The sequence below is a fragment of the Triturus cristatus genome, chromosome 8 (assembly GCF_964204655.1).
Source record: "Triturus cristatus chromosome 8, aTriCri1.1, whole genome shotgun sequence".
Taxonomy (NCBI): domain Eukaryota; kingdom Metazoa; phylum Chordata; class Amphibia; order Caudata; family Salamandridae; genus Triturus; species Triturus cristatus.
The window spans coordinates 1,549,188,763-1,549,477,120 of NC_140591.1; the positions used below are offsets into that span (position 1 = coordinate 1,549,188,763).

At 45.4% G+C, this 288,358-nt stretch overlaps 1 protein-coding gene across 1 annotated transcript; it reads right to left on the reverse strand.

Moving 5' to 3' along the window:
• Window positions 1-118,529: 118,529 nt before the first annotated feature.
• On the reverse strand, window positions 118,530-238,288 carry LOC146806111 (extracellular calcium-sensing receptor-like). Its single transcript, XM_085623862.1, has 4 exons — window positions 237,917-238,288; window positions 225,961-226,034; window positions 210,132-210,423; window positions 118,530-119,378 (listed from the first exon to the last, which is right to left on the reverse strand). Exons 1-4 carry the CDS (start codon window positions 238,286-238,288, stop codon window positions 118,530-118,532), a joined length of 1,587 nt encoding a protein of 528 aa, XP_085479988.1.
• Between the last annotated feature and the right edge of the window lie 50,070 nt (window positions 238,289-288,358).

Sequence of the window (288,358 nt, forward strand, 5' to 3'; positions counted from 1 at the left end):
GCCACTGACGACATCAGTGGGATTGTGTTCTACACAGTAGAGCAAGGTGTTGCTATAATCTACAGCAGCAATCAATCCATCTCAGCTTTTGCCATCCCGGATCTTCATGAAGGCTGTGGATGTTGATCACTTGTACCAATGATCTGTCCAGTTATTCCATAAACACACCCGATATCTGGCTAGTTCATTTTCACACCCCAAGAAGACATTTTGGTACCTTGCAAACCCGTCCAGCCCTGATACGCTACTCCTCAGCTGAATATTCTTTCTTAGTCGTGGCAGAAGAGTCAATGAACCCGCTAATACCACAACATACTTTTTACAACACAGTTTGCTCAGTGTTTCAGCCCTCAATAAAGGGCATACAGTTGGATGCTTTTTCATAAGGGATTCCTAACTAACTGCGAGGTGCTGATTTTGATGAGTGTGTTAATTTAAAGAATAATCCATTTTGGATACTGAAATATTTCGTTCACAATCGGTATTTGCATGCTATTTTCTTTCTTTGTGAAAATGTCTTTAATATGTCCAATACTTCACTATCGGAGATAATTGCATCTCCTTACCGACGTTTACCTCCAAAAGTTTGGAGACCCTTGATTGGTTACCACTGTTGTCGGTTTTTACCCCAAAGCTAATTTTGAACCCTGTTAGCTACAGTTTTCTTGTGCTATTTTCGGAGGCATTTTCCTCCAGCGAAAGCCTGGAATTAGCAACTTTATGTTTATGTTTAGCTTAAATGACCTCAATTCTTGTCAATACAAGAATTGCGGTCATTTAAGCTGGGGAAACTAGTTATATCTTTATTACTTGTGGATTTTATCACAGCATACACGTTTATCAGAAGAGCAGCAGATCTGTAGATCTACTTTTACATCTTGAAAAGTTCATCAAGTAATATAATTTGAAGAATTTAAAGGTATTTAGGGTTGTGTGAAATGTGTGTTATGTACAATTTCTGAAAAAGTACATGAAACTGCATATTTACACAAAATGCTAGACTGGCATTTTGCAATATATTTTGGCACAACATGCGTCCTTGTGTCCATTGTAGATAAAATGACACATGTTGTTCTAAAAAGCAGAAGAATTGCTGCTGAATTGCTGCATGAATCTTCACATTGTTCCATGTGCTTGCGCTAAATGTTTGCAGCGAATGGTACCCAATTACTTCACATGGAGTAATTGAGTAGTTTCAGGAATTTTGTTTAGCACAAAATTCGCCCAAACAACATGGGATTACGCCCACGTAGTTAAAATTTCAGATGGGCCTAAAGTTATTTTAACAAATGGAGAAGGGGAAAAATCTTATTTGAGTGTTACTTTCTGTATATTTCAGGGTGGTATCAATTCCATCTAACAAGCAGGGCCCATAGTATCTAACGCATTCAATGCAAACATCAGCTCGAAGGAATACCCCCGACATGCTCCTTTAGCATGCATTCTTTGCCTCCCTATAATCTTGGCACACATTCTTGCACCGGTATTGCCATCTCTTCCTAATATCAGTTATAAGGGGTTTGGTATTGGATTGGGCCTTTATCTTTTGCAGGATTCTCTCCATTATACCGTTTTTAATGTGCAGAGCTGTATGATGGGACTGTGCACTTAATAACACATCACAGTTTGTCAAGACTGAGCCAACAAGCAGCTCCGATCATTGTTCCTAAACTATGGCCTTCATTTTACTGCATACAGTGCACTTCCATGTTTGCTGATGGATTACCTTGTTCACAGATCTGCCAAACTAATCCTCTAAACATGAAACTTCTACTGAGCCGGGCCTTTCTAGCACCATCTCTTATAATGAGTTATTCCCAGCAAAGTTCAAATGCCTGGTTATATGTCACCCTATCAAAATGTACACAGAGCCGGAATCCCCAGCTCCGTCGACCTAGTAGAAGAGGCTTTACCTCTTCCTCCCTTACGAGGCCCCCGCTTGCCCCCAAAATTAATGTATTTTCAACACATCTTCCCTTCTCCCCCTCCCCGATGGGGGCTTGTTTTTCCCCTTATCTATTCAATAAGTGGTGATATACCCCTGTTGCTAGCCGGTCCAGAATATTAGAATGTTCAGAGGAAAGTACATGTGGATAGGATCATATATACATATTGATTGCCATTCAATCTCTTTGAAAATGACAGATCCCCATATAACTCTTGTATTACTGACTATTTCTTAATGAGAGAAGTGTACCAAGATAGCCTTTGAAAGGGTTGTAACATATTGCTTCTCTTCTCATTTCAGTTTTTCTTTCATTTGTAGATTTGGGTTCGTGTTGAAAGGTACTGGCTCTGTCTTACAAGTTTTTACTGAAGTACTTTGCTATCTTAAAGGGATCGTGGTCTTAGCCTCTTGCTTTTTGACAGGGATGTGTATCTTCAACCTGTTTGATTCTCTTTGTCTGTCATATATTCGATAAACAGATTTGAAAAAAAAAATAGAGTTGTAAATATTTGGAGACAGAAATATTATGAAAATAATTGTGATACAAAAATGTCCTGATGCAGAAATATCATTGTCAAGAATTTCGCATTTTCAGTTCAATAATATTGTAGTTAAGAATATAGCTGTTGTTAATATTACTTTCAATGTTATAGTTGCAAAAATATCGTTTTTTTTTTAAATGTTTTAATTTTTTTTGTTCATATAATAATTTTATGTGTTACTATTATTTGTATAATTGTTATTACATTTTTTTAATATAATTTGTTTTCTTTTAATGTACACAGCAGTGAAACTTTTGCTTTTACCTCCACAAATCCCACTCCATAACTCTCTGAACACATTTGCGAATGTTTCTAATGGTTACTAGGCAAGGATTTCTACATGATCCACAGAACAGCAACTCCCTACCAAGGATATATCGGAACCTTTAAAATAGGTTCATTAACACCACTACACTTCAGATGCTAAACTGCTGAATATTGAATTAGGGATATTTAATTTCACTACACATCAGACAAAATTGGTTGAAACGCTATTTAATTGATTTTCTGATTTTATTCTCAGTCCATGGCTGAGCTTTTAAATAAGACCAGCATCCTGGTTGCGAAATGATTGCGAACTCGAATGTCATTAAACCAACAGATTTTCCTTTTGTAAGCCACATTACATATCCAAAGTTGCCCTCAAAAATTATTATTTTATCTCCTCAAAGACACAATGAATAATATTTTGATCAAATCTACCACTGCTGTGAAATCCAGATCTACTGTAAATAAAAAAAGATGGAAAAAATCCAACGAGAAGATTTATTGAAGGCCACAAAAGCATGTACTACTGGCATATAAAGATCTTTAGATGCTAAACAAGTATAGAGATGAAAGTTACTGCAAGGAAAGCTAAGAGATGTTTCTGGGCTGGTTTTGTTAAAAAGCAAAAACAAAAAACACAAAAAGTGTAGGTTTATATTTTCACTTGTAGTGTCTGCTAGATTATCTCGCCCTTTACCTCTCTATGATGGGCTGACTCTCTTTTTATCTGGATAAGTTCAACAAAATAAAAACAATATTCAGAGTCCAATGTATATATCAAGAAAGAACAAACTCAAAACAAAAGCATGCCTGCAGTTATGGAAACAATAGAAAAAAAGAGTCTAACTCTAATCAAAGCAAAGACCAAAATGAGCACCAATTATTTCATCGTTATACTCACACCAAAGGAACAAATAAACAAACAAGATAGACTGCAGAGACATGGACATGAAAAAAATGGCCTTTAGCAAGATATGCTCATGTAAAAATGAACTTTCATTATATATGCTTATTCATGTTGGTTATACAGGGGTGTCCCATTATACCTCCCACAAGCCAAACACAGGGATTCATTATGAATCATCTTCGAACCTTCAAGCTGAGTGAATTTTCTGTTGGTTGGAAAGACATAGAGAGAAGGAGTGAGGAGAGGGCTGCAAAGCTCTATAAACCTAAACACTGTGGAATCCAGTAACTGGAAGAGAAGGAACACCATGAAAGGGAAGGAGAGAGCGTGAAGTAATCAAGACCACTAACAGGATTTGCTTGAAATGGAAAACGAGATAGTACACTCAAGAAGAGCTGCTAATGATTTCTTCAGTAAAATGTGCCTTTTTAGATGTTTTAGTAAAACATTGATAAAGTTGTGTTATCTGGTGTTTCCCTCATCGCCTGGGAATTAGGCCTGGGCTAAAAATCCGTTCCGCTCGCGGAAATTGCGATAATTTGACATTTTTGCGTTCCGCGGAGAGCGCGAAAATGTCAAAATTTCTGCAATCCGCATTTTACCGGAAATTTTTTGCTTGCTCGTGCTGTAAAATAATACATTCTCGCGTGCGCGTGATCGTCTTACCTGAATCCCCGCGTTCGCCGACAAGTTTTCCCGATCCGGTCGCGTTCTCCACGAGATGTTGGATTGTTGGTAGCCATTTGCGCTGTCTCGCGACAGTTCGCGCCCGCAGTAACGTCATTCGTCGCGCGATCACGTCTTTCTTTTCGCGATCATGAACCGCGAGACAAGTGAAAACAAGATGGCCGAGCCCGCGAGCAACTGCATGGGTAAGTTGGCGAGCCGTGAACACGCAGAAAATACTGCGAACGGACGGGAAAAAAACTTCCGCATCTTCGCGATATTTCCGCGTCTTTGCGGAGATTTTTAACATTTTCGCGATAGTTTGCGAAAGTGAATTTCGCAAATTCCGCCCACCCCTACTGGGAATGAGACTGAGGCTTTCCTGAAATGCATGGATTACAAAAATAATGTGCGCATTATAATAAAAGATGAGTGAAAAAGATTAAATGAACATTAGATATTACGATATGAATATTTTACTAGTAATTTGTTTTCCAGAGCTAGTGTCCTATTCAAATGAAACAGGAGTTTTAATTATGTGATTGGTATGAAAAAGGTGCAAGAACAACAGTAAGTTTTTTGGTGAGAAAATAGTGTGCAGCAACAAGCTGAAGGGGGTTTATGTCCATTTCGACCTTTCACAGACAGATTAAAATCATTCTCTCTAGTTTCTAACTGTATGATGTCTTTGTTTCTGGATTTGCAGCTAAGTAAGATTATCGTGTAACACCATGTTCCATTTCTACCTAAGCTTCGACGCCAGGATGCAGAGTTAGGACACTGTGCATGTATCCGTCTCCACTCATTAATAAAAAGTTCTGCAACCAAATTTCAAAGTCTTTTTCTTCTTTTAGCCATCAGTGACGATTTAAAGGAGCATTTTGCTACAATTAGGGGTGAAAGTTGCTACTCCTCAGCAAAGAGAAAATATTAAGAAAGAACAGGCTAGCTTGGAGATACACTTGTAAACAATAAAGAAACTTTTATGAGCAGCCACCAAAAGATTTTAATCTATGTGAGCAGGAAAAATCATGCTTTACATAGAACATCATGATCACTGAATGTGCAGAGCACAGTTTCTTCTTAAACAAGCGTATTGGGAATCTGATGATGTGGTAGACAAGGTGCTGACCAACAGGATTAAAATATTGCGAAAACTACAACTATGGCGTAGTTCTACAAGGTTTATTTTCCCTCCCATGGGTGGCACGGGTGGACTTCGTTCAAGGCACCAACAATGAATTTGAAAAACAGGCCATTGTGGCCCTGCAGAACACTAACCAATCTATTACTGAAATAGAGTTAAAGCTTTTGGGTTACTAACAATCCCCATAAAGGGATCAGGGACACAGTGGTAACAGTAAATAAACCTACTTTGTTGTCCACGATATCACACACACTGCACTAAAAAGAATGAACACTTTTAAGTAAAAGTATTTACTACTACATGAAAAATCTGTTTCTCAGTGTGTCTAAAACAACTACACAGGATATTATGAAAACAGCAAGAAGACACATTATAAATAACGAGAATAAAATGAACATTTGTAACATAGTCAAAATGTCATCTAGAACCTAATACCCTAAAATCTACTTCTATGCGCTACACTAAGAAAGCACGCAAAGCAGAGCAACTTGCAGTCTAGAGTTTCTTAGGGAGACGAGGTACGCTGCATACCTTGTTGATAGCAAAGGTTGTATTTGTCAGCAGATGTGTGAAGACAGTGTTCCCCTCAAAGGACACACACATGATGTGGTAACGGTCTCCCTCCGAGACTTGACATTATCGGCTTGAGGTGAGATGTTGCATATGCGAGGAGCACTGGTAGTAGATGAGACAATCTCTGGCAGAATCTCATGCGATAATGTGTCACGAACCACATTGTTCGTCAGGAGCGGTACTCTCAAGAGGCCTACCTTCTGGCAGCTCCGACTCTGATTATATAAACACAGAGTATCAGAATGGCCAGATGAGGGGAAGGAAATTTAGGGAGGATACTGTGGGGAGGGAGACCTGGAATAGAGAATTCACAATGTTGAGGCTTCTAACACATAGTCAACTTAGAGTAAAATTATATCAACCTTAAGTTTACTGATTTGACCAAAAAATACCTGTAAATAAAAGGAACATGATTCCACAACTATGAACTGTAGATATTCTCATATATATTTTGTCAACCAGGATTTAAGTTTTCTTCTAGTTCCCAAATGTCCGAAAGTTCCACAGGAATTGTTTTAACTCAAACCAGTTTTCAACTGTAACTTCTCTAATCAATAGCAAATGTTCTGATTTGACACCAAGTTATGTATATTTATATTGGAGAAGAAATTAGTCATACGATCTACACCCCAAGTTCAAAATTGGGGCTTCCGCTTTGAAAATGTCAACACAGAATCTACGGATCTTTACTGGATTCTGCTGATCAGGAACTGAAATCTCCTATCTGCTTCGTAGGTATGCGTTGAAATGCTGGTATACCAACTGGAACAAAGAGCTGGAACTCCAGCGAAGGGTCGGGACCTCCAGCCCCTCTGTTACCAGGAATAATTCGCGTTTTATTGGTTTGCACCGGCCAACGTCTTTTGCCGCGTAAAGGGATGAAACTACATAAGGACAGGGTTAGGTACAAAAGCAAGCGCAAATCATGCCTTACAATGCGCTTTAATTCGAGGTTCCTGACAGTTTAAACATACACTGTCATATTGCAATAAACATCCTATTGAGAGCATCAAGATTCCATGCTACATTATGGATGGTTCTTTGGTACAGCGAGTTTGTTGTTATAGGAGCATCATAACAACAAGTATCCTTGCCCTCACTGCAACCTAGTGTGGAGCTTTGCAATGTGCAGAAGGTGCTATAAATATTGTGTAGCAACACGAATGTTTTCACTTTCAGATTTGGGTGTGTCACAGATTGGATATAAATGCCCAATGCTTTGTGTCCCCACCACTTGCTCTAGAATGCTCTTTCTTTGCTCTAGCCTGCTCCCTATAGTTGACATCGAGGATCATAGATCATGACATAATGTGAGCGAAGGACCTCTCCTGACAAGGGGTAGTCCTTCTATATAAATTCTTATCAGAAGTTGGAATTTATGACATAAGTTTAGGAATGTTTAACATAGATTATGTGCATCACGGAGTGTGTCCCAGACGTTTCCTTATGAACATGTAAGGTAAAAGGACATAAATTCAGACTACACGATTTCTGCTATATGTCTGTATTTATTCTTATTTAACCTTGTCAAATGGCAGACATGACTATCATTCTGCATTAATTAGGAAAGATGGCCACTTGTATCGTCTAAGATAAGATTGAGATGATGGCGACCTCCATTATCTGGGATTGAAGTCAGGGCCTACTTCAAAAGAAGTTGGATAATAGGGGCTTTATGCCATCCCCAGCTTGTACGATGAAATGTGATGTCATAGGGGCATATCTAACCAATAGGGATTCAGCTAATGTGTGCGGAAATCTATGCACTCGAGTTACCAAGAGCTAAGATACCTAAAATAAGAAATTTTTATTTATTTATTTATTTATAAGCACAACATTCATCCAGATGGAAATCACGGCACTAGGAGAGCGAAGACCTAAGTGGGAGTGAGGTGATGTAGGAGGTCTCTGTGTCATCAGTCAAACCCTGGGGAACAAATGGGTTTTCAGCTTCTTTCTAAAGGTCAGGTTATCATCGGTAAGCCAAAGTTCTAGTTGTGATGATTTGTTCCAATATGTTACTGCCAGATGGAAGAAAGAGCAACCCCCTGCCCTGGCTTTCTTGATGCATTTGGTTTTTGCCCATGCCTGATTGCACGAACTCAGATTCCACGTGGGAGCATGGAATTCAATTTTTTCTTGTAGAATTCTGGGGCCAAGATGGTGTAGAACTTTATGTGCATGGCCCAGCAGCTTAAACCTTTGGCGCACAGGCAGCCAGTGGAGCTCCCTCATGCATTCTGATGCCGAGCTATACTTACTCTTGTTGCACACTAACTTGGTAGCTGCATTCTGGATTACCTGCAGACAGGAGAAGAGGTAGTCTGTCATGCCCACATAGAGTGCAATCCAATTTACTTAAAAGCAGGGCCTGAATGATGGTTTTCCTGCACTCCTGGGGGGTCCATAGGAAGAGTCTTTTTAGTAGTTTTAATGTCACAAAGCATTTCCCACACAGTGCATGGACATGGTCCTGCAGTTAAACATAATATGTAACATACTGATAGCATAAAACAAAACACTATCAATACATTACAGATGAAAATATATAAATATGGCATGTGCAGAACATAGAGATGAGCATGATTACTTTTAAGTCTTGCATTGTTTCAGATGATGAATAATTATCCAAAGCTATCTGAAGGGTTTTATGCGTGTTGATGATCAAACATAGCAATGATGATATGAAATATACTACATTAAAAATATAAGGTATAAAAAGTGAAAAAATAAATAAAAAATTTGAGTCTATACAAAAAACAATTTTCTTCAATTCATAGCTCATACAGTCTTTTGTGGTATCTGTGGTAAATACCAGTAGCGGCTCGCATAGGGAGTGCTGTGGGTGGTGAAGCGGGGTGGGGGAGGGACAAGGTGGGGGGTTAGCAAACACGGACATGGGACGGAACAGTGGAACATAATAATTCCTTTCCTCTGTTCCGTCCAATGTCCGTGTTTGCTACCCCCCCACCCTGCCCCTCCCCCGCCTCACCGCTCCGCAGCACACCATATGCGAGCCGCTACTGGTAAATCCGGGTCGTTGATCATTGGGTGCACACGTAGCATACATGTGAACTTTACAAAATACGTGTAGAGTAGGTTCATAGTTAACAATCTGTGTATTCGATGGCCCAGCAATTGGCTGTTTGTCGGGGGCACTCAATGGTAATTGCAGCTCCGTTCCAGGGGGCTCGAATTATAACAGTGAGTTGAGCCACTCATCAAGAGCTGCGTCGAAAAGTGCCACTGGTGACATTGCTCTGTTATAGGCAGAATCTTGTAGAAGATACAGCTGAATTGCTTGGCATTGTCTCTAGAGCTCATGTAGAGGTTGAATTACTATTTCCATATTGAGATAAGCACCAGAATCCAGGTTTTACTTATGTAGCATCCATTTTATGAAATGTGAGCATCCAGTGCTAGCTGAGTTCAGATAGCCAAGAATGGCAGTTGTAGCATGCTAGAGTTTCTCTGCAGCTTTGTTCAGCTCGATATGTGTACTTCATTTTGCTGATTTCCTTGTCGGAACAGAAGAAAGATGATGATACCACAGCTGACTAGCAGTATGATGATTGGAAAACCTCCAAAAAGGCTGGAGAACAGAGAATGAACACATTATGAAATCTGTCCAAATACTACTTTAAACCCAGTCACAAGAGGAGATCCAATGTTCTTAAAAAGATGCACAACACCAGTTGTCAAAGAAGAGTTAAATATTGTCTGTATGATATCGGCAGAGTGTGTTGGGTATTGTGTGTAACATCCTCTGAATCTCTGAAGCAGTTCTGTCTGTCTGCAGATTGTAAGTTTCTCCGCTCAACTAGACTTATTTTTGCAATAAAAGGCAATAGTTTGTTTAAATCATCAAAACTCATAGATTTCATGTTTATACTAGGCCAAGCAATGTTCCAAATTATATTTTGAGGTGGTGGGCACAAGGTCCTCCACAACACTGTATTGTTTATGAAACTGTTCTCTGGTATGGCTGGCTGGGTTCTGACCCACAGCAAGTTACATTTGTTAGAATTAAATTAGAACCATTATGCAAGACTTCATGATGTGTCTGAATGTATGCAATAGCGAAAACGTATAAAACACAATTTAGCCCTGGCATCAAAGCGCTACACATTCCATGTAATGAAATTATGTCACACATAAGGGAGTGTCCAAGGGGATTTCTGCAATTTGCTGTACTACTATACACAAAGTAATCTTAATTTTCATTTAAACAGATGTGGGGAAAAAGGAAATTTCCATGAATGGAACAATTGTGAATTTGCATAGACTCATACCAGCTAATGGATTTATATTTTGACAGTCAATAAAATGAAATATTAAAATGGGCAAGGAAATGATACTGTGTATAAACCAGGTAATAGGTGGAGTGTCACTAACCGTAAATGGTGCGTCTTCAACTTGTTCTCTATTTAATTGTGTGTACGTGAATTCCTTCTTGACTATTGCTTTTGAGTGAGTGTCAAATTATATAGATCAAACATGGCTGTTTCATTGAGAAGTTGCCAAGGCACGAAACCTGATCTGAGTGTGTGTAGTGCCCAATTTAATTGTAAAACCGCTCTTAAATGAGCCTGCCTGTGTTGTAATAAATCTAGGTATCCTTTTATGAAGTCTAAGACAGGATACAATCTGATTTAATTAGTACACTCTCTAGGAGAATGTGTGCATTCCATTATTAATAACTTAAAAAACTGTTTGAACATTTTCTTGATCTTCTTTTCAAAGTCTTTCTGCAGCTCCTTTCTCTGCATTTTTGTTTAACTCATTAGGTATGGCGTATATTCCTGTGGCAAAGAATCTTTTATTTTCTTATAGGAAGTAGTCCCAAAATGAAGTCAACAAAATTCATGCTTACATTAATTAAGGAAAAGTGTTCCTTCACTGCTGAAAGACTAGAATGTTCTAGCCATCATTGGCATATCTTACCTGCACTATGTGTGGTAACTCCTACAGGTGTTTGTGTATTATAACGTGGGTTAGGACAATTCATTTTAGGCCCGGGAGGCCAAACCTTCACTTGAGAATTGAGTTGAAAATATAGGTTCCTATTTGTATCATATCATTTATGTCTGATTCAGACATATTAATTTGGAATTGTCAATTATTGAACATGGTTGAATAGTTTTTTGGTATAGAAGGTCTCTTTAAGTCCTCAATTGTTCCAAATCAGAAACAGGTAGTCTATTGGATAGTTTTGTTAAAAGATCATTTCTTTATGTATTAAACAGGCCTGGAATAAGGCTTTTTGCCTTGGATCTGACAAGATTTGGTTCCCCAAAAACTCTTTTCATCAACATTTGCTTTCCAATACTCAAATCCTTCAATAGCCAGGTTTTGACTAACGTCAGTAGAGTAAATTGATTGTTTTTCAGGAGCTTCAGTGGATTCTGTATGAAACAGAAGGCTGAAAAGAATGATATGTCAGCACTCTGAAAGTGAGGGAATTTCTTTAAAAAGTTAGAATGACTATAACTAATTCAATGTATGTAATAATGTGCATAGTGATGATATTAATAAATGTCTTTGGAAATCTTCTGAATTTAAATAAGGATCTTCATTAGTCAAAGTAGCATATGCCTATAAATCAGACATCATTCTTTCAACAGTCTCAATCATCTGAAATAGAACCCGGTATTTAAATTTCATTATTTTAAACTTTTATCACATATGGCAATTTCCATGTCTCAGTGGGTCTTATAATCTGATATAGAACCTTTTCCCATGCTATGCCCTTGGGCATAGGATAAGCTGTAATGCAGTTCACAAACCTTTGTAGGGCGAAATGTCCATTATGTAGCAGTAGAACGTCGAGTATCGTTGACAGCCGCAGGATGAGAAGAAAAGTTCCCAAAGTGGTCCAGGCATAGGACCACAGAAGAATCAAATACTTGTCATGAAACCATTGGCAGGGATGAAGAAGTCTCTGGCGAAGAGTAACTATAGATGGGATTGAAAAATCTCCTGCGAAATATCGAGTGTAATTTTCAATGTTGGTTGGTCTCGAGGCTCTTGAAAGGGCAACAGTTCAAATGATGTAGCGTCAGGTGGAATTTCATAGTAAACCACAGAATTATTTTGAACAGTAGGCACTTTCATTTTGGCAGCATCACCTGTGTTTGTTGAATTCAAGGTTCTGCGTAGAGTGTTCCACTCAAATATCCCCGCATGGGGTTCCACTCAAATATCCCCGCATGGGAACTAAAGCCAGAAATGTAACTGCTCTGTTCAGGAGGTAGGGTATATAGAGGAGAGAGAGGCTAGGAGGCACTGCTCTGAATCCTTATTGGTGTATGCAGTGGTCAGCTGCAGAGAACTGGCCACATTATGCATTTTAGCATGGGTGATAAACACCTGTCTGTTTTTTTTTCTCCAGGAACCGTAAAGGGTGGTCTGTAGGATGGTGCAAAAGCTTGTTTGTCATGGATGTTTACCGAACTAGGTCCCCAACTTTGGAAACCCACCAACCAGCAGCAGTGATAACCTTCTCTTCACAGGTAGCTGAATCAGAGTGGTTCACATTAGACAGCTTGTCTCTGACTTCTTTAATAATCTGCAAAATATTTAAACGTTTCTCCCAGTCAAATGTATCTTCATCCCCCACCTTCCAGAATTATCTAAGTGAGGCACATGAAAAGGAATTCTGCAGAGAACCTTGTATGGAGTGCATCCTCCCAATACTCATCTAGGCAAGTTATTTAATGCCCTCAGAGTTCCGTACAGGTTATGGTACAACTAAGACCTGAACTTAGCACCCTAGCAGTCAAATCTTGTTTAATTATACAATTAGCATGGTCTACAATGCCATTCTGTATAGCCTTGAATCCCTGTAAGCCTTGGAGGTGAACGCAGAACCATTGGCTGAATGAAATGAATGAACTGCTGCTGTATGGATTTTGGGCCTCTGGGCACAGACGCGTCCATTTTGTAAAATGATCTTGTTTAAAGTTGATATATTTTACATGGAGATCTTTTACACAGTAACCTTTCGCACACATTTGCCAGTGCATCACTACATGATTATGTACTGAGAATACATTTGCTTACATTTCCAATTCTTGATATGTACTATCATTGTCTCCTAGAACATTCTGATAAAGGACCCGATACGCTTGGCAAACTATTGTTATTAGCATTTGTTTGCAAGAAGATATCTATATGCAGCTACAATAAACATCCATGCTGATCCAGGTCTCAGGCATTGGAATCAATACAGGCCATTTAATATGTAAACAGGCCAATTCCTGATTATGGCAGAGGGGCACTTTGAGACATATTGTCAACATTGTACGATGCCTGAATTCTAGCCCAGCTGAATTACAGACATATGCAAAGAGAGATGTAGTGCTAAACTGCTTGGACAAACTATCACATGAGCTGTACACTGAGGTAATGGCAGTTAGACTATTCGGGGTATCTTGGCAGATGCACACACCTATATCTAGGTTAGGATAGGATGCTCTAAGTAGTTGTACTTTTATAAGTATGCAAATAAATCAATTCTTATGTACAAAAGTAGAACTGTTTATTCTATTTGCCATTTTAGTAATGCTAGTGACTCTCCTCTGTTTCATTCTAATACTGCTGCTCACATATTTTACACAACTTTACAATTGTCTCAATAAATATATTGACATTTCAAATCGTATATTTTTTGTATATTGCTTTGGGCAATGTCTGAGTTACTAACGAAAGGCTAACATTAGTTTCCACGATTTCCTTGGGGAATTAGGGTTGCAGTGCTCTAAAGGTTGCAGGTGTCATTTGGTGTCCTGATATCCTTGCTGCTCTCCCCCCAGACTATTACATTCTTAACGCTAATCGCCCGTCTAGCCGCCCGGGGGGTGGGGAAGCAGCCATCATAAGGAAGCAATTTAAATTTATTGCCACTGCCTCGTTAGTCTTGCCAGATGTAGACAACTTGGTCATTCATCTTGAAACTGAGACAGGTGCCCTCTCGCTTATACTCATTTATCGTCCCCCTTATCCCATGCCCATGTTCCCTATCTCCTTAAGCGAACAAATGGAAAATTTACTGATGCTCCATACCAGAGTTGCTCTATTTGGGGACTTCAACTATTGGTTCAATGATGTTCGAGCCGGACCACATGCCACAGAATTATTTGAAGCCCTTTCTAGTCTTAATCTGACTCAACATGTCACCGATTCCACTCACTCGAAAGGTCATACCCTCGACCATATCTGGACACATGATGTAGCCCTAACCAACCTAGTCATCTCCCCCTGCATCTGGTCGGACCACCACCTGATCGACATTACCATCATAGTTAAAGGCAGGGTCAAAGCCCCCACTCTGGCAGGTGGGATATCGCGTAAATGGAGCTCCTATGATCGTCAAGGTTTCATGGATTTTCTGACTAGCACCTCTCCTATTCTTTACTCTGACTCTAGCATTGACGTGACGGAGGGCGACATCACCAATTGGCTACAGATAGCCAGTGACCGGTTCGCCCCTCTCACCAAATTTGCTCGCACCAGGCATGGCAACGCGCAAAGATGGTTCTCAAGTGACCTCAAGGTTCAGAAATTGAAGCTCCGCCAGTTAGAACGTAATTGGAGACGTGATTACTTGAACCCTGACAGACTGGTCTATATAGCGGCCCGTGAAGAGTATAAAGGTGCGATATCTAAAGCCAATGCCGCACATGACTCTGACAAGATCCTTTTGGCCCATAATAAACCAAAAGAAATCTTCAAAATAATGAATGACTTCACCTCTGATGATAGAATTCTACCTACTCAGCTTCCTACCCAAGAGACCTGCAATGCATTAAATATCTTTTTCATTGAGAAAATTGTGGACATCAAGAACACCATCCCGCCCCCTATGCCTAGTGGGTTGTTGGACGTCCCCGTCTCTAACCTTTTGTCCCTTACCCATTTTTCAATCCTTACCCTTAGTACCCTATCCGAGCTCTCTACCCGCTTTAAGTCGGGGTCCCCCAACGACTGCTGCCCTCCCTCTGTTTTTAGGGAAATCTGTCTTTCCCTACCAGATAGCATCCTCTCCTTTCTGAACGACTCCCTTAACTCTGGTACGGTCCCCAATGCCTTTAAGGAGGCTATATTGGTCCCCCTCCTAAAAAGAACAGGAGCGGACCCTGCTACCCTCTCTAATTACCGTCCCATCTCCCTCTTGCCATATCTGTCTAAGATCCTCGAGGCCCATGTAACCACCTGTCTCTCAAAAGTTGTTGAGAGCTCCAGCTATTTGGAACTTAACCAAGCTGGTTTAAGGCCGGCTCATTCCACCGAGTCCGTCATTCTGGCGGTGATGGACGTTTTGAGAGGGAATGCAGACAGAGGAATCGCGCAGGCACTCGTGCTCCTGGACTTGTCGGTAGCGTTCGACACGGTGGATCATAACATTCTTCTCCACCGTGTCGAGCAGGCCAGCGTTCATGCCCTCGCCCTTGACTGGGTTAAATCCTTCGCCTGGGCCCTTATACTGCACCCAGGGCACCCAGGGCACCCACAGTTTGCGGGGTCCCACGGGGCTCTTCCCTCTCCCCCTTATTGTTCAACCTATACCTCCGCCCTTTAATTCACTCGCTAAAGAGGTGGAAGATCACCATCTTCAACTACGCGGATGACCTGCAGATAATGTTTCCCTTGGATTCCCCTGACTCCGCTGCTGTACTCCAAGCAGCAATGCTTCACATACAGCTGTGGATGAACCAGAACCAACTAAAGCTCAACCCCGGGAAAACTGAGCTTATTCTGCCGGGAAAGAGCTTAGCACACTGGGGCCCCCAGTTCTGGCCAAGTGAGCTGGGTTCTGCCCCTATGCCTGCTAGCTCGATTAAGAGCCTAGGAGTGCTTATTGACTCCGACCTCTCCCTTAAATCTCAGGTAGGCGCTGTGATCTCTTCCAGCATGTTCCAGTTACGTAAAATCCGCAAAATTTCCCATCTGTTGTCACATGCGGCATTGGTACAAGTTGTGATCTCGCTGGTATTATCCCGCCTCGACTTCTCCAATTCCCTCTACCTCGTCTTACCTACAGTGTTGCTTCGCCACCTCCAAATGGTGCAGAATCAGGCAGCGAGACTTATTTATAAAACCCCGAAGTGGCAATCCGCAAAGCCTCTGCTGCACAAACTGCATTGGCTAGCTATTGCACAGAGGGCAGCCTTCACGGCCGGCTGCCTGACTTTCAAAGCCCTCCATGGCAACAGCCCAGACTTCATTAAAGCTCTTATTACGAAGCACCTTCCGGCTCGCAACCTTCGGTCGGCCCATCCCCATCTGCTGGCCACCCCAACCTTTAAACAAAAAAAACTGGGCGGACGCAGATTTGCCTACCTGGCTCCCAAGCTATGGAATCCCCTTCCACTGTCGATCAAGACCTGCGGCTCCCTACTCAACTTTAGAAAATCCCTAAAAACTCTGCTCTTCACCACCTCTGGTTAGCCTATCTCGCTGCAAACTCTGTACTCTGCTAGCGCCAGGAAACTTATGGTGTCAGTGCGCTTTATAAATGTTGCTTAAGATAAGATAAGATAAGATAGGGTAAGGTCCTGATGGGCCACTGTGAGCTAGCCAGGAAAGACAATATAATCTGATGGTTTGGGAAGACTTAGTCCCCTATAGTTTATGTTTCCCAACAAGCACAGTCTTACTGGAAGGTAGGATCAGCAGAACACTGCCCCAGTCACTACCAGGTCGTGCAAAACTTTGACTTCTGCCGAAGCATTTGCATTTCTCTGTGGCTGAACCGATAGGAATTGAGAACATGAATCCACTGCCATCAATATGTATTTATATCAGCTGGCTGAGTGGAGGGGATGGATGCGATCCAAATAAATCACTTGAAAGGTGATATTTGAAATCATGGGGGTAGTTGACAAGGTTTTTTTTTTTACAGTAGAGGGTTTACTCTGCTGACAAATGTCACACTGCCCAACATAATTCCTAGTTTGTCTATATAAACTAGGCGACCATTAGCATTGCTGTACCTTTCCTACGCCTGCGGTCATTCCTGTGAGAGCAGATGCCAACTTCTCATGGGTGTCTTTGAGTAAATCTAGTCTAGACATACATTAGGTATTATTCTGTCTCCCACTTCAGGAATAGTGACTTCAGGAATGTTATCTGAATTAAGGGTGTAGGAGTATTTGGGAGGATATCCTGCGGGAGGTTTTCCACCTTGTTTGATTGCATTTAATGGCAGTTAAGAGATCTATGTTGATTTCTTTTTAGATCTAGTTAGGACTGCTACTCTAACAGTCCAAATTGCAGCCTTTGCCACTAGGTAGGCTGAACAGTTCCCTTTGATGTGAATTCCAACACACTGTTGCTGTTTATTCTTAATAGGTTTTCTCTTTGAATCCATTCAGCTGCCAATGCTGCGAATCAACATTGTAACCCTGCATGCAAAAAGATGAGTCTGATACAATTAGTGTTGGGAACTGATGAGTCAGTCTTTTGCAATGCAAGCAACAGGGCATGTAATTCTATATGCTCTGCAGCACTATCAACTAAGATTTTTGTGTAGGTGTGCTGTGTGTTGAATTCACCGTCCTTCACTATACCATGTACTGCTGCGCAGGCTGCGGAATATTTGTATTTTGTTTCTTCCACAGGTTGGGTAGAGCCATCCGTATAGCATATGCTCTGGCAAGACTTAATGGGCAAAGTGGTTAGAGGTGTTGTTCATATTGGAGAAAAGTCTGGGTACAAAGAGCAGGATCATACTGAATCTTTGCATTCATTATGTTTAAAGAAGAGGCCCACTGTAACCATCTTGGGTGTAGGGTGCAAGCATTAGGAATGCTTGCCCTGGTGGATGCTTCTAGTGCTGGTACAGGAGAAACAACAATGATCTGTTTTCCCTGCACCAAAGAGTACTCCTTTAAAATAGCAGTTTGCACAGCTGTCATGATCTTTTCAATTGAAGCAAAACATGTTTCACCTAAGGAATACACGTGAGACTTGTAATCAATAGGGATGGTCTGTCCTTCATTGTAGGTAACATAGGTATAACCATAGTGACCAAGTAAGACTCTGATAACTAGGTTGGTTTTATTATACCTAGTTTGTAAATTATTAGTCTCAAGCATGTCTGCTTGTGGAGCATGCAAGATATCATTGTGCATGCTCAGCCATTGTTTAGATGAAAATGTGGGAGAAATCAGGTAATACAAGAGCTTCACTCTGTCAGCGTCATGAGGTAAATAAGCATGTCTGGGGGCGTGGCCAAGTAAGATGGCTGACTGGTAGTGCACCGAGTCAGCTCCGGCCCCACGGACTCCTAAGAGCGGCTGAGCGGGGGCTCCGGACTGGCGCACTACGGGGGAAACACTCACGGGACTCCTGTGGAGGCGGATGGCGAGGCGGTGAGGCTGTGGCGGCAGCTGTGATGCTGGAGAGCGAGCGCTGACCCGGGAGCAGCGAGCGGGCAAAATGGCGGCGGCGGGCCGCGGACGATCGCCGAGCAGTGATCCCCCCGGGCTCGGGGAAGTGTCCAGAGGTTTGTCGATCTGAGCGCACGGCGGGAGTGACCATGACAGCCGAGGTGGTGCTGGCCTGGCCGGCGCTGAGAGGAGGGACAGCGCGCCGAGCAACAGCTTCGTAGGACCCTCACGGGGAGGCGGCGTCTGCGGCCACTACGGTGATCACGAGGAGGGGCGGCTGGCCACCGGGACTCGAGCTGTGCTCCCTGACGGCGGACATTGCAGGCTAGAGGGGACGGAGACACAGGGGGCGATCGCCGCTCGTCCTGGCTCTGGGCGGTGCCTGACTCTACGATGGCGGCCAAGTAAGACTTTTTCTGGACACCGAGCGCTGGCTCCCGGGCACGCTTGGTATGGAGGGCACGTGGAGATAAAGGGGAAGCCGGCGATGGTGAGGACTGAACTACAGCGCAGCCCGTGAGGTCAGCAGAGCGTCTAGTGGTGGGGTCTGCCGGCGGCGACAGGACGCCCCCGATTCTGCTTCCAGGGTCCAGGGGTCGAGTGGTGGAGGATTGTCACTGCGGTGCCACAGGACTGGTGGTGGCGACGTCTTACGGCACAGAGGGGTCGGACTGATGGGGAGGACGTCCCGCGCGCTCCCGACAAAAAAGGCGCCGAAGCCACAGGAAAATCGCGTGGCGAAGTACTTCCAGGCGCTGTCCAGCGCCACTGACGAGGGAGGTCCGGGCGGAGGAGACGGCATGGCCTTGACGAAGGACGACCTGGTGGCCACGCTCCGGGACTTCAAGAAAGATCTCTGTGGAGAGCTCAAACGGGATCTTCACGCCAGCCTGGACCAACTGCGGGGGGACCTAACGGAGAAGCTCGGCGATCTGCGCCGGGATGTGGACGCCGTGGGGTCTCGAGTCTTGGAGGTGGAGGAGAAGGTGCAAGCCTTGGATAGCGCCTCCCTGGCCTCCCGGGCGGAGTGTACAGAGCTTCGCGCTCAGCTTGCGCAGTCCGCCCTGAAGCTGGAAGACTTGGAGAACCGTACCCGGAGGGAGAATATACGGGTGAGAGACTTGGAAGAGGGCGCGGAAGGCCCGGACCTGGAGGCGTTCATTATTGGCCTCTTTGGGGAAGTGGTGAACCGGCCAGATCTGAAAATAAAGCTGGAACGGGTGCACAGGGTCGGACCACCGGTTCATGGAGAACGCAGGAGACCTAGGGACGTCCTGGCGAAGTTGCATGTCTTCCCGGTCAAGGAGGCCATCCTGGAAGCAGCTAGGAAGAAGAAGGAGGTCACGTTCCAGGGCTACAGCTGTTCTTTATATCAGGACTTGTCGCAGGCCACTCTAGTGCGACGGCAGCAGCTCCGCCCGGTGACTGGCAAACTCAGGGAGGGAAATGTGCGCTACAGATGGACCTATCCCTTCGGGCTCAGCTTTGAATGGTAAAATAAAAGACACCACATCACAGAGCTGAAGGAGGGGCTGCGCATCCTGGGCCTCCCCGCGGAATCAGAGGATGGTGGAGGCCCGGAGTCGTCCGGAACCGTGGGAGCCGGAGCACAGAGGGAGCAGTGGCGCAGGGCGCAACGCCAGCGAGGAGGGCCCAACCGTGAGTAGAGGCTGCGTAGATGTGGCGCGGGATTCAACGGGATGAAGGTCGGGCGCGCCCGCGGGCGGTCCCCCAGACAGGAGGGGCTCGTATCCCCTCGTGGCGGTGCCTGGTGGATGGTGACGGGGCTGTGGCGAGTCCAGCGAGAGGAGCGGCTGTCTCCACATGGACACCGAGGCTACATGGACACTGAGGTTTTTGTTTTTCTCTGGAGCCCTCTGTCTAGAACACATGTTGTTGTTGTTCCACCGGTTGCGGAGCAAGTTGGTGGGGTTCGGAGTCCGATGGGGCTGGGTCTTGGTTACCTTCCCTGGAACTACCCAAGGTTTGCGGGGTTCCATGGTCGGGTCTTTTTGGTGGGGGAGGTCGGGTGGGGGGGGGGAGGGGGGGACGGGGCTGGGGCAGGGGGCGAAAGTGGTAGGCTGCAACGACGACACGGAAAGGGACATGGGAGGGGCGGCCAGGCACCGGGGGGGAGGCGGGTTGGGGCTGAAGCAGAGGGGCACTGCGGTCTGGCACAGTTGGATCCCACAACACATGGCGGGGGGGAGGTTTTCACTCCATCTGTGCAGAGCGGGGAGGGGGTTGGCCACTTAAGATGGTGACGTGGGCTACATGTAACGTAAAAGGATTGAATGCACCCCAGAAGAGACAGAAGGTTTTAAAGTACATTATAGATAGGCAGGTTAAGGTAGTCGCCCTGCAGGAAACGCACCTTAAAAAGGAGGATGTGGGTCGGCTCAAGCATAGGGCATACCCACAGATTTCTCACTCAGCGGCCAACACCAAACATAATGGGGTGGCGGTACTGTTCCACAGCTCCACGCCCTTTCAAGTAGTGGACACGCACTAAGGAGGGGAGGTGGCTCATGCTCAAGGGGCGGCTACAGGGCCAACTGTGCACACTTGCGGTCGTATATGCTCCAAACACGGTACAGGCGGTGTTCACAGCGCGCATGTTGGAGTCTCTGGGAGGTTTCGCCGAGGGCCCCATCATCCTGATGGGGGACTTTAACTGCTTGTGGGATGGTCTCCTTGATGGCTCCCACACTGCAGGGGTCAGGACGTCTGTGTTTCCCAAGCGAGTCAAGGAGTGCTTCGACTCCCTTGGTCTGCGAGATGGGTGGCGGGCTTTCCACGGGACGGCAAAGGACTATACTTTCTATTCACATGTTCACCGGACTTACACTCACATAGACTACATTTTTATAAGCCAAGCGTTGGTGGGGAAGGCGACGGGGGCGCAAATTCTCCCCATTTCAGTCTCGGACCATGGGATGGTTCTTTTGGAGCTGCAGTGGGGAGTGCAGGGACAGGGACGTGGCAGATGGTACTTCCCCGGGGCCCTCTTGCGAGACCAGGTACGGAGGGTGGAGCTGACAGAGGCCATAGAGGTGTATTTCCAGGGCAACCCCCCTGAGGACACCTCATATCAGAATACGTGGGACGCGTTTAAGGCGGTGACGAGGGGCAAGTGCATCCAACTGCAGGCGTCGCTGCGGAGACAACAGGCACTGGAGCGGGAGGCGTTGGAGGAAGAACTCCAAGGGTTGGAGAGTAGACACAAAAATAAGCCCACTCGCGACTTACAGTGACATCTTACAGCGGTGAGGGGTAAATTGCGGGCGATTTACAGCGCCAGGGCGGAATATACTTTGCTGAGGCTTCGACGCGCCGGGTATGAACAGGGGGACAAAGTGGGATCGCAGTTGGCACGTAAGCTTAGAGTCCAGCATGCGAAATCTTATGTGGGAGGCATTCGGGTGGGACCGGTCCAGGTCACCCATGAGCAAGCGGCCAAGACCAGAGCCTTTCGGGATTTTTATGGCGCACTGTATAGTGGGGACCCGCTTGCGCGGGACCTCCAAACGGCATATCTAGATGGGGTGGAGTGCCCCCAGCTTTCAGCGCCGGAACCGGAGAGGCTGGAAGAACCCATCTCTGGGGAGGAAGTGCGGAATGCCATAAAGCGTCTCAAGCTCCACAAGGCGCCTGGCCCGGACGGCTTTACCGCACATTTCTATAAGCACTTCGTAGACGAATTGACCCCGCATCTGACAGCTCTGTTTCGGGTGGTGGCGAAAGAAGCCCGAGTTTCCAATTCTATGGCGGAGGCGGTGATTACGGTGCTGCCTAAACCGGGCAAGGACCTGCAGTTGTGCGCGTCCTATCGCCCCATAGCCCTTCTGAACCTGGACGCCAAGCTCTACTCCATGATCCTAGCTAGGCGCCTGGACGACCTGCTACCTCGATTGATCCACCCGGACCAATCTGGCTTCATTAAAGGGCGCCAGACACACGATAATATACGGCGTACAATCCACATTATCGAAAAAACAACTAGATTCCAAATTCCAGCTGTGCTGGTCGGGTTGGACGCCGAAAAAGCGTTTGATCGCGTGAATTGGCCCTTCCTCTTCTTGACCTTACGGAAATTTGGTTTCGGGGACGCCTTCATAGAGATGGTGCGTGCTAATTACTGCCTTCCTTCCGCGAGAGTGGTGGTCAACGGGACACCCTCCGAGCCCTTCCAACTGACTAGAGGTACTAGACAGGGGTGCCCGCTGTCCCCTCTACTCTTCGCCCTGAGCATAGAGCCACTGGCCATTCGGGTGAGAGCGAATGCATCCATTAAAGGGATATGGTTTGGCGGGGAGGACCACAAAATCTCCCTCTTCGCGGATTGAGGTTCTGCTAACCCTGGGGGAGCCTCGCCTCTCTCTCCCCGCGGTGCGGGGGGAATTACAGGACTTCGAGAAAGTGGTGGGCTTTAAGGTCAACATGACCAAGTCCTATATACTCAATCTCACACTCTCAAGAGCGGAGGTGGCTTCGCTGAAATCCCAGACGACGCTCTCATGGGCACAGCACTCGCTATAATATTTAGGGGTGCAGCTTACGCCGACGGTTTCGGGGTTGTATGGGGCCAACTACACCACAGTTTTACCGCACTTGCAACAGGAGTTGAGGCGGTGGAAACCTTTGTATATATCCTGGATGGGGCGAATCAATGCGGTGAAGATGATGGTGCTGCCCCAGGTCCTCTACTTGTTTCAGGCCTTGCCGATCCCGCTGGAGTAAGCGTTTCTTCCGCAGCTGAAGACGATGATCACGAAGTTCGTGTGGCAGGGGGGGAGGGCTCGGCTCCCTTTTACAGTGCTTCGGAAACAGAGGGCGGAGGGAGGGATGGGACTGCCGGACTTTGAGCTTTACTATCAGGCGGCCCAATTGCGGGTCGCGTTAGAATGGACGGCGCGTGAATCGGAGAAGTATTGGCTTCATATGGACCGCGCGATCGCCGGCAGGTCGATCTGGGATCTGCTGTGGAAACCGAGGAGAGACAGACCGCCGAATGCCTATCTTAGCACGCCGACACGCACTACGCTAGAGGTTTGGGATAGGGTCACGCGGAGAGAGGGGTGGACGACATTCCCTTCGCCGTACACCCCGATACACTTTAATCCGGCCTTCCCGCCAGCCAGAGACGAGGGTCCTTTTGATGAGTGGCGTGAAGGGGGATGTCTAAAACTGGCAGACCTATTTGACAAGGGGGTGTTCCGCTCGTTTCAGAACTGTAGGGGTGAGTTTGGGGTTCCCAACAGTGAGCACTTCCACTATCTGCAGCTAAAGCACTGGGCCACGGCGACACCGATGAGGGAGGCGGGATGCCGGAACCTCACTGATATGGAGAAACTGGTTCTGACGCAGGCGGGTTCTATGAAGGGGGCAATCTCGACGCTCTATAGGATGCTGCTGAACACGTTACACACGCCCAGGGCCAGGTATATGGGATTCTGGGAGCACCTCCTGGGGAGAGAGATTGTGGCGTGATATACCCAGACATAACTTGTAGGTGGGCCTGAGGGAGGCACACTACAAAACCATATTTGACTGGTACCTATACCCCACAAAATTGGCTAGGATCTTCCCGGGGACCTCTGCACTCTGCTGGCGGGGATGTGGCCTCCTAGGGGACTTCAAACATATATGGTGGGACTGCCCCAGCATCCGACCTTTTTGGGAAGAAATTCTAGCGCAGATTAAAGAGATCTTGGGCTTTACACCCCCCCGGGGAGATCACGCATATGATACTAGGTCTTCGGGGGGAGGACTGGGAGGGAGTGTCCAGGGGTGACAAGGCTATATGGTGGCTCTGCGTGGGGGCGGCTAAGCTCACAGTGGCGGCAGCGTGGTAGAAACAGGGCGCTCCTGCCCTGTCGCTGTGGCACGCCCGCCTGTGGCGCCTTCTCTCGTTGGAGCGCCTGGCAGTGAGCTTTAGGGATGATCCCTCAGCCTTTGAGGAGTCTTGGGGTGCCCTGCTGGCTTACCTGTCTAGGGGCCTCCCTGCAGCAGTCTATCCGCCCACTTTGAGAGCTTTGCGTCTCTTCCAGACCTGGCAGGGGCCGGGCATGGGGAGAGGCGGGGCTCCGTAGCATCACTGATGGAGATCCGGGGGGGGTCCGGTGCTCCCCAGACTGATATTGACATTTTCGGATGCTTTGCAGCTGCCACGGGGGGGGGGGTGGGAGGGGGTGGCGGGGGGGGGTGGGGGGTGTGGCGGTATACTGGAGGGGTAGGGGTGTGATTCCCATTGGCTGGACATGGAGCATCTGAAACACCTATGGAGCATTATATGGTTACTTATGGCCGGGGACACCCTGCAGTTACTGGTTAATGTATGGTTATAACTGTGCTCTGATAATGTTGCTATGAAAACCAATAAAAATGATTTATATATAAATAAGCATGTCTCAAGATAAGAAATCCAATCAGGGTTTGCAACTTTTTCAGTGTATCTGAAGGCTGCATGGTAGGGTATTTCTGAAGAAAGTCTGGAGCTACGAACCTGCCATCGCTGGATTCCTCCTTGAAAGGTCACCATCAGGTAGGCAATCTTCAACTTTCTCAAATTAATTTTGTAACCATGTGATGTTAATATGGTCACTACTCTGTCAACTCTGGTTAGGTGTAGACTTAAATATGTGCTAAAAATAAGCCGGGACTGTTCTTGAAGCCCATGGACAAGCGTCGGAATTAAAACTGCACCTCGTCATAACTAAAATGAGTTAGGTACTATATTTCAGGTGCTATGTTGTGGGTAAAACACCTATTGGAAATACCGATGGTTGTTTTATAATTTTTTTTCACCAATTGGTCATTAAACCTGTGCAATGTGTGTTTTGTACTGCGTAGGTTTGTCTTTGTGAATTAAAATTCCTATAGTCTAAAACTATTATATAGGTGCCTTCTGGTTTTGAGACGGGAAAAAGGGGTGTGTTCATTGGTGATAATCAAGCCTTTATTATGCCCTTGTACTGCTGCTGATATAAAATTGCTTTTATAACATGTTTGGCTTCTGACTTTAAATGGCATTGTGCTTACGGTTGATATTCCCTGCGTAAGGGAAAGATATGTGGACTACAGTGTTCGTCCCACTTCACTTGATTTCTGTATAAGTGCTGCAGCGACAAATGACGGACCGAATGCTGAATGATTCAAACATTCACCCCCAGTCCAGAGATCTGGGTTAAATCCATTATTATTTTGCTCACTACACCACCCCAGTTTAAATCCAGCCATATGCAAATCAGTCATGACCCTGCACCTCATGGGAACAGTCCAGCCTGAACTGCCAAGCCGGATCCTCCCTGGACAGGATGCAAACATCCTGGGACCGGTTTCTGGTTTTCACCCCTCATCAGCCAGGCTAGCTTAAATCCAGTAGCACCACGAGCAAAGGACCCACACCTGGGCATACCCACCCCACCTAGGGTGAAAAGTGATGCAACAGCAAATTATGGACCGCATGCTGAATGAATCAAACATTCACCACCAGAAAAGAGATCTGGGTTAAATCCATCGTTATTTTGCTCACTCCGCCACCCCAGTTTGGATCCATCCATATTCAAATTAGTCTTGACCCTGCTCCTAATGGGAACAGTCCACCTAAACTGCCAAGCCGGTTTATCCTATATTTGCATATGGCTGGGTCTAAATTATGTAAATTGTTTAATAAATATATTTTTTATGTTATAAGGTGTGTTGTTTTTAACAATTCATTTTCCATTTTTTTAATTTACTTTATTGCTAACTATGTTAATTGTGTTATAATTTTTTGTTTCAATTAGATTTATATGTGGGCTGCTATTTCTGGGAATTGATGTCCTCCATATCCAGGCCTAGAGATATATTGGAACCGTTTGTAACATGGGCCCACTGACGAAGGCGATGAACCGCAGTGATATGGAATGGGTGGCTTGGACGGAGTAGTTATCCATGCACGTGGATACTGGCATGAGGGAGTTGGAGAACGAAGATGTGGCCACTTCCATATATCTAACTTCACGAGATGAGTGCAACACGGTTGGGGTAGATACGGACTCCCATGTCCTGCAATTGTCTGATCTTTGATTACTGGATATGCGCACCTGTACTCTAATCAATCTTACTTTCCTTCCATGTAGATCTGTGACCAGAGCAAGCAAACAGAATATTTGTTATTGTCATGCTACGTGTAATGTGATCACTCAGATAATGAGTATATACTGGCTAGTTTTTTTTTCTTCCTTTTTTGTATTCCTTTTCCCTTGCAATGTATGTTGCATTGTACCGAAGTGCCAATAAAAACAATTACAAAAAAAATAAAAAAATAAATGTGGGCTGCTACGTATGTGGAGTATAGTGGGGGAATTTAATTAGTTAACTAATCAATGAATATTTTTTTTATTTGTTATTAATTATTGAAACTGTTTACTGTGTGTTACAGAGATCCAGAGAACACGGCCCTGTCACTGGAGCTGCTGCGGCTCATTTAATTGTCTCGCCTGCAGCCCGGGAGTGCTGTGCTGGGGAGGAGGACTGCACCTCCCAGCAGCCTCGACCAATAACGCATTTTGCCAGGCACCGGAGTGCATACATTCCTTGGAGGCATCACGCAGCGCGAGATCCTCGTCTCACGCGTTGCCTTGCCTGACTGCTGCCGGGAGTGCTGTGCTGGGGAGGAGGACTTCACTCCCCAGCAACCTTGACCAGTGAGGCTTTTGTCAGGCGGTGGAGTGTAGTAAATTCCTTGGAAGGGAGCACGACTAGTTGCTATGAGTACAGAAAGAAAACAGGGAGACAATAATTTGCAGAGACAAAGAGAAACTTTTGTATGTAATGCCATATATTTAAATTTTGCTGTAAAGGTCGATGGCATTTCGGTTTATGTACAATGTTAGGCAAAAATCAATATATATATAAACTAATGTTAGCAAATGATTTAAAAAAAAATATATATAAGTTAAAATTAATATTTTTAATAGTTTTACATTATATATGTGTATCTAAACATACACACATATATATAAATATTTATGTATATTTTAAATATTATTTAAACATATTTTATTGTATTAATGCTTCATGTTAAAATATTAAGGGCCTCATTTTGATGTTGGATGGAAAGCCTCCGACTGCTGGTCAGAGGCTTTCCGACCGACATGGAAAGTTTACACTCCGACCGCCGAATTACAATGTTGGAGTGTAAACCGGCTGGGGAAAATGACTTCCGACAGGCTTAAGGAGCCCGTCAGCCATGGTGCCCCCCTTAACAGCCCTGAACCGTGAGGTGCCTGGCACACGGTGCAGGGATGTGCAAAACCTTCCATTATACTATGGTAGCTTGTGCCGCTCGGATAACCGCACAAGCTCCCATTCTACAATGGAAGTTTGCAACTGCACCATGTGCGGTTGCACCCTAATTGCACGGCAGCGTGCGCGTACGGTAAGTTTTACCGTACGCGCACGGTGCGCGCTTATAGATATATATATGCTTTTAAATGCTATTTTCTCAGGAAATACTGAACAGATTTACACCAGACCTGCAAAAGGCACATCCCTGACCTGAGGACTACCTCTCTGCCAAATTTCAAGTAATTCTGTTCAGCCGTTCGGGCTGTAGCTTGGACTAAAGGTCCTATGGAAAAATGCAAGGGGAAAACGCATTTTGGGACCCCTCTTTTTCTCAACCCCCACTTGACGAATCCCCCCGAGACTTTCAGAGAAGGAGCGGAGCGGAGCGCCTCACCTATTTTGAAAATTTCGCGAGGATTCGTCAATCGGCGCCAAAGTTATTCCAAATAGAATGTTGCGGATTTCCTATGGAAACACGATCCTAACTATAACTATCTACTGGCGACCGCCAGTAGATAATATATATATATATATATATATATATTCACTGAAAAAACCAAAGGTTTCACACACGTTATAGTTAGGAATTAGCATTTAAAAAACCTTGCAAATTCACTGAAAAAACCATAGGTTTCACACACGTTATAGTTAGCTGGACATTTCTCTCATACAAAACCAATGAAATTCCCCCGTTATAGTTAGTTCAGCTAACTATAACTCGCGCGCCCTAATTTTTGAATTATTAAATTAAATATTTTTTTTTGTATAAAAATAAAATTCCTATCTATTCATTTATATATTATCTGTATCCTTTTATTTGATTTTGCTCTTTTTTTTAACTTTCAATTAGGATAAAGTTGAACAGTTTATTTTATTTTTGCAATTAATTTTTCTCCACTTTTTTTTTTATATAAATTCTTGGGGTGCGCGCGCTGAGCGCTCTCCTAGTACGTTTTCGTAAGTTTTTTATGAATACCGTCGTACGTTATTTACGTACGCATACATACGTTATAGTGCGCGCTGGGAGCGTGCACCCAGTACGTATGCGTATGTACGTACGCATGCGTGCGTGCGTCATAAGCGCTCCACGCGGTTCACTTCCGCATACGCTTAAATTACGCGCATTAACGTTCGCGTATACGCGTGTTCAACGTATGCGCATTACGTACGCGCATATGACGTATGCACATGCGCTCCTACGCGTTCGCGCATGCGTAATCACAAGGTGCGCGCTCGGAGCTTGCGCTGTGCGCGCACCTCGGGTTATATGCTTAATAAAACAACACTTCTAATTGGTTATCATTACTTTCAGTTTCTGATTGTTTCAACACCACACCCAATCCCCTCATGGCAAGTCATGTGATCATGAATCATCACTTTTGATTGGTTTGAAGTACTTTCAGTTCTAGATTCTTCCCAAACCACACCTACTCCCCTCATTATTAGTTCTGATTCCTTTGGAGAAGGAGCTATTCTGTTGTTGAGAGACAATGGCTGAACAGCAACCATCTTTAGACAGTGACCAGGACACTCTTGAGATGCAGAGGAACCGGAAGCAGAAAGACAGCTTTACATGGCAGTTTTTCACTTTTCCAGAGGGACAAAAAAAGGTAAATGCACCTAAAGTTACTTGTGTACTTTGTCAAAAAGTCTTGTCACGTGGGAATCCTAACAAGAAGTATTCTTTTAGCATTCACACTATGTTGAGGCATGTTGACAAAATGCATCCAGTGACTTTTCGTCGAGCTTCTGGAGCAAACCCTCCACCTGCTCAACCGACGACATCTGCAGCAGCTCAGCCGAGCACATCTTCGGCAGCTCTGGCGAGCACTTCTTCTGCAGTGGTGCCTTTGCCTTCTTCCACACCTCTTTTTGGACCACCTTGTTTTGCGAGGTTGTCCACACGCTGCACTGATTGCGGTCGACTTATTTCTGTGGGTGAGACCAGTCTTGATCTCATTCAGAGAAAATTTGATGCGCATGAGTGCAGTAGGCCATAGATGTTTTTTCTTTTTTTTCGTTTTTCTCTTCCTGTTTCCCTCCATTAACTCAAGGGCTCTTTTAAGAGCCACTTAAAAACTAAACCCCCAAAATTTTTTGGGGGATTTTTTTTTTTTGGGGTGCGTGCACCCTGCGCGCACCCAAGGATGTTTTTAAAAAAAAATAAAAAAAAAAAAAAAATGTAATGTACAAAAAGAGGTGAAGAAATGGAAGCATGAAAAGGGAGGATTGAGAAATACAAATATTTTTCACTTCTTTTTTAAAAAAAATAACTTATTTGTAAAAAATAATTTTTTTGTATTTTGCAAGGAAACAGAATTTCTTTTTTTATTTTTTATTTCTAGTTCTGCAAAAAAAGAAAAAAAGTATTAATATTCAATCATACATTACAAAAAGCATTACATGTTTTTACATATTTTACAAAGCAATTTTTTGCCCTTTTTTTGCTGTTTTCAAAAATTTTTAATTTTCACTTAAAATAGTGAAAACAGTTGTATTCATCATTTAACAGCGGGCAAAAAAAAACCAATCTAAAAGATTGTTTAAAAAAAGCCCCAAAACTATCCTCACTAAAATATATCTTGTTAGAAATATTACATATATATTACAAGTACTTTTCTAGATGAATAAAAATTTTCGAGATAGACCTTCTTTAAACCTTGTCGCAAAAGCACACATGCCAAAATAATTTCTGTCAAAGGAGTCCACAATTGTTTTTATTACTTTTCCTTTAGGCCAAATAGTAATTTCAAAATTCTTTTTAAGTGATATCTTCAATTATAATCCTTTAAAATTACAAAAAATGCTTTCTTCAGATGCAGTTTTTATTTTTAAAAATTTAGGTTTCAGAAAAATTAAGTAAGAATTGGGTAAATCATAAGGCAAACGTTGCCTGAAAATCAATTGGGAATCATTACACAGTGTCCAGCCTTTTTCACATTTAAGATAAACTGTGTAATGTCCAGAAGTTACAGTAGGTCCTTCATGAAAAATTATTGCAACTGTAACAAAAGTTTTTCCAGAAATTGATAATTGTTGTCCTGTAAACTTCTTTATTAAAGTATCCAATTTTGAACCATCAGCTCTACAACGTTGCATCATTAAAATTACATACTGACCATATTTCTGTAAAAATAACGTGGAAAACATGTCAGATTTACATTCAGAACATTCCATGTTGTGATTGGCATCTTTAACTAATTTACTAAAAGTCACTGATTTACTTTGTGGTAATGGTAAAAATATGAACCTTTCTGAATCAACATTACTACTACATGTGTTCATACAGTTTTCACAGCAATGTTCCCATTTGTAAGAGACACCAAATAAGTTTTTTACTTCTACTCCTTCATCTTCAAGTACACTCAAAATATATATTAAGAATTCCTGTGCATCTTGCTGGACATTTTCTTTAAACTGTGTAGAACCACAACATACATCTAAAAGATTTCTAACATCAGTAGCACTTTCTATTTCAGTTTTATCAGTACTCAGCTTCTCATAAAGGAGACTCAGCAGAGAACACAATCTTTTTCCATGATTTACTATTATCTGTTCTAGCAACTTTTCAAGATAAAATACAACATTCAGCACTACATTTGCATAGCAGTTGACACCAGAGCTATTTTCAAAATGGCAACCAACAACCTCTTCAACACCGTCCTTTTTCTTTTTCCTTGCTATCACATCACTGTCCTTTTTTTTTTGTTCTGTTCATCCACATTACAGATATTTTCAAATCTCCTTTTCCGAGAAACAACATGTTTTTCAATCACAGGATACTGCCCTAAATGAGGAGCATAGGTTCTTCTTAATCTATTATACTCCTTTACACAGTTTGTATCAGCACTAACTTTTCAGTCATCAAAGTCTATCATAAATAAACCAGATAATGTTTTTACTCGTGACAGAGCAACATATGCCATACCTTCTTTGAACACAGTAGAACCAATGTTTACAAAAGCACTATCTACAGTCAATCCTTGAGACTTGTGAATAGTTACAGCATATGCTAGAGAAAATGGAAACTGCTTTCTACGCACATATACGTCTTTCACAAGCATGAAACGAACTGAACAACGACAAATGTCTTTAACTTCTTCTATCTGATCAAATTTTATTTTTAAACATTCAATTCCTTCTTTTTTCTGATAATTAATAAAACCCACAACTCTTCCCATAGCTCCATTCACTAAATCTTTTTCTACATCCAAATTTCTCCTTAAAATCACTCGACAATTCATGCAAACATATAGATTTTTTTCTAATCCAGCTGTTTTGGAAATGTTCTTCTCTAGTGAATCCAATTTATATTTCAGTTTGTCTGTTAATGTAAAAGTAATTCTTTCATGCTGAATTTTGTCCTCTGCTTCCATTTTCTTAATCTCTTCCTTTTCCAATTTCAAAAGTTCCTCATTGAATATTGAGCACTCACGTAGTGTTGGCATTAAGCAGATTACAGTATTTTTTTCAGCAATGTTCTTGTATATTTTCTCTGCAACTATTTCTTCATTTGGAAATAAATTATGTAGCATCCTACTCTGTAATGCTTTTTTGCCAACTTCTGTGAGTAGTCCAATTCTGATATCTTTCAGAATACTTGCATAATCTTCGTCGTTTGCTTGTCTCATATTGGTAGTGAGTTCTTTGTACTCAAAGAACGACCAAATATTCGCATTACCAATGCTTCCTAATGACTTCTTCGTGTCTTCATGTGTCACAGTATTAAACACTGGTTGTCCTTTAACTGGAGTGAGCTGTAAAAGATCTCTAAAAACTATGACGTGTTTACCTCCAAATAACACGTCATAGTCTCTCTTAAGAATTTGTTGCATTCTTAAATGCAAAAGCAAGCATTAAGTTTGAAACCATGCTCACCTCATCAATAATGAGAACTTGCATCTTCTTCAACACTCTTGAAACTTCGAAGCATGCTTCTCCAGTTAGCTTGTGGTATTCTATTTTGTTCTCATGCTCCACTGGTAACATTAGCAAGCGATGTAAGGTAATTCCTTTTATGTTATAGGCTGCTAACCCAGTTGGAGCAGTTACCACACAAGACAAATTTGAAGCTGTTTTTTGCTGTAGGTAGCTTCTGATGACTTTTATTAAGAAACTTTTACCAGTTCCAGCTTGTCTACTCACATACATCCTGATTGGTTCAAATGATGTGCATGAGCACTGGTTTTTTTCATGTAGTAATCCATGATCAATTTTTTTGGTGACTTCTTCATAAATTTGTTTTTGTTCTTCATTCAGTTGTTGTTCCAGATTTAGTAAGTCGATTGAATCTTCCTGTGCTTGATTCATAGCCGTTTCTACTTCAGTCATGGCTACTGCAGCTTCATTTTCTATGATTGGTTGTCCTAGGGGATCTTGACTAAGTGTTCCTGAACTTTGGCTGTCTTGAGAACTGTCTCTAGCTACTTCAGCTGCAATTTTTGCTTCCTGTTCATTTTCTTCATTTAACATTTGGACATAAGTTGTGAAAGTACTGCATTCTATGCTATCTTTGCTAGCATTAAAAGAATCTTCATAGCTTTGAAATTCTCCCAGTAGTTCGTCCTCTGAACGCCATGGTTTAAACAGCTGTAAAAGAGCCAAGTAGTAAAATTCCTTTTTGTCAGTAGTGTCGCAACTCAGCTTCCTGTGATTTATCAAACTTCCTTTTGTTTGCTTCACCAAACATCCTTCCTCACCAATGACTTTATATTTTCCGTTGTTGATGTCTTCTGTGGCTTTCCGTGAAAAAATGTAGTTCTGCAGCACTTCATAGAGACACATGTTCTCAAGATGATAACTTCTTTTTGGGTAATATGTGTCCAACATGTTTGTTTTCAAAATATCTGTACTTTCTGGGTCATTCTCGGCCAAATATTCAATTTCTCCAACAGATTTCAGTACCCGATTTCTCATTCCTGCAAGGCCTAAGCTTACCCAAATTATTCTTCTGGATTTCGAGTAAAGACTTGCAGATGATAACCTATCTGAGCATTCGTAGGATCCAATTTCTCGATGCGATAACATCTTTAAACTGAAACTGTACAGCTTCTTACTGACAGTCTTCTCGTGAGAAATCTCTTCCCACATTTCCTTCAATTCTGTTTTCTCAGATTTAGTGATGTAAGATGTGACATACCGAGCAACAGCAATAGAATTGTCTGCCACATACTGAATATCCATGTTAGCATTCCACATGGATAAAATGACTGGGTTGAAGTCATTTATAAATTTTGACTCTTCTTTTCTTCTTAGGTTGTATGTATTTTTGGGAGATTTTCTGGTTATAGTATGTCGCACAGCTGACATAAAACTGTTGACTCTTCCTTTTGAAAGAACAGGTCTAGGAAATCCAAATCGACACTTTGTGAAGAATTTATCTTTGGTCTTGTACTTCCGTCGACAGTATTTTCCACACCGATGACTTTGGAAACGTAAAACTTGTTCTTTTAACTTTTTCTCTTCTGTGCTATTAGGTATAGCACATGTTGCATATTCTTCAATGAAAGATAACACTGCTTCATCAGCATCTGTTCCAAATTTTGGGGCATCCTTGATCCACAACAGCATATGAATATGAGGAGCACCTCTTGCCTGGTACTCTTTTCTCCAAAAGAAATCCACTACTTCTCCAAGAGGTGGATTTTTTTTATTGCAGATGAAGGACATCATAGCCTCAAATCTATGATTGAAATATCTGCAAACATTAACCGGATCCAATGAGCACAGTTCTCCTGCTGTCTTGTATTCAATGATTTTAATGTTTGAATTTGCCTCTCGTAGAAAATCCAATAAATCATCCCAAGCATACTCGGCACAGCTTAGGGTTACAAACCATGTAGGAGTTCCTAAATTCCGTAACATGCATTTTAATTCACCATGGCATCGGTACCAATATTCATTTGTCCCACGCTGACAAGCCATCAGATTGATCAGTTGTGTTTCCAAATGATCATCTCGGTGCTGCACTTTCTCCATAAAATCCTTAGCAGACACATTATGTAGATGTACTCCACTTTTTAAAATGTGATTTACTGCATAAGATAATGCAGACAAGTCGCTTTCAAATAAAAGATGAAACAAATAAGGAATACTTTGACGAAATCTTGAATCTTCAGCATATAGTCTTGTAGTCCGATACTCAGAAGCTGGAATCTGTTCTGGGCGTTCATCGTATCGTCCACCTTTTCCTGTAGGAAACAGCTGAGGAAAACATCGAGCTTCCAAGCTCTTCTCCCATAAACTCACGGGAGTTCCTTTTGCTTTCTTCATCTGAAACAGATCAATAGTGTCTCCCATAACTTCTTTTGAATGAAGAGGATGTATGCTAAAATGTTCATAAATTTCTTCTTCCTTTGACTTGTCCACTTTTTCAATTTGTCCAGTTGGTGTTTCTGTGTCTTCTTGTAAATCTTCTTCTTCTTCATCTATATAAATTGATTCATACCATTTATTATTCCTTTTCAAATATAAATTTGCTCTTTGTACTTTCCGTACATCTACCAGCTCCTGCCAAATCTTCTTATTCTTTGTAGGTACACCATTAACCAGAATAACTAATGGTTCAGTTGCCAAAGTATCTGCATCAATAGTTTCCATATTGTTTTCAAATCCAAGGGCAAATACACCACTCTTCCTTTTAAACCTCTCAGTAAATCTGAAGGAGGTAATTTACCAGTTTTGGGCTCCATACGTACTATGGTCTGGAACGGATGAACACATTGAATGAGTATAGACTCATATATATTTAAATCAGAAAGTTCGGCAGGAATAGCATCCAATTCTAAATTATTATGTACAGCTCTGGTCGGCATTCTATTTTCTTCTAACTTGTTATAACAGTATTTACAAATACGCTGATCTTCACCCAATTCAAAACAATTTTCCAGAAATATATATGTTGCAAAATCCTTCCACTTATAATTATCTTCATTTTCACTTTTTTTATACAGATCAACATTCCTTGTTTGAATTTTATAATGGCTTCTACGGCAACAAATACAAGTAATATTTGGTCTTTCATTAGAGATGATAGTAAATTTTGTCATTTCATCCTCAAAATTTTTAGTAATAATGAGTTCTACATTCTGTTCCTCATTTTCCTCATTAACTGTGTCCTTTTCTGCACTTTCTTGTTCTGGACCAAAGTAACAAAACTGAATCTCATCAGTAACCTTCACTACATCTGATACAGATCCACGGAACAGAGCATTATTCAACTCATTCAACTTTACTGATGGACTTTTAGCAAAATACAATGTTCTCACAAACTTTCTCATTTCAGTATGATGAACAGCCAGCATCCTAAAATGATGAAAAACACTTTTACACACTTTTCTAGATAGACAAGCCAGAGAATGTCCTTGCAAACCAGTATTCTCTCTCACTCTGCATGGATCTAGTGTTTGAAGCACCTTCATCTTCTGTTTTACACTCTTTTTACTATATTCTCTTAGAAAGTCACGTAATTTATCAATAGATTCCTGACGCACAGTACAAATACTACTACAGTTCCAAGTGAAGACTGGGGCTTTTGGACGTCTCCCCATAGCCTCAGCAGCCATTACTTCTTCCTCATTTCTTGGGACCATTTTCTCTTTTTCCATCACACAACCATCCTTAACTTCATATGCTCTACCATTGGTGTCAACTGCATGCAACAAACTATTACTTTGAAGATAACTCTCTTCATTAAAAAATGGTTCAGTACTTGAACTGTGTTTCCATTCTCCCAAGAACACTTTACAAAAGTTACTTTTTTTCACTTCTCTTTTCCTTTTGCTTTGTGACTTCATTGCATTGACTAATTTATCTAATCTACACATCCTATTCAAAATTAGAATAAAAAGTTTTCTTTTTATTTCCAAAGCCTTACTTACAATATTTTCTATAAAAAAAAATTCTTAATAAATTGTGATTTTTTTCTTATATTTTTTCACATCCTTTAGCAAATTTAACATCACTCTTCTCTGAAACATTTTTCAACGAATGTTTTTAAAATCTAATTTTCGTGTTAAATCAGTTTTACATACTTCTGATTATACATTAGCTTTTGTTTTTTGCTGTTGACTCTGTTGTTGCTTTGTACATAAAACACTGTTTGTTTTACATTTATTTTTGACATTTTCTTTTTTTTGAAGATATTTTTAAAGAAAACTTTAGTTTTCTTACCAGTAGAGTTTTTCTTTTTTCCATCACATGCTTCTCCTCCTATTTTTTTTCCCAGTTTTGTCCAGATATACTTGTTGTTGCTTTTCTTTCCTCTTTCTTGTCCTTAAAGGCATTTTTTAATTTTTACACTGTTGCTCAGCAATACCTGCAAGAAACTTAAAAAAAATCTTTTTTGTAATTATAATTCATTAAGATATTTTTTAAGCTTTTCATTAATTTCAAATGTTTTACCATTTGCCTCTCATTTGTAATTTACTAATTTGTGCAGAGTGCTAACCACCACAGTTGAAAAAAAACAAGCTGCCCCTTTCCTGCAACTGCAAGTCTTTCAGAACAACTGCAACAGACTTTAAATCTCTGCCCACAATTCCTGTGTGCACACAGCCTCAAGGTGTGATTCTAGGCAGAAAACAATATTTGATTGGCAATTTAAATGCACATTTACTACTGTGGTAGAGCAACAGAAAATTGCTGTTACAGCCTGACACATTTTCCTTATAGTTTACAGAGACAGAAAAGAGCACATTTCCTAACAGCTACTTCATACCATAAGCATCTGCAACCTGGGTGAGGGATTAGAGTAGAGCAAAGAAAATGAGGCCTTGATGATGTTTTTATGTGTTTGCGTTATACACTGCTTTCTGAAACATCACACAGAGCTAAGTACTACGCATGGGAGTGTTAGAGAAGCTGCTGCATGTGTGCCAAGAGTGTGTTTCTGGAGACTATGTATTGTCAGCTGCAAGAGAGATGAGCAAGGAGACTTCCAGAACTGCATGAAGACTGCAGGGATGTATGTAACAGTGCATGTGTGCTAAGGGATAATTTGTGTAAAGACAACAGGCTCCCCTTTCCTGGGACTGCAATTCTTACTGAACAACAACTTCACAAATTTAATCTCTGCCCACAATTCCTGTGCGCACACAGACTCATGCCATCATTTTAGGAACATAACACAGGCTGCCCCTTTCCTGGGACTGCAATTCTTACTGAACAACAACTTCACAAATTAAATCTCTGCCCACAATTCCTGTGCGCACACAGACTCATGCCATCATTTTAGGAACATAACACAGGCTGCCCCTTTCCTGGGACTGCAATTCGTACTGAACAACAACTTCACAAATTAAATCTCTGCCCACAATTCCTGTGCGCACACAGACTCATGCCATCATTTTAGGAACATAACACAGGCTGCCCCTTTCCTGGGACTGCAATTCTTACTGAACAACAACTTCATAAATTAAATCTCTGCCCACAATTCCTGTGTGCACACAGACTCATATCGTCATTTTAGGCACATAACACAGGCTGCCCCTTTCCTGGGACTGCATTTCTTTCAGAACAACAACTTCACAAATTAAATCTCTGCCCACAATTCCTGTATACACACAGACTCATGCTATGTTTTTTGGAACAAAACAGTGTTCCTGAATAGTACCAAATTACTGTTACAGCCTGACACATTTTCCTTATCATTTATAGAGGCAGAAAACAGCACATGTCCTAACAGCTCCTTGAGACCATGACCATGTGTTACAGGGTGAGTGATTAGACTAGATCAATGAAAATGAGGCCTTGGTGACGTTGAATGTGTTTGCATTACACAGTGCTATCTGAAACATCACACAGAGCTGAGTACTACACATGAGAGTGTTGGAGAAGCTGCTGCGTGTGTGCCAAGAGTGTATTTCTGGAGACTGTGTATTGTCTGGTGCAAGACAGATGAGCAAAGAGACTTCAAAACTGCATGAAGACTGCTGGGATGTATGTAACAGTGCATGTGTGCGAAAGGTTAGTTTCAGTTTTGAACATATGGCAACTACCTGTGCCTTTGCTATTTAGAAAGAGAAATCTACCCTTTTGGTTTCAAATGTTTTAGCTTTTGCCTCTCATTTGCGATTAAATGATTTCTGCTGAGTGCTAACCACCACATTTGAAGAAAACAAGCTGTCCCTTTCCTGCAAGTGCATGTTTTACAGAACAACTGCAACACAAATTACATCTCTGGCCACAATTCCTATATGCACACAGCCTCATAGTGTGCTTCTAAGCAGAAAACAGAATTTGATTTGCAATTTCAAAGCACATTTTCTACTATGGTAGAGCAAGTGATAATTAGTGTTACAGCCTGACACATTTTCCTTGTAGATCACAGAGGCAGAAAAGAGCACATGTCCTAACAGCTCCTTGAGACCATGAGCATGTGCATTCTGGGTGAGTGACTACACTAGAGCTAAGGAAATGAGCCTTGTTGACGTTGAATGTGTTTGCGTTACACAGTGCTATCTGAAACACCACACAGACCTGAGTACTACACATGGGAGTGTGGGAGAAGCTGCTGCGTGTGTGCCAAGAGTGTGTTTCTGGAGACTGTGTATTGTCTGGTGCAAGACAGATGAGCAAAGAGACTTCCAAAACTGCATGAAGACTGCTGGGATGTATGTAACAGTGCATGTGTGCTAAGGGTTATTTTCAGTTTTGAACATATGGCAACTACCTGTGCCTTTGCTATTTTGAAAGGGAAATCTACCCTGTTGGTTTCAAATGTTTTAGCTTTTGCCTCTCATTTGCGATTAAGTGATTTCTGCTGAGTGCTAACCACCACATTTGAAGAAAACAAGCTGTCCCTTTCCTGCAAGTGCATGTTTTACAGAACAACTGCAACACAAAATACATCTCTGGCCACAATTCCTGTGCGCACACAGCCTCATAGTGTGCTTCTAAGCAGAAAACAGAATTTGATTTGCAATTTCAAAGCACATTTACTACTGTGGTAGAGCAAGTGATAATTACTGTTACAGCCTGACACATTTTCCTTCTAGATCACAGAGGCAGAAAAGACCACATGTCCTAACAGCTACATCAAACCATGAGCATGTGCAATCTGGGTGAGTGACTACACTAGAGCAAAGGAAATGTGCCTTGATGACGTTGAATGTGTTTGCGTTACACAGTGCTATCTGAAACACCACACAGACCTGAGTACTACACATGGGAGTGTGGGAGAAGCTGCTGCGTGTGTGCCAAGAGTGTGTTTCTGGAGACTGTGTATTGTCTGGTGCAAGACAGATGAGCAAAGAGACTTCCAAAACTGCATGAAGACTGCTGGGATGTATGTAACAGTGCATGTGTGCTAAGGGTTATTTTCAGTTTTAAACATATGGCAACTACCTGTGCCTTTGCTATTTTGAAAGGGAAATCTACCCTGTTGGTTTCAAATGTTTCAGCTTTTGCCTCTCATTTGCAATTAAGTGATTTCTGCTGACTGCTAACCACCACATTTGAAGAAAACAAGCTGTCCCTTTCCTGCAAGTGCATGTTTTACAAAACAACTGCAACACAAAATACATCTCTGGCCACAATTCCTATATTCACACAGACTCATGCTGTGTTGGTAGGCACAAAACACAGGCTGCCCCTTTCCTGGGTCTGCAATCCTTACAGAACAACAACTTCACAAATTCAATCTCAGACAACAATTCCTATATGCACACAGACTCATGCTGTGTTGGTAGGCACAAAACACAGGCTGCCCCTTTCCTGGGGGTCACCAAATCTTACAGAACTAATGCTAATTTCAAATGTGCTGCCATTTTCCTCTCTTTTCTTTCAAAGTGATTTCTGCTAAATCCTAACCATCGCAATTAAAAACAAGCTGTCCTTTCCTTTCAACTGCAAGTCTTACTTTTCAACAGCAACGCAAATTAAATCTCTGTCAACAATTCTTCTCTGCACACAGACTCATGGTTTGATGGTAGGCACAAAACAGTATTCCTCATTCTTACCAGTACACATAAACTTATTGTGAAAACATACTCCATAATATCTTACAAGTTCAAAACAGTTAAATATCTCGCAAACCTCAAAATGTAAAACATAACTTTTGAAGAAGATTCACAATTCTAATATTTATCTAAAAAATAACCACATACATCCCCTCTCAAACTCATAACTCACCTTTTAAAATAGTTAGTTGAGAAAGAAATGTGCCACTCAAACAGCAGACTATCAGAGTCAGAATATCAGAGCTCCACACCTCTCTCCTGTCTCCAGAACCAGTAAATGGCAATGTTTCCCTCTCTTTTTTCACACATATACATGTTAATTTCAAATCTCAGTGCTTCCCACTTTTTTTCAAATGAAATCACACATTTCTATTGGTTGAAAACTTCAACCCCTTTCCAAATGTACCCTTCCCCCAACTTGTCTCCTGCCTGCTACCATAGCAACAGGTCATGGAACACTGCTGTGAGGAGAGAGGTCAGAAGTTCAGCAGACAATGTTTCATATCCAAAGAGCAAGAGTGCTTGACTTTTCAAACCTAACAGCAAATCCATAGTAATGTTCTTTGGTAACACATTTTTCTGAACCAATACAAAACATGCTTTTTAAAATTTAAACATACAGCCTAGTTTTTAGTGTAGAATGGTTTGACACAGCCAATGAGTTCTTTTTATAAAAAAAAACTATGTGTGCCTCCATTTTTCAACTGTCTTTCATTTCATATTGCTTTTCTACTGAAAGACACCTCCTGAGTGCATCCAGATCTCCTTGGAAGATGTTCACAGTGTGGATTGTAGGTCACAGCTATGTCTTCTGGAGTGAAAAATTTGCAGAAAAAAGAGGTATGGTGAGAGACCTTGCTTTGCCAAATGTAGACATTAAATGGATTGGTCAGAGAGGGTTAAAGTGGCACCAATTAATGCCTTCGGTGAAAACCTTTCTACATCTCCCACAGCCTAACCTTATTATTGTGCACTGTGGTGGTAATGACCTAGGCACTTTAACTGGGGTAGGTCTGGAAATGCTTATTAAGGACACCTTTGTGCAATTGATGTCGCTTTTTCCACAAACTGCCTTTGTATATTCTAACATATGCCAAAGGCAAAAGTGGAACTGGTCCAACCAATTTTGTCCGCAGATTGACAAAGCAAGGAAGCACGTCAACAAATCTATTTCTGCTTTCCTCAGAGACTATGGTATGGGTTCTATATACCACAACAACTTGCGTTACAACATGCAAGGCATTTATAGAGGAGATGGTGTACACTTCACTGATGAAGGCAACAGAGTCTTCCTCTTGAACTTTAGACTCTGCATCGGTACTTACTTGTAGGTACCAAAAAACACACAATAAACACAAGGGCTCTTTTTAGAGCCACCTTATATCTTTTCACTTAATTGCGAATTTTTATAATTTTTTTGTTTTTAAAAATTTTGCGGGTGCGCGCTGGGTGCGCGCACTCGGCAATATTTTTTTTCAAAATATAAATCTTTTTTTTTGCCCTACAAGGTCCTACTGTGACCCCCTTACAATGCCTAGTGGGTCAATATCTCCCCACTCTGCCCCCTTTTCACGTTCTCCCCCTTTGTTTATCACCCCCTCTTTATGCGAGAGACAAAATGGCGGCCGCCGCTTCCTGATTTCCACCGATTCGAATGTTTACTGACATCAGATGTGCGCTCGCGCACGGCAGGGTGCGCGCACAGGACGTGCTCAGTGCGCGCACGCTGCGCGCGTACAGATATATATATTGATTTAAATGCTAATTTCTCAGGAAATACTGAACAGATTTACACCAAACCTGCAAAAGGCACTTCATGGACCTTATGGCTACCTCTCTGCCAAATTTCACATAATTCTGTTCAGCCGTTCAGGCTGTAGCTGCGACTAAAGTCCCTATGGAAAAATGCATGGTGAAAATGCGTTTTGGGACCCCCCTTTTTTCTCGGCCCCCGCTTGACGAATCACCCCGAAACTTTCAGGGTAGGAGCTGAGCGGAGCGCCCCATTAGTTTTGAAAATTTCGCGAGGATTCGTCAACGGGCGCCAAAGTTATTCAAAATAGAATTTTGAGATTTCCTATGGAAACACGGTCCTAACTATAACTACCTACTGGCGACCGCCAGTAGGTAATATATATATATATATATATATATATGTCTGTAGGTATGTATACATACACATGTATAAATATATATATTAAAGAACGATCTTTTTGTATATTTTTTTGATATCAGTGTAAAATGATATCTTTTCCCTATATGTTTGTACTAACCTTTATTTGTATAAGAAGACTATTTTTTGTGATAGATGTTTTTGACACGATATTTATGTATCACGATATTTGTGTTTTCGATAACATGTCAGTGAACCCAGCCTGCCATCCTGCTTCAATTTTCCTTCTGTACTCCTCTTTTATTAAGTATTCCTCCTCTCTGTTCTTTTCCCATCAGTGTCCTGAAAAGAACCTAAAGATCGGAAATCAGAATACTGATACTGTTCAGGTTTTCAATCCTCAAGTTATATCCACCCCGCCGGATTTCTGAGAAGCAGGTGAACCATTCTAACTTTCTTCTTTGTCTCTCCCTCACTCTTCTCTTCCATTGTAGATTTCTCTTTAACAAGACTCTCAATTAGGGGTGGGCAGAACACATAGAGCTTCACTCCGCGGTATTCAACGGAGTTACATAAAAACTCAAGAAGGTTCTGTGGAGTTCAGCGAGCAGGCAGAATTCGGCATGCCACGCTGCTTGTGCTGATTTAGCACCAGGAGCTTGTTCTGTGCTGTAAAATCATCCCAATCTGCACCACACGGTGCTGCTTCTGTTTGTCACTCGAGTAGATATTCTACTTGAGCGGCAGCTTTCTCATTACTAACAGTCGCAACCATCTGTGTTGAGAAATCTCGCAGAGAGACATTATAGCACTTGTAAATTATGCTAGGGTACACAAATTCTTGCTCGCCATCTTATCATTGACGAGCCAATGGAGAGGTTGCCAGAGTTTTGCCAGAACTCCACAATCCAAGCAGAACACAAAGTGGGCAAAACTCCGCAAAGTCCGCTGGCAGAGCAGAGTTATTCGCCCACCCCTAATCTCAATGTCATTTTTGGGTTTTAAATCTGGCTTAATAAATATGGCTCTGTAAAGAAGAGGAATCAGGAGCACTAAAGGTTCAGCACACGCCGGGGTAGGTCTCGCAGCGGATGCCACCTCACGTCTTTGACACTAAAAGACGTTCCCTCTGCTTTTCCTTATGGTACTGCCATAGTGAATGGATTCAATTGAATCAAAGAATTTGAAAACCCCCAGAAGGGAAATAAACGTATATGGGTTAAGCTTGACAAAGCTATGGAAACAGGAACTTCCTTATCCCCAGCAGGAAGTAACCATGATCACTACAGGTGTCTCCCTTATGACGGAATAATAGTTCATGTGTGTGGGAATAATAAAAAAAACGACTCCAGGCGTATTCTAAGATAGGAATCCACGTTGGCCACCAACTGTTGTGTAAAGTATGATATTGGTGTAGTTCTACAAGCTTAGCTTCCCCCCCCCCCCCCCAGGTGACCTGGATGAACTTGGTTCAATGCACTGACAATGAATGTAAAAGACAGGTTATTGTAGCTTTGCAGAACACTAATCAATGTGTTATTGGTATGGAGTTAATGCTTTTGGGTCTATAAAGGGATCAGTGGTACCATGGTGTCAAATGTATTTGTTCAGGATATCAGACACACGCTGCACTAAGAGGAATGAACTTTTTTAAGTAAAAATATTTATTTCTCAAAGATTTTCTCAGTACATCTAAAAGAACTATATGGAACATTATAAAAACAGCAAGAAGGCAATTATAAAGAGAATAACATTAACATTTTTAACATGGTTAAAATGTCATCTAGAATCTAAAACTCTAACATCTACTTCTATGTGCTACACTAAGAGACCATGGAAGGTAGACCCACTTGCAGTCAAATGTTTTTTGGGGAGAAGAGGTGCACTGCATATTTTGTTGACAGCAAAGGCTGTCTTTATCAGTGGATGTGTGAAGGCAGTGTTCCCTGCGAAGCGCAAACACATGCGGCGGTAGCGTCTTCCTCAGCTTTATCAGCTTCTGGCAAGATGTAGCATCTCTGGTAGAATCTCGTGTGATAATCTGGGTGAAGGAACTCTCCTGATAAGTGGTGTAGTGGTTGGCCTTATATACTAAATCTTATCAGATGTTGGACTTTCTGACATAAGTTTAGGAATGTCTGACATAGATTATAAGCATAAAGCTGTGTGACCCTGATGTGTCGTTATCAACATATATGGTAAAATGACCTCAATTCAGACTGCACTATTTATTCATATTTAACCAAGGGCACTTCCTCTATTAGGGCACTGGGGCTGTGCCCCTCTGAAATTCCTACACATTTACATCATTTAAATATTTAAATAAATCAATGTATTTAGGTCTGGGCTGGCTGTCTCAGGCTGCCTGCCCTGCCTCGCTCCGAAGCAGGAGACGGAAGCCAGGCAGTAAATCAACTTTCTGCACTGACGCACGACACAGGTCTTACCTTTCTAAAGCTCTTCATTGCCATCATGGTCTGAGCTGGTATCTAGGGTTTAGAGCATCGGAATCTGTATTCCTACGTGATGCTACACGTCCATAATACACAGTCATAGATACTACCCTTTCTCGTTCGTCACGCACAGGAGTGGATGCAAGGATGTGTGATTTAGTGCCTTGTCCTTTTAATGGAAAGTATTATAATGCTAATCTTGTGTTAAGTATATTGCGCTGAGACCCATTGTTAAGTTAACCACCCCAACTGTGACACTCCAGGCCCTGGCTGCAGGTGGCAGGTAGGTAGCCGCCCTAACAGGGAGGGGTGTTTGTGGGTGGGAAGACTTTACCACAACTCCCACCAGACCCCCGTGTCCCACAGCTCAACAGGATGGAGCAATCCCCCACCCAGAAGCATGTGGCAGTAGTCATTCTACTGCTCAAATCAAACTTACAGGTAGGTAGCCATTTTAACAGGGAGGGGTATTTGTGGGTGAGAAGACTGCACTACAACTCCCACCAGGCCCCCTTGTCCCACAGCTCAGCAGGATGTTGCACTCCCCACCCAGAAGCATGTGGCAGCTATTGCATTGCTCTCTTCAAACTAACAGGTAGGTAGCCATCCTAACAGGGAGGGGTGTTTGTGGGTGGGAAGCCAGCACTACATCTCCCACCAGGCCCCCTTGTTTCACAGCTGAGCAAGATGGAGCACTCCCCCCACCCACAACCACGTGGCAGCCATTGCATTGCTCTCTTCAAACTAACAGGTAGGTAGCCATCCTAACAGGGAGCGGAGTTTGTGGCTGGTAAGCCAGCACTACAACTCCCACCGGGCTCCCTTGTCCCACAGTTGAGCAACATGGAGCACTCCCCCCACCCACAACCATGTGGCAGCCATTGCATTGCTCTCTTCAAACTAAAAGGTAGGTAGCCATCCTAACAGGGAGGGGTGTTTGTGAGTGGGAAGACTGCACTAAACTTCCCATCAGCCCCCCTTGTCCCACAGCTCAGCAGGATGGAGCACTCCCCCTACCCAGAAGCATGTGGAAGCCATTGCATTGCACTCATCAAACTAACAGGTACGCAGCCATCTTAACAGGGAGGGGTGTTTGTGGGTGGGAAGACTGCACTACAACTCCCACTAGGCCCCCTCGTCCCACAGCTCAGCAGGATGGAGCACTCCCACCACCCGGAAGCATGTGGCAGCCATTGCATTGCTCACCTTCACCAAAAAGGTTGGTAGGCATCTTATCCTCTCTTGTCCCACCCCTGAGCAGGATGGAACATTCCCCATCCAAGAGCCATTTGAAGCCTTTTCCCTTCCTCTGCTCCACTTCACAGGGAGGCAGCCATCTTCACAGGGAGGGGTATTTGTGGGTGGGAAGCCAGCACTCCAACTCCCACCAGGCCCCCTTGTCCCAAGGCTCAGCAGGATAAAACTCTCCCCACACCCACATCCATGTGACAGCCATTGCATTGCTCTCTTCAAACTTACAGGTAGGTAGCCATCATATGCTCTCTTACCCCACCCCTGAGCAGGATGTAACACTCCCCCATCCAAGAGCAAGGTGCAGCCTATTCCCTTCCTCTGCTCCACTAAAGTAATGTATGTTCCTCCACATCATGTCATGATGCTCAGTACCTTACCTTACAAAGTGATATCAATGTAAATTGTGTGGTGTATCATATGTAACATCCAAACATCTAACACCAAGCTTGTGGGGTGCACTTCAATGACCATTTTACCTCTGTTCAACAGGAGATCAACAATTGACTGCTGCAGATGACAACACCGACCTGCAGAGCCAGTCTCCCCCCCCGGGAACATGGACTCTCGGATGCAGACTCCCTAAGTTTCTCAGATGAGGAGCCAGAACCTGGCCCATCCGGACTGCCAGGGAGCACCACGTCCCAGGCACCCACTGTCCCCACCACCACCACCTTAGCAACCACAACCACGCTTACCCCTGCTGCAAAGACCTGTTTGGCCTCAACCACCACCACCAGTGCGCCTGCAACACTTTACCTGCCTCAGTGGATACCAACACCATCACACAATCAGAGGAGGGCAGGGAGAATCTGCGGGTGTGTCGAGTGGCAACGCCACAGGTCCAGGACAGCAAGGCAGGTGGGAGGGCAACTGGGGGATAAAATCGACAGAACACTGGGACTGAAGCCCTAGCCAACATTGCCAGAGTCCTTGGGGCATAGGAACAAACCCAGGGACACAAGGGCCAGGTTCTGGAAGAAGTGCACGAGTTTCACCTGCTGCTGATATCCATGGACACACGTATGGGCCAAATCGTGGACCTCATGGGCCAGCTTGTGTGTGTTCTGAGGGACAGTCATGCGGCCCAAAGGACAGCTCAACCTCCCTCCAGTGGCCCGCAAGTTGATACTCCCACCACCTCAGCTGCGGCCACAGAGAGGGGTGAGCTGGAACAGGATGATTCCTCAGACACCGCTGAGCCCGCAGCAGTGGCCCCCCTGGAAAATGCAAAAGGGACAGTCCGAGAAACACCACGGGAGGATCACATGGCAAAGCACCAGCCAAACACAAGTCAAAGAGACAGCCATGATGGCACCTCTCTTCACCTTGACATTGACTTTGTTGACTATCCTTACCCACACTGCCATGTTGATGGCAGGTGTCTGTTGGACTGTGTCACCACATCAATGTGGTGACTACTCTATTGTCTCGTTTACCATCATTGACAACTCATTGATTCACTTTGGACCATTCTTTTTAAACATCACTTGTCTGTCACAAACACTCTTTGTAAATAAACACTCTTTACATGCCTATGTTTTTGTGTCAGCTCCATGTTTATCACAGGATGTACAATGTTGACTCTGATTCCAATGAACCAGAATCTCTGATTGTTCCGAGGCATTGAGAGGCTGAAGGGGCCTAGAAAGACACAAGAGAACAACATTTATTTGTCAGGTGATGGCATCACAGCCAGTACACAACACTAGTCATCAAGGTACACAAACCAGCACACATTACAATGAGAAACAATATCAACATAGACATCATGTGGCTGGTAATGACTACACTGTGCCACAAACATCAGCCATCAGCACAGAGCCAACAACAGGCCGCAGTCAAAAAGCTCCTCTAGGTTTTTTCACTACCATCAAAGACAGCAGACAATGGCACTGTTGTACAATGTCATTCACACTTAAGGGAAGTAGCGGTTGATGAGCAGTTGACGCAGGTCGACACCTTCCTCCTCTCCACTATCCTCGTCACTGGACATGTGTGGGTTTGCAGGTGGGGACATCTGCTGCTCATCATCGTCCAGGAGCAGGGGGATCTCTTTGTACAAGGCCAGGTTGTGGAGCATGCAGCATGCAACTATGATCTGACACACCTTTTGCGGAGAATAGAGTAATGCACCTCCGCTCTTGGCCAGACACTGGAATCTAGACTTCAGAAGACCAAAAGTACGCTCCACCACACAACGTGTGCTCCCATGGGCATCATTGTAGCGGACTTCACCCGGGGTCCAGGGATTCCTCAGTGGGCTCAGCAACCAAAGCCGGTTGGGATATGCAGAGTCACCTAGGTGTGAGATACACAGAGCAATTTTGAAATATAAATGTAGCTGAGGACAGCAAGTCACAGATACAGCACACTACTTGACTCTGCGTACTCACCCACAATCCACGCACGCTACGGATACAGATTTGCCATCAGCTGTGGTACGATGCTGTTACAAAGTATGTAGGAGTCATATACTGATCCTAGAAATCTGGCACAGACATGGGAGATTATCATAACCGCTTGGCATACCACTTGCACATTAATGGAATGGAAATGCTTCCTGTTCCTGTATATGTGCTCACGTGCCTGTGGTGGAACCAGACCAACATGTGTGCAGTCAATGGCACCAACAATATTAGGGATGTGGGCATGGTCATAAAAATCACCCTTCACAGCTGCCAATTCATGTCTCGTGGGAAAATGGATTTAGCTGTCCTTGTAGGTCATCATAGCGGACAGGACATCACGTAGCACCATGCTGAAGATTGGTTGAGACATCCCACCTGCGCTGACCACCTTGTACTGGAACGAACCAGTTGCAAAGAAATGCAGGGCCGCCATCACCTTACATGTTGGTGTCAAAGCAGTCAGACAGGTTCTGTGAGGCCTCAGATGGGGCTCCAACTGACCACATAGGTCTTGAAGGGTAGGTCGATCCAAACGGAATTTACGTATGATGTCCTCATCCTCCATGTCCGCAAGCAATGTGAATGGACGATGCACATTTGGTCGCCTCCTACGTAAGATAAAAGGGGACACATGTCAATTCAATTCCCCTATGAGATGTGTCCAACATCTTACGTTTTGATTGACACAGCGCCAAAAATGACTGGCCTGAAACAACAGCTTACAGCACAAATCACATGCGGAGACACCTTGATCTAAAGTAGTTGTACACGTGTTCAGTATGTACATAGTGAGTACGCCCAAAACAGATTCTGACTATGTGAATGCCAAATGGTACATTCCAACATCTTGTGTCACCAGCCCTGAGAGTAGTTGACACAGCACATGTCTGAAACAGCAACACTGCTGGCTTCTGCGTAGCTGCTGTACCTTCCACACCTTCTTGCGTGATTCGGATAGGGCACACATTAACAATACAATGAGCACAGTGTGTGTCTAAAGATAAAGTATCAACATGAGTTCAGCAATCTACACAGTGAAATAGGCACATTATGTGGTCAGTCCATCATTACTGTGGGTTGCTTAGCCATCTCACACATTGACATGTTCACATATTTGAGAGTCCATCACACAACAGATCTGTGTACATGCACAACAACATCATAAGTGACATGTGAGAGAGTACATGCCAATGCATGTAATCCTGTGCACTGACATGGCATGTGTAGTCATCATTTTCAGTTAAAGGTCACACTAGCATTGAATTTAACTATCTGGGGGCATGATTCATAGTAAGTGTCTACTGTTCAATGCTGAGAACTGGCCATTGCCATTGCTACAGCATGATGTGTCCATAGGTGCCGTAAGCGTGCTCCGCCACCGCAATCGCGGTCATTGGCACCAATTTAAAGATGCCAATTCGCGGGGCGTGGTTTGATGCGCAACCAAGATGGACGCGTCTCTCTGAGCTTCGTCTGATCGTGGATTGCGACCACTCATCGAAACATGCTGCGCCGGTGATTTTTTGATCACCACGCAGCGGAATTGAGCGGCAGAACACCTGATACTACCAATCTCTATAGTCTTGGACACATTAGTGGTTTAAGAATTCTACTGCTTTATATTGCTATTTCTAATGCCTCAATTTATTAATTATTACATCATTTATGACTGTTTACCATGCCATAGGCTATTTATAATATCTATTATCATTTATTTTTATGATGCCTTATTTGAATATGACCTTAGGATTTGATTTATAATATCTATTATCGTGATTCATGTATGCCTAATTTGAATATGGCCGTAGGATGTTATTTATAATATCTAATATTCTAATTTATGATGCCTTAATTTAATTTTGCCTTATTCTGGTACTCATAATATCTATTATTAGTAATTATGATACCTTAATTGAATATTGCCTTAGGCTGTTACTTATAATATTTATTATTGTTTTTTATGAGGCCTTAATTGAATATTCATTAGGTTGTTACTTATAATAGCTATTATTTTTATTGATGATGCCTTCATTTACTATGTATATTTTTTGGTGTCTCTCCTTTATTTTTAAGCTATGATAATGGATTGGACATTCTTAGACTAGGTAGTTAAGGGAATGTTTACTCTTGATTCCCATGTATGGGTATTGTTAACATTGTATACATTTGCATTAATGTTCTGTTGATTAATGACATATCTATTTACTTCCAGCGGACTACACTATCTGTGTTGGCCTCTGTGGTTGCATCTCCACGTTTTTTTCTCCCCATGCAATTTGTCTGTTACAGACATCGCCTGGTGGGGTTTTTGTTTTTTTATGCTCCTTTCTTCTTTGGAGCATTTTTTTTCTCTTTTCTTCTTTCTAGCCTCTTTGTTTCCTATTTATATATTTTCTTCCTTGGGGACTCCTGCTTCGTCTCATTTTTTATGGTTTTCTTGTTGTCCATTTATTCATGTGCATGTTGATATGTTGTATAGTCTTCCCTTTCTCTCTTATCAGATGCTCTTATTTGTTTGCTGTCATGTCTACTCATGACTGGTCTAAATGTAATCTCTCTTAATGTTCGTGGTTTGAATCATCATGTTAAGAGGGCCAATATACTAGACTACTGCAAAAGCCTATCTGGTGATGTTGTTCTTCTCCAAGAGACTAAGATAGCCTTGAAGGAAGCTTTGCTTCTACGAAAGCAGTGGGTACTTGATGTTGCTTGCTCTGAAGGCATCGGTAAGAAGAACGGGGTTGTAACCTTGATTTCTAAAAACTCTGGTCTGTCCATTGTCACTGCTGAACATGATATGGATGGCAGATGGTTGCTTTCTCGTTTGTCCAATGGCTCAGACGAGTTATATGTTATGAATATTTATGCTCCCAACATTGATGATCAACTCTTTTGGAGTTCAATAAACAAAAAGCTCTCTGACATCCCTCAAAATGCTGGAATAATTGTTGAAGGAGATTTTTTAATTTGCCTTTAGATCCTATCTTAGATAGACATTCTGCTTTTAAATTTCATCCTGCCAGGTCACAAACAAATGCTAAATATGTGCTCTTCTCATCAGCTTGCTGACGTTTGGAGGTTACATAACCCGACGGGTAGTGATTTCACGTTTTTCTCCTCTCCACATTCTAGTTTCTCACGTATTGACTATCTTCTAGTTGATGCTGTTCATCTAAAACACACTAGTAATGCTATAATTCACTCAATAGTTGTATCTGATCAAGTGTTATAGGATGCATTTAAATGCACTATTGGGGGTCATATTATTAACAAAATGTCAAAAAGGAATAGGGATATCAGAAAATCGCTACAATCTTTAGGGGATGAGATCAAATGTAAAGAGATTTTATATAGAAGGTCTAATGATAAGTCTCTCTTGCAAGACATCAAGAATTTGAAATAATCTTTTAACTCCATTGTTACTAAGAGAGCTTACCTTGGTGTACATGCTCAAAAGTCTAGACGCTTACTGCTACAGAATAGAGCTGGTAAGATGTTAGCTGCTACTCTAAAGTACCAAAATGAGTATGTCAAAACTGCTCAGATTTCCTTTATTAATGACACTAATGGCTCTAGGAAATTCCATACTCAAGAAATCCTACAAGTTTTTCGCGATTTCTTTGAAAAACTTTACACTCCCAAGGATCAATGTGACTTATCTGTATGTCAGCAATTCTTGTCCTCGATTCCTACACATACTATCTCGCAGTCGGAGATGACTGCTCTGCGGCAACTGATTGATTCTGAAGAGATAATTCAAGCCATTAGATCGACTCAGTCGGGGAAGGCTCCAGGCCCTGATAGTTACCCTATTGCTTTCTACAAGACTTTTTCATCCGCAATAATAAAATATTTCAAGACTGTTTTGATAACTTTGTAATGTCTGGTAAGGTCTCTGGATCAGCCGCTGAGGCTACTATTGTTGTGATTCCGTAAGAAGAGAAAAATCATTCTGATCCTAAAAATTTCCATCCAATCTCGCTACTAAATATGGAGGCTAAGATTTTTGCCAAAATTCTGGCTAAGCGGTTAGAGGGCCATATCCCTAGCCGTATCCATGGTTCCAAGACTGGCTTTGTAAAAGGAAGACTTGATAGAGATAATATCCGAACCTTTTGTCACATATTGGAGAAAGCCAAACTTTCTGCCTTGCCATCGGCTGTGATTGCACTTGATGCCGAAAAGGCTTTTGATAGTTTCTTGGCCTTTTTTACAAGCAGTACTCCAATCTCATAACTTAGGGGATTCTTTAATGAACATGGTAATGTCCCTATATTCGCAGCCAAAAGCTAACATCAGAGTTAATGGGGCTACGTCTTCCTTTTTCAATCTATGTCAGGGAACTAGACAAGGGTGCCCGTTATCACCCCTTCTTTTTCTATTGGCCATAGACCCACTCCTTCGACTACTCAATTTAAATGACAATATCAAAGGCTTTCAATTTGGTACACATACAAATAAAATGGCTGCGTATGCAGACGATGTTCTCATTTTCTCTGAAGACATTGCTACTGCCATTCCTGCCATCTCTAATACCATGAAAGAGTTTTCAATCATTTCAGGGTATACTCTGAACAGAGATAAGAGGGAAATGTTCCCTCTTAATGCATTGTGCTTCCCTTCTCATATGGGTGTGGTCGGCTTTAAATGGCAATAGACTCGAATTAAATACTTAGGAATTTGGTTTTGCAATAGCCTTTTAGATACTATTTCTTATAATGAATCTCACATACTAGCTAAGATTAAAGATCTGTTGTCCTCCTGGTTTCCGAAATATATTTCCTGTTGGGGAAGGCTTCAAACTCTTAAGATGATGATAACGCTGATTATTAACTTTTTATCCTCAATGCTGCCTGTGAGGTTGTCCTCATCCTTTTTCCGTGAGATTGATTTACTTACCACAAAGTTTTTATGGAGTGACAAACGTGCTATTTGTATATAAATGTCTTAGGATGCCATCTGTCTTGGATAGATGTAATCTTTCAGATTGGAACTTGTATCAAATTGCTTTGTTATCGTCTCAGGGTGCTCTCTGATTTTTCATCAAAATCACACCATACTCCTCCATTGATTTATATTGAACAAGAGTTGTGTTCTCCTCTTTCTACCCCTTCTTTTCTCACTGCCTCTAAACTTGTGTTACCTCATTCAAGCCGTATTATTTCAGTCACAATGAATGCTCTAAAGCATATCGATAAAAAGGTTTCCAACTCCATTCATAAATCGAGATGGTCCTCATTATGGTATAATCCTAAAATTGTTACTGATATGGATCCTGCTACGATGTCTTCTTGGGCTAACAGAGGTCTTACGTTGGTCAAACATCTCTTGACCAACATAAGACCATTCCCTTTTCTTCTTTGGCCAGTAAATATAATCTTAATAATATGGATTTCTATAATTTTTAAAAATTAAAGGTTTCCCTCTCTAGCGTGACCCTCTGTACAGACTCGGTTACTATTTCCCTTTTGTCGATGTGGTCTCGTTCAGGCCATACCGCCTCGAAATAATATAAATTTTTGTCTGCGCCATCTCCCTCACAGACTACTATTACACAAGATAAATGGTCACATCATTTTGATAGTGATATTTTCAAACATATCTCACAAGAGTCATGGCAGTTAATTGGGAAGGTTTCACTACGGAATAAGATTGCTCCTTCTCTTATGCAATCTAAATTCTTTACTATGAATCTTCTGCATTGGACACCTGTTCGCTTATACAAGCTGAAGCTGAGGGATAATGACCTTTGTTGGAATTGCAATTTGGTCTCAGGCACTCACCAACATATGTTTTTTGAATGCTCGTTACTACAATCCTTTTGGGATTTAGTCCAGAAACATTTATCACTAATCTTCGATATTCAATTAGTTCTCTGGTTACCTATGATCTTATAGGGACCGCGGGCTGCATACACTCCTCTTCCTTTGGATGATGCTGATATGCAGATATTAGATCTCCTTATATCAATTGTCAAAATTATTTTAACTGAGTGCAAATCATTTAATCTCCTGTCTTATCATACTTGGTGGGCTTGGGTATCATTTATTTGTGGGGCACATGCCTCTGTCGAAGAGAAACATTGTACTCTTTCCATTTCCAATACTATTTGGAGCGCCCTGGATAAATATATGAAACTGTCCTCCTCTCAAGGGTTGGTAGCCCAATATCCTTTTGTCTCTACTTCTTAATTTATTTTCTCCACTGTAGCAGGTGTCCCCATCTATCCATCTCTCTATCTTCTTTTCTTTCCTTGTTCCCTCTTCTTCTTTCTTCTCCTTTCTTGTTCTCTTCTTGTTCTTTTCATTCTGTTATTTTTTGGTTTTGGTGCAATACAACTAACTTTTTCTTGCTATCAATCGATTATGCAATATTCCTTGCCTATTATATATTGATTCAGTACTACTTGTGATTTCTTTATTTCTCTGACATGAATTCTTTCATTGTGTCTGTATTCTCTTTAATTTTTTACCTATTTGTTGATCACTTTGCTCTGTTGTATTGCATCTTGTTATATTTATTTGAACTCTTACTTTTCTAAAATAATACAATTTTCACACAAAAAAGCCAATTCGCGGTAGCGACCGCCTGGGCCCCGTGGTGTGACACCACCAATGCCCATGCCCCTTCAGCCAATGTGAACAGCAATCGCGGTAGTGAAATACACTTTTGAAAATTGCGGTAGGCGTGCTCTGCTACCGCAGGGTCGGTCATAGGATACAATTGAAAGATGCACGATTGCGGTGGCGACCGCCTGGGCCCCGCGGTGTCACACCGCCAATGCCCATGCCCTCTCAGCCAATGGGTAGTGAAATACACTTTTGAAAATCTCGGTAGGCGTGCAGCACCACCGCGGGGCTGGTCATTGGTTACATATGAAAAAAGCTGACCTGGAACATCTGAGTACCACTGAAACAACCCCAGGGGGCTACATATGTCTGAGAGAGAGCCACACATTTCCACTGCATCTAGACACTGCTGCCTGACATTCTTCACCACCAACTGCTGCTGTTCCTGTCTCCTGAACCCAGTAATGGCGAGAACTGAGAACAGCAGGGCCCGTCCTTTCACCACAAGGGAGCTGGAGGTCGGGTGGATGAGGTGCTTTCACAGTATGGGAGGCTATATGGTGCTCCTAATGTAATGGTAAGTGTTTCAGAGTGAAAGTTTGAGAGTGCAAAGAGTGCTCACATGAAGTTGTTCTGCTGTAGTATGTGCCTGTGAGTGCAGGTTTGTGTGATACACTGCCTAGCATGCTGACTTCATGTCAATGGGGTGTGTAGCCTTATTTCCACAGATCCATGGCTGCATTTAAGGATGGGAGTGACATGCAGTGTTTTTGCAGTCATACAGTAACACTGATGGTTTGGACAGTGGAAGTCAGAAATAACATTGCCTGTGTTAATGAATGTCAGAGTCCATGAGGTTTTCACATGCTCATTTGTGACATTACAAATGTGTTTCGTCCCGAGGGTACTGAAGGATGTGTTTATGATTTTCATATTGCCACCATGGATGTGTAAGCATTATGCACAAGATTGAAATGCCTGAGCGTGACACTCTTGGTGGTAATTCACCTATGACACATCAGATTAATGTACTTCGGAAACATCCTCCTTCCATTGTTTTCATTATGTGTACTGACTCACATGTATGGGCACTTTTTGCCCTCTCATATTGTACAGGCATGTGAATGTTCTGATGGCCCACGTTTAACCTCAGTGTGAGTCCCCCTGGCCTGCACAGATACTGCCCAATTTGACAAGGACCCATCAGTAAATGGAAAGAGTGAAACATATGTGTTGTCTGCCACCCTATTTCTCAATGAGCTATCTTATGCCTGAGGATTGCACAAGACAGACCTAGTGAGAAGGGTGTGAGAATGTAAGATCATGTTCCTAAATGTGACCTCCATGACACAGTGAGCCATTCACAGGCCAAGGACATTAAGGGGTGTGTAGTGTTGGACACAGTGAGTCTGCCCCGACTCATCATTTCCAATGTAATGTATGTCTTGCTCACTCACATACTACATCACAGATGAGGACCTTCTTCACATTGCTTTCTGTGCTGGCATTCTGCATGTGTATGAGATGGCCATGTACTGTGTCCATCCTCATACCTGCATACATTTCTATGCGATTATCTGATGCAAATGTACTACGTGTTATGCTGTATGGCCTCTGCTCAACATTTCTGTATTGCTGTGCTAAGTTTTTGCATGCTCCTGTACTGAGATACAGTGGTACATAACACAGTGTCAATGAAACTTCCTCTTCTTGTCTCCTATGCCTGCAGCTTAAAGTCCGCCAGCTTAAGGCCTTATGGAGGGTCATTGCACGCAAGGTGCAGACTCTGGGTGTCTCCAACCGATGGCACACACACTGTCACAAGAGGTGGGATGACATCTGCTGGCTGAGCAAAAATGTGGCAGTGATGACGTGGGGGATGCTCCCTCAGACTGGAAGGTTGGCGCGCAGGAAAATGACATCACTAATGGCCCGCATCTTGGCAGTGCAACAACCAGAGCTGGATGGATGTTTGAGGGCCCATCAGCAGCAAGTTGGGGGTGAGTATTCTACGAAGGGTGACTTTGGGTGTGAGTGACTGCATATATCCCAACCCTGAGCCAGTGCGGGGCTCTGTGATGTTTCTAGTGTGATGCAATGGTTTTCTAAGTGGCCTCTGTGTTGAGTGCAGCTGTCATGCATTTTCGCTACATGTACTTTCTCATGTGTTTAATACAATGGACCTTGACTTTGCAAGATGAGATGTGGCCTTATGACATCTGCTGCATTATGGCTGTCATAGACATCACCGGGCAGTGAACAGCAGTGTGCATCATCATAGTGTGCTTTCATCGTTGTGTGCAGTGCCTGACTTGGAAATTGTGAGAACTACACATCTGACACCAATGTGCAACGGTCCTTGTGCTTCAAAGCACAAAATGGTGGACATCAGTAGCTCATGGCCATTGTAAAAGGACATTTTGGAGTCAGTATCTGTATTGTCTCCTTAAAGTGACTCCATATGTGACTGAGACAACATGTTGAGATGTATATCTATCTCACCTACAGGCACGTACATATGCTTATAGAGATCAGTATGTTAGGTTACAAGGAGGCACGGGCCAGCTATTTGGCTGTGTGAACGTCACATGTCAACTATGTATGTTTTCATGCATCTTCTGAGTTTTGCATTAAGGTTGCACATGCAGACTGCACAGGGTGGTGTGTAACATGGGGGTATCATCTCCTAGTTTTGTGCTTTGCTTGCATATGATGTTTGTGAGTATGGCACTATACTGAACCATTTGTAGCATCTAACGAGGGCACGGAAGGAGAGGGATGGTCACCAGTGGTGAATCTTCTGGCACGACTGCTACACATGAGCTCACTGACACTGATGTGACCAGCGCCTCGGATGGGGACAGGAGTGCCCTGGAAGAATCAAGCCCAGAAACACCAACCTCAACATCATCTGACTCCAGCAGTGTCTCCTCGATGTTGGCGGGCAAAGGGAGTGGGAAATCTGCGGCTGCAGCACTAAGAAGGGTAGTGTCCTTCCCCCCAGGCACCGCTTCCCCTGTCTCCCCTGCTGCACTCAGTGTTGAGGCGGTGGATCTTTTGCGCCAGCTGTGTGTGGGTCAGACTACTCTCCTGAAAGCCTTCCAAGATCATGACAAGAAGCTGGCACAGGTAGTTGCCTTCATGGAGGGCATTAATTCTGACGTGGGTGGTCTACACAGAACTGTCCAGTCTTTGTCCTCCACAGTGACGGCAGCCATTCAGCTGTCACAGGCTCAAAGTCAAGCTCCAGTCCCTTCAGCAACCACCCTGCCAGTGGTACCATCGGACAAGAGTGACCACACACAACAGCCCTCAGGCGCCAAGTACTCCACACGCAGCACACAACAGCAGCACTCCAACCACGCCCAGAGCACAGACACCATCCCCAAAACAAAAAACTGGCAAACAGGAGCGCAAAGGCAAAAGCCCTTCACGTGACACTCAGGAGCATCAGGCCAAGAAGCAGGCCTCAAGCTCACATTCATCCAAATCACCCCCATCCAAGGACACTCTCATCCCCACACCTGCTCCCAAAGACAAACAAACAGTTGCCCTGCCTGCTGTGAAGTCGGTGCCTGCAAAGAGTCAGCACAAACATCTCTCTAAGGCAGATTCACCCACAACTTCAACTCCCACCCACACCCCTGTGAAGCAGGGACAAGGGAGCAATGTGAGGGGTTCACCTGGTGAGCAGGGGATGGAGGGGAAAAGACAAGGCCACCACAAGCGTACCACCGGATCCAGCAAATCCCCACAGAGAGAGTCACCTGCATCTGATACAGCTTCGGTGGTAAGTGACGCTGTTGTGCCCGCCCCACTTCCTACTCCTACTAAGACAATTCTTGCCTATCGAATCCCCAAGAAGTGTAGTCTCAGCCCTCCACATTCACCCTCACACACTGTGTCTCATGGCAGCATGTCTCCGCCTCCCCGTGCCAGCATGCCACCCAGTCCAAGCAGCCCTCCGGGTCCCACAGCCATTGATGCAACTACCTTAGCTGGTCCTCTCTTTCCCAGGTCCAGTCCTCCAACTGGCCCCGACAATCAGTCACCTCCCAGTTCAACTGATAGCCAAGTCTGAAGCAAAGTCCCCTTCCCAAACCCATCTCTCCCACAGCGGTGCCTGGACTGCCCATTTGTATCCCCGGAGCTGTGGGGAACCAATGCAGTGTACGGTGTTACCCATTCCCTGTGCAGTTTCTCATGCACACATGTACATACTTTGAACTATGGACTGGCCAATGGCCTTGCTGTGTGTCACTTTGGATGCCCATTCCCTGCATAGTTTCTAATGCACACATGTACATACTTTGAATTTGGACTGGCTAATGGCCTTTGTTATATTTGGTCTCTAGTTGGCAGAGGTAGGTACCTTTGACAAATAGGGACCCTTGTGTCTGGTCAGGGTAAGGGGGTACACTCCTAAATTAACCCCTGCTCACCCCCTTGGTAGCTTGGCATGAGCTGACAGGCTTATCTCAGAGGCAGTGTGTAAAGCATTTGTGACCACATACAGTAATCAAGTGACAACCCTACAGATGGACACCACACAAGTTTTATATAAAAAATAAGTATTTTTTATATCGATTTGACACAAGACCACAAACGACAAAAGTCCACAATACTGTACTTAGAATTATAGAATTAGCTTAGTTCTCTTTAGATGTTAAAATGCGACACTTTGAGTCAATGTACCTTTGGATGCGTAACACTATACAACTAAAGTGTTGCAGGGAAGGTAATGCGTCGGTTCCTGACACCCAGGAAAGGTGATGCGTCGGTTTCTTACTGCGCTTCCTTGGCGATGCGGCCCGCAACGCCGTGATGCGATGAAGATACGGTGCAATGAAACAAAGATGCCGTCTTCTTCTTCTTGCGTTACGATGCGTGCACACCCAACGGCCGTGCGGCGACTCAACGATTCTTCTGAGCCGCAGGCCCTGCGACACGCTTCTCCGATGATGCAAGATGTCTTGACTCGATGCGACAGCTGCAGCGGCGACACCCTTGTTCAGTGATGCGACGACAGCGGCTATGGTGGCGACACTCTTCTTTGATGATGCGAGACACTTCGGCTCGATGCGACAGCTGCAGAGGCAACACCCTTGTTCAGTGATGCGACGACAGCGGCTGCAGCATGCTTCTCCGGTGGTGCGAGGCTCTTCGGCTCGATGCAACAGCTGCAGCAGCGACACCCTTGTTCAGTGATGCGACGACAGCGGCTGCGGCACGCTTCTCTGGTGATGCGAGACACTTCGGCTCGATGCGACAGCTGCAGCGGCGACACCCTTGTTCAGTGATGCAACGAGAACGGCTGCGGCGGCGACACACTTCTTTGGCATTGCGAGACATTTCTTTACGATGCGATGCGACAGCGGCGACACCCATGTTCAGTGAGGCGACGGCAATGGCTGAGGCGGCAACACGCTTCTTCTTTGTGAGTCGTGCTTCCAGCTCCTTGCGACACACAATTCCTCAGAAGGCCTCATTACAGCTGCAGGAACTTCCAGAGAACTCTGGGGAGCTGGTGGTTGAAGTCTGTTGTCCCTTTGACGTCAGCAGGAGGCAAGCTCTTTTCTCAAGTCCTTGGAGATCCTTCACAAGTTGAATAAAGTAAAGACAAAGTTCCTTTCTCCTTTCTTTGGCAGTCAGGTCAACCACTGCAGGCCAATCCCCCAAGCAGCACTTCAGCTTAGGGATAGTCTCTCCTCAGTTTCTTCTGGTTCCTCTCCTCAGCAATGGTTTCTTCTTGTTTCCCAAAGTGATCTAAAGTTCTTGGGTTTGGGTCCCAATATTTATACCCAGTTTCTCTGTGTTCTCTGAAGGCAGAGAGGTATTTGCCTAGTCCAAACCAGTTCTGGTCAGTCCTGGAGCACTTTGTTGACAAGACTCCTTCTTTCCTTTCAGAGTGCAGGGTAGAGACATCAGACGCACCACAGGAGGTGGAGCCAGCATTGTGGAGGGAAGGCACAGCCCTATTCAGGTCCCAGGTACAACTCCTCCCACCCATCTAGATGCAGGTCTCTCTATTCAGCCTTGTACTGACTCAGCCTGTCTCCTTTAATCCCCTAGCCCCAGTCACTCAAACTCCAGACAAGGAATACACAACCTAGCAGAGGCAGGTGTGGATGGTTAGACAAGAAAATACCTACTTTCTAAAAGTGGTATTTTCAAATACAGAATGTTAAAACCAAATTCACTAAAAGATGTATTTTATCATTCTGAATTCAGGCATACTAAACTCGAATTTCTACCATGTTCCCTGAGTCAGTTAGGATTATAAGATGTAATAATCAAACTGCCCATTCTGGCCTATGGGGAACAGATAGCCTTGCAATAGTGAAAAACAAAAATAGCTGTAATTCACTATTAGGACATGACACACACCAGGGCTTGTCCTACCTTATACTTACAATGCAACCTGCCCTTGGGCCTACCATAGGGGTGTCTGATATGATGAAAAGGGAAGGTTTAGGGACTGGCAAGTGGCTGCACTTGCCCAGTCAGCATGGCAATACCAGACTGCATACAGGCTCTGCAATGGCAGGCCTTAGACACACTTTTACAGGCTGCTTCTGTGGGTGGCACAACTAGTGCTGCAAGACCACCAGCAGCATTTGGTTTACAAGACCTGGGCACTCCTGGTGCGCTGTACTAGGGTCTGACAGGTAAACCAAACTAGCCAATCATGGAATCACTAATCCACACATCAATTTACAATAGGGAGCACTTGCACTGTGGCACTGGACAGCAGTGGCACAGTGCCCAAAGCATCTAACACCAGCAAAAACACATGAGGCAACAGCAAAAAATGGAAGGGAGACCCACGCCAAGGTGCCAGGTCTAACAGCCTTGCTGTTTGTCACTTTGGATGCCAATTGCCTGTGCAGTTTCTCATGCACACATGTACATACTTTGAACTATGTACTGGCCAATGGCTTTGCTGTTTGTCACTTTGGATGCCCATTCCCTGTGCAGTTTCCATGCACACATGTACGTACTTTGATTTTGTACTGGATAATGTGATCTTTCTTGATGTGTGAACAGCAGTGTTGTTGTGTGGTCATCTTGGGTAGGCCTATCTTCCTAGTCTCATGGGTACATTTGAATAAGTGAACTTGAGTGGTCATACAACGTGTATTGGCTGCCATTGTCAGTAGTGTTGATGTGTGTGTGCCCCTGCAATGCCAAATGCACACATGTATGATCCAGTTAAGGAGTGCCTGTTTGTTTCAATTGTATGCCATGTGCTTCAGATTTTGGGCACATGTAGGAGTTGTAGGTTGGGCACTGTGCAGTGGGTTGGTGTGTTCCTGCACTCCTGGGGGACACATACGTGTTGTTGCTGCCAGTTGTGAGTATGCAGAGTTTGTGACTGCCAAGTCTGTGCTGTGTTTTGTTGATCAGCCATGTGTCTTGTTACTGTTTGTGCTCACTGTGCAGTCCTGCTCAGCCACACTGACATTATTTGTGAGTTTTCTCATGCATTGCTGTCACTTGACCCATTTTTGTCTCCCGTATGGTATGTGGTATGTGGAGTCATGCCATCCCCTATATGTGCTTCTGATACCTACACATTGTGAGTATCTCCTCTATGTGTTTGTGTGCTGTACACTCCTCACCTGTCCACTACTGAAGTACACACCACTTCAATCTCATGTCTTCCACCCCATGGCTTGCCAGTGTGTGAGCCTCCCCACCACTTCATAGTGTGACACTATGCTGTGTGAGGCTGATCTGTGTACAGGACCAATGTGCCACTCAGGACAGTTTCACAATTAGTTATGCGTTATTTTCTTCTACTATTTTTTAGTCATAGTTGCTTATGTGCAGTGCATATGTTTGAGCAGCATAATCCTCTAGTCATGTTGCTTACATCTGGGTTTCCCTGAGTTGTGCATCTGTGGGTGATGAGTAAGCTGTATGTGTGTTTGCTGAGGTACTGCTACCCTTCCTGAGTATGAGGTTTTCTGTGTGTTTTGATGAGTTGTGTTGTGGGAGTTCATGGTGTGGCACTCAGATGTATGTGCTACTGGTTTGGTTGGTGTGCACACACTGCTTGGTGTGCATGCAGTGCTGTCAGTGTATGTTGCCTTTTACTTGCCTGGTGTGCATCCCCCTGATGTCCAGCTGAGTTTGCAATATGATGGATTGGTATGTGCATCTGTTGTGTTTTTGTTGTGGATGTATGCAGTGTTTGGCCTGTCTTAGCTCTTTCTACTGACAGATGCTATGTGTGTGTGATGTTCTATTTGCATGACATTGTGTGCATTGTGATACATTCAGTTGTGTGTTGCATGAGTAGTGTGCATTACTTGTGTGTCTGTCACATGCAGCAAGGTGGATTATTGTTCATGAGCTTGTTTTGAATGCACAATGGTGGTTTGTCCTCCTATTTTTGACCTGTCACTTGTCAGAATTGTGCATGTGCTTGCTTGTGGTACACTATGACACCATGTTCACTTGATGACTGGTGTGGTGTCTCTGTCGATGTTAGCTGATTTGTCACATTGATCCCAGTTAGTGTTCATGATTGTTTTTTGATGATGCAGTTCTTGTTTGTGTTGGGGTATGGTGTCTGTGCATTGGCCCTGAGTGACAATGTTGTGTACTCCTGTTCTGTCTAGGGTCACATTGCCTTTCCACTGTTTGGCTGCACATGTCTGGGCTTGTTGGACTTCTGTGGATGTTGTTTGTGAGCTTAGTGTTTGGCTATGTTTTTTTGTGTCAGCATTGGTTCAGGCATCCCTGAGTGTGAGTCTGATATTTGTGGATATTTGTGGATGCACACCAGGGAGTGTGATTGGTTGTCATTGAACTCACGGGACATCATTTTGACCATTATGTGTGTTTCTCACAGGTGTTGAGTGTTGCAGGTATTAGGTGGGTAGAGGAGGGGTATGTGTGAAGGTCCTACTTATGTTTGACAGACAGGGAGTGTGACAATGAGCCATGTGTTGTGCTGATGACATGCACATGTCAAGTAAGTTGACGTTGATGTGTGGCTGGTCACTGTATGACTTCTGACACTTCCTATCATTCCTGTCCCTATGCATGGCTTGCCTTGATGTATCCATGATTTGTTGCACAGAGGTCACTTTGGTTTAATTTCACTCACTGAGCCACCCATGTCTGATTTGATGGCCTAAGGGTGGTGTGATATGTTCCTTCTCTTGTATGTGATGTACACATGCTATGTGGCTTGCTCCATGGTTTTCCAGCACTGTCCACTTCACATTTGGCTTTCCCATTTATTGTCCTCCATTGCTGCTGACCTATGGTATGTGTATGTGGCTGGGTGTCAGTGTTGGGTGTTTCTGAGTGACTTTGACAGGCAGTGTGAACTGTTCAGTGGATGTTCATAAGCAGATTGAGGCTTCATTTTGTAATTATACTCAATTCACATGAGTGGAAGGTAGGTGTGAGGAGGAGGGTTGTCCATCCCCTGAGCTTCTGTGCAGTGTGTTCCTCTTCACCCCCACCTTCCCAGTCAATCTACCTTGTCCTTTGATGTGGGAAGTGTGAGGTCTGGCTACACCTTGCAGATTAATTGTGCAGGGGGCATAGGAGGAGCACACAGCATGTGCCCAAATGGGTGTGCGAAGGGTAGTGTGGGAAGGGTGAAGGTGGAGCCCTGTGAATCTGGGCAGACAGCCCATGCCTGGCGCAGGCCCTGCCTACTACATTGTGCGCAGGTTTTTCCTGCGCTTTCACCGCTGCGTTGACGTGACCGGGACATTGCAGTGATTTCGCGTTGATGGGTGACTCGGATGTGGTAGGACATGTGTGGGTACACTGGGGGATATGTTCCTGTCGCCTCCAGAGTGTCTGATGTGGACAGGAACCGTATGTCAGCACAGGAGGTGTGTGTTGTGGTTGTGTGCGGAGTTGTGAATTTGCGTGCCTGCGGTGTTGTCCATGATGGTGTATTATTTGCTGGTAGTGGATGAGGTACAGCAGCGGAAAGGGCTGAAGAGCTGGATCCATTGCGGTAAGGACCGGGTGGAGGGGACCGGGAGTCTGGGTTCACTCTCCGCTGTCTCCGGGTGGGTGGATTCTCTGCTGCGGTGTGATGGGCAGTTTGCATTATTGGGATTTGTACGTCGGATGGGAAGTCATTCCGCACGGCGGCGTGTTTCTATTGGCTCTCTCTGCCGCGGTGGGTGGTGCGAATTTCTGCCGGTTTACGTAACTCCGCGGCAGACGGAAAATGGCTATGTTTGTCCATCGTAATATGGCAGGCGCGTGGACCACCGCTGGAGTGCGGAAAAGGACATTTTCCGCCAGCGCTGTGGATGTGCCTCCACCCGCCATCCTAATGAGCCCCCTATTTATTTCATCATGTTGTGTTTCTGTGTTTATTTTGTGCATCTTGTTACTCTTGCATAGTGCATTCTTTGAGTTGTGCCAAGTGATGAGGAGAAGCTTTCATTGAGAGCACTTGTTCTGAGGCTGAAGGTAAAGCAAAGTGCCTGTCCGTGGGTTGGCATCCCTGCAGGTCACGCAGAACAATGGGCATGCATTCCAATTGCCATAGAAATTCAGTGTAAATGAATGTGAAGGGGGTACAGAGATGTCAAAATATTTACAAGGCAAAAACAAATGGAAATAAAGCGGTTAAATGTGAGTGAGTGCAGTGTATTTTTGGGGGTGGTGAAATGAGGTAGATATGAAGAAGTGCCTTTGGGGGAGAGTGAAAAGAGGGTGCCTAAGAGGAAAGTGAGGAGGTTGAAAATGAGCAGATGAATGAGAAGTGCAGAGAAAAAGGGCATACATTTCTAACATAAAGCACACATAACTGAAGGCCAGTTCTCCTTCCGAGGCTTTAATAATATTTAATTCACAGTATCACAGTTTCAGAATTGAAACATTTCCAATGTTAATTATTTATAACACATCATTATTGTTACTCATGTATTTTAAACAGCTAATAACCATAGACAAAGCTAATCGTGGTGTATGTCAGTTGCAGTGTTATGCATCTGGATGCAATAACATCTCAGAGCGAAAATAAAATACTGGTCAGGTGGCACACTATGGGAATCATTGAAATTTATGTTACATGTTCCTTTTTAGAGAACCCCCACTTTTTTCATCCTGTCTGCACATATTTCTACATGACTGGTTGCAGCTAGCAGCTGTGGGTGCTCCCCGAAGCCTAGTTAGAGCATTTTCCAAAGTTGATGCCACATGCAGCGCAAGACACTGGGCAAACACACACTTTAAAGGGCCAGAAGTTGTTGTGCTGTACAATCTCCACATTAAAGTATCTATTGTACATAATAACGCAGAAAGATATGGTGAAGTTTGTAATGTATTTAATATATCAAGACTATACGTTCCCACTGCTTTATAAACCTTTCTTTCTCACCAAATTCATTATCTTTCAAATGCAGCATTTCGCTTGTTACATAAAAGTCATTCCCAACTTTCACGCCTCACCGCTTTCAAATGTCACCAGCTGCCACTGTATTTAACCTTGACATGGTGAAAAGTAGACACTTGTCCCAGACTAATGTTGCATCAAGTGTTATATTTATGCCTATAGTTGAATGACTGGATACTTTCACAGTTCTTAGAAAGATAAGGTCAGACGAAATCTGCGTCAAATAGCAGACTTGACAATGATTCTGCAGAAATCAGAAAAGATGGCGACTTCCAATGTCTAAGATTGAGAAGATGGCAGCCTCCATTATCTTAGATGAAGTCAGGACCTACATAAAATGCTGTCGGACCCCAGGGGCTTTTCGTCATACAGAGAAGAAAGATAACGAGCTATCATATCTGTAAAAGATGCTAAAGGGTCTGTGGATTACAAGAATATAAATGAAATATTTGCTCAATTTTATAAGCTACTTAATTTTGTGATTGTCTTTCTCTGAAAAATTGACTCGAAACAGTGCTCAGAAGATATTGAGCTGAAAATATTATGAGGACTCATATTGTAAGTGACCTGCGGCCATATATACGAAATTGATTTAGCATTTCTTAGAGGACCGAATCGCAATTTTGGTCCATTAAAAAATCCTAAATAGCCTTTCACTATGTACAAAGGTCAAAACACGGTTGCAAAATGCGATTTATATACAGTGGAAATTGCATTTTGTTATACCCTAAAAAGGAAATCTCAAATAGGGATTTCCTATTTGGAATTTCCTAACCTCATATAGATAACATTTCCTAAATGGGAGTTTAGGAAATGCTATTGCCACTGGATTTAATCCGATGATAAGCAGCTGCAAAATATCAAAATGCATCCAAACTGCACATATGCAGAATGATAGAGCATGCAATAGCCCCAAGGGCTTTGGGGTGCTCTACATTTATTTCATGTTAAAAAAAAAAATTTAAGGGGGGCCTTCCTAGAAGAATATCGCAATTTTGAAAATGCAAAACCTTTCAAATATACCATGCGAACCATTAGTTTTGGATTTTTAAATGTGCGATTTTCTATTAGGAAATTGCACATTTGAGAATTCCTAATGGTGTTAGGAATCAATATTAGGAATTGCTAATTTTTTACATTCCCAAATTGCATTTCCTAAATAGCGATTTCCTAAGAATCACTATTTAGGAAATGCAAAAAGGAAACTTCATACATATGGCCTCTGATTACCAAAGCAGTAGTGACCAAGGGCCAGATGTACGACCCATCAATTTGCGACTCGCAAATTGCCTTGCACTTGCGGCTTGCAATTTGCAAATTGCAAATTGGAACGCACAACAGTGTGTCAGACACAATTCGCGATTCCTAATGTGGTCGCAAATTGCATGCCTCAATAATATTAATGAGGCAGGCAAATTTGCGACCCCATTAGGGATGGCTAGCACTCACAGGGATGATGGCCTGCTGGGGTCAGCAGACCACCATGTCTGTGACTGCTTTTTTAATAAAGTATTTTTTTCTTTTTAATGCAGCCCGTTTTCCTTAAAGGAAAACATTATGCATTTAAAAAACAAAAGTGAAACTTTTCAGTTTAATTTTTTTAATCGCAGGCAGTGGTCCCTGGGACCACTGCCTGCTCTTAAAAAATATTTTCTCACATACTCTCAAAAGAGGAAGGGATCCCCTGGGGACTACTTCCCGTTTGCGAGTGGTTTACCACCTACTTAAAGTAGGTGGTAAACTGCGAACGCCCTTCCTAATAGCGAGAGTCGCAAATGCTATTTTGTGAATCAGTGACTCGCAAAATAGCATTTGTACATGCCATTACCCTTTTTTGCAGTCACAAACTGTAGGATTTCCTGTTTGCAGCCGCAAAAAAGGGTTGTACATCTGACCCCAAGTCATCAATGAAGAGAATCCAGGTAAAAGTAATGATCTTGATGGAGTTCCATCAGAGTTCCACTATATCTTCTCTAACATTCCTACCAAGTGCTAGTCAGGGTATACAAAGGAATGCATCAGTATGGTTGCAAGCCCAATTCCACTGATATGGCTCAAATGACACTGTCCCTGAAACTTGGTGAGAGCCTAGATGATCTTCCAAATTTAAGGCTAATTACTCAACTAGCTTGTGATCTAAAAGTCCTTGGTCATTTGTTGATTTTATATCTTGAAATGATTGGTCCATAATCCATTCGTCACACTCTGGTTCATTAAAGTTGTACAAACTCCAGACAGTGGACATGAGAATGCATTGACCCACTCAACTGGTCATATCTACCGAGGGTTCTGGATGGATCATTTTGTGTTCCTATCTATCTGCATTATTCTTGAGTTCATGATTAATAACAACACTAAGACACAATTCTTAACAAAAAGCTTACTTTCAAAAGAAGGTACTTGATAGGTTACCTTTGATTTTACTTCTGTTCACTCTTGCCTTGGAGATACTTTTGACATTGATCTGTACAATTCCTTTTGATAAAGATAATCACTCAGTTCGGGATGGAACACAAATGTCTGAAATACACAGATTACATTCTTCTTCTGCTCACTCACCGTAAATCACTAATTGGTGTGGTGTTATAGCTCATTAACTAACATAATAAAGTTTAGGTTTTAAAACTTAATGTTTAAATGATTGAACTGTTTACCAATCCTGTTTTGAGGAATGGAATCAGAACTAGTCAATTAGTTAGATTAAACACTTGGGCGTCAAGAGGAAGAAGAGACAAGCACATCTTGAATTGTTGAAATTCAAAGAACATCTAGCCCTAATCAGATTGGACAGTGTAAAATGGATGTCAGCAGCCTGAGATTTTGGGCAAATATCAATTTACCGACCAGACATGTGCTACTTACAGTTTTCTATGTTTTCATAAATTTGCCATAAGACCTTGCAGAGAAGGAGCAGATGGAAGTGCACAGTTACCCGAGTGTAGGGGAACTGGGATTGATGAGAAAGACAATTCAAAAAGGTGGTTTTAGGGTTCCTATCTACAAGAACTTTGTCTCCTTTACTTGACAAGCTGGCGTTCTTCTACATAAATATTGGAGATATTATGGATGAATTTGGAGTGAGCAGAGATTGAGCCGTATATATTGTTGAAGCAAAGTTAACAAGGCAACCCAATAAATGCCTCAAACTAGATTATGGGTAAACTGATCTCATGACCCATGCTTCTTCATTGTTGGACCCTGCCCTACCACCGTAGCTCAACTGGATGTACAGTGTTTATTATAGTAATACTATTTCTGGCAAACTAGCCATTACATTCATTAACGCTTTTTAAATCATTACACAGTTTTCCAAAAAGTCATTATTTCTCCTGGGATCCTATGTGTTACTGGTTTCAATGTGTCATATGGAAAAGGTTTTGGCTGTCAGAAGAAAATATTTGTGGGTGTTTTGATGATTCCAACAGTAAATCAAATGTTTCCAGTAAGAATATGAAAACTTTGCAAATTCATTTAGCAGTCATGAATTCGGATATTAAAATAGTTCATCAGATCTGGCTTTTAAATATACCATACTAAATTACGATATAATTAAATCCCAGCAGGTCTTCTAGTGAGACAGGGTCAGCTGTCCAGTAATGGTTTGTGGTTCTTTATTACCAGCCCGAACATATTTGCTCATCGCAGAATACAATACAATACGCTATTACACCACCTAATAGCTAATTCTAATCAACTATTTTAGTTTACTGTATGTACTATATTGTAAACTTCATCATGCATTATTGGACACAATGTTTGCAGAAAACAATTTTAGAAACAACAATTGAAATGTGGTTACTCATTTGCTATGGTTGCTTATTTAATAGCACATGGCTTTCTTAAAACCTGTATGTTTTAATTATCTAACACCACTTACCTGTACCTTACTCTGAAAAATGGATCCAACACATCCACTTAGTCACCATCATTGAAATAAAACCAGACACTCAACTTTGAAACTCATTGGCAAGGTCTGGAGCATAACATCAACTTGCTAGCACAGAGAAAGATGCACTCTTCATACCTCTGAATCATTGGAGTTCCAAAGGATGGCCTCAGTGTTGATTGTAAATGCATGTCCCTGTGGTGCTCGATTATCAACTGTGCCCACTTTCACATATTTGTAGGACCCATTGGAAAACATTTGCCAATTCAGAATTTCAAAGACAGCAGGAGGATCCCCATTTTCATCAAAGAAAATCTCATCTCCAAAAGTAGTAGCAAAATGAACATTTCTTAAATGCTGAAGGACCTAAGGATTAATGATAAATTGATGTTTTTTAAAGAACAGGTTACAGAAGACAAAGAGATCATGAGATACAAAAAATCATGCACTGGAGTCTCTGGGGCAAAAGGAAATGCGCCCACAGGGATATTAAGAAACTTCAATGGCAAACCAAGGACTTCATGGTCAAAGCACTGTGCAGTTAATTTGCAGTATAATGCATACCTCACTAACAGATATCATTTCGGTCCCTACCATTCTGCTATTGTAGTTTGAGATGGAATGTGCAATGTAACCATGATGTAGGTAACTCATGAGTTCGGTGTTGATGAACATCACAAAAACAAATTGCCGCCCTACCAAAATATAACTAAGGAATTCATACATATAAAAATGTTCTTCTTAATAGCTTCCTCAGAGTTAACAATGTAACTGTGATGACTTTCGAGTGCATCAAATTACATTTATTTGCTTCCTTCAGTGGTCTGAGGGGCGATCCCCTAGGCCTCCATCGCTCTCTCTTGCATCACCTTTCTCGTTCCATCTCTCTTGAATGTCTTTACTTTTTCCTCCCTCTGCTTCCCATCTTTCTCAATATTTAGCAGGAAGCACACAGACCTCCACACGGTTTCTCCACCCGCCTTCAATTCTGCTATATTTTTTGTTGTTGCTCCTTTGTTTTATATGCCCTTGTTAATCCCCATTTCCCATTGCTTCACGCAGTGCCACTGACCTAGTCATTCCTCCTTTATGTTTTGTTCTCCCGTCTCTTCTTACTTTATCCCTGTCCTACGTAACTTCTTCCATCTAGGGAAGCACTAGAAAAAGGAAACAGATGTTCTTTCTTTCTTTGCTCCTTTTTTGCAGACTTCCATTTCTTCATTTGTACTGATTATAACACGTCTTTAAATCTTTTCTGCGGGGTACCAATTTGGTATAGTGTTTACTAATGACGATGAAGCAAACATGCCTAATATTAATAGATGGCTCCAGATGCTGTATTTGAAGTGCTTTCTCTTTTTCTTGTAGCACATTTCTTTTTAAACTTAACATCAGGAGCTTCTCCTTTTGAAAACCTTCTCAAGTTGCTTATAGGGACCATGCAGAAATGTCTTGCATTCAGAACAGGAACTCGACCCGATACTCCCTGACTTGCTTGTTAATACCCTTCTTAAAGTGTCCCGTGGAAAATTGTTCACCCTTAAGGTTAGGGCCAACTAAACCCCTTCGAATAGCCGAGTAATTTGAAAAACCATTGGGTGTGTTTTTCCCAAGAATTCATATACAATGATGAAATACAATTTTGATTCAATTTTGTGTAGTTGCACAATATAACACTTGTTGCAAAAACTTTCAGCGTAACAAATTTAAACATTTTCATAAAAGTTCATCATACATTATTTTTCAAGGTCCCCAGCCCCAAATTACTGCCTGCGGCCCCCGTCAGGCGACCACTGGCTCAAATAAAGTACTGCCATAGCATAGTTGGCTAATATTTCCTTGTCTACTGTAGTTTTTTTTTTAGATTAGCAGTAATTGAGGCATGTCGCCAGCAAAAAGGCATGGTGGCCATGGCCAGAAATGGGTTGCATAGCTAAGTTATGGGGCTAGCAATAAAGTCAGAAATTGAGGTGGTGACATAAGGTGGATAATGGTCAAAGGAGAACTGGATATGGCCAATGTAGGAAGGCTTTTCATCTCATTAGTGGATCTGTGATTAAATTCTGATTGTCTTGTCTTCAAAGAATCAAATCCTATACGTGATTTGTAGAGTTGAATGTAGCAAAATTTGCCTAAATTTTACAATCTTTATTATTGAGGATAGGGTTCTATTTTGTCCCAAAGATCTTAGATGGGGTATATATTAATGTCACTGGGGCAAATTTTGCTACATTCAACTCTACAAATCACGTATAGGATTTGATGTCACTGGGGTGCTGTCTTGTGACTTTGGTGCTTGCCTGGAACAGAGTGGACTACACCTTCCAGGCTCTATTTGGTGGAAGAGGAAGGAGGAAGAGGTGGAGTCAACCCTCAGCACAATCTACCATGTTCTGTATCCCACTGTGAGGGCTGACTGGTCACTTTGCTGCTTGCCTGGGTGGGAAAGGACTACACAACCTATGTTACATTTGGTGCAAGAGGGATGAGGAGCCAACCCTCAGCGCCCGATACTGCGTTCTCTGCTATTGCTGTGCAGGGATGGCTATTGTGAATACCTATATTGATAAATTCAGCCAATATAACCCTGGCATTATTCATTAATTGGCTATTATGTTAGTTGCATTTAGGAATTCTGTTAATTTATATTTTTCCACTATACTTATGGTGGATTTAAATTTGCATTTATGTTTGTTTGATTGACGGTTTTATGACAATTTATCAGGACCTATTATTACTTCTTGGCTACACTTTATTCTTAAATCCAGAAGGGGAAGCAATGAAAGAGCTCCTTCATAAGGCAAACATAATATACAGCTTAGATTTTTGTGATCCCTTTAACATTAATTGCCTAACATCTGTCAGAGAGTCCTCAACAGTATCATTAATTATGTTTATCCCTGTTCAGCCTCATAATGTTCTGGCTAATTAAAAATTAACATAAGGAACTTAGGGCAGATATACGACCTTTCAAAATTGTGAGTCGCGAACTGCGCCGTTTTGCAACTCTCAAATAGCTACTTTCAAAATTAAGCCTATGTACCAAACAGGTACCAGGATTGAGAGTCGCTAATGACTCGCATCGCAATTTAGCGAAGCGGCTATTTGCGAGTCAGTAAACGCTCGCAATAGCGTCTGAGGGTGAAAAAGACCTTTAGTGGGCGCAAATAGCAAAATCATCAGAAAACCCATTTAACGCACGCAAATTGTGACCGCGATGAAAAATAAGGTAGAAACGCATCCTGGAAGAGCAGAAGGACCACAAAACAGGAAGTGCTGTAGACTCCTGATCCAAATTGCAAGCACATGGTTAGGTGTAGCAGCATAGGTCAACACTTCAGGCAGGCTCTCTGGGAAAAAAAACATGAGCAGCAAGGCCAGTGACAAGGCAGGAAACAAGCGTCTGCGAAAGCTGAAATTTTCTGAAAAGGAAATTTATATCTTTATTAAGGAATGCTGCAATACCCACAAGCAGCTGTTTGGAAGGGCATCACACACACAGTCCCGGAAGCAGACAAACGCAAGATATGGCTAGAGATGCAGCAGCGCATCAATGCCCTTAGTGTGGCCCACAGGTCCCTGGACGACATTAAAAAAAAGTGGTACAACCTGCGCTCCAGGGCCAAGGAGAGGATGGCAGCACGTCTGCAAGAAGCCCAAGAGACAGGAGGAGGGCCATCCAATTGGTACCATCTGCAGCAGAGGCCATGGTGGAGAGTAACCTGGAGAGGGAGGCAGTGGTTGGATTTTGGACAGTTGATACATCACCGCCTACAACAAACTCTTGTAAGTGTGAAATGTGTAAGATATTTACATTTTACCCCAAAGCCTGCTCTCCTTATTCATGCAACATATCCACACCCAAATAGTCCATCTACACAAAACAAAGTTGTGCATTATGGGAAATGTAGTTAGTGACTTGAACAGTGTAGTTACTGCCTGACAAGAGCTGAAAAACATTGCAACACAACCGAGATAGTGACTCACATATTTTATTTTCTCTTCACATTTTTGACTACACCTTTGGGTGGAGAGTAACGTGCTGATGACACTGAGGAAATCCTGGATTGGGTCCAGATGGAGGAAGGGCAGGAAGGGGGACCATCAAGTGGGCCTAGTTGTCCTGAAGTCCCACCTACTGCTGTATCTACCTCAACCCAGGCTCATGCTACTGCAACAACAGCATCAAAGCAGCCAGCACCATCATGACACACTCCTGTCACCAGGGTCTGGTTGGTGCGTCCAACCCAGCAGTCAGGAAGGCGGATACAAGTAAGTATGCACCCCCCCCGCTGGAGCAGCCAATCTGGTGGTGTTTGGTGGACTGGAACAGGCGATAATCAGGATTCAGCGCCTGCAACAGAAACAAGTCAGGCTGATGAACCTCATGCTGAGCCAGGGATTCCTGAACATTACCCAACAGAGGGTTGAGAACCAGGGCCGTATAGAGCATAAATGTGATGCCCTTACAGGGGCTATTGGAAAGCAGTACAAGGAACTGACTGGGGAGAGAGGGGGCAGCAAGGACATTTGAAGCGCAGCAGGGGACACAGGATGGACGCTCTGACCATGGCGATTGGTAGTCTAGCACAGGCAACCACCCAACACACTAAACGTACCCTGGGTCTTCAGGTGGAGATGGGCCACTACAGTGGTGATGTGGCATGAGGGATGCAACAAATCACAGCAGCAGTGGAGACGATGCAAACTAACATGTTTTCTAGTGGGGAAGCAACAGAGAGCGCAGATAGTGAGGTTTCCAGCTACAGCAGTATGTCCGCTGCGGACACACCAATGCTGTGGAGAAGCAGCAGCCGCCGGGCTGGAATTCCGACTGACAGCTCCACCAATGCTGGACGTAGAGGCAGGAAGTGACTTGTGTCCACTAACATGACAGTCTGTGGCCCAACTTATTTGCTAATTTGGTAGTGCTGTAACCACATGAAATTTATGCTTTAGTTCTGTTGTGCGTTTTGAAATAGACAGGTTGTCCAGATTTTGTTTGTGCAATCTTGCACAATAAAGCTAAAGATTCATAGTTATGGCAGCATATTATGAAGGTCCTGGGCGTCTCGACTCTCTACTCCTCGGCTCTACCCCTGACGTACCACCCAAAACGTTTGTTGTTGCAAGAAGAGGGTTTTAGGAAATTATGCGCTCGAGTGTGCAGACAAACCTGGGGCGCTTTGTTTTGTAACGGGACTTTTTGTACGCCAGCTCAATTCTTTGGCGATATACAACCTACCCCCTTAGAAATATTTCTATACGTGTGCCTGCGGCAGGGAGTGCGAGCCATTTTCCCGAGCTTTCCGCGGGAGCCTGCGGCCCTCAAGCCGCTGCACCAGATGCTGCAGAGCGTGAGCCCCGGGCACCTGGTGTCCAACATGTATCGAACGATTAGAGCAGAGTATGAGAACCCCCCACAGTGCTGCACGGACACACTGGATGACTGACCTGGGCAGGGACATTACAAATGAACAATGGCAATATTGCTGTTTACAAACTGCGGAGATCTCGGCTAGTGCCAGGTTACGCATAATTCATTACAAATATTTGCAACGCGTGTATTGTACCCCGGGTGGGCTGTGCCGATTTGGGCTATGGGACACAGATCGATGCGATCGATGCGGTGGATCGGGGGCTGGGTTCCTGCATTTGGCCTGAGAGTGCCCGACAGTGAAGGAATACTGGGGACAGGTTTTTGAAGCGCTCTCTGAGATGACGGACCTACCGATGGAGTGTGACCCTTTAGTTGCGCTTCTAAGCTACACTAAGCAAATCACCAAAGCGCGCCGTAGATACGTCACACTTTCATTATTATTAGCGAAGTGCAGAGTAGCATGCAGATGGGGTAGAGGGCGGGCCCCTAAATTCAAGGAATGGCTGAAAGACATGGTGTACTGTCAAGACCAACTTGCAATATATGCGGAGACGCTGCCCTGCACCTCGAGACCAAAAGATATATGGGGCCCTCTTACCCATTACCTGCTGGCCCACACTGTGGACTCTCCTCCGGGCAGTCCTGCAGCAGCAGGGAGCGATGATAGACCCCCCCATACACTGTAACCCCGGGAATTAGAGGAGGGATAGTGACTTATTATCTCGCTGTAATGAGGGGGAGGTAACTGTGGCAGTGGGCCGATCTAAACAATATGAACTGCAATGTGCATCTCCAGATAACACACTCGCGCATCTGAGACCTCTACATGGCCGTGGACTTCATACTGACCTATGTTGTACTTGATATGAATCTAGATAGGATGGATACTGTGACCCCCCCAGGACGTGCCTATGAATACCATTGAACACTTGGGGAAAGAGACCCGAAACCACAGGCATGATTTGCTGTATATTTGTCCATATGATCTCTGTGCATGCTGATCTGTCTGCTCATTGACTGAGATGTTTTCAATTGAAAATTATAAATAAAGGTTTAAAAAAAAAAAAAAAAAGATTCATAGTTGAAAGCATATTTGTATTGTATTTTGTAGAGGGTAGTTTGTCATTGCTTTTGACGTACCTTGCAAAATAATTGTTGGCTATCTAATCCCTGTGCCTTCTGCCCTTTGCTGCAGAGCTTTCCTCCCTTTGCTGTTAGGCAGGTGGTCCTGGGTCATCATCCTCAGATTCTGATTCATACACATCCATGGGCAAGCCACCTCTGCAGGCAATGTTGTGGAGCATGGCACATGTTGCCAGTATTTTACAGGCAGTCTTAAGGGCATACGGCAAGGCTCTGCCACTCTTGTGAAGGCACCAAAAGCGCAATTTTAGAATGCCTAATGTGCGCTCAATCACAGACCTGGTGTGCCTATGTGCTATGTTGTACCGTCTCTCCTTTGGGTGTTGGGAGACAGGTACGGTGTGAGTATCCATAGCCGTAGGGCATATGCACTGTCACCTGGTAAGGTAAAACTGATGAGTCAACATGCAGACAGACATGAAAGTGCCAATACATTTCACTGTGGACCTGAAATATGAGTGCCTAGTAGGTATCCTTCATCAAAGTCACCTCTTTCTAATTTATGGCATATGCCGTGTCTGAAGATGTATGAGTCATGGGTGCTTCCAGGATATTTGGCTACAATGTCTGTGATGATGTTGTTTGCATCACAGACAACTTGGATTGTGAGGGAGTGTGTGCTTTTTCTATTACAGAATATGTATTCTATGTGAGATAGTGGACATATGGGCACATGGGTACCATCTATGCACCCAATGACCTGTGGAAACCTTGCTATTTGGTAGAATTTCAGTTTGGTATTGTTAGACCTGGCACCATTGGCGTGGGTCACCCTTCCATTTTTGTCTGTGCCTCAATGTGTTTTTGTGTTGGTGTTAGCTGCTCAGGGCACTGTGCCACTGCCATCCAGTGCCACAGTGCAAGTGCTCCCTATGGTAAAATGTATTATGTGAATTGACTTCCACGTTTGGCATATTTGGTTTACTGTCAGTCCCTTGTAGAGTGCACCAGGGGTGCCAAGGGCTTGTATATCCAAATGCTGCTAGTGGGCTTGCAGCACTGATTGTGCCACCCACCGAAGCAGCGGGGTAAAATGTGTCTAGGATTTGCCACTGCAGAACCTGCGCGCGGTCTGGTACCGTCGCGCTGACTGAGCAAGTGTCCCCACTTGCCAGTCCCTAAACCTTCCCTTAACTACATGTTAGTCACTCCTCTGGTAGGCCCAAGCGCAGGGTGCATTGCAGGCATAAGGTAGGACATGCCCTGATGTGTGTGGCATGTCTTAATAGTGAATTACAGCCATTTTCGTTTTTCACTATTGAAGGCTACCTGCTCTCCGTAGGCCAGAATGGGCTGCTGGGATCGCTACACGCTGAGACCCCAGTGGACTCAGAGAGCATGGTAGAAAGTCATGTTTAGTATGCCTGAACTCGGGATAATAAAATACATCTTTTAGTAAAGGTTATTTTAATATCCTGGGTTTGCAAATGCTACTTTTAGAAAGTTAGCCTTTGCGTGCCTGACCATCTCAGTCCGCCTCTGCTGTGGGTGTGGGTTCTGCCTAGCAACAGTACAGGAGCAGGGCTGGGGGATTCCAGGAGACAGGTTGACTGCCAGGTGGTGGGTAGAGAGATCGCACCAGGATGGGTGGGAGGAGTACACCTTGACTCTTGAATAGACCTGTGCTCTGCCACCACAAAGCCGGCTCCGCCCCCTGTGGAGCGGCTGATGTCTCTGCCCTGCTGCTGAAAGGAAAGAGCAGGGTCACCAAAACAAAGTACTCCAGAACTGGACTGAGCCAGGCCCAGCCCCCCTGGCGCTAAAGAACAAAAGAATCACTGTATAAAAGTAGGAGCCTGGCACCTAAGAAATCAGATCCAGATTGAACCACGAAGGAACTCTGCCCGACTAGAAGGAACTGGAAGAAGCTGAAGGAGGAGTAACTTTCCCTGACCTGGGGGATTGGCCTGCAGTAGGTGCCTTGCTGAGGAAGGAGAGGAAAGAGACTGAAAGAGACTTTTGCACTTTGTTCTTCAACTGTCTCCAAGGGCTTGGAAGAAGAGCTTGCCCCCTGAACTGAACCCCTGGACCAGTGGGTTCACCGTGTCTCCGCTCGTCTGAGAACTCGAGCCGTGTGCTTTCTCCCGCCGGAGTGCTCTGCGCACCTTGCCACCCCTCCTAGGGCCGTGACACCCAGAAGCCTCGCCGCTTCCCCTCGCCGAGAGCCCCGCTCTGCCTGAGTCGCTCTGGACCCATCTAGGCTGGCCGCCCCGCTTCCCTGTCACCTGCCTGCCACTAGAGCGTGCCTGGTGCCCTCTCGCCCTCCCGCCGGATTTCTAATTGGGAAGTGAAATCAAGCCTCGGACGGCCGCCCGTACGTCGTAACGTATACGGCCGCCCCGCTTCACCTCCCAGCCTGAGTCTGACCGTGCCGCCCTCCGCAGTGACCTCCCGCACAGTCCGTGTCGGAGGCCCTGGGCCGCACCTGTCTACCGAGAGCCGCCCGCTGAATTCTTGATCCGGAGACCCGCGAGGTGCAGAACCTGCATCTCCCCCGAAGACTCGTCCAAGCACATCGCACGTTCCCAGGTACAGTGAACTCTCTATCGGACTCGGGGTCCGCAACGTTCTGATTTCCCCGTATCACTGTACCCCGGGTGCGCTGCGCATCATCGTGACTGGACCGACTCAACCGAGCCCTGTGAAGCGCTCGTGATCGAATAAGTTACCAAAGAAAAGAACAGTGCCTAATTATCATCTTGTGGCTTCCATTTCGCAACCGTTATTGATGGTCTTGTACATGCCTGCGTAACAAAGAACCTTTTATATAAAGCATCCGTATTTTTGATACAACTTACGCCTGGTGTCCGTTTGTGGGGGATCGTTGTGATTTACTGTGTGTTATTATAAATGCTTAACCGACAGCGCCCTGAAGTTTAGCCCTGACTGCTCGCGCCACACTACCTATAGGGTGAGCAGGGGTTGTTCTGAAGGGGTAATTCCCTCACCCTGAATAGAAGAAGGGACCGCTGTTTGTCACAAGTACCTACCTGTGCCAACCAGAGGTTGCCCATTCTAACATTGGTGGCAGCGGTGGGATTTCGAATTTGCATTTATGATCTACATACAGTGAATTATTGATCACCACGTAGAGCAGACCTATAACGCAGCCACAGATTGATTAACAGTTGTTGCTAAAGAAGAATCTCCACCTTAAGAAACCATGCCTAGCACAGTCAGTGGAGGCGGAGCGTCCTCTGTATTATCTGGAGTGGATGACATCGATTGGGAGCCAGAGGCACTGAGAAAGTGCACCAATGATGTCCTGAAAGGATATCTCTCCAAGTACAGAATTAAGCAGAGTGGACTTGGCACCAGTACGTGAAAGCGCTGAGAGCCTGGCACGAATCAAAGTTCCCGGAGAATGCACGGGAGGTGATACCCCCCGAAGGTGTTTTTGAGCCTAGCAGAGGCCTGTCGCCAGAGGAGATGGCTGACAGGAGTGCTGCACGAGCACATGAGGTGGAGATGGCAAAACTGCAAATGGAGATGGAAAGGCAAAAACTGGCCATGGAGCATGAGGTAAAAATGAGGGAGTTGGATCTCAAGGCCAGGAGTTTAGACAACTCACCCTCTGGTGGCAGCAATTCAACAGAGTCAAGGGTGCACATTCCTAAAGATGTAGTCAAAGAATATTATAAGCAGGATGATATTGGGCAGTGGTTCAGGGCCTATGAAGTAGCCATGTCCTCCCACCGGGTCCCTGAGAAAGATTGGGGAGCGGGGTTGTGGGGAAGGTTCCTGAGTGAAGGGCGGGACACACTGCTGGATCTCCCCTCAGAGGTCAAGACATCCTATCCACACATGAAGGAGGCTCTTATGACGAGGTATGGGTTAACTCCTGAATTGTACAGACAGAGATTTAGGGATTGCACCAAGAAACCTGGTACTACTTATGTAGAATATATGACCTTTTTTTGCAGAGCGCTGGATGGTTGGGTGAAGGGTAGCAAAGTGAATGATTACCAAGGGCTGTTTGATTTAATTGCATGGGAGCACTTGTCGGATAATTGTTTTCCTGAGCTAGGCCAGCACCTGATCGATAGCAAGCTGACTAACCCTAGGAAGCTTGCTGAGGAGGCGGACCGCTGGATCAGCACCAGGGTCCACAAGGGTCCCATGGGAGGCCCCGCCAAGGCTGTTCAGGGTCCCCAGCAGAAGAGTGGGGGGGGACAAGGGTAAACAGAGGGAGTTCTACAGAGGGCCCCAAAGTAATTCCCCAGGGAACCAAGGGAAAGGTTCTCAGCCACCCCCACCCCCGAAGCAGACCGGGGCCCCGACAGGTAGCCCTGTTCAAAGAGGGCCCCTCAGATGTTACAAGTGTAACAACCTGGGGCACATTTCCGTGGATCCCAAGTGCCCCCTGTATGGTAAACCAGCACCCTCTGGTGCTCCACCCCCCAAGCAGGTGAATAGTGTAGCCTTTGGGAGGGAGATAGATGTCCAAGGGGCGGGGGATCCCGTACAGATGACCCTAGTCTCATTAGGAGACAGTGAGATGGTCGCTGAGGCCCAACTGCCCCCCAATACTCAAAAGTATGGGCAGTGGGTGACCATAAATGGCAAGAGGGTGGGGGCTCTTAGAGACACAGGAGCCAGTGTGACTGCTGTCAAGCAACACCTGGTGTCTCAAGAGCAGGTTTTTCCACACGCATTCTGCCGTGTTGTCAACGCTGACAACACAGAGAGTCAGTGTCCAATGGCTCAGGTTCCCTTTGAGTGGGGGGGGTCTCTGGTACTCTGCAAGTGGCTGTGAGAGAGGCCATGCCTGTTGATTGTCTCCTAGGTAACGATTTGGAGAGCTCCCCTTGGGAAAAGGTGGAGAAGACAACTCACCTGCGGATGGTGGGCTTACCTGATTGGGCGTGCGTGACCACCCGGTCAATGGCAGCCAGTAGGGGTGTTGAAGGAACCCTGGAGCCTGAGGGAGAGGCCCAGGAACCGGCCTTAGGGAGAGGGCACAGGAGGCACGGGAATCCGGCTCCTGAAGTTCCCACGGCCCAGGAGGAAGCAGACCTTGAGGGGGATGCCCTGGAGCCTACCGGGGAACAGATAGCCGAACTGGGGGACCTGCCTGAGCTGACCCATTGGCAGCAAGAAGGAGGCCCCACCAGGGAGGAATTCTGCAGGGAGCAGAAAGAGTGCCCCTCTCTAGAGGGTATGCGGCAGCAGGCTGCAGCCCAGGCCAATGGTGATCAGTCCGGAACTCACTTGATCTACTGGGAGAACGACCTCCTATACTCAGAGCCTAAGGTTGCTGAACCTGGGTCAGCCCGTGCGCTGGTGGTACCCCAGAAGTTCAGAGCCTTCCTACTGGGGCTGGCTCACGACGTACCATTAGCAGGACATTTGGGGCAGGACAAGACCTTCGAAAGGCTTGTCACCCACTTTTATTGGCCCCAAATACGCAGGAGTTCTGACACTCACTGCAGGACATGCCAGACTTGCCAGGCAAGTGGCAAGAGTAGAAGGAAGCTGAGAGCTCCACTCCAACCTTTCCCTGTGGTCAGTACCCCATTCCAACGGGTGGGGATTGACATTGTGGGGCCACTGGACCCCAAGACAGCCATGGGCAACAGGTTTATCCTGGTCTTGGTGGACCATGCCACCCGGTACCCTGAAGCCATCCCTCTGAGGACAGTGACGGCCCCCGTGGTGGGACGGGCACTGGCGGGAATTTTCTCACGAGTAGGATTCCCTCTAGAGGTGGTGTCTGACAGGGGGACCAACTTCATATCGAAATATATGAAGTCCCTTTGGCAAGAGTGTGGTGTGACCTACAAGTTCACCACCCCTTACCATCCCCAAGGCAACGGGTTGGTTGAGCGCTTCAACCGAACCCTGAAGGGCATGATTATGGGTCTCGAGGAACCCATGAGGCGTAAGTGGGACGTCCTCTTACCATGCCTTCTCTTTGCGTACCGCGAGGTGCCACAAAAGTCTCTAGGGTTCAGTACCTTTGAGCTTTTGTACGGCCACCCAGTACGAGGACCTCTTAGTCTGGTCAAGGAAGGCTGGGAGCAATCTCCCAGGAAACCTCCCCAGAATGTATACAGTTACATGCTGGCTTTCCGGAACCAGACTAGGAGTTTCAGGCAACTTGCTGAGGCAAACCTGGAAGCCAGCCAGGAGGAAATGAAGCGGTGGTACGACCAGAATGCCACTCTGGTTGAGCTTCAACCTGGTCAAAAAGTGTGGGTCCTGGCCCCTGTGGAGCCTTGTGCACTCCAGGACAAGTGGACAGGACCTTTTGAGATTGTGGAGCGCAAGAGTTCTGTCACCTACTTGGTGAACTTGCGGTCTCCTAGGAACCCCATAAGGGTCCTACATGTCAATCGACTGAAGCCCCACTTGGAGAGGTCCGAAGTGGGCATGCTCTTGGCCACCGATGATGGGACGGAAGAGGAGTCCGAGCCTCTTCCTGACCTCTTGGTAGCCTCAGAGCGAGACGGGTCAGTGGATGGAGTTAACCTCTCACCCACCCTGACCCCTGAGCAACAGGGTGACTGCCGCCAGCTGCTGGGGCAGTTTCCTGACCTGTTCTCCCTGGTTCCTGGTATCACAAATTGGTGCGTCCATGATGTGGATACGGGAGACAGCTTACCTGTGAAGCACAAAGCCTACTGGGTAACTGACAGGGTCAGAGCCTGCATCAAAGAGGAGGTCTCAAAGATGCTTGCTCTAGGGGTGGTTGAGTCCTCCAGCAGTCCTTGGGCCAGCCCAGTGGTCTTGGTCCCAAAGGCTGCAGCGCCGGGTGCCACGCCCGAACTCCGGTTCTGTGTGGACTACCGAGGACTCAACTCAGTCACGAAGACTGACGCGCACCCCATCCCCAGAGCTGATGAGCTCATCGATCGGTTAGGGGCTGCACGGTACCTCAGCACGTTTGATTTAACGTCTGGGTACTGGCAGATCGCCTTAACTGATGGGGCCAAAGAGAGGGCCGCATTCTCTACACCAGATGGGCATTACCAGTTCCTGGTGATGCCCTTTGGGATGAAGAATGCCCCTGCCACCTTCCAGAGGTTGGTCAACCAGGTGTTGGCTGGGCTGACCGAGTTCAGCGCCGCCTACCTGGATGACATCGCAGTGTTCAGCGGCACATGGAAAGAACACCTGCAACATCTCTGGGAAGTGTTGATGGCGCTGCGCAAGGCAGGCCTCATGATCAAGGCAAGCAAGTGTCAGATCGGGCAGGGTTCAGTGGTGTACTTGGGACACCAAGTTGGGAGCGGCCAGGTGGCGCCCCTCCAACCCAAAGTTGAAACCATCCTGGCTTGGGAGCCCCCAAAGACCCAGACGGAGGTGAGGGCCTTTTTAGGACTCACCGGGTACTACAGGAGGTTTGTCAAGGGGTATGGCAGCATCGTTGCCCCCTTGACAGAGCTGACTTCGAAGAAGCAGCCCAGAAAAGTGATATGGACTGACACCTGTCAGAAAGCCTTCGACACCCTGAAAACTGCCATGTGCACGGCGCCCGTGCTCTTGGCTCCTGACTTCTCCAAAGAGTTCCTGGTGCAGACGGATGCATCAGAGCATGGTGTAGGGGCTGTTCTCTCACAGATCACTGAGGAGGGCTTTGACCAACCAGTAGCCTTTATTAGCAGGAGGCTACTTCCCCGGGAACAAAGGTGGAGTGCGATAGAACGAGAAGCATTTGCTGTGGTCTGGGCGCTGAAGAAGCTAAGACCCTACTTGTTTGGGTCTCACTTCCGGGTTCAGACCGACCACAGGCCCCTCAGATGGTTGATGCAAATGAGGGGTGAGAACCCAAAACTGTTGAGGTGGTCCATCTCCCTACAGGGTATGGACTTTACGGTGGAGCATCGCCCTGGCACAGATCACGCCAATGCTGATGGTCTGTCCAGGTTTTTCTGCCTTAGTGATGAAGAACTCCCTGGGGTAGGGTAGTTCTCCCCACTTTTCAGCTGGAGGGGACACGTGTTAGACCTGGCACCATTGGCGTGGGTCACCCTTCCATTTTTGTCTGTGCCTCAATGTGTTTTTGTGTTGGTGTTAGCTACTCAGGGCACTGTGCCACTGCCATCCAGTGCCACAGTGCAAGTGCTCCCTATGGTAAAATGTATTATGTGAATTGACTTCCACGTTTGGCATATTTGGTTTACTGTCAGTCCCTTGTAGAGTGCACCGGGGGTGCCAAGGGCTTGTATATCCAAATGCTGCTAGTGGGCTTGCAGCACTGATTGTGCCACCCACCGAAGCAGCGGGGTAAAATGTGTCTAGGATCTGCCACTGCAGAACCTGCGCGCGGTCTGGTACCGTCGCACTGACTGAGCAAGTGTCCCCACTTGCCAGTCCCTAAACCTTCCCTTAACTACATGTTAGTCACCCCTCTGGTAGGCCCAAGCACAGGGTGCATTGTAGGCATAAGGTAGGACATGCCCTGATGTGTGTGGCATGTCTTAATAGTGAATTACAGCCATTTTCGTTTTTCACTATTGAAGGCTACCTGCTCTCCGTAGGCCAGAATGGGCTGCTGGGATCGCTACACGCTGTGACCCCAGTGGACTCAGAGAGCATGGTAGAAAGTCATGTTTCGTATGCCTGAACTCGGGATAATAAAATACATCTTTTAGTAAAGGTTATTTTAATATCCTGGGTTTGCAAATGCTACTTTTAGAAAGTTAGCCTTTGCGTGCCTGACCATCTCAGGGCTGGGGGATTCCAGGAGACAGGTTGACTGCCAGGTGGTGGGTAGAGAGATCGCACCAGGATGGGTGGGAGGAGTACACCTTGACTCTTGAATAGACCTGTGCTCTGCCACCACAAAGCCGGCTCCGCCCCCTGTGGAGCGGCTGATGTCTCTGCCCTGCTGCTGAAAGGAAAGAGCAGGGTCACCAAAACAAAGTACTCCAGAACTGGACTGAGCCAGGCCCAGCCCCCCTGGCGCTAAAGAACAAAAGAATCACTGTATAAAAGTAGGAGCCTGGCTCCTAAGAAATCAGATCCAGATTGAACCACGAAGGAACTCTGCCCGACTAGAAGGACCTGGAAGAAGCTGAAGGAGGAGTAACTTTCCCTGACCTGGGGGATTGGCCTGCAGTAGGTGCCTTGCTGAGGAAGGAGAGGAAAGAGACTGAAAGAGACTTTTGCACTTTGTTCTTCAACTATCTCCAAGGGCTTGGAAGAAGAGCTTGCCCCCTGAACTGAACCCCAGGACCAGTGGGTTCACCGTGTCTCCGCTCGTCTGAGAACTCGAGCCGTGTGCTTTCTCCCGCCGGAGTGCTCTGCGCACCTTGCCACCCCTCCTAGGGCCGTGACACCCAGAAGCCTGGCCGCTTCCCCTCGCCAAGAGCCCTGCTCTGCCTGAGTCGCTCTGGACCCATCGAGGCTGGCCGCCCTGCTTCCCTGTCACCTGCCTGCCACTGGAGCGTGCCTGGTGCCCTCTCGCCCTCCCGCCGGATTTCTAATTGGGAAGTGAAATCAAGCCTCGGACGGCTGCCCGTACGTCGTAACGTATCCGGCCGCCCCGCTTCACCTCACAGCCTGAGTCTGACCGTGCCGCCCTCCGCAGTGACCTCCCGCACAGTCCGTGTCGGAGGCCCTGGGCCGCACCTGTCTACCGAGAGCCGCCCGCTGAATTCTTGATCCGGAGACCCGCGAGGTGCAGAACCTGCATCTCCCCCGAAGACTCGTCCAAGCACATCGCACGTTCCCAGGTACAGTGAACTCTCTATCGGACTCGGGGTCCGCAACGTTCTAATTTCCCCGTATCACTGTACCCCGGGTGCGCTGCGCATCATCGTGACTGGACCGACTCAACCGAGCCCTGTGAAGCGCTCGTGATCGAATAAGTTACCAAAGAAAAGAACAGTGCCTAATTATCATCTTGTGGCTTCCATTTCGCAACCGTTATTGATGGTCTTGTACATGCCTGCGTAACAAAGAACCTTTTATATAAAGCATCCGTATTTTTGATACAACTTACGCCTGGTGTCCGTTTGTGGGGGATCGTTGTGATTTACTGTGTGTTATTATAAATGCTTAACCGACAGCGCCCTGAAGTTTAGCCCTGACTGCTCGCGCCACACTACCTATAGGGTGAGCAGGGGTTGTTCTGAAGGGGTAATTCCCTCGCCCTGAATAGAAGAAGGGACCGCTGTTTGTCACAAGTACCTACCTGTGCCAACCAGAGGTTCCCCATTCTAACAGGTATTTTCTAGTTCCACATCACACCTGGGAGCAATTAAATGTCCAGATTGTATGACTCAATAAAATCATACATTTTTGGTGAAATTTTGATAAAGAGTGGGCATTTATCAGAAAACCATGCAGAACCTTAAGACAGAGGTGAAGAGTAAATCCTGTAGGTATTTGCAGGTTTGACTAGACATTGAGGCAACCATGGGCTGAGAAGGGGTAAAAAGATGAAAACAATGATCACATGAAGCATTAAAATTGAGTTCCTATCCAAAGTAGCAGTAGGTAGGTTGGGGAGTGGTATGACCAAGGATTCTGCTTCTGAACACTGTTTAGGTGCAAACAGGTTTGCCTTTGGTGTGCCTTCAGCATGCTGGTGGTGCGCCCACTGTGCAGACACACAAGTGCCTTTCAGATATAATTTGCCATATGAATGGCACAGAACAGGGCAATCATCCTGCAATGCTAGAGTGCTCAGCTCAAATGTTCAAAACATATAATAGGGGCAAAAAAAGAAACAATCTGGAGCCCAGGTGCTCCTGGCATCTGATAGCAAGCTCCCTTGACTGGGTGCCTACTGGAAAACCAAGTTTAGTTCAAACAACAGTGTGAAACTAAAAAGGTAAATAAACAAAAATGTTGCCGGTGTGCTCAAGTAATCCAGGAGCAGAGGCAGAGCTTTGGGGATAAATAGTTTGGTACAGGTGCTTTCAGTTGGGTATTGTGAGATGTAGTCAGATTTCAACAGGGATGCACACACACAATACCGCACACACACTCTCTGTCTTGAAATTCCTCAAAATATTGGTTAATTTACAAAATATTGTATTTACTCTCTTAGTACTCCTACCAATCTGCATTCCTCTCTCTTTTCCTTGCCCCGTAGGCCTCCCTCATGCACCCTGCTTGACCTATAATGTATTGAAACATTATATGCCAGAGTGATTGTCAGAAAATCTGAAGGTCACCCCCCATGTTACTGAGCAAGTTACACCTCTGTCCAGGAGTGGAGAACACACCTGTTAAGTACGGGATCCAAGCATCTCCCCACATACAAGAAAATGAATAAAGCAGTTCTATTTGGTATGCAGTAAAACATTAAAATCCATGCAGATGAGAAGGAGCGAGGTGCAAACAATCTGGAGCATAGCTGCTACTGACATCCTAGGGCAAGCATTTTGTCTCGGTGTATGCAGAGAAATTAAGTTTAGATTAAAAAAGAGTGTGACATTAAAACATAAAATTAGCATAAATGCTGCCTGAGCGATCAAGTAATTAATACAGGAGTGGAGAGAGCAGCTGAAGACCTTGCAATACCTGTCTCTTTCTTGTTATAGACTGCAGTGTCATTATCCTTACGCATTTAGGGCCTGAATACGAGTTTGGCAGTCTTACTACCGTACCACCGCTTTGGCAGTCCCAAGAAGACTGCTGAGCCAACAGTCTTCCAGCTGCTGTATTAGAATGCATGCAGTCTGAACCGCCGACCGCTGTCTTCAAAGTGGTTACTGCCTGGGCCGCAGAGGACTGCAATGTTGGCAATGTGTACTCTGATACCATCAGGGCTGCGGTTTCCCGCCGAGCATGAAAACACAGTTGTGCCGGTGGTCCCCTAGCTGTAGTTTCCCGATGGCAGTAGGCGACCACAGTATGCTCTCTGCATAGCATCAGAATAGTGCCCATTGGATAGATACAAAAACAACTCAGCTGTTGGCCAAGTGGACAAACCGGCAAATCATGCTATAAAACAAACCCCATCCCAGACCAATATCTTTTGCCTCTCCACTGCAGCACAGCAAGACAAACACCACCATTTTTGGTTCAGATAAGGCATTCCATTTTACACTCTCTACACACTGTTTTGCATTTTTTACTAATATCCCTCAGTGTTTTTTTGTTAGTCATTGTCACCCACTTGAATTTTCACTTATGGTACGTTAAAAAAAAAAATATTCAGTCTGAGTTGTCCCTCTCATGGTGGATGAAATCATAAATTTAGAGCCACAGTTATTTGACACCCAAGTCCAAAATACTCTTCTCAGTAGGAAAATGGAAATGTGGTCCAGGATAGTCGACAAAGTTTATGCTGTAGGTACCACCCTGCACACAAAGAATGAAATTGTGATAAGGATGAGGTGGCACGACCTGAGGCCGAAGCTGTGTTCCCTTATCTCGAAGTAACACCTAGAGGCCCAGAAGACTGGCAGTGCTCCTTCCTGTGCCCCATTACAACTCTTTCCCTGGGAGGAGAAGGTCTTTGCCATCCTGCATTCTGAGTCTGATAAGTTACAACTCACTAACTGTCACTACACTAAAATGTCCTGTTTGCTCTCATCTCAGCTTTAGCTCGTGTTTTACCTATCTACTTTCCTAACATGTAGTACTCAAAGTATCAGAGATGTTTGATTGGCAGTTTTAATGTGTATTATTGCATATAAGATCACATTTATCAATCTCCATTATGTGCCATATGTTGGAATGCTGTCTGTAATTGTATTACTATGAAATTATCATCCCAGGACCCATTATATGTTTCAATATGTAAATGTGTGTTCCAGCCCAATTGCATTTTGGCAACAGGTATGTCAAGTGTTGGCAAGTAGAGACAAGATGAAAAAGAGAGTGTTGCCCAGTTTTCACTTGTCTCACATATTACAGCTGCTGTTCATTCCTCATTGACATAACCATTTGTCAAGTGTTGGCAAGTAGAGATTGAAATGACTACAACTACCATGAGGCCCTGTTTCTCTAACTCTAAACAAGGTGAAATTGTGAGTTTTCCATTTTCAATCAATCAATCAATCAATCAATCAGTCATTTGTAAAGCGCACTACATACCCGGGAGGGTCTCAAGGCGCTGGGGGGGCACTTCTGATCGAACAGCCAGGTCTTAAGCATCCTCCTGAAGGTCAGCAGGTCTTGGGTCTGTCGTAGGCTCAGTGGGAGGGTGTTCCATGTCTTGGCGGCGAGGTGGGAGAAGGATCTCCCACCGGTGGTTGTTCTTCAGATGCGCTGGACTGTGGCTAGTGAGAGGTCAGCGGAGCGTAGCTGGCGGTTGGGGATGTAGAAGGAGAGCCGTCTGTTGAGGTAGGCTGGGCCGCTCTTGTGGAGTGCCTTGTGTGTGTGGATGAGGAGCTTGAAGGATATCCTCTTGCTGATGGGGAGCCTGTGCAGGTCCCTCAGGAGGGGGGTGATGTGGCCGTGGCGTGGTACGTCAAGGATCAGTCGTGCCAAGGTGTTTTAGATGCGTTGTAGTCGTTTGATGAGCTTGGTTGGGGCTCCCGCGTAGCGAGTGTTTTCGTAGTCGAGTCTGCTGCTGACGAGGGCCTGTGTGACTCTCTTTCTTGTGTCTGTTGGGATCCATCTGTAGATCCTGACGAGCATGCGGAGGGTGTTGAAGCAGGAGGAGGAGACGGCGTTGACCTGCTTGGTCATTGAAAGCGTTGAGTCGAGGATGATTCCCAGGTTGCGTGCGGGGTTGGTGGGTGTCGGGTCTGCTCCCAGTGCCGTTGGCCACCAGGAGTCGTCCCAGGCTGAAGGGTTGGTGCCGAGGATGAGGACCTCCGTCTTGTCCGAGTTCAGCTTCAGACGGCTGGTCTTCATCCAGTCAGCGATGGCCTTCATTTCTTCGTGGAGGTTGGCTTTGGTGGTGATGGGGTCCTTGGTGAGGGAGAGGATCAGTTGAGTGTCATCGGCGTAGGAGATTATGTTGAAGTCGTGCTGTCAGGTGACGTGTGCGTGCGGGGCCATGTAAATGTTGAACAGTGTCGGGCTGAGGGAGGATCCTTGGGGTACGCCACAGGTGATCTCGGAGGCTTTGGACCGGAATGGGGGGAGGCGGACGCTCTGTGTTCTGCCGGAGAGGAAGGAGGTGGTCCATTCCAGAGCCATGTCTCCAATTCCTGTGGCGTGGAGGCGTGCGCGTAGTGTGTGGTGGCAGACAGTGTCGAAGGCGGCGGAGAGGTCTAGGAGGATGAGTGCTGCGGTCTCGCCATTGTCAAGCAGGGTCCTGATATCGTCGGTGGCAGCGATTAGAGCAGTTTCGGTGCTGTGGATTCTGCGGAACCCTGACTGGGAAGGGTCCAGGATTCTGTTTTCTTCGAGGTATCGGGTTAGCTGTCTGTTGACGATTTTCTCGATGATCTTGGCCGGGAAGGGGAGCAGAGAGATGGGCCGGAAGTTCTTGAGGTCTCTTGGGTCTGCCTTGGGTTTTTTCAGTAGGGTGTTGATCTTGGCATGTTTCCAGCTCTCTGGGAAGGTCGCAGTCTCGAGGGCGAGATTGATGACATTGCGCAGGTGGGGTGCGATGAAGCTGCTTGCTTTGTTGAAGACGTGGTGCGGGAAGGAATCTGACGGGGAGCCGGAGTGGATTGTGCTCATGGTCTTGATGGTGTCATCAATGCTCACGCTGGCCCAGGCTAGCAGGGGGTCGTGGTCGATGGTGTGCGAAGGGTCTGTTGTGTTGCTGTCTGTTGGGGCTGGGGTTGGAGAGTTCCTTCACGATGTTGAAGAGCTCCTTGCTATTGTGTGCTTTGTTGTCAAGGCGGTCTTTGAACGAGGTTCTCTTGGCAGCCCTGATGTGGTGGTGGTGGTTGCGGATGGCGTCCTTGTGTGCTGCGCGGTTGTCCAGAGTTTGTTCGCTGTGCCATTTCTTCTCTAGTTTCCGGCAGGCTTGCTTGGAGGCTAAGAGTTCTGGGATGAACCAGCTGGCCCTCTGGCTGGTGTCTCTGTGGGGGGGTTTCTTCAGCGGGGCGAGGGTGTTGGCACAGTCCACGATCCAGCGTTTGAGGTTGTGGGCAGCGTCGTTGGTGTTGGAGGGTTCGGTGGATGGGCTGAGAGCGAGGTTTGCATGTAGTTGGTCTTCGGTGATTTTGCTCCAGCAGCGGCGGGGGATATATTGGGTGCAGTGGTGTGTGGTCGGTTTCTGGAAGGTGAAATGGATGCAGCGGTGGTCGGTCCAGAGGAGTTCGGTGGTGTGGCTGACGGAGACATGCGGGCTTGAGGAGAAGACGGGGTCGAGTGTGTGGCCGGCGGAGTGGGTGGGCATTGTTACGAGTTGCTTCAGTCCGAGGTTGGCAAAGTTATCGATTAGGGTTGTGGAGTTGTTGTCGTTGTTGTTCTCAAGGTGGAAGTTCCGGTCTCCGAGGAGGATGTAGGCGGTGGAGGTCAGGGCGTGCATGCTGATGAAGTCGGCGATGGAGTCGCTGAACTGGGTGCGTGGTCCGGGGGGTCGGTAGACGAGGGTGCCTCTGAGGGTGGAGTTGGGGTCTGTGTGGATCTGGAAGTGCATGTGTTCGGCGGTGCTGAGTGCGTTGTCGGTGCTAGTCGCGACCATGATGCTGTTCTTGTGGACGATGGCGATTCCTCCTCCGACTCCGTTGGTTCGGTCTCTGCGGGTGATCTTGTAGCCCTTTGTGATGGCTATGGCGATGTCGGGCGCGGAGGAGTCGTTCAACCAGGTCTCTGTCAGGAAGGCGACGTCCGGGGATGTTGTGTCGAGCCAGTTCCAGAGCTCGACGGCGTGTTTGCGCGAGGAGCGGGTGTTCAGTAGTATGCATCGCAGGTGGGTGCGGTCTTTCTTGGCGGGTGCTTCGTCGGCTCTGAGGCTGGTGTAGCTGCAGTTCCGACAGGTGAAGGGACCGTGTGTGCTGGCATCGTAGCGGCGGCGGTCGTCGTGGCGGGAGCGGGGGCCAGGGGTTCTGGCACTGGGCGCGTTCCAGGCGCAGACGGGTGCAGACGGGCTTGCCTTAGGCGCACCTTCGGCGCACCAGCGGCGCCCCCGCTGCGCGCGTCTACTGCGCGACAGCGCAGCGGTTGCCATATATGGGGAGGTGGGAGGGAGGAGTAGCTGGGAGGTGGGGGCAGCGAATGAGCAGTCAGGGAGGCGGGGCCACAGGGGACACATCGGCGGGGGAGGAGAGGGATGACGAAGGGAACAGAGGGAAGGGCACAAGATCGAGTGGAAAAAAGGCAAAGGGCACAGGAAACAGGGGGGAAATGAGTGGCACAGAAGGCAAAAGGGCTCAAAAAACGGGTGTTACAGAAGGCAAAGGGCTCAGGAAACAAGGGGAAAGTGAGTGGCACAGAAGGCAAAAGGGCTCAAAAAACGAGAGGAAACATGGGTGTTACAGAAGGCAAAGGGCACAGGAAACAAGGGGGAAGTGAGTGGCACAGAAGGCAAAAGGGCTTAAAAAACGGGTGTTACAGAAGGCAAAAGGGCACAGAAATACAGGGGGAACGAGAGGTACAGAAGGCAAAAGGGCTCAAAAAACGAGGGGGACACGAGTGGAACAGAAGGCAAGAGGGCACAGAAATACAGGGGCAGCTAGGAGACAGAAGGCAAAAACGGGCAGAGAGGCACAGGGCAGCGAGGGGAACAGCAGGAAAAGAAAACGGGCAGAGAGACACGGGGTCAGCGAGGGGAACAGAGAAAAAAACGGCACAGGTCAAGTACAGGCAGCGGGGAAAGACGGAGAACAGCAGTCATAGGCAACAGCAATACAGGAAATACAGTGAAAACAATAAAAACAATACACTACAATATAATTACTAGCGGAAAAAGCGGAGATGAACAAACCTACGGCCTACCACTGGCCACCAGGGATGAGGCGCAGGTGGTAGCCTGTGGGTGGAGGAGGGCCTCAAACTTCCTCAGCAGCAGCAGCTGGGGCAGGGACACACAGGCAGTGCTGTGCGGAGGGGTAGTGACCTACCTGGTAGGGTCAAGGGTCGCTCTTGTCTCACGTTACAACTGCTGTTCTTTTCTCAAGGGCTTAACCATGTGTCAAGTGTTGGCAAGTAGAGACTGAAATGCCTACGACTACTGTGAATTTAGTAAGGTGGGGTTGCCAACAAGGGATTTTGTTTGTGGTCACTTAGTTGAATTCCTTTCTGACTAGATTTAGGGATGTACTTAAGGTCAATTGTACCCGTAACATAAATGTTGTCAACAACTTAATTGCAAATATGAAACAGAACTATGAAAGGTACACACACGGGATTTGTTTTCGTGAATAAATCACAAATTCTTTTATATAAATCAGAATCAAACAAAAAGGGGGAAAGAGAAATACATGGAATACAATAAATTTCGGCAATAAAGCATGAAGGATGGGATGACTTAAAACCACATTTCATCGGATAACATCAATTCCCAGATGATTTTAACAGAGACTAATTTCATACAAGAAATGAAATCAACTGTGGTTGTCTGATACTGGGGAATTAGATGGTGGTGTCGACGTTTCGGTCTTTGAGGCAAAAGTCCGTTAGACCATCTTCAGGACGGTAAATAATTGCACAAAACACCCCTATAGAAACATGATACAAACAATTGCATTAATTTAACACATAATGTTTAAAAATTAATTAATTTTAGACTACCCGTGTGTGGAGAGTGGTCTCTTCATGATAATTAATCAACATAACTGAATTGATACTGCATATCAGGGAGGTCATAATAAATATGTTCTTTTACAAATTTAAGAAAATGATGACTCATGTATTAATCAAAAACTTAGGGTTTTTTCTTAAACACCGTGATAATCAAATTTATAGATCTTAAGACAGATCATTATCGCTTGATTTATTGTGATTTAAAAGTTGATCTAATCAAAAATGATAGAAAAGACATTTGCTTACTTTAAGGGTTCAAGGAAACACACGTAGTTACTTATTCGCGTTCGTATGCTTTTGTCAAGGCGTGTTGGTTGAATATATCACCTAAATTTAAGGTATATTGTGTTAAATCCAAATCCTACACAGTTAATGGGAATCAAACAATAAAAGGAATGGCTCCTACCTATTCGCTGACAAACTTTCTCCTACAGGGGGATTCACTCAGTTGAAACCCTCGTTATTTCGAATTTCGCACTGTGAATAAGAAGCCACTCAATTAGTGTATTGTTTATGATGACTAAGTTGAATACAACAGATTGTTTCAAAAACATTTATGGTCGTCAAGGTGGAATGTACAGCGTACAGAAATAACGATATCTGTACCAATATTTGTTTAGGAACAGAAGTAAATGTATTCTCTAAGGCGTCTGCGATACAGATATATCTAATTCTCATTGAGACCCAAAAGCTACACAATTATGCTCGAGAAGCTATCATGTGTGGGAAGGTCTTTGTTTTGCAATATATTTCATTAAAGGTGATGTAAACTTGCGTAAGTCAGTTAAGTTTCTTAAGGGACAATCGCTCTTTATTGAGCATTGTTAATCCATCTATCATGATCTGATTGAAATATGTCTGAGCCATTGCAAACGGCTGCTAACTTTGAGAAACTCCTTACAATCGATAAAGTGCTGGGGAACTTCACATAATTAAGCGTGGCTGCGACTAAAGTCGTACGATCTTTTACAGACATCGTCATTATGATCTAATTAAAATATGTATGGACCCTTGCAAACGGCTGCTTACTTTGAAAAACTCATTGCAACAAAGTAGTGTTAGGTAGCTTCGCGTAATTAACTACTGAAGTCGAACGGTCCTTTACAGACATCATCATAAGCCTATCTAATGGGTCTAAAACAGCGCGACGGACGCTAGTTTGAGATCTGGCAATATGTTATAAGCATTTCTAAGGAGTTCAATTTAGAAAGACGTCTACGCTGTGCTACTTACATTTTGGTTCGTGTATTCAGGCTCGAAAAAATCCGTCTGAGTCAGAAGCGCCTAATCCAAAAGGGCATAGTTTGCTCATTTTAAAGCTGGCTAATTAAGGGGCGTCTCTCCTAATTAGCGGTAAGGTGATAAGGTTTACTTGTACAATGTGGCGGCCATCTTGAAGATGAACGAAGCTCTATAGGATCGTATTAACTGTGTTTCTTATTTTACCTAAAGATTCATCAGGGCTAACATGTTTTCGTGTATAACGACCATATGTTGCTATATTGTTATAGATGGCCCTGGACTATTTAGTTTGGTCTTGATGCTGTTGTATTTAGGTAATCAGGAACACATTTTCTCTTCGCAGCCCTGAGAACAGCGGACATCTTTAACTATCTACCTATCCTGGGTCAACATAGATTTACGATGTATTTTAGTCTCTATGGGCACTCTTAAATAACTATTAGATTGCGATAACATATTAGTGCATCTGTGTAGACAGGATCTTACCGCGTACTTTAAAGAAATCTACGAGTCGCTAAATTAAACAAACATTGGTGACGTGAAAATCATAATGTAACGATGGTGGAAACCTTTAGCGTGCACAACAATGAATAAATCCATTTGTCACTTTCATGAATAATCAGCATGAATCTGTCAGAAGACATCGCCTTAAAGCCGTTAGACACATTTCAACATTTTCTTATTCAACATTGCTCAAAATAGTTTTTAAGAAAATCTGTAACTTGTATTACAAAAGATATACTTATCATATCGATGAATTGGAAATGATCAGTTGTGTTGGTAAATAAATCAACGTCATGTACACTGTAATTGAACAACAACATTTTAAATAGACATATTTTGACCTGGAAAAAATAATTGCCGAACATTAGCGATGACCTAATGAATCATAAATAAAGAGATGGCTATGCCAGAGAGAAGATCAAGTTAATTCTGACATCAAGATGATTAAAGATTAACATAGTTTGTGATTATTGTGATTTATACATGATGATATGAAAGACGTATTTAAACCATCATTTTTGAGTGCAGAGATTTGGAGGTACATTTTAAAGAAACAAATACATGATTATAGATTACAGTCAGTCATGTGGCTGTCTTGGTGACTATGCCTGAAAGAAGATCGAGTTGATTCTGACATCGAGATGATCAAAGATAAACATAGTTTGTGATTATTGTAATTTATATATGATGATATGGAAGACGTATTTACACCATCATTTTGAGTGCAGAGACTTGGAGGTACATTTTAAAGAAACACGTACATGATTGTAGATTACAGTTAATCATGTGGCTGCCTTAGAGAGAGTGATGTATCTGTATTATACCAGACATGATAGAGTATGCCACTCAGTGGCAGAATTTAGACCTTGTTTAATGTTGTCTGTACGACAGATCCAACGATTCTCTCTCATTGTAAGGGTGTGGTCCACATTTGCTTGTCTTATTGTGGGTTTTACTACTTCAATAACCCACCAAAGCATTTCTTTTTCTGTGTGTTTCATTCTTGTATAATGGTCTACTAAGGGTGCATTCTCAACCTTGCATCTTATTCTCGATTGATGTTGCAATATTCGTTTTTTGACCATTTGTGTTGTTTTGCCTATGTATTTCAGGCCGCACGGGCATTGGATACAATAGACTACATTGCTCGTATTGCAGTTCGAAAAACATTTCACTTTGAAATTACTGCCATTCAGTTCAAAGGATTTGAGATTGATTGTACTTGCACAGGCTGCACAGTTGTTGCATTTAAAGTGACCAATAATCGGTACTAGCTGTCGCATGTTGTCCACTATATTTTGATCCTGGGTCTTATAGGCGTGGACTAGTCGGTCTTTGAGGTTGGAACCTCTTTTGAAGGAAAATAAAGGTTCTTTAGATAGTTCAGGAAGTGCAGCTAGGAGTGTCCAATGTTTCTTTACAATTTTTTTGATCTTGTTGGTGGCTGTGCCGAACGTGGTTACACAAACCAACTGAGGTTGATCACTTTTCTCTTTTACTTCCAATAAGGCATTACGGTCATTGTACCATGCTCTTTTGAGGGACTTTTTGAGTAGCTTATTCGGATAGCCACGAGAATGTAGTTTATCTTTCAGTTTTTTTGCTTCCAGAAAGTAGTCAGCTCTTTTGGTGCAGTTCCTCCGAAGGCGGAGAAACTGCCCAAAGGGGAGTCCATCTTTCAAAGACTGGGGATGATGACTTGCATACTTCAAAAGAGTATTCCGCGCAGTCGGTTTGGTGAAGAGAGTTGTGTACAATTTGTTCTCCGTATCTGCTCTGATGGAAATGTCTAGGAAATTCATATATTGGTTGTTGCATTCCAATGTGAACCTCAAATTAGGGTTCCTTGAATTTAGCCAGTCATGGAATTCAGTCAGTAGTTCTTTTGATCCTTTCCAAATCAGAAAGACATCGTCAATGTATCTAAGCCAACATGATATGTTGACCATGAAGGGATTAGATACATTGTGGATGTGGTGCATTTCAAAGTCAGACACATAGATGTTCGCTATGTCTGGGGCATAAACTGCCCCCATCTTGGTCTACTATTTAGAAGACCAATAAATCAAGCGATAATGATCTGTCTTAAGATCTATAAATTTGATTATCACGGTGTTTAAGAAAAAACCCTAAGTTTTTGATTAATACATGAGTCATCATTTTCTTAAATTTGTAAAAGAACATATTTATTATGACCTCCCTGATATGCAGTATCAATTCAGTTATGTTGATTAATTATCATGAAGAGACCACTCTCCACACACGGGTAGTCTAAAATTAATTAATTTTTAAACATTATGTGTTAAATTAATGCAATTGTTTGTATCATGTTTCTATAGGGGTGTTTTGTGCAATTATTTACCGTCCTGAAGATGGTCTAACGGACTTTTGCCTCAAAGACCGAAACGTCGACACCACCATCTAATTCCCCAGTATCAGACAACCACAGTCGATTTCATTTCTTGTATGAAATTAGTCTCTGTTAAAATCATCTGGGAATTGATGTTATCCGATGAAATGTGGTTTTAAGTCATCCCATCCTTCATGCTTTATTGCCGAAATTTATTGTATTCCATGTATTTCTCTTTCCCCCTTTTTGTTTGATTCTGATTTATATAAAAGAATTTGTGATTTATTCACGAAAACAAATCCCGTGTGTGTACCTTTCATAGTTCTGTTTCATATTTGCAATTAAGTTGTTGACAACATTTATGTTACGGGTACAATTGACCTTAAGTACATCCCTAAATCTAGTCAGAAAGGAATTCAACTAAGTGACCACAAACAAAATCCCTTGTTGGCAACCCCACCTTACTAAATTTATCTGCCTAAGCCCTCAAGGGTGTATTGGGCCTACCCTTTACGTATTTCTGTTCATGTGCAGATAGATATCTGCTCAGGGTCACTTTTACAAGTGGTTTTCTCTTGTTCCAACAGAATCTATTTATTCATCTACATATATTCTGTTCAATATCTCAAATCGAGTTTGTTCATGTCTGAGACAGAGACTTTATCCTACACAGACGATTATGTCTCTAAGATAGCTTCAGGTCCCTCATTGCTTGGCACAAAAGGGCCGATAATACATCTACCATATGAGTCGGAACTCAATCAGCTAGAAAGATTGAAAAAGAAACTGGTGAGAACAGAACTTCATGCCAAATTTCTAACCGACTGTTTAAATGCTAATATCATACCCACAGGACTGCAAGTAAGAAACATACCCATCATTTTTGTTGATGACGAAGACTTTAAAACAGGATTTAGCTTTGCATCGAACAAGTGCTCCCGCACTTGGATGGTGCTAAGCATAGAAACAGCAATAAAACACATCAAATTGCTGTCTAAGGAAATCGAGAACCTTGAAAACAAGATTAACGCAGATTCCAGCATTACGAATGCGAAAGCATTACTAGAAAAAATTGCATTAACTATAAAAGAATTTGAGGAGTTCAACTCCCATAAAAAAACAGATAAATTACATAAAGACATAAAGAAATACAGTAAAGAAAAGACCTATCCCTACTTACGGAAAGATTTTTACCAACCACAAGGACCGACACAGGGTCCAAGACAAGAGCAGCGCAAAAAAGTCACTTTTTCAGACACTACCTCCGATACTGATAGTGATCGGGCATCAGAAAATAGCTATCGACAGGCATACGATCAGCCTTCGACGTCTAGGCAGTCTTTTTTAGGGCAGGACCGGAGAGGTGCGGGTCAACCGCGACGACAACGAGCACCCAGGAGGGGCTGGTCTCGGAATCAATACACCCCGGGCTTCCGACAAACCAGGAATCAATATTACGAATGGTAAATACAACTGAAACCATTCCTATTTTTAATTTATCAAAACACCAACTCTCACCATCAGAAATATCGGTTCTTTCAGCTGGTTTGTCATTTGTTCCTACTAATAGGAATGATCATTTTCAAACAAAACTTGAACTATACAAATTTTTTCGAACAGTAAGACTCAAAAACTATTTTGCCAACAGGACTTCATCTCATGAAATCGACATCACAGGCTTACATCAACGGTCTACCTTCTTTCCAACTAATGCAATGGTAGCAAAAGAGGTCATCACCTTTGAAAATGCCATTCTTACAGAGGTGGATAATTTCTTCACGACCTCGAGCCGTGTCAGATATAACCTAACCCATAATGAACATCAAGCTCTTAAAAATCTCCAATCCTTACCGGATGTAATGATAAAGCCAGCAGATAAAGGCGGAGGGATTGTTCTGTGGGACCTAGAGGCATATAACACTGAAATGATAAAACAGTTATCTGTAACAACACACTATAAGAAATTATCCAGTAATCCAACCCCACGGTTGGAAAAATTGATCGGTGAACTCAGCAAAAAGGGTCATGATGGCGGTTGGCTCAGTGACAAAGAAGCAGCATTTTTGGTCAATAAAGCTCCAACAGTGCCGGTAATATATATCCTACCGAAGGTGCATAAAGATGCCCTTACACCTCCCGGTAGACCAATCGTGTCCGGTTGCAATTCAATCCTTAAACCTTTAGCGCAATATGCTGACTTCTTTATCCGGCCCTATGCCACAGAAACTCCCACCTACATAAGAGACACTACAGCAGTCATCAACATCGTAGAAAACCATCCCTTTGATCCATTGTGCGAATTACTAGTTTCAATGGACATCGAAAGTCTGTACACGAACATCCCACAGACTGATGTTCTGGTGATCATAGAGAATCTTCTAAATAGTAGACCAAGACCCCATGCAGTACCAACAGAGTTTATTTTGGAATGTATCAGAATTTCTCTCTGTGAAAATTTTTTTCTTTTCGAAAAAACATTTTACCAACAACTCAAGGGTGTTGCGATGGGGGCAGTTTATGCCCCAGACATAGCGAACATCTATGTGTCTGACTTTGAAATGCACCACATCCACAATGTATCTAATCCCTTCATGGTCAACATATCATGTTGGCTTAGATACATTGACGATGTCTTTCTGATTTGGAAAGGATCAAAAGAACTACTGACTGAATTCCATGACTGGCTAAATTCAAGGAACCCTAATTTGAGGTTCACATTGGAATGCAACAACCAATATATGAATTTCCTAGACATTTCCATCAGAGCAGATACGGAGAACAAATTGTACACAACTCTCTTCACCAAACCGACTGCGCGGAATACTCTTTTGAAGTATGCAAGTCATCATCCCCAGTCTTTGAAAGATGGACTCCCCTTTGGGCAGTTTCTCCGCCTTCGGAGGAACTGCACCAAAAGAGCTGACTACTTTCTGGAAGCAAAAAAACTGAAAGATAAACTACATTCTCGTGGCTATCCGAATAAGCTACTCAAAAAGTCCCTCAAAAGAGCATGGTACAATGACCGTAATGCCTTATTGGAAGTAAAAGAGAAAAGTGATCAACCTCAGTTGGTTTGTGTAACCACGTTCGGCACAGCCACCAACAAGATCAAAAAAATTGTAAAGAAACATTGGACACTCCTAGCTGCACTTCCTGAACTATCTAAAGAACCTTTATTTTCCTTCAAAAGAGGTTCCAACCTCAAAGACCGACTAGTCCACGCCTATAAGACCCAGGATCAAAATATAGTGGACAACATGCGACAGCTAGTACCGATTATTGGTCACTTTAAATGCAACAACTGTGCAGCCTGTGCAAGTACAATCAATCTCAAATCCTTTGAACTGAATGGCAGTAATTTCAAAGTGAAATGTTTTTCGAACTGCAATACGAGCAATGTAGTCTATTGTATCCAATGCCCGTGCGGCCTGAAATACATAGGCAAAACAACACAAATGGTCAAAAAACGAATATTGCAACATCAATCGAGAATAAGATGCAAGGTTGAGAATGCACCCTTAGTAGACCATTATACAAGAATGAAACACACAGAAAAAGAAATGCTTTGGTGGGTTATTGAAGTAGTAAAACCCACAATAAGACAAGCAAATGTGGACCACACCCTTACAATGAGAGAGAATCGTTGGATCTGTCGTACAGACAACATTAAACAAGGTCTAAATTCTGCCACTGAGTGGCATACTCTATCATGTCTGGTATAATACAGATACATCACTCTCTCTAAGGCAGCCACATGATTAACTGTAATCTACAATCATGTACGTGTTTCTTTAAAATGTACCTCCAAGTCTCTGCACTCAAAATGATGGTGTAAATACGTCTTCCATATCATCATATATAAATTACAATAATCACAAACTATGTTTATCTTTGATCATCTCGATGTCAGAATCAACTCGATCTTCTTTCAGGCATAGTCACCAAGACAGCCACATGACTGACTGTAATCTATAATCATGTATTTGTTTCTTTAAAATGTACCTCCAAATCTCTGCACTCAAAAATGATGGTTTAAATACGTCTTTCATATCATCATGTATAAATCACAATAATCACAAACTATGTTAATCTTTAATCATCTTGATGTCAGAATTAACTTGATCTTCTCTCTGGCATAGCCATCTCTTTATTTATGATTCATTAGGTCATCGCTAATGTTCGGCAATTATTTTTTCCAGGTCAAAATATGTCTATTTAAAATGTTGTTGTTCAATTACAGTGTACATGACGTTGATTTATTTACCAACACAACTGATCATTTCCAATTCATCGATATGATAAGTATATCTTTTGTAATACAAGTTACAGATTTTCTTAAAAACTATTTTGAGCAATGTTGAATAAGAAAATGTTGAAATGTGTCTAACGGCTTTAAGGCGATGTCTTCTGACAGATTCATGCTGATTATTCATGAAAGTGACAAATGGATTTATTCATTGTTGTGCACGCTAAAGGTTTCCACCATCGTTACATTATGATTTTCACGTCACCAATGTTTGTTTAATTTAGCGACTCGTAGATTTCTTTAAAGTACGCGGTAAGATCCTGTCTACACAGATGCACTAATATGTTATCGCAATCTAATAGTTATTTAAGAGTGCCCATAGAGACTAAAATACATCGTAAATCTATGTTGACCCAGGATAGGTAGATAGTTAAAGATGTCCGCTGTTCTCAGGGCTGCGAAGAGAAAATGTGTTCCTGATTACCTAAATACAACAGCATCAAGACCAAACTAAATAGTCCAGGGCCATCTATAACAATATAGCAACATATGGTCGTTATACACGAAAACATGTTAGCCCTGATGAATCTTTAGGTAAAATAAGAAACACAGTTAATACGATCCTATAGAGCTTCGTTCATCTTCAAGATGGCCGCCACATTGTACAAGTAAACCTTATCACCTTACCGCTAATTAGGAGAGACGCCCCTTAATTAGCCAGCTTTAAAATGAGCAAACTATGCCCTTTTGGATTAGGCGCTTCTGACTCAGACGGATTTTTTCGAGCCTGAATACACGAACCAAAATGTAAGTAGCACAGCGTAGACGTCTTTCTAAATTGAACTCCTTAGAAATGCTTATAACATATTGCCAGATCTCAAACTAGCGTCCGTCGCGCTGTTTTAGACCCATTAGATAGGCTTATGATGATGTCTGTAAAGGACCGTTCGACTTCAGTAGTTAATTACGCGAAGCTACCTAACACTACTTTGTTGCAATGAGTTTTTCAAAGTAAGCAGCCGTTTGCAAGGGTCCATACATATTTTAATTAGATCATAATGACGATGTCTGTAAAAGATCGTACGACTTTAGTCGCAGCCACGCTTAATTATGTGAAGTTCCCCAGCACTTTATCGATTGTAAGGAGTTTCTCAAAGTTAGCAGCCGTTTGCAATGGCTCAGACATATTTCAATCAGATCATGATAGATGGATTAACAATGCTCAATAAAGAGCGATTGTCCCTTAAGAAACTTAACTGACTTACGCAAGTTTACATCACCTTTAATGAAATATATTGCAAAACAAAGACCTTCCCACACATGATAGCTTCTCGAGCATAATTGTGTAGCTTTTGGGTCTCAATGAGAATTAGATATATCTGTATCGCAGACGCCTTAGAGAATACATTTACTTCTGTTCCTAAACAAATATTGGTACAGATATCGTTATTTCTGTACGCTGTACATTCCACCTTGACGACCATAAATGTTTTTGAAACAATCTGTTGTATTCAACTTAGTCATCATAAACAATACACTAATTGAGTGGCTTCTTATTCACAGTGCGAAATTCGAAATAACGAGGGTTTCAACTGAGTGAATCCCCCTGTAGGAGAAAGTTTGTCAGCGAATAGGTAGGAGCCATTCCTTTTATTGTTTGATTCCCATTAACTGTGTAGGATTTGGATTTAACACAATATACCTTAAATTTAGGTGATATATTCAACCAACACGCCTTGACAAAAGCATACGAACGCGAATAAGTAACTACGTGTGTTTCCTTGAACCCTTAAAGTAAGCAAATGTCTTTTCTATCATTTTTGATTAGATCAACTTTTAAATCACAATAAATCAAGCGATAATGATCTGTCTTAAGATCTATAAATTTGATTATCACGGTGTTTAAGAAAAAACCCTAAGTTTTTGATTAATACATGAGTCATCATTTTCTTAAATTTGTAAAAGAACATATTTATTATGACCTCCCTGATATGCAGTATCAATTCAGTTATGTTGATTAATTATCATGAAGAGACCACTCTCCACACACGGGTAGTCTAAAATTAATTAATTTTTAAACATTATGTGTTAAATTAATGCAATTGTTTGTATCATGTTTCTATAGGGGTGTTTTGTGCAATTATTTACCGTCCTGAAGATGGTCTAACGGACTTTTGCCTCAAAGACCGAAACGTCGACACCACCATCTAATTCCCCAGTATCAGACAACCACAGTTGATTTCATTTCTTGTATGAAATTAGTCTCTGTTAAAATCATCTGGGAATTGATGTTATCCGATGAAATGTGGTTTTAAGTCATCCCATCCTTCATGCTTTATTGCCGAAATTTATTGTATTCCATGTATTTCTCTTTCCCCCTTTTTGTTTGATTCTGATTTATATAAAAGAATTTGTGATTTATTCACGAAAACAAATCCCGTGTGTGTACCTTTCATAGTTCTGTTTCATATTTGCAATTAAGTTGTTGACAACATTTATGTTACGGGTACAATTGACCTTAAGTACATCCCTAAATCTAGTCAGAAAGGAATTCAACTAAGTGACCACAAACAAAATCCCTTGTTGGCAACCCCACCTTACTAAATTTATCTGCCTAAGCCCTCAAGGGTGTATTGGGCCTACCCTTTACGTATTTCTCTACGACTACTGTGAGGCACTGTTTATCGAACTCTAAACAGGATGAAATTGTGAGTTTTCCCAGTTTTCACTTGTCTCACATGTTACAACTGGTGTTTATTTCTCATGGGCTAAACCATTTGTGAAGTGTTGGCAAGTATAGATTCAAATGACTACCATAAGACCCTGTTTCTCTGAATTTAAACAAGATGAAATAGTGATTTAGTCCGGTTTTCACTTTTCTTACGTTACAACTGCTGTTCATTTCTCATGGATTTGTCAAGTGTTGGCTAGTAGAGATTGAAATGACTACAACTAACATAAGGCCCTTTTTTCTCCAACTCCAAACAAGATCAAATAGTGATTTTGCCCGCTTTTCACTTGTCTCACATGCAGTGGCGGCTGCCACTGAGTAGTACGGGTGAGCCGGGGGGATGGAAAAATACATTTAAAAGTTACTTACATTCGTGACGGCCCCTGCCTCGCCTCCGCCATCTTCTGTTCCTGCTTGTATCAGGAAGCACACACAGGCTCCCCTAAGCCAATCATGACGCTGCTGTCACCATGACAACATCCTGGTGATTAGTCAGAGCGCAGTGATTTGGCGCTGAGGCGGGGACTATGATCCTGTGCATGTTCCGCACTAGGATGTGCATTACAGCCTGGTGGGGAACATGCAAAGTGCGCATGACTGTTTGACTGGCCCAAGACGGCCGGACAATCTGTCATGTGCACTTAGGTGCCCCAACTACTCCTTCCCTGCTGCCTGTGATGACAGCCAAGCTCGCCCCGCCATGTAAACCTGCCTGATGACGGAAAAATAAAATTATAATAACACTGTTATTATCCTTTTATTTTTCCTTTTTCTAGTGCTTGAAGAGCAGTGTGGCGGCACTCCTCCGCCTTAGTGTAACTCAGCTGATTACAAGTGGCAGGTGACCCATTAACTCTGCACTGCTCACAAGTTGTGGGAAGGCCTATATTGTACACAACTAGGCCTTGGAATGGTCAAATAGACATGTTACTTCTCCACTGTGTTGCCTTCACTGTTTGAGAGATGTCATGTTCATTCCTTAATTCAAAATGCAACACGCCAGCACATCTAATGAATTGCTCAATTCTAATACTCCAAATGTCTTCTTAACAAGTTCAATACCAAATAAATATATCACAATAATAATCTATACCTATTATGTTTTTTTCCTAGGTCTCTACTTACTGTGACAGAAAACATGTGAATGTAGATACCATGCTTCCACCAATAACAATGTTCTCTATTTCTCAACAGGTCGATCTGGCAAAGCACCTGCCCAGAGATTGGCCACTGAACAGACTCCCACTCCACCCCTCGATGAAGCCCTCAGTGATGATAACACTCCTGGAGATGTGGACATGGGTGACATCTGGTCAGCCTGGACAGAAGGCAACAGTGAGTCTCACTGTGCTCACAACAATGCCTCCCACCCCAGCTTCAACAGCTGCAACCGCTCAGCCGACCTCAGTCCCCCCAACAAGTGTACTTAGCACAGTCACTAACATCTTGTGCCACTAGTCCTGGATCTTGAAATGACAATCCCCAACCATGTTACTGAGGAATCAGGAACCAGTGGGAGGGTGAACCCTGGGCCAAGGGCACAGGCTCCTGGGGTTTGAGTGTGTAGGAGGGGAACTGTGGGCCAGCTGAGTGAGGCCACTGGGGCCACTCACACCCAGGCCACCATCGAACAAGTCTTGGGAGCCATCAGGAGTCCCAGGCATGATGGGCCAGGTACTAATGGGAATCTGTGAGATGAAGCAGTTGCAGAGGGACATACACCAGAGCTGGTCACCCCCAACACCAACATTGGCCAGCTCATTGGGGTGCTGCAGGATATCCATACGGCCCTCTGTAGGGCTCGTAAACCACCATCTACCTCTTCCTGTGGTCCAACTACATCTGGCCCATCTACATCTGTGGCAGCCACAGAAGAAGCTATGTCTGCAGACAACCTGGTACCAGCAGCAGTGGATCCCTCTCCCACTTACATGCGGGGACGTCCACGCAAAAATCCAAGAGGTGAGAATGGCAAGACATTCACTACCACCACTAAGAAACCTTGACCATAATTTCCTCCAGTGTATGCAACACATTCACTTTGTGGACTATTTCTGGGCACTTTTCCCTTTCTGATGGGAGTAGTATTTTGGACATTGGACTTCAAACAATTTGGCATCTACAACTATGGTTTAATTCACCATGAATTACTTCTTCACTTTTGGTTTTCCCTGTTTGGTTTTGCACAATGTTTATTTTCTCCTTGTGTACTGCAATACATACACTAATCACACACTCATTGCCTGCTGTAGTATAGCTCACATCTAGCAATGTATATATGTACTCCCATGTGAACTTAACAATGACAACACAAGTTGCTTCTGTAGGCATGGATATGTTGCATGTGCACATTTTTTAACTCAGGTTCACAGCCATGTCACACCAACACATACATACGAGTATCTTGTCTTATAACATATTTCTTCCATTGCTCCAATCATAGCCTGCCATGATGTCAGAAACATAACAAATCATACATGACTCAAAACTTTTGGTGTCAGTGATCACATTTTCAGGTGCATCAGACAATATCCTATTGAATAGGCAAAGTAACATTGGTCTATGTCATCAGCTGGTGCCATATATTCTACCTCACAAAAGGAATCCCACATCTTTAAAAACAAAAACAGACGCATGGCAGTACAACAGTTTCTGATCACAGGCTCATTCCAATCCAGTATTGCACCATCTAGTGGAATGTTACAAAAAAATGTCAGTGATGTGCCACAAGCACTTTGGCCGTCAATGAGAAGACACATCAACCGTTACATACAGTTTATACACAAAGAGAATTTAACCAATGTGAAGGGAGTCTAGCATTATTTGGACCCACAACAACATTTTTAGGACACGACACGATAAGGAACTAGTCCAATGGATTCCTCTTAACTTCTATCCTACTGCTGTACAAGCTATCTTGGTACAGGATTTGTACACCCAAAGTCTGTGACAGTCATTCCCAGGAACAATCCATGTCCACTTCGTAATCCAAACAGCATCATATACCTGCTAATGTCACAACTCTGTAGTCCAAATGAAGATGCAATGGTAAAGGTACCTGAAACAGACCAAAACAAAGACATTAGCTATCAAACCATACATATCACACAATTCACATAGTCCACTTCTGGAGAACACAGTCCATGACAAAAATCAAAGCTAAACAAAGCAACACCAACAAAGTGAGCATGAGTCAGAGCCTTCCTTCACAAACACCTTTCACCAGATTTTGCTAGGAGCCTTAGCTTTCTTATATTTTCCCTAAACATGCTCCTCACATCATCACAACAAGAGTTGCTCTAATACTCAAAGTCATGACATCTCGCAACATACACTCAAGAGAAGTTTTCGATGAGATCTTGAGGCAAGTCAGCTCGTTCCTCTTTACCACTATCATCATCATTTGACATTTCAGGTTCCTCACCCGGTGGCACTTCATGGTCTCCATCCTCTGCAATATAAGAGGTGTTCCATCGCATGGTGATGTTGTGGAGCATGAAGCAGGGCACAGTAATTTAACATACATTCCCGGGTGAGTAGAAGGGGGCTGCCCCAGTTTTGTCCAGACATCTGAATCGAGCCTTCAGGAGCCCAAAATCCTACTTCATGGGCCTCAATGAAGCAGACTCCCTTGAGGTATTTGGATTCCTCAGCGGTACCAGCAATCATGGACGGTTTTCATATGCTGAGTCTCCTAGATTGAAGACAGACATAGGTGCAACTATAAGTTTCACACTTTGTGATTATACAACCTTACATCACTCACACAAAGTTAGGACAGATCATACTTACCAACAAGCCAGGAACTCTCCTGTAGCAGTTGTGACACCAGCTGGGGTATGGCGCTGTTCCCCAGTATGAAGCAATCATGGGCTGATCCTGGGAACCAGACATAGACATTCGAGCTGTACAGATCCAGTAGGCAGATAACTTACACGTTACTATAATGGAAGTGCTTCCTGTTCTGGTAAACTTGTTTCCTGGCTGGGGGTTGTACTAAGGCAATATGGGAGCCATCAATGGCTTCAACTGCATGTGGGATGCAAACAAATACATAGAAATCCCCCTTCGCATTGGCTAAATCTTCGCGTCTAGGGAACTGGATGTAACTGTCAGTGTGTTTCATCATTCCTGAAAGCACGTCTTGTAGTACATCACTGAACATTGGTTGTGACATACCACCAGATATAGCCACAGTGTACTGGAATGAACCTGTGGCCTGATAATGTAATACTGCCATAAATCTCACAATAGGTGGGATACATGTGGGATTAGTGTTTTAAGGAAAGAGATCAGGCTCCAACTGATGACATTAATTCTGTATTGTTTGCCTATTTAAATGACAATTCTTGATGACATGCCATCCTTCCATGGTCTGAAGGTCTGGAAATAAGTGGTACACAGGAGGCTGTCGTCTCCTCCCTCTCACAGGGTACTTATGTGTGGAGTGGAAACAATTTTAAACACTGGTCACAGTGTCCAGTGTAACCGATATGTAGAGTAAGTCAAAAGTCATGGGAGCAAACATAACTGCTTCAGAAAGAATTACACATAATTCACATAATAATGGTCTGCTGTCCAACATCCACCTACAACAGAAATGTGCACATTTAACTGCCAAAAATGTATCATGAACACCCTAATATTGTAAAGTTTGAATTGTACTCCTTAAATACTGTCAGCGTCGGTGTACAGTGCACCGCGGTAATATAGAGTTTATGCACAAGAATGCTGTACACTGATGTTTGTGTTAAGGAAATTACAGAGCAATGGAGTAAAACATCATGTAAACATGTTAAAACACTTTTGTAGTGGTGCGACGCAATTAACAGTCACCACAATGTAATTTCAACTGCTGAAATGACAGATGCCTGATCTCGCATAGAGGACATTCTGAACCTGGCACCACTAGTGGAAGTCAACCACACAGTTAGCGGTTTTATCCACGGCGGACACAGCCATAGGCTAACATTGGTGATTGAGATGGTCGCGGGCCATGGCTGGGTCCGTCTACGCTGATGACCGTGTACCTGGAGTACATGTATGCCGCGTTTTGAAAAATAGTTCACTTGCCTCCTGACACTGCTGCTATCAACACAACCTCCATTTTAGCTGCTGTTTGCCACCTTTGGGACCAATCATGCCACGCCAACCAGGTGTGAAGGAACCTGCCTTCTATCCAGAGGAGCTGGATAAACTTATTGAAGAGGTCTTTCCCTTGTATGGCTAGCTCTATGGATCACCAGAGGAGCAGATAAATATCTCACATAGATGTTTTACTCTGTTTAACTCCATACTTTCCATTCCCAAAGGCTACAATGTATCTCTGAGTCTCAGAGTGAATAGAGATTACAGTTGTAACATTTTGTGGTCCCTACATAGGACACTTACGTAATGGATTGTGTATCTAGTGTACTTACCATCACCATTGTGATGTGTGTTGTGTGATAAGCCCTAAATCCTACTTGTGTTTCATGCACGTGTCTATGTATGTGTACTTTTCATGGTACCTATGATATATTTGCTAATCAGAACATGGTAAATGTGCAAAAAAGTGTATAGGCTTTACAGCATGTGCTGTGTATGTATACTGTAAGAAGCAGTTGAGGACGATGTTAGTTATGTGTACAGTCCCACATATCACTCAGCCCAGATCAGGACTCACCAAAATGTTGTATGGGAGCTAGCTATACCTCACATACCCTTTCAGAGTACCACATGGCCACAAGATGTTCATGTGAGATACGTATGCTCAGCCTGCAGAGAGCAAGGTCTAACAGTGAGTTGTGCCCAGTCTGGGCTGTTGTCCAAGCTGGAGCAAAGTGACTGTGGCAATGCAACTGATGCACAGAGTAATCTTCCTGTAGATCTGCAGATTGTTGGATGTTCCCAAAATTAGTTTTCTGAACCAATATTAGCCCTGGTTGCTTTTACATGGTCTACATTTGGAATGGTGACTGAGGTAACTCCCGACCTGATACTTCTTTCCTTTGACCCAGATTGTCAATGTGTGACATTTACTAATGACAGGCCCCTTACTCCCACAGGTCTGTTATCACTTTTCCATAACTCATGCTTGCATTGTACAGGCCTATTGCACATGTGACACACTAACAGGGCAGATAGTTGGTTACTTCAGAAGAGATTTTGATATGTGAATCACCAGCATTGTTACAATCAATCAAACACAACATACAATGTTGTGTTGAATGTTATCCCTGTAACAGTGCCACATATGGCAAAAGGTGTATCCTGTGATGGCAGAAAATCCCACACAAACTCATTCAGATGTAGTATGATATACCACTAAGTAGTCCAAATGTCCACACATCCCCAGAGAGGACGATCTCAGTGACACACATGCCTTTCATTGTGACTTAAGTCTTAGGAGGTAGTCAATACTATGGTACCAGCCTGAAAGGACCGCATGCATCAGGTCAGTGGGCCTAGCTGTAAAGGTGTCTGTACAGTCATGCACAAGTACTTTACCCTTCAGAAGGTCAAATGATGTATTGTATTTCATAGTGCATCACAGTACACATAGGATGGCTCTGGGCTACATGATGTTAGTGGCCTGGCTTAGTCAGTGTAGGTCATGACCAGGGTTGAGGATAGTCAGCAGAGGACTACAAAGGTATGTATTCATCTCTTTGTAGTGCTTAGCATGTGAGAATGACATATGTAGTGTGTTACCCATTGATTAATGTTTGTGCTAGGGGTATACAATTTGCATATCAACCAAACAGATATCCTGAAACCTGCAGTTATAATCTGTTCCTTCATCTCTTGTATCCGTACAGCTCAAGGTCCATCAGAAGCAATCAATTTGAAAAGCCATCGCTCGGAAGGTGCAGACCCTGGGGATCTATCGCCATTGCCGTAAGATGTGGGAGGACATGAGGCGCTGGACCCGAAGATCACGGAAGTACAGCTGGGGCTGTTCTCCCAATGTAGACGGGGCATGTGCCGGATCCTGACCCTCGTAATGGCCTGCATACTGGCGGTGGCCTACCCGAAGCTTGATGGGCAGTTGAGGGCCCAACAGCAGCGACAACGGGGTGAGTCCTGGCTAGAGTCATACAAGTTACTTTACAGACTTTGCGTGTTACACACAGGCATTTTCCATTTATTGTTGGGGTTGGCCCATGTGCGATGCGCAAGAAGAGTTATTGTTTGTGTAGGTCTGGCAGTAGGTGCATACGATGTGCTGTGCCAATTGTCTTTATGACTAGGAACACAGCAGAGTCAAGTCCACTATCAATTTACTGTTGAGCAGACACATGGCTGAGTAAAGCAAATGATCATCTCATGTTAGTTGATGATGTGGGTGACAATTGTACCAAACAGGCCACTTGTCTTCAGCGTGTCAGTAGTGACGCTCCCTCACTACTGTGTCTCATATGATGGCGGCCCTCTTTCATGTAACATAGCATACAGTCTACTTTGGATGCAGTGACTGAGCAATACTTCCCCTTGGTAAGTGGGAAGTGTACAGTAACATGAGATAGCAGACATCACTAGTGTCATCAGTATTAGTGCCTACATGTTGGCAAGTGTTTATGTTTAGGGGATTTATGAAGCGCGTGGCTGCCCAGGGGCTTCCCAGCGCTGGCGGACAAATCCGATGCTGAAGATAAGGGATTAATGGTATTGAGTGAAGAGCCAGGTCTTAACCTTTTTTCTGAACATTTATTCTGCTTCCATGAATCTGCACTCTTGCGGCAGAGAGTTCCATAGCTTGAGTGCCAAATGTGTAAAAGATCTGACGCCCCATCTGGCTCTTTTGATTCTGGTTATTTTTACTAACCGTTCAGTGCCAAGGCGAAGGCTTCTGTTCGGGACATATAGGCTTACTGGATCTCTGATTTTGCTGGGTCCTTGCGCCATATGGCCTTGTGTGTTAGGTAGTGTATCTTGAAATTGACTTTTGCCTCAATAGGCAGTCAGCGTAGTGATTTTAAGTGCTTTCTCACGGCTTCCTGTGTGGGGGCTTTATGCAGCAGTCTAACTGTGGCATTCTTCACAACCTGAAGTTTTTTAATAACATATTTTGGTGCTCCCAAATAGAGGGAATTTCTCAGTCCAGGCGTGATGTAACCAACGCATGAATTACTGTCTTTCTGAGCTGCGGGGTAATGCACTCCAGAATTTTACAGGGCATTCTAAGCATCCCAAAACAGGTTCCTGCAAGCTTTTTTGATTGGGTTTCCATAGATAGTTCCCTGTCGAGCCAGAAGCCGAGATATTTGATAGGCGTATTGGGAATTGGTGGGCTACCTGGAAAAATAGGCCAGCTGATCAGAGGCCTGGGGACTGCCTTATTTCCAAGCACCATAAGCTCAGTTTTATCCCCGTTCAGCTTCAGGCAGCTGCTTTTCATCCATTCCACCACCCCTTCCAGGCATGGCGCTAAACAGTCTGCTTCGCCCTTGGTATTGGGGTCGAGAGAGACCACCAATTGTGTGTCATGTGCATACATTATCATAAAGATACCGAACACCTGGACAATCCATGTCAGCGGCCCCAAGTAGACATTAAACAATGTGGGGCTAAGCGAGGAGCCCTGTGGTACCCCGCAATTAAGTTGCACAGGGTTAAAGAGAATATTAGCTTCCGTGACTTGAAAGGTTCTACCCTCCAACAAGGAGGACAGCCACTCCAGACTTTTGTATTGGATGCCACTTTCCCACAGCCTCTTTCCTAGGATCGAGTGGTCCACGGTGTCAAATGCCACATTGAGATCGAGGAGGAAAAAGGCGGGGGAGTTCCCTTGGTCCAGGGTCATTTTGAATTCTTCTGCGGCAACCAGCAATGCTGATTTCGTGCTGTGCTGTGCACAAAAGCCCATCTGAGTGGAGTGGAGTGGAAGCAATGATTAGTTTCCAGGAACTCTGTTAATGCTCCGTTAACATGTTTCTCTGTCAATTTGCCCATTAATGGTAGAAGTGATATAGGCCGGTAGTTACCTGGCTAAGTTGGGTTAAGATTGTCTTTTTTTAAATTGGGGTCTGATAGGGGTCTGATTATCACTTGTTTCCAGGCTTTAGGAACTTTGCTTGCCTCTAAAGAGAGATTAATGATTTTGACCAATGCTGGGAGCAAGGCCTCCATAACCTTCACAAGCACGTGTGGTGGGGCTGGGTCTAATGGTGAGCCTGATTTGATCTTCTTCATCAGAGATCTCACACCATTTACGTTGGAAGATGGGAAGCAGGTGAGGGCCGGCAGGGTGGAGCTCCACCCCTGAGCCCTTTCCCAGAGAGTGGTAGTTCTATTCTCATCCTGGCATGCGGTAGTTCCATTCCCATTCTGAAAGGAACTGTATATATCTATAACTTTTAGGAAAACAAGGAGGCTAATTTGTTACATTTCTTTTCCGAGGCCTGAGGGGAATGGTTGTTGTGTGTTATGGAGGTTGGAGATTTAACTACCTTAAAGAGTTCCTTAGATGAGTTATGTGCTTGGTTAATCTTTAGCTCAAAAAAATCGCCTGGTCATCTGTAATATTATTGTGGTAAAGCCTAATGGCTGTCTTATAGGAAGCTTTGAGTCTGGCGTTGTGGTTCTTCCTCCATTCCCTTCCCATTTTTTTTACAGTTTTTCTTTAGTAATACCAGATGGGCGTTAAACCATGGTGCCTTTTTGGCTAAGGTTTTTGGTTTGGGAGTTGTTTTTGAGGCCATCTTATCCAATGAGCAAGTAACCTAGCTTTCCTAGCAGGAGTATGCTTCTTCGACCTTTCCCTGTATCCTGGGAACAGAGGAGATTAAGCATTCTTCCCATGTCTATGGGCTAAGCTCCGACCAATTCCTCATCTGGGTAGTCACTGAGGGTTGAGGATTGTTTTTCCCAACTCCCCCCATGCTAAGTGCTAAAGGAATGAAGAAGTGATCTGACCACGGCATAGGTACTGGGGAGGATGCTGCAATTTTGGGGTAGTTTGAAATTAATGTATCAAGTGTATAATGTGTACCTTTCCCTGTTGTAATATCATCAGCACTACTGTTTCATACCTGATCTGTGTGTCTTCATGGGTTGATGTCTGATTCCATCACAAATGTGGGTGTGGGCCACTTTGATTTTGACAATAGTTATTTGCGATGGGTATACAGTTCATGTGCTACCACAGACAGGAGTGTGTAGATGTTAGTGGGTGGGTCACACATACCTTAATCCATTACTCATTGTCATTAGTCAGGTCCAAAAGATGAAACAATGAAGGACATGACAGCTAGACTTTTAGTGATTTCTCACAATATGAATTTCCATGCCATAGATGTGGAGTATTCAGTTATGTTAATTGCACATGCTTATTTTGGCAAGGTTTATTCACTGATACAGCATTAAGGAGTGACATGCAAAAAGTAGGGATAATATGTGAGTATCTACACTCAGTAATACAATGGAATTTGTGTCGGAGGGGGGCTGATTGTCCCAGCAAAATGCAGAGTGGAGATGCAGGGGCGCTAAGAAGGGGTGAAAACACAACAAAGCCTCGTTAGGAAGTAAATGGTCCGTAAAGACCTGTGAAGTACTCCGGTGCGGCTGTGTGTGTGCCCGGGAAGCTGTATCAAGCCCGGGCTGACACACATGAGGGGGGGGTGAAGCCCTTTGAGCCGAATGGGCGGTGCGCGCCTTGGTGGACTACTACATTGGTGGTAAAGGGCATCTGGAGGCACCATGTATTTACAAGTGCAGGTGCGATCATGCACAGTACGGAAACGGGAACTTAAGAGCGCAACAAAGTCCATGCACAACCACAATTCTGTACCATATCAAAGGATCCAAGAGCAAACATGCTTTTCTTCGTGAACGCCAACAAAGGCCCGAAGCAGCTATACACCAACGCGCTGCATTCTCACTCGGAGGGGCTTGTGAGCTACTGGACTCCTTGCCCAGCCCTAGAGGCCTACAACTACAACAGCAAGCACGCGGTGAGCGTAATTAAATGCACTAAGTGAAAGGATAGCGGACCATATTTAATGAAAAAAGTTGGGGCACCCTGTGCCCTGCAGATCCGCCCACTTCAGCACTGTCTCCATCCCTACGGCTCTTCATAAGCACGGGTAATGCTGCCCGGGGAGCTTCTGGATCAGCAAGTTAGATAGCGCGCCGTACCTGTACCAGCCTCGCGCCCTGTGGCTGGGCTTCTCAAAAGTTTAGGTAAAGTCCGAGCTATATAAAACTCCATTAAATAAATAAATAAACCCGGGGGCGCTCCTCACCTGTGGGCTGTCTTCCAGCGTTTCTTCAATGGGCAGCTTATCTAATCGGGCATGGTTGCGCTTTTTAAAATACAGCCTCGAGAACGTAAACCTCAGTCTCACACTATACACTCAACCCAGATTCAGCCTCAACACCCAGCCTTGGAATTCTCGGCCCCAGAAGTCCCGCCCCTTTCAGTTTTCGTTGGCTAGTCAGAAGTGCAGAGCCCTTCCTTTGGCTGAATAACCTGCCTGTCTGTGCATGTATACACATAACTTCTGTGACCCTGTTACTGTAAGAAGGAGGCCCTATCCTAAGCGATGGTCAGGCACAAACGTCTCTGCTGTTACTGTCTCTGCTTCTTTGCAACACTGACATTGCAGGGAAGGCTGGCCTGATCCAAACATGGCTGACATGGAGGACAAGGCCCGCCTAAGACCTGCTGGCATGCGCAGTATAGTGTCTACAACGTTCGTGTCAGCTTAGTTGAAAAGGGTGAGAGAATAAGGGGACTTGTCCTCGAGTTGCTTTATTAACGTATTGAAGGAAAGAAAAATACAAGTGTTGAAAAAAAAACAGCGTTTCTTATGTGCTGGTAGGACGAGCTTCTATTCCTGAAGGCTTTTCCGCCCAGTTTCTTCAGAGCCGAAAAAAGGCACGGAAGCATACATGCCAACATTCCCGATTTTAAACCAGGAAGACAGCATGTCATCGCGTGCGGGCCGTTGCAGTTCCTGCGGGTGCTAGTGATTGCGGATCACGTGATGCTGCCTTCCGTAAAGCCGGCCAGGAAGAGATCACGTCATCGCATGCCTGTGGTTGTGATTAGGCCCTGCGCCAGAAGAAAGTGCGTGAGTAAAGGGGCCAGTAGCCTTGGAAGGATACAAATGACGACATAATTGTCATGAGGAGGGACTAACAAGTCTTAAACCAATTGGAAGGCAGCATTTACTGACCTAAGCCAATGAAAAACATGGGCAGAGAGTGGGCGGAGCTTCCACTAAACTTCCACACTAAAGTGTATACTGCATGTCTCGTAGAGACAGCGCTTGCGCTGTCTAGGCGAGACCTAAAAATGAGCGGAGCCAGAAACCACACTCCAAAAACAAAATATTTTTCCGATGCATGAGAACAGAGAGATGGTGATTAAAATTGGTAGACGCGGATAAAATTAGGAAAAAAAGCACATATGGAAGCAGAGATAGAGTTCAGAAAATAGAGAGAGAAAGTAGAGTGGAAGTGGAAATAGACTTCTTCATACATTATCAAAAGCTCTAATGTCCAAGTGTTATACACTTCTTGAAGGTCAGCACTGAAATATTAAATGTTCAATAACTTTACCGACATATAGTTAAAGAGAACAAACTGCTCAGCTGCATACCTGATGTGGCTGAATATCTTTGACACGTCGGTAATGATCCCCATCAGGAATTGTCTTGCTCCAGTAGTTAAGCAAATCATGCAAGGCATGTGCAAATGCATAGACAGCCAGGTATACATTATAAGTATACCTAAGATTATGCAGATCAAACAGGATTGGGTCCAGATCAGCCACCTGTTCTTTTCCTGTGCAGACTTTCACATCATCATATTTTACAATCCCTTGAGCCAAGGTGGTGGTGTTGTTTTGCCACAGACAGCCAAACACCTTCTGCCAGAATGTTTTAATGAAGATGTCACTTTGAAACCTGTCTGGGTGTATATTGTACACAAAGTCGTTGAATTTAGGCATGTCAACAACATAAAAGGCAGAAGCTATGGTGCCATTCAGCCAAAGCCAGGTGTCCACAGTGAAAAGATTTGGTGTGATAAAGAAGCCAGGCAACCCCAACCACACTTTTCCTTGAATTTTCCTTTTCGCAAGTGTCTCTAGTAAACGTACCATTGCACTTACATGGCTGTAGATTACAACAACTTTGGCCTTTGATTTTCCTATTAAATCTGCAAGGTTCTCAATCCTTTCTTTAGACTGCTGGCCAGACACTTTTTCAAAGAAGTCAATGCATCCACCAGTCTTCTGTATCTCTTTTTTCAAAATCACGCTGCCTTGGGAAAAAGCATCATTATCCATTGCTAAAACACCAACCCAAGTCCATTTAAAGAAATGTAGAAGTCTAGTCACAGAATAAATTCCCATTAGATTACTTGGTACCATTTGGAACAAAGACGAAATTAGATGACTTTTGCTCTCAGAAGGATATAATGCCCCATAACTGATCTGTAAAGAATGAAATAACTTTAAAATAATTTGTGATATTTAGGTTGGATCTTTTGTTGCTACATTTGTCTGCCAATGCACACAAACCTAGATCGCCAATGCAAAAGCTTACTGTATGGTATAAAATATACATTTATCCCTTAGGCTGTACATATTTACAATATGTGACATTACCTTGTCTTTGCTACTCAGTCTCTTAGTGCCTCCTTCCAAGTGCCCAGTAATGTCATTGTGGGCAGTAACCGGAGTTACCAGCCCCATCGGAAATATGAGCTCTGTGGGAACGCCAGAGATCGGTTGGATTTCACTTGGACACTTCGGTGCCGATTACGATCCTGTAAAAACCGGGTACGAACCGTCGGACAGAGCATATTCTACGTCCGACGCGTACCCGGTCGCAACAATATACAAACATGGAAGTACGATTCACACGGAAATACTATTTCCGTACGAATCGTACAAAACCCCGACCGACGAAAATAAACATACAAATGTGATCCGGGAAAGCGCCGACGTGACGTCGGGACGCACGCAGCCTGCCATTCACGAACCAGGAAGTACGATTCGCACCGACGTCATCCCGCACGGAGAACATTTTCGGGCAGCCAAAAACTGCCGGGAAATCAGGACGACGCGAACAAGGAGTACCTGCACGCGACGGACAGACATGGACCCGAACCTACGTGTCATCCCGGCCCTCATAGCAGTCGACCCCCTCTTCAGGTTACGACGCAGACGCCGCAGAAGGTCAGAACAACAAAGAGAGGGGGGAAAGGGGAAGGGGGGGGGGGGCAGGAGCAGGGGCATGCCACAAAACCCCCACCCAAGTCACACAGCCCACATGCCCTGGACATACCTGACCTCCAGGCCCTGGTCACTACGAGGGGGTGGGGGAGTGTCCAGCAAAGCCAGCGTCCGCCACAACGGAAGTGGTTGACGACGCAAACCGGCAACACAACAATACAGGTACGTCCCGTACCCACGCCTTAAGAGCGTGGGTACGAGTCGTACCACGCCCACACCTACGTCACTCCAACAATGGTGGGACGGCTGTACCCACGTGGCAAAGGCCTGGGTACGGCCCGCACAAGCATTCCACAGCGTGGGTACGGATATGTACGGGCCGTACCCCCACCCCGTATGTATGGAGCGTACCCCCACCCCAACCGTGCATGTACAACCCGTACCCTCACCCGCGTATGTATGAAGCGTACCCCCATGACAACAGTGTACGTACGGACCGTACCCCCACCCCGTATGCATAGAGCATACCCCCCACCCCAACAGTGTAAGTACGACCCGTACCCTCACCCGTGTATGTATGGAGCGTACCCCCACCCCAACCGTGTGTGTACGACCCGTACCCTCACCCGCGTACGTATGGAGCGCACCCCCCATGCCAACAGTGTACGTACGGACCGTACCCCCACCCCGTATGCATGGAGCGTACCCCCCACCCCAACAGTGTAAGTACGACCCGTACCCTCACCCGCATATGTATGGAGCGTACCCCCACCCCAACCGTGTATGTACGACCCGTACCCTCACCCGCGTACGTATGGAGCGTACCCCCATGCCAATAGTGTACGTACGGACCGTACCCCCACCCCGTATGCATGGAGCGTACCCCCCACCCCAACAGTGTAAGTACGACCCGTACCCTCACCCGCGTATGTATGGAGCGTACCCCCACCCCAACCGTGTATGTACGAACTGTACCCTCACCCGCGTACGTATGGAGTGTACCCCCATGCCAACAGTGTACATACGGACCGTACCCCCACCCCGTATGCATGGAGCGTACCCCCCACCCCAACAGTGTAAGTACGACCCGTACCCTCACCCGCGTATGTATGGAGCGTACCCCCACCCCAACCGTGTATGTACGACCCGTACCCTCACCCGCGTACGTATGGAGCGTACCCCCCATGACAACAGTGTACATACGGACCATACCCCCACCCCATATGCATGGAGCGTACCCCCCACCCCAACAGTGTAAGTACGACCCGTACCCTCACCAGTGTATGTATGGAGTGTACCCCCACCCCAACCGTGTATGTACGACCCGTACCCTCACCCGCGTACGTATGGAGCGTACCCCCCATGACAACAGTGTACGTACGGACCGTACCCCCACCCCGTATGCATGGAGCGTGCCCCCCACCCCAACAGTGTAAGTACGACCCGTACCCTCACCCACGTATTTATGGAGCGTACCCCCACCCCAACCGTGTATGTACGACCCGTACCCTCACCCGCGTATGCATGGAGCGAACCCACACCCGTGTATGTCCTAAGCGTACATATCCTGAAATAGGAGGGTTGGGTGCAGAGTCCTCCCAGCAGTGCCCAGACACAGGAGGGGTGTGTGCAGAGTCCTCCCAGCAGTGCCCAGACACAGGAGGGGTGGGTGCAGAGTCCTCCCAGCAGTGCCCAGACACAGGAGGGGTGTGTGCAGAGTCCTCCCAGCAGTGCCCAGACACAGGAGGGGTGTGTGCAGAGTCCTCCCAGCAGTGCCCAGACACAGGAGGGGTGTGTGCAGAGTCCTCGCAGCAGTGCCCTGAGACAGGAGGGGTGGGGGCCTATCACTCCCAGCAGTGCCCTGAGACAGGAGGGGTGGGGGCCTATCACTCCCAGCAGTGCCCAGACACAGGAGGGGTGTGTGCAGAGTCCTCCCAGCAGTGCCCAGACACAGGAGGGGTGGGTGCAGAGTCCTCCCAGCAGTGCCCAGACACAGGAGGGGTGGGTGCCTAACACTCCCAGCAGTGCCCAGACACAGGAGAGGTGGGTGCAGAGTCCTCCCAGCAGTGCCCAGACACAGGAGGGGTGGGTGCCTATCACTTCCAGCAGTGCCCAGACACAGGAGGGGTGTGTGCAGAGTTCTCCCAGCAGTGCCCAGACACAGGAGGGGTGTGTGCAGAGTCCTCCCAGCAGTGCCCAGACACAGGAGGGGTGGGTACAGAGTCCTCCCAGCAGTGCCCAGACACAGGAGGGGTGTGTGCAGAGTCCTCCCAGCAGTGCCCAGACACAGGAGGGGTGTGTGCAGAGTCCTCCCAGCAGTGGCCAGACACAGGAGGGGTGGGTGCAGAGTCCTCCCAGCAGTGCCCAGACACAGGAGGGGTGGGTGCCTAACATTCCCAGCAGTGCCCAGACACAGGAGGGGTGGGTGCCTAACACTCCTAGCAGTGCCCAGACACAGGAGGGGTGTGTGCAGAGTCCTCCCAGCAGTGCCCAGACACAGGAGGGGTGGGTGCAGAGTCCTCCCAGCAGTGCCCAGACATAGGAGGGGTGGGTGCCTAACACTCACAGCAGTGCCCCTGCAAAGAAAAGGGTGGAGTACCCACAGATCCAATGCCCACAAATGTCAGTCAGGTGCACAAAGATCCTGCAGTACATGTACCACATGTGTGCGAGGCTGGGAGTATACACATGCATAGCGCCGAAAAGAAAACATGTCCACATGAAGTCATGACAACAGTCTACATACACAAGTACCGTGACCACCAAGGACGCCACGAATGATGCAGGTGGAGACATCGCTCAGCATGCATGGCCCAAGTCTAACGAGTCCGTCACACACCCAGCCAATGTAGACACAGCTCAGCACCACATATTGGAAAGACCCTGCAGGGAAGATGTCAGGTTACACAGAGGAAGGAACACACCTTGGGACGATGTCACCATGCAGTAACTGCTTACATGAACAAAGTTATATAGCCAACAGCTTGTGATGGCACACAGATACCAGGATCCACCCTATGACCAGCACAAGACTACAATTCCCACACACCCAACACATTATCACCACCCAAAATAATGGAGCAGGTCCACCAACAGCAATACCAGACAGACAGTAGTGTACTAAGGAAAAAGAAATAGCTTTATTCAGCATCCAAAACTCTGTTTGTCCCTTGAAAGTAAAAAATGTACAATGGCCATAGGGCAATCCAAAGTTCAAATCCAGGTGGGGGACAAAGTGGGACGCGTGTCCCCTAGCTTGCCTGCACAGTCAGACTCCGTCGTCTTCCAGAGGAGGGAGGGCATCATGTGGGGGGGAAGGACCAGGCACCGCAGGGACATGAGGGCGAAGGGTAGGCGTCGTGGGTGCAGGGATGGAGGACTCCACCACAGGGGGTGGGGCAGGGTCAAAGGCGGAGGCCAGGATGGCGCTGCACACATTAGCAAGGTCCTCCAGCGACTCCCCTGCACCCGAAGGAACCACAGGCCCCAAGGAGGGGGGGGGGTCAGAGGGATGGGTCGCAGCGCCACTGGGGGAGGGTGTGGACAGGGGGGGGACTCAACCACCCTGACCGGGGACTCCCTTGACCGTTTGCGGGGTGGTGTCACTGTGGGGCTCAGGGACAGAGCGGCCCTGAAGGAGTCTTTGCCAGATATGTGGCCAGGAGAGCTGAGGGGAGGGGATTTGGAGGGAGTGGATTTGGTGGAATGCGGACTCCCACTCTGACTGCGTGGCTTACGTTAGCCCCCCGACCCAGTGGGTGTGCCTACTTCACCCTGTGTGTGCGTGCCAGGAGGTGTGTGTTTGACCTTCCCTGCTGGTGTGGTGCCTGTGTCTGTTGTGGTGGGTGCATGCTGACGTCTGGGTGTACGTGGGACAGGCATGGGAGTGGGAAGTGTGGATGGGTCAGGGGTAGGGGGTTGGACGAAGCGCTGCAGGAGACCCACTGCTGCAGTCAGTGTCGAGTCAATGGACCTCAGCAAGTTGCGTTGGTCAGCCTGCGATGAGAAAATGCCCTCCAAGTATGCCTCCATGTTGTTCAGCACTTGGCTGTGGCCATGGAGGACATTAAGCATCGCAGCCTGACCAACCTGCAACTGTCGCTGGATGTCCACAGACTCGGCGTAGAGTGCCCGTACTACTCTACGCTGATGACGCGGTCCTGCTCTCCAGAACACCATTGGGACTGCAAAAATTAATCGACGGGTTTGTCAATTTTATGGAGAAACTGGACCTGGCCACAAATCTGGAAAAGTCCTACATTATGTCATCGGGGAAATCCATAAAAGGAACATTTACCTACAACATTGGGTCACACAAAATAGATCAGGTCAAGTCTTTTACATACTTGGGGGTGCTATTTGATTACGCCTTATCGTTCAAACCCCTGATTGAGAAGCACTCTTCCAAACTGGCAAGTGCAGTTGGGGCAATCATGGGGTATGGGCAAAGATTAGGTAAATGGTCCCCCGAACAAATTATGACCTTATACAGATCCATCTGTTGTGCGAAAGTAAGCTACGGGGCAGAAGTGTGGGGCTTTCTGGGCAAAAAAGTACAGCCGCTCCAGACTGAAGAAAATAAATTCTTACGAAGAATATTAAAAGTCCCACAGAGCGTTTCGGCCCACATCATACATGAAGAGGTAGGAGAACCATTTTTAGAGGACAAAATTAAATCCAAACCCCTCCTGGCATGGGTGAAAGCATGGACCAACCCTGAGGCGGCCCTTACGAGACAGATTATCGAGGACTGCCTCAAAAGAGATAAAGGACACGAAATCCCTTGGCTGAAATTTGTTAAGAAGTCGTTAACAGAGATTGGCTGCCCACAATACTTTTCAGCCCCACACTCTCTGTCCCGGGAGAGTAAGACCCTGGTGAAAAAACTTTTTCTTACACATCTGAAAACGTCAAGGGCTGAAAAGGAGAAGCACAAAGCCACTAATCACTTGTACAACGACCTCACTGCGAAGCAAGGGATGGAACCCTATCTGAGGGTCATGTACAACGCGCAGGATCGCTACCTCATGACCCGCTTCAGATTTAACATGTTACACCATATCCTTGCAGTGCCATCTGGGTTCACTCATACAATAGAGGAGAAGGGTACCTGCGGCTGCGATCTTAGATCTCCGCAGGATACCCTTCATTTTGTTTTACTGTGTCCTTTTTATACAATGCCAAGACGCAAGTTCCTGGTGGGAACCCTGAAAGAGCTAAAATTCAAACACGCAAAATTGGCTCTGAGATTCTTACAGGAAGCGGAGGACGCTTACACCCTGTTTTGCACGATAAACTTTATTCGAATTGCAACCAGATTGAGGAATACCAGAGACATTGGTCCCCAAACGTGATCTGAACATTCAAAATTTTATAAATCCCCTGGCCCTCTACTTGAGTACAGAAATTTTAAATATTTATATTTTTGTTTTTTTTTTAACTTGATTATCATTTGCTGTGTTTTTTAACTTGCGTATATTTTGTATTTGTGCTTTTATGGTGTCTTTTTAAGAACCGAATAAAGATTATAAATTGAAATTGAAATTGACTCGGCATTGGCAGCAGCAGTGGAGACAGGGGCAGGGGCTGCGGTGCCTGGCAGGAAGGGTGACATGCGGTGACTGGGCACGCTGGGAAGGGACACGAGCAAGTGGGAGGCGGCTGATGGCAATGGAGGGGGCGGGGAGAGATGTTGTGCCGCTGTCAACTGCTGGTGCAGCCTCCGCCCACTCGGAGAGATCATCCTCGGACCCGTCAGCTTCATATTCTGTGGTGGCAGTGGACAGGTCCTCGGCCTCACTCTCCTCTGCCTCAGTTCCACTCGATGTGCCAGGCACGATGTCACCGCTGGCACTGGTGCTCGGTCCATCCACTCCGTCTGTGCTGATGTCTCCCTCCGTGTCCCCCGACGATGCTGTGGGCAAGATGAAGAGACAGCAATTAATCATACACCTGTATACATATGTCACATGAGTCCAATCTACATAGGTTACAGTGCATAGCCTGAAAAGAAAGATGAGTAACATCTACAAAACAAGGTACATATGTAGGGCATGCAACACACAGTTGGTTGACCCACCATGCCACTGAAAAACTGTGGAGAGCATGACACAATAGCAAATGACATGAAATGGATTTTGACAGAGGAGCCAGGCCCTGGGGACAATCCAGCACTGCATCTGCACCACACAGCGTCACCGAAAATAGGGATGAGCAGGGACCATATCCATGAACTTGAGGCACATGCTGCATAGGTAATACTGAAAACATGCCCACCATGACTGGCTCACTGCACCTTGAGTGTATGTCCAGACAAACAGCACACACTGGCCAGACTGAGCAAGGAGATTTCAGGTTTTGACATGTAGGCTTTGCCCGCACCAACCACCCCCTACATGAGACAATTAGTTGAGACACAGGAAGCACTTACATTTCTTAGTCTGGGTGAAATACACATGGGCTGCATAAATGCAAGATTGGACACCAAATACCCAAGGTGCGCCTGTCCAAATAATCATGTACAAATGGTCATCATCAGATGATTGTAACAAGACACACAGGCACTGGCCACCGTGAGTATGAACAAGGAAAATCAGGTCAGGCTGTACAGTGGACACTTGTACTACATTTTACGTCAATATACATGGTGCCAGGGGACAATGGCACAGAGCACAACCTATGCTGTGGACACTGAGAGTGTCCACATTTTGTGATGACACACATGACACCTAGGAAAATATGCCCCAGGGGACAGTAGTGGCCACACAACTCCATGGTCCTGAATGGGAATGACTGCAACACACGCCACCATCCCTGCACCATGCGTATTGCACACTCATGCACATCATGTCACAGGCCACAACATAGGACATGCGTGCTGTGAGGCATGACACTTGAGAGACTAACTCCCATGTCTGGACTCTGCATCAGTGCCAACTGACATGGAACCCACAAGTACTGAACTGGACAGGGCACAGGCAAGGTCCCAAAACCTGTTACACACCACCCCCACACATGATGCTACAGGCATTGTTCACGTGGATAAAGTGCCAGCCTAGATAACCTTGTGAAGGAGTGACTACACACAGACCAGGGAACACATTGCAAGGAGGGGAAGGGAGGCAGGAGAGCACCGCTATACTGTGGGTAACAGGATCTGCACAGCACCTTTAAACCCTGGCATTGTATCCATGCAACTGTGCACTTACAAATGCTGGTGACACACAACAAACACACATGTACCTACCCCCTTCCTGCTGCTGCTTCTCCTGTAAGCGCCTGTCCAAGTCTGGAAAGACCACCGCCAGCACACGCTTGTGGATGTGGGTCAGACGGCGGCGCCCGCGGTTCTTATGGGTCTCAGGTGAGTCCCCCAGCAGGACCCGTGCGATCCTCCACGTCCAGCACCGGTTATCCTGCCAGCGTTTTCTCACCTGGGCCAGGCGCCGCTTGCGACCCTCTGTCCTCCTCACGGCACTGACGGCGTTCATCCAGATCTGCTTCTTGGCAGAGGCGCCTACCTGTGAGGATGAACAAGTGACACTACATCAATACACCTGGCACATGTCACAGAGACACATATTAGAACAAATTTGCTGTTTACAACAAGGCATAGTATGCATCCAACGCATTGCACCTTTGTCATAGGGACATGATCCTCTGGGGAAAGGCAAAACCAGTACGTGCCATTGAAAGTACACAGGTGGAATGAGGGCAACGACACAATCAATGATCCAGGCGCACACTGTGCATCAGAAGGTACACCAGGATTATGTGCAGCACCTCTAAGCAGTCACATGCCACAGGCCACTGACGCTACCTCAGCAGAGTACACAGACACACACAGGCACAGGACATTCACCTGCCATTGCCAAATGCAGCGACAGACCTCACTCTGCACATGTGCCACTAGACGGGGGGGGCTCACAGGTGTGGGGCTGGCTCTGCACATCAGACACACAGCACTGCTCCCTGCTCACATCAGATGGGCAGGGTATATCCATCCCTCATGCAGCCCGGGTGCTACACTCCACATTTGCACCCACCCACATGACAGGGGACTTACACACACACCGATGTCCAGGGTACGAACACATCATGTGGACACTCTCAGCACAGGTACACAGAACTAACACACATCTGTGGGTACAGTCACCTGTCACACTGGGCTGACCACATAATCAAATGAGGACTGTAGAGGCTACATTCCCAGGAGGACAAGACAGGCAGAATGTGGCATGCACCATGCAGTGATTGTCACAGTAAACACAATGCAAGTGAGGACGGCAGACATGCACCACAGCATGCTCTGGCTGGGAGACATCAGGCATTCCCCCCCCCTGGGACTCCCCCTACAGTACATAGCATGTGTGTCACACCTGGACACAATGCCAGAAGTCACAGTCACAAAAAAGGGACACAGTCTGTGCTATTAGACTCTGCACTCACCTGATACCCTGGTCGCCCATACAGCAGGGGGTACTGTGGGAGGATCACATCCAGCAATGCCAGGTTCTCCTCCAGGGTGAAAGGCTGTGCCCTCTCCACAGACCTTGACATGGTTCCAGGGAATCAGGAGCAGCAGCTGGGTCGTAGAATCCAAAGATGTGCAGGCAAGTGCTCCCTCATGGGTCCTGGCTGCCTTATATCTGCCTTGCTGGCCTGTTTCATGCACAGGAGTACAGAGTGATTGGTCACTCACATTTGCATCCTATGTTTCCTCCAATCCCTTCAAACCTAGCACAGTCAGTGGGTTTTAATTGTTTTTTTTCTTGAGCATGATGTCAACTCCAGAACCACATTGCAACAAAGTAGATTCATTCAAACTGACTTCTGCTGTGCACCTTCCGGAAAAAATTCAAACTTTAAACTTGGTCTCCATGACAACCAGCATGCATGTAGGCCTTTATACTTGTCCCTCATGTGTCCCCTATGTAATTTGGAGTTTCACACACAGGTACGGTGCGTACCGGGGCCCTAGGGCACCCCAAATGCATAGCAACGCCCCGCACAGGCGTGTGTACGGTCCGTATCACTATGGGTATGCATACGCGAGAAAACCCATAGTGCTAGTGAGCGTACGCACGCGTGTACGGTCCGTATCACTATGGGTACGCATACGCGAGAACACCCATAGTGATAGTGAGCGTACGCACACGTGTACGGTCCGTATCACTATGGGTGTGCTCACGTATGCGTACCCATAGTGATACGGACCGTACACACGCCTGTACGCTCACTATCACTATGGGTGTTCTCGCGTATGCGTACCCATAGTGATACGGACCGTACACCCGCCTGTACGCTCACTATCACTATGGGTGTTCTCGCGTATGCGTACCCATAGTGATACGGACCGTACACACGCCTGTACGCTCACTATCACTATGGGTACGCATACGGCAGCCCTCCCATAGTGATAGGGAACGTACACAGGCCCTCTGAGCGAATGTACGGTGCCTTTCACACATCACAGTGGTGACAGGCAGCACACAGGAAGGAATAGAGCTGACATACTTGTCCATGGATGGACATCAAGGCATTGTCTGGGCAGTACTACATGTGTGGGGCACAGGTGTGAAAGGCTGTGATGTGGCACATTACTCCTGAGTCGAGAAGGCAACAGATGTATGATGAGATGTGTACAGATGTTATGTGTGACGGTGCAATATGTGCCAGGCATGCCCTTAACTCCTTTGACATGTGTGCATGTCGTACTGCACACTTGGGATGAGCGTCACTGGCATGGCACAGTCAACAACACACGCAAGTGTCCCCTGATGCCTGCTACAGGGGTTACCACACCAGACATGTGACTACCCACGGTGCACGATGTGTCTATGTCATGTATGTGTGGTGTGTTCCCATTAGCTTGATGTTGGTGCTCCCTCAAAAGCATCAGCTGTTGCAGCAACCAACATGTGTCTGTGTGTAGATGGACATGGCACACTGTTACGCACACCAGGCCACATGTGGTATCGGACGTAAGGTGCGTATGTATGCATGGGACACGGAGTAGCGTAACAAGGACCTGTCTGCATCCTCTCAATGAATGTGTGGTGAGTCATTACATGTACACCTTATTGGCAAGGTGTGTGGGCTGTCCTAGTGTAATGTCATGTGACCTGTGGCTCTAGTGTTCTGCTACCTGTCTCTGAAATCGACATCCTACTTCTGCTGATGTGTTGATGTATGTCACTCCTGTGTTGCGTCTGGCTGTTCACTTACACTGGGACACAGCTAATCCCATGCCATGGCATGTGGAGGTTCACAATCTCCGTGTGTAGCTGGGTCTTGGTAGGAGTGTCACCTGGCAGCCATACGTGTCCAGGGCATGTGGCACATACCTGACTCCGTATGTAGCATATGTGTATTGACAGATTAACATGTGCTCAGTACAAATAAATTGTTGTTGTAGTGCACTCACTCTTCCTTGTCACTTCCAAATTACTGCAGAGCGCCGCCTCTTCCCCGACCAATTCCGGACTTGGCTGACATGCGGGAGAATGACTGTATACGGTGCTACCGCTTCCCCCAACCGTTGATTAAGGAGTTGACGGCAAGGCTGGCACCACACCTGCAACCGCTGCACAGGTATCCTACGGCACTGACACCCAAGCTGAAGGTAATGGCAGCCCTACATTTTCTTGCCACGGGTACCTTTCAATATACCATAGCTCATGTTGGTGGCATGTCCCAGGGCATGTTCAGCCGTGTGCTGCATGATTTCTTAGAGGCCATGTTGCTTCACCTGGATAAGTTCATCCATTTCCCAACTCCTGAACTGTTGACTGGGGTCAAGCGTGGATTCTATGCCCTGGGAGGGTTGCCCCATGTCATTGGGTCCATAGATGGGACACATGTGGCTTTGGTACCACCACAGGCACAGGAGGTAGCGTACAGGAATCGCAAGCACTACCACTCCATCAATGCCCTTGTGGTGTGTCTATCCAACATGGTGATTTCACATGTCTGTGCTCGTTTTCCAGGATCAGCACACGATGCCTACATCATGAGGCGTAGCAGGGTGCCTGAAATGATGACGCAGCTGCGCAACGAACGAGCATGTGTTGTTGGTGGGTACACTCTGTCTGTCCTGTATTTTGCGTAGACTTTCAGCACGACCGCTTCTCCTGACCTACTTATGTCCATGTGGTTTCCATGTAGGGGACGCTGGCTATCCCAACATGCCATGGCTGATCACACCTCTCCGCAACCCCAGCACGCCGGCCCAGCTCCGCTACAACACCGCCCATGGCCGGACAAGGCGAGTGATAGAGAGGACATTTGGCCTCCTGAAGAGCCGATTCAGATGCCTCCACAAGACCGGCGGCGCCCTCCCATATGCCCCGGCGAAGGTCTGCAAAATCTTCATGGTCTGCTGAATGCTGCACAACATGGCAGTTGAGAAAGCTGTGCCACTCATCCTGGATCAAGATGATCAGGACCATCCACCCGTGGAGGACGAAGGGCTTGGCAATGGGGCTAGTGTTGTGGAGGATGTGGTTCCGCAAGAGGACATCCGGAGTCGGCTCATACGTGACTTCTTTGCTTAGTGGTGAGTACCAGTGTCTGTGTGTGCACGCATTGGTCCCCGTGTGGCATGTGTAGCGATGTGTGTGTCCATCTGCATGTATGCCACGTGAGTCAGAGGTGTGTGTGGATGTGTCACTGGAGTGATGGTGTCAGTGATGAGTGTATTTCCCCAGTCATAATTGTGACCTAGCATGTTGTCATCCTTACATGTGTCGTGTACATGCACAAGCAAGTGGCTGTGCTTTTTGTGGCTGACTTCTTGTGTGTCTCTCATCCCCAGGTACTTGCGCATGCCGTCTGCTGGTTGCATTGTTGTGGCACTGCTATTCCTCATGGACACGTCATCGTGTGCTGACTCAGCGTTACACGCACGGACAAGTTTGGAAGTCTCCTTAGGGTAAGGGATGCATCAGGGGTGTATTGGGTGTGGCAGTTGTTTACGATGTGTGCACACTGCCCCTGTCGATGTTTGGTTCCTCTGCAGACATGTCGCATCACCATGGGACACATGACATGTAGCTGGGTACACCTGAATAGATGGTCAGACTTGTTGACAGTCATCTGTGATGGGATAGTGGATTGTGATGATGGCATCAATGTGTGTAACACTGCCCTCGGACACATACGGTTTGCATTGGCTTGACATGGTGTGGGACTTCCACATCAGAGGATCAATGGTGTATGGCAGCCTCTCCGTGAGCAGCAGGGGGTGTTTAGCTGTTATCCGACACTTGTGTGCCTGTTCCATGGCTATCACGCATTTGTGCTGCAGAAGGGGGGTTCCAGTGTTGGACCCACATGTTACTCCACATGACCTGTTTATGTGTACTCCGAGTTGCCTCTGCATTCAGGAATACATGAATAATAAAGGTGTCCCTATGCCTCCAAGGTGCCTATTCTCAGTCAATGCTGGTGTGTTGCCACGGTGCATACGGCATGTCTGGCATGGTTTTCCCTGATAGTGGCTATGTGTCTATGTGTCGAGTAGCAAGATGCAAGCTGTTTGTGTGGGATTAGACTGTGTATTGTGCATGATGTCCATGACTGTGTGGGTATTGTGACATGTGCCATCCCCATGCATTCAACGTGGGCCAGGCCACCATTCTCTGCATCCACCTGACTCAAGCTTGCAGGACATGGTTCTGCCACCTGTCCACACATACCTGGGTGCCCCCCAGGACACTCCACATGATCCTTGACCTCTGCGCATGGCTGTCGCTGTACTCAATATGTCTGTCGGCACGGTTGTGCGGCCACCCCCTCAGCTGGTTGGGCCCATCACGGGTGTGTATGGTGCTCCATGTCTATCTTGCCTAATACATTGTGACCCATGTGTGTCCTGTGCCAGACTCAGGCCCCAGGGTGTGGATGGTTGAAGTCAAATGAGAACTCAGGCATGGTTAGACTTTACAAGACACATGTAAGGTAATAATGAAAAATGTAGGCATCATCTCTTTATCGTGTAACTTTTTATTTTTGTTGGGGTACGTGGGGGGGGTATGACATGAGGGGCTTTCCGGGTGTGTGGAATCCAAAGTTCACTAGGGGAGTTGGTGTCCTTGCCATTGGAAATCCTCAGAGTCCATGCCACAGTCTTTGTCAACATTGGTCAGACAGTGACCAGCAAGTCCATGTGGCAGAGAATGTCTTTTGCTGCTGTGCTGCTGTTGGTCCAGTGGGCCAGGTGCCAGGCCAGGTGTCCTGGGAGATGGTGCTGTTGCGCTGACCCTCACGGTCTTTTCCGTGGACGACCCGCCCTCCTGCGGGGACCCTCAGAAGCAGGTCGTGACGATGTTTGGGATGCTCCGTCGGATGTCTCCTCCTCCTCCTGATCCCTCCCTGTGGGTGGTGATGTTCTACGCCTGGTGGCACAGGGAGGGTTGCCCATGTTGTCGGCTATCCGACGGAGTGAACGGTGAATTCCCGTGAGCACCGTCACAAGCTCAGCCTGTCTGTCGTCCATCCGCCCTTGGTGTCGCAGTAGACAGGCATGTTGCTCCGCATGTTGCTGGGCCTGCTGGGTCTTGATCTCCTCGAGGATGGACACAACCTGGGCCATGCCCGTGGTGTCCTGCCGGTATGTCTCCAGGATGTTTCTGACATGGGAATATACCGGTTCCGCAGCCAACTGGTCAGGCTCGCGCCTCCGCCGTCCTCCACTCCCACCACCCCTGCCCACCTGCACCTGGCCTGCCCTTGTGAGCACATCGGGTCTCCTGGACCCCTGAGGGGTGGCATTGGCGTTGTCGCCTGCCTCCTCCTGGGTGCCCGGTACACCCTGTCCCTCCTGGCCAGCCTGGCTGCATTGTGGTGGTGGGGCAGGGATCCTGGGTGTCTCCTGGGATGTGGCAGGAGTGGGGGTGGTGGTTGGCCCAGTTGTACCTGACGCAGGTGCTGCAGGTGGTTGGACACCAGAGGGGCCAGGTTGGTCGGGGTCGAGTTCGTCCACAGAGTGGTGAGAGTCGTCGCTGCCGGTGGGTCCGTCATCCCGCCGAGCCGGGTCCTGTGAGTCTTCCCCCCCAGTGTTGGGGGGTGATCCACGCCGTTGACCTGTGTGTGAGAGAGACAATGTTAATTTTGTTCCATGCAACATCCATGTTTCATTTGTTTCTAAGTTGGCAAATTTCCTCTGGGAATTTGGATATGTCTTGCATTCCACTCACAGTGCACTTGTGCATGGGTATGTCCCTTGGCCACAGCTTTTGCGACTTTACCTATATGTGGCACAGTCTTACTTGCTGCGTCAATTGTGACTGCAGTCAGCAGTGGAGTGAGCAGGTGTGGCGAGCCATGCATTGGCGCCTTCCGTGTTGCACTGTACGTGGGCACATGGAGTTGTTCCACACACTTATGTAATGCAGGTAGCTGGCGTTGTACTCGTGCACAGGTTGAGACATGGCCCAGTGTTTTGCCATGGAGAAGAGAGGGGAATTCAGGCACTGGCCACCCTTGTCTACATGCACGCAGTCCACCTGCTGACGAGCAGACATTCCCACACCCCCCAAGGCTGAATTGGTCTCCCTGTGTGTCCCTTTCTCACTCCCTCTCTGTCCCCCTCTCCCTCCCTCTGTGTGTCACCCTCTGTCACCTCAGCCCAGCTTCCTAGACACACACCTTTTCCAGTCCTTTGAATGGCCCTTGGCTTGTTGATGTGAGTTTGTTTCTGATCTCCAGGCACTCATTGGGTGTAGTGTCTGTGTCTGCGCTGCTGCTGTGGTGGTGTGTGCTGCCACTCTTTCACAGTGTTGGCTGTTCATTAGCTGCTGTCATGTGAAAAAACGTGCCGTCACCCCCATGTCTTAATGCAAGGCGTACGCCATTTGCTGGCAAGTCTTTCCTGTGTGGGGACACACTGTTTGTCTGGCTGTCACCTAGGCCATATGGGCAGAGGGCATTGTTGTCTGCTTCTGAGTTGCACTATGTGATTTTTCGGGCCCACACTCCCGCCATCCGGCTTACCGTGTCTTGTGTTGGTGGTTTCTGTGGCCTGTGACTTGGGATTGTCCAGCTGGGTGCATGGGGCATGGTGGCGCCAGTGGCATGTGCGTGTTCATGGAGTGTGGTTGAGTCATGCGATAGCTTGGGGTGGTTGCGTGCCTGATTGTGAGTTTGGTTGTGGATGACGTTCCCCCCATGTGAGGTGAGTTGTTTGTGTACTCACCCAGGTCTCGGAGTCCTTCTAATCCATCCACTGACACCACCGGCAGTATGGCCATCACCCTCTCCTCCCAGGGATGGTAGTGTACGGGTCTGCGGGGCGGCCCTCCTCCAGTGACGTTGGCCTGGTTGTGGTCGTCGGTCATTTTGGCTCGGACCCTCCTCCGCAGATCGTACCACCTGGCTTGGCATTCATGCCTGGTCCTTCTGGTGGCCGCAACAGCATTCACAGCATCGACAATCCTCTGCCACATGGCTGTTTTTTCGGACATGCAGGTCTGTCTGACCAATGTTCCAAAGAGGTGTGGCTCGACTCTGAGGATTTCGTCGACAAGGACCTCCAACTCTCGGCTAGTGAACTTTGGATTCTTGTTAGTGGGCATGGTGTGGGGTGTGGGTGTGGATGGTTGTGGGGGGTGTGGGTGTGGATGGTTGTGGGTGTGTGGGTGTGGTTGTGCAGGTGTGTGTGTGAATGTGATGAGGGGGTGTTTGTGAAGGTGTGTGTGTAAAGGTGTGCAAGTGTAAGGTGTAGTAAAGGTTCAAGTATGGTGCTGTAGGTTGTCTGTGGGGTCTGGCAGCAGTGAGTCTGTTGCAAAGGCTCATGGTTTGTGTCTGTGGGCCCTTTTTATTGGTCCATTGGTGGGTGTGGCTGTGTTTGAACTTTGGGTGGATGTGTTATAAGGAGTGGTTGTGTTTTGGGCCTCTATTTGGGATTTTGGCAGTTGCAGGTCAGTGAATGTGTTGTTTTTGTGCTTGTTGGACATGTTTTGTGGCTTTGTGCCATTCGAATGGTGTATTCTTGTGTTGTTTTGCTTTGTCCTGGTTGTGTACGTGCGTTTTTAGTGTGTGTACGGTGTGTACTTCGGGAATTTTGTTGTAAAGTGCTGTCCTTGTGTCTGGCTTGGTACGACTCGTACATGCGCGATGTTGGGTGAAGGTGCTGGTGTTGGGGCCTGGGGTGCGCTCCGTACTTAGAATGTTGGGGTGGGGGTACGCTCCATACATACGCGGGTGAGGGTACGGTCCGTACATACACGGTTGGGGTGGGGGTATGCTCCATACGTACGCGGGTGAGGGTACGGGTCGTACATACACTGTTGGGGTGGGGGTACGCTCCATACATACGCGGGTGAGGGTACGGGTCGTACATACAGGGTTGGGGTGGGGGTACGGGTCGTACATACACGGTTGGGGTGGGGGTACGCTCCATACGTACGCGGGTGAGGGTACGGGTCGTACATACATGGTTGGGGTGGGGGTTCGGTCCGTACATACACGGTTGGGGTGGGGGTACGCTCCATGCATACGCGGGTGAGGGTACGTGTCGTACATACATGGTTGGGGTGGGGGTACTGTCCGTACATACACTGTTGGGGTGGGGGTACGCGCCATACGTACGCGGGTGAGGGTACGGTCCGTACATACACGGTTGGGGTGGGGGGTACGCTCCATACGTACGCGGGTGAGGGTACGGGTCGTACATACACTGTTGGGGTGGGGGTACGCTCCATACATACGCGGGTGAAGGTACGGGTCGTACATACAGGGTTGGGGTGGGGGTACGGGTCGTACATACATGGTTGGGGTGGGGGTACGCTCCATACGTACGCGGGTGAGGGTACGGGTCGTACATACACGGTTGGGGTGGGGGTACGGTCCGTACATACACGGTTGGGGTGGGGGTACGCTCCATGCATACGCGGGTGAGGGTACGTGTCGTACATACATGGTTGGGGTGGGGGTGTGGTCCGTACATACACTGTTGGGGTGGGGGTACGCTCCATACATACGCGGGTGAGAGTACGGTCCGTACATACACGGTTGGGGTGGGGGTACGCTCCATACATTCACGGGTGGGGGTACGTCTCGTACATACGCGGGTGTACATACACGGGTGGGGATTCGACTCGTACATAGGAGGGCTGGGGGGAGTGTTGGGCGCATATGCGGGCACATGGCTCCATGGTTGCTATGGGAGTTCGGTGCGGACGTTTTTTTTTCCATACGGTTGTAACATCGGACGCACGGGATGGATCGTACTTGCGCGGTCGGACTTCACTTTTCACATTTGTACGGTAAATCGTCCGGGGACGTGTCGGACACATTTTCCGACCCGAGGACGTGTGGGGAATTATTCCCAATGCGATTCGTATGGACTTTTTCCCATGCGAATCGTAGTTGGCAGTTTGTACGGCACTTGTACGATTCGTACGGTAAAAAGACCGGATACGAGTCGTACGGGGAAATTTTTTACAGGATCGTAATCGGCACCGATCTGCTGAAACCATATGAGACGTCAGGGTAAACCTTCAGGGGAAAATAGGGAATTACTCCAGCCATTACTGATTCCTCCAGTAATTCCCCATTCCCCAGGGTATCCTCAGGGGTCAACTAGTAATGCTGTTTTTCCTCCAACCCAGGAATTACTGAGGGCCACAAAGGATCAGTGGGGCAGAGAATCCCAAACCAATTCACATTCATCTTTTAATAAGCCCCCTTTGTAGGAAGTGTTCGAAGACAGATACAGACACTGCTTCAAAACACAAAATATAACCCTCAAACTAATTGATAATCATATTTTATACAATATATGAACACCCATGGAAGACAGAAAAGTGTAATCAAATACAACTATCCCTTTACTATATTATTTTGAGGAATATAAAATGTTAGTCCATACACTCATAATCCTATCCTCAAAGAAAATGCAAAATTCACCTCTGACAAAAAACATGTAATCTGTCTGGTACTAAAGACACTCGCACAGTTTTCACACCATCCAGGTGTATTGAGTATTTATGCCTTTTAGATCCACTCCCCATTTCCAAATAAGGAACTAAGATAAATGAAGATTAAGGGACTCATAGGTTGTGGCCAAGCTGCCAACTGCGATGCCCACTTAGCACTGAAGCTCCACCAGCATCCCCACAATCCTGGACATATACTGACCTCTGATCCGCCATCCTTGCTAGATAGCCACCTGACCTAGCTGCTGCCACACTGTGGACCGCCTAGCGGTCGGGGACAGCGACATAGACAGCAATGAAATCATCCGGACATACCACCGCGTCATTGGACCCGACCGTGGCCTAGCCTGACCCCTCTGCGGCCGAACAGGAGTGTTTTGGAGGTACGACTGCTCCTGAAGTGTAGAGAAATTGCTGTCCCTTGCTTCCTGCAGCGATTGCCTGCCTGCATCCATTGGAACTCCTGCAGACCTATTGACTCCGTGACGTGGGAACCAGAGGGAGGCAGGGCAAACAGCAGGCCTCCTGGTCCTGACTCCTGTATTGTCGGGCACCTTCCCGCAACACAGCCATTGAACCCCGTTGGTACAGTTGCACTGAGACTAACGGTGTGCCCTAACTTTAATTAAGCCCCCTCCTGTTAGATTATACCCCACATGGACAACTACGCCACCTGTACCCTACAGAGGAGAGGACCCCTGCCCTGCCAAGCTGCTGAGGACTTAATCTAGCTGAGCTGCAAACCATTAACACCGCTGAGGTTGCGTCCACATCCCGCTCAGCAGCCTGGAACTGCATACACTCTCTGAGAGGATGAGCGGGTGGCTTCCCTGACTTCTCCAGCAGTGACATCATTGTTGTAAACCCACCTCCACCTTGGTTTGTAGCGCTGGTTGCAGCAGTGTAACTGGCCTGGACCCGATTTTCATCGAACTTTACACTCTACGGAATTCTATCTTCGGCGATCTAATGAATCTTTTTTATCCCCTACTCCATCACCCGCCTTCACATCCACATGGGGTCCGCACTGTTTTTTCTCCAGCTATAGTACGTATGCAAGAGGAGTCTCCATACTGATACATAAGCTAGTGCCGTTTCAATTATCAGTTGTTCTCGCATATATGGTGAGACGGTATCTTTTAGTGGCGGGCCAGACGTTAGGATACAACATCCTGTTAGTAAACATTTATGCGGCAAACACCGACAGCCCAGAATTTTATCAACAACTGCATTCACGGATTGACCTAGTAGATGCAGAGCATATTTGTCTGGGGGGGCCAGGAGATGAAATAACAAAAGCACATGTCCTACCTTTTAAATACACTGCACCATGCACTTTGGGCTGCATAGGGCCTACCTTAGGGGTGACTTATATGTAATGAAAGGGAAGGTTTGGGCCTGGCAAGTGGAGGCAATTGCCAGGTCAAAATGGTAGTTTAAACTGCACACACAGGCTCTGCAGTGGCAGACCTGAGGCATGTTTGCAGAGATACTCATGTGGCTGGTACAATCAGTGCTGCAGGCCCACTAATAGCATTTGACTTACAGGCCCTAGGCACCCTTAGTGCACTGTACTAGGGAATTACTAGTAAATCAAAAATGCCTATCATGGAGAAGTAAAATGCCATTACATTTTAGGGAGAGTGCATATGCACTTTAGCACTGGTTAGGAGTGGTAAAGTGCCCAAAGTCCTAAAGCCAAAAAAACAGAAGGTCAAAAAATAGGCAGAGGAAGGCAAAAGGTTTGGGGATAACCCTGCAAAAGAGCCAGGCCCAACAGCCAGTCAATGGTATTGTGTGCGGTGGCATGTCAAATATTCCAGTAAAGGCCTTCTGGTAAGCCCTGAATGCATTGAATGCCAATCAATGCCTCTATATGTCTAGATGGGATCCAGATATCATCAATTTCCCAGGTGTGCATCTCTCATTACACTTCTCAATCATACTGTTTCTGCACATACACACAAACAGGCTACAGTCATAATACACACTCCTGCAGGCAGGTATCACTGACTTGCTCATCAACGTGCATTTCTTTCTGGACCCACCTTTCCAAGCCTGTCTGGAAATCCAAAGTAGTCCTGGACAAAATAATGTTCTAAGCCCTACGTTGTAAGCCCCAATGGCAAGTGAACCCAACTCTCTCTAGTAGGAAGAGAGGGGCGTTCCACTAAGCTATCATAGAAATATTGCATCAAGTGGTGCATTTTAATGCACATTTTCATTTATATTGGCTGAAAAGCCATGGTAGGCCCCAGAGGAGTTCTTGCTAGCCGCCGGGTATTATTACTGATTTGTTTCATTTCTCCCAAATTGACTGCATATTGCTCTGGTATATGTGTGATGTTGTTGTCTTGTGTGTTGGCCAGAATTGTTATTCAAATATTTTAACCAATTTTTGCCTAGTATGCACGGAGCCAGGATGCATTAGGGGAAAGCCAGAGTTGGTTTACCAGTTTTCCTGTTGCGCTTTGAGCACAGTGGGGGCCTATTGACCCTGACTGCCATAGGTATAATTACTTAGATTCCAATAATATGCTTATGCATATCCCCCAGTTAGGAAAATCTGCTTTTTTGCCATAAATGGCATCAGCTAAATCTGGTTATGATGAAGAGTCAATTGTGACTTTTTAGATTTCTTCTATATGATGGTTTAAATCTAATATATGAAATATAATTGGAATCTAAGTATGGTAAGGTTTATCAGGAGGTGCCCTGTTACTTTACCCGGGATGCCACAAACGTTTGCACTTTAGTTGCCTTATTTAGTTTTGTCAGCTTTTTGGATTTTAGCGCTGACTGATACAAAAAGTACTGGTCCTCTGCATCATAGTCTTCGGCGTATCCAGGCCAGTGATGAGAAAATCATTAAATGTAGCTTATCTATTACTAATTACAAACGCCAGAGGTCAGTAGCGTTCCCCTCCTTTATGTAATTAATAATCACTAGCAGGAGTATCCATCCGCCAAAGTATAAATCGGGGCCTAAGTCAGAAGGTAAATCTTTTGACCGGGACAAAACAGATCGACATACCGCTTCCACCGACTATCCTTGGCTCTTCGTGCCTTTTGCTGCTTGTTTTACTTAAATATCTAAAAATTCAAATGTTGGATTTTTGTCATTTTATTGTTATTTTGTTTATTAACATTTACTCTTTTTTCTTATCTGGTTTGTGATTTTTATTATTTGGTGTTTTGACTTTGGTACTGCATTTATACTTCACACATTTCTGTCTGTTCGGCTTGTCTGCTCTGTGCTATAGCTACCATGAGCTCAGGTTAATTTAGTAACTGTAGGGTTCACCTTGACAAGTTTGTGTTGTTACTTTTTGAGGTGGGTGAACGTCCACCAAAATAAAATTATAATAATCCACTTTCTCATGCTTTGCCTGCAGCTATTTTTGAAAAGCGCTCAAAGCCCCTGAGCTCCAGTTGTATTTCCTGGGATCAGAGGGGCTGTTTCCAGATTCAATGGGTGACTTCCAGAACAACTACACTGATCATCTAGCGGTTAAATACCCAAAGACAGATAATCCTTCCTATTGGAGAGCAGTGTACGTGTCTCACCCTCACCATTCTTTGCCCCTTGGGGGCTCACAGTGAATAGTAGCTAATTATTGCTTGTAGCCCAATGGTGGAAATTTGAGAATTCACAGCTGAACAGTTCTGGCCTGGCTATAGTAGTTCTGACAGGGAGGTACAATGGCAGATAGTTGAGCACTTTCCTCCTCACAAATGGGCAAAGAACAAGGTTGAGGAAGAGTTAAATCATATTCTCCCTTTAATGGCATCAAATCTGAGGTGACTGGTGTGACCCAACACTTAGTAGAAAATCTGCAGCTTCCGGTGAAAGCGGAGTAATTCTGAGTCAGTGGTAGGATGGTCAAGCAGACTATCAGTGATTCAAGGAAAGAAGGTAATTCTATTATAGAAAAGGATGGCTGAAGACAGAGCATCATTGCTTATATCCCAGTATAGGTAATGCATGCTCGATAAAGAGAAGCTGGGTCTTCACTAATTCTTGGTTGATTTTAGATCCTCTGCATGTCAGCTCAGCAGGATTGTCGTCTTTAATTACAGAAGAACTGTAAAGATGGAAGTTGGAGTTGGAGACTCTTCTGCAAAAAAGATATGTGCAGGTTAAGAAAATCTACCAACCTGTAATAATATGTAGGTGATATACTTCCAAATTTTTATCAATGATTTTGGTATCCATGTTACATCCAGAGAATACAGACTGAACTGTCGACTGGGCCGGAGGTGCAAGATAAATAGCTTTTTTATGCTACTTGTGATATTCCCAAGGCCTCAGATTTGCTAGTGTTGCCAATGTGGCTGACATATAGAAGAATGGATTACTGAAGGTGCATTTCAGGGACATTAACCTTTTAGAGTTCATTCTGAAGCGTTTATGACACAAAACATGCCCGAGTGCTGAAAGAGAAAGAAAGCAAAGCCAATGTATACATTCATAATGTCATCTCACAAACACTCCACCTCCTTTAAGTACAATTTGATCATATTCTGCCCATTAATGATCTAAAGGAGGAACTCACTCTTCAGCTTCATTTACAAACTCTAAGCAGCCACCATTACTAATTTCACCCTCTTCCTTTGGAACTAAGAAGTAAGAGCTTCAATATCAGAACCCTGGACACTTGAAAACACCCGGGAAGGGCACATCAAAGACAACAGATAATTTGCTTCACAGTCAGGTGTGGTTGCCAGAATCATAAAAACAATTTCCATAGCAACGTTTGAACTTTATGCAGAGAAATGCAGGAAATGCAGTTGTTTCCTTACACAAACGTCTGTTACAGAAATCCTCTGGAGACTACTGAATGACTATCAGTTAAGATTATCTCAGTCAAAATATGAATACAATTCATTAGAAGATGGAGACTCTCAAAAGGATCATTGCATTGATATTGCCAGGGGATCTTTGCCCTCCATTGACTTACAGCATGATTACCTCCACGTTCCTGTTTATCCTTGGAAACACTAGCTCACCTTGAGCTACGTTGTTCAGATAGGTAAAAATGTAATTTACCTCTAGGCTAACCCCACTCATGATGATGATGTTTATATACTTTCTTTAACATAAATGTAATCTTATGTTAAATATAGTTGTCTACTAACATATAATTATTTTCAATTAAAATAATAAAGGAATGTTAATCTTAAAATTAAGTATATTAAATTAAAACAAAATGAATTAAATAAGTAACCCTAACCCTTGCAGTTTATCAATTTCATTTAAAATACATTTCTTAACTTAATCATACCCCAAAAACAACCCTAACTCTAATTACATTAATTTAGATTAAACTAAATAATGAATTACTAACCCCAGCTCTTTTACTATATTATTTTTATTAGATTAAATTAAATCAATTAAAAAGCAGTCCTGATCTACTGAGAAGATCAACCCTAACTTACCCTGAGCCATAATTAATGTGAATAAGATTGAAATAAATTAATAAGTAAATATACAACTCCAATGCCAGCACTAATCAATTACATTTTGTGAGGAAAGTGGTTTATTAGATGGTGTGGTTGTGTGACCTCACCATGTAATAACATCACAATTCTGTATCTGGTCCTGTAAGGATTGTTTGTAAAACCTTAGCTCAGTTCTCGGTAGATGTGGCTCAGATCAATCAGGCTTTATCAAAGGAACAAGTGTGGAGCATTTAGAAGTACCAAAACAGCTGATTAAGAAGAAAACGCAGCACAATACAACTCTAACACCAATTTATATAAATAGTTTGTATATTTATCTTAAAATAGACACCTCAACAACGAAAATCAACTGGAGGGTTCTGGGGATATTAATTTTTAAAGAAACAATAAATCACAGCTTTTCACTTAATGCAATAAATCACTTAAACTATTGTGGCTTGCGGTTTAGGGTTAGTTACAAGAAGTAACTCAAAAATGGCTTTATAAGCAATCGTGTGGGGTCCATCTCCGATAGGCAGTCAGTCACAGGGTACAGTCAGGACCAGTTGAACACCTACCTTTAGGTTTAAGCAGTCTCCAGTCCAGTTCCACGTTCTATGGGCGAACTGCCATAGAGGTCAATGGAGTGGTCCTGAAGCAGGGATGCAGCATGCTGAAGATGCTCATGTATGCTCTGGATGCTAAGCGGAAGTCAGTGCTTTTCTTGTGGCCACCCCTTGGTTTACAAACCTGGAGGGCTGACTTTGGCCTTAACGGTCGATGCCCCACAGACCTCGAGTGAAGTCAAGCACAAAACCAACTGTTTGTGGTCTACTTGCCTCTGGTTGCAGCAAAACCAGTAGCTCCCTTTAAGTAGCAGTAACGTCTGTTCAGGGCAACTAGACTGCAGTCTGGTGACTCTCCTGGGTTCAGATGACTCAGGTACAACTTTTGAGAATCGGGACTCAGTCTACCAGCTTCACCTCAGCATCCAGCTGCGGTCAGACTACTCAGGTCTTGACTCTCAGAGGAGCAGGCTTCTCAGCTTTTATGGCCCTGTGACTGTACCAGGAAGTCAACAAACTGACTCTTGGAGTTACCTTCTCTGTCATGGTCTTGGGGATGACTTGAACTCGTGCTGGACACCACCTGCACAGTCCTTTCTTTGCTAGCCCAAGATGCAGCAGGTGTAGTCCAGCCTTTGGTGCAGCCTCTCGTTGGGCCCAGGGAACAGCAGGGCAGTCTTTCTTCAGTCCTTAATCTAGTAAAGGTGTGATCTGAGGTCTGGGTACCAGGGGTGCCGCTTTTATGCCCACTACAAACTTAGGGGGATGTTGCGCCTAACTAGTCAATGGGCCCTTCCTTCCTAATCATGACTTCCTGCAAACTGTGGCATCTAGCTAGCCTAGAATGTACTATTCGGCTCATTACCAACACAGCAGAACCCTTCTCTTGGTGTTTGGAGCTCCCCAGACCAACCCAGAGATGCGGCTACCTGGGCCTACACGGCTACTGGAAACGTTGAGCAGCAAAGTGGCAGCTATCTAACTTTGTTATTTGTGCTAAAGTTACATTGGGTTTAATGCGATAATCCGTTTGATACCTTGAAGTACCATATTCAGTAGGTCGATTTAAAAGTTAGCACTGCTGAGTTGTCAGTGTGTAACTCCATACTCACCAATGCGGCTACCAACCTTTCCACAGTAAAAACAACAATGTGGGGTTTTTAGAATGTGTAAAGTTAATGAAACACATATTCATTTTTTTTATTTCATTCAACCTGCCTTTAGGACTCAGTAGCCTGCCATAGGGGTGGCTTATAAATATTAAAAAGGAAAGTTTCAGCTTTGCCATTGCTTTTAATACCAAAGTCATGTTAGCAGTTAAAAACTGCACTGCCAGCCTGCTGTGGCGCACTGGGAGTAATGTTTTGTTGTGTCACACTCATGGTGGCACAATAAGTGCTGCAGTCCATTAGGGACACAACTCACAGGTCCTAGGTACCCCTGGAACCATACACTAGGGGTTTACATGTAAATTAATGAATGCCAAATGTGGGTTACCCAATTAGACATACAAGTTTCTAGGGTGCCGGAAAGCCATCATTGATGTAAAAGCACAAAGAGACTTAGAGATTTGAAGTGAAATGGTGGATCTTCTGCATACAAGTAGCGAAGAGGTAGGTGGTAGTTCCAGCCCGGGCTCTATGCTGGCTGTGACCGAGACAGGTCCCCTGATGATGGGGAATTAGGTCCCTCCTGCTGACTCTGAAGGGTCTCTTCACCCTCCCCTGGCTGCCGACTGATTTTATTGCCTGGAGTGGTGAAAGGTTCAGACAATGGCAAATACATGATGGGGCTTAGGGTGATTGATACTGATTGACTGCGAACCCTCAGGAGTACTTTGGGAGCCTCCTGCGCCCACCCGAGCACTGAACCCCCTTTCACTCAGGCAGATGGTCTATCACTACTGTATGAGAGCCCACACATGTGCAGTTGTACGTTGGCTCTGTCTTTCCTAGTTGTCCCCCCGCCTCCTCCCTCTGCCCCACCCCCATGGGATGAACCCCCTCTTCCCTTCCCCCGTCTCATGTTTCAGCAGGAGAATGATACACACATTGGACTATATTCCCCTTGACAAGGACGAGACATTACCACGCTGCAATTTATTTGTATTATTCTTTGTTGTTAGATGTAAGGCTGTTTCCGTGACAGTTCTCTTTTGTACACCACTATATGTGTCCCACTATTTGGAAAAATGTGAATAGAATTTTTTTTTTTTTTTTTTAAAGCGTTTTCAGGGTCAGAGCACTGGGACTAAGCTCTCTTTGGCAGGACTCATTGCACCTTCAGAGTAGAATAACCAAAAACATCAGTCCAAAAACTTGCATGTGATCATGCAGTAATAGGTATTTCTATAAATATTTATTTAAATTAGATCAAATCAAATTGAATTAATGAGTATAACTTAACCACAACTTAACACAAATTCCTAACTTAACCATTTTATTTAGTTATTTTATGTAAATTAAATTAAATAAATAAACTATAACAAAAATTAGGTTTAGCCTCATGCCAACTCTAAAACGTCAGTCATAAACTCTAACCTTGTTGAAGTAATTAAAGTAAATGGAATTTAATTGCATTAACTAAATAATTCCTGTCCTTAATTTAAATGACCTTTAGTTTGTGTATCCCTAAATCTTACTTACATTAAATTAACTTGAAATTAAAATAAATCCTATTGAAGTTACTTTGTTCAATGTAGTCACTTTGTCAGTATTGGTGATTCTGATATAGAGCATTTGATGTTGGGGATTTGAAAACATGGAATGGCCCCTATTCATGGGCTGTATGCTGGAAAATCACTGGCAGTTCTAAATACAGACATCTGGATTCATCATCCAGGTATAACTTGGCACAGTGAGCAAGGGACCTCTAATAAGGGTGAAACCAGTCTTAAGTTGCTTGTGCTCTGGTTCAGGGAGGAACTGGCCTGGCAGTTTGGGCTCGACTGTTCCTACAGGGAAAGGGTCAAGACTGATTTGCATATGGCTGGATCCAAACTGATGTGGGATGGGGTGGAAAATGCAGAGTGACTGAGGAACCCAAGTAATTTCCGTAGCTGAGATGAATTCAAGCATTCCATCCATCACTTTTTAGTGTACATCAGAGCGTCAGTTTTTAAGTCCCAATCCTGAAAATGCTACTTTTAGAAAGTTTAAATTTTCTTGTCCTAACCATTTGGTGCCAGCAGCCTGTCCAGGGACACATGACTTAGCCTAGTTTGCAGTTGGCCTTTATGTACTATTTCGTGTCAGCTACTTGATGGGGGACTGGGTGTGGGCATAATGGGGGGCAGAGCTGTGTGAAGCTCACTTGTTCTTGAAAGCAGCTGCCTCAGCTTGCACAAAAAGAATTTCATACTAGTGTTTTGAGGGCCCACAAATCTTGGAATCAGGGCAGGGTAGCAGGAAGTCCCAGACACTTCTGTGGGGGAGGGCAACTCCAAACATTTCTTCCACTTCAAAGTTGGCACCAGGAATAAAATTAGAATCTTCAGTTCACTTCTGGATCTGCAAAAGACTATCAAAGGGCTGCCCTCCTGTCTGCGGCCAACTGTGTGCCCTCAGAGGACCACATTTCTGCTTGAGACCTGCTTTGCTGTTTGAACCCTGGACTTCCACAGTGACTCCAAGGGCTAGATGTCTGGACTCCTGAAAAGGCTCCAGCCATCCTGAAACCACACCTGGACTCAGTCTGAGTGAGTGCTGTCCCTCCAAGTTGTGCACCACCAGACCTGGACCCTTGGAAGTGATGTTAAAGGTGTCCAGGTAGCTCAAATCCAAAATGTGGGATTTAGAAAATTTTCAACCAGAAAGTGCACTGAGAACTGATAGGAGACAGGTACCTACATGCTCACAGACCCACCCGAGGTGCATCGCCTGTTGGCCTGACTCTGCGCTAGCTCCCACTATGTTTTTCACTGCAGCAACACATTCTGAGCAGCAGCTCCTCGCAGAAGGGGTATCCAGCCTCGTGGAGCCACTGTCAGGTATAGACTGCACCTTCGTCTCACTGGTGATTTTCTACTTAAACTAAAGAGACTAGTCAGAACGTAGAAATCTTCACTGCGACTTCATCCAGCAGCTCCCCAACAACGACGCCTCCTCCTCGGACACCGCCAGCTGCCCTGCCCCACTGAACTTTACCATCTAAGATATTTTTCTCAAAAATTCTTCTAAGTCTGTATGTATCTGGAAATCGGGCCAGATCCACTTTGTGTATTCAACATGCACTCCATCGTGTTTATCCATAACCTTTGACTTCAACATAACTCTTGTTTTACTAATATTTGTCATTTTGGTGTCAAATAATTTACTGAATTGTACTCTATTTTATATAAAATTATGTGGGATTTTCTTAGCTTGTGTTTTCACTTTATTACTGTTTAAGTGCTGCAGAAATACTTTAGACATTGCCTCTAAGTTAAGCCTGACAGTTAAGTAAAGGGTAACTTTGAGAATGTTGTGGTTCACCTGACTAGGTATGGGGCTGGTGCTTGAGAAGGGCTCACATCACCTCAGCAAAAAAAACAATTTCTAAAATTATGTTATTGTAAAATTGTTCACTTAAGAGACTCCTAACTTCAGCAATGTCAGTTATTGTAATGTTCCTCAGGATTAAGGTCAAATAACATCACTTCCTGAGAGTATTTAGTGCCAGAAATCATGTGATATACTCCCTATGACGTCATTAGGTCAGAGGGTGGTTATGTGAGTCACTTCTGCTACCCCTAGCATTTTCATAAATGTCCACTCTGTCCATTACAAATGAACCATTATGTACCCCTTTTACCAGGCGTGGATCAGCCATATACCATTTAGAGGGGCACCGCCTCGTTAAGCGATGACCATCTTGAAATTGGCTGAAACATATCTTATAATTTAATCTTATCAAACATGTATGAATCATACCATCACACCCTAAATGGTGTGGGAGGTATTATTCCAAGCACTGGAAGGGACCTCTGTTAGGCTCTCAGTACTTCCGGTACCAGCATAACATGGCTGCTGCCGACCAGAGACATGATTCTGCCCTCCTGCTGCTGAACCAAGCTCGAGCCGGGGAAGGCAGAACAATATATATCTTGTCACAGGGAGGTATGACCATGTCCCAGACAGGATTTAGTGTATTGGGGCCATGAGGGTGCGCTTGCCAGCGCCAGCCTGCGTGAGGGGCACATTTGGTGCCCTCCGTGCATACAACAATGTGGATGGTAACAGTTCCCGAGGAGGGGGGGAGGAGTATCAACAGCCAGCTAGGCTCTAAGAAAGTGTAAGGTGTCTCCAAATAAGTTAGAGTATGCCAAGAAAGAGTAGAGGTACTCCTGTGTGGGTCTAGAAGTGCCCTCACACACCCTTGCGGGTCTTTAGCATCATCATCGGGCAGGTGCTCCTCGTGGGGGTGGCGCTGCAGTTCCTCACGGGCCCGTTTTACGGCGCTCTCTGATGGAGATCTTTTAGGAGTTTGCCGCACTTGTGCATCTTCCACCAAGATCTTCGGTCTCCAAGCAGCCCCAACCTCAAGCATCTCCAATGACGAAAATCTTAGTCCCCTTGCATCGTTTGCACCGTGACCTGCATCTTTGGTGAGCTGCATGAGGTCCTCTTGCGACTCCAGTGCCTCTGGCCTGTGTGTCTGCTGAGGGTCACATTTGATTTCTTTTGGGCTAACCTGATTGCTCAAGCCTGCCCTGACTTCTCTGCTTGTGGTGAGTCTCCTGGACCTTGCTGGTCTGACACTACGCCCTCTTCGGCTTCTAGGTTGTTTGCAGTTACCAGGACTTGTTGGTGCTCCCGACGGACACCGACCCCTCAACTCTCGTCATCTGGCATGGAACAGCTCATGAACGGCTCCTGGTCTTCCACATCATCGCCTGGTCCCTACAGCTGCAGAGTCAAGGTCACTGTCAACTTTCCTGCAACTCCCGACATCGGTAGGCATTCGTCTTCCAGGTCTCTGGGTCACTCCTGAGTTACATAGACTCGGTCTCCTCTTCTTGCAGGTACTCCTCACCTTGAGTCCACCTGCGGATTCCACCGGACACTTTCTCCTTCTCCAGCAGCGGCATTTTCCTGAAGTCCTCCATTGGGTTTGACGGTGGTTTCCGACACCACTTCACACCTATGGACCCGGCTTCCTGGGTGTAGGTAATGTGGTAGGGTATCCACGGCTGGGGTGGCTCTCCACCCTTATGCCTTCCACGGGGTTTCTTCAGGGTCCACTTGGAAGGGTTCTTTTTCTTTGAAATTGCAACTGCGACTTACACGTTGAGTTGTACAGAGAATGCGGTCGTGTTCCCACATTGAACACAGTCTCCGTGGGGTTCCTAGTCACTCACCTTGGGTGGTTCCTTGGCTCACAATGTATAAAAAACCTGGTTGTACTTGAACACCAATCCTTTTCAAGGATACCAGTGGCAGCTCAATAACATCTCCGCTTCATAAAGTGTGCCAGTCACATCCGGATCCAGGTGCTCAATTTTCACTGCTTGTCAATCCACCCAGCTGCAAATCCTCTGGTAAATTTGATCAAGAAGAAAAAATGTGAGAGAGATCATAAAGTACCTTACGTAAGCATCACCAAGGGATCTGCTGGTAGGTACCCACCAGTTTGCTCACGCTTTCATCATTGGTGACTTTCATGGCCGCGAAGAAAGCAAAATAGTGTCAATATTATGTTTAGAGGTGAAGAGAAAGAGGCAGCAGTGACATGTGCAAGAATGCACAGAAAGTACTTGTGTCATTCTATGCCAGCTGGACCCTGTAGTGAAAAAAAGAGAAAATTGTTTTTCCAAGCTAAAATGAGTTGTGCCTCACTTACAAATATACATACTTTATTGGATGCCTGAGCACACTCAGATTTAAAAAAACAGCATGTTTTAGACCATTTCAATTAGGAGAGGGCAACATGTTTCATTGCCAATACCGTGTAGTAATTTCATCAGGGCTCGGGGACCAGTCTTCACTTCACTGGGACTTCAAGCTTAGCCTAATGGTGATTGACAAAGGATAAAATAAAGATGGTGCCAACCAATGAAGACATATTGAAATGTTAACTGGCAACATTGCCCGGACGTTAACACATTCAGATCAGTAATGGTAATATATTTACCAGGTGGTTGCTATCAGAGTTCATACCAGCAACATACCCCCTGGGGAGTATTCTCAATCTTTTAGCAATGCATCCCCTGTAGGTAATCACAGTCGCCGCCGGTCAACCTGTGGGTGAATACACACAAATATATTGATAAATGCGTACACGCTCCTAGATGTTTTGCGTATTACCCATTTTGTGCAAGATTGCCTGCCACAACTCCGTCCATCTACCCTATTCGGCAACGTCATACATCTGTATTTAGACCGACTAGCATTGCCCTATATCTGTGCTGTAGTGCTATTTTGTATTTTGAGTTATTCATATCTCGCGGAGGCCCCATTTAACATCTCAAAACTTTTATCCATATTGCCCCCGAATCAGCGGTATCTCGATTTACAAGGCAAATCACTCTGCCATGTTGCCCCCGAGTCAACAATATCTTGACTCAGCACAGCGGAACATTCAAGCATGCTATCCTCGAGTCTGCAATGCCTCTTAAGCTGTTTGTATATCTTGCCGGGAAGTCTCACAGCCCTTAGTCACGCTCACACACTTACCGCATTACAGGGCGCCTCCAGCTTGCACTCGTCCCAATCACCCAGAGCGTTCATGCGCTCCTTCAAAAGCGGGCACTGTTGTACCGCACAGTGACCTCTCAAACTCGGCCCCATTACATAATCGTCCGCCAGTGCCATATTGGAGTGGTGTTATATATGCGCACTCCGATCTAATATCCTAAAATTTATGCTGCATTTAAATACAGTTTTATGTTTTTAATGGCATTCACCAATTGCGGAATTATTATACATTGTGCAGGAGACACCTACCATCACTGCCGAAAGTTCTGTTACTACAATGTAGTGGAGTGTGAAAATGCTTGAACCTCCCCGCACGCTACATAAAGCTGTAGTAGCACAAAAGTGATATACGCTTAGTATGTATGCATCTGCACTGCATTGGAGCTAATTCTCTTCAGACAGTTTTTTAACCCCTTCCATGCGGGGCGGATTCCCCCGCGGTGCTGACCGCTGCTTGCGCGGGCGTGGTCATGACGGAACGGTTCCGTCATGAGCACAGCGCAACCGACGCTCATGACGGAACCGTTCCGTCATGAGCGTCGAAGGGGTTAATTAAAAGCATTCCGAAATGTATTTCAAAACAGAGACAGGAATGCTCACTGCTCACAATTACGTAATGGTGCTATAGTACATAGGTCCATTCAGATGTCAATATACTGAGAACCACTATACTCCACATTTTGAGGTAGTAAAATAATATCATTAAGGGTTAATTGACCACCACGATTGAGCTCTAACAAGAGGTGCTACTTTACAAAAGAACTTTAGACCATGATCCCTTTTATGTTGAGTTTCATTAAGTTCCTAGCTGTCTGATCAGTATACCTCCATCCAGTAGTTCAGGTGCAATGTGATATACATCTCAGGTGTACTATCTACCCACTTTATTCCATTCAATACAGTCATTCAGGCCCACTTGGTCCGCCTTCTCTGAAAAATTCCATCGTGCCTCCTTCCTAGTCAGTATATCTTCCACACTAAGTGCGTCTCCCGCTACTCTCTCTCGAGCACTACCCATTTCAAATCCCTAAACACTCAAAAGATGCATGGTTTTCAACCCCTCTACTTTGATGCTAGTATCTAGATATGAAAACGTGACTGACGAAGTTGAACGTGATTGTTTAGATGTGACTGAATTATGTACTAAACCGCATACTGACATTTTGTATGAACCTTTGCCTGAATCTGATCATGTGTTGTTTGTTGATGGATCTTGTTTGATAGACAATGAAGGAAATCTGAAAGCTGTTTATTCTGTTTGTACAGTTGGAGATGTTGTGGAAGCAGAAAAAACAGAAGAAGGTACTAAGTCAAACAACACAGAGCAAAGGGGGGCTAGTAGGAAGCTATGAACAAAGTGAGAGAACCTCTCAGGATAATCAATACATCATTGTGTCAGAAGCAAAGAGTCCATCAGCCCACCCTTATTGGCGGAGCTTCGTCATTTGAGACTCTAAGGGGTCAAAAGTCTGGGCCAACACTATCGAACCAGCCGGCTCTGCTGAGTGCCCGACCTAATGATCCCCGATCGTAGAGACTCCTGACACAATGTGTAATCCAATTGGTTAGGACTCAAAAGGAGACTAAAACAAAAGTGCAGTGCTAAAAATGTGATAGTGTGCTAAAAATGACTACGTGGGCAAAAAGTTATCTTTAATAGGGATTGACCAGGTGTCATGTCTAAAAAGGACCAAATAGTCTTGAAAGAATAGACTATTACTTGATTTGGTCTCAAAGGGTCGACATGTTTCAGCCGAGATGGTCACCTGACCCGGCTTTCTTCAGGACCTATATCGATGGAGCTAAGGCTACTGCAAAAGTGATATGTCTAATGAGACAATGTGAAAAACAGAAAATCATAAAGTTTGTGGCAACAGCCACCCTACCAGGCAAGCAATTTTTTGCTCGGGTATAGGAACTTGGTCCTCTTTCCTGGAATAAACAAAAGAGAGGTGCAACACACAATTGAATACAGCTTCCATGACCAGCATTCCGCAGTGACTATTAGACACTGTAGGACTCATAAAACCCAAAACGTGGTTACTACTTAAGAGAAAATGCAATATAATGAAAAAATTCAACTCACCCAGCTTTCTGTGGGAGGACAGCCTCACCTCACCCGGCTGACTGCTCGGAGAAGGAGGCACCGCTCTGTTAACAAGTAGGAAAAGACATAACAAATTGCACATGGATACTTGTCTATCTATGCTCCCTACTCTCCATTTAACACCACAACCCCATTCAAGATCATGACTCTAAAAAAACCGCCCTAAAAGTCAAGATAGGCCGGGTGTCCGGGAGAGTGGCAATCTGTCGCCTCCAACCCAAACAGCTGTCTTTATCCCAGTGTGCCTATGAATTGAAGTGTATGTTATACAGTCAAAGTAAGGGCCACCCTTCATCTGATTCTAGAATCACAGCCTCACTCTGTATATCTTCTATTCGCAAGACCTAACAGAGTTCTGGCCCTCCTCCGTTAAGATGTTAAGTAGAAGTGGTACCGTAACATTAACTGTTACCCAAGTAAGCATATCAAAAACTGGGGTCATAAAACTGAATCTGCTCTGTACGAAATCAAACGTTCCCCTCTCCTTACCTATCCGTCGATACCTCAAGCCGGACTCCGCGCAGTCTGGGAGGTGACGGCAGGAAGGGGAGGGCTCTTTAAATACCCCCTCTGATAGGAGCGATCCTTCACTCAAAACACAGGTGTAGGTAATCGTCTAATGTCCATCCCCGAGCATCTAAAGTGAGCGTGAGCCAGTATCGAGACGCGAGTCACAATTGCATGCACAGTTCAAAGAATCATACGGGGGAGTGTGCAGCGTCTCCCTCTTGCTCCTGAGCGTACACTACAAAACTCAAAGGTCACATGATAGGGGCATAGACCGACAACAGGACACTAGTCTCCCGCTCATGTGCAGTCCTCATCAATGCGGGACGACGCATGCCACGCAGACCCACCGTTCAAGATGCATGCAAAAAGAGAGGGGGGCCAACGATCACCGCATAGGAAGACACCAGACATTACGAGCCAGGGTCAGATCATCAGATGCAAGTGGATCACTCCTTGCAATAGAAAAAGTAAGAACCTGTATTCACATTCCGATATGTAGTGAACACTCGCGTGAAGCGGTACTGATCTCTACGCATGCTATTCACAAGAATCGATTAGGTACAGCCACCCAGAACAATACAAAACTGTAGCAGTCTCTCTCTCTGAATGTCCCAAAGTGAAAACAAATGTACCTTTCATGATCCTACATGCTAGTCGCTCAACCATCCTTCAGATGAAAAGGGGAGAGTATACACATAGACTACCCATACAGAAAAGGTGGTGCATGATCAAACAGCAAGTGTATTATAGGCAGGATCATTGATCAAGTCAGGTTAAGGCTCAGAACGGCTCAGAACGGCTCATTCATGGTATGCACAAAAGAGGTTTGTAGCGTGACAGGGGGACTAATAGGGCCAACCTGAACAACATGTGTACCGAGGTGTGAGGGACGGGGAGGGGTCCACTATCCACAACCACTCTATGACCAACAGCTCTGGAGGTCGCGCGCTGCAAACAGATTAAAGTATGTGACACTGACATGGTATTTCCGATGTCTTGATAAATCTGTCAGAATAGAGTTAATACAGGACATATTCCAACAATCAGATCCTCACAGATGTACTATCATGGGAGAAAACAGGTCATTAAATTTTTGTTAAATTTTTGAACAGTCAAGGGCCATCATGAAATCACCACTATGCTGTGTGAATGTCAAAATACCTATTCCGGGATACAGAGGACACACAGTTCATACCGAGGTCCATGGAATTTTGTCATTTAAACCATGTATGTCTGTTCCCATCTTGAAAATCAACCTCTGCTCTCTCAGAAACAAAAACCGAGTAATGTCTGTCACATGCTGGGGAATCAAGGGTCGTTCCAACACGACCCACCTCAGATCATCGGCTCTATGTTGTTTAGCCAAGAAATGATCTGTGAGGCAGGTGGATTGTTTCTTGCACCGAATCGTGCTTTTATGCTCACTAATGCGGAGCTTGACTTTGCGCGTAGTATGCCCAATATAGTGAAGAGAACAAGGGCATGTGATCATGTATATTACGCACTCAGAGTTACAGTTCGTGTGACTGTTGAGTATCCAGGGACGGCTGGTACCTATGTCGACTGAGGTGGCCTTAGTTGTCTGGGGGCAAACGCTACAAGAGCCACAGGGGTAGTGACCTCGTACCGGAGGTAATGACCACAAGGTGTTGTCAGTACGTATAGGTCGTGTTGGTGGTCGTGTGTGCACCAGACTGTTTCGTAAACTCGGACCCTTTTTAAAAGCAAACAGAGGAGATGGAATGTTACCTGAGGCTACATTGAGAATGTGCCAATGTTTGCGGACGATTTTCTGTAACCTGTTGGAATGGGAGCAGAAAGTGGTTACAAAGGTCAGTCTATCATTTGGGGTCTTGGAAACACTGTTGTCCAACAGTGCATCCCGATTGTTGTTGGAAGCCCTCTTCCACGCCTGACGCACCAAACGTTTAGGGTATCGTCGTGACTGAAGTGGGGATGCCAATACTTTGGCGTGTTTATCAAAGAGATCCCTAGTGGAACAGTTCCTTCTGATGCGTAAGAACTGGCCCACAGGGAGATTTCCTCTAAGAGCCCTTGGGTGGTAGCTGTCAAATGAGAGTAACGAGTTTCTTGACATGGGTTTCTTGAAGAGTTCACTATGTAAAATCCCCCCAACAGGAAAGATGGGAATATCTAAAAAGGACAATCTTTCTTTACTGTGCTCAATGGTGAACTTTAGGAAGGTATTTTGTTGATTGAGCCAGATGTGAAAGGCTTGGATCTCCTGGGTCGTGCCACGCCACACCACCAGTACATCGTCAATGTATCTCTTCCACAGCACCAGATGTTCAAAAAAAGGGTTACTGTGGTTCAATACATGATGTTGTTCAAACAGATGAACGTAGAGGTTGGCCAGGCTAGGTGCAAAAACGCTGCCCATGGATGTGCCAGAGATCTGTAAAAAGATCTGATCCTCGAATCTGAAAAAGTTCTCGCTCATAGCTATCCTGGCACACTCCATGATGAAAGAGACGGGAGTTATGCTGTTCAAGTCACGTGCTTCTAGAAGTCCTTTGATGGAGTCCAGAGTTTCGACTTGCGGAATACACGTGTAGAGAGACTCTACATCAAAACTGGCCAAAATATCGGTCCTAATATCGAACTCGATATCTGGTAGCATCCGCAAGACATCAGCAGTATCTTTCAGGTAGGTGGGCATTTCCAAAACCATAGGTCGTAGAAAAACATCTACGAATTTAGATAATGGCTCCAGCAGTGAGCCTATCCCAGATATAATGGGACGTCCTGGAGGGGGCCGTTGGCTCTTATGAATCTTTGGGAGGCAGTAAAAGTAGGGGATCACCGTACTATTTGTCACCAGGAAACAGGCTTCCTGGGGCGTGATCCACCCCTCTGCCTCACCTTCCTCGACCAGATGTTTTATCTCCAGGGTAAGTCTTGGCGTCGGATCTGTTTCTAAGACACGATAGGATTTGATGTCCATGAGTTGCCGAAGGCACTCGGTTCGATAGACCTCAGTGTCTTGCAGGACAGTGGCGCCCCCCCTTGTCCGCTTGCTTAATAGTAATGGACATGTCTTTGGTTAAGTTCTCGAGGGCAAGTTTATCCTTTCTGGAAAAATTGCAAAAATTCTTAGACTGGGTGTCACATAGCGCCATTACGTCAAAAGTCACCGCCTTTTCAAAAGTGCACACTTGAGAAGGGACCTGGTGTGCCAAAGGTGTAAAATAGCTTTTTGGGCGTAATCCTGTGTTGGCAAGACTAGGATCTAGACTAGGCACAATGTCAACATCTGGTGCCCTATTCTCGAAGAAAAAGTGGAGTCGAATCTTCCTAAAGAAAGTCTCCAACTCACATCGCATAGTGAATGGGTCACCCAGATGGGTGGGCACAAAGCCCAACCCTCTATTGAGGACACTGAGTTCATCATCCGAGAGAGTCCTAGAACTAAGATTTACCACAAGATCATTCACTCGTTGGTCGAGCCGGGGGTTTGTTGAAGATTGCCCCTCCTGCTCCGAGTGTTCGGGAATGTCGAATCCGGTTGCCAGTGGACGGTGGAATTGCCTCTCCGTTTGCCCCTCGTGCGGCCTTGGCCCTGGTTTAAAAAAGGCTGATTGGGGAAGAATTGTTGCGGTGGAAAAGATAGCATGTGTGGTGGAAAGGGAGATGGTTGGTAGCCCCAAGGAGCCGGTGGCCACCATTGTCCTTGTCCAGGGTAGAAACCTTGTGTTCCACGCCGCTTGTTATATCTCCGGGATTGCCCTCTCCCTCGCCCCGAGGGAATCCATTGTCGGGAGATTCAGAATCACTAGATCCGGGTTCGGACCCAGACGATGAGTAGTTGGATCCGTAGCGCCTGCCCTTATTGTTAAAGAGAGGGGCCACGTATGTGTCGCTTGTGTAGGGGTAGATTTTCTCCCATGAAAAACGCGCCAAGTCTTTTTTAAACTTATCTATCTTGTTGATCAAGATGTTGTCCCGGTAATCTTTATTTGTCTTGTTCGCCTCATCCAGATGTTTTTTATAAAGAGCAGATGTGATAGTAGTTTTAATCTGACCCTCTAGTGTCTGGATTTCGATGAGGATAGCATCTGCTTGGCGTTTAGCCGTGCTGATGATTAGAATTAACCAGTCACGGGTGCAACGCCAGGGTATAAGGGACCAATCCCGCATGAATTGCTTATCCGTAAGATGTGGAAGCATCATGGTTGCAAGGATTGTATCCTGCCCAAGTTGCGGAACTTATCGCCTTGACATGGGCTTGCAGCATTTCAGGGCAACTCAGAGTTACAATTTACACTGATAGTCAGTACATCATTGGAGTCGTACATGACTTCAGGTAATTGTGGTCACAGCATGGGTTCATGACATCGTCTGGTTCGCCAATATGAAATGAAGAGTACGTGAAAAATCTTTTCTGGTCCCTACTATAGCCTGCCCAAATTGCAGTCGTGAAGTGTGTTGCTCATAGGTAGGGCACTGACTAAGTCACAGTTGGGAATCGATATACCAATGAGATGGCAAAGTATTGTGCCTTAAATGAGCATACTTTTAATAAGGAAATCTTGAAAGAAACATCAGACATCATGGATTGCAATTTATTGTTGTCAGCAGTAGAAACCTAGGACGAGGTGAGGAAGCTACAAGAAGAAGTGACAGAAACTGAACAACAAGGTTGGGTGTGATGAGGATGTAATAAAAGAGAGGATAATGTGTTGGTTTACACTAATGGAAGACCTTTTTTGCTTGACAGTCTATTACCATTTATAGAAAGACATTACCACGGACCTGCACATGTGGGAAGAGATGCAATGATGCACCTTTTCCAACATGTGTGGTTAAATCCTAGATTCAGAGTGTCTGCAGAGACATTGTGTCACAGGTGTGTAGTTTGCCCACAACCGAACCCCGGAAGAAAAAGTCAGGTTGTCATAAGTAACATTGGTAAATCCGCAGATCCCTTCAACTGAATGCAAATGGTTTCATTAAAATGCCTCTTTGCAACAGTTTGAGGTATGTTTGGCCATTGTAAGCATTTGTTCAAAATAGGTTGAAGCCTATCCGACATGCAGAAATTACAGTTTGACTATGGCAAAATTATTGTTAAGAGAGTTGATTCTACGTTTTGGATTTCCGACCTCTCTTGAGTTAGATCGAGGAACTCATTTTAATAATGAGGTCCTGAAAATGTTATGTGCAACATTACAGGTTGGGCATAAGACCCATTGCAGTTACCATCCAGAAGCTTTCGGCCTGGTAGAGCAAGTTAATAGCACATTGAAATCCATATTGGTGGAAGTGTGCACTTCAACATCTTTAAAGTGGCTTGATGCATTGCCTCTTGTGTTGGTGAGTTTGAGAAGTATACCAGACAGGAGGTCAGGATCTTCATCACCAACACCACTGTGAAGTGCGGAGAACCCCGAACTGGGTATATGCAAGTCACGCTCGCAGAGTCCCATGTCCCCTTGATGTTGCAACAGCACCTGTTCCTGATGTACCAGTGTTTACAGTGAGACAGAGGGATCATGTTAGTCAAGCTGTTAGAGATCAGCAGGCTGCAGAGACAGCACCCTTTTGGCCTGAGGGGGTCCGAGAGAGTCAACTGTAGGTACTGAAAGGTCTAAGCAAACAAAGTTGACTGCTAGAGATACAGACCCTAGCGAAGAGCCTAGTGCAATAATAAAGCAAGTATTACTGTTGGCCCAGAAGAGGTGAGATTCTGAGAAGTTGCTTAACAACAGGACAAGTACCACCAACAGTTTATGAAAGTTCTGAGCAGTCTGAACAAAGTGATTCTGATGATGAGCAAACAACTTCTGAGATTGAGAAGAGCCATAGTACCCAGTCAAAAATACTCATCTCCTGAATGGCAGCAAATGAATGGGAATGGGAGTTTATTACCCATTGAATTAACATTACAAATACACCTGAACCTCCTTGAAACAAACTTTCTTTTAGATTTGAATTCTAACCCTGGTGTACCAATTGAAGAACTGACACCTTTTTTTGAATATACTCATGAATGAACCTGATTTGAGAATCTTTCTGCTTTGGAAGAAGCAGCTGAACTATGCCTTAACATTGTTGTGCCAAACTTTGCTAAAATTGCTGAAACCGCTGCTGCAATTTTTATAATTTTCCTAGTAATGACCACAATTTTGAGAAGCCATGGAGTCCAACACTTGAATCTCTCCTCGATGCAAATATTATATACTGGAATCTTTTCTATTATTCTTCTAATATTACATGTTTATCTTATTGTTTTAAATTTACCATATTATGTTCCTGCAAAAGATTCAATACTTACAATATCTACTGTGTTTATCAATAACTGAGGGTGTAACCTATCATAGCTTAGCTCTGTCATATGGAATTTCATGCAGTGTATTAACCCGCTTATTTTACGCTACGGGTAAACTATAGTATTAATATTCTAATCAAGATCTGATCTTTTCCGAGCTTTCGGTGTCAAAACACTTGAATCCACATTATGAAGATTCTAATGGTGAAACTATGGGCCAAATATTTAAACTGACTCAAACTGTGGACATAGCTAATGCACTTAGAAATAACCTAACATGTAAATTAGCAAGACCTAAGAAGAATTTTATAAACCTAATAGGAGGTAGACGAGACAATATAACCTCAAACACTGATGCACAGCAAAATTTAACTTCTTGGAAATTAGCGCAAGAAGAAAATAAAAAACTAGAAGGAATGGCCTCACTAGCTTTAGATTGCCAACATAAAGGTAAACTATTAACTCACATTTTGTAGGTTCTAGCAAATGTGAACATACCTTTGAAATGAGTGAGAGCTGGGGAAGATAATTAGAGGGTGTTGATCCGATCTTTTTTGGAGTGTATTTTATTTGGGGAAAGATTTTTTTTACTAGATTACAGAGAGGATGATAAGGAAGTTGTAATATGGGAATCGTTTTTCCAAAAGTGTATAATGTTAAAGATTTTGAAAGAGAAGTTGGTTTGGGAGAAGGAGAAGAGATGTGAGTGCAAGTGAAATAGTAGGTGATATTTTTGGAGTATTAATACCTTCAGTAGGAGTAGCATTAAACTTACATAAAATTAGTCAACTTTCTACTATAGTTGATAAATTTGCCACCAGAACAGCTGGAGGATTTTCTGTTATAGATGTAGAAATGATTTCAATAAGATCAATGGTGATTCAAATGCAACTTGCCCTTGATATCCTTCTCGCAAAGAAGGGTAGAGTCTGTCAATTAATAAAGGTTCAACACTGTTGCACCTACATACCAAATAAGAGCAGCGACTTAGAGAGTTACATAAAAAATGTCACTGATTTAAATGAAGATTTAAGAGATTTAAAAGCAGATGGTGCATGGGAAACAATATGTAAGGGTTCGTCAACTGTTAGCAACTGGTTAGGTAACGAATTGGTAATTTCCATCTTAAAACCTTTATTTGCGATCTCTTTGTGCATGATGTTGATGATGTAGTCTATCAAAATTTGCACATATCGGAAAGACATACAAGGAGTGAAAAGAACGAGAACTGATCTTGAAACAGAAGATGAACAATGTAAATATTACGATGAAATTAAAATCTTAGAAGAGAGTAGAAGAATGGTGTTAAAGACAATCCTGTAATCTGTGATGAGATCTGTTGAGTAGGTATTGTGATGGTTTGATTCGTCATCAGAGGGTGGCTACATAGTGCAAATGTTTCAAAACCACTTGACATGACACAAAAACGTTAATGTGCATATTGCACAATATAGACAAAGTGATACAATAATAGAGACATGAAGTAACAGCATAGTAAAAGCATACTTAAAAGAGTTAGGAAAGGAGAAAATACACTGCTAAATAGTTCAAACGCTTATTGATAGATTTTCATAAAAAGATTACTTAGGAAAATATGTTTTAATTATTCATGTACGGTTGAAAACTAATGAATCTAAAGAAGAGGTCTAACAGTTCTATTGATTTTCATTGCAAAAGCATTATAAAATAGATGTTGGGAATATTATACCATAAAATTAGCTAGGAAGTTGAAAATTATAGAGGTGATAGTAGACACCGTAATAATTATTAAAATGTAGAAATGATTTTGATAACATGGTATGTTGGAAGGCACAGCCCATACGGTCTAACACTAATGCACCCACCCAGCCCGCCCCGGAAGTCTCTGGAACTAAGCCTTGAATGCAGAGAGCTCGCCAAAACCCAGTGGCAATGGTGAACAACAGTGAAGTGAAGCTTGCGTAATGAGCTGAAGGTAAAGGAGTCTTGGGGCTTAACACGGCGTGGCAAAAAATAACAACCCCCCGGTTTTAAGAGGTGAGTGCGGGCCGCTGCAAGAAGTCGAGTAGGCCGTGGCTCACCTCCAGGTGGGAGTTCCGGAGGCCAGCAGTGCCACTTAGAGGAGCCCTAGAAGGTGACAGAATGCTCTGTATGAAGGGGGACTGCAACTGTGTGTGAAACACAAGGGGAACTTACTTCAGAGCCAGCACTTTAAAGGACATAATTAACCCTGATCGGGAGAAGAAGGTGCTGCCTGCCTCTCCCCTGCAGCTGTCATTTTAAAGTGTTCAAGGAGATTTCTTGTAGACATTTAACACACCTTACACTCTGGGCTGATATTGGATCTCTTGGTCACTGAGTGGGTAGCAAAAGAAAATAATCAACTGCAGAATGCGAAAACAGCAACTTAAATCGTTGCACATCACACCTGTCGCAATCAGCTAATCCATCCTGGCTCAGAAACTGAAACAAAGAGGGGGCCAAGGGAAACCAGCTGCGGTTTGAGTAAATCACAACACCCAACAAAGGATGGAATCCGAAGTCGGGAGAGCTCCTTGAGAGCAGTGGTGACCTCAGTAGTCGTACTGCGAGTAAAAAAAGGATCAGAAATTGAAAGGGGGGGCTAGTTTTCAGATCCTCAGTTGCTGGCTTCCCCTTCAGGCCAAGAATGGATAGACATCAACATCGAACCAGGGATTGTTATCACATCGAACACAGCGGCAGCTGTTTAAGTACATCTGTGCCCAAACAATATCCCTTGTTTTTAAAAGTATTAAAAAGACTGTACATAGATGGACGCTCCAGCATTAGCCCAAGCACTGGAAAGTAGTGGACAACAGGTTCTCTCCCCTCAATGCATATCTCCCTTGGTTACGGTCACCCAGTCCTCATAACCTAATAATGAAACAGTTCTGATGCCAGGGGGATATGAAGGAAACTCAATAGAGCATAGTTGGCAGCAGGAACCCTGAGACAATTGCGCAACTGAGCAGTCCATTAAAAGTATGTTTGCAGTCATCTTAACTGAGATTAAAGAGTTTAAAACATCTTAGGCAAAATACATCGTTGCTCTCTATGAGTGACAGTCAATGATTGAGGAGGGCATGGCATTGGTCCCTGACAGGCTAAGAGAAGCTGCAACAAGAATTTCCAATTTGGATGTTTGGATCCTATCTGTTGAAAAGAATAAAGGTCTTTTTGAGAACTAATTTGAAGATCTGGAGAACTATAATAGGTAGTTAAACCTTCGAATCTCAGGTGTTCCTGAGGGGAGTGAAGGCCAGCAGACTCTGGAATGGGTCAATACCCAGATGCAAAAGGCTATACCTGAGCTCAAGGGCGACTTAAGTACTACTAGGGCACACAGGGAGCCAACTCGGAAATCTCCCATGGCCAAATTTCCCTATACATTACTGGTCAATTTTGCAGACTACTGAATTAAAAAATGTATTCTGTCTAAGGCTATAGAAAAAAGAACTTTCTCAACTCTGGAGGTGCTTCAGTTTTGATTTTTTTCAGACATGACTGCAGCCATGGCATGAAGATTGCGAGATTTTGTCAGGATGATTGACTGCTTCAAATCTAGAAGCACACAAGCATCTATCGTAAATCAAGTCAAGCTGAAAGTGTTGGTGAATGGACAATGTCATGTTTTTCACACACAGGAACTTGTTCAGCAGCTTTCGAATTAGTACTCAATATATATACTATTTTTCCTCAGGTGATCTGGGGTAATTGCGTATGAAATGGTTTAACTGCACCTTATTCTAATAGGTGTGACAGCTAGTACTGTATGATAGGTTTTCAATATTTTAAACCTGGATAGGGTGGGATCATTTGAGCCTGTATGGAAGATATATTGCCGGAATTTTGTTGCTTGTTTGAGGTGGGTTGGGATGTCTGAGGTTTGAGTGTGGTGAGGTGCAGTGTCATGGCACCCAGGTGATTGGGGAGCGAGAGGAGGGTCCAGCAGGTCACTCTTTCCTTGACATGCTCAGTGGGTGTCACGAGCTGGAGGGAAGTCATGTGGTCTTTGCTGATAAAAAATGGAAGAGTTCACAGATGATTATTTGGGGATTTGCATTATCCAATGGCAATAGAAAACAATAAAAAAGCGGCAGACCTAGAAAGGCTAGTTATGACTGATGGAGTAAAATGCATTTAAGCACTTTCAAATTGTGAGGTGCAATGTATACAGGGACCCGAGCACTGCAATTAGGATGCAATTTGCACTTTAAGGTCTGCTGTACTTTGGAAAATACTTCTCCTATGGGAGGTGAAATTCCATTTGCTACATTTGTATTCAAATCAAAAAACAACAGTTGATGGACAGAATGCAGAACAATGTCATACATTAACCCCAGTACAGAGATCTGGGCCTAAATCCATAGTTTTTTTGCTAACCATGCCAATCCAGTTTGGACTCAGCCATATTCAAATTAGTCTTGGCCCTGCGCCCAATGGAACAGTCCAGCCTGAACTGCCAGGCCGGATCCTCCCCGGACTGAAAACAAGCATCCTAGGACTGGTTTCGGGCTTTCAGCCCCTCATCAGCCAGGATAGCTTGACTCCAGTGGCATGGAGAGCATGGGACCCAAGTCTGGGCACACCTGTCCCACTCGGGGTGACAAATGCAACAAGCATTGGCATAGCCAACAGGTCTCGCCTTTGGGACCTTATGTGTTTAGCCAGAACTTTTGGCTATGTTGTAGAGCATTGTGGTTGCTGTGCATTATGTTGAAATGTTATAATAAAAAGTGTTAAGCATTTTTGTTACCTTTATACAAATGAAGAAAACATTATATACAACTGAAAAACCTGAATAAAAAAAGATTTTAACATAAAAAATGTTGTCTAGTTTTTTTTACTTGCACTGCTGGTAACTTCTTCCTGCCTGTTCTCATGCTTGTGTGTTATAATTTGTTTTGTTATGGGGGAGCGGGACATAAATAATGGGGTAGTGGAGGTTGGAAAACAGTAATTTAATTAGAACACGTGCAGCAGACGGACACTAGGGGAGAATCAACAGATGCCAGATTCCAAGGGCAGACTGACGTGATGCTTAGGTGGCGTGCTGATGCAAAATGGTGGTGGTAAATGATGTTTGGTGCTCAGGTGGTGACACTATATGGTGTGGATTGGAGGTACGTTGTGGATTGTGGAGTTCTGGAGTTGAAATATGTTGTTTGGTGTGTAAATATGCGGTGTGTATTGGAAATGTGTGGAGTTGGATTGTGTGGCCTGGAACTGTGGTGTTAAGTGAAATTATGCTTAGTGAAATTGTGTCATGGTGTGGAGTGCATTTATGTTGATTGGTGGTATGTGGCACAGAGTGCATTTATGTGGAGTGTATTTATGTTGCATTGAGTAGAGAGTAATTATGTGGCGTATAACTATGTCGCACTGAGTGGTATTTTGTGGAGTGTATTTATGTTGCATTGAGTAGAGTTTAATTATGTGGCATCTAATTATGTGCCACAGTGGTATTATGTAGAGTGCATTTATGTTGCATTGAATAGAGTGTAATTATGTGACGTCTAATTATGTGGTACTGAGTGGTATTATATGAAGTGCATTTATGTTGCATTGAGTAGAGTGTTATTATGTGGTGTGTAATTATGTGGCACTGAGTGGTAATATGTGGAGCGTATTTATGTTGCATTGAGTAGAGTCTAATTATGTGGCTTGTAATTATGTGCCACAGTGGTATTATGTGGAATCTATTTATGTTGCATTGAGTAGAGTGTAAATATGTGGCATGTAATTATGTGGTACTGAGTGGTATTATATGAAGTGCATTTATGTTGCATTGAGTAGAGTGTTATTATGTGGCGTGTAATTATGTAGCACTGAGTGGTAATATGTGGAGCGTATTTATGTTGCATTGAGTAGAGTCTAAATATGTGGCTTGTAATTATGTGGTACTGAGTGGTATGTGGGCTGTATTTGTTGCATTGAGTAGAGTGTAATTATGTAGTGTGTAATTATGTGGCACTGATTGGTATTATGGGGAGTGTATGTTGTATTTAGTAGAGTGTAATTATATGGCATGTAATCATGTCGCACTGAGTGGTATTATTTGGAGTGTATGTTGCATTGAGTGCAGTGTAACCATGTAGCATATAAGTATGTGGCACTGAGTGGTATTGTGTGGAGTGTATGTTGCATTCAGTAGAGTGTAATTATGTGGTGTGTAATTATGTGGCACTGAGTGGTATTTGGAGTGTATGTTGCCTTGAGTACAGTCTAAGTATGTAGCATATAATTATATGGCACTATGTGGTATTATTTGGAGTGTATTTATGTTGCATTGAGTAGAGTGTAATTATGTGATGTGTAATTATGTGGTATTGAGTGGTATTATGGGGAGTGTATGTTGTATTCAGTAGAGTATACTTATGTGGTGTGTAATTATGTGGCACTGAGTGGTATTATTTGAAGTGTATGTTGCATTGAGTGCAGTGTAATTATGTAGCATATACTTATGTGGCACTGAGTGGTATTGTGTTGAGTGTATGTTGCATTCAGTAGAGTGTAATTATGTGGCGTGTAATTATGTGGCACTGAGTGGTATTATTTGGAGTATATGTTGCATTGAGTGCAGTGTAATTATGTAGCATATAATTATGTGGCACTGAGTGGTATTGTCTGGAGTGTATGTTGCATTCAGTAGAGTGTAATTATGTGTTGTGTAATTATGTGGCACTGAGTGGTATTATTTGGAGTGTATGTTGCATTGGGTGTAGTGTAATTATGTAGCATACAATTATGTGGCACTGAGTGGTATTGTGTGGAGTGTATGTTGCATTCAGTAGAGAGCAATTATGTGGCACTGAGTGGTATTATTTGGAGTGTATGTTGCAATGAGTGCAGTGTAATTATGTAGCATATAATTATATGGCACTTATGTGGAGTGTAGTTATGCTGCATTGAGTAGAGTGTAATTATGTGACGTGTAATTATTTGGTACTGAGTGGTATTATGAGGAGTGTATGTTTTATTCAGGAGAGTGTAATTATGTAGCGTGTAATTATGTGGAGTGTATGTTGCATTGAATGCAGTGTAATTATGTAACGTATAATTATGTGGCACTGAGTGGTATTGTGTGGAGTGTATGTTGCAATCAGCAGAGTGAAATTATGTGGCATGTAATTATGTGGCACTGAGTGGTATTTGGAGTGTATGTTGCATTGAGTGCAGTGTAATTATGTAGCATATATTTATGTGGCACCGAGTGGTATTGTGTGGAGTGTATGTTGCATTTAGTGGAGTGTAATTATGTGGCGTGTAATTATGTGCACAGTGTTTATTATTTGGAGTGTATGTTGCATTGAGTGCAGTGTAATTATGTAGCACATAATTATGTGGCACTGAGTGGTAGTGTGTGGAGTGTATGTTGCATTCAGTAGAGTGTAATTATGTGACGTGTAATTATGTGGCACTGAGTGGTATTATTTGGAGTGTATGTTGCATTGAGTGCAGTGTAATTATGTAGCATATAAATTTGTGGCACTAAGTGGTATAGTATGGAGTGAATGTTGTATTCATTAGAGTGTAAATATGTGGCACTGGGTGGTAGTATTTGGAGTGTATGTTGCATTGAGTGCAGTGTAATTATGTAGCATATAATTATGTAGCACTGAGTGGTATTGTGTGGAGTGTATGTTGCATTCAGTAGAGTGTATTTATGTGGCGTGTAATTATGTGGCACTGAGTGGTATTATTTGGAGTGTATGTTGCATTGTGTGCAGTGTAATTATGTAGATTATAATTATGTGGCACTGAGTGGTATTGTGTGGAGTGTATGTTGCATTCAGTAGAGTGTAATTATGTGGTGTGTAATTATGTGGCTCTGAGTGCATGTTGCATTGAGTGCAGTGTAATTATGTAGCATATAAGTATGTGGCACTGTGTGGTATTATGTGGAGTGTACTTATGTTGCATTGAGTAGAGTGTAATTATATTGTGTGTAATTATGTGGTACTGAGTGGTATTATGGAGAGTGTATGTTGCATTAAGTGCAGTGTAATTATGTAGCATATAATTATGTGGCACTGAGGCAGAATGAGGCAGAGTGGGGAATGCTGTTACACAGCTGAGCCCGGGTCCCTGGTCTCTGGGATGTCAGTCTTGTGAGGACGATTGCTCCATATGGACCTAGTCAAAGATGCAACATACCAAAATGTCTCTCATGGTAAAATATAGTCCACATCAACATTTGTGTATACATTATGTAACGTGTAGGCAAGCGTGGTTACATTATTTAGTATGCTGAAAAAACAAACAAATGCACCTGGCATTGTTGCTAATTAGGAGCATCCTGCCACTAGGTTTATAAAAGCGGGCGCCTGCTGGCAAGGAAAAGTAACCTGAGACTGGAATGCAGCCTGCCCTCCATCTAGCACACTGCGCGCCACCGCTGATAATTAAAAACAGATGGCACACCGCCGTGCTGCTGCTCGCTCCCGAGCACCCTAGGCCAGAGGAGAGAGAAGGCGGGACATGCACCCGCCTTGGCCCAATTGCGGGCTGTCTTTCTTAGAAAAACGCATGCAAAGGCCAATAGAGGGAGATAAAAAAAAGCACATGCACAAGCGTGTGTTTCGAGTTTAAAGCCCTTACTAAAAGCCTTATAAGCAGCTCATGCGCGCTGGCTCAGGCAAGACCTAAAAAAACAGTTATTGGATAGAATGCAGAACAATTTCATACATTCACCCCAGTACAGAGATCTGGGCCTAAATCCATTGTTTTTTTGCTCACCATGCCATTCCTCGCCCTAGCCGAGGTCCCCTGCATCCGCAGAAAGAGAACCGGAGGGAGAGCTTTCTCCTACATCGCAGCAAAAACCTGGAACAAGCTCCTGTTGAACATCAGATGCTCCCGACCCTGCACACATTCAGGAAGGACCTCAAGACCTGGCTCTTCTACTGATCCAGAGCCGCTGTCCCACCCACCCCCACCCTCAGCGCCTAGAGACCCTCACGGTGAGTAGCCGGCTTTATAAACCCCCTTATTGATTGATTGATTGATTCCAGTTTGGACCCAGCCATATGCAAATGAGTCTTGACCCTGCGCCCAATGGGAACAGTCCAGCCCGAACTGCCAGGTCAGGTCCTCCCTGGACTGGAAACAGGCATCCTAGGACCGGTTTCGGGCTTTCAGCCCTCATCAGCCAAGATAGCTTGACTCCAGTGGCATGGAGAGCATGGGACCCACGTCTGGGCATACCCGTCCCACTCAGGGTGACAAAAGCAAAAAGAACAGTTGATGGACATGATGCAGAACAATGTCATACATTCACCCCAGTACAGCGATCTGGGCCTAAATCCATCCGTTTTTTCCTCAACATGCCATTTCAGTTTGGACCCAGCCATATGCAAATCAGTCTTGACCCTGCGCCCAATGGGAACCGTTCAGCCCGAACTGCCATGCAAGGTCCTCCCTGAACTGGAAACAAGCATCCTAGGACCGGTTTCGGGGTTTCACCCCTCTCCAGCCAGGATAGCTTGACTCCAGTGGTATGGAGAGCACGGGAAGCGGTGAATGTATGACATTGTTCTGCATTCTGTCCATTAATTGTTGATTTTACATTTTTATTCAAAGCACAATGCACTATGGTAGGCGAAATTGAATCTTTTTTAACTCTGATCATGGTAAAAATGCACTTTGATATATTTCCTGCTGCAGAATTTGAACCTCAGCCCATTAAGCATGTTTTACTAAAGCATGCTGCACTTTTGTTATTAAGGACACCTTTTAGCACATTACCCTTTTTCAGGTTTCCCCTGCACAGCACTTGCGCTGTGCTTTTGAAATCTCTTGAAATTAATATATCTTAAAAGGAAGCGCTTATCAGTTCCCGAAGCAGAATTACTGTGTTCATTCATTTTGGGAGGAACTTTTTTTTTAACTTCCCTTGGCTTCATGCATTTACGATATTTCTACTAAAGCTGGTCACACTGTTTAAGTGCCATTCACTGTCAAGATAAGATCTTTTCCCACAGAAAAGGCAGACAGCTTTGAAAAGAATGCTGGAATGCTTGATTTGTATTACTTAGCCCTGTAAAGCAGATGCTTTAGCCTTAGAACGTTTGTGGCATTTCCTATTCATGCCGCAGTACCTTTCTTTGCACTTAGTAGGCATTATTGGATTGATTTTTTCAACCTAATCTATTTGGTCATTATGATCAAATTTTAAATGTTGTAATAAACATTCCACGTTAGAAGTAAACTTAATATTCAAGAGCTATGCTATATTTTACACTAAAAAGACAGCCACATGTGCAATTACCTTGCAGACAACAGGGTCATGATTTGAATGGTGCAGCAGGTGCAGTGACACCGGGACCAAATTCTCTAGGCACCCCACTAAACACATAAAATTGATATATTTTACTGCTCAACAGGCAGTCACAAGTTCAGTTACCTTATAGGCACTAAGTCTTGATTTGAATGGTGCAGCAGCAGCAGGGCCAAAAGTTGTCATAAGTTCACTAAGCACCAAATATTGCTATATTTTATTACCTAACAGGCAGGCACAAGTGCAATTATCTTGCAAGCAACAGGGGCCTTATTTGAATGATGCAGCAGGTGCAGTGGCACAGGATGCGAAAGTTGTCAGAACTCCTCTAAACACCTAATATTGCTGCATTTTATAAATAAAACAGGAAGTCATAAGTGTATTTATCTTGCAAGCACTAGGATCATGATTTCAATAGTGCAGCAGGTAAAGGGCACCAGGACCATAAGCTTTAGGCAACCCACTAAACACCTAATATTGCTATATTGTATTCCTAAACAGGCAACAACAAGTGCAGCTACCTTGCAGACAACAGCGTCATGATTTGAATGGTGCAGCAGGTGTAATAGCACCAGGCCCAAAAGTTGTCAGAACTCCTCTAAACACATAATATTGCTATATTTGACAGTCACAATTGCAGTTACCTTGCAGTTAAAATGGACTTGATTTGAATGGTGCAGCAGGTGCAGTGTCATGGGGGCCAAAAGCTCTAGGGACTCCTTGAAACACAGAATATTGCTAAATTTTACTACTAAATCCGACAGTCACAAGTGCATTTATCTAGCAGGGAATAAGATCATAATTTGAAGGGTGCAGCAGTTCCAGTAGCACCTGAACCAAAAGCTCTGGGCACCCCACTAAACACTTAATGTTGCTATTTTTTACTACTAAAAAGGTGCAGGTATCTTGCAATCAACAGGGTCACAATTTGAATGATGCAGCAGGTGCAATGGCACCAGACCTGAAATTTGTCATGACCTCCTCGAAACACATATTATTGCTATTTGTTATTACTATACAGGCAGACACAATTGCATTTATCTTGTAGTTAAAATTGGCTTTATTCGAATGGTGCAGTAGGTGCAGTGGCACCGAGGCCAAAAGCTCTAGGGAGTCCACTAAACACAGAATATTTCAAAACTTTACTACTAAATAGGCAGTCGCAAGTGCAGTTATCTAGCAAGCAGTAGGGCCATGATTTCGATGGTGCTGCAGGCAAAGTGGCACCGGGGCCAAAAGTTGTCAGAACTCCTCTAAACACCAAATATTGCTATATTGAACCACTAAATAAGCAGTCACAAGTGTAGTTACCTTGCAGGCACTTTCAATGGTGCAATATTAATAATAATGGGGCGACCCGGTGTCCCTCAGAACCTGGGTATTAATGTTAGACAAAAGACAAATGGCTCTGTCGGGATGTATGCAATTGCTTAGAACATTGTTTGTAAATTCAAAGGTAAATTACTTTTTTAGGCGAAGTTTTCGTCCTATCTCTTTTTGCACATGAACTACAGGATCCAAAGATAAATTAAATCGTGATCATGAGGGCGATAGTTGCGCAATAATTAGAGTGCATCAGGGCGGGTCTTCTTCAGGAAAATGGGAGGATGGGTGGACAGCCAAGGAAGCAGACGTCTCCAAAAATGGAATCAGAAATTCGTTTTTAGGTAGTATGTCACGTTTTGGACAAGGAGGTCCTCCACCAGACCGATCGGAACTGCTGCCATATGGACGTGATTTATTTTCGCTATGCAAGCCTGAATCGTTAAGCTCCCGCTTGAGACTCCAACTGGCTGGTGGAAGTCCATCGAAATTTTAAATAAGGCTCCAACCGGCTGGTGGAGGACCTCCTTGTCCAAAATGTGACATACTACCTAAAAACGAATTTCTGGTTCTATTTTTGGAGACGTCTGCTTCCTTGGCTGCCCACCCATCCTCCCATTGTCCTGAAGAAGACCCGCCCTGACGTACTCTAATTATTGCGCCACGTCCGTGGTCGAAACGTCGACTTGCTATATATGTCCACACAGCCCTCATGATCACGATTTAACTTATCTTTGGATCTTGTAGTTCATCTGCAAAAAGAGATAGGAAGAAAACTTCGCCTAAAAATGTCCCCTCCCCCTCATCTATTTCACATGTATCTGTTTTGCATAATGTGTGCTGTTTACATCACTTATTCACTACATGTCACTTTGTTCACCATAGTCACTCAATGTTTTTCTGACACAATTTAATGTGCAACTGTGACAGCCTTGAGTATTTAATACTTATTCAGAACATACTATTGATTATCATATTCTGTTGTGTGTGTTTTTCTCTGTGTTAAGTCATCTCTTGTGGGACCCATTGACCTATGCTCTTCTAAAAATGTAATTTACCTTTGAATTTACAAGCAATGTTCTAAGCAATTGCATACATCCCGACAGCACCATTTGTCTTTTGTCTAACTTTCAATGGTGCAGCAGGTGCAGTGACATCGGGCCCAAAGCTCTGGGAACCCCTCAAAGCACCAATTATTGCAATATTTTACTACTAAACAAGCAGTCACAAGTGCAGTTACGTTACAGGCAATAGGTTCACAATTTGAATGGTGCAGCAGGTGCAGTGACACTTGGGACAAAAGTTGAGATAACTCCTCTATACACCAAATATTGCTATATTTTACTACTAAACAGGCAGTCACAAATACGGTTATCTAGCAGGCACTGGGGACATGCTTTGAATGGTGCAACAGGTGCAGTGGCACTGGGCCCAAAAGTTGTCAGAATTCCTCTAAAAACATAATATTGCTATTGCATCAATTAATTAATTAAATTATTTCCTTCTTTCATTTCATTTTTCAAGGTTTTGCTATTACTTACCCGCACTATACCACTAGTAACAGCACAATATATTGCCTTTTTGTGCATAAACACTTTAACAGACTTTTTGTAACTTATATTGTACAACTACTCAGCAAGCTACAAAATACAACAAAAAACACCTCATTATTAATCACATAGGCGAATCCGAATGCATTCACCAATGCTTGTTTCATTATGGTCATAATGGTGTTGCCTTGATATGCAATACTGCACTTTATTTAAGGAACAGTGCAATAGGAAGGCAGAGTAGAGTCAAACGATGGACAAAGGTATGGAAAGTTTGTGTGATATACATTTGTATATTTTTGCACTGCACTTTTTATTATGGCTTAGGTCTGTTCTTAAATTTAGGAAGACTATGCGGAGAATGCATTGTGCAATATGAATATGTGGCCATATAATGTAGTAAGGAATAAGCATGTGATGGATATAAGCAATGTTTTGTATGCATTGCACTTTCTTTATGTGTTGAAATTTTTTATTAGCATTTCATAAAATATATTACGGAACAATATAATCATTTCTATAACAATTTGCAGGAAGCAGAAATTAGTCAATGCACAAATGGATAAATAAACGAGTACATTGAGGTATACATAATATTAGATCTGATAAATGCTTTGGAGTAAAAATAAACAATTTCATCCTTATGTAGAGCAGGGGATAAAATGGCAGTAAATGTGTGCAACACATATTATGGCATGCTATGATAAGTGAAACTGAAACACTCCACATTAAATATTAAAGCATTACATTATTAAGCCAATTTAGTTTAAAAATTATACAATTAAGTTCTTAAATTATTAGATTATAAAATTATTACATTATTAAATTACATATTTCATTAAACAGATACATCTCAGTATTGAAAAAGATAGTTCGTGGTCTTGAAGAGAGTAACTCCCTATTGATAGAATTTGATGCACAGTTAGTAATGTAAATAAAATAAATTTGAAATTATAAATAATAAGTAAAGATATGTGTAGAATTGTAACTTGCTGAAGTGACCATTACAGGTTGAGTAATGGTATTAATTGTAGGAACATCTTCTGTACGTAAGAAAGGAGCCCACACTTGTAAAAACATATATGTTTGATCTTGAATGTTATAAATAATTCTCTCTTATGAGGGAGTTTGAATCATTGTTACCAACCAAGTCTCTTGAGATGGTGGAGTCGAAGATTTACACTGTTTTAATGCATTGCACGTTCAACTGAAATGTTAGTCCTTTAAGATTAAGTGTAATCCTGATGAAGGTACATAAAGACCATCTGCGTATAGCCATGTCTAATGCTAATGGCCTTAATAATAAGAGTAAAGCCCGGGCAATTGAAGATTGGGTGAAATATTACCAAATATTATGAATATTCCGGTAAAATACTCTTAGGATGAAAAGGAACCAAATTTCATGATTTTTAAGCACTGGGCTGGGAATCAGTGCACTTCAAGTGTGAGTGTCGCTCATGGGGGGTGGCAATTTATATAGATCGATATTTCTTGTATCGAGGTACATTTTCCCAAACTGACAAAGGAGGAAGGTGGGCTTTGGTTAGTGGTTTAGTTAACAACTCCAGAGTGACCATTGCCACTGTGTATTCCTCTGTATATGATGGCCCAGCTCCTCTGACAGAGTTATACCAAGCACTGATGACTATCACGGGGTCTGTAATATTAGGAGGGGATTTACATTTTCTTCCAAATCCTGAGATGGATTCTATTTCAGATTCTCGTAAACAAAATAAGCCAAAAATGGCCAGAGTATTGGCAAATTTTTTCAAAAGCCTCAAACTTGGTAGATTTGTGGCAAGAGAAACACTGGGATAAGTGGTAATATTCATGTTTTTCAAAAAGGCATAAATCTGCCACACGACTACTTTTTTCTCCACGTGAACTAAAGTTAAGTAGCTATAAACATGTTACTGATAGTTTTTCCGATCACTCTTTGGTAGAAATGAAAGTATCTTGGAATGAGGTGGAAAGGCCCAAGCGAGATGGTTCTTTAGTAAAATAAAATTGGGAGATGAAGAATGGTGCAAAGAGATACAAAGTGAGATAGTGCAATATTTTGAGGCAAATACAAATACAGCCAGCTATTTGAGGCCGCATAAGGTTCAAAGGAATTGCTACGCGGAAATGCTTATATAAACGCAGAAAAGATCTAGAAGCAGAGTTTTACTGTGCGAATATGGAATACTTAAGGATAAGAACCACCGCTAATAGGTTGGCACTCAGGCAGGCCAGACGATGTAAGCAAGATTATTATTATGATCAAGGATATATCACCAATAATGCATATCTTCAAACGATATATGAAGAAAGCGAGTATGCAGGGAAACTGTTAGCTTGGCAGGTCCGAGAGCGTCAAGCTCAGAATCGGGTAACTTCACTTTATGATGAGGAAACCAAAACACACATTGTAGATCCTGTTTTAATTCAGGTGAAATTCCTCAAATATTATGAAACCATATATTGCACAGATTAGACAGTGGATATGCCTCGACTCAGGTGTTCTTTAGGTCAGCTTGCGTTTCCAAAATTATAATCAAGACATGTACAAGCTTTAGTAGCAAACCTTTGCCCCGAAGAAATTGAGGAGGTTGTGAAATCATTAGCCAATGGGAAGGCCTGTGGTGAAGACAGCTTACCTGCTAAGTTTTTAAAGAAATGTGCACCAGTTCTAAATTCAGAAATACTGAAACCGGCCAATCATATCATGGGAGGGGGAGAAGTACCTGCAACATTCGGCACTGCAATAGTGGTCTGTTCTCGAAAAAGGGATAAGAACAAGGAAAATGCTAATTCTTACAGGCCCATTAGCCTGCTTAATCCCGACTATAAGATTATTACAAAGCTATTGGCCAATCGGTTGAATTAAATTCTTGGTGTAGTTGTACATCCAAATCAGTGTAGCTTTGTTTCGGGTAGACAGCTGTCTTCAAATACAATTTTTTTAGATGTGGAACAGGTATTTGATTTGGTATGTTGGAAGAGCCTTTTCATTATACTGAGGAAGTTTGGATTCCATCTAATTTTATTGATTGATTGATAAAAATTTATAACGCGCAAAACAATAACCCGCAGGTATCAAGGCGCCTAACAATACGATCAGAATTGAAGCAAACATCCTTACATATAGGCTTGCCGAAAGAGGCAAGTTTTGAGGGCACTACGGAATTTCTGTAGGGAGGGTAGGGATCTGAGGTCCAGAGGAAGGTCATTCCACCATTTGGGGGCCAGAGTGGAAAAGGCCCTGCCACCCCACTTAGCTCTTCGTATGCGGGGAGCTGTCAGAAGCGATTTCCCGGAGGAACGCAAGTTCCTTCCAGGAGTGTAGTGAGAGATGATGGAACCAACTCCCGAGTCGCTGTTTTTTGCAATGGCTCTATATGTCATGCATAAGACTTTGAACCGTATTCGATGTTCTACCGGTAGCCAATGCAGCGTTTTCCTGGCCGCCGTGGCCGAAGAGCGTCTGGGAATATCCAGAACAAATCTAGCTGTGGCATTTTGAACTACCTGTAAGCGCTGCAGGAGGCTCCTGTTTAGCCCCGCATACAGCGCATTACAGTAGTCTAAGCGTGAACCAATGAGTGCGACAGCTATTTGCTTTCTGGACTGCAAGGAAAAGTATTTCCTAATCCTTCGAAGAGTGTAGATCAAGCCCCAGCAGGTGGAGATGGTTCTACTCACCTGTTTGTTCATATCAAGGGCAGGGTCTATCATCACCCCGAGATTCTTAGCAGATGTAGTGGGGGAAGGACACTTACCCAGCGAGTCAGGCCACCAATTGGCTGACCAGATGTTTTCTTTCCCTCCAAACACCATCACCTCAGTCTTCTCCCCATTCAGTTTAAGAGAGTTCTGAATCATCCAATGACCAACCGCCTCCATACAAGATCTAAACTTGGAGGCGGTTTGCACATCTGAATGGGAGAGAGAGACGAGTATTTGGGTGTCATCTGCATAAGAAACTACCTCCATCCCGAAAGTTCTTATTAGTCTGGCTAGTGGGGTCACGTAGATGTTGAATAGGGTCGGGCTAAGCGCCGACCCTTGGGGGACCCCACATAGCACAAGTCGGGATGGAGATAGGAACTCCCCCAGCTTGACTCTTTGTTCCCTCCCATCAAGGAAAGAAGTCAGTAGATCTAGGGCTGCGTCCTTCACCCCCACATCCCTCAGGCGCGATGTAAGTACTGAGGGGGAGAGGGTATCGAAGGCCGCAGTTAGATCTAGTAGGACCAGGAGGGTGGTCTGGCCCCCATCGACTGTCGTGCGGATTTTATCAAGCACGATGGTGAGGGCTGATTCGGTGCTGTGTTCCCTCCTGAATCCATGCTGAGAGGAGTCCAGGCAGCCAGAGCTCTCCACAAAGACAGCGAGATGCTTGTTAAGATGTGCCTCAAGCATCTTCGCTGGAGCCGGAAGCAGCGAAATAGGATGGAACTTTTTTAAGACCTCCGGATCGAGAGAGGCCTTCTTTAACAGGGGTTTCACTACTGCCTTCTTCCACTCCAGAGGGAAGATGCCGTCTCTGATGGCAAGATTCATTATTTCTAGCAACGGTGGTAGGAGGGTCTCCCTGCACTGCTTGATGATTTTCAATGGGCAGGTATCCAGGGGAGAACCTGACTTAGTCTTATTAAGCAAGATCTCCAGATCATGCAAGGCCAGCGGGGGAAAGGAGTCCAGGGTGCACAGTGGGGAGATGTCAATAGTGGTCATATTCATCTCAACCCGAGCAGTGATATTCAGATTACATTGCGGCTATATGAAGATGCAACAGTCTAAATAATTATCAATTCCCGTAATATTGGTGCTTGTAAGGTCAGGAGGGGATCAATACAGGGGTGTCCTCTGCCACCTATACTCTTTCCTTTTTAGGTCGATCCTGGAGTCAGCGCGCACGAGCTGCTCTGGTGAAGATCAGCTGTAGATGGAAGCCACGCCCACTACCCTGCCTATATTTTTTATTGGCTTGTGTCTTTGTCCTTCGTAAATGCTGACTTTGGATTAGTTTATAGGCTTGTTAGTCCCTCATTATTACGTCCATGTCATCATTTGTATCCTCCCATAACTACTGGCTCCTTTACTTCGAGTGTTACACAGTATGTTTTATTTAGAGTGTGAGCACTATTTTCTTTAATGAGGTTCTCCTACTGCCTTCTCTGCTTCCTCCTCCCTCCCGTTGTCCGTGCCTTCTCACCCCCTGCCCCTGTCCGCACTCCCTATGTCCGTGCCTTCTCACCCCCTGCCCCCGCCCGCACTCCCATTGTCCGTGACTTTTCCCCCTCCTCCCGCCTGCACTCCCATTGTCGTCTCCCCCACCCACACTCCCGTTGTCAGTGCCTTCTCCCCCTCCATCCTGTTGTCCGTGCCTTCCCCCGCCCTCCCTCTCGTTGTCCGTGATGACTTCCATTGCAATGCAATAGGCTTGCGTAAAATGCGAGTCCAGTTGCATTGCAAATGCTTGTTTCGGATGGAGCTACTTGGCTCTCAAAATGAGTTGCAAATTGTGTCATCTACGTCGAGCTCGTATTTTAAAAAAAAAACAATTTCAATTGAAAAGAAGCATTTTCCTGGATCCCGACCCCATTACAAACACAGTAGACTGCGCCAGTACTGTGTTTTTCTAGTCAGCCTGTAACCAGAAAACGCGTCTTTAAAATGCAGTGATGCACGCGTGTAGTGTCTGGCTTTCTTGCTCTCCAGGGCTGTGGAGTTGATTCTCGGTGTGCGGTGTGGGGGTGTATTCTTGAGTCTGACTGAAGATACATGGGGTGCGCTCCTTCTTTACTCTCACTGAGAAAGTACAGCGAAGAACATTTGGGTGAGGGCATTGCTCCCATGTCTACACAGTAACAATTGCATACATTTAAGATGAAAAAATCTGTTAAATCTTACCAAAACATATCAGTTCCTTCTAACATTTGCCAGTACACTGTCGCCTTGTGACACGTGTCATCACATTCACAAGTCATCCATGGCAAATACTGTCACATGTGTTCATTAACACCACCAACAATGGGCTGCCATCTGCCACGTCGCCCGTCTTTGCAATCCTGTACATTGACACCGCCCTTTGTCTCAGCGACCTAGCACTGTAACCCCCTTCACCACACAACCCAGGCTGGTAAGCAACACTCTCTGAGTAATAGGTCAAACGTAGGGCGACCGGATACAGAAACGTTCTTGTAACTCGGTCTACAGAGAGAGGCCTACATTTACTAAATTCAGAGTGTCATAACCCAGAACAAAAACCAACTGAGTTCTGCTGCGAAAAAATGCACTTGTTTAGCACAGCACCCTCTTTTCTTCTGCTCAACCAGCAATGATCAATTTGCCCTCACGCGTGCCAAGAAAATTTTGCGACATGCCATTTGTGTCACACAAACGATAAACAGACCTGTGCGATGCAGTCACGTGCCGAATAAAAACCACCAAAGTGCAGAAAAGTAACTGGGGAGTGATGGATGTGACTAGGAACCCTCTCACCCAAACAAATGGCAGATTCAGGGAGTCAGGATCTGCAGAATAACCTAGGAAGATAGGACAGACTATTTCTCTCACCCAAACCCCCACCATCCAAATGATGCCCTCTGGAACAACATTCTGGAAGAAATACATGTAATGGCACCAACAAGAAGGCTGGTGATGAGCTGAAAAAATGCAGACTACTCTTTCTAGCACTGTCCACCTCACGTCCCTAAAGTTGTGTCTTTGTTCTTGAAAATGTCGAACCAGGCGTGTGGTCAGTTTCCCTGCCTTCAGTGTGCTGATGTGTTCCTGAATTCTGACTTTGAATTTTCGAGTTGTTAAACCAATGTAATGCAGTGTGCAGGAGCAGGTTAGAATATAGGCGATTTGCCCCAATTTTGGCCCCTTCTCAGAAGAAGAAGTGAGTCAAGTCATGTTAGAGGTAAAATCAGGCTCCCCATCAGACCCTTGTCCTCATTTCATTTTCTCACAACTGACCCCGATAATATGTCCGGCAGTTACAAAAGCTTTGAACTCCTCCTTAAATCTTGCCGAATTCCCCAAAATCTGGAAGAACGCTATAGTGACCCCTCTACTAAAAAAAGTGGGCACTGATGTAAACAATCCTGCTAACTACCGACCTATTTCCCAACTCCTCTACCTATCTAAAGTACTGGAAAAACTGGTCAACAGACATTTGTCCCACTTCTTAGAAACCAATGATTTATTGGATATATCCCAAACAGGGTTCCGAACAAACAATAGTACGGAGACAACCCTCCTAGCTGTAACAGACAATATTAGAACCATGGTAGATCAGGGGAAAACAGTGGCCCTGATACTGTTGGACCTCTCGGCGGCTTTCGACACTGTACCCCACAATCATCTACTTGAAATCCTAGCAGCAAAGGGAATTCGGGAAAAAGCTTTAAGTTGGCTACAGTCCTTCATCCAAGATAGGACGCAATCAGTACAGATAGGTGACTTTCAATCCCCTCCTCGGAACATCAAGTATGGGGTCCCACAAGGGGCCTCATTAAGCCCGACCATGTTTAACATATTTGTGTCCTCACTGGCCAAAATAGGGCAAAAATGGGGTGTCGAGATCTGTTCTTATGCAGACGACACCCAACTGATGATCTCCTTGGATGAGGAGAATGACCCCAAAGGCAGACTACTCAACTGCCTTACTGATTTAGCAACCTGGATGCATAGTCATTGTCTGAAACTCAACGCAGACAAATCTGAAATAATGCTATTTGGCAGACATTCCCAGCTATGGGACAACAGCTGGTGGCCTACAACATTAGGCACCCCCCCAGACCCGACTCCAACTGCCAAGAATCTAGGGGTGTCTTTGGACACAGCCTTAAGCATGAAAACCCACGTATCCACAACATGTGGTAAAGGCTTTGCCATGTTAAAAATGTTGAGGAGAGTCTTTCCATGGATACCATTGGACTGCAGAAAGATTCTGGCCCAATCCCTACTAATGAGTAGGTTAGACTACGGAAACTCTCTGTTTGTAGGAATGAATGACCATCTCTTCACCAAATTACAAACTGTACAAAATGCCGCAGCTAAGGCGATATGTAATAAAAGAAAATTTGACTCAGCCAAGAGCTGCATGAGAGATTTGCATTGGCTGCCGATTCGACAAAGAGCTCTATTTAAGCTACTTTGTACAACACATAAAACACTACACAATACAGACCCGTGCATCCTAAAAAACAAAGTCGCACTCTACTTCCCATCCAGAAATCTACGCTCTCAATCCACTGCTAGAGCCAGAACCACACGCGTCAAAACCGCAAAGATGGGAGGGCGAGCCTTCTCTCACCTGGCGGCTAACAGATGGAACGATTTACCTGTGCACCTCAGACTCATAACTAACTACCTATCATTCAGGAAACAGCTAAAAACAATCCTCTTCCCCAAACCCGACTAATAAACGTAATCATTTGGCATTTCCCCGCATTACCTACGCAATTCTGTCTGCAACTATAGCGCCGTGATATCCCATTGGGATGATTGATTGCGCTTTATAAGCACCCCATAACATTAACATTAACATTAACATATCACATTGGTGGTATTGCAATTGTTAAACCTATTTAGGTACCATGTCTTCCCGTTAGCTAATTGCACACATTTAATTGTCTCTGTTAGATCACATACAAAGCAGATGGAATCCCAGATTCTTTAATACGTTGGATAAAGCGGGTGTGAACCAACCGATCTCACAAGTTCGGTGCTCTCCTGAATGCAAACCTCAGGGACGGCATTCAAAAATCATTTGTATTCAACAAAAAACAGAGTTTTCTGATGATTTGTCTGATCTTTGTAGACATAGGGTCAAAAGTCGTGACATCTGGCAAGCAACTCTCCTTCTGCCTTTCATTTCTTTCCAGTGTGGCATCACGGGGGTGTTCCGCGCTCTGTTACGAGCTCTTTTCACTACTTGAGTAGGATATGCTCTACTTTCAAGCTTAGTTACCAGATCCTGAGACTGCTCCATATACATTTTGGTTGACGTACACTTCCTACGATATTTTAGGAATTGCCCAACGGGCAGATATCACGCATGGCCCTACTGTGAAAGGATGAGGTTCCGTGTGGGACGGAACGACACTTTTGAGTGGTGACGAATATGGATGAGTTGGGTATCTACGAACCGCAAATGACGAGTATAGTGGGTGTACGCAGTTTCGCTACGCAATCACGTATGGTTCGTCTTATTTTTGGGTTTATTCATCTGAACCCTTGGGTTCCATTTTAGATACGGCATCCATTTTGTTTCTTGCCCTCAAGTAGCCAGCGAACGGACTTTTGTCCGCTTCGTGACCCTGGGACTCTCAAGCTTACACGAGAGACACGTGTTCCTTTGAGTATGACTTTTATGATGAGGGAAACGGCACGACGAAGGCAGATGGCCCCGCTCGAGGCTCATCTTGCCGTGCCGGTCTATTGTTTCAGCCATGCATACATTAGACACGGTGTCTCTGATCCCGTTATCAAGTTTCCTTTATTACTCCTAACACTCTTCTTTAACCTGTTGTGCATCCTTGTTCTTTCTTTGCATCTGTTTTTGTCCCTTCTCCTAATGTGTTTACGATCAGGATGGAATGTGTTTTATTGCAGAGAAGATATGCTTTTACAGTTGGGAATTGGCAATACTGTGGTAATCATGTTCCGGCCTCCTGAAACATGAACGCGACCCTTTTGAAGTTTATTGTGGCAACTGAGTTATAATCTTTGTTCACTATATTGGGCTATGGGAAAAACGTGTATAAAAGGAGCGATCCACTTTTTGCAAATTGAAACAGTCTCCGAGAACCTACACGCTGTGTACTTCTTGTGACCTCTGTATCCCTGCAGTAAAATAAACGCTGATCTCTGACGCCGCTGGAAGAGTCCCGTGTCTCTGTGTTTGGTACGCCAGAACAGGTAACCCACGAAGGTTTCAGGTGTTGTTCCCTGGCACCGCTGGGTCTTAGAAAAACCCAGTCCTTCAGTTGGCGCCCAACGTGGGGCGACATCAGCGGTACCGGTCCAAAGCCCGACGATCGTGAGGAACTTCGTGTGAAATCTCCAAGGGAAGGTGCACCCCGCTTCATCGATCCAGTTGTCGAAATAAGTGGCCCGACGTCTTTTCCCGCGAAGATCCCCGCCTCCTGACGGCTGCGACGGACTGCTGCCCTGACTGTCGACCTGTTTTTGGCGCCTGGCGTAGTCCTTTGTACGGTGAGACGATAGACGGGCCTTCCTGGTGACGCCATTGTTCTTTCAGTTAAGTATTTGTGGGTCGCTCCCTGTGTTCCTTTGTTGTTTACATGGTACCATAGCATTTGTGGTTCTTAGTTGTTGGGTTTTATTTGACGATTGCAATTGCCAAAAACCGAGGGTCTCGCAAACTTTTTGCGAGGATATCGTAAATTCGATAGCCCTTGAAGTTTGTAAACTCGGTTAGTGTGCGCGATGCCTAGCCGTAGTACTTTGTTTGGGTTTCTCAAATGTTGCAGAATGGATTCCCGGCTGGAGGATTCATGTCCGATACCTCCGGTTGGAACTCCGATTTATGAGCTCTATAGTCGCCATGGCGTAGGTCCTATCGTGTATAATGAATATTGGGTCCGCTACACTAAAAATGATGGCGTTCTTAGTTGGCCATCTTATGGTAGTTTCGAAACTGCCGTTTTAGATAATTTAGAATCTAAACTGTTTAAAAAGAAGGCTAGGCCGGCCATGTTTGATTCCTTCCGGTTGTGGCGGAAAGAGGCCAAGCAGAAAGAAATCAAGCAGAGTAAGAAAAGTAAAAGAGAAGGCGTTATTGCGGTGATGCGAGATGCTGAACAGTATCAGCGAGACAAAGATGAGAAAGAGCAGGAAGTTAGTGCTCGACTTTATCATATGGCGGTGGATAAGTGTTATCCGGTGCTACCGCCTAACAATGATAAGTCAGGAGAAGAAGCGGTAGAGGATTCGCTATTGTCTTATCTGTTGAAATCACCACCCCCCTATGCTCCCGATACTCTGGGTCCTGTGATTCTACCTCTTCCTCCACCTGCTGTTTTGGCGGCTGCTGGTCAGCCCGCTGTTCCTCCCGCTCTCCCGAATCCCCTTGTGCCACAGATCGTTCCTCCTCTTTTACCGGTTTCTCTTCCTACTGCGCCTTTTCAAGTCCCTCCTCAGTCTGTTGTTCCTGCTACTCCTGGTGCCGCGTCTACTGCTATTGTCTCCACCCCTACTGTCGCCGCGCCTGGATCTTCTTCCTCTTCTCCTTCTGTTCGTAGTCGTCTCTTGACTGCTGTTGCTTCTCTTTATTCTCCGCTTTTTGGGTGGATTCGTAATCCTGTTAAATATCCTTCGCGTGTAGTGTTCGACACATTTTCTCAGTTTAATGCGCCCACTCAACGATTCGTGTTTGAGGAGTTGTGTAAATCATTGAAGGAGGAGTGGGATTATGATGTGGTAGATACTGTATCGTCAGAGGTTTCTGAGCTCCAGCATCGGTTCACAACTGGTGTGATTGTAGGTGACAAGGTTCGAGAAGCTCTAGAACGTTTGTTATCCTTTCGATGTACAGTGCAACCCCGAGCATTGTTTAAGGAGGAGACGGCAGCATGGATGGCACAACCTGGTCAATATCCGATGCGGGAAGTTCCCCCAGTATGGATGCCAGGTGATCCTAATGCTAACCCTGCTGTCCCAGGCCGTTTTCAGAGAGTGTGGATACACCTCCCTTGGAAACGATCGGAAGTCTTACAGGTGAAGCAAACTTTGCCTGATCCCCGTAAAAATCCAGCAGGTTATTATAAGGAGTTGTCCCAATTGGTGGATGCTACTGTTATGAATCTAGCTGATATTGATATGTTGTTTGGCAATGTAGTGCCTCATCCGATTTGGGCGAAAATTCGTCACGAGAATCACGCGGCTGAGTTAGGCGGTGACTGGGCTGCCCTTACAGCGGCAGACGCTTAGCAAGTCGGTGGGGCTAAGCCTGAGCAGCTTATTGTGGCGTTGCCCCAGAGGATTATTACTCTTATGAAAACGCTTATGCCGGCGATGCGCGTTAATTGGGACAAGCTGTCCGCGTGCAAGCAAAAGAGGGATGAAAGCGTATCCGACTTCTTTACGAGATTTGAGGAAGCATTTGTCGATCATAGTGGCCAGGACATGGGCTCAGAGGGTGGTCAGCGGCTGTTTGTTGATAAGTTTGTGTCGAACTTGTTGCCCGAACTTAGCAATAAGTTGAAAAATTCTGAGAGTTCATGGGCTGTTTCTACCACTGCTCAAATATTGGCTACGGCCCAATATTACGAAAATAGGGAAAAGGAGGAAAGTGAACGTGCAGATAAGAAAACAAAGGATCTTAAAACTAAGGTCTTTTTGCAGCAAGCGTATCCTCCGCGCTCGAATTTTAAGGATTCGCAACAGCCAAATAGATCGCAATCACAGTTCTCTAGATCGCAGACGCGAAATGACTCTCCTGCACCTCGTTTTGTGTTGGGATATAATCAATGTGCGTACTGTCGAGGGGAGGGCCATTTGAAGTTTAATTGTCCGGTTCTCCGTGATAGGAATAATGGTGTGTCAGCTCGAGGAGGACGTGGTGGTCCTCAACAAGCTTCACGTGGTAGAGGTCGTGGAGTTACTCAGAATCAGGCCGAGCGTTTTGCCACTTCCTCAGACTCGCAGAATTGTTTCGATCGACGCGATCTCTCGTCTGGTAGATCTGCTCAGTATCATGTGGATGACTGTTACGTTGAGCGTGATGTTGATATGGATGGTATCTACTAGGACAGCCATAGACGAAGGAAGGGAGAAGTATCAGTTCCGGTTGATCAGAGAGGGCCTTATGTTGAAGTAGCTACATTGGGTATCGTTGAGCCTTTTCTATTGGACACTGGTGCAGCGAAAAGTTCCATTATGCATTCGAAACTCCCTGGCGCGCCTTTGTCTGGCTTAACGAATGTTTCCGTTGGATTCTCTGGCGCCCCCGTTAGCAATCCAGTTTCTAGCCCCTTGCCACTTACGATTGGGTCTCATGAGTTAGAAGCTCCTTTGATTTTGACTACTGGTTGTGGTGAGAATCTTTTGGGTTTGGATTTGTTGAAGAGGTTACATGCGACTCTGTACTGCTCTCCTACGGGTGTGGAGCTTACGTTGGGTGAGAATGTGATTTCCCCTATGTATCTATCGATCGATAAGCTCCCACCGGAATTGAGTTCTCTTCCAGCTTCTTTGTGGGCAACAGGTCCCAATGATGTGGGCCTGTTGGATATCCCACCTTATGTTGTTCAATTGAAAGTTGATGCGCGCTTACCACGCATACCACAGTATCGTATTTCCCTTGATGGTGAACGGGCACTATTAGCGATCATTTACGATCTGATCGGTAAAGTTGTTATCGAGGAGACACGAGGTAACGTGTGTAATAGTCCCGTGTTGCCTATTCTGAAACAAACTGATCCGTCCAAGCCTCCCGTGTACCGTCTGGTTATTGACTTACGGGAAGTCAATAAAATTGTTGTCCCACAGTTTCCTGTGGTTCCAGACATTACAGCTTTACTGACTCTGATTCCAGCCTCTGCATCATGGTTCTCGGTAATCGATCTGAAGAATGCGTTCTTTAGCATTCCGATTGCTGAGGAAAGTCGTGATTTGTTCGGATTTTCGTTAGGAGGTCGCAGTTTCCGGTTCAAACGCGCACCTCAAGGCTATTGTGAGAGCCCATCGATATACAGCCAAGCTCTTAAAAGTCAATTGGATGCATTTGTGCTGCCGACTGGTGCGGCTTTGATTCAGTACGTTGACGATCTGTTGGTAGCTGCAGATACTGAACAAATTTGCAAGATTGCTACTGTGTCACTGTTACAGCATCTCTGTGACTTACACCACAAAGTGTCACCTTCTAAATTGCAATATTGTTGTCAAGAAGTTACCTACTTAGGTCACTTATTGTCAAAGGCGGGAAGAAGGTTGACCCCTGAAAGAATTGCAGCGATTGCTCGAATGACTGTGCCAACAACTCAGAGAGATGTGCGTGCCTTTTTGGGTATCACGTCGTACTGCAGACAGTGGATTCCGAATTTTTAACTGTTAGCCATTGATAGCTCTCACATGCAAGGATGTTTCGACTCCTTTGCCGTGGACGGAGGAATGTCAGAAAAGTTTTTCTGAACTACGTGATGCGCTGTGTTCGGCTCCCGTGTTAGGTACTCCTGTTTATAGCAAGCCATTCACATTATACGTTCACGAGAGGGAAGGTTGTGCGTTGAGTGTTTTAACGCAACAATTTGGCGACAAGCAGCGCCCGTGTGCATATTTTTCCTCGACCTTAGACCCGGTAGCTAGAGCGTTGCCAAGTTGCTTGAGGGCGACAGCGGCAGCAGCGGCGTCTATTCGACAGTCCGCAGGTCTTGTTATGGATAATATGCTCATGGTGATGGTTCCGCATGCAGTCGATACTCTCTTGAATCGGACAAAGACTCAACATCTGACGAGTGCAAGGTTGTCTGGGTACGAGCTGACCGTTTTGGCAAGTCATATACAGATCAAACGTTGTAATGTACTGAATCCAGCGACATTGTTGCCGATTAATATGGAATCAGATGATGTGCCACCACATGATTGTTATTTACGAACTGAGGAGGAAACAAAAGGTCGTGTGGACCTGAAAAACACTCCCTTAACAGATCCCGATGGTACCTTGTATGTGGATGGGTCGTGCTTTAAATTGCCGAATGGTGATGTGACGACTGCGTATGCTGTAGTAACGTTGAGCACGGTTGTGGAAACTGCGAGATTGAATCAGAATTCAGCACAAGCTGCAGAGTTGATCGCATTGACAAGAGCGTGCGTTTTGTCTAAAGGAAAGCGAGTGAATGTGTTTACCGACAGTCAGTATGCATTCGGTGTTGCGCATAACTTTGGAAGATTGTGGAGAGAAAGAGGATTTATGACATCGCATGGTACGAAGATCCAACATGGACAGCTCGTGAATGACCTTTTGGATGCACTTACACTGCCTAAACAAGTGGCAATTGTTAAATGTAGTGCACATCGGAAAGTGACGGATGATGTCGGTCGTGGTAATGCATTTGCGAATGAGATTGCTAAGGAAACGGCTAAGGATCTTGCGACCCGAATGTATGTCACGAGTTCAGTAAGGTGGCCGACAGAGACTGGTATGTGTGAAAATACTATTGAGAGTGTGAAAGCAATTCAGAACGCGGCTACCAAAGCTGAGAAGACTAAGTGGAAAGAAAGTACGGGAAAGTTGGATATGTATGGATGTTGGGTTGACCTGACGGAATGTCAGAGGTGGATGTTACCAGATGCGTATGTATTAGCTGTTGTGACGTTGGCTCATGGGTTGGCACATATCAGTGCGAAAGGAATATGTAGGTTCTTGTCCCCTGTATGGAGAAATGAGGGTATTGCTAAATGTGCCGAGAGAGTGGTTAAGAATTGTATGGTGTGTTTGATGCACAATCCTGGCAAGGGTACCCCCACTCCACCTGGTCATTTTGCTCCTCCTGTTTGTCCCTTTGAGGTTATCCAGCTGGACTTTATCCATATGGAGAGATGCAATAACCTAAAGTATGTTTTGGTTGTGGTCTGTGCGTTCTCCAGATGGATTGAGGCCTATCCTCTTAAGGATAACACTGCCCTGTCCACAGCAAAAATCCTGCTGAAGGAATACTTTCCTCGGTACGGAATGCCACGGATTGTATGGTCGGATAATGGGAGTGAGTTTGTGGGAAGTGTAATGCAGAGTGTGTGTAAGGGCCTTGGAATTTGTCAGAAATTCCATAGTGCTAATCATCCTCAGGCAGCGGGTTTGGTTGAAGGGTACAATGGTACCCTGAAACTCGCCAAGATTCAAGCTACGACTGGTTTATCAAGGCCTGATGCCTTGCCTCTGGCTCTCCTATCGACCAGAGCGACCGTACACTCTCGAGTAGGGCTTAGCCCATATGAGATTGTGTTCGGCCGCCCTGCGAATATTTGGGGGGTTCCGAGACCAAGGGCCTTTGATAGTCTTGAGTATCCAATGTTAATTGATTACTTGCATGATTTGACCACTAAACTACGGTTAATCCATCAACAGGTCTTTGAAGCTCTACCGGCGCAGACAGAGGGTCCTGGACACCAGCTCCGGCCAGGGGACTGGGTCGTTACCCGAAATTTTGGTCGAAAGCGTAACTTGGAGCCAAGATTTGTAGGACCCTTCCAAGTCTTATTGACGACGAGGACTGCGGTTCGACTGGAGGGCAGGAAAAATTGGGTACACGCCAGTCACACGAAGAAGGTGCCGATCCCCTTACCAACGGATGGTTGGGTGAGGACTGGGATTTCGGCAACAGAAACTGAGACTCCTTTGCACTTTGTGCCGTTTAGCGACGCTCAACCGGTGGGGAGTGATTTGTCACTGCCAAACCCACATGAAGAGTCATCGGTAGCAGAGAACCAAAGGTCTGACTCGTTGTCCATTTCATCGAACACTGTTGCGCCAGTTGAACAATTGTTTGTAGAGCAAACTCAACCTGGAAGAAGCCGATATTTTCTTCGTTCAAGGACTAATAAAAATTAGTTGTATATTTGTTTTTTTTGATGTTATGAACATTATGGACAATTCTATCCTTTCTTTTTGAATTTTTATGTGCTGTCCCGCGGCTAAGAGATTTGTGATTTGAGCTTTTCGAGGAAACCTCTCCATCCGGGTCACCGTAGGGCCGTGCGGGTACTCCTTTCTGTTTAGCAGGTTTCTGACGCTAGGTCGGTTACTTTTGTCGATTCCTGGGAACTCCTGGGGATTGATAATTGCTTCTCAGAACGAAGTGCGTCAAGTACGTCACGGACGGTTTGTAGAGGATGGCATTCTCTAAGCTGTTGGAAGTAGAAAGGATGTCGGCGCAGAGATCAGAATTAAGAAAAGTTGTATGTACAAAATGTTTTTTGTTTCAGGTGTTCCTACTGTTCCTGACCGTATCTATGTTATTGGTGGGTGGAGTATATTTCGGAGTACAGTTGTTATTACCTTCTGTTTCACCTACCCTTTCTCCTAAACTAAGCTCCCTCACCACTGTTTCCCCACATTCTTTTCATCCTCTGCCTCAACATGAACAGGTTAGACGTGCGGAGTTCATGAACAACTCCTTTGTTCAACTTCTACATCAGCATCAGTTAGTGATGAACACTACCAATTGTTGGGTGTGTGGGTTAATGCCACATACCATGGATAGGGGTATTCCGTATTTGGTTCTTCCCTACAGCTCCCAGGGTTCGGCTCGAGCATTCCAAACTATGTTCCGTAGTGCACTAGATTCCTACCCCAGTCGAGAGCCACGTTCTGCTACTTTTGGTCCTGGGCCGTATCACAAACCTTTGGCGATAGCGATAGCAGATTTAGATAGAGATGTTTTTGATGCATCGCTTATCCCAAGTGAGGAGGTACAGGCTTACAAGGATCTGAGCGAGGCTGAGTATAGTACGTCAGTGGGTGATAGACAGCTTAAGAGCTCGTCCCCAATATGGATTGTACCACACCTCGGTAATTTCTGCTTGAAAGGTTTGGGTCGAAATCCGAGAGCACAACTTGGGAACAGTGCTTGCACTGATACGTATGTTTTGCCGATGCTCTCTTCCCCCGTTTTTCTGACCGCTAAGGGCACTTATTTTGTATGTTATGAACGCGCATATACATGGTTACCCCGTGATTTTTCGGGTACCTGTTATATTGCGAATCTTCTACCACCGACTTTCACAATTGCCTCAGATTATCACAAAACTAGAGTTGTGAGAGGTGTTATTAGCAAAGAGGATACTGCCGGTCAAGAAGCAGGAGACTTCTTTAAGGGTTTCTTGCCGTTTTGGGGACCTATGGTTAATAGTAGGAACTTAAGACAACTGACACGTGTAGTAGAGTCGACTGCTAATATTACTGCAAGTGCCCTTGGTAATCTCACAGCTGAACTACAGGCGGATAGACTCATGACGTTACAGAACCGTATGGTTCTAGATGTTGTTCTTGCAGATAGAGGTGGTGTGTGTAAAGTTATCCATTCGAGTTGTTGCATTTATATTCCTGACAATGCTCCAACTGTTTACCAAGCCATCTCGAAGTTGCACAAGATCTCCGAGTCCATACACGTGGACGAAGGTAATTGGACGCTCCTAGGATGGTTTTGGGGCCTGATGTCAACTTGGGGTTGGAAGATTCTGATGATCGTAGGGGTTGTTGTAACGTTTCTGTTCACGTGTTGTCTTTGTGTACAGTGTGGTCCTGCCTTATGTGGCCTATGTGCTACAACGTGTATAAGACGACCATCTGTTACCAAGGAGACGTTGATGAATAGAATGATGTTCCAGCAGCAACTGAACGACCTGATGAATATTGAAGTAGATTCTGATCTTGACTAGTGCTTGCCTACATGAGGGCAAAAGGAGCATCTGAGGTTCCGTGTGGGACGGAACGACACTTTTGAGTGGTGACGAATATGGATGAGTTGGGTATCTACGAACCGCAAATGACGAGTATAGTGGGTGTACGCAGTTTCGCTACGCAATCACGTATGGTTCGACTTATTTTTGGGTTTATTCATCTGAACCCTTGGGTTCCATTTTAGATACGGCATCCATTTTGTTTCTTGCCCTCAAGTAGCCAGCGAACGGACTTTTGTCCGCTTCGTGACCCTGGGACTCTCAAGCTTACACGAGAGACACGTGTTCCTTTGAGTATGACTTTTATGATGAGGGAAACGACACGACGAAGGCAGATGGCCCCGCTCGAGGCTCATCTTGCCGTGCCGGTCTATTGTTTCAGCCATGCATACATTAGACACGGTGTCTCTGATCCCGTTATCAAGTTTCCTTTATTACTCCTAACACTCTTCTTTAACCTGTTGTGCATCCTTGTTCTTTCTTTGCATCTGTTTTTGTCCCTTCTCCTAATGTGTTTACGATCAGGATGGAATGTGTTTTATTGCAGAGAAGATATGCTTTTACAGTTGGGAATTGGCAATACTGTGGTAATCATGTTCCGGCCTCCTGAAACATGAACGCGACCCTTTTGAAGTTTATTGTGGGAACTGAGTTATAATCTTTGTTCACTATATTGGGCTATGGGAAAAACGTGTATAAAAGGAGCGATCCACTTTTTGCAAATTGAAACAGTCTCCGAGAACCTACACGCTGTGTACTTCTTGTGACCTCTGTATCCCTGCAGTAAAATAAACGCTGATCTCTGACGCCGCTGGAAGAGTCCCGTGTCTCTGTGTTTGGTACGCCAGAACAGGTAACCCACGAAGGTTTCAGGTGTTGTTCCCTGGCACCGCTGGGTCTTAGAAAAACCCAGTCCTTCAAGGAGCGCTAGTGTAACAGTGAGTTCCTGTCAGTAGGTTTTTGGTGGACCATAGTATGGAGTTATTTGTCCACAGCAGTGTTGTCAAGGTCTAAATAAGTGGCAGAATTCCTATTGACGGTCCATGTAAATCTAAGGCAGCTATCCAATCCGTTGAGCCAATCCAGGAAGTGCAACAGTCTACACATAGGCCTGGTCCAAATGCCTATAACATAATCAATGAACCTCTTCCAAAGAGAGATGTTCTGTTGGAAGGGATTAGAGGTGTAATGGATAAAGCTCTCCTCTTCTCCCGAGTAAAATGATACCTCACTTGTGTGGCTGTCCAATGCAGAATTGGCTAAGAACATCTTTTTTCAAAAATGTAGCTCTTAAAATTCACTGTGCTTTTCCCTTAATCCCTATGTTTTTGGCCCTTCCCAGTCACAGGCACTTGGCTCACCCACAAAAGTGAGGTATCATTTTACATGGAGAACAGGGGGAATGCTGGGTGTTAGGAAATTTGTGCAGACACTGGAATTCCCCCCCCGAAATTTGAGAAAAAGGATATTTTTGAGCAAAATTTGAGGTTTACAGGGGATTCTGGATATAAAAACGTTTGGGAATCCATGCAAGCCACACATCCTTGGACTCCCCCGGGTGTCAAGTTTTCAGAAATGTCTGGGTTTGGTAGGTTTCCCTACATAGCCGCCGAGCCCGGAGCTAAAAACGCAGGTGACCCTATACCAAAACCAGGTCATTTTGTGATTGATAATTTTTGATGCCTCCACAATATGTTTTGGGCCATTTCCTGTCATGGGCACTAAGCCTACCCACAAAAGTGAGGTACCATTCATATCGGGAGACTTGGTCGAATCGTGAAGTTCCGAAAAACTCTGTTTCATGCTGTGGAACAGAGTGTTTTTCCGCGCTTGCGTTCTCCAACGTCAATGTTGGCAAGCGCAAGCGAGGAAAATCCACCTCCCGTGAGATTTTTCCTCATTCGCAATGGTCAACATTAAGTTGGTGAGCGTGGAAAATAAGGCTCCCGAGATTTCTCAATGCGGGGGGTCAGGTTTCTCATTGCGAATGGTCACGTATGCTCGTGACCGGTCATGTTGAGAAACTGCCCATTCGTGTTGAGAAAGCTGCCGCCCGAGTAAAAGTCTACTCGAGCGGCAGAAAGGAAAGCAGCGCTCGCTTGTGCTGTGCATGGTGCCTTTCGCGATGATTGCACAGTGCAGACAAGCATCCGGCACTGAAAATCACTGCGAACGTCATTTTTCTATCGCAGTCTGGTGCGTGCGGAGTTTTGCGTAGCGCGGCTGAGTTTTTTTACCACTTTGCGGAGTTTCACGTAGCGTAACTCCGTGAACTCCGCCCGGGGTTGGTTTTGGTCCGTTTTCTGTCGTGGGCACTAAGCCTACCCACACAAGTGAGGTACCATTTTTATCGGGAGACTTTGGAGAGTGCTGGGTGGGTAGAAGTTTGTGCCTTCCTGCAGATTCCAGAACTTTCCATCACAGAAATGTTAGGAAAATGTAGTTGTTTGACAAAGTTTGAGGTTTGCAAAGGATTCTGGGTACCAGGACCTGGTGAGAGCCACACAAGTCACCCCATCCTGGATTCTCCAGGATTTCTAGTTTTAAACAATGTATTGGTTTGCTAGGTTTCCCGAGGTGCCGGCTAAGCTAGGGTCCAAAATCCACAGCTAGACACATTGCAAAAAAAGGGTCAGTTTTCACTGGAAAAATGTGATGTTTCCACGTTGCGTGTTGGACTTTTTCCTATCGCAGGCACTAGGTCTACCCACACAAGTGAGGTAGCATTTTTATTGGGAGACTTATGGAAACCTAGAATAGTAGAACAAGTGTTATTACCAATTGACTTTCTTTGCATTTCTGCCTTCCAAATGTAAGATAATTTGTAAAAAAAGAAATCATATTGAAAAATGTCCTCAAATTCAACGTGCTTGTTTGGGTACCCACAATTTTGCAGAAGGTCCTTCTACCATTTAGGAAGAATTTGAAGACCCTCCTCTTCATTGAAGCCCGGGCTTAATTCCACTCAGTTAGGGGCCATACTCACCTGGTAGCTTTCCTCTCATAGCGCTTAGAGACCTGTCGGTATTAAGCGCTCTATATATCACAATTAACAATAACAATAACAAGATGTGCAATTTACAACTGCTTCTAAACTCTATATTTTGTTCCCGTTTCAGAAATATATAGGTTTTCTCTGTACCTATCTTTCACCCTTTATATTTTACCAAATGAATTGCTATATACCCGGTACACAATGAAAAACCATTCCAAGATGCAGCTCAGTTATTGGCTCCGGGTTCCTCGGGTTCTTGGTGAACCAACAAGTCCAATATATCCCCACAACCAGAAGGGTCTAGCAGATGTAAATATATATTACTTTCAAACATCTGTTATACTTAGAAGAAGTTACAGGTTAAAACGTTGGCACAAATGGCAGTTTTTTTCAACTCAATTTCAATATTGTTTTATTTTCAACTGTTATTTTCTAGAAAAAGACCTTGAAGGATCTACCAAAATGACCCCTTGCTGAATTTAGAATTGTGTCTAGTTTTCAGAAATGTATAGCTTTCCGGGATCCATTATTGGTTTGATACCCATTTCTAGCACTAACTGGAAGGTGGTTGAAAGAACAAAAAATAGGAAAAATAGGCTATATCCCAGTAAAATGACAAAACTGTGTAGAAAATGTTGGTTTTCTTACAAAAGTTTTGCTGTTCCTGAAAGCTGCAAAGATGGTAATTTTAGCACCACAAACCCTTTATTAATATCATTTGCAGGGAAACAGACGCTGTCTTCTGCAGCACATTTTTCACGTTTTTGTCAAAGAAACAACATTTTGCTGTATTTTGCCTAATTTCACGGTGCCCTCCTGGGGAATCCACAAACCCTGGGTATCTTTAGAATCATCAGGATGTTGGAAGAAAAGGACACAAATTTGTCATGAATACCTTATATGGATAAAACGTTAAGGGGGCCTATTGCCAAACTACCCCAAATAATAAAAAAAAGGCACGGCATAGGTTTGACAAAAGGCCTGGCAGCGAACAGGTTAAGTGACTTTTTTGTTGCAGTTTTACATAGTGCAAACTATCGGAGCGCTTTACAGGAGCACCTGTTACTACCTTTACAAGGACACGTTCTCTCTGGGTGTTTATCACTTCAGCAGAGCTTTTATACCCTTGTTTCCTTAGTCATGACTAGTGGGCAGCGGAGAAGAGCTGTGTCCATCCTGCAGGCACCAGGTAGAGCTCCGGTGGTATGGGTTTATTTTTAGACGTTTCCATTGATATTCATATTTCTATATTTAACATGTTATTGCTGTTTATTCGCGTTTATAGTTTGGTGAGCAAAAAACAAGGTTGCATCTACGATATTGCACATTAATTTTACTATGACGAATGGCCCGTACATCATCCTTAGTGGCAGTAGTGTGGGAGTCACGGCCCCGTATGGAAGTACGAGGGATGCTAGCGCTGCGAGCTGCTACCGGCACCTACAAAGCGCTGTAGATGATGTGAGCTCCTCGTGCTCTGAGGTTTCCCGCAGGCCCTCGGGTCCACACCAAGCGTCTGGCAGGCAGGCACCCGTTTCCTAGCTTTGACAATCGAGCAGTGACATGATCTCCGTATACAGGCCTTGATCCCGTGAGGAGGTCTTCCGGAGCCGGGGCACCCCTGCGCGGCGCTGCCGGAAGGGGCGCAGGTCTCTGTGTATGTCTTTTGCACCATGAAAGTGCCATGCCCTAGTAGAGAGGCTGGGGTGGGAGCAGGCAGTAGCTGGAAGGATGGTTTCCTGGGCGCAGTCCCACTTCTTACGGGACTATTATGGTTTCCCGTTCACATTGTGATATTAGGAAATAGCGCTTTCAAAGTAACAAGCCGAACTATCGAGAGGCGCTGCAGTCATACCAGTGGCAGATGGTGCGCTATACAAGTGGCAATTAACATACCTCCACCACCCGATTCTGAGCAGTTCCAGGGGATATCCAAGAGCCCCTGGTAGAGGTGAATGGAAGAGAGAGAGCTCGGAACTTCTGCAAAGCGTTTGCCCTTTCTAAAGCTGCAAGTCCATGTGCGAAGCTGAGACCTTCCGGACATTTTTACAAATGATCCTGCAGTGACTTTATTCTTGGTTCAGGACTGCCCATTGAATTAGGGATCCAGTTACCTCTGTAAGCATCTATGGGTGATGTAGTTGGAAGTTGGCGCTATATGCAAAACCTGCGATGCAGGCTTACAGTCAGGAGTATGTGAATAACAAAGTCGATGCTGACGATTTCACTGATCCCGGAAGCTGTGATCGGCGCCTTGCAGCACTCCTCGGAGCGCTAGACAGAGGTGGCTGTCGGTTTCCAGATTGCAGTTGGCAATTTTGCTTTTCACAGTCCTTACTTTAAACAATTGTCCTAACCTCACTGTCCTCACAGCACTGCCTGGCACCGAAGAAGTCTGCAAAAAGACATAGATCAGAGTGATCAGCGGGGAAGCGAATTTCTGTGCTCAGAGAAGTGAGTGCGTGGCCAATATGGCCTGGTACTCCCCCAAGTCCCCTCTTTACCTTTGGTACCCACAGCCCTTGTCCTGATGAGGTCTCCCTCCCTCCTACAAGGCAAGTATTGAGATCACACCAATTTTTGGATTTCTTTGGATTAGGGGGGAGTAACCCCCCCCCGGCCGTATTTATTGCAAAATTAAAAAACATTATTTATTAAAATTATGCACAATTTCACAGAAAGGCCAAATACATTGTTAGACAGATGATGTCACATGGCTATCCTTAACTTCTAGTACACACGACACTCCTATCGTAAATCTAACAATGCATATATTCACTTTCTGAGTGTCCCCTCTAGAGCCTACGGCACGGTCAATGACTGGCAGCCTCCAGATCCCAGCAAACTAGCAAACTACGCGAAATTACATCACCGGAGTTGGCTTGCGCAGGGGGTACAGCTTATCGGACGGATACTTTCCCCCGGGCCCCCCCACTGCGCCCTGTGCCTTACACTCCATAAAGGGGGCTGCAGAAATTCTGCATACTTGCGCCCTGATGCGCATGCGCGTGCGGGGGTGGCCACAGGCCCACTGGAAAGAATGACTCCCCCGGCCCCCGCACCCCGACAGCCTACCTACCGGCTGTCACTGCCCCTGGAGTTACATGGTTCTGACCGCTAAGGACCGAAGACTATGCTTACCAATCATGACCTGACCGCCTAACCGGAGACACACACAACTAAATACGACATTACGTGAAATCAAATAACATGTACTGGCATCTATTTAAACGTTATATTTCAATCACATAACTCTGTATTAACCAATCCTGTACTTGACAAGCTTACTAATAATGACACTTTTATTATTATGAATTCACCAAAACATCATATTTTCCTTAACTATCTCCTGCGATACCTGTAATAAAAGGAAAAAGCCAAGGAAATGCATTACTGCCAAACACATTTAAAGTGTACCAAGTCATCAATTTACATTAATTCTATCTCCTGAGATACCTGCAACAAAAGTAAACGAAAAAACAAATACATTACTGACAATCACATTTACGATGTACCAAATCATCAAATTTTCCTTACTCCCATTTCCTGCGATACCTGCAATGAAAGCAAAAGAACCCAACAAATGCATCTCTGATAAACACCATTAATGTACCCAATCAAGTATGTATTAACCCTATCTCCTGAAATACCTGCAAGAAAATGTTTAACAGAACAAAACGAAAATACCTTCCTGACCAACCCAATTAAATTGCCTGCCTTAGGGGATGGTGGGTGGGGAAAATACATTACGGGCCGCTGGTGGCCCGGGTGCTGCACCCGTGGGGAGAGCAGAACAAGAGACTGTTCTGCTCCCCACACCCCACACCCCCTTTTAAGGGGGGGGGAGCACAGGCCCGGCCGGTCTAAACCGGCCAGACCCCCATGCTGGATGCCCGCGTGAACCGGATGCACTAAAGTGCTTCCGGTTCACGCCCCTCTGAGACGCCCCTATTGGACGCGTAATGGGGAGGTGGGAGTGCTCCCACCTCCTCCTTTCCCCCGGGGACCGGTCCGACCGCCATAATGGCGGCGCGCGCTAATTAGCGCTCGGCCTTTTCCATATGGCCTGGTACTCCCCCAAGTCCCCTCTTTACCTTTGGTACCCACAGCGATGAGGTCTCCCTCCCTCCTACAAGGCAAGTATTGAGACCACACCAATTTTTGGATTTCTTTGGATTAGGGGGAAGTAACCCCCCCCCGGCCGTATTTATTGCAAAATTAAAAAACATTATTTATTAAAATTATGCACAATTACGCAGAAAGGCCAAATACGTTGTTAGACAGATGATGTCACATGGCTATCCTTAACTTCTAGTACACCCGACACTCCTATCGTAAATCTAACAATGCATATATTCACTTTCTGCGTGCCTCCTCTAGAGCCTACGGCACGGTCAATGACTGGCAGCCTCCAGATCCCAGCAAACTAGCAAGCTACGTGAAATTACTTCGCCGGAGTTGGCTTGCGCAGGGGGTACAGCTTATCGGACGGATATTTTCCCCCGGGCCCTCCACTGCAACCTGTGCCTTAAACTCCATAACGGGGGCTGCAGAAATTCTGCATACTTGCGCCCTGATGAGCATGCGCGTGCGGGGGTGGCCACAGGCCCACTGGAAAGAATGACTCCCCCGGCCCCGCACCCCGACAGCCTACCTACCGGCTGTCACTGCCCCTGGAGTTACATGGTTCTGACCACTAAGGACCGAAGACTATGCTTACCAATCATGACCTTACCGCCACAGGACAGCATAGTTGCCTGACTATCTGTCCTCCCCCTCAGCCCACTAGGAAGGTCATGCCCTGTAACTCGCCTGCCCCGAGACTCAACCACAACCCTTCGCCCCAGGCGAGCCGGGTCGTTACCCCCTAGGTGCATGCCCATGTAACTATACTCTCGTTCCCACATTACGCAACATGGCCTCGGGAAACTGCAAGCAAACATAAAATGAGCGCATCCGTCAGTGTACTGCCCTGCTGACAGGCTATAAATGTACACTACTGTGCATGATACCATGTACCAGTGCACTGAAGCAAACTTCTCCCTGAGTCACAGGGTAAAGAAGCTTGCCATTTACGTGAAACAGAACCAATGGGCTAACTCCATTCCTGTTCCCAACTTACGCCACATGACCTCGTGAAACTGTATGCAAACATGAAAATAGAACATCCGTCCGTGTATTGCCCTTCTGCCAGGCTAAAACTTACACTACTGTGCCTGATACTATGTACCAGTGCACTGATGTAAACTTCTCCCTGAGTCACAGGGTAAAGAAGCTTGCCATTCGCGTGAAACAGAAACCAACGTGCTAACTCTATTCTCGTTCCCAACTTACCCCCCATTGACCTCGTGAAACTGCATGCAAACATGAAAATAGAACATCCGTCAGTGTATTGCTCTACTGACCGGCTAAAACGTACACTACTGAGCCTGATACTATGCACCAGTGTACTGATGCAAACTTCTCCCTGAGTCACAAGATAACTTGCAATTCATACGAACAGAACGGATGTGCTACAACAAGTCAACCGAATCCAACCCGGCGTCGTGGATGGCGAAACTCTTGAACTGGAAGATAGTGAGGCTTGACCCATCGCCACGTAGTAGAAGTGGCCCTGACAGCTCTCCGTCATTGCGGTGTGGGTCACCTCCCAGGTGTGACCCTCATGGATCCACTATACATAAAGGAACATAAAACACAGATGGTTATTGCTCCTCGCCTTTGGGTAAAAGATGCGGTTTGCATGCCAGGCCCATCGACTACCCCATAGTATCTAGTGCGAAAACGTGTAAAAACACAGGGTGCATAGGTATTGTATGATACGACCTGGGCATCTAATGCAGGAATGTGCCCAAGCAGAGGTACCGTGATACAAGCATGGACATCCATTGCATAAGTGTTCGAGCACCAGGGCACTGAGGCACTGTGTGGCACAATACATTAATAGTAGAAGTGCACGAGCACAAAGGGGGTGACGAACCCCAGGCATGTAACTCTTGATTGCACAAGCACAAAGGGTGCATAGATACCGTGAGACACTGACTTCCCAATGCCTCAGCGTTCAGGCACAAGGGTGCCGATATTTTGCTTGATACAATACATAACTCATCATAAGTATATGAGCACAAAGGGTGCATAGGTACTGTGTGACAATCCACAAGCCTAACTAGCATACGTGTACCAGCACACAGGCGCAGAGCTCTAGGGTGACATAACCAGCTTCCAATGCATACGTGTACCTGTGGTGGGTGCATTGATGCTATTTAACAGACTCCTAATTCATATTCATATTTGTAACATCTTTGTAACAGCACCCGCTTGCTTATGGCACTCTCGAAGGTGTTACTATGAGGCCTGGGATGTAGTGACATCATAAGTACTGATAATGTATGTAAATGACCACCCAGGCAGGCGCCTCCCGAGACTGACCTCCAAAGATTTGTAATATATTGACGTGACATCGCCCCGGTTTGAAATGCCTTGATGTACTGCCCATAGTAAGCAGTCATGCTTCTACCATTCCGTTATTGGGGCGAGCTAACCAGGCTGTCTCCATGCTTGAACAAGCCGGGATATGTTCGCATTTGCAAGGCTTTGCTTGTGGAACTACAAGAATAATGGGTAATATACTGTATATATACACACTTTGCTGGCTGACCTGAAGCAGGGCTTTTAAAACACCACCTTGGCGTCAGACTTTCAATTCTGACTACTTAGCATAGCCTCAGTTCCATTACATAAGGTACATTGCATGTGACTTTCAATGAGAGCGCCTAGCATCGCGCCATTTGCATTGAGGGAAGGAACCTTGAAAAACCATATTACTAATTAAGAGCGCCTAGCATAGCACCAGTTGTATTTACCTGGCAAACATTGAAATCTGACTTTCAACTCCGACCGCTTAGCAAAGCCTGCATAGCGCCAATTGCATTACGTGAGGCACTTTGAAAATCATATTATCATTAAGAGCGCCTAGTATAGCACCAGTTGCTTTTACTTGAAGAACATTGAAATCGGACTTCAATTCTTGCTTAGCATAGCTTACATAGGGAACATTGCATGTGATTTTCAATGAGGGCGCCTGGCACACACTCTGCACTTCTCTAAGGGTTTTGCCAGTAGGTCCCATATGCCACCCATGGTAAACCAATCCCTGCCATCAGATAGAGAGCATATGCCCCATCGGCACTGCTTAGTAGTGCCCCTGAATCTAAAGGCCTCTTGCCTCTGCCCATGATGTTGCTTTACATTGAAAACACAGATAGTGAGGCACTGTGGTGTAGAGAAGTACCTTTTACGCACAGTATTATTCATTTGCTTCCTGTACAGTTTTGCAGAGCTCACATTCACCAGAGGGCAACTTGGCGCTGAAATCACAGATGTTTATTGTTACCCAACTCAATGGTATTCAGTTTATCAACTCAGAAGGATAAAGGCAGAATGAACCCACCGAGATTTGAACCTGGGCCCCTGAGGTCAAACACAGGCCCCTAAAGTGGACACATTAGTCCCTTAAGCCCCCCAGGCCCAACTCAACTCAGCTGCTGCGACCCCTCCCGTTTCTTTTATATGACGTACTGATTTTGATCTAAAAGAAACTTTTATAACTTTATCTGATATGTGTTCTGCATAGATTCAACAATATCTAAAAAGAGGTGGTGTATGCGGTGGGCAACAATATCACTGTATGTTCCCTGCCCAACCACTGTTAGACTGTTAACAGCCTGACCTTCTTGCTTGTTGATAAATTTCTTATTTCAAAAGCACTCCCACCGAGTGTTACACAAAAAATTCACTGACCACCCACTCTGGCCTGTATCATTGGGCGTGACATGGGTGTCCAAACAACCAGCCATGCGTGTTTTTATAAACCGCTGTATAGTCTGCCTCACCACAAGGTAGCGCGCTAACGTGATGGTAAATGGATGACTCCAATATGCTCTCATTAAAGGGAATAGTTGCGTACTCATGTTATGCGCTACAAAGGCAGCCTCAGGTGCGTGCGGAGCACACTGCTGTCACGAATGTCATCCATACTTATATGTGAGCATCGTTTAGCTGAAATATTTTGTAAACAATGTCCTCAATAGCGATGACTATGCACCCCTTTGGGGGGGGGGGGTGCGGTTAATTCATCCCACCCAAAGAACTATCCTTCACCGGTCCCCAACGGCATTACCCCTAAAGAAGGACTTCCCGCATTACTGGTCGGTGAGGGGTGGGTAGTTGTGCGTTACAAGATCCCACACAGCGCATAATCGCTGTAAGAGAGGCTGATTGCTCAAACTTGCAATGGCTGGTGGAGCAACATGGTTCCCGATAAAACACCCCAGGCCAGCAAGAAACATGTTTCCCTTAGGAGAGACGCGCCATACCGCTGCCGTGCGCGTAACTTAAAAAATGTGAGCAGTCGCGTATATTACAAATCTGTGGGCCGACCGCACAAGGCACAGCTGCTCCGTGCACGCTATCAGTTATCTATTCCCTTCCCACAACCCATTCACCGTTTGCTCCTGTAATAACTGACCGTCCCTCTTACATGAGGAGAAGGCATGGAGAGGACGTAAATGTGACTTCCACACCACCCTAACCAAGCGGCGGCTCTAAACTCCCCTACTCCCTCTGACATCCCCACGCGAATTGTAAAGTCGCTAAACTGCAAATTACAAAGTGTAATCGCCTTTAGGGTTTGACATAGATTACAAAAACTGTACAAGACACAAGAGCATTTTGTACAGGCACCGCGCATGACATAAGCGAACATGATTAGCTTATTGACAATCCCAGGCAGGCATATCATGCACCTTTGTAACCTTGGTCGCGTCAAAAGGAATTTGTGCCAAACACTTACATAAATGTTCAAAGTAAATATAAAATTTGATAACATCTCCCTGAAAAACATGCGGAGTTTCAGGCAAGGACCCTAATGCAATCCGATACTTAACCGCCCGAAAAATGTGCAATGTGTTTCCTCGCAGTGGCCCCCCCTAGAACTGTATACTACAAATTTCAGGAGAGCAATCACACCGCAGTACCAGAAATGGCATCAGTACATTGCTAACAAAAGTGGCCTGATTCTGTTATCAAACGCGTGACGGGCCCCCCGGGACGCCCCCCAGAATAATTACTAGGTCAAGCGGGTAACTCGTAAGAGGCTGCTCGAAAGGACCTCTCGATGTACAGCCGTGCGTAGGGAGTTACATTTCGTGAAGGACTGCGGACTATTGCTGCTCCGCCTTGCTCCCTGATTTTATTTTTTTACGCAATTTGGGGCATTCTGGGACTAGTATGAGATGAGACGTGCGCAGAGTCTACTGCAATCAGGGGACACTTACAAAGACAACAAGGCTTAGCGTTTGAATGCTCCGAATACCACTATAACCACTAATAACCAACAGGCGTACAGGAAGCCATGCCCACAAATCGAGCAACACTCAGACACTAGCCTCTCTGAGACAAAGGCAGCGACTTGAAGAACCCGTAAAAACAATTGGTATGATTTTTTGTGACCTCAAGCAATGGTCTATCAGATAGTGAAGGACGGATCATGTCAGATGCAAGCAAGCTTCCCAATTGATACGTAAAATGAAAATGAAGAAACAGAGAATGACACACGGTTATGGAATAACAGGTGATTCACTGGTCGCGTGGAAGGCACAGACATGTGCATGTCTCCGTTAATATAGGCATCATAATGTCCATAGAAGCTTGTTCTCACTGTACCAAAAAGGACCACTTACTGATTAATAGAAACCCATGGGCGGCGCCTTGTGTGCCATTTTTTCCACTGGCAGCTGAAGGCTGTACAATCATATCATCTTCTCTAACCAAATTCCTGCATGAACAAAGTGTGGAGAGAAAACCCAGTCCTGAGCACAAATTCCACGAAATACAATATTACAGCACCGAGCGCAAGCAACGTTTCTCGGCTACCGCCAAACTCTGAGGAAGGCTGTGTCCGATTGCTACAACCGCACCGACATAATTCCGAAAGGACCCCAGATACCGATCCCCGCCTAAACGTACAGAGTACTCACTCACATGGCATCCAATAGAGATAACTTCACCTATGGATTCTGTGCCGAATTTTGCACTTCCCCCAGAACGAATGGGATCTCGTCGGCTCCCTGACCCTGCCGGCGAGACACAAAAGCTGATCGCTCCAACCCCAGTGCACCCAATGTTGTGATCTGTGGTTAGAATGCTCTACATGTCATGGAATGGAGTGATGCATCGGAAGATGCAGATTCATTCCAGAGGGAGAGAGAGCAACGGAAGAAGTGTTGGTGCTGTGTTATGGATCGTACTGAACTGTCAATAAATCATTGACCACAAGCCTGCCTGGTGAGCAGTCTCATCTTTACACCCAACCTGCTCAAAATTCTGTCTTTCTTCAACTCGGTCAGTCCCGCAGCACCGCCGATCCTCATACGGTCAGCTCGCAACACGATCGGCGAAATCACACCACGACACTGGATCGCTTCCTCCGTTGACGCTCTCGAACCCGGGACACATGCCGCTCGCAGAGAAACCTGCAGAAAAAAGAAAGAGAAAATACATTACGGGCCGCTGGTGGCCCGGGTGCTGCGCCCGTGGGGAGAGCAGAACAAGAGACTGTTCTGCTCCCCACACCCCCTTTTAAGGGGTGGGGAGCACGGGCCCGGCCGGTCTAAACCAGCCAGACCCCCATGCTGGATGCCCGCGTGAACCGGAAGCACTAAAGTGCTTCCGGTTCACGCCCCTCTGAGACGCCCCTATTGGACGCGTAATGGGGAGGTGGGAGTGCTCCCACCTCCTCCTTTCCCCCGGGGACCGGTCCGACCGCCATAATGGCGGCGCGCGCTAATTAGCGCTCGGCCTTTTCCAAGAGTGGTGGCAGAAGGCATTCGCTTTATTTACCTTAAAGCACGCGGCTCATGGTGAAAAAGAAAGTTACTGTACTCAACTGTAATCACGTGTTATTAGCGTTAGTATCTTAATATTGGGAATTTTGGCCAGAACTACAATAGTTTGAAAGTTGCAATCCAAAGAGATTTATACCGTATTACAGGGTGTTATGAAGAGTTTAGCAGCACAGGAGGAGGGCTCTTGAAGCAAGCGTGCCTATCTAATTCTTCTAACGGTGGGGACACAACATCATTGGGATGGGGGGGGGGGGCAGTAAGTATGCAGTAAGTAACTTTGTTTTTGGATTTAAACTAAAGAGTGTTCTTTTCATTTAACGTTGGCTAAAGCCTTTTTATTGTTCATTTGGTTGTAAAGTATTTCAGTACCTCGTCAGGTGTAGTAAGTGCTACATACATACAAATACAATTACACATTCATTTTATGTAGGCATGGGAAGATTACATGATTTGCCTAGAGTCACAGGATGTTGAGCCAGGGCCGAGACTGAGCCACTCGGCAAAGGGCATCTTTTGTGGCAGACTCTGTCATCTGCTTTCTTCTCTCCGCTCGTACCCCTGTCCCTGTTTTCTCTACCCCACACTCCCCAGTAGACAAAATAGAAAACAAGCAATAGGTCTCACATTCACGCGAGTTTGAGCTATTTGCATTGTAAATGACAATGCCTTTTATTTATGTTTTGTCATTTACAATACTAACAGCTTAAACTCTCGCAAATGAGAGACCTATTGCATTGCAATAAAGGGCCTTCTCGACCGCTTGTTGGATTGTAAATAACAGAGGAAGAGACCTGCCTGCGGTGTCTTCAAAGTAGTGATAAATAGTGTAGTGAAGAAGATGTGTAAGTGTTGTAAAATACACAGACATGAAGTGTGAAGTGAGAGTTACATATGATCCAAGCTATAAACACTAACAAAGCATTCCAACACCTTTTGCTCTGTGATTACACTGTTGCAGCTTAGGAGGAAGAGCGGGAGTGACGGTGGGGGCTATTTCCTGACCTTTCCGTGATTTGAGCGTGCAGTGTGGCCTTGCATAATGTCATCACTATGGTGGTGGTGGTGGTGGTGGTGGTAATGTGATGGTGGTATTGGTGGTGGTGGTATTGGTATAGGTGGTGGTACTGGTGGTGGTATTGGTGGTGTTGGAGGTGGTGGTATTGATGGTGGTGGTATTGGTGGTGGTGGTATTGGCAGTGGAATTGGTATTGCGTGGTGGTGGTATTGGATTGGAGGTGGTGGTATTGGTGGTGGTGGTATTGGTGGTGGTGGTTTTGGTGGTGGTAGTGGTATTGGTGGTGAAGGCGGTGGTGGTATTGGTGGTGGTGGTATTGGTGGTGTTGGTGGTGGTGGTATTGGTGGTGGTGGTATTGGTGGTGGTGGAGGTGGTGGTATTGATGGTGGTGGTGGTATTGGTGGTGGTTGTATTGGTGGTATTGGTGGTGGTTTTATTTTTGTTAATAAAACTGACTTTTGAAAACAACCCGTCAGGTGCCTTAGTGCAGACGACATGTAACACAGATGTGCTGTTGTCAGCTTCAGCCCATTAGCACGCAATTATGTTCTACCTGGAATTCACATGACCTAATTCGCTAATCATTTCTAAATCCATTTTACTTGGAGGGGGGTTGAAACAGACATGAGATAATGCCGGGTTAAAGTGATTGAAAGTGGGCGCCCGTGATACGGGGCTGCCGTGCTGCTTAAAAAAACACAAGAGGTTTCAGCTGATCAGCGCATGTTATGTCTGCAGTAAGAGAAACTCAATAAAGTAAATAGTGCTTACAGACTAAATACCAGGTCCCGTGTAACAAACGAAGGAAAGGGGCCAGTAGCCATAGGAGGTTACAAATGAAGACAAGGCTGTACTAAGGAGGGACTAATAAGTCTATTAACGAATCCTAAGGCAGCATTTATGAAATACAATGAAACGAGCCAATGAAAAATATGGGCGGAGAGTTGGTGCGGCTTCTCTCCCATACTCTACTACAGCAGTCTCGCAGAGCAAGCAGCGCATGTGCGCTGCCGCTAGGCTCGACCTAAAAAGCGCTATGAAGCAGCCAGCGCTGGTTGCATCATAACTCTTTTTTTACCAGTCCTGTTAACCATCCACCTGCTCTCCCGTTCACCACCCCTACCCCCACCCAATCACCACCAAACCGATTGCCAAAGCCAATAGCTCGCCCATTGGCGAGACCTATTGGCTTTACCAATGCTTGTTCTCTCTGGTTCTCCTGTGTTTCAAACACACAGCGCAGGCAGGATAAGGGCCGATATTCTTTGTGCTGGATCTAGGATCTGACTACCTAAATGTGCTGAATGTGTCTTTCTACGCTTTGGAGACAGGTAGCACATTCACTGGCGCCTGCACTTTGCATGCTTTGTGTTCAGAGCCTGCCGGTTCTGAGGAATAGCTCTTATTTTCAGTTCCACCTGGGCCCAACATAAATTCCCCAATTAAAGGGCCATCAGCACCACCTTTATCCAAGTCTCATCCTGGCTGGGAGCTAGCTAGAGCTTAGCACCTTGATGCCAATGCAATCGTGGAAAAATGACACTCACCTTATCACTTCACAAGTGCTCAAAAGATAAACAATGATTTTGAACCAGGTTTTTATTGCTTTTTACATTACCAAGGTTGATATAAAAGTAATATGCATGCACTGTGAGAATGTTAGATGTATCTGTCCAGGTGAGTAATTATTACTAATAAACACTTCTGTATCACTTACTTTTAAGTGTTTATTATTACGGTAAGGAACGCTTTTTTGCAGCCTTTCAATAATAGAATGCTGGGTAAGAAAGAATATGGTTGTAAACAAAATTTCTGCTGTGCAGTTTGCATGCAGTTCTTTGTTGCCGGTTCGTAACTCACCAAGCTCACTAAGGGCCTGATTACGATGGTGGTGGGACCGCCACCGACAGCCTGTTGGTGGCGGTCTCACCACCACCGTAAGCAGGTTTCACACCTGCCATATTACAATGGCGGGCCTTTTGTTGGCGGTCAGAAAGACTGACCGCCACAGTTCTGATGGGCTCCTCGGAAGGGAACCATATCCCTACAACGGTGGCGGTGCCTACCAGGCACCACCGTAGGGATTATGGTGTCCATTTCTGCCCGCCTATTCATGGTGGTTAACCCGCCATGAACAGGCAGGCGGAAAGAGACTTTGGGGGCCCCTAGCAGGCCCCCTTTCCCTCTGGCCCTAAGGTGTGGGCACTGGGGGTCAGAATATATACCTGCATCATGCAGCGGGCACCACATGGTACCTGCCATGTAGTGCAGGAATATGTCAGGTGTCCCTCCTTGCACTGAAGCGAGTGCTGCAGCCAGCAGCACCCACCGCAATGCAAAACATAGGCATTGCAACCGCCGTGGTGGTGGTCGCATTGCAATGCCTCTTATGGGACCGCCAACAGCATGTCCGACAGTCCTGTTTCCGATACCCGCCATCGTAATCAGCCCCTAAGTTATATTACAAAGAATTATAAATTGTGACCTGAGGATTACACAAAGATCTCTGTGGCACAAGTAGAAACACACAAAACTATCTACATAAGATGCACACCTGTGACCTGCGTGTTCCACACTATGCTTTGCAGCAGGTTCATTAAACCTCTGTGAAGAGTCAGCCCTATGACTAGACCACACAGACGATCTCTTCAGCAAGTGCATCAACCACGATAGTCATCCTACTGCTATTATACCCAGGAACTAGCTTGGTAACCAAAACTGTAGCAGGTGGCTTAGCCCTATAAGAAACTTGTGTGGTGCCTATTTACTATCCCGTTTGCCCTTGTTGCAATTTCTATGAGGCCACTTTAAAAAAATGTATAAATTGACTGTCAGACTTCAAGCCTCATCCTGACGTTGCTACACGTGTCTTCACCCCCTTTCTGCTGCCACGATATAACACACAATTTAGGGGACCCGGGAGTGATTTTTTCTCCATTTGCGGCTCTGCTCACCCATCACTTTCACTGATATCATACTCCGCAGCACTGGTTTTACCTGTGGGACTCTGTACACTCCCAGTATGTCGGCAATGAGTCTTATGGTCAGTTCATAGACTTCACCCACCGCCCCTGTTAATATCGGCGTGGACTGGCAATGGAAGTTTGGCAGCAGCTCTTTTACTCCAGATAAGAGAGACAACGTGCTGGCGACTGCAATGGCTTCTGATTGGCAAGAGTCGTGTATCCGTAAACCCAGGGTCATGTTCGGTAATAAAGTGGGGTTGTGGTTGATCTCCTCTACAGCAAACACCGCCACCAGCACCTCCCTGTACGACCTCACCTGAAATCTAAAGCACACAGACAAGAGGACACAATTAGCATCAGTACTTTTCCAAGGAATGCATACAAGAATACCATTAATTTACAGTTTAATGCACCCCTCCAAACACAAAAATGGCAAACCATCCAACCAACCACATAAATGATTTGTGTCTTAATCTAATCGGTGAACATTTTAAGGGACTGTCTGGTGCAGGGGTCTCCAACGTTTTCTGTAACAAGAGCTGCTTTTGTTCAATGAAAATAATCAAGAGCAACTAGTATTGGTGTTGTAGTAGTGACAGCATCAGACAATGGCTACCCTATGCACCATTACCAGCAGTGATCACCTCCGTGCATCTGGAGGCTTATCAGCAATAATTTAAAAAATACTTTGCCAATTTGGAATGCCTTTACATGGGTAATATAATTCAGCCAGTGCTGCAATGCCCCGAGCATCACAGTAATAATGTTAGTAATAATTCTCTCCATCACTAATTGATTTTTCCCTCAAATATCAGCTTTAAATACATTTCAGAAATTCAACCATTTTCTCCAAACATTCGCTTATGAGTTCTAAAGTACACATATTGTCTCAAATACACATTTTCAAGTAAGGTATATATATATATTAATTCAACCAAGCAAAAGCGTCTAATTTATTAGGCTGGGCTGCTCAAGGGGGAGCTACTTACAGTTAGCTGGAGACTACTGGTAGCCCACGAGCTACTCGTTGGAGAAGCCTGGTTTAGTGTTTACTTTTAAATCAGTTATCTAGCGGCTCCTTCATTTGATCGACAAGATTCTTGACCCTTGTTCCATCTCCTTGAGAAAGAAGGGAGGCTGCCCACCCGCCTAGTCTGTTGCTTACTAAATAATATCTCCTGTTCAGTGTTTCAAAAGACAGCGGTCACAGCAAATAGATTTAAAGCAATGTTGCACATGCACGCTGGTAAATAAGTGCCATAAATTATTGCAACATATGCCAAGACGGTCATATACAGTTTTTTTCACAAACATGGTAAAATAATTAGAAAGAAACAGTTTACTCTTTGAAAAGTTACTGTATCATACCAACCTTTATTTTGAAATTCAGATAGCAGAGAGTCTAACACTGTGTTAAGACAACAGCAATACCAGAAACAGACACTGAGCTTTGTCCCTTTAAAATTACTTTTTTTTTTTAAAGATAAGGAGGTGTCCAAGCTCATGTTGATTTATTGAGAAATGTCCGTGGTAAGATTCATTTTCAGATATAATTTGGGTGAAATTAAAAAATTGGCCAGTTTTCTTTTATTAATGATACTTGCAAAGACGAATAAAAGAATTGTTTTAAGAAAAAGTATTAATTCTGTAAATGGTATACAACAAGTGAGATTTTGCAACAAAAACTTTCGAATACATTTTTATATAACTGATGCTATAAAACCGGGTTTTTCAAATGTGCACCCTTAAGCATTTAAATGTAAATCGTTGAAGCAGTTTCTTCATTTTGCTCAAGTTTGGAGGATAGTTGTATGTGTGTCACAGTAAAAGCATTTGGACTCTCACAATCCTCAACAACTGTCCTGCTTCTGAGCATGGATTACATTCAGCACAGACAGCATTTAATGGATAATCTGGGTGCCTATTTCATCAATGTAAACCGCTCCAACAGCAGATCATTGTTCATATTCGAAGAACTCTCAAAAGAAGGCTGCAGAGTCATAAAAAAAGGTACACAAATCTGACGGCAACTTAGTCATCGTCCATAAATTCGCCTGTCCCTTCTCTCTCGCCTCTCATACCTGCTCTATAGCCCCCCCCCCCCGCCCCCCAGCCACAGCAGAGACCTCACTGACGACTTTTCTCCACCCTCCGCATTAACAATACCTACCCTGGGCACCTCTGTCTGATAGCTGACACAGAACTATCCAATGATCCTTGATAAGTGACCTCGCCTCTGCAGCCCTCACTCCCACAGGCTCTCCCGGAGCCATTACAAGACTGGAGGGCTAAAGCCACAGCAGCCGAGACTGAAACCCACGGTATCGGTGTTTCCAGGGAGGTGTCATCTCCTGTGGTAACTGCGGCCATTGGAATTTTCTCTTAAAGCTCTGCAGATTTTGGAATTGAGTGCATGCAGTTCTTTCAATGTAGAGTGTATGTTGGTGAATGAATGCGTAGGTGTACCATTGGGCTGCTCGGTATGTGTGCCTGCTGATTGGATGCCAGTCAGGACCCAGCGGAATACTGAGAAGGGGAGCGAGAACTTTCCAATGAGACGTGGCATTTTCAGGTGAAATGTAAGGTGGTGAGGAGTCCAGGTCCATTGATGCGTCATCAGGGCGGCTGTGTGGTGGACACGAAGCGCTCTCTTTTCCTGGAGGCTCCCAGTGTGGGCTCCTGATGGGGACATCTCTCGTTGGGAGTGGAGGGTCTCAGTTACTGACAGTTGTCCTTGGGGAAGATCCTTTCTTAGAGTGTAGGCAGAGTGCGGGGAGGACACTGTCAGACATCCCCAGGTAGTGAGCGCCAAGATCCCATTCGCCAATGCGGAGGCAATGAAGACTCCATGGGTGCATATCTACGAATGGAGAAGTGTGGCTGGAGTTGTGAAAAAGCATTTAAGTATGTGAACATCCATGTTTATCCCTTGGATTGATATGCACATCAATGGGAAATAAACGTTTTTTTCTTCTCAGTTTAGAGCAAACCTTTTTTCAGAGTTTATAGATACCAACTTCCAGAAATATTAAGACTGTTATAGTGTGTGTGTGTGTGTGTGTTTGCACATGCTCTATAGGATGGTGTGATAGTGTGTGTGTGTGTGTGTGCGCATGGGTGTGTTTGCACATGCAATATTGTTCTGGGTTTGGCCGATGGATGTGTGTGAGTAAAGTAACAGGGTTTACGAACAGGCATTTATAGAGTCCAAATCTACGCGAAAGGCTACAGAGCTCTGTACAGGCTCAGAGTCAAAGGTACACTCAACCTGTGATTGGACGGGCAGCTGGTTTTTAAAAGTTAAGGTGTGCTATTACTCTGGAAAAGTGATTAGGAGAGAGCGTGTGTGAGAGAGAGGCATGTACGTTTGTGAGAGATGTGTATTTTTTCCTAAAAGGAAAAATACTGTGTTTGTGTGAGTGTGCCCTGTGTCAGTTTGCATTTTCCTGGTTATGAATGATGCATGAGTGTGTGTATTGGCAAAAGGAGGGTATGGCATGTCAGCAAAAGTGCGTGGGGTGAGCAGTCTGCGTAGCTGAAAAAAAGAGAGGACTTGAACATTCAAAGGTTGTTGTCATATGAGTGTGTGCGGGAAATGTGCTACCTGAGTGTGATATGTTTATGAAATGTGATGTGCATTGTCTTGGTGTGCATCTATGTACATGTGTGATTCGTGTGTGTGTGTGTGAGAGAGAGAAAGTGAACAGTAATGCTGATACACTTAATAAGCAGAACAAGAGGTCGTTTTGGAATTCGGATGGATAATTAGACAGACATACAAAGCAACTTGGCTTGTCAATTTTGTTCAAACTCAAATGTCGATCCTTGAAGAATTTTAGATCCACGAATAATATGGGTCATTTACTGACCTGCTGACTTCAAAGGGCATGGTGTGCACTCGTGCAAAAATGGAATATGAAATGTAGATATTTAATTCTAACGTTCCTCTTCCTTAACTTCTGGCTTCTAGACTTGAACATGTTGGAACCAGTACCTCTCTGATGCCAGGGCTGCCAGCTACCTATGGAGAAACACTAATCGGTGCCCAAAGTTGCTCAAATGAGCTAATACTGCTATGTAATTATTTTTTTAAAAGATAGTATGGTGTGGCTTATTATTTTACATAAAGACATTTTATAAATCATAAATGATGATTGAAAGCTCCATAAAAAAGGAAAGCCGACATCCACGTGAAGCGTGAAGTTCATTCATTTACCCCTCTACACTAACCTATTTAGTGATGTGGCTGCAACAGATGAAAAATGTTTGAACTGGTTCCTTGTTATTGAACATGCATAGATTTTAGATGGTTTATGTTTGATCAAGAGAGGCTGCAGTGACCTACGGTCTAGTTTGCGGCAAGAGCACAATGCCACCGTCAGCGAACCATGGCTGCTCTCTTTAAGCACACCTGTCTTAAAAAATGGTTATATAGGCTTCCATTCACGAGTTAAAAATTCTTCTGGAATTAACTACTTAATTTAGTTTGATTTATGAATTCAACATTCTTGGGATTCCCGAAACCTGGTTTACAGATTTTCTCAAAACATATATTCATTGCCTTCCTCCCCTCTGGGTGCACCTTTATTAGACATGACTGCCTTGGCACCACAAAAGGCGGAAGAGTTGCCCTGATAGATAGAGGCTCCTTTAAGTCACATCACATTGATAATCTCAGTACTGCTGATTCTGAAATTCTCTCCGCATCTGCTATGGGCACAGATTGTAAATAATCCATCGCGGTAATGCTAGTGTATCGTCCTCCCGCTTCCTCTCCTCGTTTTCATACAGGATTTTTAGAACTGGTAGTTACAGCCTTCACCACTTCTCAAAAATATGTTTTACACTTGCTGTTTTTAACTTCCACTTTGAGAACAATAAAGATTGCAGATTGCATTGTCACCCAACTGATTAACGGCATACTTATGTAGGTACATTTTAGGTGCTGTGAGGACATCGCCTGATCTCACCTCTTCAATTGAAATTTCTACACGTTTGGACTGATCCTTTTCTGACAACATTTGCGTTACATAGCATTTTGATAGAGAAACCCACGTATGATCCTCCTAGGATAATCAGATCATGGAATGAAATGAACTCAGAATTGCTAAACAATCCTCGTCACCTGCGGAAATTATAATCTCCATTTTCAGTTACGTCAAATATCAAAACTGGGTCACTGTATTTGCAGAAGCCATTGCTCCGCTAAGACTTTCTGAAACTAGCAAGCAATTGGTGCCTCTTGGTTCACTGGACGCCTACGTACTCTAAAACTGGAAACCAGACAGGCAAAACGTAAGTGGCAGATGCACTACCCGGTGCTAAAACCTCTTGATAAATCCAAACTCTCAATTTATAAAAAGGACACTCTCGAAGTCTGCAAACAACACTATTGTAATCGATGCCTAAATGCAGTAAACAAATACAAGGAAATGTTTAAAATTAGCAATGAGTTAGTGGACGTACCCAATCCTATTGCCCAGAAGATCATCTTCTAGTCCTTCTGTAATCAATTATCTTGGTTCTTTGGACTAAAATACATTGAAATCGTGGTTGTAATCTGCACAATGGGGCCCCGCTCCTTCCACATGGCCCTGGGTTTAGGATCCTCTTCCTTCTATTCCACTGAGCGAACCATCGTTGATCCTTCTCTCCCCTTCTTACCCTGAACAACTTAATTTTCCCTCTTTAGATGCTCTTTTTCAATAGTTGAAAGCTTGCAAATTTGGCTGTCTTCTGTGTCCGATCAATTTCGACATATTCCACATAAATATCTATGAACTCACTGGGGCGCTTCACTTTATCATTGACCTTTCATTACATCTAGAGTTGTTCCCTCTGACTGAAGCTAGGCATTCCTCAGCCTTTGGTTAAAAACCTCTAATCTTGACCGTAAGTTATATATCGTCCTCTGATTTTGCTTTGTGCTGTTGCTAAAATTCTAGAAAATGTAGTGGCCAAACTGCTGTGCACGCACCGAGAAATGAATTCACTTCTGGATGACTTCTTAAAGAAATGCGGCCAACAATATTTGCTGTTCTGGGTGACCTTTTAATGGTTGCTGAAAACACTTTCACCAGTATCCTAATCCTTATTGATGTTAACAGCCTTCAACACACATCATCAGAACCCCCTACGTGCTGGACTGTCTGAATGCGGGATCACGATAAACCCTTTATCATGCTAAGGCATTTACCTTGCTTATTCACCCAGAGTAAGATTAGATGTCAGCAGGGTGACATTTGGTACCATTAAACAACACACCTCTAATCTTACTCTGAAGGACTACGTAATGTCCTTGCCTTAGCATGGTTTGAAACCTTCGTTCAAACTGAGCCCAAAGAGTAATGCTAAATAACTTTCTGTCCCCTGCTTCCTCACTGCATGTTGGGGTTCCCAATGGCTCTTTCACATCACCCGTTCAACATCAACGTTGGACCTTGTTTCTGAATAATGAGGAATGGTGGATGTTCCTTATACTCTTATGCTGATGACCCTGTTTATTTTCGTCCCTGGAAATCTTCTTCCAGATTGTGTGAACAACATACAACACTGGATGGACACAAATGGGTCCAAACTAAGTACAGACAAAACCAAGATCTTGCTGGTAGGCAAAGATCAATTTTTCTGGCTCTCCATCCCCTATACTCCCGCTCAAAATCTCCAGCTAGTGCCTTAAACTTGTGTGAAGAGTCTTGGATACAAATTAGATTGTAGAAGAATTGACATTCAGATCTTCTTGACTGTCCCTATATCTTCAAAGGCGGAGACCTCTAGATGGAGGAAAATCAGTAGCTGCAGCAACATAGCTCTAATTCTCTTAAGTGCTCTAATTCTCTTTATCTTGGCATCTCCAAACAACACTTGCTCAGACTTCAAATAATTCAAGATCAGGGTGCTGGAACAACTGCTTCAAACTAGTGCTACACGTCAGGAAAACCTATTTTGTCCAAGCTTCCTTTGCTGCCTGTTCAAAATAAGGCATTGTTTCAAAACTCCCTGTTTGATACATTAATTTCTGTTTGATTCTGCTCCCAATTTTCTTAGAACCAGACGTAATAAATACACATCTACTCGTAATCTTCGATCCTCACAAGAAAATCTTCCCTAAGTTCCTCAGTTCAGAAAAAAACTTTTGTGGTAGAAAATCATTCCGCCTCCAACAACTGAATGAATTTCCTAATGAGCCTAAATAGATATCCCCCCACTTCCCATTCTGAGAAAAAGCTAAAAACCGACCATTCTTGCCTTAATCCTCTTCCCTCTCTTCTTATTTTAGTCTCTAGTGCCAAGAGACCTCTAGGTTAAAGTAGCGCTTAATAAATAATTTGAATTCATAACCAGCATAGTGCCTACCTTTAAGTACTATGAGAGAAAAGGGGTTACATTGTGAACGGACATAGAGCATTATAGTATTTTTATCACTCTCACATTCCAGAGTACAGGTGAAGATATTTGTTTCTATGTGAAGTAAATTTGCCATTCAAGTCTTTAAAGCAGCATTTTTGATAGTACCAGCTACAGCTGAATAACAATAGGGAATGTTTTGTGCATTGTTAGGTAAATATAACTTTATTAAGATAAACCTCAGATTGTAATCTTGCGAAGAGTTCATGTTATTCAGTAAAGAAAAACATTCTGCATCTGAATCCTTGCTCTTCACCTCTGGACATACAATAGATATCTAATCTGTAATGCCATTTGGTAATAATGGGCATAGAAGACACTAATACTAGAAGTAATTAATCAGGTTAACTGAGAATGTTATCAATTAGGGGGTGTGAAGTTCATATTTAGCTTCCACTATGTATTTAGCGGTAGTGAGCATGTTACTCTAAATGCTACAGAAAAGATTAAGGGGGTCATTAAAGTTTGGGGGAGCATGAGGTTTCGCCCAATTAAATTCGTAGATCCCCCACCTCATTCTCAGGTGGAGACCCGCCATGTTTCTGATGGCAGCTCTCCGTTAATGGAAATCCTTGACCTTGCGGTCCATGATCCAGAGGGCCGCAGGTTCACAGTGAAGGAAGCCCTGCCTACCACCAACACTAGTTTTCCCTGCCTGGGTCTGGTGGATAAACAATGGCCTGACATGCAGGGAGAAAAATGCCTTCACGTCAGGGCCATTGTTAATTTGCTTTTCTGAACCCAACCTGTGAGCAGGCCAAGGAAAATGCGGGCCACTCAGCAATGAGCGGTGATGGAAGTGGGTTTGCCAATGAGGAAAACCTAGCCCGGTAAAAAGAGATTTCTAAATATAGTGGGTATTCCACCGACAGGCTAGTTGAGGCCAGGGTCCCTGCCATCGTGGTAGGCTTGCGACCACTCGCCAGGGCCTAAATGACCCTCTAAGCCTTTTCCTTGCTGGTAAGTTACACTATGCTGCCACGCCTTTTCATAAGCAGTTAACACTAAATCATCTATGATTTTTCCTAGCTACCGAACCAAAGTCTCATATAATTTCAGATTCCAGTGAGAATTAGAAGCAAAACATTCTCCTACAGGAAGAATATATGCATTTAGACAAATGCTTATTTGTTCACACACCGTTCAAAAAGGAAAGACTATTCGTTTCTGAATGTATCCCCATAGTTCCTATTGGAGGGCCTCACAGATTGTATATTTATTCATCGTTCACACAATCTCAGATGGAACTATGGCCACTCTCAGTTCATTAAACTCTATATGGGAGCAAACAATAATTCTGGACCTGTTCCCACATAACAGTGGCGTGTCCACTGCATGGCTGGCATGTGTGCTCAAATCTGTGCTTGCACAGGTTAGCTTGCATGTACAAACACACTGAACTGACACAGTGAACTCACCCTACACATGAGATTGCTTCAGGCTCCTCTTTGAAGCTATTGACAGGGAATGAATGCGTCCAGTGTACAAGTATCACAGCTCCCAGCACAATATCCCCCTCCTGGACGTAGGCATTCACTACCTTCCTTGGAAGTCTGCAGCTGCCCTTCAAAGGCTGGGCTGATTGTGTGAGCATCACTAGAAGAGCAAGGACCAAGCGGACCACCCTTGCAGCGGAACGGCACAACGCCGGCGCCATCTTGCAATGTTCACTCGAGACAACAGTTTGAGGGTACGCTCTGATAATGCAATGAGTCCGCCTCATGCCACTTTTTATAAGAAGAATCCACGCAGTTATAAGGATTTAAGTCCGGTGGTTCCCTGGTAGGAAAAAGGAATTATTGCTAACCGCTCTGGCTCGCAGAGGTGTGGCGAGAGTCCCTGCAGGGAAACGCGCTACAATACTGTACCCCGTGATTAAATGAACAGCACATGCTCTCGTGCTTGGAAACCTGAAATTAGAACAAGAGGTGGTGATGAATTATCTAATGAATATGTGGTAAAAGAACCGCCCAGATAGTAACAAGCATCATCTTAGGTGGGAGTTAATAGATGTTTATTTCTCTATAACATATCACAAAGCTGCCTCGTGGAGAAAAGTTAACCAAGGCGAGACACATGTGGCGCAAAAGGTCACAATAAAGGTCACGCTGCTGACATCTAATCTTACTATGGGTGATTATGTAATATGACTGTTTTACTTATATTTTTGAGATTGTTTTGCTCTTCATCAAAGAAACAATCCTCATTTTGATTTTAAAAAAATTGACCCACCGAACATCTAAAAACGAATAAACTAACCCCTGCCTGAAAAGAAGCGAATTGGCAGCTGATCTCCTAGTTCGCACCTACTTTTTTCTAGCAACGCTTCAAGAGGGCCAATAATGACCATAGGAGCTCCAGTAACGCCCGCTATCCAGCCCCCGAGTGTGGTGCCCTGCTTTGAGGAGTAGAAACGTCAGGAGTCTCCCTGAAGTGCAGGATACTCATTCTGCAGCTTAGAAACGTCACTGAGGCAGGCGTCGGGAGATACATTCCTGTCCAGTGCTCCTTTTATGAAAATGTAAGTTCTGGTTCACTGCTATTTTCTCAGGGGCCTCCTGCCAGCGCCGTTGAATGCTAGAGTTAGCTAATACCAAGGCACCCTCGTCTTGATTCCACCCCGTGACTCTTTCTTTCACGACCCAACACTTCTGTCTCTTTATCACTGTCTTGCAGGATGATTTTGTGGCTTTTTCCTTTTCTCACTGCTTCCCTATCATTCCCTCTTTGCTGTCGTTCTCTCTCTTGCTCTGGCTCAAAGTCTGATGGTGAAAATGATATCCCTGTTCCAAAATATAAGTGCTTGTGCAGACTACCAACAAATTAAGCACTGCTCCTGTCCTCTAAGAGTGACACAGCACCGAGCAGCTGAGATATGGAAGATGCCCCAGACACAGCACACGTTTAACACAGATTTGACACAGCGCCATGCACATTATTGGAACAACGCAGATTACCTCCCTTGTTATGATAAAAAAAAATCCAGCTTGGATCAGAAAGCCTTCTATGAAACATGAGGCTGGCTGGTGAGCAGATTCTGTAGGCTTTCAGCAAAAAAAGAATACACTAAAACAAACTTACACGAAAGGGACGGGCTTCACATACAGGAGTCCTTGGTGCCGATGTCCAGCTGTGGGCCCGAGAGACGAGATGAGATAGGAAAGGCAGGCTCGGCGTGGGGGCTGGTAAACACGTACACATAGACATGCGCATAGGTCTAAGGGAATCCCTCTGCACCACAGAGCCACACGGATGTGGAGGCCTGCTTTCGCCCCGGGGCCACTAAAGAATGCACAATGAACACGGGAGCCTGCAAGGAGGCCCCTGCTTGTGCCCCAGCGGTAAGGTGTAGTGCGCGCTCGATCAGAGCGTGAAACTGACTTAGGCACACTCGGTCTGAGCAGAGGCTGAGGCCTTAGGTTAATAGGGCAGCACTGTGGACGTAAAACAATTCCGTAGAGACAGACCTGGCCGACTCACAGCGCGAGCAGCAGAGGGACAAAGGTGGCCAGCAACAAGGAGACATTAAAGAAATAACACGTTTGAAACTGCTCCAGCGGGAAAGGCAAATTTACATATACTCACTATGTCACAAACTCGTCATCACAAACCACTAATTCATACACTCGTTCACTGGTGGGCCCATAGCACCAACACGCTCTTGTCACACTTGAATCCGTACATAGGAGAAAAAGTGCTGGACAATAGTGGTGGGTACCTTACTATCTATCAGGATTAATTTATATACATTATATACACCTGCATTTATAGACTCCTGACCTTAACATCAAGACACTCCACCACTTGGTCAATGGACCATATAGTTGGACTGGTTGATGGTGATTTAGAACCAAAGAGATAGCTCTATTCATTTACACAATAATTCTGTATTTCCAGTAGGCATCGCTTACTTCTTCTCTACCACAGAATTATTTGTTTCGCCGATAAAGTAGCACTTCCCTCTACCTTACCCTTCTTTCAAGCAAAAAGGCTAACCGTTTCTCTGGGGATAAAACATGTGGAGACTACAATGCTCCTGAGAATTACGGCCAGAGTTTCACGAGAGAACCTGTTGCTATTTCACTCACACGCATTCATACGGAAACGTCCCTACCGATAACACACGGCGATGTTACCAACTTGAAATCAGACAATGCGTTGTGAGAACTTCACTTGCCACACATTTCTCCCTGCCTGCATACAGGGCAACCAACTTCTTACCTCCCGGAAGTCTTCAAAACATTCAGCAACATAAAACGCAACGCAGACTCTACATAAAATGTTAAACATAAACCATTTATTATCAAACCAATGCAATATAAACCATCCTCTGCTACCAAGAACATTGCTCCAGCGGGAAAGGCAAATTAACATATTCTCCCTATGTCACACACTCGCCATCACAAACCACTAATTCATACACTCATTCACTGGTGGGGCCTATAACACCAACGCACTCTCGTCACACTTGAATCCGCACATAGGAGAAAAAGCGCTGGACAGTAGTGGTGGGTACCTTATTACCTATCAGGATTAATTTAAATACATTATATACACCTTCATTTATAGACTCCTGACCTTAACATCAAGACACTCCACCACTTGGTCAATAGACCATATAGTTGGACTGGTTGATGGTGATTTAGAACCAGGTAAAACACAATTAAAGCCTAGGAAACCTTCAATTATTTCTGGTCGGAATAAAGAATCACAAACTTATTTCTTATTAATTCAGATCTTATTTATCTTGCATTAGTTAATTTCCTCTTCATTAGTATCAAGCATTGCGGAATTCTATTTAGAATTTTCGTACTACTGAGAACAATGAGCCCTAAAACCTAAAGGTAAATTTATATAATTTCATAGTTACCTAATCTCATAAAGTTTCTGCTATAATCTCCAGCATGAATTGTCCAAAAGCAGCAATAAACCCAAGGCAAACCAAGATCTTCTTCCGTTCAGCGCAGGTTCACCGCCATGGACAATCTGCCCATCTCTACACGATAGACGGGCTCTGATTGGTCAATCTAATCTACTTTGCAGTTTTTCGAACAGTTCCCATCATTTAACAGTTTCGTGGGACCGGGCATGGTCAAGAGTAATTTTCTCTATTAATTCATGGTTCACAGGCCAAAAGATCCAGAGATACTTTGCTTCTTTGTTCATTAAAAGTTAGTTCAGTGCTCTTGGCAGTCCTCCATGCTCCTATCCTTGACCAGGGACATGATGCGCACAGGACGTAAAGGTCACTTGGACATCTCCATAGCCGTCCGATTCTGTGCAGTAGTCATCGCGCTCACATGACAGCGGCCTTTCCGGAGCTCCATCTTAAGTACTGCGGCCTAGTAGGCCCGAATGCCAACTTAAGCAAAAACAGACATAAAGACAATTAGAATTTAGAAATAAAGGTTCTAATGTTTAAACCCACTCTATTCCCAATATATATTAGTAGTTTCCTAGCCAGTAGCAACATTTAAAGGCGTAATACTCACCTGTATTCCACCTCTTTAGGCATATACATCACAAAAGCAACATATATCATGCAAATCTCTATTTTATCACATTCTAGAGTTAGTTTGCGTACAATTGTTAATATTATTAATACTTTTGCCATGCAATTAGCATTTAGTCCCACGTGTATCATGTGTTTATCAAGGTGCAATCATTTATTAATTTCTTTTCACTGCAAACCAGTTAGTACATGTTTTATTATTAGAATAATTACGTAATTAGTCTCATGCAAATAGAGGAGGTATACAAAATGTTGTTTTACCTGCTCCATCAAAACCAAATGCAACAAACGGTGCGAGGCCGTGGCTCAACATATAACGCTGCCGACTTTGGAGCAGGAAACAGGGTTTGAGCCTCGGCGTGGGTGGCATCATTTAATTATAAATAAATAAACTGATATCTCATGTATATTAAATTTAAATAAATAAACAGTGTCGGGTGAGGGCAGGAAGCTGCCAGATGTAGAAATGCAAGCGCCAGCAACGTAAGTTAACTGTAGTCTCCAATTACAAAGGAAGACTACAGTGTGCAAAACAGATGCCACTGAAACAGATGGCACTCAAAGAAATGCAAGCAGAGTGAAATAACACAGAAGTTAGGCTCTGCAGTACGGGACTACATGGAAGTTAGGAAATCACATACAGCCAACAGAAAAAGAGATACTAACAACACGAACACAAGTGAGCCAATAGCAAGCAAAAAGACAAACAACATTAAATTTAAAACAACATACAGATTACTTTAGGTCTCGCTGAGACAGCGCATGCAGCGCATGTTCTGCCAAGGCGAGACCTAAAAAATGAAACGTCAGCTGCCCACGGCCATTGGTCGTTGCTAAGTGTCATTTGCAATTTGATCAGCAACATTTGTGAGCCATTGGTTAATTGTACTTGTCAATCATGATAGGAGTTTTTCCTCTTCACTGGCAAACAATCATTTATTTGAAAAAAGTAGTTATGTGAGTCTGCACAGGAAAGAGTGTTGTTTCCTTTTTCCTATAGTTCTTCTTGGAGCCTGAGGTTGGACCTTTGTAATCTCTGGTGCTGCATAAGTGCTGTGGTCCTATATGATACTGCCTGCCCTCAGGATGAAACGGACTTGTAGTCGAGCTGGTAGGCCTAGGAGGTGGAAGTGTAGCAACACATATCCGCCCCATCCCAAATCTAATCAGTCATTGCTGGCATTGCAGCACAAATGCATAATGCTTTACGACCTCTACAGAAGCAGACCACAACAAGCTGCAGCGCTTCTTCAGCAAGGTGTGTATTGCCCACACTCTCCAAGGCACTATGCACCTATGTGAGAAAAAGGAGTGTATGATTATGAGATTTTCAAAACCAAATAATGGTGCAGCTGGTCACACACATAGAGAGAGTAGCAAACAGTGGCAGCTTCTGTGGACACACAGGAACTACAATGGCAGCCCCAAACAGCACAGCACAATGGCACCTTGCACAGACATGGACGATAAGCTAGATACAACAGTTGCAGATGTTTTAGTGGTTATGTACGCTATTTCATGCAGGATTGCTTTTATTACCATATAGCTTTCAAGTTGCCACATGTCGCGCAATAGTAACTCAACGTCCGACCCCGTTCAGGGAGGCCACAGGGCTGACATTGGCTACTTGGTAATAGCAGTGGTGGTTACCGTTGTTTGTCACTGCTGTCCTGTAGAGCACCTTAGTATGGCTCTGCAAACTCGGCCAAATACACCCCTTTCTGCACTTGACTCCCAGGGTTGCAAGTATGAACAGTCAATGGCTTCCCATGGAGGTGGTGTGCTCAGAGCTCGGAACTCAACAATCAACAAACAGGCACAATAAAGTATTGTCCATCCCAGTGCTTATCTTAGTAAAGAGAAAGTTTTGAACTCCCAGTGAGACGAGGAACTGCACAGTATAGACAGAAATATAGTTACAAGGTTGTAATCTTAACTACAAATCCCAGTGAAGAGCTACACCCCTTATGATGCCCTCTTCCCTCTCTAGGTGTTCCAATGTTTATGGTCCTTTATATTAAGAATGGACATAGGCATTGATTACGCTTAGGTGTGGTTCATTCTGGATGACCCCCACTTGGTAATGCATGTATCAGTCTTTGTTGTCCCAAAATTGCCTTTCTTTTGTATGCATTAAGCTAGAGTGCAATAAAGATGTGTAAGTACTTTACTGTGAAATGTTTGTACTCAGCATAAAGGGATAGATCCCATGTAAAGAAATTACCCTTGAAAAGTCTCGGACAAGACTGAGGTGGTCTGAAAATTGATCTGTCCCCTTGATTCAGATTACAGAACAGATCATAAATCCCTGCTTATATTCTACACTCTGCGGACCCAAGGGCAACCCAAACTCGCCTAAAGGTAAGGAGAACTGGGCGAGGGCAAAGTTCTTTGGCAAGTATCAGGACTTTGCTACAGGCTTGCTGGCATTGCCTTGTCTGAGGGAGAGCATTCCAAATTGGCACATGTTCATGTCATTGTCTCAAGGCAGTTGGCCTCCTTCTCAACGTAAGAAAATATGCCTTATCCTTCAGACTCAACCCAGTCTTACACCACAGACTGGGCTGCGGGTTTCCAGATACATTAGCTGGGCTGTCCTTTTGAGCCTGATTCTTACTGTAAAAGAATTTGAGATCACCAGAGCAAAAAGAAGCTTCCTCCAAATCTCCTGTGCCCAGTTCAGGGTTTGGGCTTCAAATATTAGTTCCAGTTTCACAGGAGGAGCGAGTGCTTTCACAATAGCATGATTCTTCTGCGGAGAATGTTAACAGATGGTTCGGTGTAGGTCTTTGTGGTCTCCCTTACTAATTTTTAGGTCGAAGTCTGGGTCACTATAGTCCCACAAGAGCATATCTTATGGGGATTAAACCTGAGGGATGGATAACGTAGAGTTTTGCCCATCTTTGAGGGACATGCTTCAGCAGTCGTAGTGGATACAAACCTGGCTAGATCAGAACCAATCATGCTTGGAAAGATGGGCCCTATAGTCTGGAACTGATCCATTGGCCCCAGGAGCTGCAATAATAATAATAATAATAGGCAAGCTTGTAAAGCGCATGGTTACACCCGCCGGTGTGTCCCCGCGCTGAGGCACAGACTCGTTAGATGTAAAGGGACAGGAACACAGAATAAAAGGGCCTTATGCGCAAAAGAGCCAGGCTTTCAATTTCTTCCGAAAGAGTGGCTCCGATGGTTCAGCACGTAGAAAGAGAGGAAGTGCTTTCCAGTGCTTAGTGGCCAGGTAGCTGAAGGAGCGAGCTCCCATTCTGGATTTGATAACTCTAGGGACCTTCACAAATCAAGTACCCGTCGATCTCAGATTCAGAGTTGGAGTGTAGGAAGTGAGTAGATTGTGTAAATAGCTAGGCCCCTTCCCCTGCAAGATGCGGTGGCTAATACACAAGGTTTTCAAAAGTATTCTTTCCCTAAGTGGTCGCCAGTGTAGAACAGAGAGAGCTTTCCTGAAAGAGGTTCTCTTAGGAAACATCAGAACAAAGCAAGTAGCCGCGTTATGAATGCTTTGAAGCTTATGCAGGCATTTGCTAGTTGCTCCTAGGTATAGAGCATTACCGTAGTCCAGGTGAGATGTTACTAATGCATGGACTAGGGGTCTCCTGGCTGGAATGGGGAGCACATCCAGAGTCTTCCGTAACCCTCTAAGAACTCCGAAGCACTTCCCTGCCACCATTCTGGTGTGAGTCTCCAAGGAGAGATTGGAGTCTAGCCACACCCTCAAGTTTTTAACCTGATTACTTGGGGATGGGCCCAGCATATGTGGCCACAATGCCAATGACCAGATAGAGGGGGATTTTCCCACCACTAGAATCTCTTTTTTGCTGCCATTTTGCTTTAGGCAATTATTTGTCATCCAAGATGCTAGGTCTTGTAGGCAGGTAGAACAAGTAGTGGCTGCTGCCTCAGAGGACAGTGACAGTGAGACCACCAATTGGGTGTTGTCTGCATATGACACAATACTGATTCCACGCCTTTCTATAATCTCTGCCATTGGGGCAATATAAAGATTAAAAAGAGTAGGGCTCAGTATGGAGCCCTGAGGGACCCCTTGGCCTAGCGCAGTACTTTTGGAATAGTATGGTCGTTGGGCCACCTGAAAGCTCCGGTCTTTCAAAAAGGCAGCCATCCATTTTAGTGCCATTTTATTCAGTCCACCCTCACTGAGACGCTGTAGGATCAGTGTATGAGATACAGTGTCAAAGGCCACACTGAGATCCAAAAGGACCAAAGCTACTGTCTGGCCCTCATCTATCTGTCTGTTAATTGTTTCCATTGACAAGAGCAGCGCTGACTCTGTGGAGTTTCTGGCCCTAAAACCCGATTGCGTGGGGTGAAGTAAACTACGCCGGTTAATGTGGGCGGTTGATTGAGTATTGCCCACTTTTTTGGCTATTTTGGCAAAATGGGCAGGAGTGAGAGAGGGCGGAAGTTCTCCAGCTGGCTCGAGTTGGCACCCGGCTTCTTTTTTATGGGGAGGACAATTGCTTGCTTCCATCTTTTTGGGACCACGCCAGCATCGAAGGAGAGTTCAAGAAGCTGCCTGATGTGGGGTATTAGGATCTCCAGTCCATCTCTCATAACTTTGGGTGTAGTGGGGTCTCTGGGAGAACCATATTTAATACTTAAGGCTATGCCTTTGAGGTCTTCACAGGAGGGAGGATAACATTTGGAGAGGCGGTTTGCCTCCTCCACGCTGGTCCTCTGCACCTGGCAGGCAGGGGCGGCCTTAGGCATGTGCAAGCTGTGCACCTGCACAGGGCCACCAAACCCCAGGGGCCACCACGAGGAATCGGATACAATACATATTCGTGGCGGCCCCTGGCAGGGATTTGGCGCATGAACAACTGAGGCGTGCTAAATCTAATGTGATGCATGCTGAATGGTTGTTCTTATACTCTTTTCCTTTCTAACCCAGTCTCGTCTTTGTGTGGGGTCGGCCTTGTTTCGGGCTCTTCTGGTAGGTCTCGTGCTTGTTTAGAACTTTTTTTCCAGGAGAATCAAGCTTGTTTTAATAGTCCAGATCTGGCATCTCCGGAGAATCGCATTCGCGCGCATGCGCAGTGCCCGCGAGTCCTGCAGCGAAGGGGTTACAGAAGCACCATGCATCACTGGCGGCAGGAGGGGTGGCAGCACCCGTGCCCGGCGTGCAGCGAGCAGCACCGAGACCGGCCGAGGCCATGCACCGGCGCGCCTAGAGACCCAGGGCAAGAAAGGCCGCCTTGCAGAGGATAGCATGCCAGTGTGCAACCTTTGGTGCCAGCTGCGAGGTGAGCAGCCCGAGGGTCAGGGCATGGGGAGGGGGAGTGAGGAGGTCAGCGTGTGCCACTGCATAGTGAACCCGAGGGAAGGTGAGCCATTGGACGAGGGTGTGGGGAGCCCTGGGGAGGAGGGCAGATCAGGCATAGGAATGTATCCCAGCCCGTGGGGGTGAGGAGCCGGGGGCGTGGGGAAGGTTGGGTGAGGATGTTATTGTAGATGGTGTGTGCTTTGGGTCTGGGTGGAGGTAAGCCATGTGAGGTGGCGAGCTGGAGGTATTCTGGTGGTCATGGGAAGGGAGGGCATGATGAATTGTGAGAGAGAGCCTCTCTCTCACGATTCATCTCTGAGAGGGCGCGGGTCGGAGAGGTGGTCACCGTGCGCCAGGGGTAGGGAGTGGTACAGATCGGCGCTGTTTGTTGAGGGAAATGTGAGTCAGGAGTGCAGAGGCGGTGTTTACTTGTGACTGAGGGGAGGCATGGTGACTTTTGGAGGTGTACCTTGGGAGGCACGGTCGTATTGGGGGGAAGAGGAGAGCAGGGTACGAGGTGTTAGACGTAATGTTAAGGATTCATTAAAATGATTACAATTACTTATCAACAATCATGAAAACAGAGTATGAAGCTGATACTTGTGATCTAATGAGTGGATCTGCCTGCACAAATCTTTTAAAACATCGAGTGTTCGAATGTACTTGGCATTTGGTTATGTCTGTTTATATGGTGTTGAGGCAGACATGAAATGCAAGCACCTATGGATGGACGCCTGGAATAGGATGGCAGTGCCTACCCATGTTAACTCAATCTAATGCCCTTTTGCAGAGACCTTGGTAGGAGACTGGCTTCTTGATCATTTCTTTAATTACATTCCAGTGCTTGTCATGTGACTAGCAGAGAAAACTAGTTTAACTAGTCCTCAGTTTGCAATTGGTGAAGCAGCCTTCTCTGTCCATTCTAGGGGCATAGTTACCATTGGTTCAGCAAGTACAGTGGTACTGAGACCCAAAACCCTCAGGGGCCCATTGAACCCTGATAATTGCTATATTTTACTTCCTGAGCAGCAGCCAAAGGGGCCATTTTCCTTGCTTATGCCACGGCCCATGGGGTCATTGGTACGCTGTGCTAGTGATTCGTACGTCTGCTTGAAAGTTGTCTCCTGACTGGATGTTCCTTGCACATTAATTTTGCTTCAGTGAACCTCTAGTGCCTTTTCATAGCCTTAGGACTCACTGTAATTAATCCTTGTTTAATAGGTGCTCTGTAAAGCGAGCAGAACTGGTTGCTGGAATATGGCACTATACAAGAAACCTTAATTAAATATATTGTATTTTGTCTTTTGACAATGTGGTAAAGTGGACGAGTCTTTGGTTACCTGTAGGCTGTCTTCAGGATCAGTTAGTGACGTACTGAGACAGGTCTCTGTGTGCCATGATTTCAAGGTAGCTTACTCTCTTCCTGCTAAGGTCACTTCCCAAATAGATCATGAACTATTCTCCAGGCTCTACTGTTCTCAGTGGACTGAGAAAACAGACCTTGTATGCCAAGTCACATGATCTACCCTATAGTTTTATAACACTCTTCAAATAAACCTTCCATACGTGGCTAGTCCTCATAATGTGTCATACATGTAGTGGGAAGGGTAATTACTATCAATCAGTCAGGGTTTGTAAAGCTCAGCTGCTTCACACATAAGGGTCTCGAGGCGGTGTGGGATTCATGCTGCTGGATCATGCTGCTTGTTGGTTGAACAGCGAGGTCTTGTGGTCCTTCCTGAACTGCTGGAGCGATGGTGAGGCTCTGAGGTACAGGGGGAGGGTTTTCAGGTCTTCACTGCCAGGTGGGAGAAGTAGTGGCCTCCACTGTTTTATCAGCGGCTGCATTGGGTGGCTGCTAGGGAGATGGTTCTGGAACATATTTTCCTGGTAGGTTGGTGCAAATTCACTCGTTCATTAAGGTATGCTGGTCCTTCATTGTGTAGTCCAGGGAAGACATGGCTTGGCAGTTCGGGCTGGACTGTTCCCATGAGGCACAGGGTCAAGGCTGATTTGCATATGGCCATGTCTGAACTGGGGTGGTGTGGTGAGCAAAAAAACGATGGATTTAGGCCCAGATCTCTGTACTGGGGTGAATGTATGACATTGTTCTGCATTCTGTCCATCAACTGTTGTTTTTGCAAGAAAATAAAAATGACACATCAAAATCTTTCAGCAGCCGCCACTGCTGATTGTCTTCTTTTTTTCCCTACCCACTGCTAGCCTCGCCCGCTGCATTGCAAGCAAAATGAAGAGAATTTGACTACACAAATGTGGTTATTCGAAACGAAAGAGAATGGTGGCTCAGCAGGCTTTCGTAGTGTCACAGGAAGGAGCAATCCTGAACTTTATCACCCAAGGGAAACCTAAAGATGGAGAATCCTCTGGCCAGAGTACTGCTGATGCACTAGGTAAAACAGGCGCTGACGACCATAAAGAACAAAAAAATGATGATATCCTTGAGCAGAATGATACTCATGAGCAGACCAATGAAAATGAACAAGGTGACTCTGAAATTGATACAAACATGCAGCAATTACCAACTCAGGATGAGGATTATTACTAAAGACCCTCAGACAGAGAAACTGAAACATCATTCATCGGTCCATCAACATCTGGCATTCTGAAGGAGGTTCAGAGTTTACAGACGGATGATGCTGGTATTGAAGAGGAAGCCAAAGAGCAAGACCATGTTACAGACCCGTGTTCTGAATATGATTTATGTGATTGGAGGGATCCTACTTTGTGGCCGAACTCTCTTACGGACGCGCAACGTGTTTTTCTTGTTGAAAGGGGTCCCTCCAGAGACCCAGATTCTAAAACAAAGTATCCAAGTGGTGAGCACTCAAAAAGTAAACGTCGTTTTTCTGTTACCATGTTACTGGTCATCTAACGCCTTTTCTGGACGTTTTATTAAAACACCTTCCTGAACTCCGCCCCGCCCGGACCCCCTCTTCCGGGGCCCCCTACCTGCGCTCCCTGCACAGGGCCACCATGAGCCTAGAGCCGCCCCTGATCTAAGTGTGGTCCATTAGCATACCTATTCCGTGTGCTCTACACAGGTGAGTCCCACTAAGACATAGCAATGAGACAGACACAGTGACTGTGTGAGAATCTGGCTTTGCAAGTTTAGCAAGAGCTGTATGCTGATTCGCTCCATCACGTTGACTCAAAGATGTCGCACTCACTGAGGCACATGTGTGTGCACAACAACCGAGCCGAGAAGAAGCAAAACACAAACAGGCCTGACAAAACAGATACAGTTTCTGGGTTAAGGGAAAACAGCAAATTTAAGTTCGCGTGATCTGATTAATTTGGACCAGTAACATAAACAAACTCGTTGAGATAGTAAACCAAATTAAGTGCTAAAGGTATACAAACTACGGAAAGTACGCAAGCTGCACAAACTGCATGAAAGGAGTTCAAACTCAATAATCTATGATAACTATGGTGTTTAGGACAGGTCTATAGGATGGATCTGGAATAACTACCACCACCTATCACCACCTAGACTGTCACGAGTATCAACATCAAACTATCAAGACCCCAAAATCTAGGCTGAATAGAAAGCAAAGGTGGGCAGGGAGAATAAGGAAATCAAAACTGGTCAAAAAATAACAAAAGCAAGCCCGATTGTAGAGGACTGTAATACCTAAGACGGAGCAGGAAGCTAATATGAGACTAATTCTACAAAAGCTTGCAGCACTACATGATCTGGCACAAGCTACAAAGTCTAACACAGACAGAATGTAAAGTGAACCCAGGAAGGACTTCAAAGAACTCACAAACAGAATCTCAGGAATGGAGACTACGATGGAGCACTTGGAGGATAAAAAGAATCAGAAACCTGCAGAAACAAACAGGCATTATCAATAAAAAATATATCACTAAGATAAGATATCATAGAGTTTGAAAGACAGGAACCGCAAGGCGAACTTCCAGATGTTTCGCATGCTCGAAGGCTCAGAATCCAAGACTAACTCCTGCCCAGAGTTTTTAGAAAATTGGTATAAAAAATGCTGGGAATATCGTTCAAAAGAGTATTCAAAATCAAGAGAGCACTCATAAACCCTTTTGGGAAGATCCCAGTAGAAAAACTCATTAATTAAACACTCCTGAACATTGGTTTTCAGTCACCTACATTTCAGACACACAGAGGAAATCGTAAACCATGTGAAAAAGATTCAAAATTCATACTGGAATGGCACTCTAATCGGAATTACACAAGACTATGCCACATATAAAATAATATGAAGGAAAGGATGCTTATTTTGAAGAAAAAATTAAAGAGCTTGACATCCCATTTAACTTTGTGGGCCATCAACATTGTTTCCAAAGAACAAGTTACTTACCTTCGGTAACACTTTTTCTGGTGGATACAGTATCTGCCTGTGGATTCCTCACCTTTTGAATTCCATGGATACCTTTCTTTTCAGCTCTCCCATGGAATGGCTCCCCACGCGACTCCAGGTAACGTCATCGGAGCCATAAGAAGACCTTGTCGGCCTGCTGATGTCAGTTACTCCCATTTTATCTGTGCCTTCAAGGCGAACAGGCGAACGGACAACATTTTCTCAAGTATACATAGTATGCAAAACACAGCTAATACTGAAAATTTTAAATTATAGACATTTCCTAGTGTCAAGTATCACATTATTTCAACAATAAAATACAGAAAATGCATTTCAATTATTTTTCAGTAGAAACAGTCAGGCAATGGGGAGGCGGGTGGATCAGTGAGGAATCCACAGGCAGATGCTGTATCCACCAGAAAAAAGCGTTACCGAAGCTAAGTAACTCGTTCTACTGAAGGATACATCTGTCGTGGATTCCTCATCGTTTGAATTGAATCCCCGAGCAGTCCCGCTCCTGGCGGAGGGTGCCTGCCTACCTATACCAAAAAATCCTGCAGCACAGAATGTGCAAAATGGACATCCGTCCTCACCTCTGAGTTTAAGCAATAGTGCTTCGCAAAAGTGTGGAGGGAGGCTCAAGTTGCCGCCTTGCAGATGTCTACAACAGGGACATCTCTCGCTAAAGCTGAAGAAGAAGACTTAGCTCTGGTGGAATGAGCTCAAATACCTTGAGGAGGCTCCTTCTTGGCCAAAGCGTAGCAGATCTTGATACAGAGGATGATCCACCTGGACAGCGTTCTTTTGTGGACAGCCTTGCCCTTCATCTTGCCCACATATCCAATGAAGAGTCGGTAGTCCTACCTGAAGTCCTTAGTCCTGTCCAGGTAGAAGCTGATTGTCCTTTTAGGGTAAAGTCTCTCCTCCTTCTTAGAAGGGTGAAATGGAGGATAGAAAGTGGGTAAAGTGATGGATTACCCTAGGTGGAAAGGAGTGACCACCTTAGGCAGGAAAGCAGCTCTGGTCCTAAGTACCATCTTATCCGCATGGAATGATGTAAATGGAGGTTTGAAGCTAAGAGCTTGCAACTCATTCACCCTCGTATCGTGGGACAATTATGTAAGGGTTCAAAAGGAGAACCCATTAAGAAAGTGAGAACCAAATTTGACATGATAAAGGGAGTGGGAGGAAACCCATTCATGAGACCTTTAATGAATCTCATAACTATGGGAGATTTAAATAAAGAGGGTTGATCTAGTAAACAGAGAAAAGCTGACAAGGCAGACAAGTAGATTTTAACAGTAGCTACTGCACAACCCTGTTGAGCCAGGGAAAGAGAGAAACTCATAATATCAGACAAATGGGCCTGCAAAGGATCAATTGATCTCTCTCCAAACCATTTCACAAACTTGGCCCACCTACCTGAATTGACACATTTGGTGGAGTGTCTCCTGGCCTATAAAATACCATCCACCACATCCGGTGGGAGAGAGAAAGAGCTCAGGTTGCCCCGTTTAATCTCCAGGCATGAAGGTGCATGCTTTGGAGTTAGGGGTGTAGAACCTGCCCCTGCGACTGTGAGAGGAGGTCTGCCCTGAGAGGGAGACAGAGCAGAGGGTGCAATGAGAGGCAAAAGAGGTCTGTGTACCACACCCTTCACAGACAATCCGGGGTGATCATTATGACTTGGGCCTGGTCTTGGTGAATCTTCCTCAAAACTCGAGGAATGAAGGGTATGGGTGGCAATCTAATTGAAACGCGCCCCCCAATGTTCCCCGCATTGGATACTAGAGACTGCAGAAGGATGGGCAGTGCGCGTTCTTGTGAGTGGCAAATAGGTCCAACGAGGAAATCCCCATAGTAAAAATGTGACGTACTACCTCTGGATGGAGATGCCACTCATGAGCGGCTGAGTACTGCCGACTGAGACTGTCCGCACGCACATTCAGCTCTCCAGCCAGATGATTTGTGATCCCACAAATCTGATGGTCCTGAGCCCCGGACCAGAGTCGCAGAGCCTCTCTGCAAAGAAGATCTGACCCTACTCCTCCCTGTTTGTTGATGTACCACATCGCAGTAGTGTTGTCCGTCAAGACATGAACTGACTGACCACAAAGGGAGGGAAGAAAGGCCTTGAGAGCCAAACGTATCGCCCGCAATTCCAGAAAATGGATGTGAAACAGTCTTTCCTCGAGCGACCAAAGACCTTTGACCTCCAGATCCCCCAGATGTGCTCCTCACCCTAGAGTGGAGGTATCCGTTATCTCTGTGGCCACCGGAGAAGGAGGTTGAAATGGCTTCTCTTGAGACAGGTTACCTGAAACTATACACCATAACAGCTCTGCTGCAGTGCCTCTGGAGATCATGACCACCTCTTTGAGATCTCCGGTGTGTTGAAACCACTGCCTGCGGAGGCACCACTGGAGGGCCCTCATATACCAGTGTGCATGGTTAACCAACAGTATGCAGGAAGCTAACAGACCAAGCAGACACAAGACCACCAGGACTGGAACAGCCGGTCCATTCTGAATAAGTGGAATCATGGCGTGGATGTCTAGAATCCTCTGTAGAGGCAGAAAGGCACTGTTGTGTTGTTCCTAAAAATGCATAGGATCTGTGCAGTTAGACAACATAAACTAAGGGATTGGTGTCCAGACTGCTTCCAGACACCCCCAAAGGATATGTTATCCTTTAGACCAGCTAGGTCACAGCACCACGATAAGTCCCCTAACCTTACTTAGGAGCAAATAGTTTCTGCCAATTATCAAACATAACAACCCTTGGTCCTTCAGGGATCGTGGAAACAGTACAGTACTTTTCACGCAGACAATCATGCTCACTTAGTCTCAGAGAGATACACAGAATAAACAATGGGGTCATTTTCAATAAGCATTTATTCAACCAGCGTCATTCTAGTATAAAACATGTTTGCTGCGACAACGATTAGTCAGAAACAGATGTATAAAATTACAAGCACCATAGGGGGAGTAAATAAAAGGTAGAATTCTACCAGGGTGCTAAAACAGTGAATATATGCACGCATAGATATACATGACAGTAAACAAGCGAACTCCTACGATGCAAACCATACATAAGTGTACCTAGCATGTATGTGGGTGTAAAGCCAAGAATCCCCTAGGAAAGAGCCATCCCCATTACCTGATGGGAGAGAATGAAGGACCCCGTCTTGGTCCCGAGTTGGACACCCCGCAAGGGATGTCAGACCACTGTGTGCTATAGCTTCTGCATGCTGGGACCTCAGCATCTTGTGTCAGTGTGGAAGCTTCTCCTCTATCTATCTAGTGTTGATATGTTTCTTTTAAGATAGCCTCGGGGTCCTAACACAATCAGTAAGTTGTGAGTACGATTATGTAAATGAGCCAATACCATGCAATTGTGCAAAGTAGTTGTTTCGCCCTAGGATGAAGATGACCATGACTTTTATAGAGAGCATGTTAATCCTGTTCTGTATGTCATATGCAGGAACATTTCTAAGAATCCTCAAGCATAATAAATGAGGCTAGTTTCAAGGAAGCTGATCGACATTTATTCAGCACATAACTGGGTAAAAGGTCAGTGCTAGAACCGTTATGAAGAGCAAGGTAGGACAGATGTAGGTAAAAGGTTGTGTATCTACCTAGTCCTAGAGTGGGGTACATTGGGGAACATAACAGCATGACTCATAGTAGTGTCCAGTACTGCCCCTATGAACAGGTTGCGCTGAGAGGGCACCAGATGAGATTTGGGTAGATTTATCGAAAACCCCAAGTCGAACAACCGTTGTGTTGTTACTTGCAAATGATGCAGCACCATCTCTGGCAACTTTGCTTTGAGCAGCCAGTGATAGGGGAATCAGGAATCCCTGACCTTCTGAGATGTGCTGCCATCACTGCCATCACCTTTGTGAAGACCCGAGGTGTGGAAGAAAGACCGAACAGAAGAACTGCAATCTGTTAGTGTTGAGACCCCACCGCAGAACAGAGATACTTTCAATGCTACTTCAGAATGGGATTGTGAAAATACACATCCTGTAAATCGATTGACACCATCCAGTCTTCCTTCTGCAGCGCCAGAAGAACCTGAGCCAGGGACAACATCTTGAATTTCTCCTGCTTGAGGTAAAACTTCAAGACCCTGAGGTCTAGGATCAGCCTTAAGCAACTGACCTTATTGGGAATCAGGAAGTACCAGGAGTAGCATCCCTAGCCCCTTTCCTGCTCTAGAACCACCTCTATCACAACTTTTTGTAGTAAAGATAGAACCTCTGGCTGGAGAGGCAGGAGGTGCTCACCTGAGCACAAACCCTGCCAGGAGGAGAGGTGGGGGAAACTCCTGGAAGGGTATGGTGTACCCATTCTCTACAAGATTCAACACCCAGAGATCTGAAGTAACAGACCTACACTTCTGTAGAAAATGGGACAACCGTCCTCCCATAGATGAGCATGCTCTAAGATGGAGGATCTAGAGCTGCTTCCCTGCCATATCAGTTGGGGGGGCAGAAGAGGAGGAGGAGGAGGAGCAGACATGCTGCCGAGCTGAACCTCGCAGACGACCTCTGCCCTTTTCCCTGTATGACTGTACAGGGGGTTTGCCTGATGCTCCTGTTGCGGCTGCGGCTTGGCACAAAAGGATAAAGTCCAGCCAAAACCACGAAACTTGTGGTATCCAAAACCCCTGGACTGAGAGTAGAGACCCAATGATCTTGCTGTAGCTCTGCTATCTTTAAAGCTATGCAGCGCCGAGACCGCTTTGGCCCCAAATAAACAAGCTCCATCGAAAGGCAGGTCTAGCAGGGTAGCCTGGACATCCGGTGAGATCCTGACCCTCATAGCCAAGCATGCCTCCTGGTCGCAACAGAGGAACCCATTGCCCTGGCAACTGAGTCAGCAGTATCCTAACCCGATTGTATGACCTGGCGGTCCGCAGCTTGAGTATCAGAAAGAACTTCGGAAAAATGGCCCCGAACGTCCTCCATAAATTTAGGGAGTACTTCCCTTGCAGAGTCCAGTAGAACATGGACACAGCGACCTAACAGCCATGTAGCATTAGTTGACTTGATAGCCATAGTATATGAAGAGAACACCTTCTTTGCGGATTGCGCCATAAGTTTGGATTCCCTATCTGCAGGTGTAGAAGGGAATGACCCTGCAGACTGCTTAGAGGAGCACGACGCTTGGACCACTAAACTTTCCGGTGACGGATGGGTGGATAGGAAAGCAGGATACCCAAGAGCCTCCTTATACCTCCTTGTCACTGGACTCCGTAGGAGCAGTCATCGGCTTCTGCCACACCTTCAGTATGGGCTCAGTCAAAGCCTCATTGAAAGGAAGCAAAGGCAGCGAGACAGAAGAAGGGGAATGGAGCACCTCCTTCAAAATGTTAGACTTCAGTTCTGCTGTGGGCAATGGTAAATCCATCAGATCCGCTGCTTTCCTAATCACAAAGTAATACGAAATCACCTCTTGCATTGGAAGACCTTTTGGAGAGGAGAGTTCCCATTCAGGAGATGTAACTAGGCCACTAGCTTCCTGCAGGCCCTCAAATTCATGTTCAGGGTCGACAATCTCACCTTTCTCAGCCTCCTCATGTTGATCCTGATACTCCTCCTCTTCCATCAACCTCTATGCTTCCCTTCTAGACCTTATCTCCAGAACTGGCGTTGGTGGTGCCTGACGTGGCACCGGTGACTTCGGGATCGGTGTCGAAGGGAGGTCTACAGGGATAGTAGATGATGCTGATAGAGGTCAAGCCGGTGCCGAACCGGAACCAGGCAGCGTCGGAGAAGAACCATCCAGTGGCACTCGCCCCTCCAGAGATTGCACCGGTGTCGAGAATTTTGGCGTTGGGAAAGGCCAAGTCCCTGGAGACATTGGCATAAAAAGCATGAGAGGTGTCTGAGGGAAATGAGGTAGCAAGCCTCCCAGGGAGCATGCCAATGGACCCATGGGGCCAACCGGCGCACCAGTAGGGTTAGCTGCACTGGCAAACAAGAATAACATTGCATTGAGAAAAGGCGATAGATCTGTACCTAGAGTCGGGAAGCCATGCTATCCTGGATCCAGTACTGCAGGTTCTGAGACTGTCGAGGAGACAGCACAATCAGCTCCGGAGACCCTAGAGCCAGAGGTATAGAGTGGTCGTCAGTGGAGGTGTCGCTTCTCTCCGTGTCTGTGAAGTCACCGCTCTCGGAGCTGGAGACGGGTTGGAGTTACCTGAGGAGAAGGAGACGGAGAGACTTCGTCCTTGCGATGATGCCAGGGGTGCTGGAGACCCTGACTTCGGCATCTCATCCTTTGACGATTGACATCGAGACTCATGCAGGGACACTCATGCCGGGACACTCATGCCGGGACACTCTGTGGAGTAGCCGCGCACTTTACAAGTACCTATTCACTTCACATCACATCACATAGCGCTGCTTCTTTTTATGCTTCCTCGACGACTTTGAGGTATGTGGAGTAGGCAACTTGGACTGGGACCTCAACCTCCTTCGAACTCTTTTCTGTTTTTTTAGCTATAGCCATAAACAGCTTGGCCTCCCTCTTCTTCAATGCCTTGGGGTTCATACGCCTGCATGACGAATACTCCCTGACATCGTAGTCCGACGAGAGACACCACAAACAGTCTTTCTGAGGGTCAGTAATCAACATCTGACCTCCTACATTCCCTGCATGGCTTGAATCCTGACGTCCTCTGATTAGCCATGGTCGCTGCTGCAAAGATCCGAAGACTTGCAACAAAGAAACTCCCAGAAATGGAGAGCCCTGGAAAGAAAACATTACGCGTCGATGTTTTCAATGACGTCACGTGGAGTCAGGTGCGGAGCCGTTCCATTGTGACGTCCTTGTCGATGTGGGAGAGCTAAAAAGAAAAGTTTCATTAGAATGCTGAGCATAGGGATAATTGAATTAGTAATAGATAGGAGTAACATTAGCAACAATCAACATGGTTGAATGGTTTGCGTTTTTTTCACCATTCTAATAATGCTTATAACAATGATGCGTCTCATCTGTCTAATAGTTCATGTAAAATTCATAAGGATTAGATATTTTCAATAAACATTTGTATTATTGTCTCTTCTCCTTGTGAAACTTTGGGCATGCATAAGTGACAAATGACAGGTTTAGATCTGTTTCCATTTAATTCCTTTGGAGTAAGAGTAGTTATGTTCCAGGTTACCATCACCATCTACAACTCTGGAGGTTTAGGAGTTCAGATGCGACACTGTGAGCTAGCCAAACTAACATTTACTGATGATATAAAAAGACTCAGTCCCCATAGTGTGAAGTTTTGTTGATCTGCTACACAGTTCTACTGAGTTAGTAGGAACTGTATAACAAATATTCTGCAGTGATGCCCCTGCAAGCACCGCTAATGATAAAAGGATCGCTGGAAAATACTCTTACACTGTGTGATGTATATGCTGCAGTTCTTCCCATCTCAATATAAATCAATATTCCTCTTTTCTAAAGAAATTTAATAAAACTTCTAAAATCAAAAAGGAATGTTGACTATGGTAAAGGCACTCAGATTACTCTGAGTACAGATGATAAATACCAGTGCAGGCTCTTAGCTGAAGCAGAGGGCCAAGAAAACAAGGTGGTGCTGAGAGCGATCCCAACATGTGCTAATAGCAGTGCTCTCCTTGAAATCTGTCAGTGACCCTAGTTTATCTTATTTTATTTCTCTGTTTATTTATTTTATGTTTTTATATTGTATCGACTGCACTCACCAGGGCAGCAGAGAGCATGACAAAGGAATAGCAGGTAACACACAGTCACGATATAAGAGCAATCAGCCTACATAATACAGGGTATGAATATAGACTGGGGGGGAACAAAAGCCATTAGGTTACTGTATTGACTTATGCAGGAAAAAGAGTAAACAGTGACAATGGTGCATAATGCTCTAGATTATAACATCTATGGAATCACAATATTGGTTCCAATGTTTGAGTTACTTCATGTCCATCTGGTTCAAGAACAATTTTTTGAGGTTAACTGACACCATTACCAGACTCACCTTGTGTGTCTTCGTCTGATACTTGTACTTTGGTGAACATCAATAATTTGTATTACTGAGTGTCTTATAAGTCAGTAATGCTACAATAACTGACTGGTAGAGAATCTTCGGGTGAGAATGACACGTACAAGGAAGAGAGGTCTCAGTGTAATGAATCCAACAACCAGTGTGAAGCCACACCTGGGCCTGGCTGTGGGATGGTTTAGCTGTACAGAAATACAATCTGCTGACACACAGATGTCTGAGAAGAATCAATGGTGCTATCCTCACCAAACATAACCTGAATTGTTTACTAGGGACAGCAAACTGCTTCCAAATCAGTTAAATCTGAGCTGTGTCACTACTACAATGAAGCACAGCATGTACAGTGACACACGCTGCGCCATATGCTAAATTCTTACCTTGTTTGTGTCTATGCATGATCTTGTCAGATTCCTCTTTTCCACCATCTCAGAAATATCGTAATGTGTGGACCAGGATTGTATTTCCCATCTATCCTTCCTTCAGCACTGGTAGCTTTTTCTTCAGTGGGCTAAGGCACTGAGTCACATGGAATGTTACACTGACCATCTGCAGCTGTTGATCTGCTTAACTTCTGGGTCTGTTGACTGGGGAACAGGCATTTGGTGCATGCCTGCTCTGTGTTTGATGTCATCAATATAAGGTTCATCTGGAATTATCTGGCTGCCAGGCACAGATCTAGGCCTCATGTCTACAAAAGGTAGTCACAATCACCAGCTGAACAGAATGGATGTAGGTTACAGGTGGAAAGGTGAAAGCCCCGGTTAGAAAGCCTTTTTTCCCAGTCCTGAAAAACTTGACTTAGCAAAATCCAGTTATCATGGTTGAGAGAAGGGGTACCATGCATGCAACACATGATGGCCCTTCGAGGACTAAACTGTCTCTGCTCTGGGGTTGAGTCCAACTCCTGATATGTGTACCTATGTCCCAAAACAGTCTCTGCTCTGGTCATAGCACTGTGTACGATATGTATGGAATCAGGAGCAGTTGTTCTTCATTTATCAAATCCCAACCACTTCCATCAACCAAAGGGCAGACTCTGCCTCTTTGCTGTCCCAGTAGCGGCCCATCCCCTGCCAAAGTGGCAGTACCGGCCGGAGGAGGAAATGGGGGGATTCAAGGGACAAAAAAATAATTTTTAAAAATGACTTACCAGAACAACAACGCCGCCGCCCTCCACATCGCTCTCTTCCTTCTTCTGGGCACAGGCCTCCAGACTACATTGCGGCCAATCCTGACGCTGCATGAAAGAAGCATCAGGATTGGCCTGAGTGCTGGCGACCGTTAAAATCGTTTACGTCCGATTGTCAAATGGAAGCAATTATAGGGATAAGTATTGAGATACGGAGTTAGCGTATAAAGCTTCCTTGAGCACGATACACTATCGAAGCCGGTCATATATAGGACCTGTTTATTTAAATCATCTAAAAAAAAAGGCTTATATAATATAATATTAGCCGTTTAAATAATATAATTGTTGATAGTGATTTACAAGCCTCACTAACTGATTGAGTAAATTTAAGCTAGCGTCATGATGATTTAAAATTGGGCAAGTCGCTTTTATGCATCTAAATCAGCCTCGTTAGGTTATCGCATAAATACAGAGTGGTACAATAACTCTTGATTAAATGACATGATTAGATAGAACTCTTTCCCCCATGCCTTTGCTGCATTCTTTATCCTCTTCCTCTTTTTTGCTTTCAGTACATTGTTATGCAACTGAACCATTTTAAACAAACCATTGTCCACCCTGCTCCTTCAAAAGTAGAGTGCTTCATCGATTATTTCTACCGATCGCCCTTAGGTTAGTAATTGTTTTCAATTGAACAAGAACTTCAAATTGCAACTTTATTGAGAAGGTAGCCTTTTGTGTTCTAATGTTGGGCACATATATTTGTTTTAACACTAAGGCTGACGCTCTATGCGACTAAGATGAAAATGGATATGGAGGGACCCTGTCGTCAGATGATTCGATAAATAAGGAGAGGCTACGAGTTCCCTTCATCCGTTTCCTATGAGGAACCATACACAGGTCCTATAAAACGACTTGTAAGTGAGGGTACTAATTATTTTCATGAAGTATAGTTAGTACCATATGACATTGCAATGTACCAATTTAAGGGACACTATTAGGTCATAATTTCGTCTCTTTTTTCTTATTTCCCTCAATGTAGTTAATCATATTCAGGGGAGAAAACCTCTGTCACTGTACCATTTTAAACAAGCCCCACTCTTTATACGTACGAGATAGATTGAGGTAACATTGGTCTTTTACTTTTACTAGATTTAATCAAAACTTGATATGGCCCACCAATAAAAGTCAGGATCTTCTATTTGCTCTGTCTACAACATGTCTTCGGGTTGGGAAGCACTGCCAGTACTATTGAGTCTGTAAATTATTGTCACTTGCATGTATTTCTGAAAGTACAAGGTTCTGTTACTTGCATGAACTCCGAACCCTGAGTCTGGTGGTGTCATTTTTTTGTATGTAAATTGTGTATCAGACCATTCTCATTGGTCTATTTAAATCTAATTGTCAAGTTTAGTTATTTTCATGTACTAACTCAAGGAATAAAGCCTCTGATCATATATACTTTCATCATGTTGGTTACCTAGGGTGTTTTATATGTATTTTAAATGATTGAAAGGGCTTCTAAACTCTAGATTAAAATTATGTTTACATATTTCTCATTTAGTAACCACTGTGACGGAGTCCTGATGAAGGCCTAGCCGAAACGCGTTGGTTTTTCTACAAAGCCGCCAGTCTCTGTATATTTATGATAAATGGACAAAAGTTCAAATTGATATGTATGCAAAAGGATTGTAATTGAAACAAATGATTTATCAGAGATATAGAATCATGAATTGTGTAATCAGGAATATATAATCATGATGTCCATTGTATTGATTGCTTAAAGGAAAACATACATGTGGTTTAAATTATAATATTGGGATTATTTTTGTACACGTTATTTTTATATATAAAAAATATTTTCTATCCAAAAATAATACAATAATATCAAAGAAAAAGATTGAAATAAAATATAAATTTTTTTAGATAGTTGTCTTGGTTTTTATCATTATGTCATGTATATGTATGTCTTGAGTTTACATGACCTTCTACATTAAACCACACTGTTTTCAAAAAAGACTGGAAGCCTGAGCCTGCTCTCTCCAGCCCCAGCAACATAGCTAGGGCTACAGAGAGCTTCTGTCAAGGTCCGCTTGCACCCCTTCCTCTTAGCACAGGAGCAGAATGTCGCAAGTTCCCGGTACCTCCCCTAGACTTCCCAGTGTACCGCGTAGTTAACTTGAGCGAACACACCAAGGAATTCCAGAGGGGGAAAGGGGATGGGACAGAGAAGAGACAGCCACTTATAGTCCCTCTGGTTCTTCACTCTTCGTGCCCCTCTATCTTCTTAGGACTAGACAGGTGAGGTTTTACTAAAAAAGAAAATGACAGTTAAAACATGTGTTATCCTTCCTGCCTAACCTATATTGGGTGTATCATGAATTTCTCCTCTAAGCACCTACCCTGTCTATAGTGACCAATGCTCCTCTTCTTTCTCTCTATTAATCTCTGGTCGTTTTGGTGTGTTTCTGTATCTCCTTCTTCTTGGATTCTTTTTCTTTCTTCTTTTATAAATGTTCCTCTACTCTCCACACTAATGAGTTCTGAGATTTTTGTGAATCTTCACTAACGCAATTATTATGTCTGACTGAATTCTCTATTTACACTGTATGATGCGTTCTCAAGTGTATTCCTTTAACTATAGATACTGCTCTGTTTTTCTGTTTTTTCTCAATGCTCGCTGCCTTTTGACTAACTAAAATCTTTACAGCATATACGCAACAGTTGGTAACAGGTACTAATTGTGCTCGAAGACGAGGCACGCAACTAACAAACTCCCGGGAAAACTTCTTAATATATTTTTATATCAGGAACAGTCTTACTTAGTTTTTTCTCCGCTACGATAGAAACAATGCTCAAACTGGTTTACGCAACGAAGCGTCTTAATTCCCTGACTGGGTTCGCGACGCGTGTCAGAAAAGCGACCTCCTCTCCTCAGATTCTTGGTGAAGTGCGAAGCGGCAACCGCTCAACACCTGTATCTTCATAATCTTTGTGAAACGCTAGAGCGCTAACCTGCAGCTCCTTCGTTCCAGTATTGGCAGCCATCTTAGATTTAGTTTTCAACACCCTTGACCTTACAGAAGGCTTCAATCTTATTTTTGATCTCACAATTATTCTTGGTCTGACAGTCCTGACTGCTTCACTGCACAGGACGATTTGGCCGACCTGAGACAGCCACCCAAACCGTCATGTGTAGTGAAGAGAGTGCTCACCACTCCCCCACCAGCAGTGTCCTTCCCCTGGACTCACCCTCATATACGTCAGAGTCCTGAGGGCGGGTCCGGAGGAATTAAAATAAAATAATAATAAAACAGGTTTAAAAACCTGTTTTATTATTGTTATATTTGAGGGTGGGGGCAGTGCTCCTCCGCCATAATGGAAGGGTCGCCGCTGTGCTGTCCTCCATCATCTATTTGGACTCCTTCTTGGATGCTGTGCGTGTAATCTAACAAAACCTCTCTGCCTGCAAAGCTTCCAGAGTCAGTGCAGCTCTTATGAACCCCCACTGCAGCTCCCAATTACTCTATTGCCGTGGCTGATAGTGCCATTTGAGCGGAAGGCGGGGACCTTGGTCATACTCACTTCCGTTTCCCTATCCTGAGCTAAAGTTGGCGCGCTAGCTTGGGGAGGCTATACCACTACTTAACACGCATTTCTGCGCTGACGCGCCGCCGTCGTCCCAAAGGTGCGCCAAAGGCAAGCCCGTCTGCGCCTGTCCGCGGCCTACCGGGGCCTGGGGCCAGAACCCCTGTCGGTTTCGCAGTAACTAGAAACTATACTGCGGAACAACTATGTAAATTATGCCCACCTATCCTAGATTAATGTAAACATAACATATCTATGTGGTCAACTTCCCTGGAATGCATTAATTGCCTATAAAAAAAAGACTGCTCACATGAAGGGGCCGGGGGCAAGTCACAAGCTCAATTTAACACTTCTCAATTGCAGATCCCTTAATAAACACAAATACAAAATCCATGATTATATTGTAGACAATCAGCCAGATGCTCTATTCCTGATCGAAACCTGGCTGAATGAGGACTCTGCCTGGAGATTGTCGAAGCAGCCTTCTTCTCGATCACGGCTGCCGTGAATTGCATTATAAAGGGGTTCCTAATCTACCGGCCCCAGGTCCCGCCACTCAGATTGCGTCCAGCCTAATGGAGCAGCTGATACAACCCGCACTTCGGTATAACAAAGTGCTTGTCTTGGGGGATCTAAATCTACTCCTCGATGATATGACTAATTGTGAAGCTCAATATCTTTGTGAGGAACTGGCCGCTCTACAGTTAGTATTGAAATCAACTCTCCCGACCCACCAACACAGCCACATATTAGACCCGATCTTCGCCAACTAGTGTGATCTAGAAATTGAACCTCCAATCGCAATCCCTTGGTCGGACCATTATCTTATTCCCTTCACTGTCTCTTTATCTACCATCTCACCTACTAGCACTAAATGTTTAAGTAGGCCACATAGGAAATGGGCTAAATTCACACCTGCAAGCTCCAGTCACGCCCTCCAGCAGCGCTGCCCTCTTAGGGGCATCGCTATTGAGGCAGCTTGTAGCTCAGTGGATGAATGGATTACGGAAGCACTGGATAGAGTAGCCCCTTGGACCTCCAGTGTTCCGAGCACATAGTTAAATCTGCACCTTGGTTCTAATTAAGAATAAAGAATAGTAAAGAAATCCTGTAAGCGTCTAGAACCCTTATGGAGAAAAGATTTCTCAGATCACAGGAAGACCGAATACAAGACAAATTTAAAACACTGTCACTGCCTTATAAGAAGAACTCGTGCTACCTACTATAGTGATAGGATAGAGCAAGTTGTGAGCTCTTCCAACAAACTTTTTATTATTTTTAAAGACATATCCTCACTTGCAAGAACTGTATCTCCCAACGCCAGGTCAGAGGAATCATGTATTAATCAAATGGCAGATTTCTTTGCGAGAAGGTAGCAAAAATGTACACTACCTTTCCGGATGAGGCACTCAATGGGATCTCCTGCCACAGGGGCGGCTCTAGGCTCATGGTGGCCCTGTGCAGGGAGCGCAGGTAGGGGGCCCCGGAAGAGGGGGTCCGGGCGGGGCGGAGTTCAGGAAGGTGTTTTAATAAAACGTCCAGAAAAGGCGTTAGATGACCAGTAACATGGTAACAGAAAAACGACGTTTACTTTTTGAGTGCTCACCACTTGGATACTTTGTTTTAGAATCTGGGTCTCTGGAGGGACCCCTTTCAACAAGAAAAACACGTTGCGCGTCCGTAAGAGAGTTCGGCCACAAAGTAGGATCCCTCCAATCACATAAATCATATTCAGAACACGGGTCTGTAACATGGTCTTGCTCTTTGGCTTCCTCTTCAATACCAGCATCATCCGTCTGTAAACTCTGAACCTCCTTCAGAATGCCAGATGTTGATGGACCGATGAATGATGTTTCAGTTTCTCTGTCTGAGGGTCTTTAGTAATAATCCTCATCCTGAGTTGGTAATTGCTGCATGTTTGTATCAATTTCAGAGTCACCTTGTTCATTTTCATTGGTCTGCTCATGAGTATCATTCTGCTCAAGGATATCATCATTTTTTTGTTCTTTATGGTCGTCAGCGCCTGTTTTACCTAGTGCATCAGCAGTACTCTGGCCAGAGGATTCTCCATCTTTAGGTTTCCCTTGGGTGATAAAGTTCAGGATTGCTCCTTCCTGTGACACTACGAAAGCCTGCTGAGCCACCATTCTCTTTCGTTTCGAATAACCACATTTGTGTAGTCAAATTCTCTTCATTTTGCTTGCAATGCAGCGGGCGAGGCTAGCAGTGGGTAGGGAAAAAAAGAAGACAATCAGCAGTGGCGGCTGCTGAAAGATTTTGATGTGTCATTTTTATTTTCTTGCAAAAACAACAGTTGATGGACAGAATGCAGAACAATGTCATACATTCACCCCAGTACAGAGATCTGGGCCTAAATCCATCGTTTTTTTGCTCACCACACCACCCCAGTTCAGACATGGCCATATGCAAATCAGCCTTGACCCTGTGCCTCATGGGAACAGTCCAGCCCGAACTGCCAAGCCATGTCTTCCCTGGACTACACAATGAAGGACCAGCATACCTTAATGAACGAGTGAATTTGCACCAACCTACCAGGAAAATATGTTCCAGAACCATCTCCCTAGCAGCCACCCAATGCAGCCGCTGATAAAACAGTGGAGGCCACTACTTCTCCCACCTGGCAGTGAAGACCTGAAAACCCTCCCCCTGTACCTCAGAGCCTCACCATCGCTCCAGCAGTTCAGGAAGGACCACAAGACCTCGCTGTTCAACCAACAAGCAGCATGATCCAGCAGCATGAATCCCACACCGCCTCGAGACCCTTATGTGTGAAGCAGCTGAGCTTTACAAACCCTGACTGATTGATAGTAATTACCCTTCCCACTACATGTATGACACATTATGAGGACTAGCCACGTATGGAAGGTTTATTTGAAGAGTGTTATAAAACTATAGGGTAGATCATGTGACTTGGCATACAAGGTCTGTTTTCTCAGTCCACTGAGAACAGTAGAGCCTGGAGAATAGTTCATGATCTATTTGGGAAGTGACCTTAGCAGGAAGAGAGTAAGCTACCTTGAAATCATGGCACACAGAGACCTGTCTCAGTACGTCACTAACTGATCCTGAAGACAGCCTACAGGTAACCAAAGACTCGTCCACTTTACCACATTGTCAAAAGACAAAATACAATATATTTAATTAAGGTTTCTTGTATAGTGCCATATTCCAGCAACCAGCTCTGCTCGCTTTACAGAGCACCTATTAAACAAGGATTAATTACAGTGAGTCCTAAGGCTATGAAAAGGCACTAGAGGTTCACTGAAGCAAAATTAATGTGCAAGGAACATCCAGTCAGGAGACAACTTTCAAGCAGACGTACGAATCACTAGCACAGCGTACCAATGACCCCATGGGCCGTGGCATAAGCAAGGAAAATGGCCCCTTTGGCTGCTGCTCAGGAAGTAAAATATAGCAATTATCAGGGTTCAATGGGCCCCTGAGGGTTTTGGGTCTCAGTACCACTGTACTTGCTGAACCAATGGTAACTATGCCCCTAGAATGGACAGAGAAGGCTGCTTCACCAATTGCAAACTGAGGACTAGTTAAACTAGTTTTCTCTGCTAGTCACATGACAAGCACTGGAATGTAATTAAAGAAATGATCAAGAAGCCAGTCTCCTACCAAGGTCTCTGCAAAAGGGCATTAGATTGAGTTAACATGGGTAGGCACTGCCATCCTATTCCAGGCGTCCATCCATAGGTGCTTGCATTTCATGTCTGCCTCAACACCATATAAACAGACATAACCAAATGCCAAGTACATTCGAACACTCGATGTTTTAAAAGATTTGTGCAGGCAGATCCACTCATTAGATCACAAGTATCAGCTTCATACTCTGTTTTCATGATTGTTGATAAGTAATTGTAATCATTTTAATGAATCCTTAACATTACGTCTAACACCTCGTACCCTGCTCTCCTCTTCCCCCCAATACGACCGTGCCTCCCAAGGTACACCTCCAAAAGTCACCATGCCTCCCCTCAGTCACAAGTAAACACCGCCTCTGCACTCCTGACTCACATTTCCCTCAACAAACAGCGCCGATCTGTACCACTCCCTACCCCTGGCGCACGGTGACCACCTCTCCGACCCGCGCCCTCTCAGAGATGAATCGTGAGAGAGAGGCTCTCTCTCACAATTCATCATGCCCTCCCTTCCCATGACCACCAGAATACCTCCAGCTCGCCACCTCACATGGCTTACCTCCACCCAGACCCAAAGCACACACCATCTACAATAACATCCTCACCCAACCTTCCCCACGCCCCCGGCTCCTCACCCCCACGGGCTGGGATACATTCCTATGCCTGATCTGCCCTCCTCCCCAGGGCTCCCCACACCCTCGTCCAATGGCTCACCTTCCCTCGGGTTCACTATGCAGTGGCACACGCTGACCTCCTCACTCCCCCTCCCCATGCCCTGACCCTCGGGCTGCTCACCTCGCAGCTGGCACCAAAGGTTGCACACTGGCATGCTATCCTCTGCAAGGCGGCCTTTCTTGCCCTGGGTCTCTAGGCGTGCCGGTGCATGGCCTCGGCCGGTCTCGGTGCTGCTCGCTGCACGCCGGGCACGGGTGCTGCCACCCCTCCTGCCGCCAGTGATGCATGGTGCTTCTGTAACCCCTTCGCTGCAGGACTCGCGGGCACTGCGCATGCGCGCGAATGCGATTCTCCGGAGATGCCAGATCTGGACTATTAAAACAAGCTTGATTCTCCTGGAAAAAAAGTTCTAAACAAGCACGAGACCTACCAGAAGAGCCCGAAACAAGGCCGACCCCACACAAAGACGAGACTGGGTTAGAAAGGAAAAGAGTATAAGAACAACCATTCAGCATGCATCACATTAGATTTAGCACGCCTCAGTTGTTCATGCGCCAAATCCCTGCCAGGGGCCGCCACGAATATGTATTGTATCCGATTCCTCGTGGTGGCCCCTGGGGTTTGGTGGCCCTGTGCAGGTGCACAGCTTGCACATGCCTAAGGCCGCCCCTGCTTAGATAATTTACACTGTTACTGAGCCGAGCAGCACGGTGAGAGTCTGCTGACTCTTGTCACCTATTGCATGTAGCTGAAAAGTGGGTTTTCCTAATTAGAACATGTTTGGCGCTCTGGGAGTAGGTTTCAGGGTCACTGTGGTCCTCATTCACCGCATGTAAACATCGTCAAAATTGTGCTTCCTGCGCAGGGTTCTAGACTCACAGTTGCTGCTTGTGTGTGCTTGCATGTGCCAGCAGTGGTTGTGTGTGGATAAATTCTTTGTTTGTAGTTATACACATGCGATAGATGGCTGGGAATTGGCATACCAGTAAAATTCTGCTCAGCAGTTAAATAGATGGCCTTGGACGCAAAGGTAGAGTTCTAAAACAGTTCTCTTTCGGTGGCCATTTGAGCCACAAACCAGTTCGCGTTTTCTGGACTGTCTCCTTCTACTGTGTTAAGTCTTTGTGTGCGCACCAATATTTCTTTAGTCTTTTCTCTAGTCTTAGTTTACTTTTTAAATATTTTTGGGAATCTCTGTTAACCAAGCGAGCAGCAGAGTTGGTGAGACAGACAGGATATATTCTTTGCAAGGGATTTAAATCCCTCTTTTTCGCAAATCTCAGATCTAGTCAATTTCTCATTTCGTCCCTATTCCTAAAGTGAAGAAAGACTTTGCACAATCAAGTGTAAGCTAGAGTGACCGCAGATGCATAATTTGATATGGCACAGGTGGTCACATCTCTGGGAAAGTAAACTTGAGAACTGCAGTCTGTAAATGTTCTTGTAACTTCAACATTGCACTTATAAAAGTCTTTCGTACTCCTGAGACCAGAGTAGAAAGAATAAGGTAGAAATGTCATTACATGACTCTGCTAACCCAGTAGAATTCCAATATCCCAAAACATTAGAAATAAACATACCTTGATTAACATAATGACCTTTGTAAAGAGGTTAGTGGGCCGATTCCCTGAGGATCACTGCTTCTACAGTCGTACAAAATGGCTGATTGAAGATGCTTTAAAGAAACAAATGCTTTCCAATCAGCAGACAACTGAGCCCAGATGTGGCCTCCAATTGGCATCTGGAAGAATGTTATGATGTGCTTACTTGTTAAATAATGAGGATACTCTGGTACCTCGCCTTAGAGACATGTACATTGAGAGCCTATTGTTAAAACACTTTCATGATACTTCTGTCTGTATCATAAACAATTAGTAATTTTGTATGTTCACAGCTCTAAGAGGTGATAACAAGTTTTCTCTCTCCCTTCTCTTCAGTGGATTTTTGATGATCCATGCTAGAGTTCTAATGAGGATTCTCTCTATTAATTAGCTGCTTCTAAAATATGTATGTGCTTGAAATGATGCAGAGAGCTATCATATGTAAATGTATATATGAATCTCCAAATCTATTGTTTCAGAGTTAATGAAGTCTTGATTATGTCTACACGTTTTATTGTGTAATGAACAATGTGATTGAAGCTATATAAAATACAACAAAGAGAACACGCCCACAGCGTATTCAGAAGGATGTGGTTTTAGGAAAGCAGACCAAGATGAATGTTAGTTCACTATGGGTGCTTCTATACATCGCACTGACTTTGCTGATTTTCAAAAAAGGTTACACATTCTCCAAGCAGCAACATATACCAAAAGAGACATAACCACTTCATCCCATTGCCTTGCGCTGCCTATGTCGTATGATGGTGAGCCATGTCTAACAGAACTGCAACATTGGTTGTCCTTTAAATCTAATTTTAACCCACCCTTCTTAAAAGGAGAAAGTAAATATAGCTCACTCCCTTTTGCTGCCTCCAAAATCACATGCCGGTCAACTAATGATTAGAAAATCCAATAATTCCCCTTTTTGGCCGCTATCAAAGTAAGTGTGGTGACCAGATGGAGTAAAGACAAAGGGTTTGTAGTCTTTTCCCACTGTGGAACCTTGAATGTGGATACAGATTTGGGCCCTGTTAGAAATGGGATTTCTGGTTGGCTGAGGCTTGCGCCAAAGCCAGGCAGAAACCACCACTCTAGTCAGGGCTGGGGAGTTACACGCCAAAGAAAACCCCTGCTCACCCCCTTGGTAGCTTGGCACGAGCAGTCAGGCTTATCCCGGAGGCAATGTGTAAAGCGTTTGCGCGCGCACCCAGCAACAACACCCAAGGCCCACCACAAAGGAACCTCCACACAAGGTATTATATAAAAATAACCTTTGTATTATACCAAACACATTAGATAAAAACACACACTTTACAATGTGCCAACAGGCACAGGCAGAATTTACAAGGGATTATGTACAGGGGACAGGGCCACATGGACCACTGTCAGGAATTAGCACTTTTTAGAACATAGGAATAATACTGTAGTACAAAATAGCAAATGTAGCACACAACCAGTAACTACTGGTATCAGGTAAGTACCACCTACGCAACCCTAACCACCTTAGGAGAATGTCATGCAGGGAACTAGGACCTCACTAGCACCACCTGTACTAGGAGAAAACAAACAACCACCTAAGTATCACAATACCTGTAGGGGTAAACGCACATTACACATGATGCATCACATTCAGAGGTGTAGAACAAGGGAAACACATGATGCATAAAATACATTCAGCGGTGTAAAGCAAAGCACATGACGCATAAACACATTCAGAGGTGCAGGAAAGGAACAATGGCGCAAAAACTCACATTAGCCACTATCTGTGGCAGTCCCTAGGCCAACTGGCCTTGTCGGGGCAAGGACGCCCTGCGTCCAGAAAAGTCAAGGCACGGCTGCGCAAGCTAAAACACAGAGGCCACAACCTAAACATTGCAGCTGCCCACTAAGTGCTGGGCAGCTGGAGAAAGTGAGCGTGGGCACCACTGCGCCTTCTAAACAAATATGGCAGGGGTTGGAGCCTCTCCTGGACTCTAAATGCACAAAATACCCCCTAGAGCCTTCGTGGCTCTGCACGTCACTGTGGGGCAAGGTGGGAGTGGCCCGCTGCCATCTGGGGCCACTCAGTCACAACGGAAATGCACCCTTATGGATGGGAGCGGCCCGCTGTCTTCCGGGGCCGCTCCGAGTGCACAAGAAATGCCCCCGACGTTGGGAGCGTGCAACGCTCCAAACTATACCATGGGGGCCAACGTTGGAGCCTCGTGGGCTCTGAAGCAAATTGCCTCCGTTCGGTGGAGCGACCTCGGCGCTCAAGAAATAATGCCCCCGCATATGGTGGAGCCTTGACGGCTCTTACACAAAATGCCCTCGTTCGTTCAGAGCGTCCACGTGCTCTGTAACAGAGAGTACCGGCCCCGCGGAGCCCCCGGGCCCTCCCCTACTCACCGGGCCGCTCGCAGGGGGGACTCCGTTCCTCTCTCTCGGCGCGGGGCTTCCCTCGATCTCACGGGAGCCCCGCGTCACTCAGCACAGATTTCCGGCTTCAGTGCAGGAGCGCGGGGTAGGCTCCCGTCCGCTTCCTGCTTTCTGCCACGTCCCGCCCACGTCCCAACACGGGCCGCCTGACTTCCGGTTTGCCCAAGGGCCGCGGTGGTGACTTTCTCAGCGGCAACGAGGGGTAGGCTCCCTCTACAGATGCGATATACGGCGGGGTGGGCACCCGCCGTAAAATAAACAAGTTAGCGGGGTGGGCACCCGCGAGCACACCACAATGAGGGGTGGGCTCCCGCACAATCAAATTATTAAATAAGCGGGGTAAACGCCGGGTGGGCACCGGCTGGCAGCAATAAAGCGCCCCTGAGCGCTAAAGGCAAATCAGAGCGCTTCCAGGCGCTGAGGGACACAGATAAAGCGCTCCCAGCGCTTTAGGGCAAAATAATCCAAATCCAGCAAAGTTTTTAGGAAGGTGGGCAGGGGGGCAAGGCTGGGCCAGGGGCCAGCTCACTGGGCCCTCCAGGCAGGAAGGCAGTCCAAAGTGGCGGTTCCTCCTGGCCTCCAGCAGCAGCAGCCCCCCTCAGGATCCTGGAAGAGACCAGATTCTGTGGGGACACAGCCCCATTTTTATACAGTAAAACCCTTTGTTCTTGGTTCAGGGTGAGGGGGAAAACCAGTCGCAGCTGGTTGGGGAGCACCCTTGATGTGCTCAGCCCCTCACTCTATTCACTGGCAGGGCTAGGGTCGTCAGTCGCACCACAGGGGGCGGAACCAGCATTGTGTGCGGAAAGCCCTGCCCTATTCAGGTCCAAAGTGCACTCCTCCCCAGCCATCAGCATGCTAATCTCCCTATTCACCACCGGGTGACTCCTCCTGACTCTGGGGAATCCCTAGCCCGTCACATGACCTCAGCCAGCCAATCACACGACAAGGCACGCATTTTACACTGCACACGGAAGTGCCCACTTCTAGAAGTGGCACTTCCACACTAGGTACATGCACGCCGCACACATCATCGCGCAGCATTCAATCACACGAGTCCGCACATACCAAACTCGAGCCTGCACACCCCACGCATCAGGAACTACCAGGGACACATACATTCCCCATGCATTCCTATGGGAGGGCAGGCCTATCTCACCACATGCACTCAGAATGCGCACGCACTTTCCTCTGGGACACAGGGAAAGTGCGCAGAAACCAAAAATCACCACACCAAGTCACCAATAAAAAGCAAAAAGTTCAGGGGTGAACCTGCCAGAAGGGCCATGTCCAACACAACCCCCTTCCAGCTAAAACGCAGGGCAGACCAATCACCACCGTGATGGACTTCCCTGCTTCGGGCGATAGAACACGGACGCGGGCCCGCAACTGCAGGGACACCCTCCGGTTCTACGCCACGGTGAACCCATGGAATTCTTTCTAACACCACTGTCTGGACCAACTGGGCTACCCCACTGGTACTCCCAAGCTGTCCGCGGCCAAGACCAGGCCCTAGGCCACCCAGGTGCCACCGGTCTTTGCCTAACCATAGAGTGGGGGGTAGGAACCCCTGGCACATAGCGTCCATTCTCCACTCTTCCTGTCTGCAAGACAGGACTAGACTGCCACTGGTTCTCCAGCCTAGGGTCTACACCCTCAGGCGGACCAGGAGTCTCAGGGAAGGCTCTCCTCCCCCTACCTCTTCTCCTAGGGTTCCTCCTCCTCTGGCGAGGGGCACACCTAGAACGCCATTCCAACCCAGGGTTTAACCCCTCAGGTTGTACCGGGGCCAGAGCTGGGCTCTCCCACCCTCTGCACCCCCTTCCAGAGCCCTGCTCCCTACCAACTGGGGCGGTACCTCTGGAAGAAGAACCGGTCGGGACGCTGGTTACAGACGTCCCACCCTTCAGGTCAGGCTGATCCTGAACCTGGCCTTCCAACCTCCGGCCTAGAACCTTCTGTGGAATAATCGCCTGGCACTCCAGGACTTTGGGGGATTTACGCTCCATCCCCCTGAGGCTAACAAACGACACATACGCCGTGTGACTGTCTGTCTGGCGCGGATCTCCCGTCCCCTGTCCATCTGACAGTGCGCAGAGATCCCCCAGAACAGAAGTGGTGTCACCTTGGTCACTACACGGGATCCTAGCCCAACTGGGTAGTCCCTGACCCACTGGCTCTTCCACTGGGCAACTCATCCCCCAATCACTCCTCACGCTGGACTCCTGTACCCTCCCTACCGGAGCGGTACTGCCAGCCTCTAGAACCACAGGAGCCCTGGTTACAGGTGCTCCAGGTCCTCTACTCACTAAGAGATCTTCCTCAAATGGGCTAACAGGACAGCCTAGGTCCCCAACTTGGTGTTCCCTCATGAAACCATCCAAGTCCTGAGGCAGGGTTTCGTACGTCTGGGGACCCTCGGTCACCCACTTACTCCCGCTCCACTGAGCCAGGCCGTAAGCCCCTACACCCTCCTCGCTATCCTGGGACCTAGCTGGGCTACACTGAGCCTCTTCCACCACGCTGGGCTGGAAGATACCTGACCCACTACTTTTGGAGTCACTCCCTAATGACTCTAGAGAACCTCTAGCACTTTCCCAGCGCTCTGCTTCCTCCGCAAGCTCCCAAGGACAAAAAGAGTTGTACCTCAGCAGGTGTTGGCGCAACCCTGGAGAACAACTACTGAGCATCTGCTCTTTGATAATCATTTTGACCACTGCCTTCAAATCCTTTTCCGGGTTAACCATCAGCCACTCCACCAGTGCATCCTGACAGTCATCCACAAACTCCTCCCAAGACTGGTGAGACAGTTTCCTACTGCCCCTGAATTTCAACCTCAACTCCTCCTCCGGGGGAACAGGTACCAGACTGGGGGAACTGGGACTGGGATTTCCTATACTGAAATCTATATGGCTGCCACCACTGGACTCAACCCTCCCTGGGGAGCCCAGAAAACTAAAACTGCGCGCAGGGGATAGTCTACCCTCCAGAGCTACTTTGCCTCTGGTGGAGGCCCTCTCAGCCTCCTCTATCCTCTCCTGCGCCAAGACCCTCTCAGTCTCTAGCTGTTGCTTCTTGACCTCCAGCTGCGCCATAGCCTGTGCATGCTCTAACCTGAGCTTCTCTAGCGTCAGCTGGTGCTCTCTTTCTTTCCTCCTATCTTCCCACTCCTCTGGGGACAGGGAAAGGGATGAGGCGCTGCCTCCTACGCTGGACCCAGCAAGGGACGCCCTACCTATGGGGTCCTCACTCTCTACTGGCGTCCAGGTACTGTCATCTTCTTCCTCCTCTTCTGAAGCTTCAGGGCTCCCCACAGACCCACCACCCTCCAGGTGTGAGGCCCGGGCCCTTTCCATACTGTGCTCAAGGTCCCATGGACCCTTTTGCCATAGGACCAGGTGGTCCTGAAGTTCGTACAGAGTGTCGGACTCTCTCTCTGTACGGGACCTTTCTAACTCCTGCCTCTGGCGCCAAGCTAGCTCATAGGGATCACAAGCAGGCTCCATTCTGGCGGACGTTATGGTGAAAAGATTATACAGGGAACCTAGGGGTCTGAGCTTAACACAGGGTACACAATTCACAAAAAGGATTCAGCAAGCTCTCTAACCCAGAGAACTCACACTCACTTGCCTAGTGCCACACACCATCCATCCACACACAACCCTCCCCTCGGACTGGTAAGGCAGTTTCTACCACCCCTGATTCCTCAACCTGACCACCACGTGACACCGGTACCAACTCTGGGCGCAGGACGGGGGACAAATGTACAGGACACTATTACGCTGCCACCACTGGATCCCACCCTCTGGTGAATCCAGAAAACACAATGCACTTAGGGGGGATGATCTACCCTCCCGAGCTAGGGACACTTACCAATTAAGTCCCCACTGTAGGCCAACCCAAGAAATAGCAAACAGCACAGGGGCAGTTACCTCCTCCAGCTTCTACTGCAGGCCAACCCAAGAAACCGCTGTCTGCACAAGGGCAGTTACCTCCTACAGTTTCTGGTTTCTGTCCTTGGCAGGACACTCAACTCAAAGTGCACCAGCAACACATTTCTACAGAAATGACATTTAAAAACAAACTTAGAACAATAATCCCTACACCATGTGATTATCTAAATGCAGAGTTTTGTGGTGCAGCCAGTTGCTGCTGCGGTACAGCGCAAACGCAAGTCCAAATCCCACCGCTGCCACCAATGTTAGAAATGGGATTTCTGGTTGGCTGAGGCTTGCGCCAAAGCCAGGCAGAAACCACCACTCTAGTCAGGGCTGGGGAGTTACACGCCAAAGATAACCCCTGCTCACCCCCTTGGTAGCTTGGCACGAGCAGTCAGGCTTATCCCGGAGGCAATGTGTAAAGTGTTTGCGCGCGCACCCAGCAACAACACCCAAGGCCCACCACAAAGGAAACTCCACACAAGGTATTATATAAAAATAACCTTTGTATTATACCAAACACATTAGATAAAAACACACACTTTACAATGTGCCAACAGGCACGGGCAGAATTTACAAGGGATTATGTACAGGGGACAGGGCCACATGGACCACTGTCAGGAATTAGCACTTTTTAGAACATAGGAATAATACTGTAGTACAAAATAGCAAATGTAGCACACAACCAGTAACTACTGGTATCAGGTAAGTACCACCTACGCAACCCTAACCACCTTAGGAGAATGTCACGCAGGGAACTAGGACCTCACTAGCACCACCTGTACTAGGAGAAAACAAACAACCACCTAAGTATCACAATACCTGTAGGGGTAAACGCACATTACACATGATGCATCACATTCAGAGGTGTAGAACAAGGGAAACACATGATGCATAAAATACATTCAGCGGTGTAAAGCAAAGCACATGACGCATAAACACATTCAGAGGTGCAGGAAAGGAACAATGGCGCAAAAACTCACATTAGCCACTATCTGTGGCAGTCCCTAGGCCAACTGGTCTTGTCGGGGCAAGGACGCCCTGCGTCCAGAAAAGTCAGGGCACGGCTGCGCAAGCTGCGCAACCTAAAACACAGAGGCCACAACCTAAACGTTGCAGCTGCCCACTAAGTGCTGGGCAGCTGGAGAAAGTGAGCGTGGGCACCACTGCGCCTTCTAAACAAATATGGCAGGGGTTGGAGCCTCTCCTGGACTCTAAATGCACAAAATACCCCCTAGAGCCTTCGTGGCTCTGCACGTCACTGTGGGGCAAGGTGGGAGTGGCCCGCTGCCATCTGGGGCCACTCAGTCACAACGGAAATGCCCCCTTATGGATGGGAGCGGCCTGCTGTCTTCCGGGGCCGCTCCGAGTGCAAAAGAAATGCCCCCGACGTTGGGAGCGTGCAACGCTCCAAACTATACCATGGGGGCCAACGTTGGAGCCTCGTGGGCTCTGAAGCAAATTGCCTCCGTTCGGTGGAGCGACCTCGGCGCTCAAGAAATAATGCCCCCACATATGGTGGAGCCTCGACGGCTCTTACACAAAATGCCCTCGTTCGTTCAGAGCGTCCACGCGCTCTGTAACAGAGAGTACTGGCCCCGCGGAGCCCCCCGGGCCCTCCCCTACTCACCGGGCCGCTCGCAGGGGGGACTCCGTTCCTCTCTCTCGGCACGGGGCTTCCCTCGATCTCACGGGAGCCCCGCGTCACTCAGCACAGATTTCCGGCTTCAGTGCAGGAGCGCGGGGTAGGCTCCCGTCCGCTTCCTGCTTTCTGCCACGTCCCGCCCACGTCCCAACACGGGCCGCCTGACTTCCAGTTTGCCCAAGGGCCGCCGTGGTGACTTTCTCAGCGGCAACAAGGGGTAGGCTCCCTCTACAGATGCGATATATGGCGGGGTGGGCACCCGCCGTAAAATAAACAAATTAGCGGGGTGGGCACCCGCGAGCACACCACAATGCGGGGTGGGCTCACGCACGATCAAATTATTAAATAAGCGGGGTAAACGCCGGGTGGGCACCGGCTGGCAGCAATAAAGTGCCCCTGAGCGCTAAAGGCAAATCAGAGCGCTTCCAGGCGCTGAGGGACACAGATAAAGCGCTCCCAGCGCTTTAGGGCAAAATAATCCAAATCCAGCAAAGTTTTTAGGAAGGTGGGCAGGGGGGCAAGGCTGGGCCAGGGGCCAGCTCACTGGGCCCTCCAGGCAGGAAGACAGTCCAAAGTGGCGGTTCCTCCTGGCCTCCAGCAGCAGCAGCCCCCCTCAGGATCCTGGAAGAGACCAGATTCTGTGGGGACACAGCCCCATTTTTATACAGTAAAACCCTTTGTTCTTGGTTCAGGGTGAGGGGGAAAACCAGTCGCATCTGGTTGGGGAGCACCCTTGATGTGCTCAGCCCCTCACTCTATTCACTGGCAGGGCTAGGGTCGTCAGTCGCACCACAGGGGGCGGAGCCAGCATTGTGTGGGGAAAGCCCTGCCCTATTCAGGTCCAAGGTGCACTCCTCCCCAGCCATCAGCATGCTAATCTCCCTATTCACCACCGGGTGACTCCTCCTGACTCTGGGGAATCCCTAGCCCGTCACATGACCTCAGCCAGCCAATCACACGACAAGGCACACATTTTACACTGCACACAGAAGTGCCCACTTCTAGAAGTGGCACTTCCACACTAGGTACATGCATGCCGCACACATCATCGCGCAGCATTCAATCACACGAGTCCGCACATACCAAACTCGAGCCTGCACACCCCACGCATCAGGAACTACCAGGGACACATACATTCCCCATGCATTCCTATGGGAGGGCAGGCCTATCTCACCACATGCACTCAGAATGTGCACGCACTTTCCTCTGGGACACAGGGAAACCAAAAATCACCACACCAAGTCACCAATAAAAAGCAAAAAGTTCAGGGGTGAACCTGCCAGAAGGGCCAAGTCCAACAGGCCCTGATTACTGTTGGCTATATTAATTGTGATATGACGGGTAACCTTTGTTCTCACACATCCCGCAATTGTAAGCTGTGCCATAAGCCTTCCATTCCCTGCATGAATTTCGGCAGGTAAATCCTGTTGAAATTTACGGAGGGAAAAATTGCAGATAAAAACTTGACATGGATTTTGTTGCAGGAAACACAATCTATGTGTTCCACCCCATTTCCAGGTCAGTAATCGTAATCGGGTGTTATTTATTGCACCCAATATATTCCGGTCCGAGCAGTGTCATAATATATCGGTTAGGTTAAATATTTTACGCTTTTTCGGGCCGACCGAGATTTGGGGTGTTAGACTTGGCATCTTTGGTGTGGTTTCCCCTGACTTTTTGCCTCTACCGCCTGTGTTTTTGATGCTGTGCTGGATTTCTCTTTTGCTGGTTTAGATGCTTTGGGCAGTTTGCCACTGCTGATCAGTGTCAAAGTTGAAGTGCTCCCTATGTAAATTGTTATCACAATTGATTCTCCCTGATTGGCATATTTGATTTACTGGTAAGTCCCCAGTAAAGTGCCCTGAGTGTGCCGGGCAGCAAGGTAACTGATTACCAAGGGTTGTACAATCTGATTGGTTGGGAGCACTTGAGTAGTCTTTGTGTTCCAGAGCTGCGCTAGCATCTGATGGATAGAAAGCTGACTGACTCCAGGAATGTTGCTCAAGAGGCAAACCGCTGGACATGTACCAGGGTCCACAAGGGATATGTGGGAAACCCAGCAAAAGGTGGGCAGGGTCCCCAGCAGAAGAGTGGGAGGGACAAGTGTAGTCAAAAGGAGTTCTCTAAAGGGCCCCAAAATAGATCCCAGTGTAAAGATTCCCAGCTCCCCAATTCTAAGAAGCCAAGGCTCCTAAGGGTAGGCCAGACAACTGAGGTCGCCGCAAGTGTTATGCATGTGGTCAGGAGGGTTACATGCAGAATAATCCCAAATGCCCCAAGGCACCACCAGCACCCACTGATGCACCGTCACCGGGGTTATTCAGTGTAGTGCTGGGGGAAAGAATTGTTTCCTATTGAGGGTGGGGAGCCAGCTGTGATGACCCTTATCTCATTGGGAGATAGAGAGATGGTCCAGGAAACCTGCCAGCCGGATAACACTAAAAAGTACCTGCAGTGGGTGACCATCAATGGAAGGAGGGTGGAAGCTCTGAGAGACACAGGAGCCACTGTGAAATCTGTTATGTGTCAATCGGTGTCTGAGGAGCAGGTCATCCCCAATGTACCCCACCCTGTAGTTTCTGCAGACAACCCTGCGCCCCTGTGTAAGGTGGCGCAGGTTCCCTTTGAGTGGGGGGAGGTTTCAGGTTCCTCTTGGCAGGAGGTGGACCGCCAGGCTCGTTTAATGATGTTGGGTCTGTCTGAGTGGGCCTGTGTGACCACTGTGTCAATGGCAGTCAGTAGGGATACTCAAGAGGACATGGAGCCTGAAACAGCGGCCCCGGAGCCTGCCTGAAAGAGAAGGGGTAGGGAGTGTAGGAAATCCACCCCAGAAGTTCCCACAGTCCAGGAGGAGGCAGACCCCAAGGGGGATGCCCTAGAACCTACAGGGAGCAAGTGGCCAAACTGGGAGACCTGCCTGACCCATTGGCAGCAGGAAAGAGGACACTCCAGGGAGGAATTCTGCAAGGCGCAGATGGAGTGCCCCACTCATGTTGGTTTGCGGCAGCAGGCTGCAGACCAGGCAGCAGGTGGTCAGTCTGTATCACATTTGATTTATTGGGAGAATGCTCTCCTATACAGTGAGCCTAAGGTTGCTGAGCCCGTGACAACCTGTGTGCCGGTGGTACCCGCATGCTACAGGACTGTCTGGCTCATGATGTGCCATTGGCAGGACATTTGGGGAGAGACAAGACCTATCAAAAGCTTGTCACCCACTTTTACTGGCCCCAAATGCAGAGGCATGTTGACGCACATTGTTGATCTTGTCAGACTTGCCAGGCAAGTGGCAAGAGTAGAGGGAAGTATAAGGCTCCCTTCCAACCCTTTCCTGTGGTGAGCACCCCTTTTGAGCGGGTAGGCATTGATATTGTGGGGTCACTGAAACCCAAGACAGCCTTAGGCAACAAGTTTAGCTTGGTCTTGGACCATGCCACTCGGTACCCGTAAACTGTCCCTCTGAGGACAATCACAACCCCTGTGGTGTGCTGTGCATTGATAGGGATATTTTCCTGTGTTGGGTTTCCCAGAGAGGTGGTCTCTGACTGTGATACAACCTTCATATCTAGGTATATGAAGTCATTGTGGGAGGAGTGCGATGTAATGAACAAATTCACCACTTCTTACCATCCCCAAGGAAATGGATTAGGTGAGAGATTCAAATATACCCTGAAAGGAATGATAAATGATTTGGCCAAACCCATGAGACGTAAGTGGGAGATCTTCACACCATGCCAGTTGTTTGGCTACAGGGAAGTACCGCAGAAATCCTTAGGGTTCAGTCCCTCTGAATTACTGTATGGGCACCCTCTGAGAGGACCTCTGAGTCTGGTGAAGGAGGGCTGGGAGAAAACGTCTGGTAAGACCCCCCAAGATGTGTTCAGCTACATGCTGGCTTTCAGGAACCAGACTCTGTGCTTTAAGAAAATCGTTCAGGAGAACCTGGAAGCCAGCCAGAAGGAGATGAAACAATGGTATGACCAGAATACTGCTCTGGTTGAGTTTCAGCTTAACAATAGCGACTGCAGCGCGGGTCGCACAACTGCATCTAAGTATCCAATATATTTTTTTAAAAGCAGTGCGGTACGCAACACTTTTTTCAAAAGCAGCGTGGCACACCACACTGTAAGTAAGTAAAATGTATTGTTTTTTGATTAATTAAAACCATTACAAAAATACATTCTAATAAAACATTTTGGTGAATTGGCTTTTCGATCAATACTCTGTTAAAAGATATTTTATGTGTCGAGACATGCATGACTAATTTAAAAAAGTGCAGAGTGTCCAAAGTTCATTTTGCTCAGAGCCTCTGGGGTCCATACGCTGGTTGCAGTACCAAGCGTCCTTTGCTTGGATGCTACTATAAGCAGGAAATTAACAAGCTTCCCATTTAGTTGTGGGTCTCTTGGGTTGAAGCATGCATGTACTGCTTGTCTCCGGGTACGTATACCTCGTTCATTAAAATGAGTTTTTAGCAGGCCAACCCTTTCCTCATTTAGCTTGATGCAAGAGCATATTATATGTTCAATGTCCTCATTTCCAACCCCGCATAGCCGGCAAGAGTTCCCATACTTCTTTCTCAGCCATGGTGGAAGATGAGGTATGGCTGACAGGATTCCTAACCTGTGTTTTAGAAAGGCTTCTTTAGACTTCCTTGAATACCCTAGTTCAAAGTATGCCTGTGACCCAAATGATTTGTCATCCATGCATGGCTCCTGTGTGCAAAAGCGGCTTTGTTTTTTGTGAGAGAAAGTTTCTTGATAACCTTATTTGCAATGTGCTTAAAGTGCAAGTGCATTGTTGGGATTTCCCATAGGCCAACCAGTCCTGTTATGGCCAGTGATTCCTCCAAGTAGGCTTTAGCCGGCGAGGTAGATGTGCTGCACAGTTCCTGGGAGAGCTGGTGGTTCAATGTATTCCTGGTGGAGTTCTTAATTTTATGCCAGCACTTGATGTAAGAGCCTCGCCTTACGGGGAGTTGCTTCGTTAGACCAAGCTCGAGCAGAATCTGGGCTGGCGAAGTGTAAGGAGGGAGGTTTAGCATTACTCTATATGCTTTTGCCAAGCTGATATCCAGCAATGAAGAGTCCCTGCCTCTCAGTACCTTGCTGCCATATGTAACTGATGAATGAATTTTTGCTTTCGCAACACGGACAAGTGGGGCGAATGTTGGTCATGTCAATTTTGTTTTGAGTTGCCTTAGCGTTGTCGCGATCACCATTCCTTTCCTCTTGATGGCATTAAGCTGGTTCGTGAATTGGCCACCCTTGTCGATGATAACACCTAGGTACTTATACACATCGCAGTTGGTAATTGGAGATTTTCCAAGTGACCAAGAATAGGACAGTTTATTCCATTTATTGTCAAAGTTTTAGTTTTGTCCGTGTTAACTTCTATATAGTTCTCATCAGCGTACCCATGGAGTGTGTTGAGTAGCCTTTGTAGACCCACTTGAGTGTGTCTGGTTAGAAAAACATCGCCCGTATAAGACATGCTGGAAATGGTTTTTCCTCCTATTCGAGGGGCGTGCGCAATGTCCTTAGTGATTTGTTTATAGCTTTTTTAAGACTTTTCAAGGTCGCCCTTTGTGCGCTCGTGGCCTTCCCTGTGACTGTTGGATCGTTAGGCAGGAAGTGTCGAACTACAGATGAGTAGGAATTTGAAAAAGTGGCCGTGAAGGTTTCCCATATTTGTATGTGGTTTCCCGTGGGGTGGTTAAGCTCATTTAGTTGTTGTTTTGCTGCCAGGAGCACTTCCCTGGAATTTTCTATACATGACTTGATTCTTTTAAGGTTTATTGTGTGGTATGCATGCATTCAGACTAGTTTTGGGATTGATTTATCCGGTAGTGCACAAATTGAGATTTCCTGAGGCCGATGGTCACTGTCCCCTTTGTCTCCTAGGCAATAGCCTATTATATATTGGAAGAGTGAGAGAGACACTTGAGGTACAGTCAATTGTGGAGGTTGCATGGGATGAGTGACATGAGGCGGCCGGTGGGGAGTCATCCACAAATCTGCCATTTAGCATCCTTAGGCCGATGTTCTCCAGGTTTTCTAGCAGCTCTGAGATGCCCTTAGTTGTTTTTCCTTAGGCGCTATGCAATTGAGTTGGAAAGTTCCAATAAAAAGACTGTGCTTGGATGTCTTCATTTGGGGTGGTACCTAATAAGTGTTGATTGAAGTCACCTGACAAAATGAAGATTGGAGTAGTGTGTGTACTCATCAGTTTCTTTTTCGGATTTAGATATATATTAATTAGCAGTACCTCCTCCTTTTTTCCACAAAGATTTAAGGTTTAATTGAACCTTTGTGGTGCTTACAGCTGGGAGTAGAGGCAGTAATTCCTGCGCACTATGAATTTGTATTATTTTGATATAAGTAATCAGGCCTCCTGATAGACAACCGTAATTACTTTTCCTTAGGGAGGGAGTGTGGAAACAAGTATATCCCTCTACTTGCAGAGGCTCCTCTTGCCATGTTTCCTGCAATAGGATGATGTCGAAAGTTTTTAAATAACCAAGGAATTCAACGTCTGCGGCCTTGCTGTTTTGCTCGTTGATGTTCCATGAGCATATCCTCTGGGGTAATATACCTGAATTTCCACCATGCCTCGTTGAGTTTCTCTGTCACTGTGGGTGACCAGATGTGTTAATGGTTCTATTGATCCGAAGGTAAACAGGGGCAGCTGCGTTGTTGACTACTGTGCTTGTTTGTATGTTTTGTGTGTGTTCGTTTTGTGGTGACCGTCCTCGGACGCCCCTAAGTACAGACGAAATTTTATAGCTTTTGCGGGTTATTTCTTCTCTTGCTATGTTAAGTAAAGGGAATGGGTATCCAGTATTATAAAACATTGTGGATTGAATTCCCCAGGCTTTAAAGGTTTCCTGTTCTTCCAGGACTTTATTTGCGATTTGGATGGTCCTCCAGGTGGCTTTGGTGGATTCCTTTTCTTGTGTTTTGTCCAGCTTAACGAATTCTATTGGGAGAAGATCAGCAGAACATATACCTTTCAATGTTGGCATTGTGCCTAGGAGTTGGAGAATGTTCCCTCTGTTCAAGATATCGAAGGGTCCTTTTGATTCGTATTCTGGGGTGAAGATAGTAATGGCAGAGTTCCTAGCTTGGTTAATTAGAGAATTTTTTGCAAAGTTTGGCCCCAAGTGTTTTTCCATGAAGCAGTTAGTGGATTGCTGAATCGGTACAATGGAGATATCAGGGATTAGGGGCTCTTGGTGCCTAGGGCCTGTGGAGCCTTCTAAGCCACGATCAAAATTTATGGAAAGACCCAAGTGCCCAATTGTAGTAGTCCTTGGTTCGTAAGGGGCTCTCTGCACTTCATTACAGGCTCTACCTGTTTTATCGTTTATTTGATTTACTTCTCCTGATGCCTTAGCTGAGTCCTGACTGATCATGTGAGCTGAGTGCTCGATTTGCAGGGTTGGGGTATTAGGATTGGCGCCCAGTGGAAGTGGTAAATGTAAAGTTGAGGTTGAGTTCAACTCAATTGTTTGAAACGTTCGGCTATTAATGCTGCCATCTTGTTTTGGTTTTGCTTTAGTTATTCTATTTCCTTGGATGTCGGTTTGACCACTGGGTGAAGACCGGGCTGCCCCCAATGGTGGTGTTTCCACTTGTATCACATCCATGTTTTTCATATTTTCCATAGAGTAGGTTTCCTTTTGCTGATTGAACCTTCCCTCATCTTCGGGGACGTGGACTGTAGTTGTTTGTTCTTGCGTTTGCTGCTGTAATGTTTTTGTTGTCAATAGAGGATAAACTTTTGTGAGGCTGGGAGATGGTATTTCATTTCAACCTTTTCTCCTAAGTTGACAGCGTCACTTAGCGTTCTGCATTGGTGTTTGCTCCTTGGGTAATAGAGGGGTCCTGGTAGGCGGGCTGCCCTCATGACAGCTCGGAAGGTTGTTGCCAGGATTTTTTGGGACAACAGGATCCCTATTCGGTAGCTCATTGGGCACTACTTCATTTGAATTTGCCTTTGATTTCTCTTGAGTTGGGCCCTTTGGCAGGCCTTCTATGAGAGTGGAAACAATTGAGGGGAGAGACGATAATTTGTCAATAATAGGACCACAGCTGCAGTTCAATTTTACTTCCTGCTGGGGTCTGCTCATTAAAAGATTTAGTTGACCTAGTTTCTCGTCTATTACCCCAACAAAGAGGGCCAGAGTATCTAATAGTGACAGCTGCAGGTCCATTTTATCTGACTGGTAATGTAGTACATCAACAGTTCATTGCATTGTATTTAATAAGATGTCCGATGTGTTTGATGCCTGTTTCCCAGTTTGAATTGGTGAACCAGAGGTCAAAGTAGGAGTTGGAGAGTTTTTATGTGAGATTGAGTTAGTCACTATTTCTTGATCATTTCCTTGTTTCGCATCATGATTTATACTGATACCGGCTAAAGACGGAAGCTATTTTTCAGGAGTGTCCAATGCGTAGGATGCTATTAGGTCCGCCCACTCCTGTGATCCCAGGTAGGAGAGGGGATCCTGCCCACCTCCCTTGGAAACTGGTGAATCCGATAAGATTTCAGAGAACTCTTTGGGAATGTCGTGGCCACCCCCTGTTTACGCTCCTAAAGACAGTTGGGCCGATTTGATGGCCTCTCAATGTCATTGCGGGTCGTGAGGGGATTTGTGGGGGTCTATTTGAGGCGAGAATTTGGAGTGGTGATCGGGTTCTGGAGAATAGTTAAGTTTATGTCCACTTGAGTCCTCCTGCCCTGGGTTTGTGGCCTTGCCATCCTTTGTTGCAGACTCTTGTAAATTTTGTACTTCCTTCCACTTACTGAGGTTGGTTGAGCCGGTTATGGCATTGCTTGTTAGGGAGGGGATGGATAAGGATCGACAAGTAGCGTGCTCCTCAATACGCGATTTCACCTCCCCCTTTTGGAAGACTGGCGGGCTGTTAGTTTTGTGTTTACAAGTTTTTTCAGATGTTGGTGAGGGGAGCACAGGTTGGGCCACTAGAGTTCCCACTGTGGCTTGTACCATGACTAGTGTGGTCGGTGATTGTAGGGGGATTAGGGGGAGGAGTGGCTCTTGAAGGTCCTGGATTTTGCCACTGGAGGAAAATATGGATGATGCTGGGCTTTTCAGAAATTGGAATTTTTAAGAGATTTTTGGTTGGTATAGGTGAGGTCGGCAACTTCCAGGGTTCTATGCTGGGTTGCTGGGGGCCTCTGCTTCCTCTACTTCCTCCGTAGCTGTTACCAAAATTGTTGTACTTGGTTTAGTTTTTCCTTTATATTTGACTTCACGCACAGCGACCCCGGGCTGCCCCCTTTTTATGCCCGACCTCATGTTTAGAATGCTTTAGGTCCTCAGAAGGTGCCCTACTTTCTGCCCTACTTTTTCGCGCTTGCCCCTTTGCTTTCAGTTGCGCTGCGTTGCGTTGTAAGGGAGTCCTTCCTAGGACGGATCTATCAGCTGCTAATGGGAGGGCAGTTGAACTAGTTCAGTTCAGTTCGGTCTTGTTTCTTGAAAGTAGGGTTTTGATCAGCTTTGATTAGCTTTCCTACTGTTGACGGTTTGTCTGCTGCTTATGCTTATGCGCTGTTTGACCTGCCTCCAGTAGCTCTTGCTGCTTTTGCTGTTCTTTCTGCTTCTGCTACTCAACTGCTGATCGACTTGCAAGCACTGACTCAGGCAGGATGACAGACGGACTGGCGGGCAGACAGGCAATAACAAAACAGCTCCTAGTTTCTAGTTTCGAAGTTTCCAGTTTTCCAGGATTTGGTGGTTGGTCTGGTGGTATCTGGTGGCATCCAGCAGGTCGGGATAGATCTGGTGCCCTAGCTGCCCAAGCTGTCCACCTACAAGTTCCACCAACCAACCAAGCTGGACCTGGCAGGTAAGGGTGGGTGGAGGACGAGGATGGGTGGCAGGGGGTGAGGGGCCATGCTCTCTCTCACACTCCTCCCACCCCAGCACCCGGCTGCTTACTATGAGGTGAAGGGGAAAGCAGCAGAGCAGCGAGGGTAGCAAGGTGGCGGGGGGACGACAACAGGCACCTGGAGAGTGCCGGGAGCTGAGGAGGACCTCCCCAGCGGTGGGCGTGGTAGACACAGGGTGGTCAGGCAAGGAAAGGTTGTGAGGACCGTTCCTCGTTACCCCGCCCCTGCCCCCTCAACCGCCTTACCAGCGTCGTTCCAACTCCACTGCTTCACCGCTCCTTGGATGATCAGCTGGCATCCCGTCTTCACTTCGTAAGTGCCCGGCTGGTGTCAGAGCCGCGGAAAGAAATTGCGGCAGGGGTTTTGCGGCAGGGTCTGCGTGGAGGACTGCAGGGGGAATCTCAGGGGTCTCAGGCAACCTCCGGCCTCAGCAGATTTCCAAACTGCCCGCTGCTGCACGGCTCAGCACGGCTCACGGCTCCTCTGCAGCAGCTCCTCTCACTGTGCTCTGCTCGCATTGCCCCGGAAGCTCTCGCACTGCTCCGGAAACTCTTCAGGGGTTTCGAGGGAGAAAGTTCAACCCTCAGCATTCAAGAAAGTGGTGACCACACTGTACTTGATGCATTTTTTCAGCATTTTCAACCACGCAAAATATTATTCAGGGCTTACATTAGGGGATGTTTCCTCCAACTGCAGCTGGGGTGATTAGTGTCCATGATGTTTAACCCTTTGGTTTCCATTTACGGTTCCTGCTCCAGTGCTCACATTGACTGCATCTGACAAAGCTGAAGCAGGTCACTCTTTCTCTCCCTAAAGCTTCTCCCTATCATGATGGCTCCTAAAGGCAGCAGCAGTCCAAGGAATATCTGACCTCACAGGACTTCAGCTGCCACCTCGCCGGTAAGAACTTTAAAGTGCACCCATTTTCACTGGTAAGGTGAAAAACAGCAACAAAAAAAAGCATAAGTGAAACACATTGTCATTTACAACGACAATAGCTCTAACAAACACAAATGTGAGACCTATTGCTTTGCAAATGCTTGTTAAATTGTGTGTTTGAAAATGTCACTTTTAGAAAGTAGGCATTTTCTTTTTTAACCATTCTGTGCGCCTCTGGCTGTTTGTGGACTGACTGTCTGGTTTTGGAGTGACAGGGGATGGGGATGTGCATTCACTGTGGACAGCCACTGGGGGAGGTTGAGGTGTGTCTGGCACCTGGATGACTCAGAGCTAAGCTGAATGAGGATTGGCTGCATTTAGAGTTGTGGGAGGAGTTTTCCTTGCACCTGAATAGGGCCTGTCCCCCTTGCACAATGCTGTCTCCACCCCCTGTGGTCATACTGCACCAATGAGGGCAGAACTGGTTTGGACTGGGCTCAGACCCTTGCACAAAGAGAACAAAGAAAAATGGGGTATACGTAGTAGACCTGAAACCCCAGAACTTTAGATCACGTCTGGACTCAAGAGGAACCTTTGCCAATGACAAGAGCTGACGAGCTTTGAGGAGGAGTACTGCCCTTTTGCTGTGTCCTGTGTGGGGTTGGCCTGCAGTTGCTGTTTCTGCCAAGGAAAGGACAAAGACTGGAACTTTGCTACGAACCTGTTTGAAGAAGAATCTCCAAGGGTCTATGTGTCCTGGCCTCTTGTTCTGAATTCTCAGGGACACAAAGACTTCACCCCCAGCTCTACTGAACCCTGCTGCTGAGGGTTTGAACTGATAGGAGGTGCCTGTTCCAGTTCTGGGCCTCTGAAGGTTGTTCCTGCTATTGGGAACTGGAAGAAACCTAAAAAACTGAGAACATTTACATATCGTCCTTCTTGCGGCTGTTTTTCCCGATGCAGCACCACCGTGAAAGAAGAATCTCCACGCACCGCTGCAGAGCGGACACAGCACCTGTTGTGGCTGCAAGAACCGGTGCAATCATGGGATCTCGGCTGAAGAAACCGATGCAGCAACGCTTGCTGCTGCTGCATCAATTGCCAATGCATCCCGGATTACCACGCATCGCAACTGTGTGGCAAGTTTTCCCGATACATCACCTGCAGACCACAACCTTCTTGGAGTCTACACATCACTTCCCCCAGTCTGGATTCACTTCTCCTGCCTGCAGCAGAAGTGTCGCATTGGTTCCCCAAGGACTCGGGACTTGAAGCATCTCTTTGTGTCTTGACGCTTCCCTTCTCTGCGGCTGTTTGGCTGTGTGAATTTTGACTCATCACAGGTACTTTGTGTAGTAGCACGCATCCATAGTTTTCTAGGACCTAAGTTGCTTGAAACCTTTTAAAAGTCATATTCTTATTACATGTGTTAGACTTGGCTTTTTCAGCGGGTTTACCCCCAGATGTTTTTCTTTTTGGCCTCCTGCTTTTTACCCTATTTTTGTTGGTTTTAGAACTTTGGGCATGTTACCCCTACTATTCAGTGCTAAAGTGCATATGTTCTCTGTGTAAATTGTGTTCATGGCTTGGTGTTTCCATGATTAGCTTATTTGATTTACTACTAAGTTCCTACTACAGGGCACTGTGTGTGCCCAAGGCCTGTAAATCAAATGCTGCCAGTGGGCCTGCAGCACTGATTGTGCAAACCACACAAGCAGCCTTTCAAAGGGTTCTCAGACCTCCCACTGCAGTGCCTGTGCGCAGTTGTGACTGCCATGTCGACTTGGCAAGTGCACTCACTTGCCAAGTCTTATCCTTCCCTATTCTTACATGTAAGACACTCCTAAGGTAGACCCAATGTACCCCTGTGGGCAGGGTGCAGTGTATATCAAAGGTAGGACATGTACTGGTGTGTGTGAAATGTCCTAATAGTGAACTGCAGTGTAATTTGTTTCTCACTGTTGAAAGGCTATCAGTCCCATAGGATAGAATGGGGAATGCTCTGTAACATTTTACGAGTTTATCTTCCCATTGGGACAAGATAGAGAAATGGAGTTTAGTATGCCTGAACTCAGAATGTAGAAATGCCTCTTTTAGTAAAGATGATTTTTAAATTCCGTGTTTGAAAATACCACTTTTAGAAAGTGGGTATGTTCTCGCTTAGCCATCCTGTGTGCCTCTGCTGGGTTGTGGATTGACTGTCAGGCTTTGGAGTGAAAGGGGCTGGGGATGTGCATTCACTGTAGACAGCCACTGGGGAGGTGAGGTGTGTCCTGTCTTTCCTGGATGAGTCAGGGCTGGGCTGAATAGACCTGGGCTGCATTGAGAGTAGTGGGAGGAGTTTTCACCAGCACCTGAATAGCCCCGGTCTACATTTAGTGTGGTGGGAGATTTCCTTGCACCTGAATAGGCCCTGTCTCCCTTGGACAATGCTCTCCAACTCCTGCCGGGAAGCTGGACAAGAGAGGACAGAACTGTTTTGGGCTGTGCACACTTCAGATTACTGATGAACTAAGGAACCTGCCCGAAAGAAAAGCTGGAAAAGCTGTCAGGAGGAACTGCCACTTTGCTGCATGCTCTGCTGTGTTGGCCTGCTGCTTGCTGCTTCTGTCTTGGACAGGGAAAGGACTGGATTGCACTTTCATCATCCTGCTGTAGGGGTTCTCTCCAAGGGCTTGAAGTAGAGCTTTCCTCCTGTTAGAAGTTTCAGGGAGATAAAAGACTTCAAAGAACTCGCTAGAATCAAGGAACCTGCCAAGAAGAAGAGCTGGAAGAACTGCCAGGCGGAGTACTGGCCCATTCATGTGTTGTTGCTTTGTGTCATAACCCTTTACGGATGCCACGGAAAGGGGGAGACAAATTGAGTAGCCACAGACAGAAACACAATACAAGCAACTTCTGTTTGCCTGTGTATGAATGCGGCGTGAATGATTCCTTTTCAGGTTCTGTAGGGACTACAAATCCCAGAAAACCTCCAGGGCGCTGTTCGAGTTGCCGCCCAAAATACCTGCTCGAGCCTATTTAAACCCCGCCCTCGGATTGCCAGCTGCTCGGAGTTGGATTCCAGTGGTGCAAGACATTGTTTTCACTTACAGGAGTGCGAACCTTCCAAGTACCTTTTCTTGATTTCGCTTGGCAGGGCACACCTACTGCAGAGTTACTCACACGCTCGCAGGAGCGCAAGTCTTCCTCTCTGCTGTCTTCCGTACCTTCGCTCAGGAGAGCAAGCCTTCTGTTTACCTGTCACTGCTGAGAACGTTGTGATGGTGGGTCTCTTCTAGTTCAGGTTTCATGCCTGAATCTTTCCGTGGTGGGGGATCCTGGCAAGCCCTGCAGCAGACGTTCTGCCCGCTTGGAGTTAAATCGGGCAGAACCTCTCCGCTATTTCACTGTCTCCCGGGTAGGAGGTACTCCATATTAAAACCAGCAATTGGAGCCTCATTTGTGTCGCGCACTGTGTCACCAACAGGGCGTGATGAAGCACAGCTGCAACATGAGCCATGCCACAGCTAAGTACATTGGTGCTTGGTATTACTTTTGGAATGCAGTATAGAATTCCTTCTGCTTTTCGTATTTTAGTTTCATGAAGGGATGTGGAACTGCCTCATTCCATCCTTAGCGTGACTCTCCTCTTCATTCCAGTTGGTTCATTTGTATGGGATTGATAGTGTGTCTCCTTTCTAAAGGACTAGAATAATTCTCATTGCAATGGATGATTGAGGTGTGTGGTGATTGTAAGTATGTTTTCTTAGTCCGCACATACTGACGACACTGGGTTGCAAATATACAGTGCTTGCAAAGCGATACCAAAGGGGATGATGGACGGAGCGTTTGAGCAAATTAAACACTCACCCCCAGTCAACTGATCTGGGTTTAATCCATCATCATTCTTTAGCTCACTCCACCACCCCAGTTCAGACATGACCTATGCAAATCAGTCTGACCCTGTGCCTCATGGGAACAGTCCAGCCCGAACTGCCAAGCCATGTCTTCCCTGGACCAGAAACAAGCATCCTGGGACCGGTTTCGGTTTCATAACCCTCATCAGCCAGGCTATCTTGAAACCAGTGGCTAAGTGAGCAAGGGAACCACGTCTGGGCATACCCTGACAACTTAGGGCGAACCAAGCGATACCAAAGGGGATGATGGACGGAGCGTTTGAGCAAATCAAACACTCACCCCCGGTCAACTGATCTGGGTTTAATCCATCATTATTCTTTAGCTCACTCCACCACCCCAGTTCAGACATGGCCATATGCAAATCAGTCTGACCCTGTGCCTCATGGGAACATCCAGCCCGAACTGCCAAGCCATGTCTTCCCTGGACCAGAAACAAGCATCCTGGAACCAGTTTCGGGTTCATAACCCTCATCAGCCAGGCTAGCTTGAATCCAGTGGCAAAGTGAACAAATGACCCATGTCTGGGCATACCCTGCCAACTTAGGGCGAACAAAGCGATACCAAAGGGGATGATGGACGGAGCGTTTGAGCAAATCAAACACTCACCCCCAGTCAACTGATATGGGTTTAATCCATCATCATTCTTTAGCTCACTCCACCACCCCAGTTCAGACATGGCCATATGCAAATCAGTCTGACCCTGTGCCTCATCGGAACATGCCAGCCCGAACTGCCAAGCCATGCCTTCCCTGGACCGGAAACAAGCATCCTGGGACTGGTTTCGGGTTCATAAGCCTCATCAGCCAGGCTATCTAGAATCCAGTGGCAAAGTGAGCAAGGGACTCACGTCTGGCCATACCCTGCCAATTTAGGGCGAACAGAGCGATACCAAAGGGGATGATGGACGGAGCGTTTGAGTAAATCAAACACTCACCCCCAGTCTACTGATCTGGGTTAATCAAGTATAATGTGCTTGTACATGTGTCTTTATTTGTTTGTCTTACTACAGGACACTTTACCAGGCTGCCTGTCCCCAAGCGAAAAGGGCTGTGTCATCCTTCCTTTCACGGACGTCGCTTGGCTGATACCCCCACAGCAGCCTGTTCCTTTGTTATTTTATCCTTTTTTTCCCTTTCCCCTATTTGGTGTCTTTGGTGCACCACTTACTCGCAGGAGATACCATACGGCGGAAAAGGTTAAATAGCCTTGTACATTGCCCCTGCTGGTCGCTAGATTCAGATTAGTGGTATCTCAATCTGACTACAGGGCACTTTGTTGGGTTGGCCTGCAGTTGCTGCTTCTGCCATGGGCAGTGAAAGGACTGGACTGAACTTTCTTTACTTGTGCTGAGTATCTTCAAGGGCTTGAAGTAGAGCTTGCCTCCTGTTCTGAAGTCTCAGGGACCGCAAAGACTTCACTGACCTCTGGGTACCTCCTCTGTAACCGTGGTTTCAGTTGCCACAGAGGGGGAAAGCAACCGACTCCGTCGCTGACTCTGTGTCCTAAAGGCACCAAAGAGGGCACCGCCACATCTTGCACTGCAAACCTGGTCTCACCGACGATGATGACTGCTACACCGCTGCTTGCACTGTGACCTGTGGGCACCGCACTCCGCACTGCCTTGCTTCACTCCGTCACCCTGGTCTCACCGAAGCTGTCCGCTGACTTCGACGACTGCCACACCACTGCTTGCACTGTGACCCGTGGGCACCGCACTCCACACCGCCTCGCTTCACTTCGCAACACTGGTCTCACCAATGCTGTCCGCTGATGTTGACACCCCTGACAGCATTGTGGTTTGGGGGCACCGCTCCTAAGTCTCACGATGCACCGCCCCATCCCACACCGCCTTCCGGACCAACCAACGCCAGCTCCGCGCAACCAGCTCTGCTGCCTGCACCACGATCTGTCAGCACCGCAACGAGCACCGCCTTCACTCTTCAACGCAGCCCTGGTCTCACTGATGCCACTGGACGACCGTCACCGAGCCGCTGCATGCCCCGCGACTTGAGGGCACCGTACGCCGCACCGCTTGGCATCGCTACCGCAATGGTTGCCACGACCGGCCTGCACCAATGTGATCGGCGCAATGAAAAGGTACTGTTTACGAGTCTGCAGACGCTCCGACCGACGCGGTCAGACGGAACTGTTGGATTCTGTTTTTCTCAGCACTGCGGAAGCACCGGGCGGAGCTACAGACTTCAAGGAACTGCGTTTTAAAGGTTATTCTTGCAGAGCGCATATTTTTAAGTACTGTATGTTGGATTTTTATCGTATTGGCCTTGTTTTGAATATATAAAGTATTGGATATTTTTTTACACTGGTGTGGTGTTCTTTTGTAGTGTTTTCACTGTATTGCTGTTGGTTATGTGCAAATATTTTACACACTGTCTCTAAGATAAGCCTAGGTGCTCATCCCAAGCAACCAAGGGGGTGAGCAGGGGTTATTTTAGGAGTGTAACTAGGAAGAAGGGTCCCTTTTTGGACAAAGGTACCTACCTCTGCCAACTAGAGACCCCAATTTCTAACAACATGTATGTTGGATTTTTGATGTTTTGTTGCGTTTAGATACAGATACTTTATTTTTCTAAACTGGTGTGGTTTCCATTTGTGGTGTTATCACTGTATTACTATGTGTTTTGAGTACAAATACTTTACGCATTGCCGTTGGGATAAGCCTGTCTGCTCATGCCAAGCTACCCAGTGGGTGAGCAGGAGTTATCTAGAGTGTGTATACCTGTTACCCTGACTAGAAGCAAGGGTCCCTATTTGGACAAAGGTACCTACCTCTGCCAACTAGAGACCCCCATTTCAAACAGGGGGCCATAGTCTTGACCTTGTAAACCAGAGAGGAGTTACGCTACCTGAGTACATAAGTAAACACATAAGTCTGGTTTCTGAGAATCTACTGAAACCTTTGGAAATGTTTGCAGATACTTTCAAGAACTCAGTCACTGGTAATACAGTAAAGAGTGAGATCTTCTATGTAAGTCTTTTTCCAAAGCCTTCATCTAGTCTCTGAATGATGTGCACAAGGACATTTCATTCTAGACAAAGCTTGCGAGGGTGTGTAATATGAACCATGTTTACCTTTCACCCCCTGTTTGTTTCTGTATGTTTAAAGCTATACATTTATGCGTTTATAACTATATGAATGAGTAATGACTTTCACATTTAGGTATAACTATGCAAACAATATTAATTATGATTACATTCAATTATTGTATTATGTGGATAGTCTCATTGATAAGTATATGAAACTATTTTCATTAGGTGAAATTACATATATGTCAAATAATATTAGGACACTGGTAACTACGTTGACTAAGGTGAGTAGCTCTCAGCTGCACACATGGTAATTCATATAATAAGTTGTCATACTCTCCTGTAGCAACTCTGGTTATGAGCTGCCAAGAAAGGAGTAATTGCTTCTCTAACTCAAGTATCTTTACTGATCATAGAACCTGATTGAAACCTTTATGTTTCCTATTGCCCCAGGAAGACCATTGTCGTTACATCAAACTGTGCTAAGGCAGAAAACTCACTCTAGCCTTGTCATAGTACTTCCTGTTAGCCTTCCAATGACCTGTCTTCCTGCAGACTGCTGTGTCTGCTGGGACAGGATCCATGGTATAATAGATGTACGCAGGATGTCAATGGGCCCGATTCACAGAATTAACTTAAGACAAAATCCTAAACTTACTACTTTTGGTATTCCCAGAATGCACTTACTACTTTTGGTATTCACAGAATGGATTTACGACTACTAACTTTACGTCCGCACTTGGGCCGGAGATTCTGGCCAGGAGGCGGAGCTTCCGGCCCAGAGGCGGAGCTTCCGACCGGAGGTGGGGATTCCAGCCGGTGGCGGAGATTTAGTCATGGCCGAAATCTCCACCTCCGGGCCGGAAACTCCGCCTCCGGTCCGGAAGCTCCGCCGAGTGCCGAGTGCGGACGTAAAGTTGGTAGTCGTAAATCCATTCTGTGAATTAGGCCTGGGCTAAAATTTAGTTCCGTTCGCGGAAATTGCGATAATTTGACATTTTCGCGTTCCGCAGAGAGCGTGAAAACGTCAAAATTTCCGCTTTCCGCAGCTTGGCGATAATTTGTTTCTTGCTCGCGCTGTAAAATAATACATTCTCGCGCACGCGCGATCGTCTTACCTGAATCCCTGCGTTCGCCGACAAGTTTTCTTGATCCGGTAGCGTTCTCCATGAGATGTTGTATTGTTGTTAGCGATTTGCGCTGTCTCGCGACAGTTCGCGCCGGCAGTGACGTCATGCGTCGCGCGATCACGTCTTTCTTCTCGCGATCATGCACCGCGAGACAACTCAAAACAAGATGGCCGCGCCCGCGAGCAACCAGACGGGTAAGTTGGCGACCCGCAACCATGCAGAAAATCTCGCGAACATGCGGGAAAAAAACTTCCGCATCTTCGCGATATTTCCGCTTGTTTGCGATAATTTTAAACATTTTCGCGATAATTTGCGAAAGTGGATTTCGCAAATTCCGCCCACCCCTACTGTGAATACCAAAAGTAGTAAGTGCATTCTGTGAATACCAAAAGTAGTACGTTTAGGATTTTGTCTTAAGTTAATTCTGTGAATCGGGCCCTTCGTGTGCATGTTGTGTCTCAGTTGTGTCTGATCAAATGTGCCCAATGGGTGACAGTCTCCACATCCATGTGGTATATGCATCAACCTTGATGGTGTGTGTGTGTCCAAGAGACGTACATGTTGTGCCGGCAGGATCAACAGTGGCCACTACCTGTGGGACTTACACTTGCCTTGTGGTGTGTACGTGATACGCTATGTCCATGCCAGTGTCGATGTGGCAATACAGGGACCCTGGGTTTCTGCATGCCAAAGATCTGTGATGCCTGGGAGACATCCGGCCTCACTTGTCACTGCGGTGTGTGTTTGGAACGTTGCAGCAGTACATAGGTTGGGTGACACAGCCCAATGATTGGCCGTTGCACTACATGGGACTCATGTGGACATGTGGAATTGAGATGTGAGGTGGTGGTCATGTAGGTGACATATGTGTCCATGCACAACAGCACACACCTCAGTACATCGTGTAATGTCATGATCTATCATGTGCGATTGAGCCTGGTCATGGCCACATGGGTGGATGAACTGACAATCTTCCTTTGTGCATCTCTATACTGCAGGGCACCAGCTGTCCATAGACCATTCCCAGACCTTGCAACCATGCAGGAACGCGACTGCATCAGACGGTACCGCTTCACCAGGCCACTGATTGAAGAGTTGGGGAGTAGTTGGCGCCACATCTGCTACCTGGCCGGACATACCCTACAGCACTGACCCCAGAGGTGAAGGTGATGGCAGCCCTGCACTTCTTTGCTACTGGGACCTTCCAGTACACTGTGGCTACTGCTGGTGGTATGTCGCAAACGATGTTTAGTCGGGTGCTACGCGATGTCTTTGAGGGGATGTTGCATTTCCTAGACCTTCACATCAAGTTCCCTAGCCCAGCTGAACTCCCTGAGATAAAGGATGCCTTTTATACACTGGGGAGGATGCCGAACGTCATCGGATCTATTGATGGGACACATGTGGCCCTGATACCACCACAGGCACATGAGCAGGCATACCGGAACAGGAAGCACTACCACTCCATCAATGTTCTGGTGGTATGTCTTGCTGACCTGTCTATCACACATGTGTGTGCACGGTTTCCTGGTTCTGCGCACGATGCCTACATTATGAGGAGTAGTCACATTGCAACTCTGATGTCACAGATGCCAGCTCAGCATGCCTGGCTTGTCGGTGTGTACTGTATTGTGTTTGTTTGTCAATGTTGTATTCCGCACTCCTACAAAACTCAGCTACTTGTTCACTTTTTGTGTGTGTCAGTGACTCCGGATACCCCAACATGCTGTGGTTGCTGACACCCCTCAGGAACCCTGTGACACCAGCCGAGCTGCTCTACAATGAGGCACATGGTCGGAGCAGGAGGGTGATTGAGCGGACATTCGGCCTCCTGAAAAGCCGCTTTCGCTGCCTGGACAAGACCGGAGGGGCCCTCCCATATGAGCCTGCAAAGGTGTGCAAAATAATCCTTGTATGCTGCATGCTACACAACATGGCAGTGCAGAACGAGGTGCCTCTCATCCAGGATCACGATGACGATGACCAACCTCCGGCACCTGTGGAGGATCCCGGCCTGGGCCAAGATGCCAGTGATGATGAGGATGATTGTGACGTCCGCTCACAGCTCATCAACAACTTCTTCACCTGAATGTGAGTTTCAAGGATTGTTATGTGAATGTATGGAGGTAGCCTGGAATGTGTTGTGGCAGCTCTGTTGCTGTATGAGTGTGTCTGTGTGCCACTTGACTGGATGCGTGCAGTGATGTGTCCATTCAGGTGGTGTGTACCCCACAATAGGGTAATACTGCTAACTTGTTTTTGTGTAGGTTTCTTGCGACATGTTTTGTGCATGTGTATTGTATTTCTCTCCTGTTCTCCTGTGCTTTTGACTGTGTCTTGTGTCTGTCCTTCCCAGGGTACTTTGCCTGTTGTTTGGTCAACACTAACCCCCAACACCCAGAAACCAACACCAGTGTGGAAGTTGACAATTCCCATCAACTGATGTACCACACATCCCTGGACTTCAATTCTCCAACACTTTGTGAGCGTGTGTCCACTGTTACGTGGAATTACCGTGCAACTATTGTGGAATAAACGTGTTGCTGATGTGTAATGAACCTGTGCTACGCTTTATTATGTGCGTTGTCTGTCTTCCCACATCTAAGTGACATCTGCTTACCTCACCTGTGGACTTGTTACCACTGACTGGGGTTGGTGTTGTGTCTGTGCATGCCAATGTGTTTCAGGTCAACATCATTGTGTGGGAGGAGTAACATGGCCATGGTGAGTATGTGTTGTGGTGCCATAGTGGTGTATCTCCCTCACATGTGTCACATCACCATGACTCACCTTACGTTGGTCACATTGTTGCAGTATTTGGCATGCACTGTGTTGTGTAGCGGATCGACATCTCCCTGAACATGACAAGTTGGAATCACAACAGAGGCAAGTATGGTGTACTGGTGAGTTTATTTTCAAACATGTGTGAGGGAAGTGCACAGGATGGTGGGTGCTGTACATTGGTTTTGGAATCCAAAGTTCAAATTAGAGTTGGAAGTGCTGGTAGCTGAAATGTCCAGAGTAAAGTCCACAGTCATCTGCTACATTGGCCCAACATGAACCCTCTGTGTCATGTGGGTGAGTTGTGTGCGATTAGACAAGGTGAACGGTTTGCGCACATAGAACATTGTCCAGAACAGGTTTATAGGCCCTGGGGGATGTGCTGGGACATCTGCCTCTCACATGTCCTTCTTCGGACGACCTCCTCCCTCCCTGTGGCGCTGGCAGATGGTGTTGCGACAGATGTTGTGGCCACACAGGGAGGTGTGGACAGGTTGGTGTTGATCTGGCGGAGGCATTGGAGTATGTCCCAATGCACCGCAGTAATGGCATCCCACTTGGCCTCCATGCGGGCATGGTGGGCAACCTGCTAGTTTTGCATGTCCTTGAGGATCCCCACTACCTGGCCAAATCCTCTGGTGCTATCCTGGTACGCATCTATGATGCATGCCAGGTGGGGGTCATCAGGCAGTCCAGACCCCTCTGCAAGGCGCGCTCTCTGCCTCCCACCCCTCCCAGCACCCCTAGGTTGGTCGTCGTCATCCGAAGAAGACAGAGAGAGAGTCAGACCAGAGAGCTCAGTGTCCGCCAGAGTCTGGGACTGGGAATCCTCATCATTTAGTGCTGGGTGCCCAGCACCACCTGTGTTTGGAGGTGACACACAATGTGAGTTATGTTTCTACATGCATCGATGGTTCACAAACATGACATTTTCTACTTTTCGAACAGATGCCTGCCTGTACACTGCTTTTTACCAGCTTGTCACGGACAGAGTTTGATATTGTTGTTGGCCATTTCCCAGCATGGCCTTGTGCTCCCCACAACTGAGCCCAGTGTCAGACATCTTGTCAGTCCCTTCCCACTCCCTGTGAGGCGAGTATGGTTCAGTGTGAGCTTGCTGGGTCATGTGGGTGGGTGTAGATTGTCTGTGACTGCGACTCCCATCATACTCTTGGCTACACCCCCCTTCCCAGCATGCCCATACTTCCTTCCTCTTGACTCTGCTTCCCTGTGAGGGTGTGTGACAGCAATGGCAAGATGGCTGACTGTGAAGTCCTGGTGTTTGTTGTTGGACATTTCCCGGCATGGCCTTGTGCTCCCCACAACAGAGCCCAGTGTCAGACATCTTGTCAGTCCCCTCCCACTCCCTGTGAGGCGAGTATGGTTCAGTGTGAGCTTGCTGGGCCATGTGGGTGGGTGTAGATTGTCTGTGACTGCGACTCCCATCATACTCTTGGCTACACCCCCCTTCCCAGCATGCCCATACTTCCTTACTCTTGACTCTGCTTCCCTGTGAGGGGGTGTGACAGCAATGGCAAGATGGCTGACTGTGAAGTCCTGGTGTTTGTTGTTGGCCATTTCCCGGCATGGCCTTGTGCTCCCCACAACAGAGCCTAGTGTCAGACGTCTTGTCAGTCCCTTCCCACTCCCTGTGAGGCGAGTATGGTTCAGTGTGAGCTTGCTGGGCTATGTGGGCGGGTGTAGATTGTCTGTGACTGTGACTCCCATCATACTCTTGGCTACACCCCCCTTCCCAGCATGCCCGTACTTCCTTCCTCTTGACTCTGCTTCCCTGTGAGGGGGTGTGACAGCAATGGCAAGATGGCTGACTGTGAAATCCTGGTGTTTGTTTGGCTACAAGTCCAAAGAGAGCCCCTGTGCTTCACACAGCAGCACCCAGTACGGGGTATCTTTTGCTGATATTTCAATGAGGTGTGTGTCAATGCATTGTACCCGGTGAGTTGTGTGGAGTTTATGTTGAGGGGGGTGTCTCCACATGCTGATAAGTATGGTCAGGGTTGCCAGTCCTCCTTCCCATCATGAAACGTGCTTCCATTGTAGGGCGTGCAAGCTGTCTTTCAGGATGTTAGTATGTGGTGTCCTGCTTCTGATTTGCACACAACCCCTAGCAGGGCCTTGTGCTCCCCACAGCAGGAGCCAGTGTCAGCCATCTTGTCAGTCATTTTCCACTCCCTGTGATGTGGGCATGTTTCAGAGAGGTCTTGATGGGCCAATCTGGAGGGGGAGCATTATCTGTGACTACAGGCCCCATCATGCTTTTGGATACACTCACTTCACCTGCATCCCCACTATTCCTTCCTGTCAGTCAGCTGCACTGTGAGGTAGTGTGTTTGTGGTGGAAAACTGTCTGGCAGTGTCTATTTACTTTGTGCCACTGGCTTGCTCTATTTGTTTGTAGGTTGGTGCATGTCATGACACAGTTCCAAGTCACTATGAGATGGCAGGTATTGTGTTTGTCTGACTGGCATACACATCGTGGGTTGATTATCTATTGGTTACTGTAGCTTTGCTTGCGGTGCATGGTTTCACTGTCCCCTTGCCACACAATCTTGGGTATGTTGTTTGTGTACTCACCAGGCTCTGGGATGCCTGTTAAACCATGGACGCTCTCTGGTGGTAGGATGTCCCGCACCCTCTCCTCCCAGGTCCTGAAGTAGACTGGTTTGGCAGGAGGGCCACCGCCGGTGCACTGACTCAGGGCGGGATCTTTTTCAATGAGTTTCTTGACTCTCCTGCGCACGTCATACCACCTGTTCTGGATATCGTCCTTTGTGCACCTTGCTGGTGCTTGTGCGTTCACCTTGTCCACAATCCTCGCCCACATCTTGGTTTTCTGTGACATGGGGGTCCTTTGGACCAATGTACCAAACAAACGTGGCTCTACTCTGATTATCTCGTCTACCAGCACTTCTAATTCACTATCTGTGAACTTTGGATTCTTCTTTGGGGGCATGGTGATGGGTGGTGGTGGTGAGGGATGTGTGTGAGGGTGCAAGTGAGGGGGGGTTGGTGTTGGTTTTGCTGGATGTATGTGTGTGTGCTTTAGAATGAGGTGCTGATGGTGTGTGTGTTGTGTGATGTGTGAGTTGTGAGTGCGTCTGTGGTTGCTGTGTGATGGTGTTTGCTGCTGGCTGTGTCTCCTGTTTGCAAGGGATGATGGTAGTGATTGTAGTCCTTTATATAGTTGGAGTTGTGAGTGTCTCTTTGTCCCAGTTGTTTTTTAATTGCTATTTATTGGCTTTGTCATTGCTTGTTTGGTCCTTTTTTTGTCTTTTTTCCTTTGGGTTTTGTAGGCATGAAGGAGACGTTCATGTGACGGAAACGGACGCTGCTGTTGTCTCGTGCGGGCTTCTCCGCCTCGTTCACGCTGCCTATCTTCTGTGTTTGATACGCGTCGGTCACGGCGGTCTCTATTGCTTGTGTGCTCGGTTGTCTGTGCCTGTGCGTGGTCTCCGTGCGAGTCAGTCTGGTTTTACACGCATTGCATCGTACTGCGCGGATTGGACATCGCGGGTACGGGTCGGTCGGGTTGATTCCGGGTTCGTGTTGGTCAGTGAAAATCGCGTCGGTTTTCCGGCCGGATCACTATTTTCTCTACGGCTCGGTCGTGCGGCTTGTATTCCGTACGTGTCGGTTGTAATTCACTCGCGTTGCATCGTACTGCACGGGTCGTACGGCGCTGGTCCATGTCGGTCGGTATTCGGTCCGGGTTCCTGTCGGTCGGTTCGTTTTGCGGCCGGAATCGGAATCGGCCCCTGAATGTTGAAAAAATCCCCAAAACAGCTGATTTTAAGGTTCAGTGTCTTTAAAGTTCTTACTTATGAGAAGCTTACAGAATAAATATTAATGTGCATTTCTGTTAAGCAAGATATTTCTTGTCAAAAGTTAAAAAAATATCTTCTTATTCGCCTATCAAAGTCTAAAAGGTTTTATTAACAAAAGAAATTGAAATAGTATGTGAATCACAGAGTAAACTGTCCAGAGTTTCCTGCAGCACAGGTGAATGCAGCAAGCTCAAGGAGTAAAAGCTAAGAGCAAATGTATGCACTAGGGCAGGTGTCTCCAACCAGTCAATCGCGAGCTACCAGTAGCTCACAGACACATTTAGAGTAGACTAATTTTTAAATCCGCAAGAACTCACATTTTCCTTTTACAGTTAAGGGAAGGCTGTGTTTATTTTACATTATTATAGTCAGGCAACAGATAGCAGGGCCTGATAATGAGCAGTGCTCAGTCAGATTTATGACCAGGCTGGGGCACAGAGATGAAGAACTGACACACTGAGGGATTTACTCTTAAATAAAAGTCCCTGAGCTAGCAAATCTTAATTGTAAAGATGTGACAAGAAGGCTCAAAGAAAGAGACAGACTCTTCCTCCAGACCTTTTTAATGTGAGGAAGAAAACATGGCTGAAGCAGGTTATAATTATTCTAAGCAATAATTCATATTCCACAAAAGTGGTACCGACCCCCTCTAGTATAAATGTAAAGTGAAGCGTAACCTGAAAGGTGTGTTAAAACAGCGTTTAAGCACAGAATAAAAGAGCTGTGTCTCTTATCACAAGAGGTTTGCACTTGTTTTCTGTCGCTTGTAACATTTTGTATATTTTGGCCAAACCTGCCACATGTATTTAAGATGAGCAGATTCTGAACGATAAAAGACATAATTTAGAGTTTGGAGGACAGGTACTCTGTTATAAGCTTGACATATATCCCGTCCTCCTCATCACAAGTGCCATAGGATATAATGCACTTGCAATAAAGCAAATGGGATATTCATCACATTTATGATGGAGCATCCCATCTGCCAAACTCTAAATAAGGTCCTAAGTCTTTATTTAGGTTTATTATCTATTTTATTAATTGTATATTGCAAACTAAATAAAGTATAAAAGATGCACTTGTTTATTGAGCTGGGCTAGTGGCCATCCCCTGTGGATTAGCCTTCAGAGAGTGTTTGAGAGAAAGGTTTCCAGAAACCTCCCATGGTTGACACACATCAAGAACATCCATTCAAAACCCTCTTCTGCACACTCTGGATGAAATCATGAAATCTGACCAGAGGATGGTATGTGAAAGGTTTGGCAGCAGGTAATGATATAAAACTTTAAAAGGCTCCTTCAGATAAGCATGAGCAGGTTGTAGGTCTAGATTAAAGTAATACTCAGTTGTTCAGCATATTAGGACCTCATCTGCCCTGCTTGGACAAGATATTTTAATTTGAGCTTTAGATTAGTAACACTTATGACTATGGGCATTTACTAAACATTTGAATAATTAATCTGGTACCTGTCTATGCAATTAAGACAATATTGACCCTACAACACATCACTTAATCCTTATACAAGAGAAAAGGAAATACAACAGGAGCAGTTCTGTTGTGACCAGCGACATACAAAATCTCTTCCGATTGTTGTGTGTAGTTTCCTAGCTTTAGCCTGACACACAAGTTGCACTGCAGTACATTTGTGACCACTTATGATGATGGTGATACTGGCTGGGTCACAGCATCACATTTAACCTTCAGCCGTGCCTGCTATTTGCGATGAAATTTGAACCAGCTGAAGCAGGCATTCTCTGTGTGTCTCACAAGCTTCCAAGGTATATGCATGACTGGCTGCTCTACGCTAGGTTTTGTTTCTGAATTCTGCGGCTTGCCAACTTGGTTTATAATGGAATTAAAAAAACAAGTCCCAGAATGCAAAGGAAAAACCCTGACAGTAACAGCTAGTTATGGTTCGACGAGGACACTTTTGCTCCCCCTATAACTAAGGGTGGGCTTTAAAGGACTTTGAGCCTCATGTATGAAGAATGTATAAGGTAAAAAGAGTCACAATTAGCGCGCCAACTTTTACCAAATGCATTCTTATTTTCTTTTTTTTGGTAAGAAATTGGGTTACTGGTTACATGTCCTTCAATACAATATGCAATGGGCGAGTTAATTTTGCTTGATTGTGCGAGTGATGTTGAGATTCGATGTTAGTCTGTGGCCTGTGCTATAAGTTGGACAAATAATGGTGTAATTAAAAAGTTGAAAAATAACTATATCTATTGTATTTCTAACGTTTCTGTAGATTATATGTGCTGTGCAATTGTGTAGTATTATAATAACCCCATAACTTCTAACCTTTGTTTTATTTAATGAATTTCATGGGTTCTTCGAATTAGTACATTTTAAAAAATGTGTTCCTCTGTGATTTATTGGTGGAAAATATATATATATATATATATATATATATATATATATATATATATATATATATATATATATATATATATATATATATATATATATATATATATATATATATAAACTTAAATATTGTAAAAAGTGTGCGCTTTTTTGGGTAGCATTGGGCTACACTTTTGTAGCTTAATGTTTAGTGTGTATCTATATGAAAATACACATCTCTAAGTAGTCTTGTGTTTTATAACTTAGGTTAAAAAGATGTGGTTTTGGAGGGGGTTGTGGATTTTTATTGTGACTATTGTATAATATATATTATTTTTTTCCCGCAAAAACTGCAGTACTATCTGGTAAGTACTGCAGTACTTTGTGATTGTATGAAAGTTTCTAATGGACTGGATATATTTTTTTTCGGCCAATAGAAAGCTGGATTTTATTTACATTATTGTTGTGCTTATGAAGTGTCACAGGTCTGCTGCTGCTTTTCCTGTGTTTGGCTGCAATTTTCCTGCATGGCAGATGGAGGAGAAGGCAGTGGTGTTGCTCATGGTGCAATGGAGGAGGAAGAAGAGGCCATTGCCCTTCAAAGCTGGAGCAGTGGAAGTAGCTCTAAGAGTCAGTGGTGTGGCAGTTCTTTACCATTCTTGCAGGGGAGAAAAAATTCAAGAGCCGGCATGCGGCATGCTCCTGCATCACATGCAACTGGCCCGCAATATTTGTTGGGGATCACAGGAATGCACAAACACCTTTGCACCATGTATTTCATCCGTTTACCTTGGCTGAATGGAGAAAGGAGTTGGGTTTGGTGCAACTCGACAAGTGAACATCTACAGGACCTGCGTATCTTTCAACTGCAGGATCTTCCAATTTGGCCGTGTTGACACAAGTCCTAACACAATCTAGTACTTCAGCACCACCAGCTATTCCACCACCTGGTGTGCCCGTTGCTGTAACCCGCCTTAGGCAAGACTGTAACATCACTGAGCCTTACGCAGGGACTGCGGCATAGTGTTTGTATTGTCAAACAGTGATAGTCATGGGAAGAGTGACCACAACATCCAGTGGGAGTTTGTAATATTTCACCGCTGCCCATCCCAAAACCCTTAAGGTATTATGTAATGTA

Bases quoted from the DNA above. Each gene is read 5' to 3' on its own strand.
- LOC146806111 (XM_085623862.1), bottom strand. From the start codon at position 238,288: ATGGAAGAGGAGGAGTATCAGGATCAACATGAGGAGGCTGAGAAAGGT. The intron at 226,035-237,916 runs GTATAAGGAGGC...TTATTATTGCAG, and splicing joins CGGAGTCCAGTGACAAGGAG to CTCCTGGGGCCAATGGATCA. The intron at 119,379-210,131 runs GTAAAACCAGTG...CATTCTTTACAG, and splicing joins GAGTGTACAGAGTCCCACAG to ATCAGTTATGGGGCATTATA.